This window comes from Toxorhynchites rutilus, chromosome 2, assembly GCF_029784135.1.
Source record: "Toxorhynchites rutilus septentrionalis strain SRP chromosome 2, ASM2978413v1, whole genome shotgun sequence".
Classification (NCBI taxonomy): domain Eukaryota; kingdom Metazoa; phylum Arthropoda; class Insecta; order Diptera; family Culicidae; genus Toxorhynchites; species Toxorhynchites rutilus.
In genome coordinates this window covers 38,634,752-38,923,109 of record NC_073745.1, presented here as the reverse complement: position 1 = coordinate 38,923,109, position 288,358 = coordinate 38,634,752, and the positions used below count along the sequence as shown (strand labels likewise).

Genomic DNA, 288,358 nt, shown 5'->3' with positions numbered 1-288,358 from the left:
GTGGAGGAGACCCGCGTTCGCCAAACCTGCAAGTTAACCGCGGAACTCAAGTATCTGTGGAGGAGGTTCTAAGAGTTGTCCCAGTCGTTTTCTCCTGAACTGATTTCGTCGCGAGGACAGTGTTGCTGTTGAAAATGAAAATCGAATTGACAAAGGTCGGTCATTTTTTCAGGGGCAAGACCAGAAACTACGAACATACAGATACGTGCATTCGTCATAGACATAGCATCTTTCTTCATTAAGTGGCCCAATGCAAGTGAAAGCTTTTGGCTGGGAACGAATTTAAAAAAAAAACAAAGTTGATCAAAAGAGCATTATACGCTATTCCTTCCATCGAAAATGCAAAACAATAATGAAACGCGTTAAAACAGAGATGGTGGTTTTTTCTAGTAAGCATAGACCAGCAAAACCAAAGCTTCAACTTTTGGGTAAACCGATCACTCATGCTATGTCATTCAAGTATCTTGGGGTCCGGTTCGACTCCAAATATACTTGGGGGGTCCATATTAGGTATCTGAGTAAAAAATGCCAACGAAGAATAAATTTTCTCCGTACAATTACCGGCACCTGGTGGGGAGCCCATCCAGAAGATCTTATAATGTTGTATCGAACAACTATTCTCTCAGTGATGGAGTATGGCAGTTTCTGTTTTCAATAATCTGCCAAAACACACCTCATTAAACTCGAGCGAATTCAGTATCTTTGTCTCCGTATCGCGTTGGGATGTATGCCCTCAACGCATACCATGAGTCGCGAGGTTTTGGCAGGCGTACTCCCACTAAAATATCGCTTCAATTTATTATCTCTTCGGTTCTTCATCCGGTGTAAGGTCATGAACCCATTGGTGATCGGAAATTTTGAGCAGCTGTTCGAGCTAAATTTTCACTCCGGATTCATGAGTTCATATCATGAATTCATCTCCATGCAGGTTGATCCTTCTTCGTATATTCCCAACCGTGTTTGTTTCCCTGACTACATCAATTCCTCTGTGCATTTTGATCTGTCCATGAAGCAGGATATCCATGGAATTCCAGATTATCATCGATCGGAGTTCATTCCAACGATCTTCGAAGCAAAGTATGGGCGTGTCAATTGTGATAATATGTATTTTACTGATGGGTCCTCTATGAATGAGTCCACAGGATTTGGAGTGTTCAACGAATTTTCTAGCACCTCCCACAGTCTTCAGAATCCTTGCTCAGTGTATATTGCTGAATTGGCAGCAATACACTGGGCGCTGGACAGCGTCGGCTCACGACCTGTTGAATACTATTACATTATAACGGATAGTCTTAGGTCTGTCGAAGCTATCCGTTCAGTGAGGCCGGAAAAGCACTCGCCGTACTTCCTTGAGAGAATACGAGAAATTTTGAGTGCTTTATCCAGACGCTGTTATGTCATTACCTTTGTCTGGGTCCCTTCTCATTGCTCTATTCCGGGTAATGAGAAGGTTGATTCATTAGCAAAGGTAGCTGCAATTGAAGGCGACATTTATCAGCGTCAAATCGCCTTCAATGAATTTTATTCTTTAGTCCGTAAAAATACAATCGCTAACTGGCAACGCAAGTGGAACGAAGATGAATTGGGCCGGTGATTTCACTCGATTATCCCTAAGGTTAGCCTTAAACCATGGTTCAAAAGTCTGGACTTGAGTCGGGACTTTATTCGCACCTTCTCTCGGCTCATGTCCAATCACTGTTCGTTAGATGCGCTACTTTTTCGTATTAATCTTGTCGACAGCAATATCTGTGTTAGTGGCCAAGGTTACCACGACATCGAACACGTTGTTTGGTCGTGCGAGGGGTATGTTGTTGCCAGATCGAATTTAGAAAACTCTCTTCGGGCTAGAGGAAGGCAGCCCAGCCCAATGAGAGATGTGTTGGCTCGGCTAGATCTTGATTACATGTCCCAAATATATATCTTCCTAAAAGCTATCGATCTTCGTGTGTGATTTTCCTTATATCCTTACGTATCATGGATATTCCAATTTTTTTTAAAACATGCTGCAAAACAGCAAGAGACAAAAAATCTCCAGCTTTCTTATTTTTCCGTCATTTTCAGGTGTTTTACTCCTTATATCCTTTCCCCTCCTTTTCGTCCTTGGTGAGTTATCGGTTCACTTCCATTAGAATAAGGTGAATTGTAATACATATTAGATGTAAGGATAGTTTTTAAGAATTGAGTGTGAAGTGTGAGTATGAATGAGAATGTGAGTATGAGTGTGAATATTGTTACAATCTCCTTACATCCCATCCTTTTCATAATGAAAATGTGTCACCCTTCTAAACTCGAGTTGACCGCGAGTAATCGGTTTCCTATTTTATTAACCATAGAATTAAGGAAACGTGTTAATATATTCTAGTCAAAATATAGTTCAGAGGTTGGCTCCTTTAAACTTATGTAACTGAGCCTGTAAAAATAAACGATTTAATAAAAAAAAATGAAACGCGTTGTTCCCTACTATCAGAACAAATTCCCAGAGCTGCCAACTATCATGCATAATAATAGTTGACTCAGTGGCGGATTTTTAATATCCATAAAAATGGATTGCGATCGGTCAATTATTTCGAGCTCTTCTAGTTTTAAGCTAAACCTGAGGAATGTCAGAGTTCGAGCGCTGATAAAGATAGAGAAATATTCTAAAACCTGAATGAGTTTTTCGTATGCTGGTTGCTTCCATCAAGCAGCAGGACCCAACGAAAACTGTTTTTACTTCCAAATATTCCACCAGAGGCAAAAAAACCACAGATAAGTCGTGATTATTGTCATTATCGGTTCTGCTGTTAACGCTGATTATTTTCAAGACTCAGCGGTCGATAATCTCCTGCTGGCGTCATGTTAAAAATAATAAAACGGTTAAACAGAAGGGAAAAAATAATGGTATGTTCGCAAGCTCACAGTGTCCAAATATGATTCGAGGCATCATACCTGAATAAGCTTCCGCAAGACATCCAGACAGACACTTGGCCATGTAGGTACGACGTTATTTTCAACGGTTGTCAAATTTTCGCCGTCAAATTGCAACCTGATCGTCCAGACAGCGGGGAGTGATTGAAAAAAGAAAGCGAAAGTTTCGCATGAAAAGATCATTTATCGTTCATCGGCTGCTCGTTGTAATGAGGATGACTTCATTTTCAATACCGACTGACATAAATGTCAATATTTTTGTATAATATTGCGTTCTTTCAAAACTCGTCTGTCTTTCACGGAGATAATACCATCAAAAACAATCATGAAAAGTACCCTTATTCTCAAAGCATTTATTCTGAGCTGTCACAATTAAGATATCTCCCACCAGTTGCCAGCCCTAATGATAGCTTACCGAAAAGCAATTTATCTTTCTCTCTAGAACTGAATTCTATTACAATATACGAGAGTAAATGCTCTTCAATTATACTCCAATAATCACAGATTGCACGCGCATAATTGTCCAAAGACAAACATTAATCTTTCACCCCACACGGAAAAAGATATATCCACGATTGGCAAATTAAACACGCACATCTTCTGTTGAGACTGCGCCGCACTACGATCGGCCATTCGCTGTCTAAGCCGATTTTTTCTCCGTGTCCGAGAACGTGGTCAGAAGTGGTTCTGCTAAATTTCTCCTCCCCCCGTTTCGTCGTTCTGATTCCAATCGCGACTAAATAGAGTGTTTTTCGATCACTAATCGAGCCATAAATCAAAAGCCCATTGGAACAAATTAGACCACAAAGCAGTGGCCGCTCGTGGACGTTGGAACCGTCTTCGTCGTCGTCGTCGTCCTCGGGAATACCATCGTTTACGATAAACGTCTGGAATGGAGACCAACAAAAATCCGTCTCAATGAACACTGTCGAGAATGCGACGAGTTCAGAATCTGAACTCCGTTTCTTTCCGTTGTCGATTTATTATATTTGTGGGATTTTAGGGTGCAATGATTTACGATGTTCCTGCAGTTAATTGTCAATCAGAGAGTAGATTGAACATCGTGAAAATTGATTTTATTCAAGCTCAAAAGATGTTTCTGCTATGTACTATGAAGCTAATTAGACTGTTCTGTAGCTGGACTGCACCGTAGTTGAAAAGCAGTTGTGTATCTGAAATAGACGTCATATTCGTGTGCTATCAATGTGAGGAACTTCCGAATACAATTTAATGTTATAGAAATTGACACTATTTTCGCATGACAAAAACACATGATGAAATCGCATGAAATCTCAGTGCAAATCTTCTGTATATCAATTTTCACGATGTATCACGCTGAGAAAATTCAATTAGAAACGTGAAACGTTTAAGGTCAAATCGGAACTTTCATAATCGTACGAGTTATTATTCAGTGCCAATCAAACAATTCACGCTGTTTTGATCGACCTTCTTCATTGACATTCTCTTTAGATGATAACTGCCTTGTATTCAGTTATCGTTTCACGGTATTCATGTCATATGAGGAGTTCAGAAGGAGAGGGATGTAAGTTACATATTCGATTTTCTCTTCATCGACTCTCTCTTTTGGTCATAACTTAACTGAAACACACATTCTTAGAGAAAGTTCATTTGAGAATTTAGACGACAGGTCAGAACCTCAGTTGTCGGTTTCTATAGCAAAATCAAATTGGACCGTTTTAGCAGCAGAATTATTTACGAAAGAAAAAGTTGATAAAGAGAAAATCGATCAAGATACCCCTTTCCTTCTGAGCCCTTCATATAGTTTGATAAACGATTCTCTATACAATCCAGATCATCGAACACATCAGGAAATGCTTTTACCACTGAGTTATTAACGGTAGAGAACGTCGATGGAGTGAATCGATCAAAACAGATGGGTCCTGTTGAAAAGTTAAGCGTGAATTCTTTAAAGTTCCCCTCATGTTAAACGATGTTAGTACAGGCAGAGAGTGAAATTCGATAACTGGGTTTCCCTACCTTGAAATACAGTGACTAAAACTTGAATGCGTACACCACCATGCAGATCTCTTTTCACTACCTTTGAAAGTCGAAAACAAGCTGTATCTATATTTATCTATTTAGATGAAATCATAGTGTCACATGAGAGCAGAGTTGCCAACCTTCCAATTTTTCATGGATATTCCAATTTTTTTAAAAACATGCTGCAAAACAGCAAGAGACAAAAAATCACCAGGTTTCTTATTTTTCCGTCATTTTCAGGTGTTTTACTCCCCCAAATTATACTCTTTAAAAATGCTACAATCGTCAGCTTTTAGTTCATTTAGAAATCGCGGTTAATCGGTGGAATCGCAATTAATTTAGTTTATTTATAAATCATGACTTAAGACTTTTCTTGCCATATCGGTAGCATGTGCGTATAACACCATTTACATTAACATTATATTTATACAGCACAATATTTGACTTACAATTATACCCTCTGTTGTAAAAATTAAGTGTAGTGTAGCCATTGCTTTCGAGCAATCACGTTTTAACTGAAGTGGTAGTGAGTGAGAATTTGAATATTATCGATAAGAACGAAAATTCCCCCAACTTGCACGTGTCTGCAAAGCGGATCCCTCCTGGCTCATTAACTTTGATGGTTGTGTTAGGGAACATACGGTAACGGTATTGAATTAAAGAGACTTTAAACTCAGAGAGTTCATTCGTCTCTTGCCCTTGAGGGCGGGAAATTTAACTGGAATGAAAACTAAGGAAACTATTGCACAATTCATTATTCTCGCTTGACCCAGTCCTAGTAACCGCTATGGATGTATGTCGTAACGCCGCACCCTACACGGCTCTGGGGTCAAAAACACAACCAAACAATTGGAGCAGGGAAAAAGCCCCTTTTAGTGTGCTTGAGGCGCTCGCTTCTAAAAGGGGCGTAAAAAAGACGGGTGGGTAATGTCGGGGACATAACCGGAGTGACGTAGGACTATACAAAGAGGACAGCTTTTTTTAAATATATATTTTAAATATACTGTTTTATTTTCTTCTCCTACGTGAATACCTACCTATCTACCTGAAAAATGGATTAGTTTACTGTTTACGCTTTATGAATATGTTGATGGTTCTGAAAAGAACCTTTGGTGTTGTGTTTTTGTTATCACTCGATATTCCCATCTTGTTCGGTTAAACCTTCCTGTTTAGCTATTGCGTTTGCCACTCGCCACAGCTTTCACAGTTGGAAAATTTCTTCCCATCCAGCTTGTGACATGTTGTTCAGTAAATTACATTTCATGCGACGTGCCGGAGAAACACTTTGCCACTCACTGAAACTAATTGTTGCCTTGATGAGCGCCGAACCGAAGTTACTCTGTTCTTGATGCGGGTTTTCTGATTGTCGTGAGCAGCTTTGCAAGCCAACTCGAGCACTCCGACGGCCGAAACTCTATAATCGCTGTTAGGTATACTGGTGCTCCGGCACCAATCCGTTCGGCCTAGTTACCCTTGCGGAGCAATCAGTGAATGCGACCAACAGGAAACTGGAGACCTGCACGGTTCGAGTGAGACTTTGCCTTTCCCTTAACTTGTCCTCCTTTGTTACGTCCACGATGCCGATGCCGTACAACCACACGGGTTTACGGTTTGAAAGAAAATAAGATATTTTTTTGGGGTCCGCGTGTTTTATACTCTAGCGGTACACACTCACAGGATAGAGACAAATCGGCAGACTCAGCCAGAGGGGCAAGTCCAACGAGACGAACGAATGGGCGTTAAAAGGGAGCGATGGCAAAAAAATACATTCATTACGATTTATTCGCTCGTTGGATTCACATGCAGGCTAAAAAGGGCCCTTTTCAGGATCACAAAATTATCTTCAATCTAAAGAGTTTATTGTTTTGTTATCACTCGATATCCCCATCTTGTTCGGCTAAGCCTTTCTGTTTAGCGATTGCATTTGCCACTCGCCACAGCTTTCACAGTTGGAAAATTTCTTCCCATCCAGCTTGTGACATATTTTACAGTAAATTACATTCAATGGCACGTCGCATTACCACCACTCAGTATCGGATTGGAGGTAATTTTAACCTGTAATTGAACATTTGCGATGACAGTGGTACGTGTCGACTTTCAATGTGGGGTCATAATTTGGACCCCGAACTCTATGTTTACAAAAATCTAAATATGTCGCATTACAGGTCCGTCCAATTAGATAAATGTCGAGATAAGTGTAAATTACTGTACTTTCAATCTAGAAGCAATTTAAGAATTGGTGAAAATCAATAAGCTCAGAACAACTGCCAAATTCACATACTCATCATATCCTGGCAAACAAATTATGAAAAAATCAATTTGTGTTTTATTATTATTTTGGATATTGTTTTAGAAAGCATTGAACTGTATTTCCTAAACTCTTTTTTGGAAGGTTTAATGGCCCTGAAAAGCGCATTGTTTTATGGAATGGTTCCAATTTAGAAAACTTAGTAATCGTGGTTTTGAAAAAAAACATTTTCGAACGCCCTCGATGCCGCCTTGTTCTGGATTTGCCACCAAAGCAGTTTGTATAAAGAACAAACTTTTTTTCTTCTGCTACCTGATGCCGTTTTGCGATTGCGTTTGCCACTCGCCACACGTTGAAACTACCTGTTGTCTTGATGTCCACCGAACCGAATGTGTTCTGTTCTGAATGCGGGTTTTCTTATCGTCGCGAGCAGCTTTGCCTGCTAACTCGATCACTTCGGGGGCCGAAACTATATAACGCCGGCTAGGTGGACTGGTGCACTGGTACTAACGCGCTCGGCCTAGCTACCCTTGCGGGGAACTCCAGATAAACACGGTTCGAGCGGGATTTGGCCTTTCCCTTCACTTTTCCTCCTTTACCATGTCCAGACATGGCTGATTGGGTTGGTTTGTTGATGTGTTGTGATGCGAACCGATGTGGTGTACGGTTTGAATGAGAATGGTCGTTACGGCAGCGGAGCGAGGATTTTTAAGCTGACTGGCTGGCTCGAGAATTACGCATGTGTGAGACTGCGACCAATGTTTCGCTCATTTTTTTTCTTTTTCCTTTCCAATCGTGCTTCATTCTATTTCGCTGCTGCTCTGGTTGCCCGTTTTGTTCGGTACGATTTGAGGAGCACAAAATGGACCAATCAAAAATGGGCACATAGTGCATTTTGACAATGCTTGATATTTCACAATTATTCAATTATTTATCTCAAGAAAAATGAAATGTTATTCGTTATGATAGATGCGTGGATATATTTCCTATCAATTGATGCAAAAACCTTTGCGATCTATTGAGAAATGCTCGAGTTATAAGCGTTCCAAATCTTGCATTTTTTCCTACTTGTTCAGTGCCTAGATTTCCATTTCACCCCCTATATCTTCCGGTTAGACGTAGTCCTACGTCAAAACCTGCTCATCTTTTGCTGAAAGTAGAAGAGAAGACAAACAAAATGTTATCAGCATAGGTAAATGTAGTAATTAGACATTAGATCTGGTCAAATAAACCTGTATCCTTTAGGAAATCGATGGTCCTTTTTTCCTCGACGGCGTCGTCCGATAGTGCTGTCCTTATGGTGTCTGCAACCTGAAACTTTATTCTAGAAGCATTAAATTTAGAGCATGTGATTAATATGTGTTCCACCGTGAGTCTTACATTGCACGACTCGCAAAGTGTTGGTTCCGATCCACACATGATGAATTTGTGTGTTAAATATGTATGCCCGATACGTAAACGTGTCAGACATACTTGATTAGATCGGAGAATACTATCCTTCCAGGGAAGGGTAGTATTCTTGATCCTTCTTAAGAAGAGGTCACGGGAAAAATACCAACTGTTCTCCCAGCTCAATCTGAGGGATTGACTGACCCATCTGATGGTGTCTGTTGCTGGGGAGGAGGTGGTCCATAGTTCGGAGAGCCTACCTTCCTTGGCGAGACGATCAGCCTGTTCATTACCCTGGATTCCGCAGTGCCCTGGGACCCAGCAGAAAGTGATGTCCTTCCCTGTAATTTTTTCCTCAATGCTTTGTATCCAAGGGTGTTTATTATTGCCGCTTTGTAGTGCCCGTAATGCACTATAGAAACCAGAGAAGATCACCACTTTACTGTCGTTATCACAGAGTGATGTCGCGACAAGGAGAGCGGCAATTTCGGCGGAGTATACCGAACATATGGAAGGCAGTTGGAATTTTAGCTCCGTGTTATTGGCAAAAACTCCAAACCCTGTTAGGTTTCCATCAAAAGACCCATCTGTGAAGATTTTGTGGTGGGTGTGATACTTGTTATGTAGGTGGTTATTAAAACAGGCCGTGACAATGCTGCTGGCTTCCCCAGCCCTAACAGCATTTTTGATTGACCAGTCTATCTTTGGCGGATGTGCGTGCCATGGGCGTTGACCGACTCTGCTTAATGGGGCAATAGTCGGGAGGGTGACTTGGCTAATATTTTGCAGCCAAATGTTGGCTCTGGAGTAAATGGATAGAAGATCCGGGTATTTCTCGGACGTCCGGATGGCTTTAGTGGCTAGCATATTTGTGAGGAAGTGTTCGAAAGGAACTACGCCGGCCTCCACAAGCAGAGCGTTTATTGGGCTGGTCTGAAAGGCTCCTGATGCCTGTCTAATCACACTATGGTAGAAAGGCTTTAGGTGATTCAAGTGAGCCCAAGAGGCACTGCTGAAAAGTTCGATACCGTAACGAATTCTAGAGAAGACAATGCTTTTGCCTATGTTGCAGATGGTTTTACGAGAACTCAAGCGGCATCGGCCACCTAAAGCTTTCACCAACCGCAGGCGGCACTTCATATTAGCTTTAGCATTTCTGAGATGTTGTCCGAAAGATAGTTTACTGTCAACTGGCACTCCGAGAATTCGGACAGAGCTGACTCTCTTAATAGGCCTGCCATTGATTAGACATGTTCTAAACCTTTTCCTATGACCTTTACATTTGCAGCAGTGCATTATATTGGACTTCTCTGCCGAAAACTTAAGCCCAATGGAATTTGCCCAGTTACTAACAGCCGAGATTCCTTCCTGCAGTCTTCTGCGGGCCATTTCTGGGAAAGGATTTCTTGCCATCAGCAGTAGATCGTCTGCATAGGCCAGTACCTCGGTGTTTTTAGGGATAACCTCTAGAACCGACTGCATAGCAACGAGGAAGAGGGAAACTGATAGAACCGAACCTTGTGCTACTCCGTTTTCTAGGCAACGGTTATCCGAAAGTACTCCTCCGAAGTAAACTTGAAAGCTTCGATTGGTGAGGAAACAGCGAAGAATGTTGAAGAGAGAGCCTTCAAAACCCCATCGGTGGAGTTGATCGATAATGTTATGGCGCCATGTGGTATCGTAGGCTTTGGCTAGATCAAGTGAAGCAATTTCGCTGTGGTGGCCCTTTTCGATAGTTTCTTGAAGGAAATGATCGAGTTGACTGAAGTAGGTGCCCGTACCTTTACCTCGGCGGAAGCCATGCTGTCTGGGGTCCAGTAGTTGGTATTCTTCAAGGGCCGTCCTAAGTCTTCGATTGATCATTCTTTCGAAGACTTTCCCTAAGCAGTTGAGGAGGGTTATGGGACGGAAGTTGTTCGCGGTCCGTTTACTCTCCTTCACCTTTGGGATAGGTATTACCAAGCCCGTTTTCCATGTATCTGGGAAATAGCTGTTAGCCCAACATTCGTTGTATATCTGAAGGAGTAGAATTTTTGCATGAAGAGGTAGATGCTTGATCATCGGATATTCGATTCCGTCTGGGCCAGCTGATTTGCTTTTGGATATTTTTATAGCCCATAACAACTCGTCCAAAGAGAACTTATCGTTGTATTTGTGGACCTGTTCCGAAGCAGGAGGAAAAACTTCAATAGCCTTGATAGCCTTAATAGCCTTGAATTCGTTAGTGTAGTTGGAGGTGGCTGAAATAGTGGCAAAGTGGTCGGCTAGATGGTCGGCTATGGTGCCTGGATCTTCGGTGAAGGTGCCATTAATTTCGAGGGAATAGCAATTTGAAGCTTTCTTGACACTAAGAGAGTTGACCTTGTTCCAAAGTTCAGATGTCGAAGTATTAGGGTTGATGCCATCAAGAAATTCCATCCAACTGTTTTTCTTGGCTTCGGTTATTACCTTCCTAGCTAGAGCTCTAGCCGTTTGGAAGTTTGTTAGGGCAATCATTTTGCAAGCGCTTCCATCAGGAAGGCGTCGTAGGATACGGAGGGATTTCCTTCTCCTTTTGATGGCCTGTGCAACTGCATCGTTCCACCATGGGACAGCCTTTCGGCCGGGTTTCCCACTGGTACGGAGGATATTTTGTTCAGCCGCTAAAATAATGGCGTTTGTAAATTCTTCCACAGAGCAGCTTTCATGTTCAGAATGTAAGCTGTTGATTGTGGATTCGAAGCCTTCCCAGTCAGCCGACTGGTATATCCATTTCCTGCGCAAACGAATGTTTGGGTTTCTTGACAGGGTTCGGATGTGGATGGGGAAATTATCACTACCTCTGAGGTCACTATCAACGATCCAGCTCAACCTGGGGGCGAGGTCCCAGGAAGCAATCGTGATGTCGATGGCCGATGATGATCCGCGATGGATATTAATTCTGGTATGACGGTGATCGTTAAGTATGATGAGGTTTAGCTTTTGGACGATTCCCAAAATTGTTTTACCTCTTTTGTCACATTTGTTTCCTCCCCATGAAGAGTGGGAGGCGTTAAAGTCACCCATCAGGACGAATGGGTGCGGTAACTGTTTGATGGCATCCGTAAGTTGCGTTTCAATGTCATTACTGTGCAATGGGGGAATATAAATGGAAGCAAGGGTTACCTGTAGAGGTCCCTTCAGTTGTATCGCACATATTTGTAATGATGATGCTATGGCGATGACGGTATGAGGAAGGTCACTCAGGACAGCGAGGCAGGCTCCACAAAGCCCCGAGGTTAGCCCTTCCTCGAAATACCATGAAAATTTGCCGCTAAACGCCCGCTCTAAGAGCGATACATTGATTTTTTTAGCTTCTTGAAAAGCCAGTGCTAGTGGGAGATGTTGTTCCTCAGCTAACATTAGCTTAATTTCGTTCATGGAAGTGGATAGACCACGCAAGTTCCATTGAATAGCAAGTTTTCGGTTGGGTGTTTGGTTACAGGACGAAGGGTTGCTGTTACTAGCTAGAGGAGTGAATTTTAAAAATGAGAAGAAGGTAAGTGGGCTGAGGTAAGTAAATAAGGGTTCGAAGATGAGAGAAGGGTATGAGATTAGGAATGGGTAGATTTGCCGGATTTGTTCTTTAGTCTAGGGTCATTTTTGGAAACGTTGGCAATTGGTTTGTTGGCAAGTGGGGTGGGTTTGTTTGAATGGTTTGATTGGTTGAAGGTTTTAGTTTGGGATGCGGTGGTTGGTTGAAATGAAGTGGATGGTTGGAGGGAAGTGGATGGTTTGGATTGGTTGGTTGGTTGGGTTGAGTTGGATTTTTGGTTCTTGGATTTCTTCCTATTGGATTCTTTTCCTCGAAAAATTTCCTCTTCTGATGATTTGAATTCATCTGAGGTTGACCTTTTGTTGATATTTTTTCTCTTGTTGGAGGGGGTTGTTTCGATTTCCATTGAAATGTCTGGGTCGGATTCTGAATCTGACGAGGAGGTGCTGAGTTCCGATTCCTGTGGATTACTGGACGGGGTTGGAACTGCTTTTACAGAAGAAATTGGCTTAGCCTGAGTGCAGTTGCATTTGCATTGAGAACAACCTGTATTTTGAATTTTGACTAGTCTTTCTTGTAGCTTACTAGCAAAGGAAGGACCATTTTTGTTCTCAAAAATGGATTTAGCTTCCTTATATGACACACCTTGGTCAATTCGGACTCTGGTGATGTTATCCTCTGCGATCCACGCTGGGCACTTCCTACTGGTAGAGGCGTGATTTCCCTTGCAGTTCACACAAGAGGCAGGTGCATTGCAAATAAAATTTTTAATTTTGTCTTTATCATTAGTATTTGTGTTAAGTTGAGGGTGGGCTACACCGCAGTTGCGACAAAGTTGAATTTTTTTAGCGCACTTTTTGGAAGTGTGGCCGAAAGCGAAGCATCCGAAGCATTGCATCGGGTTTGGGTAAAAATTTCTGGTTGGAGCACGGAGGAATCCGAAGTTAATTGCTTCAGGGATAACTGTTCCGTTTATGGTTAGGATCATGGTAGAAGTAGGAACTCTTTCCGTCATGACTGGGTCAAATCTTAAAATTTTCTTAACACCGATCACATTTTGATCGGCTAGTTCAGATAGGAGGACATCTTCATTTAAAAACATAACGTCACGACAGGACACAACACATTTGCGTTGGTTCAAGGTGGGATGGTATATAATTTCAATGGGTGTTTCGTCGATCAGCGTCTTTGTACCCAGAAGCATTCGTAGTACTCGTAGATGTAGCGCATATTGAAGGCGATTTTTATCGTCGCGTTGAGGTTTAGCATCTTTAAATTCCTTACCGATCACTCCTTGGATCGATTTGGAAACTGTAAAAGGATTAGATGGAAGAAGATTGCCTTCAGTGGCTCTCAGAAGTAATATTTGTAAGTTGCCACCAAAAGGGTCAGCCCATCTGGGCGAGGTACGAGTGGTGGGAACACCGTTATAAATATTGGTTGGCCTTCCGGCGCCGGAGCTGCTGGAAGCCATGATCGAGGCCTGGCTATATCGAAGTACAGCCAGGCGCGAAAAAATATTCACAAACCAAGGTAGAATATACGACGTGCGACGGGGGACGAAAACGGCGGAGGACAGTAACGACGGGGGACAATGCCAACGCAGTTACAAAAACTAACACCGAAATCACTTGGCGGAAAAAACACTTGCGGATAAATTCACTGGCTGAAAAACACTTGCTGCAAACCTATCACTGAATCAATGTCACTTGAGAAATAGAAATCACTTATGGAAGTTTTGGGATAAGTTCTAGAAATTATCTAACCTATGCCCTCTGGGCGTCCTGTTTTTTCTAACTCCTGATAATGAAAGGATTTTTATCACTCACCGATCGTACCGAAGAACCACTCCGAATTCACCACCTAATGGTAGTGGGGTAGCGGGAAAGGAACCGGAAACCGCCGACGGCAGGGCAATCGCCGCAGCGGTTCGAAGCGACGAAGCGAAGAAGACTTCCTTTCACACCTCCTGAGTTGCTGATGGCTGAAGAGCAGAAATTGCGCCAAAATCGCGCGTCACTGGCAGGAAAACGATGTAGATGAGACGGGTGCAAACCGCGGGACACGCAAGGGGCAGTGAAAAATGCCGGTCAAAGTGGCCAATCCGACCGAACCAACTTCCTGAATGGCCGTTGGGGGCTTCTCGGCTGCTTCCTCCTTTCCTGGTCTCCGGACAACTTTTGCTGCAAAAAACGCTTTATTTAGGACCGAAATTAGCTTTGAAAAAAGCTTTGCATTCGGTAGTAGGAGAAAACTTCTATTCCTATAGTTCTCTTTTAGGATGGCGCTAAAAACATAACCGTTGCGGTCGAGTGTCAGTAGCACCTTGGGGAGCATACATCGATGGGAACAGTACTTATGTGTATTTTCAATGCCAATTTCCCCAGCACCTTGGTTTTGATGGCTGTGTTAGGGAACATACTTCGATGAGAACAAAAAATCCCCCAACTTGCATGTTTTTGCAATGCCGTTTTCACCAGGCATCTTGGTTTCGATGGCTGTGTTAGGGAACATACTTCGATGAAAACAATAAATCCCCCCACTTGCATGTATTTGCAAAGCGGATTCCCGTAGGTAGTGATCCCCGATAATCGTTCGATTAATCGATTGATCGAATACTTCCTACAGACATCGATTATTAATCGAACGAATACTGTGCAACCAATAATCGAAGCGAACGAATAATTTACGTCGATTAATCGATCCAAACCCAGGAAAAAAAACCGTACGGCCGCTGCAGTTTTATCCTGAAATTCAATCATTATCTTTTACGCTCCCCTAAACTCGTAAACGAAGCTCAATTATCGTTGACGGCATTGAACTTCTTCTACGAGTTTAGGGGGGTGTAAAAGATAATAATTGATTTTCAGGCGGAATGAACAATTTTTGATTCTAGATGGCTTTCTAGCAAATGAGAAATATTAGTCTAACTAATTATTTCTCTAAGTGTGGCGATTAATCGTATCGGATAACAAACAGCTGAAAAGTATTCGATTAGCTGATGATTTCAAAAACCAGATGGTCAAAGGTCTAACGCGGGACACAAAAAAAAACAAAACGTTATGTATATATAGGGTTGGGGAAAAAGAAATGTCGTATTTCTGATCGAAATTTGACGCTTTTTTTAACATACTTAAAATTATCCAATTTAAGTCAAATATGAGCAGTTTTGTTCGCAAACTTGTTGCCATTTAGAAGGCAACTTCATTATCCCCCCCTTATAACCTTATACTATCAGCTTCACCCCACAGCAAAGGAGTTGGACATCCTGAGACTCTTTGTATCCGCCAGACATAGCCGATCAGGTATTCACAACATCCTCTCCCTGGCGCTCCTTAAGCCGGGAGATCCAAACAACCGGCCAAACGGTGAAGGAGAATCTGGCCAAAATGGACATTTTATGCGGAAGCGGCAGACGAGACCGGCAGTATCTGAGCAGCAGGCAATCACCCAGAAGGAGTAGCCTCAGGTGCTGGTGAAAAACTTCTTTTCATGCTCATAATGGAAGACGAGACGTGCTTGATGCTAGAATTCAACGAATGTTCGGGGACCGGGTACTTTACGTTCTCCATGTAAGCGATGACGTCGAATATATCATCCACATCAAGTTCTCGAAGAAGGTCCTTTTCTGAAAGACGAGAAGGGAATGTCCAAGCCGCTCTTCTTTCGAGTCATATGGTGAACGGGGAAAGAGTACGAAGTGCTTGCTTAACCCTTTCACGACCACGGGGACGCCGATGTCCCAAGCAAAAATCATGGATTAATTAAATATTCACGTAACCATTGTAAATTATTTTTTTTATTTTAATATTTCGGAATGTACCTTTTTATTATTTTTACTGGCAATACATAATAGCAACCATAGGGACATATTTGTGCCATAAATTTAAAAAAAAAAGGTAAAAGTTTTTTGAATTTTTAGTATAAATTATGTTTTTAGGGTGCCTATTGATTCATAACATATAGCTAAATTGATTTAATAAGGTACCGTAACCTTATGGTCCTGAAAGGGTTAAACTTGCGAAGGTGATGTGGTCTTTATACCGAAACGGGGATCAGCCCATTATGCCAAAAGATCACTGGAGAATGGATAATAGATCGGCTGGAGATAAACATTGTCGCGTAGACTGCCAACCTTCCAACATATTCCAGCTGCGGCCTATAGAAAACTTTTAAGCGAATTGTCAAAATGGAGAGATATCTAACTAACAAAGCCACGGAAAGGTAAAAGAACATGTCGACATACATCTTTTCATCAGCCATGATTGAGGTTCCGGCGAACATTTACTTCATTTGCGATACTTCATCAAACAACCCTGCCTCTTCCTGTCCAGCATACACTAGTTCTTCCGTATCATTTAACACGGTATGCCTTGACCGAGTTTAGGGTTGGGGTAACTGTAAATCGGACCAATCAAAACAAGGCAGGTAGGGCGTTTGGATAACGCCTCACAATTCACAGTTATTTAATTGTTTATCTCATTAAAAATAACATTTTATCCATTGTGATAGATAAGTAGAAAATCTCCTATCAATTGATGCAAACATCTTCCCGATCTATTGAGAAATTTTCGAGTTATAAGCATTCGAAATCTTTATTTTTTTCCTGCATGTCTGTTTTTTTACCCCCCATATATTCCGATTAGACGTAATCCCACGTCAAAAACAACTGGTAGGTTACCGTTATAGCAAAATGCGCTCCAAACCATAACCGATACTCCTCTGAAATTACGACTCATTCTGATCTGAGTACGATTACGCAAATCATGCCAATAATTTCGAAACCCATCTGAACTATCCAAATCATATTACACGAATCAGCTGCAAAAAAAACAAACGAAAACAAACATTAACTCACGTGAAATAGCAACTGATATGCATCAATTGTGATATATCATTACCTTTCTTCCGATTTCTTGCAGTAACGACTTTTCTCGTTGAAATATCTTTTCTGCTTCTATAATTATTTTCAGCCGAAAATGACGCTTTACAATTATAACACTAACGCAATAACAATAACGATTCGATTATTGCCTAATCTTCAGCACTCAGATAACCCTGTAAGCACTATACAGACGTCAGATTATATATCTATTTCCACCACTGTATTAACGCCACCGGAGCGTAATTTTCATTATGAATTTATTATATCGTAATAAAATATATTCTGAGGTTGATGTCATGGGGAGCGAAGTCCCCATTTAACAAGAATAAGGTAACGAGGCGGCCCCAAGCTGCCGAAATGACGCAATCCGAGTCGGCCGCCGACCCGCTGTTAGAAGTGGCGGTCGCCCGTAGGCAAACCTGTTTCCACCGATAACTGATTAGGTCACAAAAGTTGTGCTAAAGGAAAAAACTCATAAAAAGTGTTATTTTTAATTTTTCTCAATATCAACTTATTTTCATACAGAGTGGATCAGGGATGCAAAATTTCGAAAGTACATATTGAATTGGAAAGTAAATTTCGCCAGTGCAGAATATCTCCATATCTCTCCCATTCTTTCTATCACGATTTGTCTGCTGGTTCACCATCACGTTTGTTTTCATATAGGGCCTGATCACGAGTGACGTTCACGGTGAAAACTCAATGATTTATATGCAAGTATTCGAATGTGCCGTTTCTCATAGAGGTGTGTACACTGAGCGACACAAAAATGGAACCGGCCTGGTACCAAACCAGGAAAACACAATAATTTTGATCGTTTTTGTCAACCAAATTAAAGTTTTCTAACCGCTCTACGATTTGTTCGTTGACACCCAAGTTCTACTTTTCTTAATTCCGTTGCAATATCATTTTAAACAATTTCTGGCGAGTCTTCAATTGAAATGTACAAAAATCACGATTTTTACTCCGCCTTAACGTTGAAGTGCTATATTTTTTCTTCAAATAATTCATATTTGAAATATAAAAAAAAATTTCAAACTGTATATAATCGAAATCATATATAGTAAATATACAGGGCGGACTCGATTATGTACAGTCTCGGAATTATTTTCATTGTATATAATCGAGACAATAAACAAAATTTTGTTTATTCGTTTTTCATTTTTTTATTCATCCCCTTAATGTCAGAAAACACCTTTCCCATATAAATAAAATAAATTTATCCAGATTCTCTAAGGAGGTGATAGACAGTCATATTTAATGAAAAAAGACTTTCTACGCATATGTCCGAATTTCAACAATGACAGATTTATAGAACTTTATTTTTGTTTAGGACTCTGTTGTCTCAAACTGGCTCTACATTAAAAAGTACGCTACGGGAGATGATTCTTTTGCATCCATTTGAAAGATGAGAAAATTCAGTACAGGATATAATAGTGGAAAATCTAAATTGGTTGATTTAAAGAACATTTTGAAAGTGAAAACTTGAAAGTTAGGAATTTTTAATGTGTTCTTATTAATTTTATTCTAAAATTTAATATTAAACATGATTGTTTCTATCAATCAAATTAAAGCTCTCTAACCGCTCTACAATTTGTTCTTTGACTCCCAACTTTTATCTTTCTTAATTACGCCCCAAAATACAAGGAAAATCTTTAAAAATCACGATTTTTACTCCACTGTACATGCAATAGCCACTTAAATTTCACCTTAACGTTGAAAGATTACATTTTTTCTTGAAATAAGTCATATTTGAAATGTTAAAAAAATTCAAACTGTATATAATCGAGTCCGACTTGTGATTGCAACTTGCCAGAAGCAATTTAGTCACACAGTCTTTTATTTCCTTTGAAAGTATCAGATTTCGTCCTGGTATTTGAGTTCTCTTGGGAGAATTCGGGTGATTGGGAGTATCGGCCATGGATTTTCTGTCTAATTCTTATTGTTGGCTTGGTTTCATTTGAATTCGATCCGTTCGTATTATTTTCCTTATCTTTCATTCGGCTTTGCTTGTTTCACTAGTTTTCCAAAGATGTTCCTTTATTACATATTGTTTTAATGTTATTTTTAAGTACCGCAACCGATTCTATGGGTTTATTTGGTTTTGGTTCTTTTCTCGATCTTCAAATGCTTCAAGGGAACTATCGGAATCGTCTTCCGATTCTTCCATCAAGATTTCAATTTCATTCTGATCCTGCTGAATAGAACATAAAGGAAATTGGAATCTGCTGCTAAATGGCATAAAAACTTGATGATTTTTGACTTGACATCCTTATTGAAATACGAAAGGGAGACTAATTTGCCTTTTGATTTTTGACATAGGAAAAAAGCCGCATTAATCTCCCACAATACAACAGTCGACCCTACAACCGGCCCGCGAATCATAAATTACACCGAGCAATCGTCGTCCTGGTTGTTATCGGCTCGCCGAGACCAATCGAAAGCGAACAACAACACGCACACACCTCTCTCTAAGCCAAAAGTCTAAACCTGGCGCAGAGCCATGAATCAAGTTCCAATAAATTATAATTAATAACCGATCCACTAGAGAACACTCCCCGATCTCGTGGTTCCATCCGCCAGGTATCCAGATAGACCAATCTCGATTATGCCGCGATCAGAACAAACGGAGGATAGTCAGCCGGCCTCCTCACGCTAAAGAATGATGACATGTACCGCACCAAATGACATGATTAAGTATTAAAAGAAGCCCTAATCGATCGGAACAATAAGCCGCAGGAATATAAATATGTAGTTCCGATCGTAATTTATCTTCGCGTAGGAATTAAGGCATTCATAATTTGCGACGGTTGTTTGCTCACGATGGCTCTTATCCTTTCATTTCGTCTTTGGTCGCATCTTTGCCGACGATTCTCCCCCGCCTGGATTCGTTCCAGGAATATGGCGGAACCTTTACTACAATGAACCGCGACGGCTTGGTTCGCCAGGTTTGGCTGGTTTTGATGCATATAATTGCAGTGCTGATTATTTTTTGTGTAAGTGTCTATTGATCGTCATATCCTGTGTGGACGTGAGCGGCATAGAGATTGCATGTTCAAAGGTGTATCCGAGGCGCCGATTTGTCGAATCGATGGTGCAACGGGAAGCTACTGAATCAATTAATACATTTTTAGCATAAGACACCATATAGAGGCGAATGAACTGCAAAGTTTAAAGCCTCTTAAAAACAAAGAAGAAGAAGATAAGACACCATGCAAAAACTTAAAGCGCACCAAATTGAGAAAAGAAACACATTGAACATCAAAGAAGTTAAGAGAATCGTTGATTAACAGCCTTTGTTGGAATGAACAAGCGCCTTACGAGTATGCAACCGCCTGTTCATCAGAGTAACGCAGTCTCTCACTTTCGTAATGTTCCGGAAGTAACACAACTCGAATCGTAAAAGTCATATAGTAAATGTTTTGTTGTAAACGAGGGCTTTATCGATCATAGACATGAACTCAAATAAGAAAATGAAGAAATATCGTTCACTAATATTTCTTATATAAAACCATGAAGTAACACATATGAAAATTCTTGAAGCGCCTTCTCTCATCGCCGATGCAACCGTTTGAAACAAACGACAGAACGCAGCCTAAGTTTGTAAATTGAGCGTTTCGCAGCCAACAAACTCCGACACGAGTCCGATGTCGTTGAACGATGAAACGACAAAATTAAGGCGGTATGATACTATTCAGCACGTAACGTACCAGACAAGACACGTTTTACACACATCATTGCAAATGTTTGGGGCTATCCACATACCACGTGGGCAGAAAAGCATGATTTTAGACACCCCCTCCCCCTCCGTGGACAAGCGTGGACATTCCTTATACCCCTCCCCCCTTCTAAATTTTTCGCTTGAATTTAATTCCAAATTTGTTTCAATTTTCTATTACATGTTTTTATTAATAGGAATAATAATCTTATTAATAGTAACGATCTGTTTTAAATTCACCGATGTTGATATCTGTGAGCTTCTCGCTATTGATGCAAATCCCCCAACGCTGTGACACGTCTTACCTGAACGAAGGTCCGAAGAGAAAAGAGGATGAGTAGTGGTTGTTCTTACAGTTGATGCTTATCCCTTGTAGAGTTTACACACACACTCTTCGAACTCCCCAGCCCTATTTCGCCTCACGTCAGTCCATGCTACACTGTTCCATATCCAGCCCACACAATATCATCGCGCTGTTCAAATCGTCTAAATCTTGTAATGTATTGCTAGTTTCGGATCGTTCAGCACACCCGTCACATTGTCACTCAAACGAATCTGTTGCTGTTCATTTAACTGATCCGAAGATTTAGAATAACATTAGTTTACTATTCGCGTTTGTATTTGTAGTGACTGCATTAATCTTTGTGCTTCGATTATGGGAAGGAATAATGGCAATGGATTGGTGGATTGAACACACTTTGAAAATAAAAATTATTTATTAAAATTTACTTCTCCGTATCAAATATCTTCTTCTTCTTGAATGGCGTTAACGTTCCCTGTGGAACTTTTGCCGTCTCAACGTATTCATTAACTAGCGTCGTTCATTAATACTTGGTTGAGATTTCTATGCCGAATAACACGCCTTGAATGTACTCTGGAGTGGCAAGCTCTAGAATACGCGTGGCCACAGTGCAAGCCGGAAGAATTTTCTTTGACGAAAAATCCCCCAACCAGAACGGGAATCGAACCCGAACACCCGGCATGATAGTGTGGGACGCTAACCACTCGGCCACGGTGCACGTATCAAATATGTTTTCTATGTAATTTAAAATTATATGATTTTCGAGTGGTGAAAAATTTTAAAGGAAGGTTAATAATGTTTTTATATTATGAAAATCAATTTGAGCGGTAATATCATAGTAGTGCGGTCGGGCTCAGGACAACGTGGTTCAAGTTATCAAATAACATCAAGTCAAAATTTCCATTCTAAATTGAAAGTAATATTTCTCAGAATCCGGATGTCGCAACTAGATGTTGACACTGTACATTCATGATCGCGGATTGCGAAATATTTTCTCGTATTATAGAAATCTTAACAGTTGATAATCTGAAGACACAACATCTGGTGAGTAAAGCGGGTGGAGTCTTGGAAGCGCCCTTGAAGCGTTCTAGATCGTTGATTTTAATACGTTCAACTGCGAGCAGTACTTGTTGGAATTCATCGAGACTAGTTACTTGGTAGAAGCTTATAATGCAGTTTTTCTTCCAGTCCTACCAGACCCAGAGAACCTACTTCGAGGTTATATTCAATTGCCCAATATTGTTTTAACTCAACATTATTGTGAATGATTTGCTCTTCATTATTTGCTACAAATATGTATTAAAGGGTGTGTCACATCAAATTGCATCACGGAAAAAACGCTATAGAAATTTAATTTTTAGGAATTATATCTTCAGCTTTCGCTTATAATCAGATAAGAGTGTATAGATCACGTTGGCCATGCTTCACTGTCAATTTTTCGTAAATTTGGAAAAATGTCGTCGAACGAAAAAGAGCGTCGTGAATTAATCCTGTGCACTTATTTCGAGAATCCGGAGTTGTCACATCGGGACATCGGTAAGATGCTGGGAATCGTCCAATCCACGGTCAGCAGAGTACTAAAAAGATACTTCGAGAACCTAACCATCGACCGGAAGGTGAAGAACGGCAAAAATGGATGCTCCGTCAGTGAAAAAGATCACAAGCGCGTAGTTAAGCAGTTTAGACGTAATCCGAGAAGTTCGGTCCGGGATGTCGCCAATAAGCTGAATTTGTCAAGTTCATTCGTCCAGCGGACCAAGCAGCGGGAGGGCCTGCGTACATACAAGGTTCAGAAGGCTCCTAACCGCGACGAAAGGCAAAACATGGTGGGGAAGACGCGAGCCCGGAAGCTGTACACCGAAATGCTGACGAAGCCGCATTGCCTGGTAATGGACGACGAAACCTACGTCAAAGCGGACTTTCGTCAGCTGCCGGGCCTGTTGCTCTTCTCCGCAGAGGACAAATTCAGCGTTCCGGAGGAGATTCGCAAGCAGAAACTATCCAAGTTTGCCAAAAAGTACATGGTGTGGCAAGCGATCTGCTCTTGCGGAAAGCGGAGCGCCCCCTTCGTGATGACCGGCACGGTAAACGGGCAGGTTTACCTTAAGGAGTGCCTACAGAAGCGCTTACTACCACTATTGAAGCAGCACGAGGGCCCCACCATCTTCTGGCCGGATCTCGCTTCGTGCCACTATTCAAAGGACGTGTTGGAGTGGTACGAAGCCAACGGGGTCACCTTCGTGCCAAAGGAAATGAACCCGCCCAACGCGCCGGAGCTTCGCCCAATAGAGAAATATTGGGCGATTATGAAGCAGGCCCTCCGGAAGAACCCAAAAGTTGTCAAATCGGAGGCGGACTTCAAGAGAAAATGGATTTCTGTTCAAAAAAAACTACAACCTGACGTTGTACAGAACCTTATGGACGGGGTAAAGAGGAAGGTGCGAGCATACGGGCTTGGGCTCGAAGTATGAATAAAAAGAAAATGCCAAAAGTTTTTATTTTACTGTCTAAAATTTTCAAAAGGATCGGTCTACTGGGCGAATTTCTACAGCGTTTTTTCCGTGATGCAATTTGATGTGACACACCCTTTATAGTGCTCCCGTAGCCGAGTGGTTATCGTCACCCATTATCATGCTAGGGGTTCGAGTTCGATTCGCGTTCTGGCTGGGGGCTTTTTCGTCAATGAAATTTCTTTCGACATGCACTGAGGTCACGCGTATTATAGAGCTTTACACTCCTGAATACATTCAAGGCGTGTTATTCGGCAAAGATATCTCAACTAAGTACTACTAATATAAATGACGCAAATAATACCTACGTTGAGAAGCCCAAAGTTCCACTGGGAACGTTAAAGCCATCCAAGTCAAGTCGTGCATTTTCGTTGCGTTTATGAAACGAATCGTAGATTGAAATGCGTTCTTTCAAATGTTTTTCGATAAAATAAAACCGTTGAAATTACCACAATATTGCGTTGTTTCATATGATCGAGTCAAATCCAATCGGGTTGTGCAAATGTTGCAACCTTGGATTGCAGTATGCAAAAGTTGATCTCGTTCGGATTGCGATCTGTCAAATCCGATGTGGCACCGGAATATGGGTTAATATGTAGTCCATACATTGTAGCATTTTTCGTACCCATGCTACACCAGGTGCTCATGAGCGGCTTCAGACATCTGTAGCGAATTTATTAATTCATTTGTCGTGTACCGAGGATTAATCTTGAGAAGTGTCTCAATTTGATTGACATCAATATTTGTTTTACAGACAACCCACTAGAAGCGTATTACAAAAATTACCAGATAGCAATAAAAAAAATCATCATTGCAAGAAACAGCAGAAATCCAACCATATGAAAAAATATGGATGTTTGACCGGGCATCACTCTCAGGCAACTCGGTCTTTTCATTCGCGTTGACGGCGGAATAGTGTCGACATCTGGACACGACATTAGTTTGAATGAGGCCAACTATTCAGATTAGTCGGCCCTAAGGCAGTTTTAAATTGCTAAAATTTGTATGAAAATTTTTTCTTGGCGTTATTTAACGACGAGAAGTACGTTGTTCTGATCCGAATTTAAACAATTTTGTTTGAATTTTCAGATATTCTCCCCAAAACTTACCATTATAATACAAAATTATCTTTAGACACAATTTTTGTATGATATTTTTTCACTACTCACAAATTTAAAAAAATTTTTTTTTTGATTCAAATTCCGAACACTTCATTTTCAAATGTAAATTTACCGAACTTTAATGTTATAAATAATTGAAAAATAAAAATCCTGACATTCTTTGGATTATAGCCTTCATTTTAACATCATTTACAGGTATCGATACAGCCTATAATTTATAATATTAAACATTTGCAAAATAGTGACAGTCAAAACCATTGATAAAATGTTCGAGTTAGCAAATTCTGTAAAAAAACAAGCATAGTAAATTTTTCAGTTTTTGTGTTTTTTTCAACTATTTTGTTTGTTGTTTTCATGTTAAGTGCTAGTGCTATTTTATGCAGAAATCTTCATTGAAATTAGTGTTCGGAATATGAATCAAATTTCTACGCATGATTCGAATCGCGAACACTTCATTTATAAATGTGCATTTACTGAACTTTAATGTTAAAAATAATTTAATAATCAAAATCCTGACATTCTTTGGATTATAGACTTCATTGTACCACCATTTACAAGTATCGATACCGATATAGCGCCCTTGGTAAATCAATTTAATTGTAGTGAAATGAAAAAATGGTTCTATTGTATCCAAGAATCAAATTAATTTTGCGAAAGAGTACCATTTTGAGTAACGAGACACTGTTTAAAGCTTAAGTGTTCGGAATTTGGGCAAAACCGTACTCAGGGCGTAAAGTTAAAAACGTCTTGTGAATATACTGGAGATCTCATTAAATTTTGACTGTTGGCGATCTAACGTACAAATCTACACCTAGGCGGCGCTGCGGTGAAAGTGATGATGGTTTAAAATTTTGCAATGTGAGTTTATGGAAAGTTTGTAGTTCTTTCCATAAATCACAATTTTATAGTCATAAAAGATTATTTGATTGCGATGAGTTTGGAAGAAATTTAATTCTGCGCAATTTTATATATAATTTTCTTACCTCTTCCAGTAGTGAAAACAGTATGAATGTTAACAATGGTTGAATAAAAAAAGGAAATTCGAGAGCACAATCAAAAACAAGTTGTAAAATGCATGGTTCCTGCATTTGAGAACTACCTTGGAAAGTCCGGAAGTAAAATAAATGTGATTTGTTTTTGAGTTTTAGGTTACCTTATCATCATTTTCTTAGTTCAAAAACAAAATCCAGAAGTCTCACCGATCGTTTACGTTTTGCGTTAGATCGCCAATAAATATGAATGTTTTACTTAAAAATATACTTTACGTGTCCACGTGGACATTATCTAAACCCCCTCCCCCCTCACCGTGGACAAACGTGGACATTTTCGTAACCCCTAGACCCCCTCACCCCCTAGAGTTGTCCACGTGGTATGTGGGCAGCCCCTTTAAATGTTTATGCGTATATATAGCGGATCCGATCCGGTCATACACAGTGCGTTTCAGACAAATGCGTGAAGGAAAGAATCCACTTTATTCCGCACAGTGAATAACGTGAGATGAATCAAGTCACTGCATTCCTGTAGGTGAATGGCGTGACCAGAGACGCCAGTTTTGAAGACATGTCTTCATTTTGAAGACATTTAAGTTACTGTGAAGACATTTTGAATACATTATGAAGTATGTGATAGTGTATGTTGATTTTTGGGAGATACTATTTTGATAAAGTACTCCCGTAGTCGAGTAGTTAGCGTCACATATTATCATGCCACAGGTTCGGGTTCGATTACTGTTCTAGCCGGGGGATTTTTCATTTTAAAAAAGTTGATGGGTCTGAGCCTAGGGGCACGGACGGGATCTTGACATAGGGCTGTGATTGCGTGTAGTAATTGCATTTAAATTGAGTTTTTCATTGTTCAAAATCTGTATTTTTTCTCTTCTGATACATCAAATGGATGCCCTGGAAAAACCGTTTCCTGTATGTACTTGTATACTTTGAACGGGTTAGATGACATATCGTGGTAGAATTCGAAACCGCATTCTGTTCGAAAATGTACACAAAAATACCATTAAAGCCATTACTACTCTTTTCTTCTGTTTATTCAATCATGCAGAAGAAGACAAAGAGTCATCATGTATCATTTTTAAACACAAGTCTAAATAGTTAAGACCTACATAAATATAAGACTGAGTCAAATCAATATATGACCACAAAAATATATTATTGATAAAAATTGCATTATCTCCTTCGTTACCACGTTGTTCGGAACATTGTTTGTAATAACTTTATAGCCCTGTAAGACTACTCAAGCTATCATAATCTTATTCACGTGGGTATATTCTTTCGATCTTCTAAATCAGCAGCCATTTAAATTCATTTATTTCATTTTTACATAACCAAACAACATACTCGATATTATGACATCCTGGACCACAATTACACAAATTGTTAGTAGTGAGACCTACACCTACAAATTGATTGGACAACATACAATATAATATAAAATTAATGCCTATTATCGGCAAATGGAGAATAATTCATTTTACGCATCAACTCACATTATGAGGTAACGCCCGAATTTAGGCAAAAAGATTGCTAGTTGCGTCGGGTAGGAAGCGAGTGGATAGTGCAATCGAAAGAAAACATATCCAATTAAATCATCAAATTGTTAACTTTTTTTACTATATTCACTGTTCATGTTTCAAGCAAAAAAAATGTGGATAAATTTCCTGTCTAATGATATATAACACAACATATGTCACAATAACTATTTTGAGTAATATAAGTTTAATAACTCTTAATAAATCGTTACATTTTTCGTAGAGTGACCCTCCTAAATAGAAATCAAAGACATAGTCCTATGTCAAAAGTTCTTCCGGCCTGCTAATTCTAGAGTTTTCCACTCAGAATATATTCAAGGTGTGTTATTCGGCATAGAAATCTCAACTAAGAACTAATGGAATGACCCAAGTAGTACTGCGCTGAGACAGCGAAGTCTCTCTACACACAATCTAGCGTTGGCAGAAAATATTTTAATTTCGGCAGAAAAAATGCTTTTTCGTGTGCTGAAGGGTCAAATGAACAAATAAAAGCACCTTTTTGAAAAACTTTGAAATGTTTGTATGCATGAGAGCAGACATCTATTTCTCTTAGACTGAACGTCAGCTTGAGATCGTACCCAAAAAAAATCCAAACGATGCCAACCCTTTAACGGGTAGTGGTAACTATATTGCCACCAACAAACAATATTCTTTTCGCTGCACTTGGAATATTTTTTCAATATTTTACTTAGCCAGAACCTTTTAAAGGTATCTGACAATACTCCTTTTTTTTGGACTGCTGAAAATGTAAGAAATTAATTTGGGAGTCATTTTTAAGTAACAAAACCACGATTTTAGAGCGCCGGCAGAAAATTCTGTACAAATTCGTTGAAAATGCAACAAGTTGAAAAGTTTTTCACTGTAAACGTACTATTTAGGATCCACTGTGTAAGATAATGTAGTTTTTCAATAAAATAAATGGTGTATCAGGTGAAAACTTGAAATTTTTATTTTTTCTCTGAAACTATATAACAAACAGTTTTTTTCACTGCAGGCTAAGGCATAAGACACATAAGAGCACAAAGTTTCATTAAGGCTTCACACGTTCTTGTAAATTGTACATCTTGACTCTAAAAACCACCCGAGCAGTGTTACCATCGACGGAGTGAAAAAAAATTATTAGGAGCTATTCGATTTCTTCTGCATGAGCGTTCAATCTGAAAGACTCTGTATGTAATTTTTGCATTGAAATATGAATGATATATTTTGAAGCCAAATATTACCGGGCAAACGTATGCCGTCCGACCCTCGCTAACGTTCGGTCGGACCTAACTAAAGAATCGTCTCTTATGTTTCAAACTAACCGGGTAATCGGTAGAACACTGGTTTGCTTGCAAGAGGCCACCCCTTCCGACAGCAGGTCGGCGCCCAACTCGGATAACGCGACCTCGACGGCTTGGGGCCGCCTCGGTTCCTTATTCTCGTTAGATAGGGACTTCGCCCCCATTACATTGACCTTAGTATGAATTTCATTACATTGTCATTGTTGTTTCCCAAAATCGTGATACGAAGCACAATGTCGTCAATGCGATTGTACCTTTCTGTTCTAAAAAAATCAGTGAGTTGTGTCCGAGACACGACCGCATAGTTGACGTAGGATTCCGTTAGGCTATCTGTTGATTTTGGATATGTTTGAAGAATTACATTGTTAATCTCTTTGATCATGATTTGGTGGCTCTGAAAAGAACAATTCTGTTCGGTTGTAGGGTATTGTTTGTTCACTGCACCAGTGTTTACCGAGTGATGATGACAGAAGTATGGTAAACAGTCGTTGGGTGGTACGTATCAGATAGAAGATGCCGAAGTGGAATGTGATATGATGAAAACCGCCCTCTGTGACCCTAGGCGAGGTGCCTCCTGTGTTATGTATGGATGAAATAAAGAGAAAAAAAACTCACCAACGTAATATAAGATAATTACCATTATCGAACATAGTTATCAATTTTTTTCATCAGTAAAAACATGTTACTTTAATATAGAGAAAACATGTTTGAAATGGAAAGGATAATTTTGTATTACAATTTTTACTTTCTGAGGGTTTATTCAACCCAATGTGAGTTTTTATTGGACTAACAACAATACTATATGTAGAGCATATGGGAAATCACTTTTTCGAATATTTCTTCACTTTTCCAATTTTTCCTTGCCGCATGTACTTCCTTGGGTGAAAATGAACACAACTGATCAGACAGCCTCAACCTAACGACCCGTTCTCGAGCAGGAACACACCTTGGTTTTTATTTATCAAAATTGAAATAAAACGTTTCATATATCAAGTCATTTTTGACACAACTCCTACCCTATACAATTTTACAATTACACTTGTGTTAATTTTTTAACAATACACGATCAGGTATGAAATTTCACGAAGCAACCAACATTAATGATCCAAATTTAAATTTTAGTTGCTAGAATTAGTTGTATCACTCACCTTACTTGCAATAAAAAGATGGGAACGCATATCGGTGGGAGCAAAAGTTCCCCATACTTTAATGTATTTGCCATTCCGATTTCCCCCAGACAGCTTGGTTTTGATGTCTCTGTTGGGAAACCGCCGCATGTGTCGCCAATTTCGGCCAATTAGAAGTGGATATTTCCGTTAGGATAGGGGTTGAGATTTTTCAATTGTTCGATAGTTAGTTTCATGACATATATTATTTTCCTCAATATAAAAAAATGTTATGGAGTGCCGGAATCGATTGACGTAAAAATTTCACCAATCCATCATGAAATGACTGAGCAATAAGCTTTTGAAATTGGACAATTTTCACGATGTAATCCTACGTCAAAACAAATATCTCCGCTCCGTCTCCGGCTACCAGTCCATACCGAGAACTTGCTATGTGTGACAATATAAATATACCAGGTATTTGTCGGCTCGTGCCGGTACGGGTCTGATACTTTACGTCCTGGATAGTATGAAACAGCCTTTATTCTTTTGAATTCCACAGTTTAGGTTAATTTATTTTATTGATTCAAATGATTTAAATTGATTAGCTCAACCCAAAAGGTGTGCTTTCAAATATGTACTTTGAGTGTAATAGAATGATCATGTTTGACATGTTTTTTTCAACCATTTTCATTTACTATTTTACCTAATCGAGGTGCAAAGAAAACCCCTCACAATGTATTCCTTGATGATCAACCGCGTGCTCCGGCCAGCCCAAACAGTTATTCCGCCCCATCCAATCAAGACGACTATCTGCCGCAAGAGAGAAATATTATGCAATAAAACTGCACCCGCTCAAGTTCACAATCTCAGGTCCGATCCACTCGAACCCGGATCTTTTCGATTTTAGTTCCAGCGCGAGTCGCGCTCGCTCAACATAATACATAGTGGAATACTGCAACAAAACTACCCAGTTACGACATTCAGCGTTTGGTTCAACTAAAAGGCAAAATCATCTCTGTGAGTAGTGAACCTGTGAGCGGCGGACGCACACAAATAAAACCATTATGCAATTCCACACTACCAATCACCGCGACGAGTTTTGTTGCCGCTTTTGACTTCGCGGACATCGGCCACAGATTTGGTGTTTATTTTTGTTGTCTTGTTTCATGTTTTACGGATAGGAGTGCTGTTTGTTGTTTGCCTTCGGGCCAGTGAAGAACGAATTATCCGTATCCTGATCGAGTTTAGCTGGAGGGGCTGACTTATATCTTGAATACGCAAAATTAAAAATTTAATTGCCACCACGCAAATGTCTCGTTCAACGGAAATATGGAATATCGATCCTCTGCGATCCTCTAAAAATATCATTATTATGTTGAGACGAATAAATGCCATCCCTTCCATTCTATTTCATTTTATTTCAAAATCCTGTTATGTAAGACGAAAATAATTCGATGCGACTATTGTACCAATCGCGTAATGATCGGCTGCAATTGCGACGATGTCAATCTCATGTGGTCTTCAAGGAAGGATTATTTTGTGGCAAATCCACTTTCGCAGAGATACGTACAAACAAACGGAACATGGATCTTCAATGCTTGCAAGACTTTAGGGAATTACTCACACATAGCACCCCAAAACTGGTTCAAATCCTTCTCACCTAAGAAATTACGAGAGGAGGATTTTTTGTGTATCCAAAAATCCATATTGAATCGAATCGTGAGGATCAGTTGCATCCAATTAGCACGTTGACCCCCTTATCGGTTCCTAACTGACTGACGTACTATTCGTTAGAAAACCGTTAATCACTGTGATTGACAATTACAAAATAAGAAATTATTTAAAAAAAGCTTTTTTTTTCGGATGGAGTCGAACGTGCTGATTGAAACATTGTGCTTTTATCCGTGTGACATTTATACCCATCATGTTTTTTTTCCGCGTCAGAATATTTTCAGTTAATGACTTTGATGAGAGGTTCAGTCACTATCCGTTCATCTAAGTAAATAAGTTCTTTCGAACGGTTCTTTCGCTCTTTCGTTCAGCGGTATTAAGAACAATATAGAATGTTAACTGGAACCCAACATCAATAGGCAACTATTCATTGGTATCGTTGGATTGGATAGAAGATTTTTTGATTCATGTGGGATTTATATTTTTGAAATTTAGTGGGGACAGATAAGGTGCTTCTTCTTTAAAAGTCGCAAATTGTATGTGAAAATATGTTTTTCGACCGACAATAGTATATTTAATGATTTGATGCGCACAAAATATGTGCAATTGTTCATATTTTCTGTTAGGACAAAACACAGGTTCCTTGTAAGATCATGTGTCATAATGATTCGTTTAGAGAACAAATCCAGCAGCGATTTTTTCAATTTTCACTAACAAACAATCACGATAACACGTAAACGCAATAGACCAAACAATAGATTGAAGGCAACGAAAAAACTTTTTTCTCAACTTGCCCTCACTAGATGATTTTATGTGTACCTAATTCATGAATCGCCCCAGCTTACCCCAGATTTTTTTTCTGATAATCAGAAAGTATATGAATGTTACGCGGAATTTAAAAAAAACATGAAATTGGAAACGCATATATAGTTTTGTCTTTAAAACTACGAAAATCTCATTAAATTTTAAACCCAAAACTGAGTATACATCACCAAAATAAATCCTGCGTTACATGCATTTTGCTCATAAATGACAATATCTTTTTATTTTTCTTACAAGCGTTCTCGTTATTATCCATTATTTATCCATTCCGTCCAGCGCAAATCAATTCAGCCGCACTCGTTCGTTCGCAAACAGTGTAAGAACACATTTTTCCTGTCTGTGAAACACAAACCAGGTGTCGGTGTTACCCCTATTGGACTCCAAATTTCAAAATAATGTTTCCGAGCATTGAATAGCAACAACAACACCACCTACCGTCTCACAAACTACACTGAACAATGAACTATGATGAATTGAACTCATAAAAGTATCGAATTTTCCAAAATTTTCCGATTTAAACACTTTAATTCAACGAGCGAAATTTTACATGGACTGTCTCCTGTTTGCTAACCGGTTCTGTTTTGTTGTTTGTTTTGACAGCAAAGCGACTTCCGCAGCTGTGGGGTGACAAGAAACGTAAAAAATGACAAGTATGTAATCAAAATAAAATGCCTCTGAGTTTTGAATAGAAATGTGAAGTGTTTATTCATTGTTTAATGAAAAGATATATATGGAATAAGCAAATAAATTGAAAAAATGTAATCAATTTTTCAAAGATCGATTCAGCACGGATCGATTCTCCGGTACCGATTCAATCAGTAAATCGATCCCTACTCCATTTAGAAAATCGATCCGTCAAGATCGATCTTTTTTCTAAGGATCGCCCAATTCTAATTCACACCCCCGGGGTGAAGTACAAATATTTACAAGCATAAGTTTGGGAAAAAAGTTATGCTGTATATTGCAATCTCCGACAAATGGATAGCCATCAACCAGAAGGTGTACCTGTACCTGGAGTACCTGGAGAAGATTCTGGTTCCGTTCTTAGAGGAGCATCATTCTGATGAGAGGTACGTCTTCTGGTCGGACAAGGCGTCTTCCAATTACGCCAAGAAGACGTTGTTGTACCTCGAGGAAAATTAGATACCGTAAGTACCCAAGGAACGAAACCCGACCAACTTGCCCCAGTGCCGTCCGATCCAGGATTTTTTCAGCTCACTCAGTGCCCTGGTGTACAAGAATAATTGGAGGCCCACGGACTCCAAGCAGCTGACCACGGGGATCCGGAATTGCATCCGGAAAACGGATGACAGCGCTGTCCAGCGCTCTTGTGAGAGCATCTCCACCAAATTGCGCCGTACGGTTGAGCACGATCCCTTTTTTTTTCCAAAATATATATTTTTATCAAGGCTCATATGGCGTTAGCCTGACGGGGCCGGAGTTCAATATTTTGACAGTTTTTCTTATTATTTATGTTAGTAATATGTAACCGATTACTCGCGGTCGGCTCGAGGTTAGTATTACAAGTGTTCTCGTAATTGGGATGTTGCTGTCTCCAATGCTCTGTACGTGTGCCCGACTCGGGATACTTCCTATTTGGATGCAGCTGACCATTAATCAGCAACGCCCCCCTAGTCTGTACCCCATATCTAGCGTGGTGCATCTTTCTCGACTCGAGGAATCCAGGATAGAATGGTCACTAGCCGGCGCAATCATCAGCTCGTGTAGAGTTGCCATGAGCGGTACAATCCTCAGCTCTTGGTGAATGATCAGTGGACTGCACAACCTTTGGCCCGTGTATCTGTAAAGCACGATCCCTTCACCGATTTCATTTTTTTTTTTGAAGAATGTTTTTAATGAAAAATACTGAATTGCTTGAAAAAAAAATGTTTGTTTACTATATCACTGAAGAAATTCTCATTTTTTATTGAAAACCCATTAGACATCGATTTATGTTTGTTGATCAAATTCACAACATATTTGTACAATTTGAGGTCACTGGCACCTGATTTTCGTCCGGATCATGGGAAGTCTTCAAGCATATCATGTATTTCAAATTTCTCAATAATTGCTTACACACTTGCCGGTGCAACTCCTACTCGTTTGAAACACAAATGAACCACAAATTTCTGCATTACTCGAGAAATAATCAAGCAAATGAAACCAAATTTGGTATGTGAAGGTTTTGTGGTGCAATCATTGTTTCTATGGTGGTGAGACTCTCCACCCACTCTCTCTAAGGGGAAGCTGCCATACAAATTGCAACGGGGTCGATTAGAAGATCAATCAATGAACAGTTCTGCGATTGGACCCATGAATTTGTCCATAGTAAGTAAAAGTGAACGTTTGAAGGTATTGATAACAAAAAAAAAATTTTTTGGGCAGGACGAAGTTTGCCGGGTCACCTAGCCTATGTATATAAAAATGGATTTCTGTCAGTCTGTCTGTCTGATTCTTATGGACTCGGAAACTACTGAACCGATCAACATGAAAGTTGGTATGTAGGGGCCGGGGAAGGTTTTCGTGGTAGTTTGAGACCCCTCTCCCCTCTCTAAAGGGGGGCTGCCATACAAATAAAACACAAATTTCTTCATTACTCGGAAATTAATCATGCAAATGAAACCAAATTAGGCACATTAAGGTTTTAGGATGCAATAAATGTTTCTATGGTGGTTAGATACTCCACCCCCCTCTTTAAAGGGGCTGTCATACAAATGAAACACAAATTTCTACATTACTCGAGAACTAATCAAGCAAATGAAACCAAATTAGGCATATTGAGGTTTTAGGGTGCAATAAATGTTTCTATGGTGGTTAGACACTCCACCCCCCTCTTTAAGGGGGGGCTGTCATACAAATGAAACACAAATTTTTGCATTACTCGAGAATTGTTCAAGTAAATGAACCCAAATTAGGCATATTTAGGTTTTATGGTGCAATAAATGTTTCTATGGTTAGACACTTCACCCCCCCTCTCTTTGGGGGGGGCTGCCATACAAATGAAACACAAATTTCCGCATTACTTGAGAATTATTCAAGCAAATGAAACCAAATTAGGCATACAGGGAAACTTCGTTATAACGTCACTCGAAATAACGTACACATTTCCAAAGTGTAAAGGAAATTTTTTTTCAATATTTTTTTTTTTTTTGATAAAAGGTGTGTCACATCAAATTGCATCACGGAAAAAACGCTGTAGAAATTCGCCCAGTAGACCGATCCTTTTGAAAATTTTAGACAGTAAAATAAAAACTATTAAACAACTTTTGGCATTTTCTTTTTATTCAAACTTCGAGCCCAAGCCCGTATGCTCACACCTTCCTCTTTACCCCGTCCATAAGGTTCTGTACAACGTCAGGTTGTAGTTTTTTTTGAACAGAAATCCATTTTCTCTTGAAGTCCGCCTCCGATTTGACAACTTTTGGGTTCTTCCGGAGGGCCTGCTTCATAATCGCCCAATATTTCTCTATTGGGCGAAGCTCCGGCGCGTTGGGCGGGTTCATTTCCTTTGGCACGAAGGTGACCCCGATGGCTTCGTACCACTCCAACACGTCCTTTGAATAGTGGCACGAAGCGAGATCCGGCCAGAAGATGGTGGGGCCCTCGTGCTGCTTCAATAGTGGTAGTAAGCGCTTCTGTAGGCACTCCTTAAGGTAAACCTGCCCGTTTACCGTGCCGGTCATCACGAAGGGGGCGCTCCGCTTTCCGCAAGAGCAGATCGCTTGCCACACCATGTACTTTTTGGCAAACTTGGATAGTTTCTGCTTGCGAATCTCCTCCGGAACGCTGAATTTGTCCTCTGCGGAGAAGAACAACAGGCCCGGCAGCTGACGAAAGTCCGCTTTGACGTAGGTTTCGTCGTCCATTACCAGGCAATGCGGCTTCGTCAGCATTTCGGTGTACAGCTTCCGGGCTCGCGTCTTCCCCACCATGTTTTGCCTTTCGTCGTGGTTAGGAGCCTTCTGAACCTTGTATGTACGAAGGCCCTCCCGCTGCTTGGTCCGCTGGATGAATGAACTTGACAAATTCAGCTTATTGGCGACATCCCGGACCGAACTTCTCGGATCACGTCTAAACTGCTTAACTACGCGCTTGTGATCTTTTTCACTGACGGAGCATCCATTTTTGCCGTTCTTCACCTTCCGGTCGATGGTTAGGTTCTCGAAGTATCGTTTTAGTACTCTGCTGACCGTGGATTGGACGATTCCCAGCATCTTACCGATGTCCCGATGTGACAACTCCGGATTCTCGAAATGAGTGCACTGGATTAATTCACGACGCTCTTTTTCGTTCGACGACATTTTTCCAAATTTACGAAAAATTGACAGTGAAGCATGACCAACGTGATCTATACACTCTTATCTGATTATAAGCGAAAGCTGAAGATATAATTCCTAAAAATTAAATTTCTACAGCGTTTTTTCCGTGATGCAATTTGATGTGACACATCCTTTAGAACAATGAATAACCTGTATTGTGATACTAAAACAAGTTTTGTACTTTCAATCAATCTCGAAATACAGCTGGTTTTGTGATTCCGGATTCTAAATGAATCAAGCTTTAATCATCAGTACGGAGGGAAACATCATGAGAAAGGCTGGCTTCGTCTTCTGATTGAAGTTATTCATTCACTTTACTAAAACAGCTACACAATAATGTATTATAGACTACGTTTGTGAATACTTTATTATGCTTCGATATAACGTACAATTCGATACAACGTACAATTTTGAAAGTGAAATGTACGTTATATCGGAGATTACCTGTATTGAGGTTACAGGGTGCAATAAATATTTTTATGATGGTTAGATTCTCCACCCCGCTCTCTGAGGGGGGGGGGGTCTACCATACAAATGAAACACAAATTTCTGAATTACTCGAGAATTAATCAAGCAAACGAAACCAAATTTGGCATGTGGAGGTTTTAGGATGCAATAAGTATTTCTATGGTGGTTAGACATTCCTTCCGCTCTCTAAGGGTGGGCTGTCATACAAATGAAACACGAATTTCTGCATAACTCGAAAACTAATCAAGCAAATGGAGCCAAATTTGGCATTTGAAGGTTTTACGGGGCACGAAACGTTTCTATGGTAAATACACTTCTCCCCCCTTCTCTAAGAGGGGCTACCAGCCAAACGAAACACAAACTTCTGCATAACTCGAGGTTTTTGGGTATGAGAAATATTTATATGACACCCCTCCCTCCTCTGGAATGAAGAAAATATTACAAATATTTCAATTAAAAATATTCCAACCAAACATGACAATTGAAAAATTTCGGAAAACTTTGAAGGAAAAAGGGAAAATTCGGAAAATTAAATTCCCATATGTTCTACAATTACATAGTGACAAGTGCTGTTAGTCCATTTGATGTTTGCGCTAGCGAAATTGTTCGAAACTGGAAATGGAATTTAATGTGGTGAAACGCACTCCTATATCTTCTTCTATCTATACCAAAAACAAGAATCGCCTGATGTGTTGATAATAGCAGAACTCCAGGAGGGAATTGTCCGATTTAGGGCTATCTTTATTCTATCATATTTTCTGTTTAAAACATTTATTCCATTCAACGGAGAAACATGTTATTTGCAAGTGGTTGAAAAATCTTGAACGAGAATTATGGCTGAAAATAATCTGATATTATAATGATGAGTTTTGTTAGAAATACTAGGAATTTTATAGTAAAAGGAAAATTCAACGGGGTTGAATAGAAGATCAATCAATGAACAGTTCTGCGATTGGACCCATGAACTTGCTCATAGTAAGAAAACGTGAATGTTTGAAGGTATTGATATAAAAAAAACAAATTTTGGGCGGGACGAAGTTTGCCGGGTCAGCTAGTGGACGATGAAACTTATGTTCTCGAAGACTTCAAAAAGCTTCCGGGTCTCGCTTTTTATACTGCAACGCGAAGGAATGCCGTAGCTGAGTGTTTCCGGACCAAGAAGCAGTCTAAATTCCCCAAAAAAGTACTTGGTTTGACAGGCCATATGCAGTTGTGGCCGAAAACCCAAATCTTTCCTCTCTACCGGCACTATCAACAAAGATGTCTACGAGAAGGAATGTCTCCAGAAGCGGTTGCTACCATTCATAAGAAGCCACGACTTTCCAGCGTTGTTTTGGCCAGATTTGGTCTCTTGTCACTATGCAAAATCCATCCAGGAATGGTATAATGCACATGAGATCAAATATGTGCCAAAAACAACAAATCCACCGAACTGTCCAGAACTTCGCCCAGTGGAAAAGTACTAGGCTCTCATTAAGCGAAAACTATTCGAAACTAAGAAGAAAGCGAATGGCATTAATGATTTCAAGAGGAGATGGAAAAACGCCGCCGCCAGAATATCTGAGGATACTGTACGGTACCTAATGGCAGATGTTCCCAAGAAAGTGAATTTTACAGACAACGTAATTAACATCGAAATAAGCTTTCCTTGTTTTAGATATAATTCTATTTTACTGGAATAAACAATCGGTTTTGTTGTATTACGTGTATTTTTGTTTTGCTGACATCATCTTGGTGTCCGAAATTTAACGTGGACGGGCTTTACAAGTACAAGAACGTTATAAATGTTTGAAGTTACTTTTCGATTCACTCCTTACAATATCCAAGTGCGTCTTCTAGGCACAATGCTCTACTTCACCGTCCGGTTCGGATGTTTGCTAGCGCGATATATTACCTTCTCAACGTAATATTACTCTAATTAGTACTAAATTGAGAGCTCGAACGATGAATTTGTCAACCGCTTGCATTAACTCATTTCATCCGACTTGCAATGAGTTCAGAATATATCCAAGGCTTATTATTTGGCATAAGAAATCTCAACTTCGGTATTAATACAAATGAAAAATTTCATGGCAAAAAAGACAACTCCCCATGTACGTCTTCTGGTTGACAGCATCTCAATCCAGCCGAATCAGGATCCGGTGATTTTGAGAAACATCAGTCCAGCCATTACCGTGTCATCATGAAACAGCTTGCCAAAATCAACAGCAAATAAGGCAGAAAATATTTCAAGAGAAGATGAAGATATTTGCCAACGAAATTACTCAGTGGTAATTCAATCCAGAGAAACGGTTCGTCTCTTGCCACAAAGACTTTGGCAACAATTTATCGAACTCTCTTGTACCATAATGAACTCCAAATACAGTTATGTTAATCAAAACAATTACCTACTTCAAAGTATATTCACACATCAAACAAGCAGGATGTTATCTAACACCAGGATAGTGCCAACCATTAATTTATGCACAAACAGTGAATGAACCAATCTTTTTTTAACCATTTATATTCTGCTCAGTGCAACAGCAGCACGGGACGGAAAATGACCGTGTGAAATTTGCATAATCGTTTCTTACGCACCTCGAATCGGCAACTCGTCGAAGACGAACAACGCGACAAGTGGAACATTGTCCATATTCTGCCGATTGAATTCACGCAACTCCCCATAGTGAAATCCGTTTCGATAACATGCTCGAAAACAATAAGCTTACCGGTAAAATTTTCGCAATCATGATATTGATCGCTTTGGAAGATATGGGAGAGCTACAAGTCCACTTCTCGTTCTTTCTTACCAACAGTGCAGCGAAAATTCAACAATAACAGTTGAATCTCATTGCTAGTTAATTGTCGGTAAATGTCCCCAGCACGGCTCGCTGTACACAATGGCCACGGCCAGCCAACATTCCAGCACGTCTTTGCGGGACACATTCATCACCTAAATGGCCACCAGCAAGACCAAAACGAAAGGCGAAGAAAGCCTCAATTGCCAAGTTGCCATCTTGCTTTCTTTTTCTCCAGTGTTGGTCTTCTTGGTGGTGCACCACTACAAACCGCTCTGGCGATATCATTCTCCATAAAATTAAAAACACGATTGCAGCAAGCAAAATACGAAACAAAACCGTGCAGTTTCAATGCTTTGCCAACTGCCATTTCTTTCTTTCTTTATCCATTGGTTCATTTGCATATTTTGTTTCGAATGTTTGGTGGTTGGTACGTATTACCCTTTCATTTTTTTTGCTCGACGGCAACAGTTTACTTTCGCTTTCACCCCATGCAAGTGAGTGAGCGTTTCTTCTTGGGCCCGACAGTTTCTGGAGGCTGAACCAGTTCCGAAGCGATATGGTTTCACTTTTAGCATCGATTGTTGCTACTTCCCGAAGGGGGCAGGCGGAAAGAACATGGTATGGTTCACTGTCAGTGTTGTTACGTATTGTGAAATTTGGTGAGGCAATTGGCCGGGGCAAACCCGTTAAGGAATTACTTCCGATCAGCTTTTGATCGTTATGGGATAGGACGCAACTTTGAATCGACAGTTGTTCAATCCATGTTTCGAGATTCATTCAAACCTATTCAAACCTGTATTACAAAATTTTCGTTGCAATTGATCCTACCAGATTAATGTCCATAATAAATCTACTTTAAACGAAAATTTGAAAACGCTTTAGGTACAGAAAACTAAATGTTTTTAACACTCCTATACTAGCGCGAAAAATCGTAATTTGTGTACTCTGGACTGTGTGCGTCTCTGTGTTATTGCTATGGTGTATTTTTTGGGCGTTATTGGTATTTATTCGAAGAAAAATATATAGTTGAGTGAAAAAACTAGAAGTGGGTTATATCTTTGATATAACCACATGGTGGACGTAGGCCTAACGTTGACTTAGCAATCAATAAGTAACAAGCACATAAATCTTAGACGTTCCATCTTTCGAATAAAGTGATTATTATACCACTTCGTTTAGCCGGAAAAAAATATTAACGTTCAAAGGGGGAATCGATTCCTCCTCGGAAATACCCAGCGCAAATAGTAATCACTCCCCAAGCCCCGGCAATTGGAATAATCGTTGATCCGGAGCAGGATTATTCACGCTTGAGAAGGAATGGATTCCTCCTCGGAATTGCACAGCGAAAAAAAGACCCCCTTCCCAACAATTCCAACTTCCCAATAACGACGATCGATTGGAGCATTCGTAAACAAATAATTTTATAACGCTGCTTTTATAAATGTGGTTTCTTCGATATGTAATATAATATCCACTGTGATCATATCCACTACACCGTTCATACCATATCAAATCCATAGTCAATCCGAGTACAAAAGTACTCGCTGCTTGCATCTAATTTTCTATGCCAATTTCCCTTGGCTCCATGGTTTTGAAATCTGTGTTAGGGAAACATTCCAATTTGCAGAAACGCAAACGAGTACAAAAGTACCCGCTGCTTGCATCTAATTTGCTATGCCAATTTCCCCTGGCTCCATGGTTTTGAAGTCTGTGTTAGAGAAATATTCCGATTTCCAGAAACGCAAGCGAGTGCAAAACTACCCGCAGCTTGAATCTGTTTTGCAATGTTGATTTCCCCCAGGCTCCATGGTTTCGAAGTCTGTGTTAGGGAAACATTCCAATTTCCAGAAACGCAAGCGAGTACAAAGATACTCACTGCTTACATCTATTTTGCAATGCCGTTTTCCCCAGGCTCCATGGTTTTGAAGTCTGTGTAAGGGAAACATCCATCCATTCCAGCGATCGTACCTCATTCGTTGCGCAATTATAACTGAGTGGATTTACAAGCGGCACTCGCTTATTGATTTCAATAGCCTGTTTTGAATGTAATTTTAGGGCTATTGAAACAAATTTTTAGATTAAAATGTAACAAGCATATAACGCGTAGACATCTTATCTTTCGAATGAATTGTTTATCATACTATTTCGTTCAGTTGTTTAGGAGCTATTAACGCTCAAAATCTCGTTCTCCGGCGTAACGCTTTCGTTTTCGAAAGTTTGAACTTACACCCCAGTATAGAAATGAAAGACGTAGTCCTACGTCAAAACTCCAGAAAATATATTTTCTCTAACTTCATTCAGTTTTAAAAGTCATTCAAATCAGCCACCTCATCGATGTTCGGTCTGTCAGACCTATACGCGAGTATAGGAAGGCTAAAAAAGGATGTATGTGTTCGGGGACAACATTTATTCAGTATCGAAAGTATTTTCAGCTCGAAAGTATTTTTATACTTTATTTCTAAACGGCTCAGCAACGTTGAGCATAAATGAACCATGTTGAGTAATAAGCAAAACATTGCTACACTGCGTTTCACAACTATAGAACCACTCATTTTTTCTGAGTTTCCAGCGATATGTAAGATGTCGGTTGAATTGAAGTATATAGTGTAGAATACAATAACTATCTTCATTTATAAGACTGGCCATTTCAATTTCATTGTTGTGTTCAGACACGAAACATTCAAAAAACTAAAATTCCAGTGTTTCATAACTACAGAACCAGATGGAAGCTCTCACTCCTTCACAAAACTAACGTCAATTTTACATGAATTACGATAAATTTCTAATCCGTAGGTCATATTTAGTTCTCAATCAGTGCAAATAACCCATTCGAGGTGGTTACGATCATGTTGCGCCATGTTGTAGTGTGTATCTCGTTCTACGCAGAGGATACTGCTCGTTTAAGCTCTTCAAACCACTCATACTGCTTGTAAGCTGCATCTGCTATTCGTCCGATCACTCCTCATGAGTTCCTGACAGGGTTGTGATTTGATAAACAAGCTGACCAGTCCAGAATCTGAAGCCCCTATTCATTCAACTATGCCATATCCTTCCGGATTTCTGAAGTACTTCGTTGCACTTCTGCCTGTTCATTCGTGTTGATGGAAAGCTATCTGAACTAGTCAATCCTGCAAACGACGTTCCTGCAATTCTTCATCATCCTTCAGCCACACTTTTTTGCACCGCTTTCAAATGTGATTCGTCAGTTCGTCAGTACTTTTTTCCAAAAGTCTTTGGGTTTCCGAGCAAATTCCCATCTTTTCAGTTTATTTATCTTGCTTTTAAACAGACGTTTTTTTGTGTATCTGCTCTTGAGTCCATGCTCAGCTACACCCAAACTAGCGTTGTCAGAAAACATTTCATTTTCGACAGAAAACATGTCATTTCGTGCCTTGCAGCGTCAAATAGGCAAATAATATCATATGTCCCCCAACGCTTTAAAATGTTTGTATGTACGGAAGCAGACATCTCTTTCTTTTTTCTTCTTCCATCTTTTTTGGGATTGCACCCAAAAAAAAGTCCAAACGACGTCAACGGGAATCGAACCAAGGCCGACTTCGAATTACAAATAGAAGTTGGAAAGTGTTTTCTAATTTCACTCCTATAAAACACTTTCCAGCATACAGGAGAACTATATCCATCTCGGTCTGGGCCGTGGCCAAGTCATTTTTACGCTCATTTAAGGTGAAGGTGGAAGTTAGCCACAAATGGCTGTCACAATGGTGCAGATTTCTTCCATCTCCCTCTCTCACCCCTCGCCCGAAAATCAATAATTTTGCGAAACAGTGTGAAGAAAATGATCATTTTCGCACACTTCCCATCAAGTAATATCAACCAAACTCTAACCGATTACTCACAAGATATTAAATTTTCATCTGCTGTCGCACTGTATAGTGAAAAATGTCGGAAAACTCGAGCTAGTGCTCTGAAAGTTAAATTTTCAATTTTCAGCAATGGTTTTGTTTGTATTGGTGAAAGCATCGTTATTTTTTCGACACTGATGCCAGACAACATCATCGAAACAGCTATAAAAACCACTCAATAAAATGTTATTCCTGTATAAGAGACGAATGAACTCTCAGAGTTTAAAGTCTCTCTAATTCAATACCTTCCTTCCTTCCTGTTATTCCTGAGTCATAGCGCTTCATGTCATGAAAATCAATAGAATAAAATTGTGTTGATATCAATACAATTATTATTTCTACGTTTAATAGGTATATAATGCAACTTCAACATTGGTTAAGCAAATTGTATTGCAGAGCTCGGAACACTGCCAAGGCTGCCTATGCTTTCAAAAACAGTAAACGGAAAAGTATTAAAGGATGTGTCACATAAAATTGCATCACGGAAAAAACGCTGTAGAAATTTAATTTTTAGGAATTATATCTTCAGCTTTCGCTTATAATCAGATAAGAATGTATAGATCACGTTGGCCATGCTTCACTGTAAATTTTTCGTAAATTTGGAAAAATGTCGTCGAACGAAAAAGAGCGTCGTGAATTAATCCTGCGCACTCATTTCGAGAATCCGGAGTTGTCACATCCGGACATCGGTAAGATGCTGGGAATCGTCCAATCCACGGTCAGCAGAGTACTAAAACGATACTTCGAGAACCTAACCATCGACCGGAAGGTGAAGAACGGCAAAAATTGATGCTCCGTCAGTGAAAAAGATCATAAGCGCGTAGTTAAGCAGTTTAGACGTGATCCGAGAAGTTCGGTCCGGGATGTCGCCAATAAGCTGAATTTGTCAAGTTCATTCGTCCAGCGGACCAAGCAGCGGGAGGGCCTGCGTACATACAAGGTTCAGAAGGCTCCTAACCGCGACGAAAGGCAAAACATGGTGGGGAAGACGCGAGCCCGGAAGCTGTACACCGAAATGCTGACGAAGCTGCATTGCCTGGTAATGGACGACGAAACCTACGTCAAAGCGGACTTTCGTCAGCTGCCGGGCCTGTTGTTCTTCTCCGCAAAGGACAAATTCAGCGTTCCGGAGGAGATTCGCAAGCAGAAACTATCCAAGTTTACCAAAAAGTACATGGTGTGGCAAGCGATCTGCTCTTGCGGAAAGCGGAGCGCCCCCTTCGTGATGACCGGCACGGTAAACGGGCAGGTTTACCTTAAGGAGTGCCTACAGAAGCGCTCACTACCACTATTGAAGCAGCACGAGGGCCCGACCATCTTCTGGCCGGATCTCGCTTCGTGCCACTATTCAAAGGACGTATTGGAGTAGTACGAAGCCAACGGGGTCACCTTCGTGCCAAAGGAAATGAACCCGCCCAACGCGCCGGAGCTTCGCCAAATAGAGAAATATTGGGCGATTATGAAGCAGGCCCTCCGGAAGAACCCAAAAGTTGTCAAATCGGAGGCGGACTTCAAGAGAAAATGGATTTCTGTTAAAAAAAACTACAACCTGACGTTGTACAGAACCTTATGAACGGGGTAAAGAGGAAGGTGCGAGCATACGGGCTTGGGCTCGAAGTATGAATAAAAAGAAAATGCCAAAAGTTGTTTAATAGTTTTTATTTTACTGTCTAAAATTTTCAAAAGGATCGGTCTACTGGACGAATTTCTACAGCGTTTTTTCCGTGATGCAATTTGATGTGACACACCCTTTACATTCAATCAAAATGACTCGGCCAACGAAGAGAAGGGTAAAGGCTCTCCAACGTGAATATGTGAAAACAATACGATCAACGAACGAAAGTATTAAGGAATTATTAACATGCGGAAGAACTTGTTAATACCAAAAGAGCCCCAATTCGCATGTGTTATAAATTTACTCATGTTACACTCGCGTATAATCAGAATTTTACTTCATATGCAAATTCAATTTCCTATATGTATTTATATTTGCAAATGTTCATCGGAACATATCGTTCATACATTTTACTTTAGTATTGAATTGCTATTTTTTTTCAAATGTATTCAAAGATTCGTGTCAATGAAGCGTCACACAGTCTGATAAGTGAATTGATCTATTTACGTGTGCTTTGCTCTTCTCTCACAAACACTATTACCCCATTTTTTTATTTTTTTTACCCCACCTATACTACTACAATGGCTTCCTTCCACCTTCACCTTGATGTAATAAATCGGGATGACAAAACATGAGCTAAAAATTAATTTTGGGTGTAGTCTGCGGCGTACGGTTCTGGCCGATACTGACAACGAGAGGTTTTTCTGAATGATTTTGACTGATATTTTTGGATATTTCCTCACTTCTCGAATGATTCGTTGATCTGTCCGGCTATTGGTCTTCCGACGACGACAAGCGAACCATAAGCTTTGTGCTTATGCACAATTTCACGGACTGCTCCCGACTTATTCCGAACTTCTCTGCAATTTTCCGCTCCGAAATCTGCTGCAAATGATCCTGAACAACAAGATTTCAGACTAGTATGCTGATTTTCTTTCCACCCATTTTGATTTTGCTGAAAACTCTTTGTGTAGACAACAACAATCGACTTTTATGTGCCAAGGTAAACAACACTTTGTTTATATCGTGTCAACTGAATCACTGAAAGGTTGTAAATAATATCGCACAGCCCTGGCTCTCATAACATGCGGAAACGAGAGGTTACTCAAAGGTTTTAGATGATTTTAATATTATTTTTTTAAGGGTGGGCTTTTATTTTTGTCAACGCCTATTTGCACACTTTAAAGAAGGCCACCATACAAATGAAACACAAATTTCTGCATAACTTGAGAATTAAATAGAACCAAATTTGGCATGTGGAGGTTTTAGGGGGCACGAAATGTTTTAATGGTGGTTCGACGCTCGTCCCCCCTCACAAAGGGGGAAGAGGTTGCATAACTCCAGAAATAATAAAGCTAATGGAACCTAATTTGGCATATGGAGGTTTTAGAGGGCAATGAATGTTTCTACTCTTCCCCGCTCTCTAAAGAGGGGGCTGCCATACAAATGAAACCCAAATTTATGCATAACTCAAAAACTAATTAGCAAATGGAACCGAAATTGGAACATGAGAATTTCACAGTACGATAAATATTTCTATGATGATATGACACTCCTCCCTTCTCTGGAAGGGGATGGGGGTCCCATAAAAATATCATACGTATTTCAACCAACCGTATTCGAACCAAACATGACTGTTTAAACTTTATACTCTATTCAAACAAAACAAATTTTATTCCTATTTCGCACTGCACAAAAAGCCATAAATCAACTAGATTCAATATACAAAGTCCAGTTATTATCAAAAGATTATATCCACGATACAAAAGGGGTCATAAATCATGTGGACAAATGTCCGAAAAGCCAAAAGCTAATTTGAATAACCGCTTGTGAACATCTCCTAGTTTCTTTTATCCAAGCATCCAATAGTGCGAAGCAATCTGTCGAAATCAATTGTCCAGCCAAAAGGAACCTTTATTATTATATCCAAATTCAGTTACGCCGATAGCCACCGGTTAATCTATATAACGTTGTAACATGTACCAAAAGGAACACTCGAAATACATCATCATAGTTCGACAAACGCATCTCGTTATCTCTTGTTTTTATCTCGAAAATTACTTATCCTTTTGTCGCGCATTTAAACCGCTTCTCTCCGAACAGTGTCGATATTAATTTCATTCTACGTGTCGAAACAATGACGAATGAAAATTTTCGGAAAACACTGAAGGAAAATGGGAAAACGCGGAAAATTTAATTCCCATATGTTCTACAAATGCATCGTGATTAGCGTTCTTAGTCCATTTGATGTTTGATGTACATACCAATACAGTAGGGTGCCAATGAAAATGGTCATCTCTAATTTCAAAAAGTTACCCAATAAAAATGTTCACCTCCTCGACAAAACACCCTATGCCAAATATCAGCTCAATCGGACTTAAGGGAGAGTGGCGCAAAGCGATCAAAGTTTGAGTTTTTTGAAAATCGAATAATCGCCCAAGGGGTGAGTAAAGGGAATCGGGGTTTTCGAAAAAAAAATGATGGCAAATGTCTCAAAATTGCATGAAGCGTCGAGTGTCATCTCGAAAAAAAAATTGTCAAAAATCGACACTCTTTGTCTTAGTTTTTTCTCGGAATACGAGACGAAACGTATGGTTTTGGGTACCAATAAAAATAGTTATCCCGATTTCTCATTCGGAGCTTGCTGCGAAATGTTGATTTGCACGATAATATAGGCTGTGCAAAATATTAGCTCATTCTAGCTTCATTTATTAGTGTAACAGACGTTAAAATTTGAGTTTTTTTTTTGGAAAACGAAAGATCACCGAAAACCGGGTTTTTAAAAAAAATTGTTCATGCGAAATGTCTTAAAATTGCACTACTCGTCGAGATTTACTGCTCGAAAAAAAATTTTACAAAAAAAAATTTTTTTTTTCCTATAATCGAAATGGTCATCCCAACGATAAAGAAAAATACATGTCTAATGTTTTGCGAAAAGGAACAAAACTACCAATTTTCAAGAAAATCTGAGAATCAAGTCGTCCGATTTGAGCTGTCTTTATTTTATTATATTTTTATAACAAACATATATTCCATGAAACGGAGAAACATGTTATTTGCAAGTGATTGAAGAATCTTGAACGAGAATTGTGATTATTATACGAGAATATTATGATGACACGTTTTGGTAGAAGTACTAGGAAACTGTTGGTGAGCGAAATTACCAATCGAGACAACAACAAGTTGAGGAACTTAATGTATCATCATCATCGCGTGGTAGCAATGATACATCGATTGCTACAAACCAAAACCTATATATACTGGTCACATTCTATTGTCAAGCAGGATAAAATTTTGTAGAATCGTTCAAAAAAAATTACTGTGAAATTTAATGTATTGAATGAAATTATTAAGTGGAAATTAATGTAAGTAATAAAGTTATTAGTGGATTATTAAAAATCGTTTGAAAGTAATCATAACAAAAAATCCATTCTGTTCTGGACGAAAATTGTCTGCTAGTGCATTATAAAAAGTGAATATTTATCCGAACTAATTCAGATTAGATAAAATTGAATCTGTAAAATCTCGGAAACAGATTCTTTTGAAGGATCCTTCATTGTTAGCACAGCTTTGATTCTACCAATTTTGCCTTTTCACATTTTTTTTCTTCTGCAAAGCTAATCTTTGTCACTTTTTTTTTCATCCAGTTGGTCCAAATGGTTTTTATAATATTCTTCAATAACAAGTTTGAAGGTCACATTCTTCGGCATAAGCTTCGAGTAACCGGTCGTGTGCTGTGAGCGTCTCCGTTGAAGCATTGTTTTCGGTTACCGTTGGCTGTTATTATTTTTTTTTGTCGCCCGGGTGTGCTTTTTTCGCGCGTTTTCGAATTGTTCGAGATATCGTGGAACGCAGTGTGAACTCGGAATTGGTGAGAAAGGCTGAATCGTCAAAGCCTGGCAAGGCCAGCCGGCTTTCAGTTATCGCCGATTTGTCGCCATCGCAGTCGAAGTCGGACATCGGTGGTCAGTTGCACGCACACAATACCAGCGCGATTCGCTGCTAACTTACAGCAGTGTGAAGGAGAGCATCACTTCTTAGTGGTGTGTGATAGTGCCGAGCGCTCAAGCGCTCCGATTGAGAAGCAAGCAGCGGTTGCCAGTTCATCAGCACTGGGGTGCATTGTGGTGAATAGAAATAAATAAGATATAAGATTTATTTTTTTTTAAATTTTTTTTTTTAATTATTATTATTATTATTAAAAACAAATTATTAGAATATAAGTACCAATTACAGAATGGCAGAAGGAGGGGGAGGATCTCCAGATATGGAGATCTCTGATGATGACTCCCCTCTGGTTGAAAAAAGTTCTAATAAAGGAACAGCGAAGACACTTAAACGCGTTCCTACATCAGAGGATGTTTCGTCCGGGGACGAGTCTGCTAACTCTAGCAAGCCCCCCTCTAAAAAACCTGCAAATACCTCCTCTCCAGCCCCCCTCGCTCCTACAACAGCTCAGATTTCGCCTCCCCATCCTGTTGTCCCCGATCCCCTTCAATCCTCGTCATCTCCTTCTCGTCCTGTAGTCTTCTCTCCACGTGTCAAGGTCTATCCTGAAGATGCACCTGGAACTGGTCCGTGGGTTGTTTTCTTCAGGCCTAAGCCAAACGGAAAAGCACTTAATGTTATTCAGATCATGAAAGATCTGGCAAGATACTCCTCCGTGACACAAATTTCGAAGGTTAGACCGACCAAACTGCGTGTTGTCGTAGCTGATCGGAAAGACGCAAACGGTATTGTCGTCGACCAGAGGTTTACCCTGGAATATCGTGTCTACGTGCCTTCCCATGACGTAGAAATCTCGGGGGTGATAACCGAAACGGGTCTGACGTGCAAATCAATTATGGAAGGAGATGGCAGATTTAAAAAGCTGCCTTTGATTAAGGTTAAAATCTTAGAATGCCGACAACTCGGCAAAGTCTCCCAGGAAGGGAAAGAATCGAAATTTACGACGTCCGACTCGTTTAGAGTCACTTTTGCTGGTTCCGCCCTCCCTGACTACGTTATGGTGGACAAATTGAGGCTACCGCTGCGACTCTTCGTGCCAAAGCCCATGACTTGCCTGAAATGCAAGTCAGTTGGTCACACAGCAGCTTACTGCGCCAACAAGGAGCGCTGTGCCACTTGCGGAGAGCAACATGTGGACAAATCCTGCAGTGCGATTGAGCAAAAGTGTCCATATTGCGGAGGAACTCCGCACGTGCTCTCGGCTTGTGAAACTTACAAGAGTCGCTGGGAGAAGCAGAAGCGTTCTTTAAAGGAACGCTCGAAGCGCACTTTTGCGGAAATTTTTAAGGGCGCTTCTCCATTGGCCCAACAGCAACAACCTTTAACCGCAAACAATGTCTTCGCTTCGCTGCCAGTTGACGAAATGGAAGCGGATACAGCTAACGAGGGCACACCGTACATCTTCCAAGGGAATCCCCGGCGCAAAAATGTGACCACTCCCAAAGTTCAAGTACAAGCCCCTCCGGTTATACCCTCTGTTAGCATGCCTAAAAAATCGAGTGCAGCGGACAAGCAAAATCAGGTTCCTCCTGGCTTCCGTGGGAATAATTCACCTTCGAACGACCCAGCACTCGAAGGAACATCAAAAACCCCAACTGTCCCTATTTTACCGTCAAGTTCAACTTCCCAATCGGGATTTATAAAGTTGACTGACCTTGTGGCTCAAATCTTCACATGCTTTAATGTTTCCGACTCCATCAGAACCATTGTCATATCAATGCTTCCAGTATTAAAGACAATTTTGCAACAATTAATGCAAACATGGCCCCTCCTTGTAATGATTATCTCTCTTGATGTCTAATTCAAATAGAGAGGTCGGAGATATCACTGTTTTACAGTGGAATTGTCGTAGTCTTATCCCTAAAATGGATACATTCAAATTTTTAATTCATAAGTTCAATTGTGATGTTTTTGCTCTGTCCGAAACTTGGCTTTCTTCGCGAGATGATCTCTCTTTCCACGATTTTAATATTATACGCTTGGACCGTGATGACAGATACGGAGGGGTGCTATTGGGGATCAATAAGTGCCACTCATTTTTTCGAATTGACCTTCCACCTATTGGAGGGATTGAAGCTGTTGCTTGTCATGCAAACATCCGAGGAAAAGACCTCTGTATTGTCAGCTTGTATTGGCCTCCGAGAGCTGCGGTTAGCCGCAAGCAACTTGTTGACATGTGCTCACTCCTTCCTGAGCCACGATTGATCTTGGGAGACTTCAACTCTCACGGAACTGCCTGGGGGGAAAAGTACGACGACAATCGTTCACTGTTGATATATGATCTTTGTAACAGCTTCAATATGACACTTTTGAACACTGGGGAAACAACACGTGTACCTAAACCTCCTGCTAACCCAAGTGCTCTTGACCTCTCGCTTTGCTCGAATTCACTATCGTTAGATTGCAAGTGGAATGTAATCCAGGACCCCAACGGTAGTGATCACTTGCCAATCAAAATTTCCATCACCATTGGGTCTAATTCTTCTGAATCTATAAACATGGCATATGACCTCACAAGACACATTGACTGGAAAAAATATGCGGACGCGATTGCTCTAGCCATCAATTCCAGAGATGGTTTACCTCCATTGGAGGAGTATAACTTCCTTTCTCGTTTGATCTATGACAGCGCGTTTCGCGCTCAAACGAAACCCATCCCAGGTTCCACCATTTCCCGAAGGCCTCCCAATCTATGGTGGGATAGCCAATGTTCCAAGCTTTATGTAGAAAAATCGAATGCATTTAAAGCTTTTCGGAAACGTGGAACCCCTGAAAATTTTCAAACGTATTTAGCCCTTGAAGATCAATTTAAAAACTTAATCAAAGGGAAAAAACGTGCTTATTGGCGAAATTTCGTGGGAGGTTTGTCACGAGAAACGTCAATGAAAAAATTATGGAAAGTGGCTCGAAACATGAGAAATCGCTCTTCAACGAATGAAAGCGAAGAATATTCACATCGATGGATTTTTAATTTTGCACGGAAGGTTTGTCCTGATTCCGCTCCTGTGCAAAAAATTGTTCGAGATATACCACAAGATAGGTGCGATCTTGATTCCGAGTTTTCGATGGTAGAATTCTCTCTTGCTCTCCTTTCATGTAACAATTCTGCTCCGGGATCGGATAGAATTAAGTTCAACTTGCTGAAAAACCTCCCTGATGTGGCGAAACATCGCTTGTTGAATTTATTCAATCGGTTTCTGGAGAATAACATTGGGTTGAAACGAATGGCCTACTCTCAGATACACAATATGGGTTCCGCAGGGGCAAGGGGACGAATGATTGTCTTGCGTTGCTTTCTTCAGAAATTCAAATGGCTTACGCCGGAAAAAAACAAATGGCTTCAGTATTCTTGGACATAAAGGGGGCCTTTGATTCTGTTTCAATAGAGGTTTTGTCAGACAAATTACACTCTCGGGGTCTGCCGCCTCTATTGAATAATATGTTATATAACTTGCTTTGTGAGAAACATTTGAACTTTTCTCACGGAGATTCGGCAGTAAGTCGGTTCTCTTACATGGGCCTACCCCAGGGTTCATGTTTAAGCCCCCTTTTGTACAACTTCTATGTAAGCGACATCGACAATTGTCTTACACAAAATTGCAGCCTAAGACAACTTGCAGATGATGGAGTGGTGTCTGTCGTAGGATCAAACGAATCCGACCTGCAAGGACCCTTACAAGATACTTTGAACAATTTTTCAACCTGGGCCATTGGGCTAGGGATCGAATTCTCCACGGAGAAAACAGAGATGGTGGTTTTTCTAGGAAGCATAGACCAGCAAAACCAAAGCTTCAACTTTTGGGTAAACCGATCACTCATGCTATGTCATTCAAGTATCTTGGGGTCTGGTTCGACTCCAAATGTACTTGGGGGGCCCATATTAGGTATCTGAGTAAAAAATGTCAACAAAGAATAAACTTTCTCCGTACAATTACCGGCACCTGGTGGGGAGCCCATCCCGAAGATCTTATAATGTTGTATCGAACAACTATTCTCTCAGTGATGGAGTATGGCAGTTTCTGCTTTCAATCAGCTGCCAAAACACACCTCATTAAACTCGAGCGAATTCAGTATCTTTGTCTCCGTATTGCGTTGGGATGTATGCCCTCAACGCATACCATGAGTCTCGAGGTTTTGGCAGGCCTACTCCCACTAAAAGATCGCTTCAATTTATTATCTCTTCGGTTCTTCATCCGGTGTAAGGTCATGAACCCATTGGTGATCGGAAATTTTGAGCAGCTGATCGAGCTAAATTTTCACTCCGGATTCATGAGTTCATATCATGAATTCATCTCCATGCAGGTTGACCCTTCTTCGTATATTCCCAACCGTGTTTGTTTCCCTGACTACATCAATTCCTCTGTGCATTTTGATCTGTCCATGAAGCAAGATATCCATGGATATTCAGATTACCAACGATCGAGGATCGCTCCAACGATCTTCGATGAAAAGTATGGGGGTATCAATTGTGATAATATGTACTTTACTGATGGGTCCACTATAAACGAGTCCACAGGATTTGGAGTGTTCAACGAATTTTTTAGCACCTCACACAGTCTTCAGAATCCTTGCTCAGTGTATATTGCTGAATTGGCAGCAATTCATTGGGCGCTGGACAGCGTCGCCTCACGACCTGTTGAACACTATTACATTGTAACGGATAGTCTTAGCTCTGTCGAAGCTATCCGTTCAGTGAGGCCGGAAAAGCACTCGCCGTACTTCCTTGAGAGAATACGAGAAAATTTGAGTGCTTTATCCAGACGCTGTTATGTCATTACCTTTGTGTGGGTCCCTTCTCATTGCTCAATTCCGGGTAATGAGAGGGCTGACTCATTAGCAAAGGTAGGTGCGATTGAAGGCGATATTTATCAGCGTCAAATCGCCTTCAATGAATTTTACTCTTTAGTCCGTAAAAATACCATCGCTAACTGGCAACGCAAATGGAACGAAGGTGAATTGGGCCGGTGGGAAGCGTGAAAGTGAAGTGTGGAAGAGTGAAGACTCGATTATCCCTAAGGTTAGCCTCAAACCATGGTTCAAAAGTCTGGACTTGAGTCGGGACTTTATTCGCACCTTCTCCCGACTCATGTCCAATCACTGTTCGTTAGACGCGCTACTCTTTCGTTTCAATCTGGCCGGCAGCAATATCTGCGTTTGTGGCCGAGGCTACCACGACATCGAACACGTTGTTTGGTCGTGTGAGGTGTATCTTGTTGCCAGATCGAATTTAGAGAACTCCCTTCGGGCTAGAGGAAGGCAGCCCAATGTGCCGGTGAGAGATGTGTTGGCTCGGTTAGACCTTGATTACATGTCCCAAATATATGTTTTCCTTAAATCTATCGATGTTCGTGTGTGATTTTCCTTATATCCTTATACCCTCCATTTCTTCCTTTATGAGTAATTGGTCCGCTTGCTATGAACAGGAGAATGAAATGTAAATTCACAATAGATGTACGAATAGATTTAAGAATTGAGTGTGTGTGATTATCAACATTGTAATAATTTCCTTATACCCCATCCTTTTCCTGAGAAAAATATGTCACCCTTCTAATCTCGAGTTCACCGCGAGTAATCGGTTTCCCACATTACTAACCATAGATTTAAGAAAATTGTTCATATATATAGTGTTAAAAATATATTTAAGATTTCGGCTCCTTTAAACTTATGCAACTGAGCCTGTAAAAATAAACGAATTTATAAAAAAAAAAAAGTTTGAAGGTGTTGAATTTCCGACATTCTTTTCGCCTCCCTGAAACTGGATTATTTCCACCCCTTTGGTTGCTCAAATCAGTATAATCGGAATACGTTTGTTCTTGCAAAAAATGAAGATGTACTAAAAGTTTGAGCCAAATTTTGAACGCCTTTTTTTGCATTCCAAGTTTCTCTATCCTGAAAATAACATGTAAGGCATGAGCAATTTAAAAACGATTCCTTCATGCTTCTCTTATAGAAACCCTCGTCTCTATTGACAATTTCGAAAGATTGGTACCGTCAATTTATGAAGCTTCTCTTGAGTCGAATCGAAAGTCGAAATTTTCACCAGCAAACCATTCAGTATAGATAAACCCATGTGCTTATCACTTGGTATCTATAATCATGAAGTTGATTTTTTTTGGGGCGATCTGGCGTAGTGGTTAACATCCATATCTCTCACGCTAAAGGTTACGAGTTCAATTTTCACACCCGACATTCTTCCAACGCCGTTGATCCAAGTGACGAATCAGCCAAAAGACTGAAAGTCACTACCGTTCTGAATCATATTTCGGACGCTTAAGGCATATGATGCAGAAATTAGGTCTAAACTTTATGCACACGTATTATTTGGTTGATATTTTTAATAAATTAGTTCAATATGCTAAAAAAAAAGCTTTCTACTTTGGTACCTATTTGATTGAAAACATAAAAAAATCATCGAATAAAATGCTTTTCAAATGAAGCGAATAAAAATCAAACTTCGGACACTAAATCAAATTTCGGACAGTTTGAATTCAAATTTCGGACACTTTATTTTGTATTTTTTTGAACGAAAATTACATTACACTTGATTATATTTTATAGTCAACTGTGAAACACTTACCAAGCATTCACAGTAAACTGTTAACGATGATGAGAACTGATGAAACACGGGAGAAATTTGAATATTTATGAACGGGTAAATTCTACGTGCTCACGCTAAGCAAACGTCAAACACAAACGATAATTATGTTTTAATTCAAATGTAGTTCTCATGTGAAATGAAAGTGAAACCAAGGGATTACTCTATAGAAGCAATTGTGATATTAATTTGATAGTTATATCACCAGTACATTAAGCATTTCAAGACGTTAGAACAACGCGTCCGAAATATGATGTTGTCCGAAATATGATTCAGAACGGTATAATACAGCAAAAAAAAATTGATTCACAAGAACTTCTCAACCAACCATCCGGAACTATTGGTGTGTGTCTAATGTTGACGGTTTATGTCCCACTGCTCTTGTGTTCTACGATTCAACCTACCTGACATCTGAAACTGTTATACTGTAGCTCAACATTAAAACATTAACTTACGCTGACAGTTATCGAGCCGCCAAAATGCCAACGGTCACTGATCTCTACTCCCAGGAGGACTTCCAAAACCCAAAATATACCCATAACTCAACGCATTAGCTATAAGCTTACAGCATCAAACGATCGCGCAATGTTCACATCTTCGATTCGTCCGCTCGCAATTTGTGGAGATTCCAGTTTTATTAGTCCCCCTCAGCAGCAGCCTGAACAACCAACACACGGAAATAAATCCCAAACGACGATATTGGTGGGCCGCGAGGACAGAGAACCGAGGAGGCGCGTGAAGGCGTTAATGTCGTATTTTCGTGACAAAACGACCTTGAAGAGTTCGGAGCGATTGTTGAAAATATCGCCTTCTCCACGGCGGCGCATATGCTGATGATTATGACGATTATGCGATCGTCAACGGTATCAATTGGAAGCGGAGGCTGAATTGGGGAAGAAAGTGGCGAAAAAAAACAAACAACAAGAGAACATTAGCGGGGGATTTCAACGGGGCGAGGCGACGAACTGTGTATGTGTTATACGCGATTCGAAGTCTGCGCTGCTCTCGATGTTTCCTCCGAATGTTACTTAATATGTGACGACAGTGTATCGGAAAATCAATAAGTTTAGGTAATTTTGTGGGTACCCATGCCAAGAAGAAAACTCTCATCTTATCATGGTGGTAATTGATGGCGACCTCGATTCCAGTAATTATTACAGCGATAAAATTTCACTCAAGCATGAAAACGATTGGGAGAAAACCATCGAACATAAACTTCCAGGAAAATGTTCGGAAAAGTTATGAATTCTCCCTATCCACCGAGCAGGGAAAGTCACATTCGCGTGGACATGCTGCACAAGACATCGAGGCGAACAAAAACGCAAACAACCGGCATCATCAACAGCGATGGAAGAGGCGATGAAAAAAAGAGAAATTTATTTGGTAGACCGCAAAACCGCTGTTGCTGTTGAACATAAAAACTGTCTTGCAGTCATCGCTCGACCGATTCACCCAACGGTAACTAACACGGTCCGACATGGAGGCGATGGGGTTTCCACTGACGCCCCGTGCCGCACATCCAACCGTGAGCTACACGATGGCCATTTTTTTGCGGCGATTCTCCACGGGCTCTCCTCTGTTTTGGTAGACAACTTTCATTCGCCACCGGACAGCGACGGTGTTTGGTATGTTCAAGGCTGTTCGAAATCGGAAAGTCGCTGCTCGGTTGGGAGATAGAGGCATCAAAATACATGGGAGTGCTGCTGCTGGAGAAATGGAATAGTTGATCTGCACAACAACGAGTGGGGAAGCAAGGGGCGAATTTGAGGCGAATACAAAGTGTTTAGCTGTTTTACAGTGCCATGAGCAGTAGTTGTTACTTGATAAACATGGGTATTGGTGAAGTCGTTTGTTTTTTTTTTGTGTCTGTGAATTTATTTATCTTTTGATCATGTTTATAGTGGAACATCGAGTAAGATTTCGATGCTCGACATTGGTATGGTGCGTGAATTCGCAAGCTGTTTATGTTTTTGTTGAAATCATGAGTCATAATTTTAATAAGCGATATTCTAATTGCTTTTTCGATTCAAATTTAGCATCATTGTCATTATTGAAAATCAGCTTTAAATGGGAAGGATCTACCCAACCCAACAAAACATTATCATTATTTAAAAATCGAGAAAACCAAAGTTTGGTGCTATAAGGGGTTTTCATTGAGCGTTCAAAACAATTTCGTTAAGTTAGTCCTGCTGTAGCTCGAAATTTTTAATTTTGCGACTTGTTCCGCTCTGACTTGACACCGACCATATATTTGGTGGAGACGTATCCCTTTTTTCCAATAGCCGACAGCCACAGAAGACTGTCGATTCAAAAAAGTATGAAGAATGTCAGAGGAATACCAGAATCTAGAAATAGATGACACTCTCAGTTACAAACCCGTTAAGGGGGTATTCTAGGGAATTCCGGACGTTTTTTTCGAGCTCCGTAAAAATAAAACTAAGAATCTTTTTACTATTCATTACATCATTATTTGTTAATCTATCTTTTAACAATAAAACAAAAATAGAACGGAGAGAAAATATATTCATAACTAGAATAGTTAAGAACTGATGAAGTGAGGGAGTAAAAAAAAAAGTTGTACCATGGCGTACACGATTCCAGCCCCTCTGGTTATCTGAAACAAAACAATTCGAGGGGTTGTATTCGAGATACGACCGCTTAGGACATAGGACTACGCGATCTTTTTTTTCTAAATGTGTTGGTTTATCATTTCGGATATTATTTAGGAATACTTCGAAATTTCACAAATAACTCTGTAGTAAAAAGTTTTGGGGACCCTGAAAAGGTTTAATGGCTTGCGTGGTTTTGTAGAATCGTTTCGAGAAGCAACGATTCTTTCTTGCCTTTGCGAGAGCAATACACTAATTGGCCATATGTCGCAATTTGTTTCTTTATATCGTTGCACGCATTGCACCGAGTATTCAACGAGAGGCATCTTCCGTACATCGCCATTAAACAAGCATCAAACACGCGTCTGACAGATGCACACAGTTGCATCGATAAAAATGAAACATCGGGAGAATGACCGTTTATAAAAAATCGTTTCTCGACTCTCGGTCAAAATTGTCAACAAAACTAGGAGCTTGTCATTGTACTCTTCTCTTTTTTCGCCTGGTTGTGTTAATTGCAACGCCAGATGCACTTCAAGTGAAATATTCACTAGCGTCCACAGCTCGAGGGTAAACATAAAACACAACACGAGCAGAATAAGCGACCTTTGTTGTTTCGGGCACAGAAGGTTCTGAGAATTTCCCTCAGAGGAGATGCAATACTTGAATCGCGACAGCTTACTTACTATGCAAGGTGGAGTTTACTTCGCAAATATTCTCTCTTTGCTATCCCTCTTCGTTGTTTCTAATCTAGCGGCTGCATAAGTTGCACGTTATTGACAGCTCTGTTCGGGAATACACACAAATGGACAGAACAAAGATATGGGGAAATGGAAATACTTCCAATTTCATCAATTTAAACCATACACAGACTATGGGATTGTAATGTATAGCATATCAAACAAATCTTTAAAAAATTCCGATTCGATCGGTATGCAAATCGTTAAAATCCGTTCGCAGCAAAAATAGTTACTAACATTAACTTTATTTAAAAAAAAAACCTGATTTGGCACCCTTAATGTAAGACGTCGTCCTACGTCAAAAATCGAACAGTAAAGATGAATCAGTAAAGATGCCGCTATCGCATGAACTTCGGACAAGTCAAAAACATTTTTTTCGATAAAATGGCACCCGTTTGAAAAATAAAATGCGGTTTCAAAGGGTTTCTCTTATGTTTCCCGATTTTTAAAAAAAGCAAAATTTGAAAAATATCATTTTTTTAGAGGTTAGGCGATAGAGTGTTGTATGCAGATTGTATTCTTATAAATTCTACATGAATCGGTTCAGTAGAACTTGAGATATCGTCTGCACCAGTTGAATAAACATGGTTTCGAGAAAAGCGCGTTTAAAAATTCATACAGCAATACTATATCTGTTGAAGAGACTTCATACTTTTGGTTGTCATCATACTTTTGGTTGTCACTTTCCATTAGCATTAGCATTAGCATTAGCATTAGCATTGAGCAAGTTGCACAATATCGTAGGTGGTACGAATTCAGAATTGTTGAGTTAAAAACTAGCCTCCATCCGTTGCTGATGATTGGTAATATCTCTTAGATGAAGGCATATTTTCTCCAACAGTTAAGAACTGTCCTGACCACGTCCTTGCAACTGCTAAGGAAAGGGAAGGAATGTTAGTTCAACATTTACTTAAGAGAGATGCAGAGAACTCTACGACCTCTCATAAATGTCTCGGGAATTCAGGAATTTGTTAGTAGTGAAGGTAAACCATAGGATACACTCAGCCGGTGTTACTGGCGTAGCTTTTTAAACTATAACTATAACTATAACTATAACTATAACTATAACTATAACTATAACTATAACTATAACTATAACTATAACTATAACTATAACTACAACTACAACTACAACTACAACTACAACTACAACTACAACTACAACTACAACTACAACTACAACTACAACTACAACTACAACTACAACTACAACTACAACTACAACTACAACTACAACTACAACTACAACTACAACTACAACTACAACTACAACTACAACTACAACTACAACTACAACTACAACTACAACTACAACTACAACTACAACTACAACTACAACTACAACTACAACTACAACTACAACTACAACTACAACTACAACTACAACTACAACTACAACTACAACTACAACTACAACTACAACTACAACTACAACTACAACTACAACTACAACTACAACTACAACTACAACTACAACTACAACTACAACTACAACTACAACTACAACTACAACTACAACTACAACTACAACTACAACTACAACTACAACTACAACTACAACTACAACTACAACTACAACTACAACTACAACTACAACTACAACTACAACTACAACTACAACTACAACTACAACTACAACTACAACTACAACTACAACTACAACTACAACTACAACTACAACTACAACTACAACTACAACTACAACTACAACTACAACTACAACTACAACTACAACTACAACTACAACTACAACTACAACTACAACTACAACTACAACTACAACTACAACTACAACTACAACTACAACTACAACTACAACTACAACTACAACTACAACTACAACTACAACTACAACTACAACTACAACTACAACTACAACTACAACTACAACTACAACTACAACTACAACTACAACTACAACTACAACTACAACTACAACTACAACTACAACTACAACTACAACTACAACTACAACTACAACTACAACTACAACTACAACTACAACTACAACTACAACTACAACTACAACTACAACTACAACTATAACTATAACTATAACTAAAATGTACTCCAGACTTCCGAATTTCGTCTTGTGAATTGCTGTGTAAGAAGAATTGGTTTGTTAAATTTTGATATAATTTTTGTTGATAAAGGGGTAAACCTGTGGGAGTGACATTGCTCTAGTATTCTCTTCTCCCATAGACACAAACCTCAGACCCTAATCATTTCAACGAACATTTAGTTTTATAATATAGAACGATCTCACCAAATAATTTCACGAGTGCAGAATTACATCCCCTCGATGCTACCTAAGCAGGCGTTGAATATGCCACGCACACAAGGCTACACACAGTTGTCGCTTGAAGCAGGAAAAAAATGCTTTTTCCAAAATGCCCCACACTTGTACTGCACTCGAATCGAACCATACACAGAAGCTGCCACACACTCAACTCTCAGTGATATTATCACGCTCAGAGAATATCATACACAGACGTTCGACGAAACATGAAGGCAGAGAGGCACGCTCGCTTTGTGCACAATCAATTATCACTCACACAGTACACAAGAGGAAGAGAGAATTAGAACACATACACTCGAATCAAAAATGCAACGCGTACCATTTTCTCTATCGAGGAAACATATTCCGGAAACAGACTTTTTCCATCACTTTTTTATCACAGAACTGCTTCCCTTCCATAGAAGTTAAACTTCCGGTGATACTATCACGCTCAGAGACCAACATCCACGGTCGTCCGTTCAAACACAAAAGCAGCGGCAGAAAGCACGGAATATTAATTGAACGGATAATTTTCGCCAATATACCGGCATTACCGGCTTGCACACACGTTGACTGCAACACAATAAAGCTCCAATGTAGAAACAATTCCATTCGGACATAGCTTCGTGTACTTCATTCGGTTGCTGTTTTTCATGGCACTACAATTCAATGATTCTATTCACCACCATTTACAACACAAAACACCATTCACACTATGACGCCATTATGCAGGAGAAATGAAACACAGCGGAGCGATCAAAAACACGTCTGTACGCGACGAATACCCGAGCCTCTCCACTTTTGGTTGTCACTTTCCAACGGAATCAAATATCGAAAAATCTTTTCAGGACAACAACTCTGAGGGCATAAGCTTCCCAAAAATGCAATAAACAAAAATTCGTCTTTTTGTCGTCTAATTATTCAAAATTTATTTTTAAATTTATTACTATTTTTATAATTTTTTTTTTTTTTTGCATTTTTGGATATAATAAAGCATAGTAATTTATTTATTACTATTTTTTTATTTTTTTATTGCATTTTTGGATATAATAAAGCATTTTTTCACTTGACTACAATAACATTGATTTACAAATACATCTTTATGGTAGAAAACTAAAAATATAACAATTTTATCAATGGTTGCGACAGTCACATTTTTGCCAAATGTCTGAATGTTTTAAAATTGCATGATGCTTAGTATTGCATCGATACCTGTAAATGATGTTAAAATGAAGCATATACCCCAAAGAATGTCAGGGTTTTCGTTACTTCATTATTTATAACATCAAAGTAGAGTAAATGTCCATTTTAAAATGAAGTGTTCGGAATTTGAGAGAAAGCGGTACTTACACAACAGGCGTTTTTTAATTCACTTTCCCCCCGTATTATATTGGGTCATTTAACACGTTGAGCCCTATTCCAACTCGATGTGATCTATCGAGTTGTTAGGAAAAAACAATCGAAAACAATTAGAAAATGGTTTGTCTTCCACCATGGCAACGTTAAACCACACATATCTTTGATGTGTCAAAAATTGAGGGAGCTTGGATGGCATTTTTTGATACATCAACTGCATAACCCGGAATTTACACCATCTGGCTTCCATTTGTTTCGTTCGCTGCAAAACTCTCTTGATAGAAAAACGTTGGCCAAACTATGAGCTGCTGAAAACCCCTAGAAAAAGTTTTCCGCCGAGATTCCAGAGAAGTTCTACACTAATACGTTATGAAATTTGCCGCAAATGGAGAAGGGTTATACACTGCGTTTCACAACTATAGAACCACTCATTTTTTCTGAGTTTCCAGATATGTGTAAGAAGTCGGTTTAATTGAAGTATATAGTGTAGAATACAATATCTTATAAGACTGGCCATTTGAACTTTATTGTTGTGTTCAGGCGCGATAGATTAAAAAAACTAAAATTCCAGTGTTTCATAACTATAGAACCAGATGGAAAAACGCTCACTCCTTTACAAAATTAACGTCAATTTAACACGAATAACAATAAGTTTTGTAATTCGTAGGTCATCTTTAGTTCCTAATCAGTTCAAATAACCCATTCGGGTTGGTTTCGACCAAGCTGAGCCATGTTGTAGTGTGTATCTCGTTTTACGCAGAAGATACTGCTCGTTTAAGCTCTTCAAAACACTCATTCTGCTTGTAAGCTGCATCTAATATTCGACCGATCACTCCTCATAAGTTCCTGACAGGGTTTTGATTTGATAAACACTCTGACCAGCCCAGAATCTGAAGCCCCTATTCATTACACCATGTCATAACCTTTTGGATTTTATGAATTGATGCCAAATTACCCGATTATCAAATTTTTTTTTGATGCAAAAACAACAGTAAATGATTCTGATATACTTTGATGCACTTCTGACTGATCATTCGTGTTGATGGTAAGCTATCTGAACCAGGCCTTTTGAGACAATTCTCCCCAAACCATAAAAATCCCATTTTCAAAGCTGCGAGTCCAAAATCTAATGTGTAAGTTAATCCCATGGGTTTCACTATTTCAGGAGAACTTCTCTGATGAAAAGAAATACTACTTGAGTAGAATTTCTTCATACTGGAAGGATTTACGGAACGTATCATTTAATTTTTTAACTCGTAACTTTGCAGGCGGCAGTTTATTAGTTTTTTCGATGTTTTACGCCTGGACACAACAATGAAGTTCAAATGGCCCGTCTTATAAATGAAGATAGTTATTATATCCTACACTATATACTTCAATTCAACCGACTTCTTATATATCTCTGGAAATCTTGTTTTGGATTGACTATGAATATCCTCATTCAGAGAAATCGAGAAAATTTCCTTTACAAAAAATTCCTAGACCGGCACTTAAAAATCTTTCAATTTAATATCCTTCATATCTGTGCCACGCGCTCGACGCTCAAACTTTTGTAGACTACTTTTATTTTTTTTCAACTAATACAAATATAAATCCACCATCACCAGATCATGACAGACATAATAGAGATCAATACAAATTTAAAAAAAAAGATAACTTAAAAAAATTAAATAGTCTACATAATATAATCCGTTGAAAAACTTCGTCAGGTTAATTGTAAATATTAAAACAAACTACAAAAAATTGTCCACATTAATTATCCGTTCGTATAAAACTTCGTCAATGAAAATCTTCGTCATAAAATTTAAAAAAATCGTTTGACTGTTAATTAAAGACAGCTTTCACGTGTGAAATACAGTGCCTCTTAAATTCTGTAAGTGTTGTTGCGCATTTAATATGTCTTGGCATCGAGTTGAAAACATTTATTCCTTTGAAGTACAACGAATTTTGTGAAGCACAAGACAAGAAATTAGGTGTTCTTAATTCATTCGCGTGTTATATCTATGGAAATCACTTCCTCTTTCAACTCGATCACACAGATATCGAGGCAGCAAACCGTTAACTACTTTAAAAATGAACACCATAGTTAAATAGACAATTCTTTGCTTCACGGATAACCATTTTAGAGCGTCCAGCATCAAAGATGAGGAAGTGAATCTATTACATTTTAGAATCAACCGCATTATTTTATTCTGCAAACGCTGTAATCTCGATATTTGTGTATCATTGGCTAAAAATAATATGGAAGGACAAAAGTCTAAATGAGGAGAGATAATTGATTTGTATAGCTGTATTTTGCTGCAAATAGTTAAATCGTTTTTTATTCGGCATAAGATTCCATACTTCTTGGCAATTTTCTTGATGACATTGTCAATGTGAGTATTGAACTTGAGTTTATCATCAATAATCACGCCAAGATATTTAATCTCCCGAACGCGATCAATGGTATCATCATCAATTACAATTGAGACGTTTTCATTAGAACGATTTCGCGAGATTACCATAAATTTAGTTTCATTTATATTCAACTTCAATTGCTTATACTTCAACCATCTACTTAAAGAACGCAAATCTCCATTCAAATGTAAAACGACCTGATTCAAATCATTAGCTGCAATGAATAACACAGTATCATCTGCAAAAAGGTTAATATCACAAAATCGTAAAACTCGTCGCATGTCGTTGATGTACATAATTAATAAAAGCTTATCTGATAGAATTATATGCTTCACATCACCATAGATGATTCGCCAATAGATGAATTTTTTTATTGATTCATTTTTTCTGTTATCGATGCTTCATTCGATAACGTTATTGTATTATTCGCTCCTAGCCATGGACAATTTAGAAGTCACGAAGAGAACCAACAAGTTGTACTATTGCTTTGTAGTCTGCGGGCTACTATTCGCGCAAAAGGTCTCAATTGACTAACGGGTGTTAAATAAAAAATAAGAATTTTTTCAATCACATATAAAAAAAAAATTTTTTTTCATCGATTTCAGTATTTTTTTATTAATGACATAATGTATTTTCTTCAAAAAAATGTCAGTGAATGTTTGGGTAAGGGCCGTGGTCTGCTGTTCGACGCAACTTTGTCGCGATGCTCTCACAAGAACGTTGTACGGTTCTACGACACGCATTTCCAGCAAGGAAAAAAGTTCAAGGTGGCACATTTTAAGGTAGAAAATGTACCTGTCAGTACGGTATATCGTATCCTGGGTTCCCTGAACGTAGAGCGGAAGGTCGGAAGTGGTCGTCCGGTGACGATAATGACGAAGCAGAGGAAGACAACGTTCAAGAAGCTGTTTGACAACAAGGACGCAACCAGCCTGCGTGACGCCGGTCGGCAATATGGCTGCCCCCACGTATTAATCCATCGGACCCTCAAGATGGAAGGAATCGTCTGCAGGAAGAAGAGAGGTCGCCGGAGTACCCGGAGGAGCAGATTGAGACGGTTAAATCACGTGTCGGTGGATGACCAAAAAATACTGACGAAAGCTATTTTCCGTTGTCCAAAACGCATATTTCAGGAAATGATAATTACTACTCCAGTGACAAGTCATCCACACTGCCTGAAGTGAAATACAAGTTCAAGCACAAGTTTGAAAAAAAGGTTATATTGTACATCGCCATTTCCGACCGGGGCATTTCAAAGCCTTGGTTTAAGCCGAGCGGTTTGGCAATCAACTAATAAATCTATCGAGAAGAGTGCCTCGATAAAATCCTGCTGCCGTTCCTGAACGAGCATCACGCGGATGAGAAGTACGTCTTCTGGCCGGACAAGGCGTCTTCCCATTACGCCAAGAAGACGCTGGCGTATCTTGAGGAGAAAAAGATACCGTTCGTGCCGAAAGATCGTAACCCAACAAACTTGCCCCAGTGCCGCCCAATAGAGGATTTCTTTGGCTCACTCAGTGCCCTAGTGTATAAAAACAATTGGAGGGCCAAGAACACGAAGCAACTGAATACAAGAATCCGGAATTGTATCCGGAAAATGGACGTAAGTGCCGTACAACGTTCTTGTGAGAGCATCGCGACAAAGTTGCGTCGAACAGCAGACCACGGCCCTTACCGAAACATTCACTGACATTTTTTTGAAGAAAATACATTATGTTATTAATAAAAAAAATACTGGAATCGATGAAAAAAAATAAAAAAAATATTTTATATGTGATTGAAAAAATTCTCATTTTTTATTTAACACCCGTTATAAAGAACGGAGCATGGAAATTTCTTTTATTTTTTTTCGTTATGAACAATATAACTAGTAGCCATCCAAATCTGTCACCGTGTAGATTGTATTTGGAACGAAAATTCCTCAACATTGAATGCAACGTCATAGTATCAAATTAAGTTTTCTTTTTAAGCATATAGCATGGAATATTCATCGGGATTTTTCATTAATCAGCATAATGTTCCAGTCCGCCTGCACTGTACCAGAATCCTACTCCACCAATATGCTTCAGCCGCTGCTTCTACACTCAACCATCGCTGCCACCTGTGGAGCTTGCTGAATTAAATTGCATGATCATGCAAACCGTGAAGCAGCATCAACACGCTGCCCGCTGCTCGGAAATCGCTGGTATTGGTGCCAACCCAGCGCTCCCCACACACAGTCCAATCCAGCCAGACAGCGAATGGATCCGCGTAGTCCCCATGCTGTGCAGCGGCTCAGTTGACTTTTGGAGGTGAACGAGTTTGGTTGTGAACGGCGGATCTTGAAGTTATTAACGCACGACAACGGTGACGACGACAACGCATCTGCCTCATCGAAAATCCGGGTGCTATAGTGTTGCTCTCTGCTGCTGGCGTTTCTGCTGCGTATTTGCGTGAGACCGTGCAGTGTGTGAAATTGTTACAATCTAGAGGAGAAACGTTGTTCAGGATTGGGCCCATTCGAAGATGTGCTCATCTTGATTGGGATCGCCAAGAGTGCGGGAGGGGAAGTGAAATAACAATGGCGTAATTGTAGTGTTGATTGCGCGGCCTGCAATGGTCACGTTTGATGAGCCGAGGGTCAAGATTAGCGATAGTGACAAATGTAAGTGAATTATACGCCCGAGAGGGAAGGGAAGTGTTTTACGCAGTGCCCTGCGGATTGATTCCGACCGAGATCAAACGATTATCATCGGTGGTCAAGAAGCTGGGAGATTTCTGAAAAAAAAATGAGTTGCCGATGAATGCAAGACATGATGGAGTGAATATCGTGAAGAAATACAGTGAAAACACTTGGGACTCTGAGGCAGAACGCCTCGCAAGAGTAAAGCGTGCAAACCCCGCAATTCGTTCAAAAGTGGAAAATGAAAGCATTCAACTGAAACCGACTCGTAAAACTGAAGATAAATCAACAGTCGATTAGTGTGGTAACAGGAGTGTTGTTTTTCTTAGTCAGCCTGGAAAAGAAAAGAGAAATCGTCGAGAAATGTCGTGTTCGATGTGTATGACGGTATGTAGCACTTCTTTTTGATTTGGTTGGGTTGCTGTTGCAGTTTGCTGATTACTACGGAACTGTGAATATATGGGAGAATTAACACAAGCTGACTTGCGATTTTATGTGACCAGAAAAGAAGCTAGATTTCTGCGTAGCTGAAATGGGTTCTATTGCGCAAAGCTTTTATTTCTTGAACTATACCTCAGTGTTTTCGAGCAAACTATTTCTAATTTCATAGTGAACTTTTTATGTTGCCTAAAAATCGGATCAAAACTGAAGCCAAACCTGACCTGAGTCACAATCTCAAACAAGACTCTGAAGCGCTGCCTGACTCAAAGTTTGAGCTATCAACATTAATGCGCTAATCACTGAAAATGACGAGCCAAAACAGACAACAAAAATCCCATCTCCAGCCTTCATGAATGATTTTGAGCTCGAATTGCTCGCATAATGAAAACCGTAATCGTTGGCCACCGATTGGAAAGTCTAATTACAACTACAGATCAAGCTGACGATGGGTTCCCTCAATTTGGAGGAAAGAGCTTTTCTCCCCAAAAGGTTCAATGCTTCACGAATCTGATAGCGGCTACTGCATCGCGCATGTCGAAATGTTTGTTGGCAATTGCAAACGTTGGGTGCCTAATTTTATTTCACCATCGTTCAGGCATGACTTCCGCAGTAAGTCAACAAAGGTTGTGATTTTGGCTAATTAGTGCTCTCCCCTTCCGTCAACCGGAGACCTTAATGCCCGCGAGCAACAAACGGTGAAATTTACGAGGACTTATGCTCTAATCTGCAGAAGCCTTTTCGTTGTCCAATTTACAATTTATAACTTCATTTCGATCTTTTAAGCCGCTTCGAAATAAATATCCCTTCCGGTTGACACTGCAGGGGGTCATCACACGTCAACTGTGTTCATCGGGGATTCTGTCACTGTGTTTTATTTCCATTCGGGAACGGAAGTCTCGAACCGGTATTCAAACTTATGTTTAAGCTCCACGCGAGATTAATGATACTGCTCTGGATATTAGCAGGAGTCAGTTGTGATAGACCCTCTCCAGCGTCAATTAGCGCGATGTAGGTTCACGTTTCATCAACCACTCGCTAATTTTTTTTACTAGCTCCCATGAAGGAAAGAAATATCACCTGACTGTGGAGACCACGGCAGTGTGAGCGTATGTGTGTATGTATTTGACAATGTATTCTGTAGCCCGCATTTGGGGCAGAGAAAATTCGACCGGAAAACTAGAGCATATCGGAAACGGACGGGAAGTTGTGGCGAACATAATGGTCGAATTATCTCAGCCATTATCATTATTCATTTGTGAAAATCGCACAGTCACAACAAATCTTGTGGTGGATATTTTCGTTGAAAAAAATGTGGGCTTCAATTCGGGTTTCTATTTTTACTTGCGTGGAGCAGAAAATAGAAATGTTGAAGATTTTATAATTTGTGTTTTTGTTTTTTGATGCAATTTGATATGAAATATAAAACAATCGATTTTAATCATCTTCAGTTTATTGGTAAGTATGAAATTTCCCATCTGTGGATATCATAGCTTCAATATCACATCGGATATGTCTGGGTTGAGAAACATCAGCATTTTTCCATAATTTGCAAAATACAAGTTTTTCAAAATCTAGTTTAGATTGAGAAAAAAATTTGAGGGTTGTATCCGAGACACGACCGCTTAGGACGTAGCAATCTTATTTTTTTTTAATGTGTTAGTTTATCATTTCGGATATTATTTGCGAATACATCGGAATTTGAAAAATAACTCATTAGTAAAAAGTTCCGGGGACCCTCAAAAGGTTTAATGACTTACGTGTTGCCTGTTTGTAGAATCATTTCGAGAAGCAACGATTCTTTGCGAGTACAATATACAGGGTTTTCCAACTTTAAATTCCGAAAGTAAATTGAAATAAAACACACTTAGAATTCGAATTTCGATGAAACTTTTATTTCAAATTAAAGTTTGGTTTATGCCATTATGTGTGAGATACAACATCATTCAAATGTCCACCTAGAGCTTCCTCGCACACCTTGATCCGGAACAGGTAATTTTCGATGACTTTTCGGCACATATGGGGCGGTATCTCGGTCATAACTTCACGAATGTTGTCTTTCAAATGTTCAAGAGTTTACGGAGAGTTGGCATAGACACGGTCTTTCGCATAACCCCACAAAAAAAAGTCTAGCGGGTTCAAATCGCATGATCTGGACGACCAATTGGCATCACCAAAACGCGAAATTAAGCGTCCCTTAAATTTTGTTCGCAATATGGCCATGTTCGGTCGTGTTGTGTGGCACGTGGCGCCGTCCTGCTGAAACCACATGTCATCTGATCCATATCTTCAATTTGTGGCAAAAAAAATCGGTTAACATGCGGCTATAGCGCCCACCATTCACAGTTACCGTCTCGCCGTCCTCATTTTCAAAGAAATACGGCCCGATGACTCCACCAGACCATAATGCGCACCAAACAGTGACTTTCGGGGAATGCAATGGCCTCTCAACAATCACGTGTGGATTTTCTGTGGCCCATATACGGAAATTTTGGGTGTTCACATAGCCACCGAGCTCGAAATGTGCCTCATCGCTGAAGAAAATTTGATGCGAAAATTCAGCATTTTTCTGCTGTTCGTTCGTTCACCCAATCGACGTATGCCCGACGCATTCCATGGTCACCACGCTCTAATTTTTGTACCAGTTGGACTTTATATGGATGTAGGTGCAAGTCCAAATGCAAAATTCGCCACAATGATGTGTTTGACAAGCCCAATTGCTGAGCACGCCGTGGAATCAAAACATTCGGGTCATCCTCCACACTGGCAGCAACAGCAGCAATATTTTCGGCTGAACGCACATTAGGATGATGCACAGGTTTCACAATATCCGCTACGGATCCAGTTTGTTCGAATTTACGCACTACATTAGCGATTGTGTGCTCTGTAGGCCGTCCATGACGACCAAAATCCGTCCGTAATGCTCGAAAAACATTTGCCGGTTTTTCATCATTTTTATAGTATAATTTAACAAAATTAACACGTTGTGCGATGCTAAAACGATCCATATTGTAAAATGGCAGACATTCAACTAACGATATGACGCTTTGGTTGACAGCTATGTCAAACGGTTGTCAGCGCAGGGCTGTATACTTTCGGAAGCCCGAAATGGAAAACCCTGTACTAATTGGTCATATGTTGGTCATTTGTTTCATGATATCAATGGGCGCATTGCACTGAGTATTCAACTTGAGGCGTCTTCCGTGCATCGCCATTCAACAACGTCTCTAACAGATACACACAGTTGCAGCGATAAAAATGAAACAACGCGAGAATGACCGTTTATGAAAAATCGTTTCTTGACTCTCGGTCAAAACCGTCAACAAAGCTAGGAACTTGTTGCATCAGAACAGAGCCGATGCGCATGAGAGTCTGGGGATAGTATGGGGAAAACATAAATTTGTTTTCCTCAGATCACAGTTTTATGACGCTAAGCGCTCCAGCAATGGGTTTGCTTACGTGGTGCATCTAGTCCAGAATTCAGGAAGTATTCACTGAAACCACTCGTCGATTTCTTCTATATCTGCAATCATGTTGACGTCCTTGGTTGGATGGAATGGGTCCAAATTTAACATTATTTTCAGAAGCCGCTTCACTTGTAGCTTTTTCCTGTGTGAAGCAGCACAGTCATGCTGAGCAGGAAATCCATACGTCATTGATAGCATGAATGCCGTTTTGTACAGCAACAACTTTGAGCTTTTGTCAAAACGCGAGCACCTTTTAATGAGCGGATAGAGGGTTCTTGGGAGCTTGTCGGATTTACTCTGTGCGTTCTTTATATGGGTGGCAAAATTCGATTTACGATCCAAGGTTAGACATAGATACTTCATGTTATCCGAACAACTTGTTGCCCACATGCGGTGATCTGACTGCGAGGCAGGTTCCGTGAGCTCGGTTTCCGCGTGAAGAATGTTGCTTGAGGTTTTATTAACATTAATTTTGATTTTCAATCGCTTTTGGTAGACTTTAATAGCATTTTGAGCCGCTCGCAGTTTGGTGACAACTATCACTGGGTCTGAATCCGAAGCGATGAAGCCGGTGTCGTCGGCGAACAGGAAATACTGAATATCATCTGACATCACAAGGTCAGTTGTGAAGATGTTGTACAGAGTGGAGCTAAGAACAGCCGCTTGTGGAACTCCGAAGGACTCGGTTTTTGAGTCTGATGATTGGCCGTTATCTACAAAATGGAATGAGCGGTTCATCAAAAAGTAACGCATGATTTTTAGGATGAACAGAGGAAGGTCTCCTTGGAGCATCTTATGTAAAATGACTTCCTGCCAAACGGAGTCGTACGCCTTCTCGACATCTAAGACAACTATTCCCGAACTTCGTGCAGAACGTTGCTGGAAGCTTACGGCGAACGTACACTCGCAAATCGCAATGTTATGAGTATTTCAAAAAGTTTAAAAGCGATAGAGACTACCGAAAGTAGTCACGCGTTGAGAAACGGTTAAGCTACTCAATTGAGATTAACTACCGCATGCGGCTTACTAGCTTCCTAAGCCAGTAGAGCAGCATGATGCCGAGCGTTGTCAGCTCGTTTTGTGGTCTACACTCGCATTGTTGTCTATAGTACACCTCCGTGCAGTGATGGCATTTTCACTGAAATGATACACCCGCGTGCGAGTTGCATGCCTAAGCTGAGGATACAGTCATGACCAGGGACGGTAAAAAATCACATTCAACGATCAATGAATAAGTATATCCCTCTAGTCGGATGTTTTTACATCACCCCCCGCAGGCGATGCTCTTTTATTCTTCATATGTACACAGAGAGAATACTTGGAACGGTTAGCTACCAAGATCTCAAAAAAGCAATAGGAAAGCGGAATCCCCACTGCTTGCACTCTCGGAGCATTACTTCTACTACTAAAGTTTTATCGTGAGTGCAAGCCACAAACGATTAATCCCATTCCATAGAGCGGATGATGAGTTCTTGATCGGAAAGTGTAACAAGAGACGATCAACTGAAATCTTACGACACTCGTCGAGGGATTTTTAATTCTCTATTGCACTGACCGCAGTGAGTGGCTGACTCAGCCTCGTGTCGATTTTATTTTGCTGTCGTCTCCCGTAGAGGTGTGCAAATCAGCTCATCATGATGAACAGCTCTGATCATATCAGCTCATCTAAATGAGCTGTTCTTTATGAACAGCTTTTCAGCTCAGTTGTCAGTGCCGACTTTCAATTTGGGTCCCAAACTCGATAGCCACGAAGCCAGTTTGAAAATGTTAAAATTCAAATGAAATTTTTCACACCATATTATTAATTACTTGAAACACGTATTCCAGACTATTATTTACAACAGACTCGGCGAGTACAACATTTCCGACATTTTTACTGAGGCTTTACATTACAATAGAAAGTTTTCTTAAAAAAAAAAATCTTATGAGATTTTTGCACCGCCTGCAAACAAAGTGTTTTTCATTGAAATAGAATACTCATTTGATACACAGAAGTTAATTTTCATTAATAATTTGAATTTTAAAAACGTGTTCATTCTGCCTGAGAGCCAATTATTATTTTTGGCGCCCCCTAAACTGGTAAACAAAGCACAATGCCGTCAACGCGAATGTAACAGTTGAAAAGACGAGATGAAACTAAACTGATGTCTTAACACTAAGAGCGAGAGACGGTCAGTTCATTTGAATCTTACAGCTCACACACTCTCTTCAATTCTACAGCTCTTTTCTCTCCTTCATCATCATCAAAGTGAGCTGAAGAGCTGTTTGATTTTTTTTGCGAGCTGTTCCGCGTCAACTCACTTCAAAGAGTCGATTCTTCGGAACAGCTCATGAGCGGATGGCACATCTCTAGTCTCCCGCCCGATAAACAGCAGACGGGTAATGGATGCAATTGATTAATTTTATTACCAGCAGATTTGGGCGAATCTCATCCCGCCCAAAATCGTTTTTTAGATTCCAATAATTCTGAACATTCACATTTCTCTACAAATAATTTTGTTGAGTTGAGTTAGTAGTTAGTGTATTTAATAAGCAACGGGTGAGTGACGATTGAATTTCGCCCGAAATCAATTGCTGTTCAACCCTGTGATTGCATTTCGAAATAGGCTATACGTCGATCTCGCTTAGTTACATCAACAAGAAATTCACCAATACAACAGCATAACACAGCTGATGAGCTTTCGTTCGCCACCACAGATTTTAAATTAGTTAGTCGTAAAATAGTTGTCCCCAATAAATGTAGTGTCCGTTGAAATAAAGTGTCCTTTCGTAAAATTGTGTTTCTTGTGAATTATCGGAAACAATTCCGAATACCGTCCATCATAGTTTTTGGTGCCGTGACCAGGATAATGGCATTGTAGCCATTGGTATTCAAATTCAACAAAGGACCACAGACCTCCATTCAGGACACAAAGGAGCTTTTCGACCGGGACAATACCAGCGATTGATCCTATTGAGGACCCCCTGGTATTCAACATTGTATCCTGTTGGACAAGCAAAGGACAGCATTCACCAATAGTCAGCATCGGCAAATACCGGATTTCCTGTAATTTTCCAAAAAATACAAGGCCTGTTGAATACAGGTTTAAGAACGGCGAAAATTGAACGGAAGCGGACGATTGTGGCAGAATATTTAAAACAATTATACAAGGCATTACCTTTGCCTTGGTCAGGTGAGGACCTTTCCAAGAAGTTTACGTTTTTTGTCAGTGCTACCAGGTCTTATTATTGACAGATCGTGCTTCTGGTTTCGATTTTATCATCGCCATGGAGGATCGTCGCACGAAGCAGCAACTGAGATCGCGGAGAGAAACCATGGTAGCGTCGCTCGGCCGAGCGGACCAGTTCATGACGCAGTACGACGAGGAACGGGACAAGCTCGAGGTCGCTGTAAGGCTGCAGCATTTGGATGGTATTTGCAATGGGATGGAGGAAATACAAGTGGCATTAGAAGACATGGCAGACAACGAACAAGAACGGGTGAGAAATATGGAAATTCGCTCTGAGTTTGAAACACTATTCTTCCGAATAAAAGCCTTTCTGCAATCCAAACTTCCTCCTCCTATTGATGTACTAGACAACCTCCCTCGTAACGCTGCACCTTCCACTCTAAAGGGTTTGAAGCTTCCGACGATTTCTTTACCTGAGTTCTCTGGAGATTACAAAGACTGGCTTGCGTTTCATGACACCTTTGAGGCCCTGATTCACAACAATTCTGAGGTCGTTGAAGTCCAGAAATTTCACTACCTAAAAGCTGCTTTGAAGGGAGAGGCCGCCCAACTGATCGAATCAATTGGGATCAGTTCGGCAAATTATCGCTTGGCTTGGGAAGCACTCGTCAACAGATATGCGAATGAATATCTTCTGAAAAAACGTCATTTGCAAGCTTTGTTTGAGTCGCCAAAGATGCAAATTGAATCAGCTTCTTCTTTGCATGGGATTGTGGACGAATTTGAGCGTCACGTAAAGATACTGGAGCAACTTGGGGAGCCTATTAGTGCTTGGAGTTCGATGTTGGAGCACCTCTTATGTACACGTTTGCATGATGACACCCTTAAGGTTTGGGAAGATCATGCTTCAACATTGACGAAACCAACCTACACATGTTTAATAGATTTCCTCCAGCGTCGTATGAGAGTCTTGGAGTCCATCTCAGTTAACCATCAGCTCATAACGGAGTCATCTTCCACTTCCCACAATTGCCACATAAACAAGAAATCAGCTCATTCCAATTATTATTCTCATGCTGCAGTTGAAAACCAGTCCGCCAAATGTTACGCTTGTGATCAGCATCATCCGCTTATAAAATGCTGGAAGTTCAGCAAAATGCCCATCGCTGAAAAAATGAAGGTGGTTAACGCGAAACGTCTGTGTCTGAATTGTTTTCGTTCGGATCATTTTTCACGAAATTGTTCATCAAAATATTCCTGCAAAATATGTAAGAAACGTCATCATTCACTGCTACATTCAGCATTCAGCACCAATGTAAACAGATCAGCAACCGATCAGAATCCATCTCCATCCACCCGTGTTCCCAGTATGCCTGTTCAAGTGAATGTTACACCCTGCGAAAATCCTGCTCGTTCAACTCCATCAGCCGTTGATCCGTGTGAGGCAGAATATAGTTTCCCGTTGCATGAGCGCAGTAAAAATACTTTTATGTTAACCGCTTTACTGATTGTCGTAGACTGCTACGGAAATGAGCACTTAGCCAGAGCACTTCTCGATTGCGGTTCCCAACCCAACATAATATCGGAGCGAATGGCTCAATTACTTCGATTGAGAAGAAAACGAGTAAATGTGTCGATCCATGGTGTCGGAAATAAACCCCAGTATGCTACAGAATCTGTGTTCACGGAAAGCCGTTCAAGAAAAGAGAACTTCGCACTCAATGTAGATTTCCTAGTGCTGAATAACATTATGCCCCAGTTGCCGACTCAAGATATTCCTATTGAGCATTGGAAACTTCCCAAAAATTTATTCCTCGCTGACCCCAATTTCAACAAGTCGTCTGGAATTGATATGATCATTGGAAACGCGCACTTCTTCTCCTGTCTCAAGACTTCAGCAAATATTCAACTTCCTAAACCGCTCCCATTGCTAGTAGATAGTGTGTTCGGCTGGCTGGTCTCAGGCACAGCGGATATAACCCGACCCGATAATGGAACCTCATCATGCACTGTAACCACCGTTTCGTTAGTAGCACTTGAGGACAGTTTAGAACGTTTCTGGAAAATTGAAGACCTGCCAGACCAGCCAAATTACTCAATGGAAGAGAAGCAATGCGAGGAGTTATACTCCGCTACCGTTATGAGAAACGAGACAGGAAGATACGTAGTACGTCTCCCTCGTCGCCCGAATTTTGAGAAAATAGTAGGAGAGTCCAAAAATTGTGCCTTTCGTAGATATTTGCTACTGGAGAAACGATTGGAGCGTGATCCAGCGTTGAAAGATGAATATCGAAAATTAATTGAAGAATACATAGAGCTTGGCCAAATGAAGGCGGTGTTGCCTACCGAACCCCAACATTACAAGGGTTGTTTCCTCCCTCACCATCCCGTAATGAAAGAATCGAGCGCTACCACGAAGGTCCGCGTAGTGTTCGATGCATCCGCTAGAACTTCCACCGGCCATTCCCTGAACGATGGCTTATTGGTAGGACCAGTAATCCAGGATGATCTGCTATCCATCATCCACGCTTCCGCACATTTCCTGTGGCATTGGTGGCGGACATTGAGAAAATGTACCGCCAGATACTCCTACATCCAAATGACACCCCATTTCAACGCATTTTATGGAGATTCAATGCGTGTGATCCCATTTGTACATACGAGCTGCAAACCGTTACCTACGGTCTTGGTCCATCGTCCTTTCTCGCTACCCGAACACTACTTCAGCTTGCCAACGATGAAGCAATATCGTATCCAGCCGGTAGTGCGGCTCTCCGAAAATCATTTTACATGGACGATTTTATTGGGGGAGCTCAGACTGTGGAAGATGCCATGAAGCTGCGACAGGAACTCAATGAATTGTTGGGAAAAGGAGGTTTCAATTTACGAAAATGGACTTCGAATAAACTAGAAATCGTACGAGGCTTACGAGAAGACCAAATTGGTATGCAATCCACTATGAAATTCGACAAAGGTGAAACGGTAAAAGCACTGGGAATAAGCTGGGAACCACAAAATGATCTGTTTCGATTCGATGCCAACATCAAACGGGAAGATGAGATGATCACAAAAAGAAAAATTTTATCCGCTATCGCTCAGTTGTTTGATCCTTTGGGTTTGATAGCTCCTGTCATCATTCAAGGAAAAATTCTTATGCAACTCATTTGGATGGAATCATGTGGATGGGATGATGAATTACCTTCAGGCATTGTGGTGAAGTGGAAAAACTTCTACGAACATCTACCATCATTGACAGAATTCCGTATAAACCGTTACGCTATGCTTCCGCGATCAACAGTCCACCTACACACCTTTTCCGATGCTTCAGAGTCAGCTTATGGCGCTTGCACGTACGCAAGATGTGTTGATACCCAGGGCAACATTTCCGTCCAACTACTAGCAGCGAAATCCCGTGTTGCTCCTCTCAAGCGAATAAGCCTCCCACGACTAGAATTATGCCCAGCAACTCTCGGCGCAAAACTCCATGCCAGAGTTCAGCAAGCACTGCAGATCGAAATCTCTTCCTCTTACCTTTGGTCAGACTCTACTGTGACCTTGCAATGGATAAAGGCTCCACCAAATACCTGGAAAACATTTATTGCGAATAGAGTGTCGGAAATCCAGAATATGACGCGCGTGTCGCAATGGAATCACGTCGCAGGAAAGGAAAATCCCGCAGACCTTGTATCACGCGGCATGAGAGCGGATGAATTCATAGACAGTGCCGCATGGAAGCATGGTCCACCTTGGCTAGCGTTACCTGAAAATCAATGGCCAAGATCGAATATCACAAACTACCCTGAAAACGGAAAGGAACGAAGAAAAAATGTTGTCGCATTATCCGCAACACAATCAACATGCAACGAATATTTCTCCAGATTTTCTAGTTATAATCGTCTCCTTCGAGTTACTGCATATTGTCTCCGATTTATCAGATGCCTCCAATCCAGAATAGTTCCTCAGTCAACAGCAATCAGCATTCCTACTGACTTGTGTCTTTCGGTAGAAGAACTAAACGCAGCTCAATCGACCCTCATCATACTTACCCAAGCAGATGCTTTCAAAGAAGAAATCCGTGACCTAAAAGCAAACCAAGCGGTATCCAATCATTCAAAAACACGACTGTTATGCCCTTTCCTTGACCCTGAGGGAATCATAAGAGTGGGAGGGAGGTTGAGGTTGTCCGATCAGTCCTACATCACAAAACACCCAATATTGTTGCCCAGTTTCCATCCCTTCTCTCGCCTACTTGCAACGCACTACCACCTGAAACTCATCCACGGTGGCGGCCGCCTCACACTCTCTACAATGAGAGAAAAATACTGGCCCATAAATGGAAGACGACTAGTCCGTAGCGTGATTCGCGGATGCTATCGGTGCGCCCGAGCTAATCCCGTTCCTGAAAACCAAAAAATGGGACAGCTGCCCATTCATCGCATAACTCAAAGCCGTCCGTTCTCGAGCACTGGAGTGGACTATGCTGGTCCAATATATTTGAAGCCCACCCACAGACGTGCAGCCGCCATGAAAGCATACATAAGCATATTTGTCTGCTTTTGCACGAAAGCAGTCCATATAGAACTCGTCAGTGATCTTACTACTCCAGCTTTCATAGCCGCATTACGCCGATTCGTCGCTCGCCGAGGACGCCCTGCCGAGATTTTCTCGGACAATGGAAAGAACTTCGAGGGGGCGAAAAACCACCTAGCAGAAGTTCACCAACAATCATGCGAACACATTTCCACCGTCTGCACGAACGAAGGCATCACTTGGCACATGAATCCACCTAGAGCACCGCACTTCGGCGGGCTCTGGGAAGCTGCCGTGAAAATCGCCAAAAAACATCTGTATCGCCAGCTGGGAAACACTCGTCTGTCATTCGAGGATATGTCTACGGTGCTCACTCAAATCGAAGCTGCAATGAACTCCCGTCCTTTGGTTCCGATGTCTGAAGATCCCAACGACTTCGCCTGCCTAACACCGGCTCACTTCCTGATTGGAACCACCATGCAGACAGTAGCTGAAATCGACGTCAGAAATCTCCCGTTGAACAGACTCGATCACTATCAAAAAATGCAACAAACCTACCAACAATTTTGGCACCATTGGAGAAAGGAATATCTCCAAGAAATGCAACGATGCACCACCAGAAGGAAACCAAACAACGAATTCAACGTAGGCCGTCTTGTAGTCGTTGTGGATGAATTTCAACACCCAGTCAAATGGTCACTCGGCAGAATCCTTTCAGCGCATCCAGGTCCAGATCAGCTCATCCGAGTGGTAACACTGCAAACAGCTCGAGGAATACTTAAACGACCGATAACGAAGATTTGTTTGTTACCTTATGATGCACCAGAGATGGAAGCAGCGAACAATGTTTAAAATGTTTGTAGAAATGTGATGAAATCAAAATTGTATTGATCGTTTTTGTGTTATGTAAACAGAACCAATGTAGTAAGATTAGATGTAGGTAGATGTTGAAATTATTATTTCAAGGTGGCGGCGATGTTGAGTTGAGTTAGTAGTTAGTGTATTTAATAAGCAACGGGTGAGTGACGATTGAATTTCGCCCGAAATCAATTGCTGTTCAACCCTGTGATTGCATTTCGAAATAGGCTATACGTCGATCTCGCTTAGTTACATCAACAAGAAATTCACCAATACAACAGCATAACACAGCTGATGAGCTTTCGTTCGCCACCACAGATTTTAAATTAGTTAGTCGTAAAATAGTTGTCCCCAATAAATGTAGTGTCCGTTGAAATAAAGTGTCCTTTCGTAAAATTGTGTTTCTTGTGAATTATCGGAAACAATTCCGAATACCGTCCATCAAATTTTTCCAATAGTAATTCAATTAGTGACTTCACGAAACACCTTTTGAATTCGACTGAATTTCAGACCCTTTTTTATTTTGTAGATAAAACGGATCACATATTTGATTAATTCAATTCTGTGTGGTTACGTTCTCCGTTGCGAATAAATGTAATGAATTAGTATGGACGTATGTTATTCATATATCGTGGACTTCCGACATATGTGGCAGTAGATTTATAGAACGACTAATGTTTTTTTTATATCCCTTCAAACTTGTTGCATCTCTCAAGTGTACATACTGCTTTGACCGCAGATTTGCATGGTTGAATCTGGTTAATTTCAGGTATTCAGTCTTCGTTTTGTCGAATGAATACTGTTGGAACAATAGGTATCGCAGCAAATGATTATCAACATCCTACCTTATCATCAAACGGTATGCGAAGAATTTCAGTGAACTGACGGCATTGGAATATATGCTTTGTGAGGACCACATAATTATTATCAAAGCGAATAAACGTCCGACTGGAAGTCATGAACGTCAATTCAATGTGCCCAAGATAAATTTATTCTTTGGAGGTCTGGATCTCCCCTTGCGACGTCAATGGAGAAAATGGAAGGGACAAGAATAAAGAGAGAGTGTGCGAATTGTCAATTGGAGGAGGAACGTGAAAAGACGGGTATGGATTGGTAAACCGACGACGAGAATAGAATAGATGACTGAAGTTCAACCGGGAGGTTGAAGGAAGTTCAACTGAGAGCTTGAAGTAAGTTCAACTGGGAAGTTGAAGGAAGTTCAACTGGGAGGTTGAAGGAAGTTCAACCGGGAGGTTGAAGGGAGTTTAGCCGGGTGGTTGAAGGAAGTTCAACTGGTAGGTTGAAGGAAGTTCAACTCGGAGGTCGAATGAAGTCTAATCGGGAGGTTGAAGGGAGTTCAACTTGGAGGTTGAAGGAAGTTCAACTGGGAGGTTGAAGAAAGTTCAACCGGGAGGCCGAAGGAAGTTCAACTGCGAGATTGGAGTAAGTCCAACCGGGAGGTTTAAGGAAATTCAACCGGTAGGTTGAAAGAGGTCCAACCGGGAAGTTGAAGGAAGTTCAACCGGGAGGTTGAAAGTAGTTCAACCGGGAGGTTAAAGGTAGTTCAACCTGGAGGTTGAACGGAGTTTAGCCGGGTGGTTGTTGGAAATTCAACTGGTAGGTTGAAGGAAGTGGCATTGATAAAGATTACATATGCAGACCAGATTTTCCAAGTTTCCATGGTCATGATTCAAATTAAGATTATCTTTGGGTTATAGTTTATTTTGAATCTGCGAAGTTTCGTTGAGACGATTATTAATTAATTGCATAGCGTCGCGTGAAACTCCTTTCTTCAGCTATGCTTGAGATTACGTTTCTGTGGAAGAAATCGTTTAATCATACGAATAATACGTACGGTCTAGTTAGAACAGCATTCTCTAAATTAGAGTTGTTTATAATCTCACCTCTATTAATGCTTTGAAGCTACCTTATCATCAATCGAGTATATAAAATACCATCATAACCATTAGACAAGATGATGCCGGAATTGTTCAACGTTTTATGCTGTTTTATGCACATAACTCAATAGTTAGACAAATAACGCTTTCACCATGCCAAACATGCCAAAATCAGTACAAATCAATGCATGCGATTGTACACTGGGACTGCATGATTCGCCTGTCGGCTAATCATGGCAATCAAATAGTAAAATCATTTACCGACAATAACCCGATGGATTATCAATCCCGCGAAATTTTCCCTCTTTCACTTTCCAATATTGTGTGTGGATCGGACGAGTTCCGATGATTGATTATATCGAAAGTGGTTCACTGCAATGGTCGGCTAATCACCAAAAACAAAAATCGATTCGATTTTCTCATACAACCCGAAAGTCAACTTTCCATTCGCATTTGTTTCGAACTGTTTTGCCCACCGAGCAGCTTTTCTTTTCCGATTTTCATGTTACAATTTGTTAGTGATGATTGCCAGGTAATATATTCACGTTGCACTGGGGAAGGTATACAACCATTTGGGTGCAATCGGCATCACTGCTAAACACATGAATCCATGCGGGTTAATCACTGAAACAAATAAGAAAATTAACTTCCTCTGAGAATTTTCTCCCCACCGATTCATAGGATCGGAGCCATGAAACGTGACGTGGGAAAATTCCCTCTCATTGCACATTAGTACCGGCTGTACCTCCTTCACCCAGCAGCGTCAATGTTTGTGTTTTGTTCGATGTGAATAAATACAAACTGTAGACTCTACGGCCGCGAGTCACGATGCGGACGCGTAGATTTAAATATTTTGAAATCAAATGTTTATTTTTCGAACCGTGCTCGTACTTGACCCAATGGGACTGTGACTGATAATGGGTTATTCATTAGTAGCGTGTAAAGGCATAAATCGGTTTTAATGCAGCAGTTTCCAACAATTCCAACATGAAACGGTAAAACCTATTTACTTCGAAGTTTCACATGAAATTAGTTTGCGCATGTATGTCGATTGTTCAATTTTAGACTAGGAAACAATTATACTTATTTTCGTTTCTGCGGCCATTATCCACATATTTGTCAAAAGTGGTAAAAACATCAGAAGCGAAGACTGTACGTAAGGAAGTAAAAACCGAAACCCATTTGAATTGAAATTAGTAAATTCAGTGCGAATAAATGGAATGTCATCAAACGAATGCCAATGGAATAATGCATTTCGAATAAAATGGAATTCATTGTCTGAGTAAAATTAAAATATTGTTTTTTCGAGTCTCTGGTACACTGGTCAATGTTCATGAATCATTGCATTTCATCCCGCGCTGCGAATGACGAGAGATAGCAAAGTTTCTCACTTAATTGTGCCACCTTACTTTTCAGCTCCTATTCCATACCCGAGTCGATAATATATGAGGACATATCTTCAAATTTCATCCAGTGGCAAATTATAGTCACGTCATTCGCCTTCGGAAACACCGTGACTTGGGCCATCTCACGACATTCGACGCGCGGAATAAAGAGGATTGTTCTGTTATATATCAAACACAAAAATGAGGTTCGATTTTCGTTGAATGCATTCGATTCAAGCTGGAAAAAAATTGAAAAATGTAGAAGAACTGTGCGATATGATTGGCTTCAATTTATTACTAGATGTGCATTGATGTCAATAAAGATGGATTCATGGTTACGACGTGGAAACCGTGGAAACTGCTGAATTGGAATAGGGAAAATCGAAGACGAGCCAAAACACGACCAAACAAAGCAGATCTAAAAAATAAAATGAACATTCAAAATAGCTGTACGCGTCAGCGTTAAGCGAGAGACATGATTACCAACAGAAGGCTACTAAAAAATCGAGAATACGTAACCCGCGGAAACTCAGATATCAGGATAGTTTTTGAACAGACCTCGTAATGCTTGCATTAAAAAACTAGAAGTGGGTTATATCATTGATATAACCGCAAGGTGGACGTAGGACTAACATTGACTTAGCAATCAATAAGTAACAAGCATATAAATCTTAGACGTTTCATCCTTCGAATAAAATTATTATCTTACCACTTCGTTTAGCCGGACAAGAATTATTAACGCTCAAACAAATAATTTTCTTCGTTATTTCCTCGATATGTAATATAATATCCACTTCGATCATATCCACTACACCGTATCATACTATATCAAATCTATAGTCAATCCGAGTACAATTGTACCCGCTGCTTACATCTAGTTTGCTATGCCAATTTCCCCTGGCTCCATGGTTTTGAATTCGGGGGTCTCCGTAGCCACATTGGTTGCGCGTTCGCTTAGTAAGCGATCGATCGTGGGTTCAAAACTCAGGGCCCTCATTGACCATCTTTGTGTTGTTACAGAATAACTACGTCCACGCAACAATCATCAGCGATGGACATCGATCCACGGTCGAAATAAGATCGATTCATCCATACAACTGCCTTGCTCTGCAAGACACATCGGGCTGCTGTTCTATAAATAACTCAAAAATGATCAATCGCTGTCCGACTGGATAATGGAAGAACAGAACGAAAACTCCTACGCCTATATGGCAACTGTGTAAATGTGTACCATATGCAATGGTATAGAAGGGATACTCTAACGCCGAAAACATGGCAACTGTGTAATGTGCTAATTATAGATATGATAAACATGTGACATGTACACGATTGAAATTCGGCTCTGTTACAGCTAAAATGCTAATGAGCCTAAAATAAACAAAAGGGATAAAAAAAGGTCTTGAAATCTGTGTTGAGGAACCGTTCCGATTTGTAGAAACGCATGCGAGTACAAGAGTACCCGCAGCTCACATCTATTTTGCTATGCCGATTTTCCCATGCTTCATGATTTTGAAGTCTGTGTTAGGGAAACATTCCAATTTGCAGAAACGCAAGCGAGTACAAAAGTATCCACTGCTTACATCTATTTTGCAATGCCGATTTCCCCTGGCTCCATTGTTTTGAAGTCTGTGTTAGGGGAACATCCATCCATTTCAGCGATCGTACCTCAATCGTTGCGCAGTTATAACTGAGTGAATTTCCGAGCGGCACTCGCTTATATACTGATTGGTGTGATTTCAATAGCCTGTTTTAAAAGCAATTTTAGGGCTATTGAAAAAAAATTTTTTGATCAAAAAGTAACAAGCATATAACGCGTGGACATTTTATTTTCCGAAAGAAGTGTTTATCATACTATTTCGTTCAGTTGTTTAGGAGCTATTAACGCTCAAAATCTCGTTCTCCGGTGTAACGCTATCGTTTCCGAAAGTTTGAACTTACACCCCAGTATAGAAATGAAAGACGTAGTTCTACGTCAAAAAATGGACAATTGTCGATTGACGATAAAAAAAATACAAAAGATAATTTGATGAGACACATTTCCTATAAAACATAATTTGATTGATCATGTTACAAAAAATATTTCGGCCTTCCGGCAATTGGCCCGAGCCATTGCTGTCAAAAACATACTTGTTTACACGTTTTTAGTTCTTTCTTAGCTTCATTTATTAGTTCCTCCTCCATTTTTACCACGAAATGATTGGAGTAGACCTTCCGCTTCAGGTTTGCTCATAAGTTCTCAATGGGACGCAGCTGAGGAACGTTCGGAGGGTTGGCGGACTTCAGCACAACATTTATCTTCAAGCGGTTCATTTCCTCCAGGTCTGGCCAAAACAACACATTTCTGGATGAAGGTGGCAATTGCCGGTAGACACTTTGTGATGCACATCTCCCCGTTCACCGCAAGACCGGAAGGAGAGCGACTTTATCATCTCTTTTTCGCTGATGGTTAACCACAGAAGTACCTTCTTTGGGAACTCGGCGTGGGAAATGTACTTCAATTCAGAACTTCGTCCATGACGACCGCGACGTTTCGGATAATTTCATTCTCCATCACTTCACAGCTTCCTGTTCCGACACGGCCGGTCTTGACTTACGTTTCTGCATGATGATGTCCATGACCGCTATGTCCGCTTGCACTCTCTGGCCCCTCTCTGGCTCCGACTTTCCGGCCCAAAGCCTGGGACGATATAACCACCTCTTCCCCCGTCTTCTGCTTTAGCATAAGCTGCAGTTCACGATCGCGTAGCACCATCGGACGACCGGAACCTGGCTTCCGTTTAATGCTCGCAATCTTCTCCAAAAGTGTAAGGATATTATAGATACTGGATCATACGTATCCGACGGACTCGAAGTACCTGACGATTTCCATTTTCTTCGCAACGAGATGAAGCTTCCAGTACTCACAAACCAAGGAGCGTAGTTGCTTTATTGTTTCCGTCATAACTTCTGCAGTAACTTCTGAATCATGGTTCTGCTTGTCATATATGTTTATGTATGTAGAAAATGACTATAGATTGGAAGCATTTACCAAAAAATTCGTTATATTTACTAATTCTTTCTCTCAGTGTATGTATGGAGAACACCTCTCATTCTCTCAGACTGAATGTCGCCTTGGAATTGTACCAAAAGGATGCCAGGCAAGGATTGAACCAAGGCGCCTAGAAGTATATCCTAAGGTGGGCCAACTTGCTAAAACCACTCTTCAGTCATCTTGGAAGTCTACTGTGTTTTGTTTGTAAACAAAACACAATACGCTTGTGCCCAAGCTCGCTCGTGATCAGTCTGTCTCTTTCACGCTTCAAGCAAATAATTCCCCTTCTGCTTTCTTCCGTACTGTTTTCATATACCGCTCCCCTAACCAACTTAGTGACGACACGGGCTCATCTTAGGATATACTTCTAGGCACCATGCATTGAACCTAGACCAGCTGAGTTGCAAGGTTGTTTTACACAACGACGCTATCCGCATAATCGCGAGAATATTGCCACAGATTATAAAAAGATCTCAAAAGTATAAAGGGAAAATGTTTTCTGAGAGTAAAATGGAGAGCGTAAACAACGCGTAATTTCAACCATTTCGTGACAAGTACCATGTAGTCACTTGGTGCATCACAGCTCTCTCATATTGCTGATATATTGCTTTGGCATATATATTATCTTATTATTATTTTCTTCTTCCAAACTCTTCTTCTACTACAAATTCTTCTATTAGAAAATTTAGAAATGAATAGCGAAGTCATCAGCTCATTCCCTATCATATAAAGGGTGTGTCACATCAAATTGCATCACGGAAAAAACGCTGTAGAAATTCGCCCAGTAGACCGACCTTTTTGAAAATTTTAGACAGTAAAATAAAAACTATTAAACAACTTTTGGCATTTTCTTTTTATTCATACTTCGAGCCCAAGCCCGTATGCTCGCACCTTCCTCTTTACCCCGTCCATAAGGTTCTGTACAACGTCAGGTTGTAGTTTTTTTTGAACAGAAATCCATTTTCTCTTGAAGTCCGCCTCCGATTTGACAACTTTTGGGTTCTTCCGGAGGGCCTGCTTCATAATCGCCCAATATTTCTCTATTGGGCGAAGCTCCGGCGCGTTGGGCGGGTTCATTTCCTTTGGCACGAAGGTGACCCCGTTGGCTTCGTACCACTCCAACACGTCCTTTGAATAGTGGCACGAAGCGAGATCCGGCCAGAAGATGGTCGGGCCCTCGTGCTGCTTCAATAATAGTAGTAAGCGCTTCTGTAGGCACTCCTTAAGGTAAACCTGCCCGTTTACCGTGCCGGTCATCACGAAGGGGGCGCTCCGCTTTCCGCAAGAGCAGATCGCTTGCCACACCATGTACTTTTTGGCAAACTTGGATAGTTTCTGCTTGCGAATCTCCTCCGGAACGCTGAATTTGTCCTCTGCGGAGAAGAACAACAGGCCCGGCAGCTGACGAAAGTCCGCTTTGACGTAGGTTTCGTCGTCCATTACCAGGCAATGCGGCTTCGTCAGCATTTCGGTGTACTGCTTCCGGGCTCACGTCTTCCCCACCATGTTTTGCCTTTCGTCGCGGTTAGGAGCCTTCTGAACCTTGTATGTATGCAGGCCCTCCCGCTGCTTGGTCCGCTGGACGAATGAACTTGACAAATTCAGCTTATTGGCGACATCCCGGACCGAACTTCTCGGATCACGTCTAAACTGCTAAACTACGCGCTTGTGATCTTTTTCACTGACGGAGCATCCATTTCATCCGTTCTTCATCTTCCGGTCGATGGTTAGGTTCTCGAAGTATCGTTTTAGTACTCTGCTGACCGTGGATTGGACGATTCCCAGCATCTTACCGATGTCCCGATGTGACAACTCCGGATTTTCGAAATGAGTGCACTGGATTAATTCACGACGCCCTTTTTCGTTCGACGACATTTTTCCAAATTTACGAAAAATTGACAGTGAAGCATGGCCAACGTGATCTATACACTCTTATCTGATTATAAGGCTGAAGATATAATTCCTAAAAATTAAATTTCTACAGCGTTTTTTCCGTGATGCAATTTGATGTGACACACCCTTTATTTCACTATCGAGCACATTATAGTATCTTGGAATGAGGCTTATGATGAATAAACAGCGGGAAAGGGTGCGCGTTAGTTTATTATATTGTATATTTAGTATAGTACATATAAAAAACAATTATAAGCGTTCCGAAAAACAAGCTGTAAATACATAAGGTAAATGATTTTGGTTTGTCCACTTTCTTGAATGCTCTAATTCAGCACACGTTTGTCAAATCAGGTATTCAAATATTTCAAAACATATAAATAATATTGTCTTTTTCATGATTTACAGTTGTTTTATAGTATATTTTTACGGAATCACATGTTTTAAGGGATTCTAAAATACACCATCTAATGGTGTCAATACGCCCCCCATTCGAGCTAACTTTTAATCGATCACCAGATGATTATTTGGCACGTATTCAGACCTTTTCTGGATTATAACACTTACAAATATTGTAAACATCATGCTTGCACACCATTTGTATCTGATTCACATAGATAAACCATTGAATTAACGCATTGTGATGAACTCAATTCTGATCATGAGTTGTCCAATTCAATAATGTTGTTTTGTCCACATGATTTCTATGGCGCGCTGCAGTTTTTTTAGTGTGTCCTTCGCGTATAGCAGAAATAAAGTTTCTCTGTGTTGAGTGTGTTCAGGTGAACACTTTTGAAATGCTCAAGAAAAGGCAATATTCTGAAGAAAGCCTAAATTATGAATTTGATGACAGTAAACTCAAACAATGATAAATGCAACACCTACTTGAAAATTCGAATGTTTTCATCCAAAAGTGATGATTTCTAAAGCCGGACAAACCATGATCATTTTTTGGACAAACCATGATTAGAGGTGGTCAAACCATCTTAATTCCTCTTTGAGTAAAATCGTTAAAAAACATAAAAATTTCAATAATTTCAACGCCTTGTGGTAGCATTAGCAACTAGAGACTTGGGGCTTTTCAACAAACCCAAACTCGTATCGATTATTTTTGATTTTCATAAAGAAAAATCGATTTGCATTTACTAGTTGCGTAAAAACACCCCAAATTGGACAAACCAAGATCATTTACCCTAGTTCAATATGTTGCTTCTTCTCTAAATAACTATACAATGCAAATGTAAGGTAAGCAAACTGAACGCTTACACTCAGCGACGCAAACCAAAGTTTTCTCAAATTAATCCTTCGAACAGAATATATTCGCTGGGGACCAGCTCTGGAGAATACGGAAGCAATGCGAAGCAATTCGAAGCCCAATTCATGCAATTTTGCCATCGTTTTCATTGATTTGTGATTTTTCCATTTTTTGACAATAACAAAAGTCCCTTCACTCTCAATGCTGTAACTCACGAACCAATCGACCGATTGCTGTCAAATTTTGACACGTATCCATTGAAAGATGGTGCTTTGTGATAGTCAAGTAGATTTTTGCAAGGGGCTCCATCTAGACGTCAACCTTGTGTACTTTTCAGCCGAACTGTTACATCTCTTGTTTAAGACACACACGTCAGCCACAGACAATTTCGTATTTGTACCACTACCTTCATTGACAATCCAAGAACTCAAAAATGCTTACGCGAGATTCAAACATACACATACACATATGAGTGATCGCTTCGTAGTTGGCAGCTATTTTCATGCATACTGGAGACCAGGTGCATCACACAGAGATGGGACTTAGGGCACAATGTTTCGCTTCTCTACAATGTGCGATATCTTTCATTTTATCGTTGTTTGTTAAATTAGTATTTATTAGGAAAGACTGTTGTCTAGTCGCTAACTGGTGCGAAACTGAGGATTACTAGAACGAAGCCTATATTTATCCATTTTTTTTTTTTTGGATAAAATTATATGCACAATGGATAGCTACGATTGTTTTCGCAGTGATATTAATATGGGCCCGGATGACTTGATAATTTTATTATTTTTCTATCGAGTTATTCATTCCCAAATGAGTCTGGTTCAGAAGCGACGCGATAAATGTGAATGAATAATGAACATTTCGTGTTTCATTCACCAATTCCTTTTTTTATCTTCGACTTTTTTGTCGAATATATCTTCGAAGTATTTTTCAAATTTAATCTGCGAATATTTTTTAAAATGTTTTTCTCTTTAAGAACACCCAATATTGACCAGAAGATGCCCTTCGCGGTATGATTCTCTATGATGTACACAAATAGATTGATTACATTTTTTTACAAACAGACTTTTATTTGTGGTTTCCTGCTCCGAACATAACAATATCCGGGCACTAACCTTACAATCAAAAAATCTATAACAAAAACGCGAGAACTTTGTCTGACAAAGCACATAGTTATTCATGTTTTGTCTCCATTCGCAAGCGGAGATGCTGACGATGGTTGAGTTATAAATTTGAAGGTGAACCTCTCGGCAAGTACCGGTTTGTTGTGAAATGCGTGGGGAATTCGAGCTGACTGTGTGTGATCATTCTCTGCACCCATTTGGCCGTACGCAGAATGTGGCCAAAGATTGAAGTCGCCGAATAGGAGAGGGGGTTTAGAATGTCTGTTCTGTTGTTGGTACCGGGAACTGAAATGTGATTATCGCATGAACTTCTTAGCGTGTTCTAACCGTTAGGTATCCAAAACCGGGAACTGGTGCTGTTTTATGTATGAATTTGAACCTTATTCTATAACATGATCCTCACTAACAGAAGCTTTATTTTTTCTTTTATTTTTAGATCACAGAGTTGAATTAATCGTTTGAAACAGCGAAATAGGAAATAAAAAAAATCCAAGTGAACATCAGTTTAATCATGTCGAAAATGTTGCACAGTTACATCATGTCTTGCAATCGAAAAAGTGAAAATAACCATCCAAACGCCTCCAAAATCAACTTTTACGCGATTACGTAAGTCGGTTCGGAGTGCAGCTAATTGAGCCCGACCAAGCTTTGGCCAAGCAGTTTGGCGCGAGTGAATGTTGAAATAATAAACAACGAATAAATTGTGATGAGAGAATCGAAGAAATGAAATGGTGTTGATGCATTTGGTGCGAGATTGAGTCACCCCTGGGTGACATGGTACCACAGCTAATTCGGAGAAGAAATAAATGTTTCATAACATACCAACAGTGTCGCTCGAGCCATAAACCATCACCGCGAAGTTTAACCCGATTGTGTTAGCCTCAAAAGAGGAAGAAAAAACAAGCAAAACATATTCCAAAAAGTTGTTGATGTGAAAAGTGAACGTGACAAGTGAGAGATCAAAACTCCCAGGTTCCTAACATATGATCTCAGCGGACCGGCCAACGTGTGTACGGGCGTTTGTTGCGAACGACAACTCACCACCGACACCAGGCGCTAGTTTCATACCTGAACTCACCACTCTCGACGGTGGTGGTGAATGAAGAACTAAACTGCCGAAGGTCGATCGAAGATGACGTCACCGTTTGGCAGACGCAGCATCTTCGCAGGGAACCGAAACTGTCTAGCGCTGCTTATATGGATCGGGGCCACATTGGCACCTGTAGCAGGTGAGATTAATTTGGTTATGCAAAACAGCATCTTAATCTATGTAATCAGGACACGTTGTGTGCCTTTCACTTCATTGCATTTTCGCCTTATTCGGGTAACGAACGATCACTCAAATTCCTATGCAAATTAGGAAATTCAAACAAATTTTACCTCCACGCAATCAAAACAACCTTAACATTTGCAATCGTCTCAACGCGCGGTGCGAGACCGGTTTCCGCTGCGATCCTGTCAATTTATTCTGATCAACTCACCACTATCGGTGGATAGGATAACCACTGTTGTTCCGTGGGTTCAAGCCCGTTCGAAGATCCCATCGTGCCCCAGAAGGCCATTAACCAGAATTGATTGACAATAATTTCCTCGGTTTAATTATCCTTTACTCTGCCGATCGGTAGCACTGAGATGTCACCTAGAGTTGGCAGTTTGAACACCGCGACACAACAACGCGCAAAGTGCTCAGTGCAATTTATTTGCGTCAGAAAAAAAAATCGCCTCTTCACCCATAACAAACGGGTAGGCTATCCAACAAGCCACATGAACCATGTTTTGTGGTATGTGAGTCTGTCGGAACTTGTTGAACCACTCGGCCACAAAAAGATTTACTGGAGTCGCGCCACAAAAAAAATGGTTCGCCAATGTATTCGAGGAGTGGAGTGCCCTGCCTTCAGCGGTGGCCACAAGTTTATGACGTGCACTGAGAGGAAGGAGTTTAACCACTTTCATTTTTTGCGCTTCTTCCACTCCGCACGTGCTCTTAGGGGGCCTTCGATCCCCGATCGACTCTTCGTGAAAGGTGGACACAATTCGTTCGATTTCGCTCAAGGAGTGCTTTAAAATGACGACTTATTCACGCTAGAAGCGTCGGAGTGGCACTTGGAAGGATTGAAAGGTATAATTTGAATATTGCACGTCTGCCCTTTTAAAGCTGTAGGTCTGGACATTTAAATCCATCTAAACCGACACGCCCTCACTGCTATAGTGATGGTTGGGTAAAAGCAAAAATTATAATTTAGTTATGGGGATAGATCACATAAACAACATTCAATTTCTCTTCGACCGGAAATTTCAAATGGTTTCTTGGGAATGGTGATTCTTCGAAACATATCAAACTATCATTTGGTATTTTGTGGTTTGAACAATTTCACACGCTTCAGACTAAATTCCTACAATTTACTTACATATATTTCAGTGTACATATGAATCAGTGTGCAGAAATGGTCGTTAAAAAATATTCTAACAAACAAGCGTAATTTGATAAATGTCAGACCCTAAAATTTAAAAAAGTTATCCCAGGGATAGTTGAAATTTCTGATGCCAAATATCTTCAGATTGCATGAAACGTCGAGATCTACTGTCATCTCGCAAAAAAAAAATTGTCAAAAATCGACACTTTGGGTCTTTTTTTCGGAATACGAAGCAAAACCTACGGTTTTGGGTGCTAATAAAAATAGTCATCTCGATTTTTGATGCGGAACTTGTTGCGAAATCATGATCATGCACGATAATATACACAATGCAAAATGTTAGCTCATTCGAACTTCATTTACTAATTGACGTTAAAATTTGAGTTTTTTTGAAAACTAAAGAATCACCGGAAATTAGGGTTTAAAAAAAAAGATTTTTGATGTCAAATGTCTCAAAATTACATGACACGTCGAGATTTACAATTATCTCAAAAATTTTTTTGTCGAAAATCTTTTCAGATGAAAATACGGCCGAGTGCCAAAAAAATATATTTTTTGACAAAAAAATTTTAGTCATCGACTCGAAGCTAAGCTAAACTAAGAGCTATAAAGTCGCCTCTTTCAGAATAAAGTGAGTGGCTTCGTTGTCTTACGTCACTCGCGGTGCAGAATAAGGGGTCTTGTATCATCCACTAAGCAGTTGTGTAAACATGGAAATATTGATTTTTAATTTAATAGTCCCCATCGAAGACGCCAATATTCATAGGACAATGCACAATGATCCAGGAGATGCATTTAAGTGGGAATTAGCATTTAAAGCTCGACAGTTATTTTCTAGACAAAAACTGTCTTAGACAAAGTTGTTACTTATTATCGAACGCTCGTTTTTATGTTGTCAAAAATAGGGTGATCAAAATTGTCGATGAAATAAAAAATTTAACTTTCTTATCCTTATAGATAGAGGTAAACATAGTTCGACAATGTTGTAGCTCCAATCATCAATTATTAATAGCTCCATCTCCCACAAAGTTGTTTTTAGCGCCTTCTATATGAGTTGCATTAGGCATTTAGCGATGCAGAACATGTCAATATCTTAATCCTGCTCAAAGTTATTGATGAGTTTTCATCCAAAAACTCATGATTTCAATTTTAATTTACTCAAACACAAAAAATAACATAGTTTGGAAAATTACATATTATATAGAGCGAAATCTGTTCTTTCAAATTCCATCAACAAATTTTTTTTATGTTTGCCCCAGAAAGAATGACAAACAAATGAAGCGATAGTTTTCCCACGGTCGGATTTCTATACATACATTTCACACAGGCTCCGCCTTTCATTCTTTCTCCGTTTTCCTTCAGGAACCAATTCGGGTGTTCTTTTTTCTATCTGTTTGTTCACATTTCAGTTTCAAGACAGCCAAACAATGAGAGAGAGAGAAAATGAAAATAATAATTAATTTTTTTAGATTTATTCCTCTCGAAAGCGTTAAACTTCTACGCTTCGCATATTATATTACCTTCCCATTTTACCCCTTAAAACTATCCGTTTTATCGCGACACAAAAATCCTCATCTTTCCGTCGTTTCTTATTCCATTATTGAATTTTTTTGGGAAATTTTTGACCAGTCCGTTCAAATATTCCATTTATATATGCTGTATATATTCAAATACAACAAACTGCATTTAAGTTTAGGTAAACATAGTTTTCCAGTGATACAATCAAAGTTCATCTTTACCAGTCTGTCTCACCGCTTAATTTTCCGAGACGATGTTCAATTAGATTGTTCCGATAATTATAAAATACTCTAAAGATTTACCGTCATTTCAAATTACGAGAAGCATTCAGTCTAATCTTGGCTGCACCCTGTTGTTTACAGACCTTCTCTCAACATTTCGTACATAAGTCTGAGAATTCCAGCCATTCTCACGAGCAACCGCATTACAGAAGTATGAAAAACAGTGCAGGAGGCGATCTGGCGTAGTGGTAACATCCATGCCTCTCACGCTAAAGGTCACAAGTTCAATTCTCACTCCCGACATTCTTCCAAAAATGGAAGTAAAAAGTGACGAACCAGCCAAATGAGTTGAAAGTCACTATAATACAGATAAAAAAAAACAGTGCACTTTCGCATATTTGCCAAGACGTGATAGAAATTCGGATGCTGCTGACCAGTGTTGACAAAAATCATCTCCACTAAGCTCAAATGCATAGATTTTCGGGCTAGGTTGCATCGAAAACTTATATATTCAAACGAAGATCAAAATGATAGATCCAAACAACCAGTGAATATGATCAAATGAACCTTTGTTCTTCAATATGTTTCGAAGTTTATTTTTCCACCCAGTGTCATTTTCGGCTTGATTATTGAAGACGTCAGAATTGAATTTCATTCTAGCAAAATGAATATCAGCTGTTGTTTGCTTTCGACCTAAGGCCGCTATGTGCGGTTGGTTTTTATTTAGTTCGGACTTTTATTGTACTGTTGCTTAAGCCCTTCTCAATCAACGCAGGCAAAAGGAAGATTATGATATGTAATCCATTTGACCATAGAGTCTAGAAGCAATTCTTTATCAATTGTGCGGATTTCGCGCCGACTCGTCTATGGGATTGGCATGACCCTCTCAGAACTTAATGAAACTTTCTGGGCGTGAAGACCTTACCTAATTAAGCAACTTGGCATATTTGGTTTTCCGAAAATTTATCTAGACTAACATATGGAATTGCTCCCGTGGCCGAGTGGTTAGCATCCCACATCATCATGCCGGAGATTCGGGTGCGATTCCCGTTCTGGTCGAGAGATTTTTCGTCAAGAAAATTTCTTCCGACACTGTGGTCACTTGTATTCTAGAGCTTGAATACATTTAAGGCGTATTATCCGGCATAGAAATCTCAACTAAATACTACTAATAAAAATGACGCAAGTAATACCTACGTTGAGAAGGCAAAAGTTCCACTGGAAACGTTAGTGTCATCCAAAAAAACATACGGAAAGGGCTAAATATCTTCAATATTTTCATTCACTAATTCGCATTGTATCATCCAACGGATGGGTATGTCACAGTAAACGTATCTATCTATTATATATATATATATATATATATATATATATATATAAAAAACGACCGGGACTTTCTTTTTAGAGTTTTTAAAAAAATGCGTCGATTCGATTCGGTCGTCTAATTGAAACTGATTTCTTTATTCAATTAAAAATGGAATGGTGCTCCTGATGTTCTGCTGCTTCCGCAAATTTGTTTGTTGTTGACCGGATGTGTTCTGCTTACTTCGGCGGTTGTGTGCACGCGTGGCTGAGTTGTTGACGCCGCGATAATATCCAGGTCGCCGCTGGAATTTGATGGTGCGTCGGACTGCGATGTTTCGCGGGCGATTTTGCTGACGGTGTTTATCGATTGGGTTGTCTCGATTTGTGTAGGGCCAGAATGGGCCGTAACTGCTCCCCCTTTAAGATCGAGCCGTCCCGGTTCGATGGATCTGGTTGAAGTGTTTGGTTTTGGTTTGCATGATGTGTAACGGGTTTTCATAAGTCCAACTGCTATTGCTAGGAATACTACGAAAGTCCATGTTCCAAAAGTGAGATGCAATTGTTGTTTATGCAAGACTTCGAGCTTCTTTCTTGTTAAAAAATGTGCTTCCTCCAGTTTTTCGAGGGTAATGGTTTCATTGGTTTCTAAATGGGATTCGACAATGTCTAATCCGTTTAGTGGAATCATTAGAAGTGGTTCCTTGCCGGATAATTCAATGTTATTGTATCTTGTGTTGTTGATAGTAATAGTACAGTTCTGGAAGAATATTAACGCAGTTCCAGTAATGTTCCTGCTTGTCATTCCACAATTTGTGCTCAATGGAATATTGATAGCTCTTTTGACGATGATATGATTATCATCAATTCTTTCGACTTGTGGTTCGTTAAGGGACTCGACGAAACTACATTGTCCTGAGAACCCTTTCAGTAGCTTTGAGAAGCAGTTGTCTGCAGAGACGTTTATCAGCTCGTTTGATCTGCAGATGGTTTCTTCTTCGACTTCGTAGCAATTTCCAGTTATGAAATAGGTATCTTGATCGGAGATGATGGCTCTCTTTGACGGCAGTTTCAGCATTTTACCATTCTTCGCAACAGGTTCCAGAAGCAGGCGGGTGTAACTTGAACTTTTAAAACTAGGAATCATAACAATGAATATAATTTTTGTATTTTGAATTATAGCTGCTAATTCCAAATATTCGTATGTTTTTTCAAAATTGTTGATTGTAATGTTATCTTTTCTCAAGATATGTGTTGCTTCCACAATTTCTTCTGTCGTCAGAATGTTTCTTGGTATAATTTTAACTCTAGCTAATTGAATGGCTTCCGCAATGTTCTCTATTTGGTCTTTGAGTAAGTCTAAACTGAGATTTAGGTTGAAAATTTCCTTCAGTACATTGATTTGGTATGTGTTATTTTTTGTGTTAATTATTTCTTCTCTAGGCTTAATCAGGTTTTTTACAATTGCTTTATGCTGCTCATTTATTTGCTTAATTATAACATTTATTCGTTCTTGCACTTGTTTGTTAATGCGGACTTGTTCGTTATTCTCTGTTATGAGCTTATTACTTCCTTTGTATAGTGCATCAAGTTGTTCATTTATTTTAATTAAATCGTTGTTGTCCAAATTACCTGTAACTATTTTAATAGTGCTTCCTAACGCATCGAATAGTCCTCTTTTTTGTCTAGCTTTTGGTAATAAATTATCGTATGTTATTTGTATTCTAGAAAATTTCTGATTAAGCAATTCTGATAGATCTTTGTATTTGAAAATTTGTAAATCCTGAATTATTTTATTAACTTTTGAAAATGTTGGTTCGAATTCAAGCAGCTCTATTGAATGGAAGATTCTATGCGATCCGGTTCTAATTCGGGCTATACCTGATTGGATGGGGATGAGTCCTGGGTTATTTGTGAGGTCTTGAATTTGGAGAGATGAGCTATGGATGGATGGGGTACTATAAAGGAGGGTTACCAGCACTATCAGTTGAGTCCTCATTCTGTGAAAAGAGAAATTGGAGAGATTATTTTCTTTTCCTTTTTAGTTTGTTTTTGTGCAGTTTTCGTCCTTTGTGATCTATTATGGTTTTGATTCTGTTTTGTCGCACTACTGTTTTCTGAAATTTCGGTCTTGTCTTTGATTTAATACCTTGAGTAGTTTTGAAGATAGGTTCGTCTTCCTCGAAATGGGGTTCGTCTTCCTTATTTTTATTATTTGATTCCAAATTTTTCTTTGCTGTTTTATTGAGTGCTAAGGTAACTTCGTCTGCGATTTCCTGTCTGTTTTCAAATATTCTTTCAATTTCTACTGGTAGCCTTTCAAACTCTCTGTGCCCAAAGAGTATTTCGAATGGTTTCATATTGTGGCTTGTATGGACTGTTCGATTGTATAGATTCGTGGCTATCTTGTAAATTTCTTTTGTAGATAAGTCTTTATACTTTTCCCGAATGCATCGGAAGATTTCACTCAATGTTGAATGGAATCTTTCGACGATTCCATTGGTTTCGCTATGATCTGTGGGTGTGAAGTAGATGGTGGTTTCTAATCGTTCAAGGAGGGATCGGATTTCAATAGATTTGAAAGCAGGTTCATTATCACACACTATGTGTTTTGGTGTGCTGTATAGAGTCATTAATTTGACGAATCCTGCTCGCACATCTGGTATTGATCTGGATTTAATTGGAATTAAGGTAGCAAAACGGGAAAATTTATCTACGGCGGATAGGAATAGGTCGGGTTGTGAAATGAAAATATCTATGTGGACTATTTCAAACGGTTTGGTTGGGATGTCAGTTTTGGATAGTTTGATTTTGTATGGCCTTCTCTCGTACTTGTTTTCAAGACATGTTTCGCACATATTCACATAGCGTTGAATTTGTCGCTTCATGCCTGGAAAATAATACTGGCGTAAGATCTGGACTTGGTTTTCTTTAGCGCCGCGGTGGGCTCTATCGTGAGTTTTCCTGATGATCTCGTTCTGCTCTTCGGCGGTACGAAGATCTGTAAGGAGTTTTTGACTAATTTTTATCTTGAATGTTTTCGAGCGACTGAAATAATTTCTGTAGACTATTTGCAGAATATTTATCAGAGACTCGTCGCACATAATACAGTTAATCTTCTTTGGATTCATATATTCCTTGAATATATCTAAAACCCTGACTACTGTGAAATCCGTGCGAGTAATTGTTCGTCGATGTACTCTAGGGAATACTTCTTCGTATTCTGTAGAGTCATTCGTGCCTTTCTTCAGTATAATCTGATTACTAAAGAAATTGATCGGCGATTCGGTTGACGTAATAAATTCGCTATCATCGGTGTCTGCGGAATGACATGTTCCGGACTCTGATGATGTGTCGTTTACGTTTATTTCGTTGGTCTTGATTCTTGATAATCCGTCGGCAACAACATTTTGTTTGCCCGGACGATACTTCACTTCGTAGTCGAATTCCTCGAGACGGAGCCGCCATCTGACCATTTTGTCGTTCGGATCCTTCAAGCTAAACATATATGTTAACGGTTTGTGATCCGTGAATAAGGTAAATTTCTTTCCATACAGGTATGGGCGGAAATATTTGCATGCCCATGATATTGCTAGGAGCTCTTTTTCTATAACCGAGTAGTTTTCCTCGGTTTTAGTCAAAGTCCTCGAAGCAAATGCAACGGGTCTGTCTTGTCCGATTGGTCCTTGCGAAAGCACGGCCCCAATTGCAAACTTACTCGCATCCGTTGTGAGTACGAACGGCTTACTAAAATCGGGATATTGTAAAACGTGGCTACTAGTGAGCAATGTTTTACATTTGTTGAAGGCCTGAATAAAATCATCGGTGTGAGAAACGGTGATTTTTTTTGTATCTCCTTTGCGGAGTTGTTTAGTTAAGGGTTTTACTATTCTTGCAAAGTCCCTTATGAAGCGCCGATAATAACCAAGTATTCCCAGGAATCCTCGTAATTCTGTTTCGGTTTTTGGTATGGGCCAGTTTTTTATTGCCAGAATTTTATCCGGATTGGGTTTAACACCTTCCGGCGTAACGATATGACCAAGAAAACCTACTTCTTTACGTAAGAATTCTGACTTGTCCAGCTGAATCTTCAGATTGAACTTTTGCAAGGCATCAAACACCTTTGTCAAATTAGTTGTATGTTCTTGTAGTGACGTGGAAAACACTATTATGTCATCCATATACACCAAGCAAATTTTGCCTACTAGGTCACGTAGCACGTTGTCCATGACTCTTTGGAAAGTAGAAGGGGCATTCTTCAGTCCAAAGGGCATTTTTACGTATTCATATTTGCCATATTCTACGCTGAACGCAGTTTTAGGAACATCCTTTGGCTCTACCTCAATTTGGTGGAAACCGGATGCAAGGTCAAGTGTAGTGAAATAATTACATCGTCCAAGTCTATCAAGAACTTCGGTGATGTTCGGAATGGGATATTTGTCGTCTATTGTTTTGCTGTTAAGCTTCCTGTAATCGACGACTAATCTCCATTTCTTCTTCCCAGAGGCATCCATCTTCTTGGGCACAACCCAAATAGGAGACGACCAAGGGGAGTTTGAAGGTCGTATAATCCCTTGCTCCAATAGCTCTCTAATTTGCCTTTGGACCTCCTCCTTAAGATGGTAGGGGTACCTATAGCTTTTAGAGTGGATAGGGATATCGTCTTTTGTCTCGATGTTATGTTTTACCACATTGGTAAAACTAAGTTTTTCAGGTTTAAGGTGAAATATTGAATGATAGCGCTGAATCAATTGGAACAGCTTTTTCTTCTCTTCTTCGTTCAGGTGATCCGTCCGAAGCTGGGAAAATAATTCACTGCTTCTGGAGTTCTCGGTTGAATTGTTTTCGGAAGAAATAAATTCAAAATTATTCAGTTCCGCGTCAATATTTCGGGGAATTTTCACTTCCACCGCCTCCCTACTGTAATTAGTTATAATGACATTTGTTGAAAAGTCATGTGAACAGTAAAGTCCAGAATGAATTTTGACAAATGGATGAATTTCTACGTCGTTTTCCAGTAGAAAATCGCCTTCCTCAAAACTTGTTCCTATTTTTACTATTTTTGTTTCATTGGAATTCAAACAGACAGAAGAAGGTTCGGGATATTTCCTAAACATTTGGACAGTGGTAGAGGGGAATTTTAACTCGTTCGTTGTGGTTAATATATCGATTTTAAGTTCTTGGAGTGATTGGTAGCCAATCAGGCCGTCAAAAAAAGGATGGAACTCAAAAACGTGGAAGGTGAGAGGTTTTGTTTGTGGGATAAATGGGAAAGGATTAAATTTTGTGTATCGATTTATAGTGTGGGTCCCGCTAACATTCCGAACCTTGTGTGGTTTACTATATCCGCAATATTCTATGTTGATGTGTCTGGGGCTAATATAATTTTGATTTGCTCCAGTGTCAATCAAAAATTTAAGGGGTCCCTTGGATGTATTTATTTTAATATATGGGATAAAATTACTCATCTGCCTATCTGAAAGCTTTGAGCTAGATGAAAATTTAGATCATCTGTAATTTCGTTTTCCTCTGTTTGTTCATGGTTGTCTTGTATTGCAGTTGTTTCATCCGTTTGCGTATGCGCGAAACGGTCGTAATACTGAGCATCTTCGTCGTAATTCTCGTTATACTGTTCTTGCTCGTATGTGCCCTCGTGATAATTAATCGGCCTCTGCTGTGGCCTGTTCATATAATTAACCCGCCTCGATTGGATGGAAGGATCCACTTCCATCGGTGTGGGTTTGGGCATGTGCATTGCTCTCGGCGCGAAAACGTTTTGGTAGGTCTGTTGATAAGTCCACGGGGGAATCTGCGGTCTGTTAAAATTATTAGCATTCGGTGGGGGACGAAGAGGTTGCTGCAAATTTTGGTGTGGATAGTTTCTATGTTGAGGTTTAGGGTATGAGTTTATTTGTTTTGGTATGAATGGTGGTTGTGGTTTGGGTGGTCTGTGAAAATCTGGTTTCGTCAATCCGTGTCTCATTTGGAAATTTCTTTCCTGCACGCAGGCATCAAACGCCTCTTTCAACTTTCTAGGCTGACGGGCTCTCACGTTACCACCGATCGGTTCCCTGAGCCCTGCTAAAAATACTTGTAAAGCGTTTTCAGTGTGAGTGCGGATGCGATCTTCTTTCAAATCAGCATCTGTGGTTGAAATATTCGTGTGGTTCACGAGCAAAGATAATATTTGCTGAACCGACCCGAAGAACTCTTCAATCGTTCCAGTTTGCTGCAACTGGAACAGTTCTCTCGTTAATGTGACCGCATCACGTTTATCGTTGTAGTGTGCGATCAGATTATTTTTCATGTCACTCCATGTCAAAGGAGTACCGTTTATCTCTAAAATTTGGTCTGCATCACCCGTGATTTTCGCACGTATTGATTGCAGCCACACTTTCTCGAATGGGGTATTTATCATGGTATTAAGGAACGGCATTAGATTTTCAACCGCTCTAATGAACGCGTGTAGTTTGACGGGGTTACCGTCAAAACAAGGCAGTTCCTTTATGGCTTGAGGCGTTTGCATCGCCTTTAGCACTTTTTCAGCCCTGTTGAACATGTCAACGGTGGACTGAATTAATTCCTCTTCAGGAATGTTGGTATTGTTAGTTTCTGTGGGGTTCATTTTTTTTTTTTTTTTTTTTTTTTTTTTTTTAATAGTATTTGTTATTTTATTTATTTTAAAAGGGGATAATGTTTCTTTTAGTTTTAATAGTAGAATTGCCACTCACCTCAGCTCCGCTCGTAAACCGCAAGGGAGGATCTTCTCGGATGATGTGGGGGGGGGATGCGCCTGGTTTCTTTTTTTTTTTTTTTCCGGTGAATTCGTTGTTAGCACTGTGTTTGTTCTATCACTTAGTTCGGTCCTAAATATGACAGTTCATGCACAGATTTTGATTATAATTCACTATGTTTGTTCTATCACTTAGTTTGGTCCTAAATATGATAGTTCATGCACAGATTCTGATTATACTTCACTATGTTTGTTCTATCACTTAGTTTAGTCCTAAATATGATAGTTCGCGCACAGGTTACTACGAGTATCTAAACTTGATCACTACGGAGAGAAAAAAAAAAAAACACTTAGCGCATCCTACCGACTGCGCCAAAAACGACCGGGACTTTCTTTTTAGAGTTTTTAAAAAAATGCGTCGATTCGATTCGGTCGTCTAATTGAAACTGATTTCTTTATTCAATTAAAAATGGAATGGTGCTCCTGATGTTCTGCTGCTTCCGCAAATTTGTTTGTTGTTGACCGGATGTGTTCTGCTTACTTCGGCGGTTGTGTGCACGCGTGGCTGAGTTGTTGACGCCGCGATAATATCCAGGTCGCCGCTGGAATTTGATGGTGCGTCGGACTGCGATGTTTCGCGGGCGATTTTGCTGACGGTGTTTATCGATTGGGTTGTCTCGATTTGTGTAGGGCCAGAATGGGCCGTAACTTATATATATATATATATATATATATATATATATATATATATATATATATATATATAAATGGATTTCTGTCTGTCTGTCTGTCTGTTTGATTCTTATGGACTCGGAAACTACTGAACCGATCAACATGAAAATTGGTATGGGTTTTAGGTTTTAGGGGCCGGGGAAGGTTTTTGTGATAGTTTGAGACCCCTCCCCCCTCTCTGAGGAGGGGCTGCATAACTCGAGAACTAATCAAGCACAATTTGGGATGTGAGGGTTTTTGGATATGAGAAATGTTTCTATGATCGTTTGACACCCCTCCAAACATGACAATTGAAAATTTTCGGAAAACTCAAAAGGAAAAAGGGAAAATTCGGAAAATTTAATTCCCATATGTTCTACAATTACATAGTGACAAGTGCTGTTAGTCCATTTGATGTTTGCGCTAGCGAAATTGATCTTTGTTCGAAACTGGAAATGGATTTTAATGTGATGAAACGCACTCCTATATCTTCTTCTATCTATACCAGAAAAAAGGATCGCCGGATGTCAAAAAACAAATTTTGAGCTTTCTATGTTTTTGTTAACCGACATAGTTTATTACGGTTACACTTGAGGTTGCTAACCTTTTCCCGTACAACATCGAGTCTCACTCGTAGTGTACTTGCATAATATAAGGCGCTAGAACGCTCAGCAGAGTAGCTAAATCACTTGATGTGTGACGTATTAAATAATACGGGAGGAGGGTTAATACCAGCACTGCATTTGCAATCCTTGCAAATCCTGGAGATCATGGATTGGCTCATGTTGCAAAAATAATGTCACACTTTTATTTGTTGAATTCTGATGATTATGCAGAAACGAAATAATGCTATTTCTTTTTCGCCTCTTTACATTTGCTGCCGGTCACGACTGGTAATTTTCAAACAACTGCAGAGCCGTTTTATTCATCCTTTAGGTATTCATACAATCCATTTATTATTATCATATCTACAGTGACTTACAGTGACTCTTAATAGATACCTAAATCTACAACAACAATTCGCTACCCGACCGACCGATCAAGAGATTTTGGCAGATGGATATTGTTCGAGAGCTGTCGTTGCTCTCTGAATCGAAACATATTTCTGCATTACTCACATTTCTGCATATTGTATTTGACTACAAAAACAAGTAGAAAACTGTACTTTAGCATCCAAGGGTCACCATCAATCCGTTTCTATCTGTTATTGATTTGTTTCTATTACTGTGCACCCAAAAAATAATAATTTTGAGAAAAAATCTTGAAAAAGTTTTTGTTAGAAAAACTTTTTTGTCTTAAATATGCACGAGTTGCGATGTATGGAAGTGTTGTAGGGCAAATTTTTGAAAAACTAAGTATGCCAAGTTGCTTAATTAGGTAAGATCTTCACGCCCAGAAAGTTTCATTAAGTTCTGAGAGGGTCATGCCAACATCTGGTCGAGTTGGCGCGAAATCCGTCTATAGAGACTTAAAACGTTTGTAGTTCATTCAGCTCTAGCCCCGAGAAAGGCCCTTGGGGACAACTCAATCCAAAATTTTTCTCCACCTCTCTTGACAAAAACACCTCATTGTCGTTCGACGCTTCTCAACAAACCATGTTCATTTCATTTAATTGGTCATTATATGGAATATCATTTAATTATTATTTACAGTTTAAACAACTCCTGCTTTCTTCGAACAATATGGTTTCTTTGATATGGTGGAATATTCTCTACCAGCCATTCCATGCCAAACCGATATAGTGGTTCTCAAACGCCTCTCTGATTTTACGATATATAATATTATGTGAAAAATCGCATACAAAATTTCAGAACGAAATTCACTTTCTTGGTGACTAAATAAATGAAATAAACTCTTTCTGTTAATCTTAACAACCTCGAAAAGAATAACATTATTTCATTATGGGCAAGATTAGCGCAAATGGATGTTGGAGGGAGTTTAGCGACTGGCACGCGAACCCGAATAACTTTTAACTGGAATGACATTCAAGATGTTCGGTATTCCCCAAATAATTTTTCGAGACAGAGCCAATGCAAACGGGAGCAGATACAAATGGGTTTTGAGCGTAGCGAAGATGCACTATTTTCACATACGGGTTATGAAGCACGCACGTACGCTCACTAATATTCATATATTACTAAGCGCAAGTTCATGAGTCCAATCGCAGAACTGTTCATTGATTGATCTTCTAATCGTCTGCATTGAACACGTTTCTCCGTTACATGGAATAAATGTTTGATACCGAAAATATGACAGAATAAAGTCAGACCCCTCCCCTCTTCGCTCCTTAGAGAGGGGGAGAAGTATCTATTCACCATAGAAACGTGTCGTGCCCCCTAAAATCTTCACATGCCAAATTTGGCTCCATTTGCTTGATTAGTTTTCGAGTTATGCAGAAATTTGTTCTTCATTTGTATGACAGCCCACCCTAAAAGAGGAGGAAGAGTGTTGAACCACCATAGAAACATTTATTGCACCCTAAAACCTCCAGATGCCAAATTTGGTTTCGTTTGCTTGATTAGTTCTCGAGTTATGCAGATATTTGTGTTTCATTCGTATGGGAGCCCCCCTTCCCCCTCAGAGAGACGGGAGGAGTGTCTATTCACCATAGAAACGTTTTGTATCCCCTCAAACCTTCGCATGCCAAATTTGGCATTTTCTTGATTAGTTTTCGAGTTATGCAGACATTTGTCTTTAATTTGTATGGCAGCTCCCCCTTAGAGAGGGGGGCGGAGTGTCTAACCACCATAAAAACATTTATTGCTCCCTAAAACCTCCACATGCCAAATTTGGTTTCGTTTGCTTGATTAATTTTCGAGTTATGCAGAAATTTGTGGTTCATTTGTAGGGCAGCCTTGGAGAGGGGGTAGAGTGTCTAACCACCATAGAAACATTTATTGCACCCTAAAACCTCCATATGCCAAATTTGGTTTCGTTTGCTTGATTAATTCTCGAGTAATGCAGAAATTTTTGTTTGATATCTATGGCAGCCCTTCGAAGGATTGAGTTCGTATATTGCTGTTATTAAATAAAATATATCATAATGTAATTTGCATTGTACTTTAGAATGGATTTCCATGAACAATCAATTTGTAGTTGACAGTGAGATAATTCTGTTTTCGACATCCACCCAAAGCCACCACCGTTGGATCCTTGACATCAGCTGATCTAATGGTGATCAATTTCAAATCCGATAGTCTTTTCGTCATTCATTCATTGCTGTGATCTTCCTCTACCACCCAAAAGCACGGAGTGTATTCGCGTGATAAATTCCACTGGATGCCATTTGCACTACGCCGAAGGACAAAACTGTCATTTGTCTTCTGTGAGGCAGACTAATCGAACGTGAAAATGCGTGCGTCCATTACGGATCGATCAATAAACATTATTCTTAGCAGCACAACAGGACTTCGAGGGAGGGGGGCCGAGGAAGGAAATATTTAATGCACGCTCGCTTGATGAGAAGATATGCTTATTAGATTATAATTGAACTATTCGCAATCATGCCCGAATAGAACATTAGCATCGTTGGCTCGATATTGAAGCTATTTGATTAAAATGTGAGCCTCTGGCTATCCTTGGGATTAGCTGGAAAGCTTTAGAAGCGCATCCATTATCCGACCGAGACTCGCCTTCGAAAGTGACATTTTTTCAGACTATACGTGAAACGTTGAGTCAGCGTGTCGTCACGATGATGCTTTCATAGACAGGTAATTGCACCAGCCAGCTTTCCACTAAGTTAAAAGCGAAGGTTTAAGTGGAAAATAATAACAGTATAGAGAGTAGACAGTGCAAAAAAAAAGCAGCCACCACATCTAATCACTCTAACTGATTGATATGGGGAACCCTGAACGTCTCTTCATCACCGTTGCAATCTGGTTGTGGAGTTATGAGCGGTGCAGAGAATCGATAAATATCGAACGTGGTGGAATCATTAATCACCACCCCGCGATCTGCGCAACTTTCGCACAGACGTGCAGACATGACGTGAGAAAAAAAAAGCATCTTCCATTGGGACGATCGTTTTTCACTACGCAATTATTCACTACATGCATGCAGTGTGGTTTGTTGACAAGGTAAACTGGCTTTCCGATGCTTTCTATTCCTGTTCGACAGCTGGATAAGTGGTTGACCCCTGAGTTCAAATTGGCAGATAGAATTTCAATCATGTTATTCACGCCTTTATTCAATTCTTATTCCAGAAGCCCAGGATTTGAACACGCCTCCGGTGATCATCGTGGATCGAAACTGGCGGTTACGAGAGAACACCACAGTCGGATCCATAATCACCCAGGTCCGTGCCGATGATAACGACAACGACGAGCTGGAGTTTGGCCTCGATCCTTTAGGCTACGGACAGTTGCAGCCGTTCGTGATCGATCCCCACACCGGTTATGTGTACTTGAACGAAAGTATCGAAGGAAAGGTGAGTGCTGCGCACGAACGCAAATAACTCATTGATCTAACAAATTTACTCTTCTCAGGGTGGCCAGAACTTCTTTGTCTACATAACGGTCACAGACGGCCGGGTGATATCCAAAAACGAGGTATACGTCAATATTCTAAGTCAAAATGCCACAGGTATATACAAACAGCGCGGGCCACAATTCACACCGGACATCAACAGCATTCGGAAGATCCTACCACCGGGATTCAACCTGCCAGGAATCAGTTCCATACCGCAAGCACCGCCACCGCCACCACCAATTGCGCCAAGACCGACGGCTCCGTTCGTGTTCAACCAACCAAGCCAATCGCTGATCCCCACGACTACAAAGCAGACAAAAACTTATCCGGATGGGGCGATTTTCACCACCGAAGCTCCGGTCGTCACCACCAATGCCAGTATCACCAAACTTACTCCGGTGTCCACTGGTGGCTCCGGTGCCAGCCCCACCCAGTCGACGTCATCCATCCCTACGACGACTCTGTTCACCAGCAGTAGCGAAATCGCTCCCGTTCGAACCAAACCAAACTCCGGTGAGTCCCATCCGCTCACATCGTTCGCGCCGGTCATCATCTCGGTGGCGGTCATCTTTCTGACCGCCGCTCTGGTGGCCGTTTGCATCTTCCGCAAGTATCTGTGCGCCATCAGCAAAACACTCAAGAAGAAGAACAAAATCGACAAAGCCAAAAAGTCAAACCAAAGCAATCTCAGCAGCAATATCACCTCGAGCACAACGGCCGAGGACAGTCGAAACTCGATCGGGATGAACCAATGGAGCGGACCGATGGCGTTCAGCAACAGATACACTTCGCCCTGGGAGCGGGAACAGAACGGACACATGCAGGTCGGTCTCCGCACTCACTAGAATCTCGCGACAAAATAATTAATTTGTAACCCTTCTAGGTCACCTCCCAACTCTCAACGGGCAGCTCGAACAACTCGGGTATGAACGGGGGTCCGAAGGACCGCTGGGAATTCCCCCGCCATCGACTGAAAGTGTTCAACATCCTCGGCGAGGGAGCCTTCGGGCAGGTATGGCGTTGCGAAGCGATCGACATCGAAGGCAGAGAAGGGGTCAGCATAACGGCCGTTAAAACCCTGAAGGAGAACGCAAGCGAAGCCGAACGGAACGATCTGCTGTCGGAGCTTCAGGTGCTGAAATCCCTCGAGCCACACGTCAATGTAGTTCGGCTGCTCGGGTGCTGCACCGAAAAGGATCCGGTCTTTGTAATACTCGAGTATGTCAACATGGGCAAGCTGCAGACCTTCCTGCGGAACTCGAGGGTGGAGAAGTAGGATGGATTTCGTTCGAAACCATAGTCGTTGAAGGTAATATTTTGCCTTTCGTCTTTTTATCGTTCCAGACACTACGGAAACACCCACGGGAAGTCGAAGATCCTAACGTCGGGGGACTTGACATCCTTCATGTACCAAGTCGCGAGGGGAATGGATTTCCTAACTTCACGAGGGGTAAGTGATCCATACATAAAGACTATACTCGAAAAAAAATGCAACACTTTCTTTTGTGTATAACCTTTTATTGCATGGGTGAAATTGGGTGAAATTTTGAGTAAAACTCAATGAGGTACATATCGAGGTGGAGTAGCAGGCGAAGTATGTTAGTATTGGCAAGCAAAACATGGTGTCGTAATTGTTGTATTCAACAATTTTCTAAATACTCACAGTTTCATGATGGTTTAGGCCAAAATTCTCGTAATATCTAGAAACTGTTTTTTTAACAGATGACAATTGTATCGTGACTTAAAGCCTGTCCACGTTATATTATATTTCGGACACCAAGATGATGCCAGTTAAACAAAAATTCACCTAATACAACAAAATCGATTGTTTATTTCAGTAAAATAGACTTATATCTAAAACAAGGAAAGCTTACTTCTATGATAATTACGTTGTCTGTAAAATTCACGAACTTTCTTGGGAACATCTGCCATTAGGTTCCGTACAGTATTCCGAAGTTCTGGACAGTTCGGTGGATTTGCTGTTTTTGGCACATATTTGACCTCATGTGCATTATACCATTCCAGGATGGATTTTGAATAGTGACAAGAGGCCAAATCTGGCCAAAATAACGCTGGAGAGTCGTGGCTTCTTATGAACCGCTTCTGGAGACCTTCCTTCTCGTAGACATCTTTGTTGATAGTGCCGGTAGAGTCGAAAGATTTGGATTTTCGGCCACAACTGCATATGGCCTGTCAAACCAAGTACTTTTTGGAGAATTTAGACTGCTTCTTGGTCCGGAAACACTCGGCTACGGCATTCCTTCGCATTGCAGTATAAAAAGCGAGACCCGGAAGCTGTTTGAAGTCTTCGAGAGCATAAGTTTCATCGTCCATTATGGTGCTAAACATTTTTACAAAAACTGGATGTAGAGTCCCTTAGTACGGCTTTTTGCAGTGAAATTTTGCTTATCATCACGATTACGCACCTTTTTCACTTTGTACGCCTTCAGTCCATGTCTCTGCTTCACTTTTTGTACATATGATTTTGATTTTCCCGCCTTTCGAGCCACATTTCTAACTGAAATGTTGGGATATTTCTGAATAATGGCAACCACCTTTCGGTTCATCTGTCGGGAGCATACTTTTCGATTTGTTCCGCTACCAACCTTCCGATCCACAGTTAACCCCTTCCCGTTTTATTTAACACGTCACACATCAAGTGATTCCACTAGCCTGCTGAGCAGTCTTCAGAAAACAAACGAAGCGCTGCGTTTGAGTTTAATTTTCAAATCAAAGAAAACTCCTGTACCCGGCGCAGAACTCAGATACTAAACATTTTTCTCACTTGTGTGATACGCGTCTCATTCTATACACACACACACACACACACACACACATACACATCAAATTCTAGCACCCGCTTTGTCTTCGTTCGTTCTAAGCAAAGCATAAACACAACAGCGCGCCCTCATTTGAACCGTATACGCTTGTGTGAAGAAAAATACCTCAACAGAAAAAGCAATCCAGAGTGAGACTCGATGATGTACGGGAAAGAGTTAAGCGCTGGTCAAACGATTTGCACACACACTAAACACGGTACTCTTCGGCAGTTTTAGCTTTTTGGCGAGATTGCGCACCGACATTGTTGGATTTTACTGCCGGTTGCGCAAAATGCATTTGCGTACTTCCACTTGATTTGACGCCATTTTACCAAACTGAAGAAGAATGTAAATATGTTGGACATCGAAATAAAGAGGAGGGTTTCAGCTGTCATGTAAGTGAAATATTTCATAAACTACACTGAAGGAAAGGGTCCGAAATTTAACGTGGACAGGCTTTAATTCTAATATTTTTGTAGTAAAAAGGTTCCGCGAAAGGTCGTATTCTTGATCCTTGGAAGCAGTAGCCTTTCCAGTGAAACACTAATTTATTGAAGGTTATTTTCTCACATCACACATACCGACACTAAAGCCTTAGAAATAACAACTTGTAATCTTTGAAATAATGAACGTTCGTTTGTTTCTATTAAAGTGGAGGAGTGAAATTGACGCACAAATATATCACTTCTATTCATCTTTTCCGACGAGATTCCACAAATGTTCACTACACGATGTCATACTATACTTATAATCAGCGGGAACTTCAGTAAAATGTATGTCTTTAATTGATAAATCACTTACTGAAAATACCATTTTCACATGGATGCGGTAGGCAATCAACTATAAACACAAACATTGATGTCACGATGTGAACAATAATTATGGCACCGCATGCTATGTCGCACGAAACTCCACCATCTTCATTACCTTCATTTCCAGGACATTGGGTAAAACTAGTTTAGAGTGTGATGTTTACATGTGATGATGATGATGATGGTATCACTAGGATTGAGCGATCTAGCATCGATATTTAGAATAGCTAAGAGGAAAAGTCCTCTCAGATTTTCGATTTTTTGATCGATTCTTTGTACTCCCAAAAATTGCGAAAATCGATCTTTTCTTTTCGATTTTTACGATCTTTTGGATCACATTTTTTTATAAATTTATTTTTCAGTGAACATTGATTTTAATCTCACTAAAAACCACCTGACAAACTTTCTTACAATTAGATCCCTTTCAAGGTTGTCAAATTAGTGGCTGAAAATTTAGGAGAAGCAGTTTGGAAGCTTATTCTGATGTGATTTAGAAAAAAAGCTCTCTATCAATCTTCTAAATGCAGCCATTCTCGAAATATCGAATTTTTATGAGTTTTTGAAACTTTAAAATTTTGTATGTTAACAATCATTTTTAGACATAAATTATGAATTCTGATATGATTTCAAATAAAAAAGCTCTTTATCAATCTTCTCCTAAATGCAGCCATTATCGAGATATTTGAAAAAAAAATTTCTATTTTATTGTCTTTATGAATATTTTTTTTTTATTTATATATGCATTTTTGATTTTTTTTAATGTTTTCATATCAAATAGAAGTCATGTAGAAATTTAAAAAAATAAGTCCAAGATGGTGAAACTTTTTTTGATGAACTTTGTGGAACATCGGATTTTTATGAATTTTCTAAACTTCATATTCTTGTATGTTAACGATCATTTTTAGCCACAAATTATGAATCCTGATGTGATTTAAAACAAAAAAGCTCTTTATCAATCTCCTCCTAAATGCAACCACTTTCGAGTTTAAAAAAAAATATTTCTAATTTATTGTCTTTTATATAGAAAATAGACCCTTAATACGTTTGTCGTGTATACCGTCATTTTCATGAAATTTTTTGAATTTGATTATAATTTCCAACTTTTTTTCCAAATACATTATTCTGGTAAAAATATATGTTTGGGAGTTACGTTGAAAACATTTGAAGAAGTTTCTTTTAAATATCTCGAGAATGGCTGCATTTAGAAGGAGATTGATCGAGAGCTTTTTGATTTTAAATCATATCAGAATTCATAATTTATGGCTAAAAATAATTGTTAACATACAAAAATCAAAGTTTCCAAAATTCATAAAAATTCGATGTTACACAATGCTTGTCAAAAATATTTCCACCATGTTGGTCTCATTTTTTAAATTTTCTACAAGACTTCTATTTTATATGAAAACATTAGAAAAAAATCAGAAATGCATATATAAATAAAAAAATTAAAATTAAAAAAGACAATAAATTAGAAATGTTTTTTCAAATATCTCGAGAATGGCTGCATTAAGAAGGAGATTGATAAAAAACTTCTTTATTTTAAATCACATCGGGATTCATAATTTGTGGCTAAAAATGATTATTAACATACAAAAATTCGAAGCATCGAAAATTCATAAAAAATCGATGTTTCAAAAAGTTCGTCAAAAAAAGTTCCACCATCTTGAACTCATTTTTTAAATTTTCTTCATGTCTTCTATTTTAAAAGAAAACAAATCTAAAAAAAATCTAAAAAATACATATTTTAGATATTGCAAAAAAAATATCCAGTAAATAAAAATAAGTAAATAAAAATAAGAGTGTTATTTTGACGTAGGACTACGTCTAACCGGAAGATATAGGGGGTGAAATGGAAATCTAGGCACTGAACAAGTAGGAAAAAATGCAAGATTTGGAACGCTTATAACTCGAGCATTTCTCAATAGATCGCAAAGGTTTTTGCATCAATTGATAGGAAATATATCTACGCATCTATCATTACGAATAACATTTCATTTTTCTTGAGATAAATAATTGAATAATTGTGAAATATCAAGCATTGTCAAAATGCACTATGTGCCCATTTTTGATTGGTCCATTTTGTGCTCCTCAAATCGTACCGACCAAAACGGGCAACCAGAGCAGCAGCGAAATAGAATGAAGCACGATTGGAAAGGAAAAAGAAAAAAAATAACGAAACATTGGTCGCAGTCTCACACATGCGTAATTCTCGAGCCAGCCAGTCAGCTTAAAAATCCCCGCTCCGCTGCCGTAACGATCATTCTCATTCAAACCGTACACCACATCGGTTCGCATCACAACACATCAACAAACCAACCCAAGCAGCCATGTCTGGACATGGTAAAGGAGGAAAAGTGAAGGGAAAGGCAAAATCCCGCTCGAACCGTGTTGGTCTCCAGTTCCCCGTATGTGTATCCGCCAATTGCTCCACAAGGGTAGCTAGGCCGAGCGTGTTAGTACCAGTGCACCAGTCCACCTAGCCGGCGTTACATAGTTTCGGCCGCCGAAGTGATCGAGTTAGCTGGCAAAGCTGCTCGCGACGATAAGAAAACCCGGAACAGAACACATTCGGTTCGGTGGACATCAAGACAACAGGCAGTTGCAGCGAGTGGCGAGTGGCAAACGCAATCGCAAAACGGCATCAGGTAGCAAAAGAAAAATGTTTGTTCTTTATACAAACTGCTTTGGTGGTAAATCCAAAGCAAGGCGGCATCGAGGGCGTTCGAAATGGTTTTTTTTTCAAAACCACGAGTACTAAGTTTTCTAAATTGGAACCATTCCATAAAACAAGGCGCTTTTCAGGGCCATTAAACCTTCCAAAAAAGAGTTTAGGAAATACAGTTCAATGCTTTCTAAAACATTATCCAAAATAATAATAAAACACAAATTGATTTTTTCATCATTTGTTTGCCAGGATCTGATGAGTATGTGAATTTGGCAGTTGTTCTGAGCTTATTGATAGTTGGGGACTTTCCTGATTATTCAATTTTCACCAATTCTTAAATTGTTTCCAGATTGAAAGTACAGTAATTTACAATTAGTTCGACATTTAGCTAATTGGACGGACATGTAATGCGACTTATTTAGTTGGACATTTTTGTAAAAATAGAGATCCAAATTATGACCCCACATTGAAAGTCGACACTGTACCACAGTCATCGCAAATGTTCAATTACAGGTTAAAATCGCCTCCAATGCGACACTGAGTGGCGCTTCGGCACGTCGCATTGAATGTAATTTACTGTAGAATATGTCACAAGCTGGATGGAAAGAAATTTTCCAACTGTGAAAGCTGTGGCGAGTGGCAAATGCAATTGCTAAACAGAAAGGTTTAGCCGAACAAGATGGGGATATCGAGTGATAACAAAACAATAAACTCTTTAGATTGAAGATAATTTTGTGATCCTGAAAAGGACCCTTTGTAGCCTGCATGTGAATCCAACGAGCGAACAAATCGTAATGAATGTATTTTTTGCCATCGCTCCCTTTTAACGCTCATTCGTTCGTCTCGTTGGACTCGCCCCTCTGGCTGAATCTGCCGATTTGTCTCTATCCTGTGAGTGTGTACCGCTAGAGTATAAAACACGCGGACCCCAAAAAAATATCTTATTTTCTTTCAAACCGTAAACCCGTGTGGTTGTACGGCATCGGCATCGTGGACGTAACAAAGGAGAACAAGTTAACGGAAAGGCAAAGTCTCACTCGAACTGTGCAGGTCTCCAGTTCCCTGTTGGTCGCATTCACTGATTGCTCCGCAAGGGTAACTAGGCCGAACGGATTGGTGCCGGAGCACCAGTATACCTAACAGCGATTATAGTGTTTCGGCCGTCGGAGTGCTCGAGTTGGCTTGCAAAGCTGCTCACGACAATCAGAAAACCCGCATCAAGAACAGAGCAGCTTCGGTTCGGCGCTCATCAAGGCAACAATTAGTTTCAGTGAGTGCCAAAGTGTTTCTCCGACACGTCGTATTAAATGTAATTTACTGAACAACATGTCACAAAGCTGGATGGGAAGAAATTTTCCAACTGTGAAAGCTGTGGCGAGTGGCAAACGCAATAGCTAAACATGAAGGTTTAACCGAACAAGATGGGAATATCGAGTGATAACAAAAACACAACACCAAAGGTTCTTTTCAGAACCATCAACATATTCATAAAGAGTAAACAGTAAACTAATCCATATTTCAGGTAGATAGGTAGGTATTCACGTAGGGGAAGAAAATAAAACAATATATTTAAAATATATATTTAACAGAAGCTGTCCCCTTTGTATAGTCGTACGTCACTCCGGTTATGTCCCCGACATTACCCACCCGTCTTTTTTTCTCAGTGTGTATTTTTTTCACGTTTTAACATCAATACTCTATAACTGTTTCTAAGACACTATTTCGGTACGACTCATAGTTTTTGATAAAGATTTCTCTTACTAAAATCGATACGTCCTTTTCAAAAGTTACAATTGAGTCAAAAAGTCCCAATTGCTGTGGAAAACTCATATTTCCTCCATCCCAAATGGAATACAAACTTTCATTCGAATCAAAAACACTCATGTTTTGTCACTTGCCGATTTCATTTGTAATTGCTTATGTGCAACAAAATTAAAACTCGTTGCCCACTGTCACCGTTACCCCCGCTACGCTCCTGCCGCTGCTCCTGACACTTTTGCCGCTAAATGCTAGAACGGTGGCCATAGCACATCAGCTGTGCTTAGCGGTTAGAAAATGAATTATGTTTTTAAAATGCAACATTCATTTCATTCGACTGGCGGTAGAATCACAAAGGAAGTGGCTTACAATATAATTCTTTGCTTATATCCAAATTATATTCCGCTGTTACTTTGGTTGCTCCTTTTGGTCGGAACCATTTGAGGAAAACAATTTGTACCAATCAAAACGAGGCACAGAGTGCGTTTGGACAAGGCTAACATTTTACAATTATCCATTTTTTTATCTCAAGAAAGGCGAAATTGTGATAGATGCGTAGGAATATTTCCTATCAATTGATGTAAACATCTTGGCGATCTACTTAGAAATGCTCGAGTTATGAGCGTTCGAAATTCGCCTAGATTTTCATTTTACCCTCTATATCTTCCGGTTAGACGTAGTCCTACGTCAAAAAAAGGATTGAGATGTGTTGAAGAACTGTACGTGTTCAGAAGTCGTTTGGAAAGTGCGTATCCATCAGGATAACAAGTGTTTCCTGGGAATCAATTGTAAATTGTCCGTTTCCTTTTTTCAGACTACCAAGTCCACTGGTATGATCCTTTTAGATGGCTTAATCAAGTACAACATGTAATGGTACAACAGCTGAACTTTCTACCAGTTCACAGATGAACTTCCAATCCATTCTGTTAGATTTACGTATTTTTTTGTTATACTCTGTTAGACAGTTTTTGTAATCTGTCCAATCAGAAGTAATTTTTGCTTTGTTGAAGAGTTTTCTAGACAGTTTTTTCTAAATTTTTCAGGTTTTTTGTTCCTCCAATTTGCATCCTTTCTTGAGTTTTCCGCTACAGTGAATAGTTTTCTTCATAGATTATATTGGTTTCAAATTCTGAAGAAACTGGAACTTTCAAGCTGTTCGTTCAGTGGAAGAAATACTTCCCACTGATATCGAAATTTACTACTGAAGTATCGAATGATAACTACTTCCATTAGTTTTTCTTGGATCTCTGAATTGTCCAATCAAAAAATCACCAGAATTATAATTAATCATTATATGTTTATTATCAGATAGAGATTCTTCAATGGAAATATGTCAATAAAAGGATCATCCATTAGTGATTTGACAGTTATGTATCTACGTGTAAACGTACCCTTGAAACATTCTAATGATCTGCCATTGCCAAAACGTTAGTCAAAATTAACGTTTTCATCATGGTGAAGTACACGAACGAGTAACGCCTAATAATTATCAGAAATTATCACCAAAATTCGGAGTCGGTAGTTACAACTCGAAAATTATGATTTTCATTACACTATCATCTTCAGCGAGGTGGATCATTTCTGGATAAATTGCTTTGCCAGCGATGTTGACAACGGGTTTCCCTCGGGTCATTAGAACCTCCAATTGTATTGCCTCGATGTCTTTTTTGATGAATTCTGTAATGGATACACACCTAATGTTATCCCGGGTAAGAATTGCTGCTCTTGGTGCAGTTTATGTGCTATCATAGAGAAGATTGCATTTTTCGTGTATGAATTCCCCGAATCCTAAAATTATTGAACTAAGGCTCATTAATGAGAACCACATCCAGAGTTTCGTGAGTGAACCTTCTGCCTAGGACACTGCTTCCTCCCTTGGCGTGAAGAAGGTTCACTTGAAGAAACTTTATTTTATCCAGATTCTATCCAAACAAAATTGTCTTCATTCTCTAGGGAGAGGCTGCGAAAATCTTGTTAAGATTGTTAATACGAATCCCACGAGGTGCGCTGTATAGAAGGTCAACTACATCAGTGACCCACTTGATACAGTAGGGGCACATAGTACTGTGGAGGACATCCTTGTACTCCACAGACTCCGTTAGTGGCAAAATATTTAATATAAAAAAATTACGAAATGTAATGGTAAAATGGTAAGTGGAGACCCAGGCGGCTCAGCGGCGGGTTGCCTCAAGCATAATCCGAACTTTTCGAGTTGGGACGTGGCCAAGAAAATCAATTCTTCCGTATGGTTCGTCCAGCAGACAATGAAGCGGGCAGAACTTCATGTCTTCAAGGTAAGAAAGCGCCTCACCGAACCGATAAACAGAATACGGTGGCCAAATCGCGCGCCAGAAAGCTGTACCGCAAGTGGTTGGTGCAGCCGAAATACATCGTAATGGACGACGAGACGTACATCAATGCGGACGCCAAGCAAATCCCCGACATGGAGTTTTTCGTCGACAAGTCCCGCCTGCAGGTTTCGAAGAAGTTTCGGAAGAAAAATGTCGACACACTTGCCAAGAAGTGCTTGGTATGGCTCGGTTGCTCGACGACGGACCAGATTCTTACACTGCGACAGATCCTCCTAAAGTGTCGTGAGTTTCAGGTCCCTACGCACCACATCTTCGTTGACTTCAAGGCCGCGTATGATACCATGGACGAACACGGCTTTCCTCGAATGCTAACAATACTAATTCAGGCAACGATGAACGGTGTGCGGGGCAGTGTGCGGATCTCAGGTGATCTGTCGGAATCATTTGAGACTCACAGGGGACTTCGACAAGGCGATGGACTCTTCTGTCTGTTCTTCAACGTGGCGAACCTAGGAAGATGTTATGCGGAGAGCGGACTTCAACATGCGGGGCATGATTTTCAACATTTATAGTCAATTAATCTGCTTCGCCGACGACGTGAACACAATCGGAAGATCACATGCGACGTTAACCGACTTGTATATCCGACTGAAACACGAAGCAGGGCTGATTGGGCTTGGAATAAATGCGCCAAGGCTGGATGAGTGCAATGGGCAGGGCATGTTGCAAGATTTCCGGACAGCACTCCGCAAATATGATGTTCGCATCGAATCCGGTAGTGACAAGAAGGAGAGGAACCCAACGAGCGAGGTGGTTGGACCAGGTGAAGCAGGACTTGGCAAGAATCGGTGCATCCTGGAGTTGGAGAACTGCAGCTGTGGATCGGGTTTATTGGCGAAAAGTTGTGAATCAGGTCTCATCTCTCAATGAGATGTTCAATCATTGTAAACAAATAAATAAATAAACTTGGTGTGGCAGGCGATCTGTGCGTGCGGCAAATTCAGCAAATCGTACGTAACGATTGGTACCATCAACGGCCAAACATATAAAGAAGAATGGCACTCTGTTTTGGCCAGATCTGCCATCCTTCCATTATGCGGAACCGGAGTGGAATGAAGCCATCGATGTTGTTTTTGTGCCGAAGGAGGCAAATCCGCCAAACTCGGCGAATTCTGGGTAATTATGATGGGCAGGATTTGATGGGTGGCAGTATGTTCAAGATGCCGTCATTTAGTCTAGGAGAGGAGGTTGAATATTCTCTCTTGCTCTTCTTTCTTGCAACAATTCGGCTCCAGGAACGGATAGAATTGAGTTCAACTTGTTGAAAAACCTCCCTGATGTGGCGAAACATCGCTTGTTGAATTTATTCAATCGGTTTCTGGAGCATAATATTGTTCCAGATGATTGGAGACAAGTACAAGTTATAGCTATTAAAAAACCCGGAAAACCCGCGTCCGACTTCAATTCGTACCGCCCAATAGCAATGATGTCTTGTATCCGGAAATTGTTTCGCCTTGTTTCGCCTTGATCGATGGGTTGAAACGAATGGCCTCCTCTCAGATACACAATATGGGTTCCGCAGGGGCAAGGGGACGAATGATTGTCTTGCGTTGCTTTCTTCAGAAATTCAAATGGCTTACGCCGAAGAAAAACAAATGGCTTCAGTATTCTTGGACATAAAGGGGGCCTTTGATTCAGTTTCAATAGAGGTTTTGTCAGACAAATTACAATCTCGGGGTCTGCCGCCTCTATTGAATAATATGTTATATAACTTGCTTTGTGAGAAACATTTGAACTTTTCTCACGGAGATTCGGCTGTAAGTCGGTTCTCTTACATGGGCCTCCCCCAGGGCTCATGTTTAAGCCCCCTTTTGTACAACTCTTATGTAAGCGATATTGACAATTGCCTTACACAAAATTGCAACCTAACTTGCAGATGATGGAGTGGTGTCTGTCGTAGGATCAAACGAAACCGACCTGCTAGAACCCTTACAAGATACTTTGAACAATTTTTCAACCTGGGCCATTGTACTAGGGATTGAGGAGGAAACAGAGATGGTGGTTTTTTCTAGGAAGCATAGACCAGCAAAACCAAAGCTTCAACTTTTGGGTAAACCGATATCTTAGGGTATGGTTCGACTCCAAATGTACTTGGGGGCCCATATTAGGTATCTGAGTAAAAAATGCCAACAAAGAATAAACTTTCTCCGTACAATTACCGGCACCTGGTGGGGAGCCCACCCCGAAGATCTTATAATATTGTGACGAGCAACTATTCTCACAGTGATGGAGTATAGCAGTTTCTGTTTTCAATCAGCCGCCAAAACACACCTTATTAAACTCGAACGAATTCAGTATCTTTGTCTCCGTATTGCGTTGGGATGTGTGCCCTCAACGCATACCATGAGTCTCGAGGTTTTGGCAGGCGTACTCCCACTAAAAGATCGCTTCAATTTATTATTCGGTTCCTCATCCGGTGTGAGGTTATGGACCCATTGGTGATCGGAAATTTTGAGCAGCTGATCGGGCTAAATTTTCATTCAGGATTCATGACTTCATATCATGAATTCATCTCCATGCAGGTTGATCCTTCTTCGTATATTTCCAACCGTGTTTGTTTTCTTGGCTACATCAATTCCTCTGTACATTTTGATCTGCTCATGAAGGAAAAAATCCATGGAATTCCAGATTATCATCGATCGGGGATCGTTCCTACGATCTTCAATGCAAAGTATGGGCGTATCAATTGTGATAATATGTACTTTACTGATGGGTCTTCTATGAATGAGTCCACAGGATTTGGTCGTTGAACACGTTGAACAATTTTCAGCACCTCCCACAGTCTTCAGGGCTTCCTTGCTCAGTGTATATTGCTGAATTGGCAGCAATCCATTGGGCGCTGGACAGCGTCGCCTCACGACCTGTTGAATACTATTACATTATAACGGATAGTCTTAGGTCTGTCGAAGCTATCCGTTCAGTGTGGCCGGAAAAGCAATCGCCGTACTTCCTTGAGAGAATACGAGAAATTTTGAATGCTTTAACCAGACGCTGTTATGTCATTACCTTTATCTGGGTCCCTTCACATTGCTCCATTCCGGGTAATGAGAGGGCTGACTCATTAGCAAAAGTGGGTGCGATTGAAGGCGACATTTATCAGCGTCAAATCGCCTTCAATGAACAACGAAGACGAATTGGGCCGGTGGCTTCACTCGATTATCCCTAAGGTTAGCCTCAAACCATGGTTCAACAATCTGGACTTGAATCGGGACTTTATTCGCACCTTCTCCCGACTCATGTCCAATCACTGTTCGTTAGACGCGCTACTCTTTCGTTTAAATCTTGTCGATAGCAACATCTGTGCTTGCGGCCAAGGTTACCACGACATCGAACACATTGTTTGGTCGTGCGAGGAGTATCTTGTTGCCAGATCGAATTTAGAAAACTCTCTTCGGGCTAGAGGAAGGCCGGTGAGAGATGTGTTGGCTAAGTTATACCTTGATTACATGTCCCAAATATATGTCTTCCTAAAAGTTATCGATCTTCGTGTCTAATTGTTCTTATATCCTTATATTCTCCTTTTCCTTTTCCTTCGCGAGAAATCAAATCACTTCTTACTAACAATAGAATAAGGTGAAATGTAAATACATATTAAATATAAGATAGGATAGAATCAATTGTGAAGAATGTGAGTGTGAACATTGTCAACATATCCTTATATCCCTTCCTTTTCCTGAAGAAAATATGTCATCCTTCTAAACTCGAGCAGACCGCGAGTAATCGGTTCTCTACATCACTAACATTAGAATTAAGGAAAAATGTTTACATACAGGGTTCTCCATTTCGGGCTTCCGAAAGTATACAGCCCTGCGCTGACAACCGTTTGACATAGCTGTCAACCAAAGCGTCATATCGTTGGTAGAATGTCTGCCATTTTACAATATGGATCGTTTTAGCATTGCACAACATGTTAATTTTGTTAAATTATACTATAAAAATAATGAAAAACCGGCAAATGTTTTTCGAGCATTACGGACGGATTTTGGTCGTCATGGACGGCCTACAGAGCACACAATCGCTAATGTAGTGCGTGAATTTGAACAAACTGGATCCGTAGCGGATATTGTGAAACCTGTGCATCATCGTAATGTGCGTTCGGCCGAAAATATTGCTGCTGTTGCTGCCAGTGTGGAGGATGACCCGAATGTTTCGATTCCACGGCGCGCTTAGCGACTGGGCTTGTCAAACACATCATTGTGGCGAATTTTGCATTTGGACTTGCACCTACATCCATATAAAATCCAACTGGTACAAAAATTAGAGCGTGGTGACCATGGAATGCGTCGGGCATATGTCGATTGGGTGATCGAATAACAGCAGCAAAATGCTGAATTTTCGCATCAAATATTCTTCAGCGATGAGGCACATTTCGAGCTCGGTGGCTATGTGAACACCCAAAATTTCCGTATATGGGGCTCAGAAACTCCACACGTGATTGTTGAGAGGCCATTGCATCCGTCAAAAGTCACTGTTTGGTGCGCATTATGGTCTGGTGGAGTCATCGGGCCGTATTTCTTTGAAAATGAGGACGGCGAGACGGTAACTGTGAATGGTGAGCGCTATGGCCGCATGTTAACCGATTTTTTTTTGCCACAAATTGAAGATATGGATACGGATGACATGTGGTTTCAGCATGACGGCGCCACGTGTCACACAACACGACCGAACATGGCCATATTGCGAACGAAATTTGAGGGACGCATAATTTCGCGTTTTGGTGATGCCAATTGGCCGTCCAGATCATGCGATTTGAACCCGCAAGACTTTTTTTGTGGGGTTATGCGAAAGACCGTGTCTATTCCAACTCTCCGCAAACTCTTGAACATTTGAAAGACAACATTCGTGAAGTTATGACCGAGATACCGCCCCATATGTGCCGAAAAGTCATCGAAAATTACCTGTTCCGGATCAAGGTGTGCGAGGAAGCTCTAGGTGGACATTTGAATGATGTTGTATCTCACACATAATGGCATAAACCAAACTTTAATTTGAAATAAAAGTTTCATCGAAATTCGAATTCTAAGTGTGTTTTATTTCAATTTACTTTCGGAATTTAAAGTTGGAAAACCCTGTACATTGTAACAATACAGTGAGGAGTTTGGCTCCTTTAAACTTATGTAACTGAGCCTGTAAAAATAAACGATTATAAATATATATATATATATATATATATATATATATATATATATATATATATATATATATATATATATATATATATATATATATATATATATATATATATATATATATATATATATATATATGTTTTCTTATCCCCTGACAGTTTCAAAAACATCCGACTTAAAATGAATTTTTGGTGATCATTTTTGTCTGTTGCATTTTTATCGAGTACGGTCTTTATGCGCAATCCATTTCAGATAAAAGTAATTCGTTTCATTATAGATAATCCATCGAGACCTCGCGGCACGTAACATTCTCATAACGGACGACCACACCTGCAAAGTGGCCGATTTCGGATTCGCCCGAGACATCGTCACCTCCAAGGTGTACGAGCGCAAGAGTGAGGGTCGCCTGCCGATTCGGTGGATGGCCACCGAGTCTCTGTACGATAATATCTTCACCGTCAAGTCGGACATCTGGAGCTTCGGCATTTTGATGTGGGAGATCGTGACGCTCGGTTCGACGCCCTATCCCGGCATTGCTGCAGCGGACGTTATGCGCAAGGTTCGCGATGGCTACCGGTTGGAGAAACCGGAGCACTGTCGCCGAGAGCTGTACAATATTATGTTCTACTGCTGGGCCAAAGATCCAAACGAACGACCCGACTTCCCCGAAGTCGTCGAGATGCTCGATCGGCTGCTGCAGACCGAGACCGACTACATAGAGTTGGAACGGTTCCCCGATCACAACTACTACAACATGCTCAACATGAGCGGTGAAAAACTTTGAAACGGCGGAAGTAACATCGAGATTATATGGGTGTAAAAGTGTAAATAGTCTTAAAATTGTGATAAGTTTTCATGATGACCTGAAAGCGTGTATAATAGTGCGTGTGGCTAAGCCGAAAAGCTCGTTTCGATGTGTACATAGTTATTAAATAAACATGATTTTCGAATAAAACATTTCACCGATTTTATTTTGCTAGTCACGAAATATATTTATCCATAAAACAACAATAGATACTGTTAGATTCCTGTCAAAACTTACAACAAATAGTAGTCTTCTATAATCACTTTTTAGGAACTACACCGTTCTAGTTCCGATGGCACGTCGTAATCTGTTGTAGTAACTATCAATCAAAAGGTTTCAATGTCATCCGGTGTGTAGCTCTTCACATTGGATATACCACTATGTACGTATTTTGGAAATTTGATGTTGACCAGTGGTTTCCGACGACCACTCCCGCTTCCGGTCGTAGTGCGATCATTCAAACTGTTCATCCCTAAGATCTCATCGCTGCTGTTCTTTGACTCTACAATGAGATGCGCATCATTCGTACTCGATCGAACAATATTTCTTACATACGAAAAACTTACTTTTCCTATTGCTTCCGGTCGTATACTCGAGGCAACTTTGGTACAGAAACGCGTACTGCTCGAACGTTTGAACCATCTTGACCCGTTGCCTCCGCAACTGTTTCACGATGTCGTAGATGTTGATTTTCTTCTCCTGCTGGATTCTCTGCAGAATGACATCCAGCGCGATGAAGGTACCGGTTCGACCCACTCCCGCGCTAGGGAAAGATAATTTTAGATTGAAACTTCTTGTCTGTCTACAAAAATGACGCTAGCATACCTGCAATGGACAACTACGGGCAGGGCGAGGTTCTTTCGCTCCGATCGTACAATTTTGATGAATTTAATCAAATCCGTTGGACTAGATGGGCAGCCGTGATCCGGCCAGACTAGGAAGTGATAGTGGAACACTGCTTTCGTGAGGTTACCCTGAAATTTAAAAATGTTCGATTAATTATTTGTGTAGTAACACAGTATGTCAATTATTATAAGTTTCAAATAAGGAGTACGTTAAACCTTACCAAACAGTCCTGGAGAATAAAGATATGTTCGAAGTCGCAGAATTGAAGGCATTTTTTAATAAGGATCCGTGTCAAATGCAAAAAGCGAGGAACTTGGTTTCCTTATGATTGGTTCCTCGTTAAATGTACGGAGATATAAAAACTTCCTTTTATATTTACTTTGATTACTTACCTTTTTTCTGGACGAACAATATCAACCATTTTACCCCAGAAAAAATAATCCATGCTTGGTGAACAAAACTATTGAAAAGCAAGCCGAGTCAACCGCCGACGCGCTGTCGGAAACGACGGTGTCTCGCACGCAAACCTGTGTTCCACTGATTGCTCGTTTGTTTGAAACACAGGATACGATCCCTTAGCAATGTCCGACCGAGCTTTAGCGAGCAACAGACGGCATATGTTTGCCTGGTGCATTACTTTATTTTGTTTTATTTTATTTTTTTAAATTTTATTTACACCGTCTTCGACTAGTCGTACAGACTGTAATTTGCTTATACATAGGTATAGACATTTTATCCTATTTCTAAAAGCGTTCATAGTCAAGTTTAAATCATACACATAACAAATAATATTGAATTGGCGGAGGCAAGAATCGACCGGGTTGTCGTAGCCGTAGTTTGTTCTGTGGTGTGGTACTGCAAAAAAAGACGAGTTCTGAAAACGTCTGGGAGGTACGTTGAGCGGGATCTGTGCAAGCAATTCAGGGCAGTCAATAGAACCTCCAAGCATATCGAAAATAAGTAACCGCATCGTAATTCGTCTGGCTGATAATGCCTCCAATCTTATGAGCTTGCATCTGTCAGGATATGGCGGTAGGTTGGTCACATCATTCCATGGAAGTAGTCTAAGAGCGAAACGCAAAAACTTTCTTTGCACCCGCTCGATCGACAAGATGTGGACAGCGTGGTAAGGGGACCAGATTGGCGCAGCGTACTCCAGCGTACTGCAAACTAGTGAACAGTATAGTACTTTCAGTGCATCGATATCTGTGAATTCAGCTGCGTGACGTCGAATAAAGCCCATAACGGAAAATGCTTTCGCGGTCGTAACGGCCACATGCTCACCGAACCTAGGCTTGGAATCAATAGTAACTCCAAGGTCGTTGATGCACTATACACGTTCCAACTCTGTCGATTCCATCCAGTAAAGATGCATAACAAGACTATTTCAACGGCCGAAAGAAATAATTTTGCACTTTTTGCCGTTGACACGCATTCCGTTGTCTCTACACCACACCAACTGAAGTAGCCAGAGCCCGATAAAAAGACTGGAAAACCCGGAAAAATGCGATCGGTAAGACGAATGAAACAACACGCTTGCGACTTAGTTCACAGTTAAATTCTATATAATTTAATGCATTGATATGAGACAATAGGTCGTATGAATAAAAAAAAGTATTTACTTATTCTGCCCGTTTCCAAGTAAAGTAAACTTTCCTAGTATTTACTTGAATCCGTATGAATAAAAGTTTACTTTACTAATTTCATTTTAACGCATGTTCAAATTCGAACATAGTTTTTACTTTGTCAAACATCTGTCAATTGATTGTTTAGGTTTCGTTTCAAAACGTTTTTTTGGACAAAGCGTGTATTCGCGATGAAAAAAAAAATAGTGTCGACGTCTGGTGGCGATCTTCAATTAGAGATCATAGTTTGGGTCCCTATCTCGTTAGCGTAATACCTATCAGATTAGAAGACAGGAAGCCAGTTTTCAAATGTTAAAATTTGAATGAAAATGTTCACATCATGTTATTTAACCACTTAAAAACACTTTTTTCCGACATTTATTTAACCCTTTGTTTTTACATTTCCAACATTATTACTGAAACTTTTCATTAGAATATAAAGTTGTCTTCTAAAACAATTTTCGTACAAGATTTTTTCACCACCTGCAAACAAAAGTGTTTTTCATTTAAACAGAATGCTAAATTGATACGGAAAGGTTATTTTCATTCATAATTACATTTTTAAAAACGTGTTCATTCCGCCTGAAAATCAATCAATTTTTTAATGCTCCCCTAAACTAGTAAACGAAGCTCAATGCCATCAATGCGGATCGTTAACTTATTTAATTTCAAGCGCAAGATAGCAGCATTAAACATGAATCGGATATGCCATCAAAACGAATGAAAGTGTTTTCAGATCCAAAGTATGCTCATGAGCATACTTGATAATTACGAAGTAAATACTTGATGAATGCTGTTTTATTCATACGAAATCAGCAAAACATCCATTTTCGAAAAGTAAATACTTTGTTGTTTCTTTTATTCATGCCAAACGCAGTAAAAACTTAATCTCACTGCTCGACTGCTCGAATGAAGTAAAGTAAAGGTGAATTTTGTGTTTATTCATACGGCCTAATAGCTGGTATATGGGATGCTGCGTGGTACAATTGTCCGACAGTTAGTCGAAAAGGGGACGTCCAGAGATGTCGCTCGAACATAAGCCGCCCACCAAAGTCCCGTCGGGAGTTTCAGATCGTAGCCTTCTTGGAACATATTCATCGTGATCCAACGTGTAACACGGCTCTGTTACGCCCTAGCTGCCCGCATGGACTCCTCTAGTCCTCTCAGGGTCGGCTCAATCACAGCCAGTAAGATTAACTCGGAAAGGGGGAACACACGTGGTTTATATTGTTCGACGGCTTTTATTCAATTAATCATATCGTCCCTATTTCCCTAGTTCGTTTACACTTTACTCACAGGTGTTTGGTGTAGTGTGTCTGAGCCCGCCGATGACTCCTCTGGTCGCTGCTGCGGTTCCTGTCCTGGACGTCGTTCTGGATTTGGGTCTGCCGCTTACCGGAATATCCGGTTCGGTTGACTTCAGGTTATGTGGATTCTGCTTTACGGGTTTATGGATTCTGCTTCACGAGTTTGTTGCGATTTCTATACCAGGATGTGTGTTCACTGGAGTATCCTACTATGTTCTGTCCGGGTAGTATCCGGGTTCAATCCGGGAGCTCACCATTTGTAGCGCTATTCGATGTTCGCGCAACTTCCAATAGATGGACGTTCTGTCCTTATAAATCCGTATAACAAAAACTTCTACTTTACAAGTTGAGGTTGAATAGAAACTCTTTTTGTGAGCGCGTCTGGTCTTGTTCCGGTGGATCAACCAAGTGCCCGAGTCAATCATGGCTCCGAGGAGCCCGCTGAGTCACATTCGGGTCGAGTCACCATGCATCTCGTACAGTCGTACCAACCGTTGCGAATATGTACGATTTGAGGAGCACAAAATGTGTATTGTGTTGTATGGGCTGTGTATAACACCTAAGTTTGTGTTGTATGTGATAGAAAAACAGCGCACATCGGTGCACCCCTTGTATGCTGTCAATTTTGTTCAAACAAAAGTGCACATAGTGCTAGCGTAGCATCCATTTTTTTTATTTTCAATTATTATAGCAAAAAGAACCTCGAACTGTGAAGTCGTTAAATAAATTATTTTTGTTACACTCCTGAAAGTCGTGTTTAGTTTTTACGATTTTAACAGGTTATGGGCCCAGCCCGTTTTGATGTTGCCTGTGTGTAAAATTGAACGTTGAACTAGTTCTGGAAAGAAACTCTAAATTCCGACGCGAAGTGCGGTCATTTTTTTTTATCTGTTCAAGAATTGTGCCGGAGTGAGAAGTGCAAAATGGCGGATGCAAAATTCGTGGTCGAAAAGTTCGGTGATACGAACTATGCCACGTGGAGATTCCGTATGGAACTAATTCTCATCAAGGAGGAGTTACATGAAATGATCATTTCGGAAAAGCCGGAACAAGTTAATGCTGATTGGCTGACTAAAGATGGAAAAGCTCGCGCAATTATTGGTCTCGCTTTGGAGAATAATCAACTCATCCATGTGATGAAAGCCACTACTGCTCGAGAGATGTGGATATCGCTGGAAAGTTTTCATCATCGGCGTTCGTTGGTCAATAAAATTCACGTATTGCGTAAACTGCTGCGGATGCAACTAGAAGAAGGTGGAAATATGTCTGAACATATCGCAGGTGTGATGGAATTATCGCAACGAATGGAGGCGATGGGTGAATCTCTTAATTGCTTCTGGTTGGTAGCCATTTTGCTATCCAGTTTGCCACCATCGTACGATAATTTGATTGTCGCGCTCGAGAGTCGAAAAGACGACGAACTTGACCTTGAGTACGTCATAGGTAAATTACTTGACGAGTGGTGGAGGCGCGGTGAACATTCGGATGGACATGATGAAGCTTTAAAAGTGAGTTACGAGAAGAAAGTTTCCGGTAAGCATGAAGTGAAGATCAAGACGTGCTACTATTGCAAGCTAGAGGGCCATTTTCGGCGGGAATGCCCTAAACTTTTACAAGATCGAAAAAAGAGAGATGAAGAAGTAAAAGTTGTGAAACAAAAGGAAAATCAAATCAGTTTTAGTGCGAGCGAAGAGCAGATATGTAGGTCAGCGTGGTGTTTGGATTCTGGAGCAACATCTCATATGTCCAGTGATCCATTCTTGGCAACACCGGGTGCTAGTGTATCAATAACGCTGGCCGACGGTAGCAAAGTGTGTTCAAGTGGTTCTGGTAATCGACAGCTGGTAGCGGTTGATGGTGATGGAAAACCGCAGAAGATTCAAGTGAAGAATGTTTTGTTTGTTCCGGCATTGAAAGGAAATTTGCTATCAATCAGTAGAATGACCGATGAGGGGTGCATTGTTACTTTTGATAAGGCTGGTTGTAGAATTGCGAAAAATGGATCTGTTGTTGCTGTTGGCGAACGACGAGGAGGTTTGTATCAACTAAAGGAACATAATTCGGCTATGATTGCAGCTGCTCAACACGGTGATAATTGCCAACATACATGGCATCGGAAGCTTGGGCATCGGGATCCTGCTGCAATCGACAAAATTATTCGCGAAAATCTTGGCACAGGTTTAAAGTTAGTTGATTGTGGAATCAGATCTGTTTGCGAGGTATGTTCTGAGGGAAAAATGAGCCGAGCTCCATTTCCTGCGTCTGAAGCGAAGACAGGAGCTATATTAGATCTTGTGCACAGTGATTTGTGCGGGCCTATGGAGGTGGCTACCCCGCGTGGGAATCACTATATCATGACGATGATAGATGATTTTTCGCGGTTTACCATTGTTTACCTCCTGAAGAAGAAAAGCGAAGCAGAAGACAGAATAAAGGACTATGTGATGCTCGTCCAGAATCAATTTGGACGAATGCCGAAGATCATTCGTGCGGATGGAGGAGGAGAATATTCAGGACATTCTCTACAGCGGTTTCTGCGAGCCAAAGGAATTGTACTGCAGCAAACTATACCGTACAGTCCGCAGCAGAACGGAGTTGCTGAGCGTAAAAACCGTAGCCTAACGGAAATGATGCGATGTTTATTAGCGGAATCCGGATTGAAGAAAAGGTTCTGGGGCGAGGCGGTGATGACTGCCAATTATTTACAGAATATTTTGCCATCAACAGCTGTTTCAAGAACACCGTTTGAAATATGGACGGGTAAGACACCTTATTACAAAAATATGCACGTTTTTGGGTGTGAGGCATTGGTATACGTTCCCAAGGAGAAACGCCAGAAATGCGATATGAAAGCTGTAAAATTGATCTTTGTTGGTTACGAAGAAAATCGGAAAGGATACCGTTTTCTGAACACAAATAATGATACAATCACTTTAAGTCGTGATGCTAAATTTTGCGATTTGAAGAAACCAAAAGAAACTGTTCAGGATGTAATTTCCCGTTCTCCGGAAATTGAGGTAATCATTGGGAACAAGAAGTCGGAACCGGAGGTTAATGAAGAAGAAATACCGTTCGAGGATGCTTTTAGTGACGAGTTACCGGAAGCGGAAGTAGAATCGACTTCGTATAATGGGACATCTGATGAAGATGAGCCTTATTGTGGATTTCCGAGGCGCTCCATCAGAACTAACAAAGGAATTCCGGCGAAGCGTTACAGTGAGGGAGTAAACCTGATGACGTGTGAAAGGTTCGAACCATCAAGTTTTCAAGATTCGCAGAAGCGTGCTGATAAAGAGTTTTGGATGACAGCCATGATTGATGAAATGGAATCTCATCGTATGAATCGAACGTGGGAGTTGGTTCAGGCACCTTCGAACAAGCGTATCATCGGTTGTAGATGGGTTTATAAAATAAAACGCAATGCGTCAGGCGAGGTTGTAAAATACAAAGCAAGATTGGTGGCTCAAGGATATAGTCAGCGGTATGGCCTTGACTATGATGAAGTTTTTGCACCGGTAGTAAGACAATCAACGCTTCGCACGCTCTTAGCTATTGCTAGTCTTCATGGTATGTTGCTGAAGCATTTGGATGTTAAAACCGCATATCTGTATGGTGAATTAGAAGATGATTTATATATGCGTCAACCGCCTGGATTCGTAACTGCAGGGAAAGAAGGTTTAGTGTGTCGTTTACTAAAAAGCATTTATGGGCTAAAGCAATCTGCAAGGTGTTGGAACAAATGTTTACATCAGGTACTTATCCAAGCAGGGTTCCAGCAAGGAAAAGCTGATCTGTGTTTATACATCAAAAATCATGGTGAGAAGAATGTCTATATCCTAATTTACGTAGACGATATTTTGGTTGCTGGTGACAATGCGGCGTTGATTTCGGAAGTTCACAAGGAGCTGAAGAAGCACTTCGAGATAACAGAACTTGGCGATCTTCGAAACTTTTTGGGAATGGAAATCAGTGTAAATCATGGAAAATATTCCATTAGTCTCCGTGGTTACATCGAAAATTTAGCTGAGAAATACGATCTACAGAACGCAAAGCCAGTAAGAAGCCCATTAGATCCTGGATACGTGAAGAATGCTGGACAGAGCAAGCCGCTTGAGGAGGAAAACAAGTACAGAAGTCTGATCGGAGCATTGTTGTACGTTGCAGTGAACTGTCGTCCGGATATTGCAGCTAGTATGTCCATTCTTGGTCAAAGGGTGAGTTGTCCGAGTATTGCGGACTGGGCTGCTGCTAAACGTGTCTTGAAGTATTTATATTGTACGCGTGAATTGAAGCTAACATTCGGTGGCGAAAGCAACGACGTGATTGGCTTTGCTGATGCAGATTGGGCCGGTGATCCCAACACGAGAAAGTCAACAAGTGGATATGTGTTTTTGTGTGGTAGTGGTGCTATTTCCTGGTGTAGCCGTAAACAGAGCTGTGTATCCTTATCGTCTATGGAAGCGGAATACATCGCTCTGAGTGAAGCGTGTCAAGAGGTCATTTGGCTTCGTCAATTGCTGGAAGACTTCGGTGAAAAACAAGCTGGGGCTACCGTGGTCAACGAGGACAATCAGGGGTGCATAAGTTTTGCTAGCTCGGAACGACATTCGAGGCGATCAAAACATATCGAAACTCGTCAGTGTTTTGTGAAGGATCTCTGTGAACGGGGTGAGATAAAAATTAGCTATTGTCCAACGGAAGATAACATCGCGGATCTATTTACTAAACCGCTGGGAGCCGCTAGAATAAAACTGTTATGTGGTTCCCTTGGTTTGTCGTTGGAGCAACCGATGGTCGCTGAGGAGGAGTGATAGAAAAACAGCGCACATCGGTGCACCCCTTGTATGCTGTCAATTTTGTTCAAACAAAAGTGCACATAGTGCTAGCGTAGCATCCATTTTTTTTATTTTCAATTATTATAGCAAAAAGAACCTCGAACTGTGAAGTCGTTAAATAAATTATTTTTGTTACACTCCTGAAAGTCGTGTTTAGTTTTTACGATTTTAACAGTATGTATCTCTACCTTATGCCGTCTTCCTAAGATTTAGATAACTTTTTTGACGTAGGACTACGTCTAACCGGAAGATATAGGGGGTGAAATGGAAATCTAGGCACTGAACAAGTAGGAAAAAATGCAAGATTTGGAACGCTTATAACTCGAGCATTTCTCAATAGATCGCAAAGGTTTTTGCATCAATTGATAAGAAATATATCTACGCATCTATCATTACGAATAACATTTCATTTTTCTTGAGATAAATAATTGAATAATTGTGAAATATCAAGCATTGTCAAAATGCACTATGTGCCCATTTTTGATTGGTCCATTTTGTGCTCCTCAAATCGTACCGACCAAAACGGGCAACCAGAGCAGCAACGAAATAGAATGAAGCACGATTGGAAAGGAAAAAGAAAAAATGAACGAAACATTGGTCGCAGTCTCACACATGTGTAATTCTCGAGCCAGCCAGTCAGCTTAAAAATCCCCGCTCCGCTGCCGTAACGATCATTCTCATTCAAACCGTACACCATATCGGTTCGCATCACAACACATCAACAAACCAACCCAAGCAGCCATGTCTGGACATGGTAAAGGAGGAAATGTGAAGGGAAAGGCAAAATCCCGCTCGAACCGTGTTGATCTGGAGTTCCCCGCAAGGGTAGCTAGGCCGAGCGCGTTAGTACCAGTGCACCAGTCCACCTAGCCGGCGTTATATAGTTTCGGCCGCTGAAGTGATCGAGTTGACTGACAAAGCTGCTCGCGACGATAAGAAAACCTGCATTCAGAACAGACCACATTCGGTTCGGTGGACATCAAGACAACAACAGGGCAGTTGCAGCGAGTGGCAAACGCAATCGCAAAACGGCAGCATGTAGCAGAAGAAAAACGTTTGTTCTTTATACAAACTGCTTTGGTGGCAAATCCAGAATAAGGCGGCATCGATGGCGTTCGAAAATGGTTTTTTTCAAAACCACGATTACTAAGTTTTCTAAATTGGAACCATTCCATAAAACAATGCGCTTTTCAGGGCCATTAAACCTTCCAAAAAAGAGTTTAGGAAATACAGTTCAATGCTTTCTAAAACAATATCCAAAATAATAATAAAACACAAATTGATTTTTTCATAATTTATTTGCCAGGATATGTGAATTTGGCAGTTGTTCTGAGCTTATTGATTTTCACCAATTCTTAAATTGCTTCTAGATTGAAAGTACAGTAATTTACACTTATCTCGACATTTAGCTAATTGGACGGACCTACAGGTGCGACATATTTAGTTGGACAGTTTTGTAAACATAGAGTTCGGGGTCCAAATTATGACCCCACATTGAAAGTCAACACTGTACCACTGTCATCGCAAATGTTCAATTACAGGTTAAAATTACCTCCAATCCGATACTGAGTGGTGGTAATGCGACGTGCCATTGAATGTAATTTACTGTAAAATATGTCACAAGCTGGATGGGAAGAAATTTTCCAACTGTGGAAGCTGTGGCGAGTGGCAAATGCAATTGCTAAACAGAAAGGTTTAGCCGAACAAGATGGGGATATCGAGTGATAACAAAACAATAAACTCTTTAGATTGAAGATAATTTTGTGATCCTGAAAAGGACCCTTTTTAGCCTGCATGTGAATCCAACGAGCGAACAAATCGTAATGAATGTATTTTTTTGCCATCGCTCCCTTTTAACGCTCATTCGTTCGTCTCGTTGGACTCGCCCCTCTGGCTGAGTCTGCAGATTTGTCTCTATCCTGTGAGTGTGTATCGCTAGAGTATAAAACACGCGGACCCCAAAAAAATATCTTATTTTCTTTCAAACCGTAAACCCGTAAACCGTAAACCCGTAAATCGGCATCGTGGACGTAACAAAGGAGGACAAGTTAAGGGAAAGGCAAAGTCTCACTCGAACCGTGCAGGTCTCCAGTTCCCTGTTGGTCGCATTCACTGATTGCTCCGCAAGGGTAACTAGGCCGAACGGATTGGTGCCGGAGCACCAGTATACCTAACAACGATTATAGAGTTTCGGCCGTCGGAGTGCTCGAGTTGGCTTGCAAAGCTGCTCACGACAATCAGAAAACCCGCATCAAGAACAGAGCAGCTTCGGTTCGGCGCTCATCAAGGCAACAATTAGTTTCAGTGAGTGCCAAAGTGTTTCTCCGACACGTCGTATTAAATGTAATTTACTGAACAACATGTCACAAGCTGGATGGGAAGAAATCTTCCAAATTTGAAAGCTGTGGCGAGTGGCAATCGCAATAGCTAAACAGGAAGGTTTAACCGAACAAGATGGGAATATCAAGTGATAACAAAAACACAACACCAAAGGTTCTTTTCAGAACCATCAACATATTCATAAAGAGTGAACAGTAAACTAATCCATTTTTCAGGTAGATAGGTAGGTATTCACGTAGGAGAAGAAAATAAAACAATATATTTAAAATATATATTTAACAAAAGCTGTCCCCTTTGTATAGTCCTACGTCACTCCGGTTATGTCCCCGACATTACCCACCCGTCTTTTTTTTAAATTTATTTATTATTTTTATTCATTATATTCATGTTTTCTTTATCAATCGTATATATTTGTATATGTGTTCTGTCTAGCTATGAGTGTGTTCCACCGTTTTTTGATGAAAAATTCAATTTATTTATAACCGTGGGAGGATACAAATCCTCAAACAACCCGAGCAAACAGGTGACCTGTCACAAACGGTATAGCCTTTATCTTCCTGATGTCACGCCGAGCAGTACCAGATGCTGTTCGGACTGATACCGCTCTGATTCGTCCATCCGGACCTGGGAAAGTTTCTGTGATTCTACCCGTAGGCCATTGCTTTGGCTTAGAATTGTCATCCACCAGAAGAACGAAGTCTCCGACCGAAACATTTTGCGATGGTCGTTGCCATTTCGACATCCGCTGCAAGGAACGCACGTACTCTGTCTGCCATCTGCTACGGAATTCTTGTGAGAGGCGCTGAATGAACTGCCAACGTGATAGCGATGAAATTTGCCGCTCCAGTAGGTTAACTTCAGGAACGGTGGTGAGCGCCCGACCAATGAGAAGATGAGCAGGGGTGAGAGGCTGTACATCCATTGGACTGTTGGAGATCGGTGTGAGAGGTCTTGAGTTCATGGTGGCTGAGATTTGAGCGATGAGCGTGGACAGTTCCTCGAAAGTGAAGATGTAATTTTTGGATATCTTCGACAAATGCTGCTTAGCAACCTTGATTACTGATTTCCATAATCCGCCATGGTGCGGAGACCGAGGTGGGATGAAATTCCACTCCACTCCCTTGTCGGTCAGAAAGTCAGTGACTTGATCGTTGTGTAAAGAAGAGTTGAGCTGCACGTACATTTCTCGAAGGTGTTAAACTGTCGAGCGAAAATTGGTTGCATTGTCCGAAAACATTTTCGACGGCAATCCGTAGCGGCTGGAGAAGCGAGTGAATGCTGCCAGGAAAGCAGCAGTTGTAAGTTCACACACGGCTTCCATGTGCACGGCCTTTGTTGTAAAGCAAATGAAAAGTGCGATATATCCCTTATATTGTTTTGCACCCCTTGTCCTACGTCCAACAATGCTGACCGGACCGGCATAGTCCACGCCAGTAATAGAAAATGGTGGATTTGGTTGCACTCGTTCAGATGGCAGCTGACCCATTTGTTGATTCTTCGACGTTGGCTTAATGCGAGCACACCTCACACATTGACGATAAATTTTCCTTGCTGCACTTGCACCACTGATGATCCAGATTCGCCTACGTGACACGACCAGGAGTGTTTGGGGACCACAATGGTGATGCACAATGTGCTCATGGTTCAAAATATATGATGTGAGGATAGAATGTCGAGGTATTAATATAGGGTGCCGTACGTCGTAGCTAAGGCCTGATTGTTGAAGCCGGCCGCCCACCCTGAGCACTCCATTTTCGTCCAAGAATGGTTTGAGTTGGTGCAAACTGCTGAGAGAGCTGACCTCACGTTGATGTCGCAAACAATCAAGTTCTTCTTGGAAATGTATTTGCTGAGTGTCACGAATGTAAACTGTTTGAGCTCGATCCAGCTCACGTGGTAAGAGACGAGACGTCGATCGAGAGCTCCTGGAAATCAACCGAAAAATTCGAGCAGTAACCCGAAGCAGCATTTGGAAATCGGGATAATATCGCGCCATTACTCCATCGAGAAAGTCGTTTTCGTAGGTAGTGATGAGAGAGACAACAATTGCTCTTTGTTCCCTATCAATATTCTGATGGTCAGCGTTGGTTAGCATTGGGAGGTCGATTGTATCACCTTGCTCTCCCATTGTGCTCCAGGATGGACCATTCCACCACAGGGAGTTATGATGAATTTGCTCTGGCGATGCTCCACGCGAAATAAGATCTGCGGGATTATTTTCCGAGGCGATGTGACTCTAATTGGCAGCCGGTAGATGAGTAGTGATTTCTGCCACCCGGATTCGTCGCTACACGGCTGCCAGTGGATTCCGAGAGCCTTGATAGTGTTGGGTTCCTTGGTCTCGATAGGGATTTTCATTACGAGGTCCTCTCCAGCGCCTCGGGGCTATTAGAAGCCCACTTCCGCAGATGGAATCCTCCAGCAGAAAAAATACTGGAAAGTTCTTGCCGAAGTTTTCTGGCTTCATCTACGGAATCAGCACCAGTCAATACGTCATCAACGTAAATTCCTTTTAAAGCCTTCGTAACGGTGTCCGGGAATTGGTTTTAATGAGAGAGTAGAAGCTGTTGTACGCATTTTGTAGCCGAATACGATGCGCTTTTGGTACCATAAGTGACCGTATTCAAACAATATTCTTGAATCGGCTCGTCCTTGGACCAGCGCCACAAAATTCGAATGCAGTTTCGATCGTCATCATGGAGGAGTACCATTCTGTACATTTGTTTAACATCACCCGCGAGTACTACCGTTGGGAACCGGAACCGGAGAAGGATGTTTATCAAAGAATCTTGCAGCACAGGACCCGCCAAGAGAATATCGTTAAGAGACTTGCCACTGCTCGTTTTGGCTGAGGCGTCGTAGACGACTCGGCACTTCGTCGTCGTATTATCCTTCTTCACAACGCAATTATGTGGAAGAAAAACACAGTTTTCCGAACCAGAGATAGTGGCGGGACTCATATGCCCGAGATCGATGTGTTCTCGCATGAACGAAAAGTATTGTTGTTTTAAATCAGCATTTCTATTAGAGATGAACCAGCCTATGGCTGAAGATCTCTTCAATAAAGAAAGAAAAAAAAATCATTTCTTTCCAATTTGCGCTCGAGATGGAGTAATCTTTTTTCAGCAATGTCTCTCGATTTACCGAGAGAATTGGGGCTTTCCGAGTATGGAAGTCGAACAACGAATTTTCCGTTACCTTCACGGAATGTATGTTTAGCGAAATGCTCTTCGCAAAGGATCTCCTCGTCGTTTAGGTGCGGAGAAAGATTCGTGTACTCCTCCAACTCCCAGAATTTGCGGAGTTGATCGGAGTGTGTATTATTGGATGCTGTTAATAAACACGACGGAGCATAAGCGTCTGATTGAATGCCGCCATCTTTGTAGCCACCAGAAACTACCCATCCTAGCTTGGTATTTTGGAGAACCGGAAGTCCGTCGTCTGATCCAAGTTTGATTGTTCCCGGTTCGAGCAACTGGAAAAAAAGCTTATTGCCGAGAAGCATACATATTTTTCCTGGATGGTGAAACTGGGGATCAGCCAACGGAATCGATCCAGGAATTGGCCAATCCTTAGTGTTGATCGGTCTAATCGGGAGATCGGAAGTAAGTCGTTCCAGAATTATGCACGATACTACGTTCCGGTAATTGGAACATTGTGAAGCAAATGTAACCAGTGCTCCTTCGCTCGCGTGCCCGGATGTATCAGCAATACCACCGAACTCGAAGTCTACTTCAGTTGTAGGAAGACCCAATTTCTGGCATAGATCCTGAGTAATGTAGCTGGTGTGGGAAGCACAATCAAGCACAGCTCTACAAGCATGTGGACGCCCAAACTTGTCGAAGACATGTATAGTAGCAGTCAGAAGAAGAACGTTAGTGTCCATGAAGTCAGTTGCTGGACCAACAGATGCGATTGGTGTTTACGAATTCATCGAATACGAACCAGAAGGACTGGTTGTTGCCGCTGTGACGTGAACGGGAGTTGAATCGACCTTTGATTGGAGGGCCTCGTGAAGGCGAGTGTGATGAGGAAGATTGCATCTTCGGCAATTTCCGGACTGGCAAGGCTCGCCGAAATGTTGCTTCAGGCAGTTCTCGCAGAGGTTCTGCCTACGGATAAAATGGAGTCGATCATCGGCGCTTGCATGCAGAAACTTACCACATTGATACAATGTATGCGGTGATTTTGCACAAAAAACGCACATTGAATGAGAGAAGTGATGCCCGGTGGCAACGAGAGCTGTTGGTCCAGGTTTGTTAATCCAGGTAGTAGAAGGTTTGCTTGGTAGAACCGTATTGGTCGTCAGTTTCTTCACACGACTCGGTTGAACGGACTTCAGTGCGCAACTTTGCGCATCCACAAACTTCAGAAACTTATCCAAAGTTATATGTTCATCTTTGAGCTCTGATCTTTTCTGACACCACAACTGCTTACTTTCGGCATCCAGTTTCTCGACTAAGATGTACAGCAGCCATATCTCCCGTCCTTCTTGGTTCATTGCTGCTAACGCTCGAATGATCTCATCCGACACATCATGTAGGGAGCGCAAACCCGCAGCTGACGGTTGACTCAAGAATCGATGAATGTGGTGAGCGGCAATTTTTAAGCGGTTTGTCATATATATTCTTCAATTTAGCAAGAGCGGGAGCGTAGTTCACGTCCTCTATACGAAGGTGGGATATCAGAGTTGCGGCTTCTCCGGCAAGATTTGTCTTGAGGAAATAAAGTTTCTGGCTATCCCGCAGAGCTGCGTTCTGGTGTACTGCACTGTCAAAAAGGTCGAAAAACGAAGTTTTTAGAGAGTATTTTTCAGTGGAGTGAAAATACCCTCGAATCCAGCCTGATGCTCCAGGATTTCTTCCATCTCTTCATCCTTGCAACTGTCTACCGTTCGCTTGTGAACAGAGAGATAAGCCGTCCAAATCTCCACAATATTATCCAGCTCGGTCTGGATGTCAACGTCATCGATATCTTTCCTACTCTGGAGCTTTTGAACATTTTGCGACGCTCGGTTCAAACTTGCTTCCAACGATTTGCTTTCACTTAGAAACTTGTCCATGTTGAATATACAAAACGATTTTTAATTTCAAAATCACACTTTCACCGAGAAAGTCCTTTCCGGAGGTGATATTCCAACCTCACAATGGCACTCACTATTGCGAATCGCGGCGCGGTGTTAAAATGCGTATAAATGCACTTCACCTTCAACCTGATCCGGTTCGAAGGACCATTTATACGCAGCATGCCATAGCTGGTATATGGGATGCTGCGTGGTACAATTGTCCGACAGTTAGTCGAATAGGGGACGTCCAGAGATGTCGCTCGAACACCAACATACTGCCCATGATTGCATAGGAGACGTAATCGACAACACCATTAGTGTTGGGAAAACGCATTTTTGTTGTTTTTTGATCTACAAGCATAACCATGGAAATTTCCAATGAAATGATCTGTCCAGTTCAAGGATATTATCGGCAAGAAGAGGGCCTAGGTAATTTTGCGGATTATAACATACGTTTTCCATTTGGAAAACGCTTGCGTCTATTTATGCGGACAATCTGTTTGTATCGTTAGTATTTACAATTCCGATAATAGCCAAAACGTATCCGTTGATAGTTTCAGTTGTTATCGGATAAAATCAAAAAGGTTTGGAAAAAATTTAGTTGAATGTCTGGAAAATGTGCTCTTGATTTGTTTTTTTTTTTTTTTTTTTTTTTCTGTTTTATAGTGACTTTCAACGCTTCTGGCTGGTTCGTCACTTTTACCTTCCATTTTGGAAGAATGTCGGGAGTGAGAATTCTCTTGATTTGTTGCAAGTCTATGAGAGTACTTTTTTCCTGAAGAATACTCGAGGATATGAAAGAACAGCAGACTCGTGTCTTTTCAGTTAATTGAATTTGTAAAGGCAATCTGCAATGTTGGTTATTTTAGCAACATGATTTACCGATATCACGATCAATCGCATAAAGATGGTGGAGTGATTTACACCAACGGTATGAGTAAATGCTGAGTATGTAGAATAATTCAATGTTGAATCCGAGGAGGTATAATGCTAAGAACCAATATTATTCTAATTATACTACTGATCTGATTGTTTTATTATCTACTTGAAGATTCAAATGCAGAAATTTAAGCAATTATAACATTAAAAAACACAATTGCTTCTCTTTATTCATCGCAATGCAGTGTACAGAAAATTGTAATTATATGAGCAGCGTTTCAATGGTTTCTTATATTCATCTATTAGGAAACACTGAGTAATAAGATACTATCGTGACAGACATGTATTGACTCTACAAAGAACGTGATTTAAATGTAGATTTAGCTTATAGCACATAATACTTATAATCGTTGATTTTCGAAGGATGTATGAAAGCTTTATGGAACTACGTCTGCTATGCGGACAAACAGTGATTTTTCGAAAACGTTTTTTCAAAATTGCTCAAATATTTTTGTTTGCATGTTGAGCAAACGTATCACATTGTGTAGAATGCGAAAAAGCGAAGAAGTTGATTTTGTTCATTTTGTCGTTTACGTCTCCTATACAAACATGGGCAGCATAATGATAATCTCTGCCTGGAGTGCATCACAATCTGAGGGAGTCTCGATAGTACGGTAGAATTCGTCAGCGAAAGAGAGTTTAGACGAGGAAAGTAACATGTACAAGTCATAGATAAATATGAGGAAAAGCATCGGTCCTAGTACGCTACCCTGCGGTACTCCGGATGTAATATTAAGGACTCGGGATCGAGTTGAGTTGAACGCCACATATGCGGTTCTGTAACGCAAGTACGAGGAAATCCAATTTGTGATTGAATTTGGAAATCCCATGTGCTTCATTTTATCGATGAGTAGAGTATGCGGAACCCTATCGATCGCTTTCGCGAAGTCAACGTATACTGCGTCAACTTGTCGTCTATCTTCTACTTCGCGAGACAGAGCAGTGACGTAGCACATAAGATTCGTAGTAGTAGAGCGATGCTCCATGAATCCGTGTTGTCCTTCAAAAATAATGGGGGACATCACGTTGTGCAAAACTTTGTGCACCAACCTTTCAAATACTTTATTAATACAGCACAGTATAGTAACGCCACGATAATTCTCCACTTTTTTGTAGTTGCCAGACTTTCCAGGCTTCCGGAAAGGTCATTTCACGAAGTGACTGGTTAAACAAGAGGGTAATCGGAGCCGCTAATTCCCTCAAGCAGTTTTTCAGCAGTAGGGGAGGTATGCCATCCGTCCCGCATCCCTTTCTGATGTCCAGGGCATCGATAGTTTCAACAATTTCATTTTCGGTAAACTGGATCACTGGCAGGTCGATGTTGTATGCAGGAATGTCTTGGTACCGGTAACTCTTTGCTAAACAGGCTCTCGTAGAACATAGCGAAGAGGTTCGCGGCTTCTGCCATTGAAGTTGACGCTACGAGGGATACGAGTGGATGCTTGCCTTTTTTTCACAAAGTCCTAGAAGTACTAGGCGGTTTGTTTTACGCTAGTCTGAATCCTGGCAATGTAGTTGCTATAACTGTCGAACAACACTGTCTTGTATTGCAGTTCGACATTTCGAAGATAGTTCCGACCGCTTACAGACTTCGAATTGAAGAAGCGGTGACGAGCTTTCCTAAGAATGTTGCGCAGGTTCCGGAGTTCGGGGGACCACCACAGATTGCTAGACATTGATCTGAATGAACTTCTTCTGCGAGGCACATTGTCATTAATCACTGCATAGAGCTTGTCATAGAATGCTGATAACAGTTGTTCCATTGGTCCGGTTTGCTGTAAGAAGTCCCAATTGATAGCGCTCAGAACCGTTTTTAACTGCGCGAAATTGCATAGGTTGAAATCATAGGAAGGATTATCGTTTAACTCGGTGTGCATAATTAGATCGTCGCTGTCCTCGTCGAGTAGTATAACAAAGGGTGCATGGTGATTGTCCACTGGCAACAAAGGCGAGCCGGGTTCGATTACGTCTAACTGCCCTGGAAGGCTCACCAATGCTAGATCAAGAAGCCTGCCGTTCGCGTTTAGGTATTGGTTGACGTGTTGCAGTCCACTAGCAAACATTGTTTCGATGAGTGCCTGTTCATGTTCATGAGCTAAAAATTTTAGATGCAGGAGCACATCAACACCGACCTGTTTAGTACTTCCAAAATTTCATTCAACTCATTCCAACTATAAAGTAAGTTGGACCCGATATTGAAAATTTCGAGATATATAAAGTTAACATTGAGCTCAAACTGGTGAATAGTCCCACATCGTTCAATACTAAAAGTCACAACTTACCCGTGTAACCATCAGCAGTCTCTTCTGGTAGAATGTCAAATTCAGCTCCTGCGTACACTTGACTTGTATGTCTCGGAAGCTTACTTGCTGGTTGAACCGAGGAAAATACTGATAGCACTTAATCTTCTCGTTCTCCACAATCTGCGTCAGCATAACAATCGACTCAACCTCGTACTGAAGAATCATACGCCAGAAGTCGAAACTGGTTTCCTTCTTGGGTCCCTGCGTGGCAATATACTCCCGCTGATACTTGTACCCATCGACGAACGACGCGTTTATGTAATCGTTAACGTCTTCATCTGCATCGTCGATCATATCATCCACCTCGAGAAGCACCCGATTTCCGTCGTACGGCAGAATACCCAGATATCGGTTCTTCCTCTCGTTCTCCTTCGCCACGAAGAAGGTCACCGTTTCGTTGACAAGTTGCTCAGAGAAATAATTTATGGCCTGATATTCTTTGTTGATTCTTTCCTTATTGGATTGCACCAATTCGTCGTATATCCCGGAAAAAGATTTCAGCGGGATATCGGAGGGTTCATCGTTCGGCGAGCGGACCATTGTTTGAGCAGGGGCGTGCAGTTTTTGGGCACGCCATAGAACTAGGAGACCCAGTATAAAGGCCACGAATAAACAACCAATGATTGTTGTGATTATGAGCGTTAACTTGATGAGTGAGTCTACGAGGGAAAAAAAACAAATTAATCAGCAATTGATTCAGTGTTGTAACGTCGTACCTGTGTGGAAGATCTGAATAGCCGAATCACTGTAACCGCTTTGTGTGAAAATTCTCACAATCAGTGCATACTCAGTACCAGGTTTCAACGGACCATTGCAGTACTCCTGTTTCCCCACACAATCATCACTGCCGATGACATACAAAATCGGCTCTTCGTTCCTGCCATTGCGTTTCCTATGACCGATCGGATTCCACAACTTAGGAGTGGTCTGGTACTGAACGATGCAGGACATTTCGGCTACATCGATCCACGAGGGTACGAGAGGCCAACCCTCAGAGAGATTCCTTTCCGGAACAGGATCCTGCTGACAGCGGCGTTCGGAGAGCAGCAAAGCCACGTAGGTGATACTCCCGACGTCCGATTCGAAAATAATCTCCGACAGGCTTATCTTGGCCGTTTTGGTTGGATTGGGAGCGTCCATAACATCCACGCTACCCCAGGTGACGTTTTCCTTGAACTCTGGAACTAGATCCAAACATTAAACATTAAACAAATTAAAGAATAGATGTTCAACTGATACTTACTACCGGCAGGTGATTGAAAGATGAGATACTCTGGAACGCTAGAGTTCGCTACGTCCTCCACAAACACAATTATGGAAACGTTATAGCGAAACTCCGGCTCCAGCCGATGTTCTGCGAAAGTGAACTTTTCAACCGTATCATCCGTGATCGGGAGACTCCAATCAAGCGTGTGCTCAAGCCCTGCTCTGTAGCCAAAAAATTGTCCGGCGAAGCTTCGCAGACGACCGTTCAAATGGCACGGCAGTTTCCACGTAATGTACACGGATGAGTTGTAGGGTTTGTCCACCTCCGGCAAGCTCACGTTGTATTCCTCGAACTCTAGCACAGATTCGGGCTCTGAATGAAAATAACATAAAAATTTACAAAACATGAAAATAAGTAGGAATTGTACCTTCTGGCAAAGTTGTTACGAGAACCATCTCCGAAAACAACCCAAAACCGGCTTTCGTTGCAGCCGCTATTTGTATCACGTAGTCTGTATAGGCTCGCAAATCTTTCAGTGTGTGATAGAGTTCATCATCGTTCCAATCGGTCGTTCTGGAGTTCTGATTATTCCCGCCGGGTAGTTCTATCGTTTCGTTAACCCCAGGATCCAACGGGCAGTAGCTCGGAATCGGATAACGTGCTCCCACCGACCGAACGTGTACGCGGTAGCGATTGATCACTCCGTTTCGCACCAGAGGCGCATTCCAACTCATATCGATCATTCGATTCCTGCCGACCAGCTGGAGATTTCGAGGTTGTTCTGGAACTGATCAAACACGATTGAAACCTTAACCGTGAGCAATGATGACAACAGACCAATGCTACCTACAATCTTCATCGGTCCTGAACTCCACAGCCGATCCTTCTTCCGACCATCCAGCGATGTTCATGATGCGTGCGGTGCAATTGTATTTGGTGTATGGATCCAACGGGGACACAATACTGGTGAAGACGGTGTCCGTTTCGTTGATGGAAGACTCACCAATGATCTGTAACGGGCGCCGATGTTCAAACATATGGCTAGAGTGTGAATAATCTACAGTGATTGGCAAAATATAACGCCCACTATATATTTTTCATTTCTTTCATTTTTTTTTTTTTTTGTTACAATGTAAACACATTGTAATAATTCTAAAAATCTCAATTATTATGTTCTTTTTTATTTTCATTCATGTTTCACTGAGAAAAAAAAAAGATTTTTCTTCCGAAAAAAAAACAATGAACAAAAATGAGCACCACGAGTTATTGGACTGTAGCGTAGTCCGCCTCCTCGTGGTGCAGCCTGGGTAACGCTAAATGGACTATTCGGGCCCCTAATTCCACGGTGTGCAGTTCAAACAAAAATCAAATCCAAAACGAATAAGAAGAAGACTATCTATCCCCAGAGGGTAGGTAGCAGTAACGCGGCGTGTAGTGTGGTGTGCGGTACCACCTTTCTGGTCCTAGAGGCCAAGAATGGGGAAGGGCTTCCTCGGAATCCCTTCATAATCAGTAAATCACTGGACCACTTCAGCGAGTATATCGTTGGAGCTAGGACCAGTGATAGAGGTCGAAAGTATATCGTTGAAGTTTCCAACAGGAGCCAAGCTGAAAAGCTGGTGAAAATTGGAAAACTCATCGATAATACAGAGGTGAAATGTTCGTTCTTCCCCACCCTTAATATGTCCAGGGGGGGTGGTTTTCTGTCGCGATGCGACAGATATCATCATATCATTATATCATTAAGACCAGAAAATACATTCCCAAACCAACACAATGTTATAAGTGTTACCAATTTGGCCATATTTCCGTCAAGTGCGGGAAAAAAGAGACGGTGTGCTGGAGATGCTCGCAAGAGCACCCAGATATTGAAAAGTGCATTAATGAATTGTTCTGCAGGAATTGCAGGAGCAACGGCCACTGCTTAAACAGCAGAAGTTGCCCTGTTTTTCTCAAAGAGCAAAATATCATCAGGACAAAGATGAACGCTAACGTTTCCTTCTCGAGACGGCCAAAACGGCGGCAACGTCGTATGCGGCTGTCTTAAAGTTCTCGAGGATAGTTGACCCCGCGCCAAGTGCCACTCCTAAGAGTGCCAGCACCAATAGCGCACCAACGCGTTTGTCCCCCGATAAGGCTCTTATCGGAGAACTGAAAAAGAGGATCTCAGAGCTGGAGAAGGTCGTAAACGAGCTAACCAGCAAATTATCTGAGGGTAGTAGCACTCCCAAAGGGGGAGCTACTAGTTTGAGTAAGAGGCCCGGTGCAGGTCTCACCTCAAATCCTCGCAAGCCCACTCCTCCCAAGGTACCTTCTGCAAAGAAGGGGGCTACCACGAGATCGGCAGCTGGGAAACCCACATCGACTGCGGCACCCGCCGCTAAGGTTGGGGGTCCCAGTGCCGTCTCTAAGTCTGGGTCTGGCTCCTTGCCCAGCACCGGTAAGTCCAACCCAGCACCTCATCCTCCTCTGGGGAGGGTAGGCCCAGCATGGCACCTAAGCCTAGCTCTGGTGCTGCTGCTGTACCGTTACCCGCTAGGGTTACCCCCCCTAGAGGGGATGCTCAGTGCGCGGCTTCGGGTGCCAGTACGGCTCCCGACTCCGCGCCTGATACTGGGTTAGCGATATCAGCACTCTCTCCTGAGGAAATGCCGAGAGTGGCCGGTGTGAAGTGTAAGCAGAGGCAGAGGACACTGTGTCTGGTAAGCCCTGCAGCCCAGAGGGGTTATCTCCGCCACTCAAAAAGAGTGGAAAAACGGAGCATCCCCCTTCGAGCGCTAACTCGTCGCTTAGTATTGATCCCAATATTATTGACATTAGCTAACTCGACCTTGTGTTTTTATGTTTCATTTTCAATATTCCGGAGAATTTAATTATTCAATGGAACATAAGAGGGTTACGACAAAATGTGGGAGACTTACAGTTTCTTAGCCGGAAACTCTCCCCGGCAATAATCCTACTTCAAGAGACACTTGTTCCGAATGCTATCTTCCCTTGGAAGAGCATCGTAGAATATAGTTGGATCTATAAAGAGGGACATCCTACCCCTGGTAGAGATGGTATTGCCATTGGTATCCGCAAGAATATCACGTTTAAAGAATGCTCAATAACATTGAGCCTGCCGATCTTAGGTGTTGAAATCATGTACCCCGTACATGTCATCGCCTTTAACTTGTACATACCCCCTAGATTTCACAATCACAGGGCGGTGGTGCAAGAGATCGAGCAAATTCTTTTAAACTTTAACGCTCCCCTCCTATTAGGAGGGGATTTGAACGCATACGATCCTCTCTGGGGATCAAGCAAATCAAACCGTAGAGGTTTGGCGGTGATCGAGCTGGCCAATAATCTTGGCCTTACCTTCTTAAATGATGGGGCTCACACCAGAATAGACCATATGTCAGGGCAAACCACTGCGATTGGCTTGACTATGGTCTCCCCCACATTAACCAGTAAGCTTCAATGGTCTACTTCTGATGACACTTTCAGCAGTGACCATTTTCCTATTATTATCACCCTTGATAGAAACAAACCATCGATCAGATACCGTAAAAGGTGGAAGTTTGATGGAGCTGACTGGATGGGGTATCAGGACGATATAGATCGCTCAGTGCATGATTTCGCGCATCTTGATCTTGACCAGCTGACTGAGCTTATGTTGAATGCAAAGCACATTCCTCGCACTAGCGGGCTGCCCGGTAGAAAGAGGGTCCCTTGGTGGAACGGGGATGTTAAAGAGGCAATACGTCTTAGACGGAAAACTCTTAGAGCACTTAGGAGGTTGAGTGACGACGATCCCAAAAAGAGGAAGCTTTAACTTCCTTCCTTACAGCTCAGCGAGTTGCTAGAAAGTGTGTATGGAAATCTAAGAAGGATAGCTGGGTAAAGTTCATTCATCCGAACTTGATTGGGCACTCAGGGTGCTCATACACTGTTTGACCGAAGCCAAATATTTGACTCTTTTTGACAGATAAAATTTGGTCAACGTGTACTGATCAAATATATTGTACACAAAACACGACAAACAAATATTCAATTATTGGATGCCTAAAATATTTTTTCAGTCTGTTCTTCGAACCTGTCGGTACATTGTTAGGTTACCTTGAATATTTCAGTTGATTTTTTTCCATGTTCGGTGTTTGATATTGTTTACTACTGTTGAAAATTGAAGAGTGGCAAACAAAATAGTGTTTGTACAAAAATCAAATCAAACTTTATCTGTCAAAAAATATCAAATATTTGACCTCCGGGCAAACAGTGTACGGCCACCTTCAGTAGAGTGAAAAGGCAAAATTGCATCACGGAAAAAACGCTGTAGAAATTCGCCCAGTAGACCGATCCTTTTGAAAATTTAAGACAGTAAAATAAAAACTATTAAACAACTTTTGGCATTTTCTTTTTATTTATACTTCGAGCCCAAGCCCGTATGCTCGCACCTTCCTCTTTACCCCGTCCATAAGGTTCTGTACAACGTCAGGTTGTAGTTTTTTTTGAACAGAAATTCATTTTCTCTTGAAGTCCGCCACCGATTTGACAACTTTTGGGTTCTTTCGGAGGGCCTGCTTCATAATCGCCCAATATTTTTCTATTGGGCGAAGCTCCGGCGCGTTGGGCGGGTTCATTTTCTTTGGCACGAAGGTGACCCCGTTGGCTTCGTACCACTCCAACACGTCCTTTGAATAGTGGCACGAAGCGAGATCCGGCCAGAAGATGGTCGAGCCCTCGTGCCGTTTCAATAGTGGTAGTAAGCGCTTCTGTAGGCACTCCTTAAGGTAAACCTGCCCGTTTACCGTGCCGGTCATCAAGAAGGGGGCGCTCCGCTTTCCGCAAGAGCAGATCGCTTGCCACACCATGTACTTTTTGGCAAACTTGGATAGTTTCTGCTTGCGAATCTCCTCCGGAAAGCTGAATTTGTCCTCTGCGGAGAAGAACAACAGGCCCGGCAGCTGACGAAAGTCCGCTTTGACGTAGGTTTCGTCGTCCATTACCAGGCAATGCGGCTTCGTCAGCATTTCGGTGTACAGCTTCCGGGCTCGCGTCTTCCCCACCATGTTTTACCTGTCGTTGCGGTTAGGAGCCTTCTGAACCTTGTATGTACGCAGGCCCTCCCGCTGCTTGGTCCGCTGGACGAATGAACTTGACAAATTCAGCTTATTGGCGACATCCCGGACCGAACTTCTCGGATCACGTCTAAACTGCTTAACTACGCGCTTGTGATCTTTTTCACTGACGGAGCATCCATTTTTGCCGTTCTTCACCTTCCGGTCGATGGTTAGGTTCTCGAAGTATCGTTTTAGTACTCTGCTGACCGTGGATTGGACGATTCCCAGCATCTTACCGATGTCCCGATGTGACAACTCCGGATTCTCGAAATGAGTGCACAGGATTAATTCACGACGCTCTTTTTCGTTCGACGACATTTTTCCAAATTTACGAAAAATTGACAGTGAAGCATGGCCAACGTGATCTATACACTCTTATCTGATTATAAGCGAAAGCTGAAGATATAATTCCTAAAAATTAAATTTCTACAGCGTTTTTTCCGTGATGCAATTTGATGTGACACACCCTTTAGGCTACCCCATGTGAAAGCACCTCTCAATCGCGGCGAAATGCTTGCTGCTGCAAGTGTATAACGACATATGGATGGGTGGCACCATCCCTAGTGTGTGGAAGACTGGGATCGTAATACCTTTACCCAAGTCCAAAGGGAAAACATCTAGTGACAGTGGCTATAGACCCATAACGCTACTCAGCTGCGTGGGGAAAGTAATGGAAAAGATGGTTAACAGAAGACTGACTGAGGCGCTGGAAAGAGAGAAGCTCTTGGACGAACGGCAGTTTGGATTCCGCTCTGGTGGGGGAGTCGAAAGCTACCTAGTAGAACTTGAAGTATGCCTCCATAAGCATTTCAAGCCCTCACACGTTAGCACCTGTGCCCTCTTAGACATTACTAAGGCTTACGACCAGGTGTGGCGGCGCCATATTCTGGCAACGCTTGCGAACTGGGGTTTTGCGGGAAGAATGATGGCATACCTTGGTAGCATTCTAACCGACAGAACCTTCAAAGTAGCAACTTCTCCAGTGAGAAAATTGCCTAAAACGGAGTTCCCCAAGGTCACTATCGGTCACTCTTTTCCTGGTAGCAATGAATTCGATTTTCGATTTCATCCCTGATGGAGTGAAGGTTATCCTCTATGCGGATGACATACTTCTAATATCATCAGGCTTAGTGCAAAGATCCAGGAATCGATTGCAGAGCGCAGTCAAGAGTGTATCGATGTGGGCAGACGAAGTTGGGTTCACGATTTCTAGTGAGAAGTCAAGTATTTTGTCAATAAGACGATGGGCCAGGGGTGCACAAAGAGCTCCTATCTTTGTGAATGGGAAAGCTATCCCAGAGGGATTCAACTCTACACTCCTCGGAGTCACGATTGATAGAAACTTGAATTTCAAGCTAAATGCAAAACTCGTCAAGAAAAAGATCGCGGATCACCTGAACGTTCTAAAAGCGATTAAAGGAAGGCTGAAAGGCAGCCCACAGGACTCCCTTTTGAATATTTTCAAAAGCTGGATAATCCCACGACTAGTGTACGGTATCATCCTCGCTAGTAAAGCGGATAAATATTTTAAAATGTTGGAATCAGCCTATAACAGCGGAATTCGCATAATCACGGGTGCGTTTTATAGTAGTCCTATTAAGAGTCTACTTGCTGAGATAGGAGAACCACCTTTCGAGATGGTATGTGTGCAGAGGATGATCCATGCGCTAGTCAGGTGGGAGGAGTGCCCAGCCAACCTATCGCTTGATAACCCATACGGGGTTAGGGCCAGGCAAAAATATCAAACCCTAACGGGGGAGATACTGCCTCGCCCCCTGCGGTTAAGTCGATGCTCTCCTAGAGCCTGGGATGCCGTTCCTCCCACCATCAGTTGGAGGGTAAAACGGTTCGTTAGGGCTGGGGATAACCCCCAGAAGGTGCAAGCGGTGGTGAACGAGGCCCTACGTACTGACTTTGCTAACAAACGCATTGTCTATACTGACGGGTCCGTCACTGATTACGCATCAGCCATTGGGATACTCGACTGTAATGCTAAGACTAGCATGAGAGTCCCCAATGAGTTTAGCATCTTCTCGTGTGAAGCTCTCGCCATTAAGTTGGCATTAGAGAGCGTCACCAATGCTGATAGCGTCGTTGTTTGTTCGGATTCGGCGAGTGTCCTCAAAGCTGTAGAGGGTGGTACTATCAATCAGAAAAATCATTCAAGAAATTGAAGAGCAGCTGAGAGGAAGCAGTGCGATCCTATGCTGGATTCCGGGTCACACCTGGATCCCGGGGAACGAGGAAGCCGATCGGCTTGCTAACGAAGGGCGGAGAGGCTCCATTACCAGTATGGGTATACCTGGTAAGGACCTCATTAGAAGGGCGAACAATTCCATTCTCCTCACTCGGGAGGCTGAATGGAATCGTGAAAGGGACCTGCAGTTTCGTAGAATTAAAGCATCAACCGGCAAATGGAGGGACCGAGCCAACACGTATGAACAGCGAATTCTCTCGCGTCTTCGCATCGGGCATACGTGGTTGACTCATAACTTCCTAGCAAAGAAAGAAGAGCCCCCTACCTGTTGCGGCACCCGCCTGACTGTGGGGCATATTCTAACGGAATGCATGCGAACTGCGGACCTTCGTAGGAGGTACGGCTTAACCGGTGGCCTAGATATCGTTTTGCAGAACGACACACGGAAAGAAAGAGACACTCTGGATTTCCTTAAAGAGGCTAACCTGATTCAGTACATTTGATACTGCAATCAAAATTTGAACGCTTACACCCTGGTATCATGTACCGGGGTAATCTAAAAGAGGCGCCTGCGCCCACCTAAAATGATTACCTACAAGTATTGTGTAACTTTGAGTGGTTGCTCCGGTGTGTAAAGGGGAATAAAGAGACGAATAACTGTCATACAGCTCAAAGTCTCTATAATTCAAAACAACAACAACAACCACGAGTTATTGAAATTCTTCAAATCACATATGCTCTAATGCAAGGTGACAATCAATCCCGATAAAACACCAGCTGGAGAGTACATAAGTAGATCCTTATCCGCGGAATAGAGTTCACCATGGTCACCGCGGATTACGAATGACTAAAATGAGATCGAAAGGTCGAAAACACAAAAAAAATGATATTTCAACATGTAAACTATTTATCAATACAGTAATAATTTTTTAAACTATCCATCTGCAAGGTCGTGTACACCAGTGGTCAGATAATGTGAAGCCCGTGACAAAAATGAACGTGCTAGAGCCCACCACTAACTGACAAGTTTCGGGAAGGCGTATGGAATTATTACGGAACTCGCTTCCGCGATTAACCGAGGATAATCGAGACTCTACTGTACTTAGTACAAATTTTCTAGCCAAGAGACACGCCTTTTTATTCCGAGTAACTATCTCTACAATATGTGTAACCACGATGCAGGTCAGATGAAATTTGTTTGACAATAAATCCTTCGAGAGTAGGTAGAAGAAGTCTAGTTCATTGACCAACAATGCGACGAAAGTTGCTTGTTGAATTTTCCATCGACGTTCAAATGTATCCATACTTAGCAAACGACATCTCTCAGCATACCGAGGCAAATAAAAAGGATCTCTCCAAGTAAGTTGTCTCAGGGCTCGATGAATGAAATTCTTCAAACGCGTTCAATTCTGATGCTTCAGGATAGTTGATACGGAAACCAAACGACAGACGTTGTCTCGATAATTGGTCGCAAAAGTGAGCAGTGTAGTGCCTTTAAGCAGTACGGGTCGGCAAAATTTCTCGAAATCCTGAATATAAATCCTAGTTGCCGATTCGCCTTAGTGACAGGTGCAAGTCAAACGAACACGTTGGGTCTAACATTATCCCCAAATCACTTACTTGTTGAACTCTCTCCAATAAAACTTCATCAATCGAGAAGTCGAATGTGATGAAAAGTCATCACTGGGCGTTTAGATATACTGACTGAAAGTTTGTTCAAGGAGCACCAGTTAACCCCTTCCCGTATTATTTATTACGTCACACATCGAGTGATTTCACTAGCCTGCTGAGTGTTCTAGCGTCCTATGTTATACAAGTACACCACGAGTGAGACTCGATGTTGTACGGGAAAGGGTTAACGAAAAGATCCAATATTTCTTGTAGCCGAATACAACCTTCGATGTTCTTGACGACGATGTAGATTTTCGGGTCATCGGCATATATGAGCACACAACCACTCAGAAGGATGAGCGTCACGTCACTGAAGAAGGTTATGAACATCAATGGTCCTAAATTGCCATGAGGATCGCCCGACGTCGCGATAAATAGCGCAGAGGTGCAAGATCTCAGCTGAACGCGGGGAGTTTCGTTGAACAGGTATGATTCACTAGATCATCAGAAACATCTAATCGAGACATTTTCCGTAGAAGAATACCATGATCGATGCGATCGAAGGTCTGTATAAACGGTATCCGCTTTGGTTTTGGTTTTTCCAAATGTGCACTACAAGTTAACGTAAATACCAACAAATTCGATGACACAGTGCGCCCCGTGCGCCGTGTTGCGACGGAGAGATGTAGCTTTCGGTATGACAAAAAAAGCATCTTTCACATTAATTTCAAATATTTTTGAAACAGCAGAAAAACTTGTTATCCCACAACAGTTTATAACATCACGTTTGTCACTCTTCTTATGAACAGGAAATAAAAAAAAATCCTTTATCCAACGATGCAGGTAAAACATACAGGCTATGAGCTCGGCTAAAGCACACAGCTGCAAAAAAAAAGTAGAAGGGTCTGAGCCTAGGTGCACGGACGTAAGTTTGACGTAGGACTGTGATGGTTCGGAACAATTGTGTTTTATTTCACTCTTTTCATTGTTCAGAAATCTGTTATTCTGACTATTGAAACTCCAAACGGTGGCCCTGAAAAGGGCCGTTTTTTATATGTACTCATAACCGTCAAATGGGTTGCAACGAACAAAAAACAAAATTTGCTTTCCTGCTAGAAGTACAACTGTTCAGCTGTCTAACTGAAAATGATTAATGAATATCAGTGTGACACATAATAGGGTGGAATGGTAGACGAAGTAGATGTGGATCGGTAAATTAAAAAAATATATCGCCATTATTATATTGAATAAAGGGTGTGTCACATCAAAATGCATCACGGAAAAACGCTGTAGAAATTTAATTTTTAGGAATTATATCTTTCGCTTTCGCTTTCGCTTATAATCAGATAAGAGTGTATAGATCACGTTGGCCATGCTTCACTGTCAATTTTTCGTAAATTTGGAAAAATGTCGTCGAACGAAAAAGAGCGTCGTGAATTAATCCTGTGCACTCATTTCGTGAATCCGGAGTTGTCACATCGGGACATCGGTAAGATGCTGGGAATCGTTCAATTCACGGTCAGCAGAGTACTAAAACGATACTTCGAGAACTTAACCATCGACCGGAAGATGAAGAACGGCAAAAATGGATGCTCCGTCAGTGAAAAAGAGCACAAGCGCGTAGTTAAGCAGTTTAGACGTGATCCGAGAAGTTCGGTCCGGGATGTCGCCAATTAGCTGAATTTGTCAAGTTCATTCGTCCAGCGGAGGGCGGGAGCGGGAGGGCCGGCGTACATACAAGGTTCAGAAGGCTCCTAACCGCGACGAAAGTCAAAACATGGTGGGGAAGACGCGAGCCCGGAAGCTGTACACCGAAATGCTGACGAAGCCGCATTGCCTGGTAATGGACGACGAAACCTACGTCAAAGCGGACTTTCGTCAGCTGCCGGGCCTGTTGTTCTTCTCCGCAGAGGACAAATTCAGCGTTCCGGAGGAGATCGCAAGCAGAAACTATCCAAGTTTGCCAAAAAGTACATGGTGTGGCAAGCGATCTGCTCTTGCGGAAAGCGGAGCGCCCCCTTCGTGATAACCGGCACGGTAAACGGGCAGGTTTACCTTAAGGAGTGCCTACAGAAGCGCTTACTACCACTATTGAAGCAGCACGAGGGCCCGACCATCTTCTGGCCGGATCTCGCTTCGTGCCACTTTTCAAAGGACGTGTTGGAGTGGCACGAAGCCAACGGGGTCACCTTCGTGCCAAAGGAAATGAACCCGCCCAACGCGCCGGAGCTTCGCCCAATAGAGAAATATTGGGCGATTATGAAGCAGGCCCTCCGGAAGAGCCCAAAAGTTGTCAAATCGGAGGCGGACTTCAAGAGAAAATGGATTTCTGTTCAAAAAAAAAACTACAACCTGACGTTGTACAGAACCTTATGGACGGGGTAAAGAGGAAGGTGCGAGCATACGGGCTTGGGCTCGAAGTATGAATAAAAAGAAAATGCCAAAAGTTGTTTAATAGTTTTTATTTTACTGTCTAAAATTTTCAAAAGGATCGGTCTACTGGGCGAATTTCTACAGCGTTTTTTCCGTGATGCAATTTGATGTGACACACCCTTTATGAAGAAGAAACAAGAATGTTGAAAATATAATACTTACGATTTCGTGATATTTTGAGGCAAAATACACATGAAATCATAAAACTGCTTTATTTTTTATGGATAGCTATGGTATTATAAGTCATCGGGAGTAGTAGCTTTTTCGGTGAAATAATGTTCTTTTACAGACTATGGGCTTCATTCCCGTACACACTTCACGGTGAAAACGAAATCAACGGCACGTCATTGAACTACATGAAGCGTAGAAGATAATAATTTTCATTGGCAAATAGAAATTATTAATGAAAATTAGCATCTCCGCATCAAATAAGTAATCATTGTGAATGGAAAACTTTGTTTTGAAAATTGTATCTGAAGATAATTTTATATTATAATGGTAAGTTTTAATGAAAAACTAATTTCGTGTACAGATGTCATCGCAGATACACTTTATTTTCGTTTTCTCCGTGAGGTGTAAACGGGAATTTCACGTCACAAACACTGACACTGTGGGCTGTGACAATACCACCTTGGTATCGCTTAAATAATGATTTCCTAAAATAAACGGCCTCATTACCTCATTACATCATTACCATAAACTTCACGGTGGAAACGAAATGAACGGCACGTCATTGAACTACGTTCTACTAGTTACGAGGTGAAGCGTCAAAGAGAATAATGGGTTTTCAGGAAGAATGAACACTTTTCAAAACAAATATGAATGAAACTTCTCCGTATCAAGTGTTCAATGTGAAAGGAAAACTTGTTTTTTTTCACGTGGTAAAATAAAAAAAATTATAATGATTAATTCTAGTGGTGAACTATAATTTATATATTTATATATTTATATGTAATTTATAATATCGACACCGTACCGTTTCTGTCGCGGATACATTTTCGTTTCCGCCGTAAAGTGTATTCGAGAATAAGCCCCAATAAATTTCTATTTGCGGCCATCTTACTAACCCACTCCAACTAGAGGTGGGCAAAACGGTTCATTTCAGTGAACGGCTCAGAGTCGCTCGTTCATTGAAGCGAGCCGGTTCATTTGAGCGGCTCTTTTTTGAACCACGGGTCTTTTTTGAGCCGAGACTCAAGACTCAGACTTTAAAAAAGCGGCCCTTTTTGAGCCGAAACTCTTTCAAAAGCGGCCCTTTTTGAGCAGAGACTCTTTCAAAAAGCGGCTCTTTTTGAGCCGATACTCTTCTAAAAACGGCTCGTTTTTGAACCGCAGCTTTTTTTCGAGACTCTTTTATGAGCCGAGACACTTCCAAAAAGCGGCTCTGTTTTGAACCGCGGTTTTTTTTTGAGCCGAGACTCTTTTGAAAAGCGATTCTGTTTTGAACCGCGGTTTATTTGTAAAGAACCGTGGATCGTACGCTCGTTCTGACAAACCGGCTCAAATGTGCGGCTCGTGAGTGCTCGCTCATCTCTAACTCCAACATCTGGATGTCCACTTTGTTTGATAGAAAAAAATATTACACAAAGTCTTGTGTTGCATACAACATTCACGGGAACCAAGTTCAAAGAAAGTATACATAATACATGATTTAGCTTTGCATTCGCTTGCAAAACATTCCTCTTTTATTCGTTAAATTGCTCACTTGTTGTACTATGTCTCTGGTAGCGATTGCATTACCGTCCCAAATTTCAATAACTGGTTATTCGGTAATGAAAATTTCATTACTGGTAAAACCGGTAAATAACCGGAAAAAAAATACTTTAAAATAAACCATTTTCTTAAAGAAAGGCTTTTATTGATAATGATTAGTTTACAAGAAAAAAAAATCAAGTTTTCGCTACTTAGTTTCTTGATTACAGTAACACTTAAGAACAGAAATAATACTAATTTTGTCATCTTCTAATCTAGATCGGAACTCATTAACAATATTTCCAGAAGAGGAAAACGCACGTCCACAAAATGATTATTAATATACGCGAGCAAATCTGCACATACCAAACGTTTTTCTGCAATCGAAGCTTCAAGCAGCTGTTCTAGCATAAATTGCTATTCGACATCAGCTTCATAAAGGGTGCAGTTCTTCCGGCATAGCAGTTCAACCTCGACTAGAACTGATTCGAAGGCATTAACCAATTTCTTCACCGCTGTCAGTTCTTCATCGCTGAAGCTTATGCTGTGTTTCGTTTACAGATCGAGCAGCGATTCTTGAGCTGAAGTTAGGACGTTGTAAACGACGACGACGCAAATGCAAACGACGCAACACTGCTAGCTCTGGTTTTCGACTTTGCTTTGATTCTCGGGTAATATTTTAAGGCGGCATAAAGGCCAATGTTATCTATGGTGTAAAAATAAAAATTACCGAAATTACCGGTTTTTGATTGTAAAATTACCGGTAAATCGGTAATGAAAAATGACCCGGTATTACCGGTAAATCCGGTTAACAATCCCTAGTCTCTGGTGAAAACATTGCTTGATAAATTTGCCGTATAGTGGTATATATTATAACATACATCGTAAGAATGATTCTGCGTAATATGCAATTGAAAACAACTCTTAATTTTTCGTTACATTTCAAATACATAGTCCTACGTCAAAATTACACCAGGTACACCATCGGTACCTGGTGAGACCGATTTCTTTAGTTTCTTAACGGCTTTAATGACGTCCGTAGAGATAACCACAAATGAGTTCAGATCATTGTATTTGGTTTCAGACGCATTGATTCCCAGTCCAACTATCTCTGCTTCGTGCTCAAGTCTGGTGTAATGTTCAGCTACCGTTCGAAATGTTCTGCCGACAATGTTGTCGTAACGTTTTTCATATCGCTCTCCGATATGCGACTGTATGCTTCAAATGTAGCCAAGAGAATTTCGTTCATTCGTTTTTCTCTTAAGCGGCGGTGACACTGGATGCGGAAAAGTGGTCATACGAATTGTATGCAATAGTGATGCAGTTATCGTACAGTCAAATTTTCGTGCAATGTAACCTTAGGCTACGGTGATACTGCCTGCAGCATCTTACGAAAATAACGCTGCACGAAACGCATACAATCGTGAGAAGTAAACAACTACATAGAATTGAATTGATGTGATTGCATTGCTCCCCACTTGCTTCGTTGGAATTCGCCAGCTTCTAAATATCAACAAATACGCCAAATCTCCTCCACACAAATGTCTTCATCAGCAACGAAGCGGATGCATCGACTGGATCTACTGAAAATCGTACCACGTAAGTTAAACGCCGTTCGTCTCATAACTCGCACTAGCGCAGTGTTGAATAGCAGACAAGAGACCATTAGCTAGATAAGATAATCTAATCTAAGATAATCTACCCGATATTCGCACACAACACTGTATTCTATCCATCGTAGCCTTAATCAATTTTGTCACCTTCCGTGGAAGCCGTTTTCGTCCGTGATTTTCCATAGATCTTCTCGATTTATTGAATCATATACGGCTTTAAAGTACTGATAGATGGTACGTTCGAACTCTGTCCTCACGGCATTTCTGAAGGATCTGCCGCAAGGTGAAGATTTGGTCAGTAGTAAACCGACCTTCGATGTTCGGAAGTGGCGATATACGGCGGAGGATGATTTGGGAAAGCACTTTGTAGGCGGCATTCAGGACGATGATTGCACGAAAGTTTCCACAGTCTAGTTTGTCACCGTTCTTGAAGCTAAGGCAAATAACCCCATCTTTCCACTCCTGCGGTAGCTGTTCTGTTTCTCAAATTCTGACAACCATCCGATGCAGATAACTAACCCACTTTTCCGGGCCCATCTTGATAAGTTCCACTCCAATGCCATCTTTGCCAGTTGATTTGTTGTTCTTAAGCTGTTTGATAGCATTCCTAACTTCACCTATCGTTGGGAGTGGTACATCTTCATTATATACTGCACCCACGTAATCGCTTCCATCGTCATCGTGGTCCACTGCCTGTACACCATTCAGGTGTTCATCGAAGTGCTGCCTCCACTTTTCGGTCACATCACATCACGCACGTAGTTTTCGGCGACATCTACTTGTTGCGATTGTACCGTCCCGGCAGTCGGTACCGACTGTTGTTCACAACGGAGAGTTTTAGACGCATCTTAACCAACCCTAGGTAGTGGTCCGAATCGATGTTAGCGCCTCGATAGGTTCTAACATCAATTATGTCCGAGAAATGGCGACCGTCCATCAGAATATGATCGATCTGAGATTCTGTTTGATATGGTGATCTCCAGGTGTATTGGTGGAGTAAGGCCATATTCTTAGAGGTGGTGAAATTGATGAGTCTTGAGCCGTTTTCATTTGTTAACTGGTGTGCGATATACACTATGTCCAACTTCTATAAGACCACCCCGATTCTATTTCGTTGCAAAACAAACAGTTAGAATTTCAAGATACATTCATACATTGTTAAATGCTTAGAATAAAGTATATTTAACGTCAATTTCGTTCAAAAGACTTGTTTGTTTATTTATTGTGCTTCAATATGATAATTCCAGCTGTCCAGTTTCTACAGAACCATTTCAAAATTCATAAGGATTATCAATGAAAAATTCACAACGATCGGCTGATTTACATGTCAATAATTGGCAGCCTTGCCATTTAGACTAATAACCTGGAAAATTCGTGTTGGAATACTATTTACCAAATGCTACTGAACAAATTTCTCGATATTTTTCCATGTTTCCGAAATTGCGACCTTGAGCTCTTCAATCGTGGTGTACCGTTTTCTCTCAGTGTTGATTCTGCGCACAAAAACTCCCTAAGATTTTCAACAGGATTCAAATCTGGAGAGTGAGCCCAGAAAATTAAGTTTTTGGACCTTAATCCATTGTTTAGTTTCCATGCTGATATGAATAGTAGCATTGTTTTGCTGGAATGTGAAATTTTTGTGACGATATCCACGCAAAAACGGTAGAAGAGAGGATTTCAGAACATGTATGTAATCCTTGAATGATATGAAAGCTGTCTTGAGCTTTCCGGTTGCACATAATCCCGCCCAAACCATGCACGAGCCTCCACAAAAATTCCTGGTTGAAAAATACTCTTCCTTCTTCCGTAAATCACGCCAGTACCCGTTGAAACCATCAAGACCATCCTAATTGAACTTTTTTTCGTCGGTGAAGATAACCTATACATTGAAGAACTGTTCGTTATGGTATATAGCAAAATGTATTCTTTTGGAAACATTCTTCGTCACAACATACCATGTCCCACTGTCGGTTCATGTGAGCTTTGGCAAAACTCAGACGTCCTCCGATGTGAGATTGTGTAAGATGAGGAGTTTTAACCTTTTAAGCCCTCGTTATGTGAGGATTTTTCACCAAAACTTGACGAATTGTCACCCGAGTAACATTTAAATTGAAATATTGCTTTATTTGCATAAGCGATTTTGAGGCATACGAATCTGTTCTAGCTATTTCCCGATTATCCCGGTCAGAGAGCTTCGATTTACGTGGAGCTCTCTCCTTCTTCCGTATTCGTCAAATAGTTGAGCACTGCTTGATGGGATCGTCCAATCCGATGAGAAATTTCTCTGATACCAACATTTTCTTGGTGAAATGCATCGATTTGTCTTTCTTTTCTCTTCGTGAACACTTTTCCCTTCGGCATTTTCCAGGTTTATTGACCAAAACAACTAAAACAACGGAAAAATATAGCTGGTCTTATAGAAACTTGACACTTGGAAAATACAAAACCTTCGGTTTATGCTCAGCGCTTGCACACACACATATGAAAATCATGCAATGTATGGTAGTCACCAATACAAACACACTAGAATACAAGTTGAAGCATTGTTTATTTATAATGGCAAAAGCAGCAGATTCATCACCTGGTCTTATAGAAGTTGGACAGAGTGTAGATACCAATTACAGATTTCAGCTCCTTCTCTTTATCTGTGCACTGAAATCTGCAATGATGATCTTGATGTCATGTTTTGGGCAGCGTTCATATTCGCGTTCCAGCTGCGCGTAGAATTCGTCTTTGTCATCATTGGAACTTGCGAGGTAAGAACTGTGCACGTTAATTATGTTGATATTGAAGAATCGGCCCTTAATCCAAAATCTGCACATTCTTGGGTTGATTGGCCACCATCCAATCACACACACCATAAGTTGAGAGATCAATAAACCACGCCCAGAGTTTGCAATCGCTAGCCTTTTTTCGTCGCCTGGGTCTATGTCGATAAGATCGGTTCAAATCCTCCTGAATATAGAATTTCTGATCCGAACGTGAATCGAACTCGGAGCACCCATTTTGGCAAGCGCCACACCAACCACTAGGTCATGGGGACCACTAGCCGCTTCAGATCGTTATCCTGCCGAAATACGAAGCACTCTTCAAGCGTCCTGACGAGAGACACTTCGAAATTTTCACGTAGGATGTTGCAGTACGACTCTGTCGTCATAATTCCGTCAATCTTCACCAATCTGCCCACCTCACCCCATGAAAAGCACCCTTAGGATGTCTCCTCCATGCTTGACCGTCGCTTGGTTGTAACGCTCCTGCAGCTCTTCGCCCTACTTGCGCCACACATGAACCCGCCTCTTTCGATTGAAAAGCTCGAACTTGGATTCGTCTGTCCACAGCACAATTTTCCAGTACTCCAACGGCTTATCAGCGTGCTCCTTGGCGAATTTAAGTCGGTTGGCCTTATTAAGGAAAAGCCGCTTCAAAGTCATCCTGCTGCTGAACCCATGCGCTTCGATGCGACGACGGCCAGTCCGAAACCGGCGAACCGGAATCTGAAGCTCTTTCTGGATCTGCAATGCTTGTCTGATGACAACTTTCGATTTTTTCTTCAACTGATAACTTAATGATCTTCTTGTCTTTTGTGGCATCTGTTTTGGATTACCTTCCTATGTCAGGACGACCCACCAACGATCCGAACGTCTTCAGCTTCTTAAGAATTTTTCCGACCGCTGCTTTGCTGATATCGTACCTCTTGGCAACCGTCCGGTGCGATTCGCTGTTCTCAATAACTGCATTCTCCTTTTTTCTCGTCTTCACCTAGTGCGAACACGTGCACAAAACCTCCTTCCGAAAAACACTTACACATGTCCACGCGATGTGAAAATTCCATGTTTTTGTTTGAATTCGAAAATCCAGGATAGAATGATCACTAGCCGGCGCAATCATCAGCTCGTGTAGAGTTGTCATGAGCGGTACAACCTTTGGCTCTTGTTGAATCATCAGTGGACTGCACAACCTTCGGCCCGTGTATCTGTAAAGAGTGTGTGTATGTATTGCCGCGACTAAGTAATTGTTTATAGATCGTTCATGCACATTCTGCAAGTCTGATTAAATAATCCTTGGTTTCGTTCAAAGAAAACATTCTCTGAATAGAAAGAAGCTTTCTATTTTTTTTTGCGTGCATGTTGGCAATTAAAGTCTGGGGAACCGACTGCATAGCGGGCGACGTCGTACAAAAAATAAATACATAAAAATTAGTTTTAGATGCAACCTTCAGCGGCACACAGCAGAACCAGCAGAGAAATTTCAGCGGCTAAAACACACCATTAATTTCTCGATGTTATCACAAACTGAATGAAGGAAAAAACTAAAAGCTACACTTACACTGCACTACATATGCTATGTGTGCATGCGATTGCATCATCCTTTCTTCTCCTCTTCTCCGCTCGTTTTATAGCTCGGGTCGCGATCGTCGCGAACAAGCAGTATTGGCCATTTGTATTCAAAGATCCAGCCAAAATTGTTGCTCCCGTGGTCGAGTGGTTAGCGTCACGCCTAACATGTCACTGCTGAATAATTCAATTTTAGTACTTGTTCAAATAGCTAATAATAGCGAATGTTACATGAATTCAATATATAAATTGATGCGTGCACTAAATAATGATATCAAATGTGAAAAACTCTCATATCAATCGATGTTTATTTTGTTCAGAACAGAAAAAGAGGTTTATTTTATTTGCCCAATATTTTTGATGAAGCACCCATTGTCATGAGAGGAAAGCATTTTTTCCATGTCAACATACCAACACACCACGCGTTGAGTGGTGAAAATGCAAGAGAAACTGTACACCATGCTCGATCATCATGTGAAACATTGGGATTAAACATCGTATGTCCAAACATACCACGAATACAAACATGTCACAGTTTCTAACATAGGTACGAAAAAATCATGTTTGTACTCAAACACAAAACTGTGAACAGCAGCGTGGACATGTTTATTCCGGACGCAGTGTTTTTTGTGAAACATGGAAGACTGCCTAGAAGTATACCCTAAGGTGGGCCAACTTGCTAAAACCAAGGCGCCTAGAAGTATATCCTAAGGTGGGCCAACTTGCTAAAACCACTCTTCAGCCATCTTGGAAGTCTACTGTGCTTTGTTTGTAAACAAAACACAATACACTAGTGCCGAAGCTCGCTCGTGATCAGTCTGTTTCTTTCACGCCTCAAGAAAATAATTCCCCTTCTGCTTTCTTCCGTACTGTTTTCATATACCGCACACCTAACCAACTCAGTGACGAAACGGCCTACCCTTAGGATATAGTTCTAGGCGACTTGGCTCCAGAGCCAAATCAGTAGTTTCTAAACGTCAAAATACTCAAAACATAAACAATCGAGGGGTCTCACGAAGGAAAATTATCGAAAATATATCGAATTTTCGCTGTGGGCTTTTGTCTCTTTATTTTGTCTCTGTTTTTTGGAGTTCAAACTGTATTTTTTTAAAGAAAAACTTCATTTTCCTTAGCGCAACATGAATGAATCTTTAAAAAACATAATAAATAAGTTTTTAATAATGATTACGATGTGTTTACTTACTATTTTAACCAGAAAAATGGAGAAAATGAAAAATAAAGAGTGGACACTTTATTGTGCCAATCACTGTATGGACTTTACCTCTTTTGATCCATCGCTCAGTAGTACATCGATCACGGCACGACAGATGAAACGGATCATCAGCAATTGACACAGGTTGTTATTCTCGCTGGTTAAGCTCGCTTGAAGTTCTAGACTTCGGGCCATTTGACCGCTCATACGAACCGGTTCGATGTGGTAGCGTCGTACAACTGAAATTTGATGGAAAATCAGGCTTTTATCATCTATACCGAGTTGATATACCTCTTGATTTGGTTTCTATTTCCTCTATCACGTTCATCCCGTCGTTGTTACTGCTGGACACAGGAATAACCTGTACGCTGTACTCGGCGCAGGCCATCACCTCCCCAAAGGTAACATAGGTGTCACTAGTGATGTTCGAAAACTGCTCCTCCGGCACTCCACCGACGGAAACCCAGGCTACCAAACGGTAAGAAACTACGCAAAATGTGCCATTCACCGGTGGAGTCCACTTGACCGATAGCGATCTTGGATCTACCTCACTCAACTTGAGCTCCTGTACCCCACTTATTTTCTCCTCCCTCACAACGTCACTTACATTCACCCCTTTTCCATTGGTCCCATTGGAACCGACGGCCACTATCGTAAAATTATATCGCAGGCACGAGTGTAGATCTATTATCGTAACATAGGTTTCCTTTGTCGTGACCTCATTTCCCTCGTAAGATACACGATAGAAGTGAACACATTGAGGATTAATGACAGGTATTTTCCAACGGATTGTGACCTGTCTGTATTGAGTGGTATCGATGGTTACATCCACCACTGGACCGGGTATCAGAGGTGGGCTCAACACATCGAAGGCATCACCTACGGCGTCACTAAACGAAACGGGAATAATTTCGGTGATGACCCAATAGGTGCATACGTATTCCGGACTTTTGAGATAACGATAGGTGTCGGAGTCCCCGGGTCTCTTGGTAGCCGTGTTCTTCACGTCAATCACAACACTGTCCAGCACAGTATCACTACCATTCACTGTCTGGGTTAACCGAAACTGTCGTACACATCCGGCTCCGTTCGCTGGAAATTGCCACTCAATCCAGCTGGACGTCTCGATGATATTTTGAACCGCGGAGATGTGTTCTTCCACTATGAACGTCACTTCGGCTGGGGAGTGCCGGAGCCCAAGATGGTTCACTGCAACGACTTGAATTGTGTAGGTTTTGCAGGATTTCAGATCACCAATTGTGGTGGTCGTGGATGTAGTGTTTATGATCGGGTCCTGTAGACCTTGTCTCAAGATTGTGTAGTAGCTAACGCAGTTTGGTACCCGCGGTGGCGGATACCATTCTAAGCGCACTGAATTTACAGATAATACGTGAAATTGCAACTGTTGGACAGGTTCACGAAGTGTGAGCGTTGCTGAGTCTCCCCGTAGACCTGTTTTCGATATTGGAGTTACACTGACTGATGACAGTGAACAGACATCGCTGGTGTTCAACAGTGCGGATATATCTATCATAACGAAAGAATGTTATCATGATAATCAATTGCCATAAAAAATGTCGATTTACCATTTTCTGAAGAAACTGCTGTTTGCGTGTTCAGTTTCCGACCGTCAGCGTCTGAAACCCACTCCTCAATCTGGTACGAACCAATACAGTACGGTGAATCTTTCGGCAGTCCCCACTCGAGCCATACGGATTGAGTACTGTTTGTAAAAACCCTCAAATCGGCAACACGTCCGATCGATTCCTCCATAATAGTGACCATTTCAACAGCCTGCGAATTCAATGCTCCTTCCATATCAATCACCATAATTGAAAACATATATGTTCGACATGCGTCTAGGCCGTTGAACGCAATACTTGTTTCCGCCGCAGGCACTGTAATATTCTCATTCAAATAGGTAACCCAGAACTCGCGCACGCATTCGCCGTAGACTGCAGGTTTTTTCCAACTGAGCGTCACTCTGCCTACCGAATGTTCATCAACAACGATATCTCGAACTGGTCCTATATCCGGATGTTTGACGTTCAAAACCGTTGAGTTTCCTTCTATGTTCAAAGTGTGGATTGGAATAACCGTGATCACTCGCGATGCACATGTTTCGTTTGGTGTGAACAGTTTATGCGAAAAATTCCCAGTATATTCTCGGTCGGGAACATTAACGACGACTTCGTCCGACAATCCTTTCATTGGAATTTCTTGCCTAATTTTAAAGCTGTCAACACAAGCCAACCCTTCCGTTGGATACGCAAAATTAACATTGTACGAGTCGATGAAAACAGCAACCTTGAACTGACCATTGTTCTTCACATCGATCATACGCCGTGATATCCGTTCATTCAGGAAGGCGATCGCCACTTCAAAGCGATATGTTCGGCATACCTCTAAGGCAGGTATCACCACCAATTGATTGGGAGGTACTGTTCGTTCGAAATCTTCACCGGTTACTGTTACACTACCCACACATTCTTCCAATTCTGGGGTGAAACTCCAGCTGATTTGTGCTTCGTTCGAAGAAGGAAAACTCGCTAAGATATCCACAACGTGGGTTTCCACATATTTCCAAGGTCCAATAGCACCCTGATAGTTCACTATACGAGCCTCGAAGTGATACTGGTAGCACTTGGGCAGATCTTTGAACGTGTACGATGTAGAGTCTTTGCTAACGGAAACGGTCGTATTTCCGTTCGAAACTTCGACAAACTCAACGCACACTTGAAGTGTATCATCTATGACCCAGCTAATCTTCACTGTACCCCGAGAGATTATTTCTGCCTTTAAGTGACCGATTGAAACTACGATGAGTGAATGAAAAAAAATAAAACGCATTCAAACCATAATATGAACCAGCTTACCAGCTGAACACGCATCCTCGCCTTCTGCTTCGGCGCCAACCGTGGTTGTTTCCTGATCAGTCTCGGTTTCGGTAAATGCGGAAGTGACCTGCGCAGTCGAACTGTCGAGGGTTTCTTCGGTAACAACCTCCGAGGGCGACGATTCGATCCGAGTCGTCCACACGTCACCATCACTATCCGTACTTTGGCAGACCACAAGCTCCGCGATGATAGTCCCAAGTATCCAGAACACGAATATTGCTTTTCTACCACTCACCATCACTCTCATTGCACTGTTGTTCAAACGGTATGCGCAGTCTAGAATGTGATAAGTTCATTTTTTTTCCAGTCTATCGTAACTATAGTGTCAGAGTAAATAGCCTGTTTTATGACTAGTTCGCGAAGAAAGCAGAGCTCTTCAAATGATTATAAATCGATAGCGAATGAGATGGTATAATTGGAAACAACAAAAGAAGTGCTTATCGTGGTGACCTCCAATCAAATTGTCATTAAAGTGTGAAGGTAATTGATTTCACTTTAATCACTGTCCAAGAAGTGTCAACTTCATTCTGTTTGAATTTTCGCTGATGTATTGATTGACAATGAAAAAGATACGCGATAAAGTTCAGATTGCATCGAATCGCGAGAATCATGAGATGCAGATAAGCAGGGTGTGATATGGCAGCGTCACGAAGGAGGCTCGAATCGGGGAACCCACACCGTTGACATAGTTTCACATCCTCAATTTCAAACGACGAAATCATCGGAAAACCACGTGTTTTGTAGAGCTTAGTGGTTCTCAACCGGTGGTCCGCACCCGACAATTTCGCCGTGAGGCCTGATCAGGTGGGCCGCAAGAGTCTTGTCTAAATAACATTTTTTTCGTTCGTCTTATTTACAAACGAATGAAAAGTTGCTGCCTATTCTAAGGATCCCAAGCAGTCCACACTTAGAGCACAAAGAAAAACTACAACAAAAAAAAGGTTTTCTCCAAACACGAATATCACCTCAATAGCATCTAACACTTTTCTCCAACATGACTTACTCTAATTACCTAACCAAAACGTTGACGAAACGGTTCCGTTCATTCGCATTGATTCAGCTTCGTTTACAAAATGTGATCATTCACAAAGGAAGTACCCTTCCAAATATACATTAGGGGGAATGTCGGGAAGGACGTTCAGAGCGGCGAAGACGGATACTTAAGTATAATTGATAAAATACATTATCATTTTAAATTTGAATGATGTACAAATTTCCAATACAGTGTATCAATTGATTTGTAGGGGAAGACGGGGTAAGACGGGCCACTTCTAGTTTTATAAGACTCAGTTTTTTTGGCAAATATGTTACGCAAGAAGCATGATTAGCCTATTTTTGTCATTTCGAAATACTTGGTGTGTGGCACCATAAGCTATAATAATAACCTTGGCTGATATCGCCTGTTCTGCCGCACAGTAATATCCCACCTTTTATGCATATACTTGATGCACACACATACACGTTACCCACATCCAGTTGTACAGCAACAATCATCGTCCCCATTTGACATACCAACGGTAACGAAAGAGCGATTCGGCTTCGCAGAGCGTGTTGGGTGATTCCTCGGTAATAGAAGTCACAAACTTGGCAACACTTGAGTACACGAAATATCAAAGTTGTAAACAAAACAAAGTTTTCGTCCATTGCGGTTGCAAGCGATCTAATTTTCCAGGCAACCAAAATACGGATTTTTCCAGCAAAAATTGTGTATTCAGTTAATTGTCAGCGTCCCAATCATCCAGTAGATTGTTCCGGTTCTTTCTGTGTTAAAAGGTATATAAAATGTTATATAAAATGCGTGAAAAGTGCAAAATAATGCAAAAGATGCTCTGGGGGGAAGACGGTTCACTTTCGACGAGGTAAAAGCGCCATACGTCGTGATATTGAATGATTTTCATATAAAATACCATCTTTTTGCTCGTCTCTTCACACACAAATGCCCCGAAAGTACATGAGAAAGTCGTAGAATAATCGTCCTTATAGATTCCGATAAATTGGTAAATTTTTCACAAATATTTGCAAAACTCTGCACGTGGAATATTGATGACCTTTCCAGAAGTGTGCGAGCGTAGTTTATGAACAACCATGAACATTTAGTACATTAGACAACACTGTTCCTGTTATTTTTACTAGACTAAACTGTTTGAAGATAGCATCGCTCCGTCTTACCCAGTCATGGTCCGTTTTACCCCGCAGGTGGTCCTTCTTACCCCGCCAGCGAAATAAAAAGCAATTTCTCATCATTTCAAAAATTAATGAAAAAACGCAAAAAAAGTTATACAATCAAAAGTTACACATTTTTTAGTAGTAGATTATTAGATACTCAATGATATGTACTACAACAAATAGGGGAAATCCTGAAGGACGTTTAAATGAAAATTCTAATGGGGACGGTGTTACCCCGTCTACCCCTACACCTGTGTCAAAACTGTGAATAAAAACATAAATATGTAAATTTTCATCTGCAGAAATAGAGTTCTCATTGCTAACAAGTAATTTTTGACGTAGGACTACGCCTTACATTAAGGGTGCCAAATCAGAAAACAGGTCACGTTTTCATGAAATAAAGTTATCGTTAATAACTATTTTGGCTGCGAACGAATTTCATCGATTTGTATAGCAATCGAGTCGGAATTTTTCTAAGATTTGTTTAATATACTGTACATTACAATCCTATAATCTGTATATGGATTAAATCGATGAAAATTACCATACCATACATTTGTTATTTCTATTTGTGTGCTTTCTCGAACAGAGCTGTCAATAAGGCAAATTTAGCATTCTCAGAATCTTTCTACGCCCGAAACAACAAAGGTCGCTTATTCTGCTCGTTTTGTGTTGTATGTTTCCCCTCAAGCTATGAACGCTAGCTGTACATGTGATTAGCACACCTTCGATACATTTAGTTGCCATTCGTATTTGCTCTCGTGTGCATCGGCTCTGTTCTGATGCAACAAGCTCCTAGCTTTGTTAACGGTTTTGACCGTGAGTCGAGTAACGTTTTTTCATAAACGGTCATCTCACGATGTTTCATTTTTATCGCTGCAACCGTGTGCATCTGTTATACGCGTGTTTGATGCTCGTTGAATGACGATGCACGGAAGATGCCTCTCGTTAAATAAAGAGAAATTTAATTTTTAGGAATTATATCTTCTGCTTTCGCTTATAATCAGATAAGAGTGTATAGATCACGTTGGCCATGCTTCACTGTCAATTTTTCGTAAATTTGGAAAAATGTCGTCGAACGAAAAAGAGCGTCGTGAATTAATCCTGTGCACTCATTTCGAAAATCCGGAGTTGTCACATCGGGACATCGGTAAGATGCTGGGAATCGTCCAATCCACGGTCAGCAGAGTACTAAAACGATACTTCGAGAACCTAACCATCGACCGGAAGGTGAAGAACGGCAAAAATGGATGCTCCGTGAGTGTAAAAGATCTCAAGCGCGTAGTTAAGCAGTTTAGACGTGATCCGAGAAGTTCAGGCCGGGATGTCGCCAATAAGCTGAATTTGTCAAGTTCATTCGTCCAGCGGACCAAGCAGCGGGAGGGCCTGCGTACATACAAGGTTCAGAAGGCTCCTAACCGCGACGAAAGGCAAAACATGGTGGGGAAGACGCGAGCCCGGAAGCTGTACACCGAAATGCTGACGAAGCCGCATTGCCTGGTAATGGACGACGAAACCTACGTCAAAGTGGACTTTCGTCAGCTGCCGGGCCTGTTGTTCTTCTCCGCAGAGGACAAATTCAGCGTTCCGGAGGAGATTCGCAAGCAGAAACTATCCAAGTTTGCCAAAAAGTACATGGTGTGGCAAGCGATCTCCTCTTGCGGAGAGCGGAGCGTCCCCTTCGTGATGACCGGCACGGTAAACGGGCAGGTTTACCTTAAGGAGTGCCTACAGAAGCGCTTACTACCACTATTGAAGCAGCACGAGGGCCCGACCATCTTCTGGCCGGATCTCGCTTCGTGCCACTATTCAAAGGACGTGTTGGAGTGGTACGAAGCCAACGGGGTCACCTTCGTGCCAAAGGAAATGAACCCGCCCAACGCGCCGGAGCTTCGCCCAATAGAGAAATATTGGGCGATTATGAAGCAGGCCCTCCGGAAGAACCCAAAAGTTGTCAAATCGGAGGCGGACTTCAAGAGAAAATGGATTTCTGTTCAAAAAAACCTGACGTTGTACAGAACCTTATGGACGGGGTAAAGAGGAAGGTGCGAGCATACGGGCTTGGGCTCGAAGTATGAATGCATTGATATAAAGAAACAAATTGCAACACATGACCAATTAGTGTATTGTTCTCACAAAGGCAAGAAAGAATCGGTGCTTCTCGAAATGATTCTGCAAAATCACGCAAGCCATCAAACCTTTCAGGGTCCCCGTAACTTTTTACTAAAGAGTTGTTTATGAAATTTTGACGTACTCGCAATTAGTATCCGAAATGATAAACCAATAAATTTAAAAAAAAGAAAGCGTAGTCCAACGTCCTAAGCAGTCGTGTCTCGGATACAACCCCTTGAATTTTTGGATGTTTTCCACGTAACAATGAGTGTTTTAGCATCACTTTCCTTCTATTTCATCGAATCAGCGGTAAATTTTATCAATTTCACTCCAGAAATGTTATTCGTTAAAAGAATACTAACCAAATCCGGTAAGACGGACACTCCACCGAAGGGAAAGAACATTTTGTTTTGAAAACAATTTGATTATCTCCTTTTTTAACAGATGCCCACTAACTACGTTTGCAAGAGCAATCAGATAACAGTTCAGCTGAAAAGTTTATATGGTTGACGTCTAGATGGCGCCTCTTGCGAAAATCTACTTGACTATCACAAAGCACCATCTTCCAATGGATATATGCCAAAATTTGGTTCGGTCGGTCGATTGGTTTGTGAGTCATAGCATTGAGAGTGAAGCAACTTTTGTTATTGTGAAAAAATGGAAAAATCCGAATTTCGTGTATTGATGGCAAAATTGCATGAATTGGGCTTCGAATTGCTTCCGCATCCACCGTATTCTCCAGATCTGGTCCCCATCGACTATTTTCTGTTCGCAGACCTATTCTCTTCGCTCGCTGGCAAGAAATTTAAGACCGATGATGAAGTGATTACCGCAACTGAGGCCCATTTTGAAGAAAAACCGAAAGAGTACTATAAAAATGGTGTGGAAAAGCTGCAAGATCGCTATAATCGCTGTATCGCCCTCGAAGGCAATTATGTTGAATAATAAAATTGAATTAGCAAAAAAAAATTGTTTCACTGTGTACCTTATAAACTTTTCAGCCGAACTGTTATCATGAACAAATCAGCAAAGCGATTTTTAGAATATTGAAGTGATCAAGCTATTTTAGACATGAAAAAATGAGAAAAAATTCAAGTCTTTTAATCCGATCATTTCTAACCCTTTGCGGTCGTATTAAATTTTTATATGGGTCGGAATTAATTTCCCTTAAAAGAGCATATATCATTGCATGTATCATGTAAGATTATGAAAGCTAGATAAGATCTGTTTATTTCCCGTGAATTTTAAATATATATTTAAATACACATTCCCAGATGTATTTGACAATGTGGAAGACAAGTCAGAACCTCATCTATCGTATTCTATAGCAAACTCAAATTGGAACGTTTTTGCAGTTGAGTTATTAACTAAAGAAAAAGTTGATGAAGAGAAATCGATCAAATCACTTACACCCCTTTTCTTCTGAGCCCCTCAAACATAATTATTCTCCTTCGTGTATATCATACGAGAATAAACTCAAGTCTTACGAACCAGCCTACGGCTGAAAGTCTCTCGAATAAAGGCAATGAACCTACGAGACATTCCACTAACTTTCCGTACACATTTTGGTACTCCTCCCCTATTCATATCGTAGTTTAAGGGGGTATTCTAGTGTAGAGACACGAGTTTCGGACGTTTTTTCGTGCTCCGTAAAAATAAAACAAAGAGTATTTTTAAAATCTATTATATCATTACTTGTTCATCAATCTTTTAACAATAAAATTGAACGGAGAAAAAATATGCATAACTATAATAGTTACAAGCTGATAAAGTGAAGGGTTTCAACAAAAATTGTACTATGGCGTACACGATTCCAGCCCTTCTGGTTATCTGAAACCAAAAAATCGAGCAGATTCTAAATCAGTAAAGATGCCGCTAACGCATGAACCTCGGACAAGTCGAAAGCATCTTTCTTGACAAAATAGCGACCGTTTGAAAACCAAAATGCGGTTTTAAACGGTTTTTCTTACGTTTTCCGATTTTTTTCAAAATACTAAAATTTAGAAAACAACATTTTTTTTTTAGAGGTTCATGCGGTAGAGAGATGCATACAGATTCTGTTCATATAAGTTCGACATGAATCGGTTCAGTAGAACTTGAGATATCGTGCACGCCAGTTTCAAAAAACTACTTTCGAGAAAAACGCGTTTGAAGTTCATTGTTATGGCCGTACCAGGTTAGATACCGCATCACTAAAATGGCTCTAACTTGGCAGATAACGCGATTTTCGATAAGTCATTTCTAGGGTTTATTCTTGAATTCCTAAACTACAGAAATATGAAGAAATTTTTTTTTTTTTTTTAATTTCTAGACTAGAATACTGCCTTAAAATAAAATTTTGATTACTAACGTAGACGGTGCCGCCTCATTTCATTTTTTTCAATATAACTGTTTTATTCGATGAATCGTAGCTATTCAGCATCGTGTCTATCCTCCGTTATCAATTATTCATAGAAGCACCATATCAACTCGTGAACAGGTTCACCAGACATTAAGATTCGTTAACTAAAAGTCTAAATTGATACATGACTATATAAAGTATAAGATAAGAGTGACTCCTTGCCGCGGTGACTGACAGCGGACAAGCGACTGCAAATAGTTAAGGCCTATTTGAAAATCTTCAAAACTAATCGAGTACCAACACTTGAATTTTCAGTTAATGGACCTATTCACGAACGTCACTTCACGGTGAAAGCAAAGTGAATTGTATACAACGTTATTACGGCTGCCACCGTGTCTGTAGAATCCGGATGAGTTCATCTGTCGTGACAACTTTGATGAACTCGGTGTTATTATGAATATCACGATACTGTCACGTCACGGGGAAAAACAAGTATATTTGTCACTTGTGTTTTAGATGGTGAAAGCTATTCACGCGGAATGGAGTAAGTTTATTTTTGGATTTATTTAGCTTTTTTGCTAACATTTTGAATCTTGTCTTGCTTTTTAAGGAAAAAAATAAACAAACAGCAATTTACCCGACATTTTTAGAACGAAATTCTGACGTATCCAGAGGACGTAAATTTGTTTATTTGAATTCGATAAATGCGCTCTTGGATGTAATTGAGGACTAAAAATGTAGCTCCCGTAGACCGATTGAAACATGGCGAAAGGTCTAATTCGATTGTCCTAAATGAATAGAAATTTTTCGTTTCTATTTTAAGGATTAACCTAACAGAGAATTGCAATCCCATACAATGGCAATGGAGGCCACTGGCCCAAAACGATCATTATGATTGATTATGTATAATATTGATTTGTTGATATTTTGAATGTAAAATAATAACTGTAATGTTTTTCCAACATTGCAGAGCTGGTTTTTGTAATTCAACCATTCGCAATTGGTGGACAAGACCCGAATCAGGACGATAGTTACATCGAATAAAACCATTGATCTTTTGTTTTTACGAAATAGATATTTTCAACGATATTGTTTTGAAGACATACTTTGAATGAAAGAATATTTAAGTTTCAAATAAGGAAAAAATGAGTCTATCATTGCAAAGCTTTTAAATTAATCATTTTTAAATTATTCTCTAGTTCTTTTTCCATAATTTTGATATCCGTCTAAAGAAAATCTGAATCATTTTCTGCTTTTGGCAAATTCCTTGAAACTCATCAGATGTGTCATATGAATATTGCTTCTGTCCGACGCTACTGACCAGTTTCTGTTAAAATAATTATGTCAAACTTCATGTCCCGTATACCAAAATACACGAGAATGGGAAGGGTAAGAGGATTAAACTTCAGAATTCCATATGGGAGTAGCTTAGATCATACTGATCATGAGATGGATAAATTCGGGTTTATTCTGATATATAGAAGATATTATTATTCATCAAAATTGTAGAAACGATTCCTCAAAAATAATTTTAACGTTGACTTACACTAAATACTTCTCACTATTCAAACGAGTAAGACAGAGCTGAGTACAAGAGTATGCGAGATATCGATTATTAAACTCATGATAGTCATGCTTTATCTCTAGAGTAATTTATAGAAAAAGGAAATAAAATTACATTCCCATATGTTCAACAACTACATTATTCAAGAGCAACCAAGTGCTCCTCCTCATCTTCGAACCAGCGTTTGATTCAGCAAACTAACGCACCAAGCAAATGATTCATGGTATGAGTCCGAATAGTTGGCATTGAAATACCGAATCATCGAGGTATAATCGCAAACTTGTCATCTCCTAAAACATACGTCCAATTAAATGGAATACTATCTCATACACTTCTTAATTTTACATACATAACGTTCAAACGTCCGAAATTATGCAACCGACATAACGTTGAAACGCCCGAAATTATGCAACTGACATGTCTCTTATCAACGGGAATAAACTGTTCCACTTCACGGAGTTTTTTTTTTACACGCAACTGTCCGTGACAATGATGATAGACACAAAAAGATTAAGTGAAGTGTAAGTGACGTGAAAGCGTTTGTGACAGTGATGTTCGTCATCAGGCCCAATGTCCATCTTTCCCTTCAAGTGTCCGTCTTTCCCGACTTTTTTTATTTTTTACCAAGATGCCGGTCACATTCATTTTGCAAAATTTCTGCCTCAAAAACATTGTTTTATTATAAAAAGAAACCTAGACTATTGATTCGTGCACCTGTAATATTAGCTAAAGCACATAATGTTCTTTTCAAATCCGTGAACTTCCCCCAATCCAGGGTTTGAAACCTGCCGTCGGAATTCTCGCTAAGCCGCGCATCAGAGGAACAATTGCGAGGTACTTAATCCATTCGACCTTGAAAGGTGGTACAACTCACGCATATCGTTGTGTGCAAGATGTGCTAGAGCGTAGGATTGGGCGATGAAAAGATCGATCTTGTCGAATCGATATTCTAAACGGCGTAGGGATCGATCCACTGAATAAATCTATACAAAGGAATCGATCTTCGAAAAATCAATAGCCTTTTTCCAATTTATCTGCTTATTCTATAAGAGTGTCGTCCTTTTTTTTAAACAGGGAATACAAATTTCATATTTCTATTCAAACATCAAAAGCATTTTGTTTTGTTCCTCAGCATTAAGGCCGCCACAAATTTCTAGACGTCAGGAAACTCCAGGGCATTCATTTTGCGCCGTCAGGGAGTCGTGTTATTAATGAATTAATTGAAGAAGCATTATTAGTAGGGAAAGACTGGGTAAGACCGCCCCCTAAGGAAACTATTTTTTAGTTAAACGACCCCTCATTGATTTTATAATAATATACTACTGAAAAATGTGTAGTTGTTGATTGTATAATTTTTTTGGTTTTTTTTTCATTAATTTTTGAAATGATAAAAAATACTTTTTATTTTGCTGGCGGGGTAAGAAGGACCACCCGCGAGGTAAAACGGACCATGAGGGGTGAGACGAACCAAGACTATTTTCAAACAATTTAGTCCAGTGGAAATAACAGGAACAGTGTTGTCTAAGGTACTACATATTTAAGGGTTGTTCAAAATCTACACAAAAACTTTTGTAAAGGTCATTCATATTCCACGTGCAAAGTTTAGAAAATATTCGTGAAAAAATTACCAAATTTTCGGAATCTATAAAAACGATTGTCTACGTGGGTTTAAAATCTCTCAAAATCTGTTCACGTGAAGTCTGAATGACCCCGATGTAGGTGATTTCTTTGATCCTTTAGGTTTCCTGAAAGTCGTCACTCGTTCGTTTTGTTTACCTTTTAGGTCCTTTGACGCTTTGGCCCTTTTCAAGCCATCCATGTAGTCGTTCGAAGTAAACTCGGCCGTGTTCTTTGCAACACGTTTTCTCTTCGTAACACGAGGACCTTTCCTTTCAGGGGCAACAAGAGTACCAATAGTAAAGGCTACCAAAAAAAGGGGGAACCTATGGTGACGGTAGCTATCTATCTCCCGATCTTCCCGTGGGTATTTCCGTACAAACGCAAGTTTCGTTTACATCAAATATGCTTGCCGGTCGAAAATCCGTGTGCTCCGTTATGGATGTTAGAAGGTTCAAGAATTTAGTGACGGATGGCCTGTTGATGGCCCGAGCTCTGGCAGCTTGCGGCTTCCGGAAAGATAATGTCGGATTGCGCTTTAAAAACTTATTTAACCTTTAAAAATTTATTGCCCCGACATTCGCTTCTTTTTGTTGAATGGATTTCGTTCAGCCAACTCGAATGACAGTTCATTGACATCTCGCATTGTGATGCTGTAGAATCGATTCTCCTGCTGCAGGAAATGCTCCACCAGTTCTTGTTCCTGAGCAGTGGCAAAAAATGGATCAATGAATCCTAGCTTAATCGTCGGTAATTTATTGTCTTTGACTTGTTGGCAAAGGATGGTTCTACACCCAAACTCGCGTTGGCAGAAAACATTTCATCTTTGGCAGAAATGATACCATTCCGTGTGCTGGAGAGTCAAATGCGCAAATAATTAGCTGCTTTAAAAGCTTAAAACTGGTTTGTATGTATGCGAGAAAACATCTCTTTCTGTTTTCTTTTCTCATTTTTTGAGATTGTGCCAATAAAAAAGTCCATACGACGTCAATGAGTATCGAACCAAGGCCGGCTGGAATGCAAAGCTATTTTACACGACAACACTATCCACATGGCTAATGATGCTTCAGCAGTTGTTCAGCAAATACGTGATAATATTGCACCTGATTATATAATGAAGTTGGAAAGTGTTTTCTAAGAGTAAAAAAGGAGCGCATGAAGGAGAACAATATCTATCTCGGTCTGGGCCGTGTATGTAGCAAAGTATGCGGAAAGCTTATTTGTCTTCTGTTTCGCTCGTTCGTATTAATCTTATATTGCTGTACCATGTATATTATACAAATGCTTACCAGTATTTGAAAGTCATTACATTTTCTGTTATGGTATGACTCATTTAATGTCAGAAATCGGGATGACAAAACATGAGCTAAAAATCAATTTTGGGTGTAGGCATCCCAAAACAAACTGATGCTGTCCTAGTGAACATGCCGTTATCCGCTTTAGCTTCAGCTTATCCAACATCCATTGCATCTGTGACGACTTCTTTACATACTTTCAATGCATCTGTGTGTAAAGATGTGAAATGATGTTTCATTTGATATGAAAATCATTTAACATCACGTCGTATGGCGCTTTTACCCCGTCGAAAATGTTCCATCTTCCCCCCAGGCCACCTTTTGCATTTTTTTGCACTTTACACGCATTTTATATTATATTTTACATACCTTTTCACCCAGGAAGAATCGGAACAACCTACTGAAGGACTGGGATACTGGCAACTAACGGAATGTACAGATTTTGTTGGAAAAATCCTTATTTTGGTTGCCTTGTTAATTAGATCACTTGCAATCGTAATGGACGAAAGTTTTGTTTTTTACAATTTTGACACTTAGTGTGCTCAGATGTTGCAAGTTGTTTTGAAATGACAAAAATATGATGTCAATGCTTCTTGCGTAGCATATTTGCCAAAATACTGAGCATTTCTTATAAAACTAGCAGTGGTCCGTCTTACTCCGCCGGGCGGTCTTACCCCTTCTTTCCCTAATTCATCAACTGGTATCTGCCCAGAACTCAGCTGAGAACGACATCCTCTCAGTAGCTGCCGCTAGTTTTATGTATGTCAGCATTTGTACGGAAGTAAACCGTAGCGATCCAAATGTTAACATTATGTTGAAAACAATTGTTAGGTGCTCTTTGATGAGATTAAAATCGATGTACACTGAAAAACAAATCTTCCAAAATGTTTTTCTAAGATCGAAGAAATCGAGAGGACATCTAAACATGTTGTATTGACTACAAAAACATGCTGAAAACTGTACCTTGGCACCCAAGAGCCGCCATAAAACCATTTCTACCAATTATTATTTTTTTTCTTTAACTTTAAACTCAGAAAAATAGAAAATTTTCGAGAGATTTTCGATTGCGATGTATGGAAGAGTTGTAGGACACATATTATCTATCATTTATCTACCATTTCATCAAAATCTGAGATGACAATTTTGAGTAAATTGACTTTTAGTTTTTGAATCCTTTTTTTCCAGTGTAGGATTTCAAAAAATATTTTTTCAGTATTTTTTTCTGAAAATTCTATTATTTTCCTAAAACTCTTTCATAGATCTCTTTTTTGTAGGACATTTGAAAGTTATGTTTTTTTTTCAAACGTTACCCGAAGATGTCACCGAGAGGCGCGATAGAAGTTTTACAATCATGTGTCGAGTGTGTAATAAAGAAGGTTAGGTTGAGAAGTTTTAAGAAATGGATTGTACCGGACGATATCACAAAGCAAAACTTGTAGACAAAACACGCTCAAAGAAGCTAAACGAAAATCTGCAGACGAAATACGATTGCGTCATTGAAGGATAAAACCTTCCGCAAAGTAGATTTGATCCTTCATAATTTCGGACCAATTTCTGGACAAGAATTTCATACCTCGTATTATCTAGAGAGTGCCAGAACGATTGCTAAATAAAAGAAGAGATCGAAGTTTTACGAAAGATTCTCGTTTTACGAGTCATCTCAGCTGAGAACTGGAAAGTGAAACATTTGTAATTTCTGAAAACAAGAATTTGGAAATTTAACCAATGGGTGTCTTCAAAAGAGATTTGTCTTGACGAACTGTAACTATTCAAATTCGACCAAACAGTGCTACAATGACAATGGAATCATCAGATGAGTTGAATCAGGTCAATACTCTGGTGCTAAGGCCGATCGAACAATTGTTTAACGTAGGACTGGATCTAACCTTTCAATATAAGGGCCCATTTCAGTGTTTTGGGTGGAAAAAGCGATAGAACGATGAACGTTCTATCGCTTTTTTGATTCCAAATACCCAAATTAAGAGAAAATATCCCCACCTAGGGTTTTGTCTGAGACATATATGATGTACATAATAAAACAAGTGAACACTGTAATGAATAAAAGATTTCACTTTAACTCGCACATGCTTTACAATGCAACAAGCAGCATACTTCCATTTAATTCAATTCGAGAGTTAGCTTGCATGGTATGGTTTCTTTCTCGATGCCACGTTGTATCGGAAGAAAGAGGACTATAAAAGGGAAGGGCAGAAGATACAAAATTTAGAGACTAATGTACGGCAAAGTTGAAAGCCTCTTAAAAACAAAACAAAATTATAGGAGGTTGTGTTCAAGACACGACCGCATTGTTGACCTAGAACTACGCTGTAGTTTAATTCAAGTCGCTTGTTTATAACTACGGATATTATTTTATAATGCTACGAAAACTTTGAAATAAGTTTGGTCGCCCTGAATTTCTTTTTTATTGTAGAATTATTTGACGATAATTGTTTGATGATTCATTCTTGTGCTCGCAGATCAATACATGCTCGAGATAAGCACAGCTGTCATCCTTAGTGGAGAAAGTTTTGCTACTGGCAAGCGAAACCAAATCACATACAAAATTCCAGAGCGACATTTACATTCTTGGTGACTAAATAAACGAAATAAACTTTATCTGTTTATCTCAACAACCTCGAAAAGAGTAGCACTGCTTCATTATGATCAAGTGCAAATGCAATCCTCGTTGAAAGCAGTTTTGCGACTGGCACGCGAGCCCAAATAAATTAATAATTTAATATAACTTATTGAATAACTTGGTATTCCCCAAATCATTTTTTGGAGCACAACCTTTACACCAGCTTCACCATAGCGTCAGTTCAATGCATTGATGCAATGTCAAAGGCACCAACGAAGCTTATATTTATCATTACGACTGCATAATTTGCAACACCAAACAATCGTCAACCATAGCATAAAAAAATTAGGCGCATCGTTGCATCTTTACAGGTCCAATGCGAGCGAAGATGCACACAAATATTCATATATCGATGGCTTGAAGAAACTAAATATATACACACTTATCTCCGTTTTGCGCTCAGAAGCCCCTTCTGTTAATATTGCCAGTATAGATTAGTTTAGCTGTCATCCTTTGTGGAGAGAGTTTTCTTACCGTCATGCGAAACCAAATCACTGACAGAATTCCAGAACATTTATTTTCTTGGTGAGCTGACAATAGCCTAGCTTGATGATTTCCCACACAATTGTGTAGCTCAGAACCTTAATGCAATGGCGTCAGTTTGATGCAATGATTGCAATGCCAGAGACATCAGCGAGTGAGTAATTTGGTCGCGTCCACAGCTCAATTCGAGACGAAGATATGTGATGACGCAAAACAAGGAAGAACAAGCAATGTTCATTGTTTCGTATCCAGAACGATACTGAAAGTTTGCCTTCCTACCTTGCTTGAGACTTTAAACTTCTTCAGTTCATTCGGCTTTAACCTTCAGGCCCTTGGAAAACTTTACTTTATCCATAATATTACTCCTCCACCTCATTGCCTTGAGAAATGTATTTGCAAATTTTCGAAGAATGAAAATTTGCCTCAGCGAGATCCACCGATTATACTCTAGGCAAATATTCCCCTTCGTTCTTCTTATTTTCTTTTGTTCACGAAGATATAACATCTTACGATTTTCCCTTCGTTGTTCGTCGATAAGTTGCTCGTTATTGACAGCTCTGTTCGGGAATGCACACAAATGGACAGAACAAATGTATGAGGAAATGGGAATGCTTCCAATTTTCATCAATTTAAACCATATACCGACTATGGGATTGTAATGTATAGCATATCAAACAAATCTTAGGGAATTTCCGATTCGTTTGGTATGTAAATCGCCAAAATTCGTTCGCGGCAAAAAATAGTTATTAACGTTAACTTTATTTCTTAAAAACGTGACCTGTTTTCTGATTTGGCACCCTTAATTAAAGACGTAGTTCTACGTCAAAAAAAAACAATCATCCAGCTTAAAAAATCAGTCGCACTCTAGCCAGCCATGAGCTTCATGATGTGTTGACGTTCAGAGTTTATTTGGGAATGTTGTTGTTGTGCCCATTGCTCGCGCCGCTCAGTGAAATCATTTTGTACAATCGAATATGCGTTTATTCAATAAAATAAGTCAATTAGTTGGTTATTTTAGAGAAGCATTAAACTTTGCAGTTTATTCGCCTGTAAAATAGAATAAGAGACTGTGTACGTTCGCTGCTTCTCTCGTGAGTTGAGAGTCGATTTCGCACATATCACGTGGCCTCGAGAGTAATAGATGTAGGGGAAATGAGGTTAAAATGAACAAGGTTGGTAAAATGAACCAGTGCTCAAATTTCGATAATTTAACAAAAAACCAATTGATACTTCTTGATTTACCTATTCTTAAAACATTTGAAGCTATTTACGACACCCTGTTATGCATGAAACAGTCAAATGTAAAAAAATAATAAATAAAACAGAAATTTCTCTCACGGCAGCCATTTTGATGTAATTTCTCGCGCATCGCATTTAAGGAATTTCCCGTGAAATTTAAATTATTCGACCTGATATCTTCGACTAACTATTACTATACTCAAACAAAATCGCTGAAATCAAACAAAAAAATAGGTAAACTATTTTTTTGTTTGATTTCAGCGATTAATTCGTATTTGAAATTACTTTGTTGTTTGGGGCAAAATGAGCCACCACCTGATAACGACTTACAATATAATGTTTTCTAAAACTGATATCCCTTACCACATGTTGCTCTTCAAGGGGTTCCTTTTGTTGCTTCGATTCTGGAAAAATATGCCACCCCAGCCAAAACCAAACCTCAATATGTGAAGCGTTATGTGTTTCTTACTACGTTTTTGTACGTATGAGAATATTCTAATTACTACTCTAGGTGAATAGGCCCAGATTATTTCATTCATATATCCACTTTCTCAATAATAATTCAAACAAATTTGGACATGAAACAACGTAGAAATCTAACCCATTTTGCATAATATGTACAGGTGTTCATTTCACCACCACCAGGTGATCATTTTAATTAGCAATTAGCAATAATCACCCTCGGATGTTCCTCATTGGGTACAGTAGCGCCGCTGCTCAGAGCTATATTTTGTATGTATTGATTGAATTATTGGTGAAACTAGTGAATGAATGAAACAATTTACGAATTCAATTGCAAACAAAAATCCAAATTTTCATGCATTATGATAGTGCTTATCGCAGCAAATAGTCATCAACATTTTGCCTAATCATCAAACGGTATACGTAGAAGTTCAGTCAGCTGCCAATAACCGAGCCAAAGCGTTGCATTTGTACCCGCTTTTGTAGACCGTGTTAGCACAACGAAATCCGGGGTGTAAAAATGCATGGGGGTATAAAAGTCATGCCGAGATCTGCAACGCCGATTCTCCCAACTTATTGGTTTCGGAATCTATGTTGGGAAAACACATTCCGCTTTGCGAAAATGCAAACGAGTACAAAAGTGCCCGCTGCTTGTATCTATTTTGCCATGCCGATTTCCCCAGGCATCATGGTTTTGAAGTCTGTGTTAGGGAAACATCCATTCATTCCAGCGATGGTACCTCAATCGTTGCGCAATCGTAACTGAGTGGATTTCCGAGCGACACTCGTTTTTATATCGATTGGTGTGATTTCAACAGCCTGTTTTTAAAGCAATTTTAAGGCTATTGAAACAAGTTTTTAGATCAGAAAATAACAAGCATAGAACGCGTAGACATTTTATCTTTCGAATGAAGTGTTTATAAGTCAAAAATAACAATTCAATACTGAAGTTAAACGTATTCCGATGCACAATTGCAAATTTAAATATATATAGAAGGTGTATTTGCATATGAAGTAAAATTCTGATTATACGCGAGCGAAACATGAGCAATTTTTTAACACATGCGAATTGGGACTCTTTTGGTATTAACAAGTTCTTCCGCACAGTAACTCGATGTTGATAATTCCTTAATATTTTCCTTCGTTGATCGTATTGTTTTCACATATACAAGTTGAAGAGCCTTAACCCTTCTCTTCGTTAGCCGAGGCATTTTGATTGAATGTAATACTTTTCCGTTTACTATTTTTGAAAGCATAGTCAGCCGTGGCAGTGTTCCGAGCTCTGCAATACAATTTTTTTAACCAATGTTAAAGTTGCTAAAACTTACATTATAGACCCATTACACGTAAAAATAATAATTGTATTGATATCAACACAATTTTATTTTATTGATTGTCGTGACATGGAACGCCATGACTCAAGAATAACATTTTATTGCGTGGTTTTTATAGCTATTTCGATGATGTTGTCTGGCATCAGGGTAACGGAAAATTCAAAAATAAAAAAAAATACTTTCAGAGCACTAGCTCGAGTTTTCCGACGTTTTTCACTATACAGTGCGACGGCAGATGAAAATTCAATATCTTGTGAGTAATCGATTAAAGTTTGGCTGATATTACTTGATGGGAAGTGTGCGAAAACGATCATTTTTTTTTAGACTGTTTCGCAAAATTATTGATTTTCCAGCGAGGGTTGAGGGAGGGAGATGAAAGAAATAAGCGCCATTGTGGCAGCCATTTGTGGCTTAAAGCCTCAATGGAACAAACCAAGAAGAAGAATAATCAAAAGGAAGCGATAAGGTGTACATCTACGTCTCTCCGGTTATGTCCACCCGTCTTTTTTAAGGAAACAACATAACATCCATAAATGTATTCCCAGACTTTCACTCCAAACAAATTTGGTGTGTCTTATTATATCGTGTTCAATCTTTAACACAGACAATATTCAAAATAGCTGCACTGTTGCGACAGTAATCGACCTTGAAAACAGATCACAAATGGGTTCCTCTGAAAGTATCCAGACTTTGTTGACAATTTCCATTGAATAATATGAATGATATTTGATGATTGACGCTCCATACAATGTATGGAAGAATTCAAATACTCCATTGTCACGTTACAGATGAATATCATGAACGTGAAGCAATAAGCGAAGTACGTGATCAAACTGTCAGTCGTTATAATACTGACAAGAAATATAAATCATAATACACCTGCATAGAACTAAAGTACTTCCATTCATACAATCCTTCACTGAACAGTTTCCAACGTTCGATATGATAAGAAAAAAAATGACAATACTGCACAAACAAAGATAAATTCACAACGAACATTGGTCACGCCGAACTTCCCGAATTAATCCAGCAGTGTTCTGAGCTATTTCTCATTTCACACTCTTCGTCAACTGCGTCCGTTCTGACTCAGCATCATCCTTGATTTTGTAGTTTCTCTACAAATGCGTCATTTGTTACTCCAAGACGATTAGGAGACATCCGGATTTGAACACCATATGTGTACACATGTTCATCAGCTTAAGTACCCGATAGTAAACTATCCAATGTGCAAACAGGATACAAATCGATGTGTATTGTTGCAAACAAATCACATACACAAGCTTCCCGGGTCACCACACAAGGATTTATAACAAAACAACAAACAACCACGCACTTTGTCGCTCTAAAAATGGTTTCACAGCCAAACAAGAAAGTTGTTCTGTTCATCGCCGAATACTTTAATGCTCAAACACTGCGATCCCCCACTTGGAGAAGGCGAAACATGTCTCCCACACACCAATTAAACTAATCCATCATTTGCGGCCGCTATCGAATTGTATTCATTTGCGCTCTGTCGGTTAGCAATAGCAGCAAGAACGGCTGCATGGTACTCACAAAAAAAAATTACAGTGATAACACTGTTTAACACCACGATAAAAGTAACACTGTTTGCCCCATTATCGAACACATTTCACAACACTTGAAGTATACATCTTTTCCATTACACCACGAGTGGAAGCTGTTTTCCTCCGGTAGCTTATTTGCTTACTTGCAAACTAAAATGCAAACTTCATCTACACATTGCTTTCCGTCTTGCGCGATCGCGCAAGGAACTGCTTCTCTCGTGTGATCAGAAATAAAAGGAATTCCCGAATCCGATCACAATAACCAATGCTTTCTTCCTCAAACTACGCGGGGAGAATTGTTATCACATATCACAATAAATATATCACGTCCGGAACTCGAGCAGCGCGAATCGTGGTCGATCGTCAACTGAGGGAACGCCACTCCGAACGTTTATCTTTTAGTATAAACTGTAGCTGTGATGACAAACGACTGCGAATGATGATAGTGAACTCAGCCGGCGGTCGACATAGTGGACACAAACACAACCAAAAGCAGCACATGGGGTGCCCAAGCCAGGGAACCTCATCTGCAGTTGAGCATCACCGAAAGCTTCACAGGATGAAAAGATCCCAGATGTGCGTGGTGAGCGTGTTCGTGTGTGTTGTCTAAGCGAACGATAAGCTCTCTAGGAAATTGAACCAAACATGGCAAGGATTACGCGAATGAGAAGACAAAGCGTTGGAAACGAAACGAAAAAAAAGATAAGGGAAGTGGGGACAAAGTGATCATCCTAAGGAATATGTCTCTTTCCTGCGTCTACACACCGCTACAAACTCGGTTTCGAATAATATTGTCGCTCGCATCAAACAAAAATATTAGTTCACTTCTCCAAGAGTATGTCAACATAAGTCCAAACTGATGATTTGTTCAAGATATCAGGTCGGTATAAACTTTATTTCACCATAATTTTTTTAAATACTAAGCGCCCAAAATTACGGCCGAATGGCTATGGAGAGAGCGATTTCTGTTTGTATTTATAATTTGATATGCTACAGATCAACTGAAGTGCAGCAATATGGCATAAATAATAACAATATTTATACTACCGAATAAGCAGGTGACAACTTTGCCCCCACAACTCCTACGAACGCGCTGGGTGAATCAGCTGTTGGCGCCGCACTCCACCATTTGTATCAACCTGATAACAGTCCCGTGTCTCTTGGACTGAGATATGAAGGAACAATGCATTCGAACCCATAAACCGTAGGTAAATTCAAATGGAACCAGAAGTTCTCTATTCTGTTTTGTGACGAGCTTAAGCACGTGTATACGACTGCAAACGTGCTATCATCATTTCGCTCCACACATCTGTGCTAAGCGCATCTCCAACTTTTTTTCTAGATATTTTTCCAAGGCGACAGAACGTAATAGCGAGTCATAGAAACGCAAGAATTTCATTCGAAGTAATGACGAATCGCATCAAGGATGAAGCCCATCGAAGTCCAGTCATTTTTAGAGTGACTCTTCAATCTAACTTGTAGAATTCGATATAGAACGTGAAGGTCTTTTAGAACACAGTTTATTACTCCGGTCATCGTGAAAGTGAATAAACAACTCAGGAAACCGTGGTGAACATAATGTGTTCCCGAATGCTTCCAAAATATGCATTCATTCATTGACAATTCAATTAATTCAGATGCAACCTCAAACAAATGATTGCCAAGCCAGTGGTAGTCCTACGTCCACCTTGCTGTTATATCACAGATATAACTTACTTCTAGTTTTTTTTTTTGCTTTAGGGGAACCAGGGGCAAGAGTGCCCATCTGATAATATTGCCTATTTCCATCCTTTACAATTATTTAACTACAGAACTTTGTTTTATACAGATACTGCATATATCTCACATATTATCAGCCGGAACCTTAATTTTTTTTTATTGGAAAACAAATAAATACTAATTGATGGAAACTATGGTTGTTGCCGTACATTCTGTAAATCATGGAGACGAGCTGCGGAGGAATATAGTTTGCCCAGAAGAACATTGGCCAAATATGTGCAGAAGTTAGGCCGTTTTAAAACTGTGTTTTCTAAACAACAGGAGGAGTAACTCGTGAGTCACATCCTTAATATGCAGAAGTTATTTTATGGGCTGACAACACACGACATCCCGAACCTAGGGTATAAAATCGCAGAGTGAAATAATTTAGATCACTCTTTCGACAAAACATCCAAATTGGCCGGAGAAGATTGGCTTGCCGGTTTTCGTGAACGCCACCAGAATTTGAGTTTGCGTTCTTTGGAACCACCGTTAATTTCACAGTGAAAGCACTGTGAAATTCACGGTGGTTCCAAACAACAAATCATCGGTGGTTTCATCAAAAAATATATTTTTTTATAATTGGCACTCTTGCCCCGTACTGGAAAAATACAAGCCAAAAACATCATTTTTGTAAATGAAACATTTTCATAGTAAACATAACTTTTGAACAATTTGATGCATAGCTACACCTAAATAGGAGTATAAATGAACAAACCAGCAAAAAAAATGGAAAAAATATAACAAAAGAACATTTAAAAACGCGTATTAGCTTAAAATGGCACTCTTGCTCTTGGGTTCCCCTATTTATTTAATTAGGAGGCTAAACTGACCAGACGTTACGCGGGACAGTCCCGCATTTCAATAAAATGTCCCGCGTAAGATTCCATCCCGTGAAACGTCCCGCATTTTGGCAAAATAAACGGAAATGTCCCGCGATATCAATATATTTCAATATCACAATTTGATCATGTTCAAAACTTTAATTTGGCAGACTGTTCAAGAGCGCTTCTAATGCATCCAAAGATTAATACGTTGAGCTGGTTTCATTGCACCGACATTGGGCTTTTTGTTTAGAGAGTGTCAACTGGAAGCGATAGCAACAAAAATGGAAAATGATTTTTATAAAAGTCCCCTACTGCACTAGAGGATTTCAGGCGGACAAAAATCGGAAAAGTGACTGTCACCAATCTGTTTTGACGTAGGACTACGTCTTTCATTTCTATATCGGGGTGTAAAATCAAAGTTTCGAAAACGAAAGCGTTACGCCGGAGACCGAGATTTTGAGCGTTAATAGCTCCTAAACAACTGAACGAAATGGTATGATAAACACTTCATTCGAAAGATAAAATGTCTACGCGTTCTATACTTGTTACTTTTTTATCCAGAAACTTGTTTCAATAGTCTTAAAATTGCTTTCAAAACAGGCTATTGAAATCACTAATCGGTATATAAGCGAGCGCCGCTCGGAAATCCACTCAGTTATAATTGAACAGCGATTGGAGCATGTTGTCGCTATTGTGGTGAAGCTCTTCGTTTATCATGAAAGCGCGGATGAACGGTGTCACCAGGAGCCTGTTTGTGCACCTTAGGCCAGACATGAATCCATCAGGAGGAGAGTGATGCCACAAACGGTTCCCCGGGAAGATCCCGAAGCAGCCGCTACACACACACACACATACACGTGCGGATTTCTTTCCGTTTGGATGCCATTCAGCATCGAGAAAGATCCGGAAAATAATCCTCTGGGAATTTAAAAATACATTCATGTGAAAGAGTTTATTTTAATGTTTTCTATCCATGTAACGCTGTGACCAAATATGTTTCAATCCAGTGCTATTAACAGGTGGTTATCGAATTAGTATTAACCACTGGTGGGCTTCCAGTATCGAGGAAAATGTGGAAATATCTAATCGTTACTGAAAATAATCTGTCAGTTTATCTGGGAATTTAAAAATACATTCATGTGAAGGAGTTTATTTGAATGTTTTCTATCCATGTAACACTGTGACCAAATATGTTTCAATCAAGTGCTATTAACAGGTGGTTATCGAGTTAGCATAAACCACAGTATCGAGGAAAATGTGGAAATATCTAATCGTTACTGAAAATAATCTGGAATACCAAATGTTTTTCAATCAAGTGCTATTAACAGATGGTTATCGAATTAGCATTAACCACTGGTGGGCTTCCAGTATCGAGGAAAATGTGAAATAATCTTTATTTCTTTATTTTATTTTATTTAATCCATCTGACATCAAATTGTCTTAATGGACCTAACCAAGTCAGTATCAAATACACGCATTGGGAGTGTCAACTTATTCTGAAATAATCATTTAATCTAATCCGAAGCGCATTGCTAGCGAGATTAAAGTCGAAGATGTGAAAAATCCTATTGAATGTAGCAGACATAAACTCCATCGGATCATGCTGGCCCTTCAAACTATTCCGGAAACCGAGCCTAAGGAAATCACGATGACGTAGGGAAACAACAAATTAAAATAATGGTTTTATGGCGATAAAACGTAAACAAAATTGACGATAAAAACATGGACTATATCAACAGATAGGGTGACCATTGATCTGCCAGTTCCTCTTTTCTATTCATGTAACACTGTGACCAAATATGTTTCAATCAAGTGCTTTTAACAGATGGTTATCGAGTTAGCATTAACCACTGGTGGGCTTCCAGTATCGAGGAAAATGTGGAAATATCTAATCGTTACTGAAAATAATCTGCCAGTTCCTCTGGAAATTTAAAAATACATTCATGTGAAAGAGTTTATTTGAATGTTTTCTATCCATGTGACACTGTGACCAAATACATTTGGTTTGGTGATTTTTCAATCAATCGCAATTAACAGGATAGCTTCTGAAGATTATTCTTCCCCCTCAGTAAAATATTTTCGTATCCAATATTGGATGCATAAAACCTTGTACCTCCAACGTAACGCTCTCGTTTTCGAAGTCCCCCAAATATTCATTTATTCATTCATTCTGAATGGATTCAGATTCAACTTCAAACAAAGGATCACTGAATCAACGATAGTCCTACGTCACCATTGCGGTTATACCATAGATATAACCTACTTTCTGTTTTTATATATTTGCTATAGAAAGAAGACACTTTAACTAAGAAAAGTTCAAAATTTCAGCACTCTAGCAGGTACCATACTTGAGATATTAGGAAATAAACATGAAAATTTAAAAAAAAATCCAATTTCTTTTCCAATAAAAGCGAATTACAAAAAACTTTTTTTTTGTCACAAATAACAGAATAAATTTAAAGTTCATTATATTATTGAAAACGTTATTGATTGGGCTTTCCGAAAAACAAGTAGTTAACTAGTTTTATTGGGGAAAACTAGAAAATGAAGAAGAAAAAGAAGAAGAAAATAAGAAAAAAAAAATCATAATTTTAACTTTGTTGATCGGCATCTTTTTACTCCCAGGAGCCCCGGGTCAGGTCCTTGATTATTTTCTAGTTTAAGGTGTATACTAACAAGTGCTGAAGAGTTTACATGCAACAACCTGCAACGACGAGATTTGGAGCGTTTTGAAAATTCTATACACACATAAATTAGATTCCACCTACCTATCTGCTTGATATTCAACGTCATCGTAACCGCTTTGAATTTCTATGTAACGTTTTAGTACCTATATTCCGGTAGATTCCGGTAGAAGCTACCAACCAACAGCAACTCACTTGTACCTACACTCATACTTATATTGATGAGTCTTAATACAGTAGGCATTACCAATTGTTAAGAGCAAGTGGATGGATGGACAATCGAAATTGAAGAAGATTTTGTAGAAGATGTAATTGATGAAGATTCTGAAGAGGATGAAAGTGAAGAAGATGAAAACGAAACGGAATAAGAAAGTATTTATAATGACTATTGTACGATATGTTAATATGTTATATTGAAATAAATAAAAGTATTTTTACAATAAAAATAAAAACCTTGGTGTTCTATTTTATTCCTTCAAACTATTTATTCTTCGAAAAATCAAATTGTATATTTATTACATGGTTGAAAATCCTTCATATTTTTAATTGCAGCTATAAATGTTTGAAAATTCAAAAAATCATAAAAAGTTTTTTTTTCTGGTTACACTATTTCAAAACTAGGCACCCTAATGGACAATTAAAAAAAATACGAATCTAATTTATTAGGCTGGTGACCAATCTTCACAATTTTGAGCAAAATTGTAGCATTTAAAAGAAAACTTTTTTTTTCTTAAAATCGTTTTTGTATATATATATATATATATATATATATATATATATATATATATATATATATATATATATATATATATATATATATATATATATATATATATATACATATATATACATATACATATATATATATATATATATATATATATATATATATATATATATATATATATATATATATATATATATATATATATATATATATATATATATATATATATATATATATATATATATATATATATATATATATATATATATATATATATATTTATAAATATAATACACCATATCTCTACCCTTAGAAAAATCCTCGGTCGAAAACTACTAAATACATTTGGTAATGCAAAATGAGTAGAATGTACAAATTTTTTGTACATATTGTCAACAAACCCGCATCCCTACCAGAGATTAGTATATTTTACTCGATAACATTAGTAAGCTTGGGTATTGTCATATCTGACAATTGGTGAGAAAAGCGCGTATTAAACATTTTCATTGTTCCCATAAGGCAATACGGAGGTATAATAAGGATATAATTCTGATACGTGCATTTTCGGCGAGAAAATGTAGCCGATATTGGGCTTCCGAATCATGGTTCTGCTTGACATATGTGTTTTTTAGTACGGTCGAAAATGACTATAGATTGGTAGTATTTACCAAAAAATTCGTTATATTTACTAATTATTTCTCTCAGTGTAAGAGAGCTTGATCAATATTTACCAAAGTTGGCATACATGTTCCTTGCACATTACAGGTGGCCAGAAGCATATTAAAAATTAGACGGCAGCCAAAGAAAGGGGAGGGGCTGAATTCCGAACAAATCCTAGAATTATTTCCTCTGGTTTTATTAAAAAAAGACATACCTCGATCGAAATTTGACCGTAATATGTTAACAAATGATTTTAATCAACTTGGCTCGACCATACCAAGTAGAAAAAATGCCAATAGTGTCGATAAAATGATGAAAATATTTTTGTCCGCCTGCTTGTATGGAAATCCCCCATAGTGTATTGATCCGCAAGGACCAACGTAAGTCAGACGAAAAGTTCATCTTTAGTCCCATAGCTCGGTCAGGGCTTAACGTTTTAAATAAGCCGGAAGAACTAGTGTATACTCGACAGGAAGAGGCAGAGTTGTTTGATGAAGTAAATGAAGTAAATGAAGTAAATGAAGCGCTGGGCGGTCTTACGGAAGTTGTTCGGAACCTGAACCATGGTCGATGAAAAGATGTGTATCGGCGTGTTATTTTACCTTTTCGTGGCTTTGGTGGTCGTCTGTCTCTCTTTTTTGGCCATTCGCCCAAAAGTTTTCTATCGGGCGAAGCTGGGGAATGTTGGGAAGGTTGGTGGTCTTCGCGACATTGTTTATCTCCAGCCGATCCATCCTCCAGTGCACTATGGTCCAGGAGGTGCATTTAAGTGGAAATTAGCATCTAGAGCTCGACAGTGATTCTCTAGACAAAAACTGTCTTCGACAAAGTTGTTACATATAATAGAGCGGTCATTTTTATGTTATCAAAAATAGGGTGACCAAAATTGTCGATGAAATGAAAAATCTAACTTTTTTATCTTTATAGATAGAGGTAAACATAGTTGGACAATATTGTAGCCCTGGTTATTTTGAGTAACTTTGTGGAACAATATTTCTTTCTATCTCTTCAAATAACCGATAAAGCGCTTTTTCTCTAGGTTGAGTTAGGGTTACCATGAAAAAAAAGGTTTATTTGCTCTAACTTTTATATGTAAAATTCTACATCAAAACTGTCTTCGAATGACTTTTAGAGCTTTCCAATCCACGCATTTTACGGTGCATAACTTGTATGTATCTTAATTCTACTCAAAGTTATTGATGTTTTTTCCCCGAAAGCATGACTTTTTCATTTGCTAGTCGTTCTTTTTGGGGCAAACATAATAAAAAATTATATATGGCATTTTAAAGAGCACATTTGATTCTACATAAGGTGTAACTTTCAAAAGAGTGTTATTTTTTGTATTTGAGTAAATTAAATTTGAAATTATGAGTTTTTGCATATAAATGAACAAGTTGCAATTTTTAAATGCATATAGTAATCGTAGACTTTAAAGCAGCATCACTTCAGTTCAGTCTTATAGCCACTCAACATGGAGGTTCAAAGAAGACAGACGTAAAATGCGTGGATTGTAAAGCTCTAAAGATCATTCAAAGACAGTTTTGATGTAGAATTTTACATATAAAAGTTAGAGCAAAAAAACCTTTTTTTTCATGGTAACCCTAACTCAACCTAGAGAAAAAGCGTTATATCGGTTATTTGAAGAGATAGAAAGAAATATTGTTTCACAAAGTTACTTAAAATAACCAGAGCTACAATATTGTCGAACTATGTTTACCTCTATCTATAAAGATAAGAAAGTTAGATTTTTTATTTCATCGTAAATTTTGGTCACCCTATTTTTGATAACATAAAAATGACCGCTCTATTATATGTAACAACTTTGTCGAAGACAGTTTTTGTCTGGAGAATCACTGTCGAGCTCTAGATGCTAATTTCCACTTAAATGCACCTCCTGGACCATAGTGCAGTGATCTTTTGGCATAATGGGCTGATCCCAGGTTCGGCATAAAGATCACATCACCTTCCCAACTCCGGCAAGCACTTCGTACTATATATCTCCCCGTTCACCATATTACTCGAAAGAAAAGCGGCTTGGACATTCCCTTCACGTCTGTCAGAGAAGGACCTTCTTCGAGAACTTGATGTGAATGATATATTCGACGTCAAAGCTTACCAGGGGAACGTAAACTACCCGGTCCCCTGTCATTCGTTGAATTCTAGCATCAAGTACGTCTCATATTTCATTATGAGTACGAAAAGAAGTTTTTAACTTCTTCCGCCGGAAAGAAGTTTTTCACCGGCACCTCAAGCTGCTCCTTCTAGATGATCGCCTGCTGCTCAGATGTGGGGTGGAGCTTGCAGTATGAAAAAATCATCAAGTTGCTTGACAGTGCTGCTGCTGCTGCGAATCAACATCCTTGAATAGTTTTTGTTATAGACTTAATAAACGTAAGATTTAAAGAAAATTTGTTCTTATAAATTATCATTCATCGCCATCCGAAATTAGTCCATTTTTTTTAATGCATACGTTAACACTAAAATTGATGAAAAATGAATTGGAATTCGAGCATTTCATTCGGTAATTTGAAAAAAATTGTAGAATTTGAATCGTGCTTGCCAGGCGTAAATGCTCTGATTGAGTGAGTGATTTTCGGGCGTAAACAAAATCTAAGCACCGAAAAATCACAACTGAGTGCCGATACTCAGAAAGAAATAATACTGATCAGTTTAGACTCGCTAAACTCTGACCATCTGGTCACTTTAAATTAGGCTCAAGTGGATAAAGAGTCATTGTCTAGCGATACATTTTTAAACTTAAGTTTATAGGACTGTGATTATGTGTAGAAATTGCGTTTGAATTGAGTTTCTTCATTGTTCGTAATCTGTATTTTTTTCTCTTTTGATACATCAAGTGGAAGCCCTGAAAAAAATCGTTTCCTGTATGAACTAGTATCCTTTACGTGTTAGATGAGATAACGTGGTAGAATCCAAAACCGCTTTCTGACCAAAAAAGTGCACAAAAATACCATTACGCGTTTTCTCCTTCGTTGCCACGTTGTCCGGAACATTTTCTTGTAGGGGATTGCAATAACTTTATAGCCAGGTGATGTATATTGAGTATTCGATGGCCATGAGTGCTCTCTTGGGAAGTTCGTATAGCTGCTGTAGTGAGCTGATCTCATTGGGTGGTTCTATTTATGTATAGGAAAGGTAAAGGAAAATTGGCATGTGAATTCGAAGTAGTAAAGCGGTTTTTTTAGGAAGACATATATGGAGAGTATAATATTAGGATCGCGACTACTCAAGCTATCATAATCTGTTATGCGTGAGTATTCCTTTTAGAACTTCTAAATCAGCAGCCAGTTAAATCCATTAATTGCATGTTTACATATTATAACTAAACAGCATACTCGCATCCTGGACCACAATTACATAAATTGTTAGTAGCAAGACCTACACGATAAAAACGTGAATTAATCATGAATTGATTGGGCAGCATACAATACAATAACTGATAAATGCCTATTATCGGTTAATGGAGAATAATTCATTATACGCATCAACTCACATTGTGAGCTAACGCCCGAATTTAGGCAAAAAGAAAGCTCGTTGCGTCGAGGAGGAAAGCGAGTAGTTAGTGCAATCGAAAGAAAGCATACCAATTTTAATCGTCAAATTATTTACTTTTTTTACTATTTTCACTGTTCATGTCTTAAGCAAAAAAAAATGCTGGATAAATTTCCTGTCTAATGGTATATAACACAACATATGCCGCAATAACGATTTTGAATAATATGCGTAATAAATAATATTGAATCGTTATATTTTTCGTAGAGTGATCCCCCTATATAGAAATCAAAGACATAGTCCTATGTCAATATATAACTTATTCCATCGTTGCCTTGTCGATATTATCTTTGTCTGGAACAGCGCCTGTAGTGGGTCGAAAGAGCTACATCGCCAGGTGATGTAGCATCGGTATCCTTTGGTAGTGAGTATCTCCTTGATATGTTTATAGTTCATGTAGTGATCTGTTCTCAACGGGTACTAAGTACTGTTTATGTAATAGGAAAGGAAGGGAAAATGGACAAGTGGGGGTAGGTGAAGCGACTTCAATAATAATATAAGCGCTTCTAAGGAAGAAATATATGGGGTACATAAAATTAAGTTCGCGACTAGTTGAGATATCATGAACTGCCATGCGTGAGTGTACTCCTTGAGCCTCTAAATCGGCAACCAGTTTAATTCTTTCATTGCAAAATTCACTATATGACCAAACAACGTGCTCGTTGTAATGATATCCTTGACCACAATTGCATAAATTGTTAGTAGCAAGACCTATGCGAAATTGATGCGCATTTAGCGCGGAATGATTGGACATTAATATGGACATAATTGAAACTTTGGGGATAATAGAGTATAGCCGTCTTCCGAGATAATCTCTGTTCCATTGCACAATGGTCCAGGAGATGCATTTTAGTGGAAATTAGCATCTTCTCTAGACAAAAAACTGTCTTCGACAATGTTGTTACATATGATAGAACGCTCATTTTAATGTTGCCAAAAATAGGGTGAACAAAATTTTAGATGAAATAAAAAATCTAACTTTCTTATCTCTATAGATAGAGGTAAACATAGTTCGACAATATTGTTGTCCCAGTTGAGACATCTTTGTAGAACAAAGTTTTTTTTATATCTCTTGAAATAACGGATATAACGCCTTTTTCTAAGTTGCGTTAGGGTTACCATAAAAAAAACTCTTTCAAGAACGTGTGTGTATCCGCTTTCTTATTACCAGGAATCAGTGTTTGGATTTCGAGCAATATCGAATGATACACAATGTGTCATGCAAGTAACCTCTCACGAATATATAACCAAATATGAGTGGATCATTCAGATACTTGTATGAATGACAGTAATCACTTGTGTTACACCAAATGATTAAACCAAGAGAGGAACGAAGACTGTTGTTTGCATATCCGAGCTGTATCAAACATCGCACACCATTTTCGAAGCCTGCATACAAGTTTAAACCGCATATAGTGCGATTCACATACAACATCCACGTCACGTTGCGTCAATTATTCTTCCAAACAGTTCTTATGCAAACATTCACATACACCGGCAACGGGAACTTCGACTCGCCGTTGCTGGTGTATGTGAATGCTTCAATAGGAATTCCATGGAAGAATAATTGACGCAACTTGACGTGAAGGAACGTGAACGTGACGTGGATGTTGTATGTGAATCGCACTTATATCGTCCCGTTCTACTATAGCGAAACTCACTGCACAGACAAGTGCAAAGCAATAAATGATACAAGAAAAATTACGTCATCATTCGCTCACCATTTGCGGAGAGCTACGAATTGGAAAAGAGATAAATCGAGAGAGTTTTTGTTTCTCACTGGAGCGGTGTTGCTAGTAAAACTATGCGGTCTATATGAATATATCAGCTATACGACACCCGCCATGTTTTTGGTGCCAACATCTCAAACGTCAAAAATATTTGTTTTCTTCAAACAGCGATACGCGTTGACGGCATTGAGCTTCGTTTACTAGTTTAGGGTAGCATCAAAGAATAGCTGATATTCAGTCGGAATGAACGTTTTCAAAATTAAAATTATGAATGAAAATTAGCTTTTCCAAATCAAATAAGTATACTATTTAAACTTAAAACATTTTTGTTTCCAGGTGGTAAAAACGTCTCATAGAAAAATTGTTTGTGAAGACAAATTTATATTATAATGAAAAAAATCAGTGACAATGTTGGAATTGTATAGCCATATGGTTGAATGAATGTCAGAAATAAGTGTTAGAAGTAATTAAATAACATGATGTGAAAATTTTCATTCAAATTTAAAAATTTAAAAACCGGCTTCGTGTCTTCTAATCTGATAGAGATTACACTAACGAGTTTGGGACCCAAATTATGCCCCAATTTTAAGTCGCCACCAGACGTCGACACTATTTTGCTGTCATCGTCAATTACCAATTTACCGCCATCTGACATATCGTGATGTCGATGATGAACTTTTACAGCAGAGGGATAGTGAGATAGGTGGTGACGGTAGGTAGAGTGAGATAGCGATAATCGTGCCATACACCTGGAATATATATATATATATATATATATATATATATATATATATATATATATATATATATATATATATATATATATATACATATATATATATATATATATATATATATATATATATATATATATATATATATATATATATATATATATATATATATATATATATATATATTTATATATATATATATATTTCATTTCAAGGGACAGCAGCGTTAGAAATGGAAAATATAATCTGACTACCCTTCCCTAAGCCTCTATCGAGCTAAATAATCATATAGTTTGCACTCTCTGAGACTTAAAAATCAGGATCTGCTACATTAGCTGAATATGAATCATTTGCTTTGCGTAGTCCGTATGATCCTGCTGTTTCATGATACATGGAGAGGTTCGATATGTATATGTTAGAGGCAAAGAAGAAAATAAACTTTCTGCACCGAAAGCGTATATGGGGGTTTTGCTTGCGTGCTGGTGTATCAAGAAGTGCGAACCGATGCAGAGTTGTCTCCTTCTATTTTGTGTCGTGATTTCCAGCACGGATGCTTCTATCGACCATAATATTCAATGCATCCCTTATTTTGATAAGAAAATATGACGCTTTCGTCTGTTGTTTCAAGGATTGAATTGCTTGTATACTGCTAAGACTATCCGAGAAAATGAAATAGTGATCAGGGGGTGAGGACTGGATGCGTGATATATTGTAGCAAATTCCGCCACATACACTGAACAAGGGTGTTCAGTTTTAGGAAAGCTAATGTGATGAACATTAAAAAAAACCAAAACCAGTTGATCCGTTGATTCTTGAACCATCAGTGAAAAACATATCCAAGGGACCATCGAGTTAGGGTGGTATCAAGTTATGAAGAGAAGAATGCTCGTAAAATAATTCAAAGGTGTCAGGAAACCCATCGAGTTAGGGAAAATATCGAGTCACAGAACATCGAGTTCATGCCCGAACCGTTTGCTTGTGTGTTGGTCAACCACCACAGCTACTTTCTTTATAAGCGACATGATAACGGTTAGCATGACTGCTAAAATCATCGAGAAGAGCATTGTGGATATGTATATTTTTGTCACAACCAGCCTTCATGGCTTTAAACGGGGGAATGGCAAGTAACTTGGAATTTATCTTCAAAGCCAAAGCATCAGTTGCATGGTGATTGAAGAAGCAAACACTAAAAAGATGATGGGTCTGAGCCTGGGGGCACGGACGGGATCTTGACATAGGACTGTGATTGTGTGTAGTAATTGCATTTGAACTGAGTTTTTTCTTTTTCGATACAGCAAATGGAAGTATGGAAAAAACCATTTCCTGTATGAACTTGTATACTTTGAACGGGTTAGATGAGATAACGTGGTAGAATCCGGAATCACATTCTGTTCAAAAATGCACACAAAAATACCATTAAAACCATTACAACCCTTTTCTTCCGTTTATTCAATTACGCATAAGAAGACAAAGAGACATCATTTATCATTTTTAAACACAATTCTAAATAGTTAAGATCTACATAAGTATGAGCCTAAGTCCAGTAAATCTATGACTATAGGAATACATTGTAGATAAAAAGTAGCATTTTCTCCTTCGTTGCCACGTTGTCCGGAACATTGATTGTAATAACTTTATAGTCCGGTGATGTATATTGAGTATTCTGTGGTCAAGAGTGCTCTCTTGGGAAGTTTGTGTAGCTGCTGCAGTGAATTGATCTCATTGGGTGCTAAATTCTGCTGATGTATAGGAAAGGGAAAGGAGAATGGGTAAGTGCATTCGGGGAGTGAAGCGGGCTTCTAAGGAAGACATATATGGGGAACATAGTATTAGGATCGCGACTACTCAGGCTATCATTATCTGATATACGTATGTATACCTTTTCGATCTTCTGAACCTGCAACCAGTTAAATTCATTAATTGCACTTTTACATAACATTACAGAATTACAAAAAATGTTAGTAGCAAGATCGTCACGATAAAAACGTGAATTGTGCACAAATTGATTGGGCAACAAACAATACAATTACTGATAAATGCCTATTATAGGTAAATGGAGAGTAGTTCATTATACGCATCAACTGACATTGTGAGCTAACGTCCGAATTCAGGCAAAAATATTGCTCGTTGCGTCGGGGAGGAAAGCGAGTGGTTAGTGCGATCGACAGAAAACATACCCATTTGAATCGTCAATTTGTTAACTTCTTTTACTATATTCACTGTTCATGTTTTAAGCAAGAAAATACTGGATAAGTTTCCTGTCTAATGGTATATAACACAACATATGTAGCAATAACGATTTTGAGTAATATGCGTTCGAAAACTCTTAATGAATCGTTACATTTTTCGTAGAGTGACCCCCCTATATAGAAATCAAAGACATAGTCCTATGTCAAAAGTGGTCTTGTGCAAATTCGTTAAGAGCCGATTTGAATTCGTTGAAATTAATTTGATACCAGAATAGATAAAGTTGTCGATATTTTCAAGATATTTCACATGCGTTGCGCCGTTCGCACACTCCAGTGGACGATTTGTGACGGACTGAATGATCGTTCTGATAATACCTGGTTGATAAATACAAAACAAAAAAGCAAAACGCCGCGGCTGAACATCTCTTGAAGTGAAATCCTAGCTTGTTTGCCAGAGATTGAAATATATGACCGATCGTGCAAGATTACAGTACATGAAGTAATTCCAGCGTTTCCTGGGCTCATCGCGGATGTTGTACGAACGATTACTGCCATGCCACCAACGCAAGATAGCGTTGAAAGGCTGTTTTTACGAGCCCTCTAAATTTTATTTGAATTCGTTTATTTTTAAAGATTCAGTACATAAGTTTGAAAGAACCAAACTCTCAACTATATTTTTATTAGTACAGTCTATCGCAAAATTGAGTGTACAAATGCTACTAGACGATACTTTCCATTTATTTTGTACTACCTGACCCGGCAAACTTCGTCCCGCCCAAAATTTATTTTTTCCTTATCACATCCACGTTTTCTTACTAAGCGCTAGTTCATGGGTCCAATCGCAGAATTGTTCATTGATTGATCTTCTAAACTACCCTTTAAAATTACCTTTTACTATGAAATTCCTAGTACTTCTACCAAAATTATAATATCAGATTATTGTTAGACACAATTCTCGTTCATAATTGTTCAACCACTTGCAAATAACATTTTTCTCCGTTACATGGAATAAATGTTTGATACAGAAAATATGATCGAATAAAGACAGTCCTAAATCAGACAATTTCTTTCTCGAGTTTTGCTTTCATCAACCAATTCGGCGATCCATTTTTTTTTATATAGATAGAAGACAATATAGGAGTGCGTTTTATCACATTAAAATCCATTTCCACTTTCGAACGAAGACCAAAGTCGTTAGCGCAAACGTCAAATGGACTAACAGCGCTTGTAATTGTACAACATATACGAATTGAATTTTTCGAATATTCCCATTTTCCTTCAGAGTTTTCCGAAAATTTTCAATTGTCATGTTTGGTTGGAATATGTAAATTTTTTTTATGGAACCCCTTCTCCATTCCAGAGGAGGGAGGGGTGTTATACCATCATAGAAACATTTCTCGAACCCAAAAACCCTCACACCCCAATTTTGGCTCCATTTGCTTGATTAGTTCTCGAGTAATGCAGAAGTTTGTGTTTCATTTGTATGGCAGCCCCATTCCCCTCAGAGAGAGGGTAGGTGAGTCGAACCACCATAGAATTAGTATTGCTCCCTTAAACCTCCATATGCAAATTTCGGTTCAATTCGTTTGATTAGTTCTCGAGTTATGCAATAAACCCACCCTATCCCCTCCCTGTGAGACCACCTCAGAAACGTTCTTTGCCTCCTAAAACCTCCACATGCCAAATTTGGTTCTGTTTGTTTGATTAGTTCTTGAGTTTTGCAGAAATTTTTGCTTCATTTATATGGCCGCCTCTCCTTAGAGAGGAGGGAGGAGTGTCGAACCACCATAGAACCGTTTATCGATCCCTAAAACCTTTATATTCAAAGTTTGATTCCATTTGCTTGATTAGTTCATGAGTATTGCAGACATTTATACTTCATTTGTATGGTAGCTCCCCCTTAGGAAGGAGGGAGGAGGTATATTTACCATAGAAACGTTTATCGCCTCCTAAAACCTTCACATGCCATATTTGGCCTTATTTGTTTGATTAGTTTTCGAGTTATAAAGAAATTTTTGTTTCATTTGTATATCAGCTCCCCTTAGAGAGGGAGAGGAGTGCCTAATAACCATAGAATCATTCATTGCACCCTAAAAACTCCACATGCCAAATTTGGATTCGTTTGTTTGATTAATTTTCGAGTAATGCAGAAATTTGTGTTTCAATTGTTCCTCGACCCCAAGCACCTCTATATACCAATGTTCATGTCAATCGGTTTAGTAGTTTCCGAGTCCATAGGAATCAGACACACAGAAATCCATTTTTATAGATATAGATAGATAAGAAATATCCGAATGGAGGTTCAAAAAGCATTCAACAGAGGTTTCAATGGTTTTATTTAACTGAGATAAATGAAATGAAAGAAAGGTTACATTGTCTAACGATCTATGCTGTCGGATTTTGAGGAAGGACCAAACTCTCCACAAATTGAGGTTCTAGTAACTATGATAGAAAGTGTCGAAGAAGAAGTTAAGAGTATGTCAGGCTCCCAAATTAAATGAAAAGCATTCAACAGAGGTTTCAATGGTTTTATTTAACTGAGATAGATGAAATGAAAGAAAGGTTACATTGTCTAACGATCTATGCTGTCGGATTTTGAGGAAGGACCAAACTCTCCACAAATTGAGGTTCTAGTAACTATGATAGAAAGTGTCGAAGAAGAAGTTAAGAGTATGTCAGGCTCCCAAATTAAATGAAAAGCATTCAACAGAGGTTTCAATGGTTTTATTTAACTGAGATAGATGAAATGAAAGAAAGGTTACATTGTCTAACGATCTATGCTGTCGGATTTTGAGGAAGGACCAAACTCTCCACAAATTGAGGTTCTAGTAACTATGATAGAAAGTGTCGAAGAAGAAGTTAAGAGTATGTCAGGCTCCCAAATTAAATGAAAAGCATTCAACAGAGGTTTCAATGGTTTTATTTAACTGAGATAGATGAAATGAAAGAAAGGTTACATTGTCTAACGATCTATGCTGTCGGATTTTGAGGAAGGACCAAACTCTCCACAAATTGAGGTTCTAGTAACTATGATAGAAAGTGTCGAAGAAGAAGTTAAGAGTATGTCAGGCTCCCAAATTAAATGATGAGAGAGTTCATCACGTTAATGTTCAGAAAATGTATTCGAAGTTAAATGCAGGTATTTTTTCCAGTACATCTGTTACTTGATCGAGAAGTTAGAGCCCTGGATCGGTTGCAAAAGAAAAAAAGGAAGAACACGTAGACAACCACAATGTTTCAAGAATTATGCATTAATCTATTTTCAATTAAAACAAGGAGAGATTGTAGAGACATATATGTGATAGCAAGTAATATATAGCTTAGAAACCGATAAAAAAAAATATGAATAGATTATTCTTTCTCGGACTGTTACGGTGAACGGTTATTCCTATTTCACTGTGTGATTCATTGATTATCCGGAACTATAATATAACTGGTACTGGTTCCTACACTAGGTAGTCGATGGATGCGCCGGACACCGGAATTTTAATGTGGTTGTCCAAAGTTTGCCGTTCTGCACAATTTTTTTTTTAAACAAGACGAAACAACGTAAAGCTTCCGTCGTCAAAAGATGCGGGGTTTCCAAACAATTTGCTACCAAAAAGATTCAGATACTTTTAATACGACCGCTGCTATGAAATGAACAGTGATTTCGAATTTTAACTGAATCAAATCTTATAGTGACTTAAATCTACATGTCTTGGTGGTCAAAAATGTTCCATTTTTTATATAATTTGAAAAAACCGCCAATCGAAGAAAGGCTTCAATATGCACAAGCTGTTGAAGTCTCTGATCAACCTCTTGATATCCTATGATAAAATCGCAAATATCACAACAAGCTCCGATTTCATTATTACCGATATCGTTCAATTGTATTTGCCTTTTTCGCTACCAGGAATGCGCCAAAATTGTTCGCCCCAACGATAGATAACAATCCAAAACATCGCGAATGCTCTGATAGCGTTTGCGAAAAATTAAATTTCCTACACACGCATACAGCTGGTGATGCAAGGAATTCATTGCATAAAACCGCTTCCGATGCTACCAGTGTTAAACATCATGTTCGCGATAAGGCCCGACTACATCTAGCATACCGCCTTCGCCGATAACATCAACATTTGATCACCCAAAAGGAACGTCATCGATAAACAAAGAGTGAAAAAAATATTTAATCATTTGGCAGTTTTTTTTTTATGGTTTACTTCATACAAATTTATGCTTTGCTTCGTACTGCGCATACCACTCGATTTGTGAGCTTGTTAGTGATGGTCGATTCTTCTGCAATGCGTGATTGAAATGGGCCATTGACACCTGTTGCACGTTTTCGTCCAACGCAGCAGCGTAAAGGGCGGCCTGTAATGAAATTCACGTATAAATCGATGGGATAAACGCAAATTGTAGTGAACGAAACCTGAGCGCATAGATTCTGCAGATCAGCTCCGGAGTATCGTTCGGTTAGTCGAGCCAGTTCTTGTAGACAAACGTCATCCGCGAGAGGAATCTTCTCGGATACTTTTCTCAAAATCTCCAACCTCGTGGTTGAATCAGGGGCCGAAACGTGAATCAATTTAGTCAAACGTCCAGGTCGCAAAAGCGCATCATCGATCATATCCGGCCGATTCGTAGCAGCTATAACCAAAATATTTTTGGAATCCTCACTGCTTCCGAGCGACGATTGGACGCTAATGCCAATCCCATCCATTTCCGTCAACAACGTGGAAAGTACTCGTATGTGAACATCGTTCGATTGAACTCCCTGCATACTTCTATTCCCAACCAGAGAATCAATTTCATCCAGAAATATAACCGCCGGAGCACTCATGCGAGCCTGATTGAACAACTTAGTGATCAGCTTCTCGGAATCTCCGACGTAAGGCGAATAAACCTCCGCTGCGGACACCGAAACGAAGGTCATTCTCGCCTCGGCCGCCAAGCATTTGGCAATCGTAGTCTTTGCGCATCCCGGTGGACCATACAGCAGAATTCCCTTCAGCGGACTCATCCCGAAGCGTAGAAAGGATTCCGGGCGTTTCAAAGGTCCAAGCACTGATACTCTGAGCGTCTTTTTCAACTGTTCCATTCCTCCTACGGAATCTAAAGTTTGACTCAAGTCACTGATTAAACCGATCGAATTTCGTAGCGAAGAAGGGCGCGTTTTCTTTATCGATTCGTCTACAACGGTCACGATATCTTGGTTTACATGTTGGCTTATCATCCGCTGGATGCTATGCACGAGTAACTCCAAATCCGCTCCGACATATCCCGCAGTTCGCCTAACGATTTCATCCATGATTCCTTCTTCCAAAACCCATCCGCCTTGTTGCGCACCGACAGCCTCTACAATCTCCCTGCGTTGTAGTTCCGATGGCATTCGAATGGAAATCTCAATCCCAAACCGTCCCGGACGCCGAACTTTCGTATCCAGGCTCTCAATATTGGAAGTTGTTCCAACAACAAGAATTCCACACGCGGACTTGTAGTAACAATCCATCAAGGCAGTAAATTGAGAGGAAATTCGTGTTATGTTGGCAACATCTTCGCCTTTCCTACTTCGGTCTAACTTGGGGCAAAGCATGTCAACATCCTTCACCAGAAGGATTGATTTTTCGGTCCTTTCGAATACCCTATTGAAGTGAGTTAAACGTTCAAATGTTTTTCGCAATTCCAACTCTGTTTCTCCCGGATAGGATTTAATGAAATCCAGTCCTCGAATCTCGAATATAGGAAAATTTCCACATGCCACCAGTTGCGTCGCTAATGAGTACTTTCCTGATCCCGGTGGTCCCGCCAGCAGAATATTTTCATTGTTGTTTACATTTAAATACCTTCGAAAAGCTTGACGTTGATCAGCTAATCCTCCTAGTTTCTTGCGATTGACTGTTTTCGAGCCATGAAAATTGATCTTATCGATTTCAACTATTGCGTCCGTTTCAATTTGACCATATTGGCGTCGTTCGGAAGTTTTTGTTATTTCCGCGCTAACAATTCCGTAATTTGAATTTTCCTGATCATCTAGCTTAATCACACACCGTTCACAGAAAATGAATGGCCGAATCAGGTCCCTCACAAGTTCGAGGAGTGCTGCCTTATCCTTTATCAGCTCCAACTCAAATTTCGAACAGTCAACAGTCAAATTGATTACTACTTTCGTAAAGTAGCATAGTTCCTCGTTCACCAACGACAACTCTTTCACTTTTGGAATCTGATTTAAATCTTCTATCCTCACAGTAGCATCGTCAAACAGTTCTACACTTTCAGCGACGAAGCAAATTGTATTTGTCCCTTCATATCTTCCCGGGGGAGCAAACAGTTTGCATAGAAATCGCCTATCATTATCGAACCGGCAAATTACCAGCTTACCAGGGGCCAACGCATTCGAACTATTGATCCCGCCCTTGAATAAATGGCGTGAAATTTCGCAAATTTGTCCCGCAGCACACAACTCTCCACTATCTGGTGTAATTTCATGGTTGACTGATATGATGCTACACATTTTTCATTCTGAATTTTAAAAAAAAATCCGACATAACGAGCACACACGACCTATGGGTGTTTATCAGTTCACTATCGTAAACAACAACAAATACACACCTTGTTTTGACAGTTCGCGTGCTACAGGGTGTGTGTTGACTCAAAAGGCTTTTTGTTGATGATGTTGATGATGTTGATGATTGATGATAAGTCTGTGATAGGCACTGAAAAAAATGATTGTGATCGGAATCAAGATGTATGAACTAAAGGTGTGACCGTGTCGTCAATAAGTACGCGAGGAGAAACGGTATAAATATACAGAGGACTGTGGAAAAGGATTTGACTGCAAATAGAGATGTCTAAATTTTTCGTTTATTCGACTGTCGATTAATCGTGGGGTCATTTTTAAATTTAAATTTATAATTGTCTTTCAGTATTCGATTAATCGAGCAAATATTTATTTCGTGTAATAAAAACAAACAGTCATTTATAATTAATAAGAATGATGTCATAATTTTAAAAGTTACATTAAATATAATTTTGAAATAAACGTGGTGCAGAATGATGGTTTTTGAATGAAATGGTATTTCAGTATTTTGATAAATTTGCCATTTTATGATTTTTTGAGGACGATTGAAAAAAGAGCACACCATGAAAATCATACACAATATTTATATTGTACCAACATAAAATGCTTTCTGTTCAAAATTACCTGTTCTTCGAATGTTGTTGAAATAGCTGATTTGTTTGTATATTTCTGCTTGGTCCCTATAACTACTAGTTCAAAAGAAGTATATTTATAGAATCATTGACCACTAGTATGGTATGTTTTCCTTAGCACCCGAGGTTTGAATACTACTATTTTAGAACGGGAGCTAAGACCACTTTCTTCAAGTCCGCATTTTACTCCCGCAGACCCTGAATTCTTCTTCCCAGTATCCTCCACCACCAGGGAATCATTCTTCAACTGTAAATGGTTTAGCATATTCCATGAATTTCGACGAAACACCATGACGGTTAAACAAATTTTGCACTGTATTTTTTGAAAAAATTGTTCCCTTTTCATTAATCGCGATTACTTTGATAATTATTCGATGTATTCATATTTTGATTTTTCATTATTCGATACAGAATTACTCGATTAAAATTTCAGATATTCGATTATTTGAATTAATCGAACGATTAACCGACGTCTCTAACTGCAAAATGCGGGAAAAATATTTCCATCACCAACCGACACCGAGAGTCGATGTGTTCTCTTGAGCTGAAACATAAAATAAGATACAGTATATTACAAACCTAACTTTAACCGTAAAAGACTTACCTTTCAACTTTTCAATGCTCTCATTGCCACCAAAACAATTCCACACACAAAGCACAAAAAGACGGGTGGGTAATGTCGGGGACATAACCGGAGTGACGTAGGACTATACAAAGGGGACAGCTTTTGCTAAATATATATTTCATATTATTGATTTATTTACTTCTCCTACGTGAATACCTATCCTATCTACCTGAAAAATGGATTAGTTTACTATTTACTCTTTATGAACATGTTGGGGGTTCTGAAAAGAACCTTTGGTGTTGTGTTTTTGCGTTTTTTTACAAACTTGATTCTTGATTTTTTTATGAAGGCTTTGTACTTATTAAATGTTCAACGCCGGGCATCTTTCGGCGTATGCACAAATAATGGCTGTGATAGGAAATGCATAGGTGGTCATCAGCTCTTTCACTATCAAATATTTCACTATTGAGCACATTGCCGTACCTTAAACTGTGGTTTCGAAGACGAATGAATTGTAAGATTTGTCCGCAAACAAAGTGAATAAAAATGAAAAAGAACTGAGGTTTTGGAGACGAACTCTACGATATGTCGAGAAATAAACGAGCTATAAGCGTTCGGAAAAACCAACAGTAAACACAGGAACGGATGACCTTCGATTTAAAGTCCTTTAAAATAAGAACAGAGTAGCAGGACATACATAGCTCTTCATGTTGCCCCTTAGTTATTTTTGCAGATGTAACGTCAGTCAATTTTCAACATTAGTTATCAACCAAAGAAAGCAGTTCTTGCTACCGAGAAAATTCGTTAATGCCATCCTGCATACAATGTGTTGTAATTTGAAGCCATTTTTAATTCGGAAACCATGCATGGGTTTGTGAAAACTGAATGATCAATTTAAAAGAACCCAACCACCAATAAGTTCAAGAACAAGCATAAACAAAATAAATCAGTTTATATTATATGTCATATGATGTCACTTTAGAATGCATTGGTATTGTGAAAAACTTTCAATAACTCTTCTTTGAAAGGTTTAATGACCCTGAAGAGCGCCGTGTTTTACGGTGGTTGGTTTTGCCACCAAAGCAGTCTGTATAAACAAACTTTTTCCTTCTTCTACCTGCTGCCGTTTTGCGATTGCGTTTGCCACTCGCTGAAACTAGTTGTTGCCACCGAACCGAATGTGCTCTGTTCTGTAGGCGGGTTTTCTTATTGTCGTGAGCAGCTTTGCAAGCCAACTCGAGCACTCCGGCGGCCAAAATTCTATAACCGCTATTCGGTATACTGGTGCTCCGGCACCAATCCGTTGATGCGATGCCATGTTAAACGATGCCGTACAACCATACTGGTTTAAGGTTGAAAGAAAATGAGATATTTTTTTGGGGTCCGTGCGTTTTGTACTCTAGCGGTACACACTCACAGGATAGAGACACATCGGCAGACTCAGCCAAAGGGGCGAGTCCAACGAGACGAACGAATGAGCGTTAAAAGGCAGCGATGACAAAAAAATACATTCATTACGATTCGTTCGCTCGTTGTATTCACATGCAGGCTAAAAAGGGTCCTTTTCAGGATCACAAAATTATCTTCAATCTAAAGAGTTTATTGTTTTGTTATCACTCGATATCCCAATCTTGTTCGGCTTAACCTTTCTGTTTAACGATTGCATTTGCCACTCGCCACAGCTTTCACAGTTGGAAAATTTCTTCCCATCCAGCTTGTGACATGTTGTACAGTAAATTACATTCAATGCGACGTGCCGAAGCACCACCACTCAGTATCGCATTGGAGACGATTCTAACCTGTAATTGAACATTTGCGATGACAGTGGTACAGTGTCGATTTTCAATGTGGGGTCATAATTTGGATCACTATGTTTACAAAAATGTCCAACTAAATATGTCGCATTACATGTCCGTCCAATTAGCTAAATGTCGAACAAATTGTAAATTACTGTACTTTCAATCTGGAAACAATTTAAGAATTGATGAAAATTGAATAATCAGGAAAGTCCCTTAACTATCAATAAGCTCAGAACAACTGCCAAATTCACATACTCATCAGATTATGAAACAAATTATGAAAAAATCAATTTGTGTTTCATTATTATTTTGGATATTATTTTAGAATGCATTGAACTGCATTTCGTAAACTCTTTTTTGAAAGGTTTAATGGCCCTGATAAGCGCCGTGTTTTATGGAATGGTTCCAATTTAGAAAACTTAGTACTCGTGGTTTTGAAAAAAACCATTTCGAACGCCCTCGATGCCGCCTTGTTCTGGATTTGCCACCAAAGCAGATTGTATAAAGAACAAACTTTTTTCTTCTGCTACCAGCTGCCGTTTTGCGATTGCGTTTGCCACTCGCTGCAACTGCCTGTTGTCTTGATGTCCACCGAACCGAATGTGTTCTGTTCCGAATACGGGTTTTCTTATCGTCGCGAGCAGCTTTGCCAGCTAACTCGATCACTTCGGCGGCCGAAACTATATAACGCCGGCTAGGTGGACTGGTGCACTGGTACTAACGCGCTCGGCCTAACTACCCTTGCGGGAAACTCCAGATCAACACGGTTCGAGCGGGATTTTGCCTTTCCCTTCACTTTTCCTCCTTTACCATGTCCAGACATGGCTGATTGGGTTGGTTTGTTGATGTGTTGTGATGCGAACCGATGTGGTGTACGGTTTGAATGAGAATGATCGTTACGGCAGCGGAGCGTGGATTTTTAAGCTGACTGGCTGGCTCGAGAATTACGCATGTGTGAGACTGCGACCAATGTTTCGTTCTTTTTTTTCTTTTTCCTTTCCAATCGTGCTTCATTCTATTTCGCTGCTGCTCTGGTTGCCCGTTTTGGTCAGTACGATTTGAGGAGCACAAAATGGACCAATCAAAAATGGGCACATAGTGCATTTTGACAATGCTTGATATTTCACAATTATTCAATTATTTATCTCAAGAAAAATGGAATGTTATTCGTTATGATAGATGCGTAGATATATTTCCTATCAATTGATGCAAAAACCTTTGCGATCTATTGAGAAATGCTCGAGTTATAAACGTTCCAAATCTTGCATTTTTTCCTACTTGTTCAGTGCCTAGATTCCCATTTCACCCCCTATATCTTCCGGTTAGACGTAGTCCTACGTCAAAAAATATTGCAAAATATTGCAGATTGTTTACATACAAATTCCAAGATGGCTGAAAGGCCTTTTCAATAAGTTGCGGTACCGTATTGTATCTATCGTGATCGGAATCAAGATGTGTAGAATAAAGGTGTGACCGTGTCGTCAATAAGTGCGCGAGGGGAAACGGTACAAATATACAGAGGACTGTGGAAAGGGATTTGACTGCAAATAGGGATGTCTAAATTTTTCGTTTATTCAATTGTCGATTAATCGTGGGGTCAATTTTAAATATTCGATTCATTCGAATAATTGTTTTTCAGTATTCGATTAACCGAGCGAATATTTATTTCTTGTAATCAAAAAGAACAGACATATTTGTAATAAAAAAGTATGATGTCATAATTTTAAAAGTTACATTAAATATAATTTTGAAATAAACATGGTGCAGAATAATTGTTTTTGAATGAAATGGTATTTTAGTATATTGATAAATTTACCATTTCATGATTTTTTGAGGACGATTTAAAAAAAAAGTACACAATGAGAATGATGCACAATATTATTATTGTACCAACATAAAATTTTTTCTGTTCAAAATTACCTGTTGAGTGAAATAGCTGATTTGTTTGAATATTTCTGCTTGGTCCTTATAGCTACTAGTTCAAAAGAGGTACATTTATAGAATCATTGACCACTAGTATGGTATATATTCTCGGCACTGTGAATTTTAATACTACTATTTTAGAACGGGAGCTGAGACCACCTTCTTTAAGTCCGCATTTTACTCCTTCAGACCCTAAATTCTTCTTCCCAGTCTCCTCCAGCACCAGGGAATCATTTTTATGGTTCACCCGTAAATGATTTAGCATATCCGAAGAATTTCGACGAAACACCATGACGGTTAACACTCCTATACTCGCGCATACTGTGCCTCTGAGAGACCAAGAAATCAATAATTCGTTCATTTCTCAGAAAACATCAACACTACGACATTGCGATTCTCACTAGCTTCGTCATTCGTTGTTCATCATCGTTTAGCGTATCGTATTAGTTGGTACGAAGGGGACGTATGTCACTTTTTCACCACCTTCGGTCTGAGACACCGACGCGCGTACAGGAGTAACTTTTTTGGACAAGTGACTTTTTTCCTATTTTAGAATATTGTTCAATGAAATGTATAAATTAATGTGAGTGGCGTGGAATATTTATTAAATATAATGCATTATATCATTTTCGGACTATTCTTATTTGATTTTAGTCCTTTTGTCACCGGATTGAATGGATTCATATATTATTCGTCGATATACTCGTCGTTAGATTCATACGTGCAAAAGTAAAGTACAAATGTTTGACATTCGTATAGTTGTTCACTAAATATAATGGTCACGCATATACACCCTTGTGAAATAAATGCACTTGCGAAAGAATTGTGAACTGTAAATTATAAATTAATTGGTGGCTTATGGTTATTTTTACAGTTACAGCTTCGGTTTTTTTTCTATAATATATGAGCTGAACAATATCGACGATAAAACAAGTCGCAGGAAGTTCCTAGAAATCCTTATATATCATCTTTTTATGCCCCATCAAAAACAGGCAAAGAATATTAAATATAGGAAAACTTGAGATTCCAGAAACCTTACAATCGAATAATTAACCGACGTCTCTAACTGCAAAACGCGGGAAAAATACCTCCATCACCGACCGACACAAAAAATAAGATAGAGTATATCACAAACCTAAATTTAATCGTAAAAGACTTACCTTTCAACTTCTCAATGCTCTTATTGCCACCAAAACAATTCCACACACAAAGAGCAAAAAAAAGATATTGCAAAATATTGCAGATTGTTTATATACAAAATCCAAGATGGCTGAAAGGCTTTTTTCATAAGTTGCGCTACCGTATTGTATCTATCGTGATCGGAATAAAACTTAAGCAGAATCAGGATTTATCTACTAGCTGACCCGGCAAACTTCGTCCCGCCCAAAATTTATTTTTCGTTATCACGTTCACGTTTTTTTACTAAGCCCACATTCATGGGTCCAATCGCAGAACTGTTCATTGATTGATCTTCTAATCTACCCTTTATTTGTTTTACTATAAAATTTCCGTACTTCTACCAAACCTCGACATTATAATATCAGATTACATTCAGCCAATTCTCGTGCAAGATTTTTCATCCACTTGCAAATAACATGTTTCTCCGTTACATGGAATGAATGTTCGATACAGAAAATATGATAGAATGAAGACAGCCTTAAATCGGACAATTTCTTTCTCAAGTTTTGCTCTTATCAACACGTTCGGCGATCCATTTTTATTTATATAGATATAAGATGATATAGGACGATATTTTCACATAAAACACCATTTCCATGTTAGAACGAAGATCAATTTCGTTACCGCAAACATCAAATGGACTAACAACGCTTGTCAATATGTAGTTGTAGAACACATGTGAATTGAATTCTCGAATTTTCCCATTTTCCTTCAGAGTTTTCCGAAAATTCTCAATTGTCATGTTTGGTTGAAATATGTGCATTATTTTTATGGGACCCCCTCTCCTTTCCAGAGGAAGAAAGGGTGCCGTACCATCATAGAAACATTTCTCGTACCCAAAAACCCTCACATCCCAAAATTGGCTCCATTTGCTTGATTAGTTCTCGAGTTATGCAGAAGTTTGTGTTTCGTTTGTATGGCAGCACCCATGCCCTTAGAGAGGGGGTATGTGTCGAACCACCATAGGAACGTTTCGTGCCCCCTAAAACCTCCACATGCCATATATGGCTCAATTTAATTGATTAGTTCTCGAGTTAGGCAGAAATTTGTGTTTCATTTGTATAGGAGCCCCCTTATAGAGAGGGGGAGGAGTGTCGAACTACCATAAAAACGTTTATCGATCCCTAAAACCTCTGTATGCTAAGTTTGATTCCATTTGTTTGATTAGTTCTCAAGTTGTTCAGCAACCTCCCCCTCCCCTATTTAGAGAGGGGAAAAGAGTGTCAAACCATCATGAAAACATTCATTGCTCCCTAAAACCTATGTATGTCAAATTTGGTTCCATTTGCTTGATTATTTCTCGAGTAATGCATTTTGAAATTTGTGTTTCATTTCTATGTCAGCAACACTCCCCCCCACCCCCAAGGTGCAAGGAGTGTTGAACCACCTTAGAAATGTTTCTCACCCCCAAAAACCTTCGCATGCCAAATTCGGCTCCATTTGCTTGATTAGTTTTCGAGTTATACAGAAGTTTGTCTTTCATTTGTATGGCAGCTCCCCCTTAGAGAGAGGGTAGAGTGTCTAATCACCGTAAAAACATTTATTGCACCCAAAAACCTCCACATGCAAAATTTGGGTCCATTTGCTTGATTAATTCTCGAGTTGTGCAGAAATTTGTGTTTCATTTGTGTGGCAGCTCCTCCTTAGAAAGGGGGTGTCAAATATAGTAGATATAATACGAACAAAACAAAAGTTTGGAATCATCTCACTAAAGAAACTGTGAACTCAGTTATCAAATCGAAATTATTTGTTAAAATCCGTGGGGGAAGTGCCTCAGTTCAGTTGTCAAACGACATCAAGGCTAAATTCGGCAAGACCATGTATAAACATCACGAAGAAAGTGAGAATCCAAGCCAACCGCGAGTAATCGGTTACATATTACCAACATAGTTATAAGGCAAACATTGTCGAAATGTTAAACTCCCGACCCCGTCAGGTTGACGCCATATGAGCCTTAATGAAAACATATGTTTTGGATAAAAAAAAATATATATATATATATATATATATATATATATATATATATATATATCACTCTAACTCTAACTAATCAGGCAAATGGAGCTTGGGATGTGAGGGTTTTTGGGTATGAGAAATGTTTCTATAATGCTATAACACCCCGCCCTCCTCTGGAATGGAGAGGGGGTCCCATAAAAATATTACACATATTTCAACCAAAAATATTTCAACCAAACATGACAATTGAAAATTTTCGGAAAACTCTGAAGGAAAAAGGGAAAATCTGAAAATTAAATTCCCATATTTTCTACAGTTACATAGTGACAAGTGCTGTTAGTCCATTTGATGTTTGCGCTAGCGAAATTGATCTATATTCGAAACTGGAAATGGATTTTAATGTGATGAAACGCACTCTTATATAGAAGACGATCTATACCAAAAAAAAAATTGGTGGGTTATATCTATTATATTACCGCAAGGTTGACGTGGGACTACCTTAGCTTAGTAATCATTTGTTTGTATTGATTAAATTTTTGATTGAATGAAACAATTTCCGAATTCAATTGAATTCAATATATTTGCGTTGTAAGAAAAAATTTGAACAAATGCAATGTCTCTAGTGTCTGCACGATCTTACCAGGTACCTAAGTTTAGAAGACCGTGTTAGTGAAACGCATTCTAGTCTGCACAAAGGTAAGCGAGTACAAAAGTACTCGCAGTTTGCATGTATTTTCAATGCCGATTTCCCCAGACACCTTGGTTTAGAAGTCTTTATAGGATTTCAGTCGGAACAAAAATACTCCCGACCTGCATGAATTTGCAATCCCAATTTTCATATACACCTTGGTTTTGAAGCCTGTGTTGAGGAAACATATTTTAGTCGGAACAAAAATGCCCTCGACTTGCCTGTATTTGCAATGCCAACTTCCCCTCGCTCCATGGATTTGAAGTCTGTGTTAGGGAAACACATTTCGGTGGGAACAAAAGCTCCCCCTACTTTCATGTATTTGCAATGTCGGTTTCGCCAATGATGCTTGGTTTTAAAGTCTGTGTTAGGGAACACATTTCGGAGAGAACAAAAGTCCCCCTACTTTCATGTATTTGCAATTCCGATTTCCCCAAGGCTGCTTGGTTTTGAAGTCTGTGTTGGGGAAACCGTAAAGCGGGCAATCAAAACGAGGCAGTAAGGGCGTTTAGATAACGCTTAACATTTTACAGTTATTGAATTATTTTCGTAATGAAAAATAACACTTTATTAATTGCGATAGATGCGTAGAAATATTCCCTATCAATTGATGCAAACATCTTTCCGATTCAGTAGAAAATGTTCGAGTTATAAGCATTCGAAATCTTGCATTTTTTCCTGCATGTTCAGTGTTTATGTTTTCATTTTACCCCCCATATATTCCGGTTAGACGTAGTCCCACGTCAAAAAGGATCGCCCGATGTGTTGATAAGAGCAGAACTCGAGGAAGGAATTGTTCGATTTAAAGCTGTCTTTATTCTATCATATTTTCTGTATAAAACATTCATTCCATACAACGGAGAAACATGTTATTTGCAAATGGTTGAAAAATCTTGAACAAGAATTGTGTCTGAAAATAGTCTGATATTATAATGTTGAGTTTTGTTAGAAATACTAGGAATTTTATAGTAAAAGGTAAATTCAACGGGGTCGAATAGAAGATCAATCAATGAACAGTTCTGCGATTGGACCCATGAACTTACTTGCTCATAGTAAGAAAACGTGAATGTTTGAAGGTATTGATAACAAAAAAACTATTTTGGCTATTTTTTTTATATATATATATATATATATATATATATATATATATATATATATATATATATATATATATATATATATATATATAAATGGAGTGATGTCTGTCTGTCTGTCTGATTCTTATGAACTCGGAAACTACTGAACCGATCGACATGAAAATTGGTTTGTAGGGGTTTTTGGGGTCGGGGAAGGTTCTTATGATTGTTCGAAACCTCTCCCCCCTCTCTACGGGGGGCTGCCATACCTTTAAAACACAAATTTCTGCATTACTCGGAAATTAATCAAACAAACAAAACCAAAGTTGGCATGTAAAGATTCTAGGGTGCAATAAATGTTTCTATGGTCGTAAGACACTCCTACCCCCTCTCTAAGGGGGGGCTGCCATACAAATGAAACACGAATTTCTGCATTACTCGGGAATTAATCAAGCAAAGAAACCAAAATTGGCATGTGAAGGTTTTAGGGTGCAATAAATGTTTCTATGATGTTTAGATACTCCTCCCCACTCTCAAAGGGGGGGCTTCCAAACTAATGAAGCATAAATATCTACATAACTCTAGAACTAATCAAGCAAACAGAAGTTAGCATGTGAAGGTTTTAGGGTGCAAAAAATGTTTCTATGGTGGATAAACACTTCTCCCCCTCTCTAAGGGGGGGGGGCCTGTCATACGAATGAAACACAAATTTCTGTATAACTCCAAATAGAATTGTGTCTGAAAATAATTTTATAGTAAAAGGTAATTTTAAAGGGTAGATTAAAAGATCAATCAATGAACATTTTTGCGATTGGACCCATTAACGTGCGCTTAATAAGAAATTGTGGATGTGATAACGAAAAATAAATTTTGGGCGAGACGAAGTTTGCCGGGTCAGCTAGTCTAGTATAAGAATCATGTCATCAAGTGGCTGTGACCCTGGCTCTCGTCGCTCACACACGATCTACTGCTTGCATCAAGAAACATCGGACAAATTGAGCTTTCTGTTTTTTTTTTCCACTGAACAGTGGAAACTAATAAGTACTCCATCGTCGAAATGGTGATATGTAATTTACCATATGTTCCATTTACCAAGGAAAGCTTTATCTGTACTAGGAAGAGTATAGTTGAGACCCAAATAACACAAATCAGCTGACCAACGGCGAAGCAAGTTGGGTTTTAGGGTGCAAGCAAGTTTGGGCCCGAACGAGTTCCTCCAAAAAGTGAACCATTACAACTATCTAAGAAAACTGAACAGCCCGATCCAGACAATGCGCACTGTAATATGTAAAACTCTAGTGTCTGTATTTTCGAGAGTTACAAAAAATCTCTTCAAGACGATTCACCTGTCTACTATTCAACAGGGGGTGCTTGAAGTTTCTATGTGTTTTGAAAATCTTAGATAACAATGCCGTAAAGCTATTCAATTTAGTCAATAGCTCCGAGACAACATATAATTTATTTCCTCCATGACTACGTCCAAAGACTGCATATTATGATCACCCTTAATCTTACGTCTGTTTCGATCTTTCCCCTCCATGTAGCTCGTTCATCGTGTTCCTGCATTAAGGGGGTATCCTAGTGTAGAGACACGAATTTTGGACGTTTGTTCGAGTTCCATAAAAATATAACAAAGAATATTTTTGCTATTCATTATTTGTTCATCTATCTTTCAATAATAAAACAAAAATTGAACGGGGAAAAATATTCATAACTAGAATAGTTAAGAGCTGATGAAGTGAGAAGGTTCAAAAAAAAGTTGTGTCATGGCGTACATGATTTCAGCTCTTCTGGTTATCTGAAACAAAAAAATCGAACAGATTATGAATCAGTATAGATGCCGTTATCGCATGAACCTCGGACAGGTCAAAAACATCTTTTCTGACAAAATGGCAGCTGTTTGAATAAAAAAATGCGGTTTAAAACGTTTTTTCTTAAGTTTTCCGATTTTTCAAAAATAGTAAAATTTCAAAAATATCATTTTTTGGATTCATGCGATGCCTGCAGATTGTATCCATATAAATTCGACATGAATCGGTTCAGTAGAACTTGAGATATCGTGTACGCCAGTTTGAAAAAACTAGTTTCGAGAAAAACGCATTTGAGTTTCATTGTTATGGCCGTAGTAGATGGGTACCGCATCACTAAAATGGCTCTAACTCGGTAAATAATAGGATTTTCGGTAATTTCTTTCTAGGGTATATTCTTAAATGTCTAAACTACAAAAATATGATGGAAAAAATTTTCGATTTTTTTATTTCTAGACTAAAATACTGCCTTAATATTGCCCACTTCTTCAAAAAGAACCGGTTGACATCACTATTCTGTAGTTTGGAAGATTTTTTGTCCTGTAAATTTTGCTATATCTTTATAAGGTTCTCTAAAATTCTTGGTATGCGATCGCAACAGCTATATGCGTATTCAAAATCTCCAGATAATCACAACACATAAAATAATTCTCGATAGTGATTTGAACAAATATGGGGCGGAATTGAAACATTTCTTTCAATGAAGTTAACAAAGTTTTTCTTGATTAGCGAAGTTGTGGTTGTAGTTCCGGGTTATACAAAAGGACTTAATCGTGGGGTCGAGAAAAATATCTGGTCATATTTTCCTCCGAATTTCTTCCTAAGAAGCAGACCTAGAAGAATAAAATGATGCGCGTAATTAGTTTCCAGAAACAATTACAGTTCTTTCATAACAAACATGCATAACATGAGCAAATTGATGCATAACATGAGCAAATTGATGCATAACACGAGGCAATTAAATAACAAACAATGAACGTGTCAAACAAATGTCAAACGCTGGCAAAGAATTCAGAACACGTGTTTGCACTTATCGATGCCGGCAACAAGCGCCAATCAAACCAGTATCCGATTTATTTAGGTTCGTAGAACGTTTCCAGCAAGAGATACAGTTTCCGCGGCTGCGGGCGCTTTCAATGTAGCGTCACTTTTACTGCCACATAATAATGCATACATGCTTTCATTTTTATTGACTGGAATAATTGCGTTTAATAATCCATGAATTCAATTCACATGGTTATCTTAATTATGTATTCTAAAAGGTGCATTCGATAAAAATTACACACACAGGTTTGATCGTGTCTTTTTAACCGTGTCAGTAAAAAAATAAATTGTGGATAAAACTAGTAGAAAGTACAGGCAAACCTTTTTTGTGCGATCTTTTTTTGTGCAAACTTATTTTTTGGGCGATTTTCTATTCTTTTGCGATTTTTTTTGTGAGGTATATGAAAAGAAGCATATTTGACGAAATTATCGTCCATTTAGTTTTTTCAGTTTTGAACGGCTTGTATCTGAGTTATTTTCTTGGGGAAACTTTTCTTATGCGGTCCCTATCCACCGCACGAAAAAAATTCAGATTGTGCAGCGAGCACGATTTCTCGGAGCTACTGGTGAAGTTTTGCGCGATTTTTTTTGTGCGGTCCCTATTCTTCGCGCAAAAAAAGGTTTGCTTGTATATTGTTTTCATCTTGCCAAGTTTCATAAAGTACTCAACATTTTGACAGATAAAATCTGGAATGCTTTCGACTGCATGTTTATTAAATATAAAAAAAACTAATACCAAAAAACCAAAAATTTCTGATTCGACAGGTGATTTGCGGAATGTGATTCAAACCAATCCCAACCTTAGTATCAACATGTACTTTTGTTTGCTCGCTGTCTAGAGCGGCAAAACTTATACTATTCAGCATCTCACATAGAACAGTAAAAGAAAATCCGAAAATCCAGAACAAATTTTCACCTTCAGTTTAAAAAAAATAACTTCCACATCTGTAAAATACCTCATCCACATCCAGATTAGAATTCGCTGTACTTTGACGCCACTTTTAACACGAGAACAAATCAATTCACAAAAATTGAATGATCGATCGCAAAAAGCCACCAATTAACCCAAAACAATCCTGAATTCACACAAGAACTCCCCGAAAAAAATATGAAAAATTCTTGCTCTAAGCGGTTATATTTTGTTCTACCAGCAATATTATTGTGATACGGTATCTCAACCGAATAATATCGCATCACTGTGTGTATTAGGACAACAGTATTCAGCGTTACGTAATTTGTGAACGACGCCTTACCGTTATAACTGTAAGGCGTCGTTCACAAATTACGTAACACTGAAAATCTGGATATTGAACCAACTCGTTTAGATAATGCTTGACATTTAACAGAGATACGTAGAGAAATTTTAAATCAATTGATGCATTTTTAAGCGAAATCTCTCATTAATTCTAACATGTTCAGTGTTTCGATTTTCGTTTTAACACCGCCTCCCCCCCCCCTTAATTCCTGTTGGGTGTAGTCCTACGTCAAAAATTGTGCTAGAGAAATACAATACATCGTAAGCAAATGTAGAAGAAAGATTGCATAGATGCTGTTAAAAAAGTGACTTGATGTGCAAAATTCGATGGGTGGAATTGAAGAAAAGTACATGCATTCGGAGTGAGAGCAAATTGAATAAAATAATTAAAACAAATCATCACTAAGAAATAATCTATTATTTCCTGGAACTTTCAACAGAATCCGATGAAAACCGATGAAAAAACGATGAAATTTTGGGTTTGCAATTTTTATCGAACACTTTAGAATCTAATATATAAATATGATAAAAATGAAAAAAAACCTATAGAAGATATCCATAAAAATCAAAACCTTCAATAACTTTAGAATCACGGTTAATTAAAGGAAAATTTTTACAGAAAAGATCGCTTTACTATGTTTATATTGTGAAAATTACTTACTTAGTAAAAAATACTGTATATAAATGATTGTGAAGCGCGACGAGACAGAAAAATAGCTATTCTCATAGCGCGAAGATCTATAAACTTTTAATGAGCTTTATCTATTGCCCGTATATCTACTAATCTATAAGACGCGCTATCGCTATCATGTTCTCTTGGAAATTTAACTGAACACATGCGTCAGTAGCTTTCAACTGAGCAGTGAAATATGGCCATTCTTCCATTTGGTGAGTGCTTCGCGGATTTTTGAAAAAATAATATTAATAAATTTATTGGATTCATCAAAACTTTAGACAAAAGAAAGGTGGGACTAGTGCTCATAGCAGCTGCTGTAGTTTTTGTCAGCGCCCTAGTGATAACCATGCTAGTGATATCCTTCGGCAGTGAAATTTTGAACGATGCTGAAATGTTCGCTGGCCGAGATGTACTCGATGAGGTGCCACTGATCGATGGGTTAGTAAATAATTTCATTAGGTTTGTTTTTGTGACTCAATAAAAACTCTGACTGCTTGCCAGACACAACGATCTGCCCTTCAACATCTACAAACTGGAGCGAAATCTGCTGACAAACTTCGACCTGGACTCGAACCTTAAACTGCACCCTGTTTGGGGTCACACAAACACCAGCCACACGGACCTACCACGAATGCGTCAGGGAAAACTTGGGGCTCAGTTCTGGGTGGCCTACATTCGGTGTGCCGAGACCCAATACCGAGACGCCGTTGCGCGAACCATGGAACAAATCGATGTGGCTAAAAGAATTATTGCTAGGTACCCCAATGACCTCAAGTATGTAACTACATCGGACGGAATCATGGATGCGTTCCATGAGAAAAAGATAGCTTCTTTGCTTGTAGTGGAAGGTGGTCATTCGATTGACTCGCGCCTTGCGGTGTTGCGAATGTTCTACGAGCTAGGCGTTCGCTACATGACTTTAACTCACTCGTGTAATCTTCCCTGGGCGGACGCCTCACCGATAGATGAAATGAAGGATGCCACGATGAATAATTTGTCGACCTGGGGTCGTAATGTGTTATGGGAGATGAATCGTTTGGGGATGATGGTGGACATTTCCCACGTTAGCTACGGGGTTATGAAGGATGCCATCGAATACAGTAAGGCTCCGGTTATTTTCAGTCACTCATCATCATATGCGGTTTATCAACACCACCGGAACGTTCATGATGACGTGCTAGCGAAGATGGTCGAAAATGGTGGGATTGTTATGGTTAATTTCTATCCTGCGTTTGTCGGTGGCAAAAGCATTGACGATGTTGTTAGTGAGTATTTGTTTGTGGAATGATTCAAATCCATAGAGAATCTGATATATTTATCGCAGAGCACTTAAATCACATCAAATCTATTACCGGTCCGAATCACATTGGAATCGGTGGAGACTACGATGGAGTTGCTGACACTCCTGAAGGAATGGAAGATGTTTCCAAGTACCCGGAACTATTCGATGCATTGGCAGCGGGAAAGCTGAGGTCAGGTGAACCATTCACTCCTTGGACGAGGAGCGAGCTGCGCCAGCTGGCTGGACTGAACTTGCTGAGAGTCTTCAAAGTTATTGAACAAGTTCGAGATCAAATGATCGATGTGCCCCCGTACGAGGACATTATACCATATGCGGAATTCGAGAGGGCAGGTGTAGCGGATCAACCCTGTATGAGTGATATGAATGTGCATAAAGAATAAAAATCTTAATTCTAATCAGCCATTATGAATTCAAAACGAATAAATTGTTAGTCGATCTACAATCATTCGATACTTCTTCGGAACCCAAATTGTCAACCGAAATTCCAGAAGCTGCGTCGCAAAATCATTCCGCATTTACTGTACCCAATCAAGATAAGCATGCTAGTTTCCACAAAGTACATATGTAGTGAAAACATAAAGTTTTAAAAGATTTCTTGAAGCATGCTCCGATTGAGGAGCACAAAAGTGACTGCTCTCGAAGATGGTCATTACGATTTGCGAAGCAATTCGTTCAGTTTGATTGCCCAATCAAGATTATAGCAATAGATAGGAAGCATCAGCCCAAATTCGATTGTCAACTCATATAGTGGAAGCCACTGATCAAGATAATCGTTGCTCTTATCACAACGCTGCACCAATGAGTGGCCTCAGTATTGTTTTGAACTTCTCCTGCGTCAGACGGAGAGATATTAAACAGCTTATTGTCATCTGTGATAAATCGTTATTAGTGTATTGTCGTAAAACGTTCACGACAGTTGAGTAGTTTGATAGTGGAAAGGTTCATCCGCAGAGTAAAAAGGAGAAATCATGGCAAATTTGAGAGCATGTTAGTACTATCAGTTATACGCATATTTCCCACACAGATGGTTAACTATATCGAAACAATACCGTGAAATAATAGCCTCTAGAACAAAATGGTATGAATACATTTCTGTAGATCATTGTTGAAGTAAGTCTGAAGGCTTAATTGAAACTACAAACCACAGACGGAGTTCTATTACCCAGCAGCCGTCCATCACATGTTTCATAATTTGTTTCTCTTATTTGCAAGTCAGCGTGAAATTGCAAAAAGTTCTGATTCGAATCGCCCAACCGCCCGCGAATGCCTAAACGCTTATAATGTTCGAATATGGGCTCGAGCGCACATTTCCTCCAACAGATTTTAAGATTGAACACAACAAAACCGGAGCTAGAAAGTGCATTTGATTTATGAGTAAACGTCGTGGATATGATGGTGATTATAGAAAGTAAAATCCTTCAATCAAACACAAATTGTGATTTTTCATATATTCCCAGTGTATACATTCGAAGTTCGTCTGAGGCGTCCATCATTTTTTTCATTTCATCCCGATTCTCCTATTGGGCAGGGTGAGTACTAATTAAAAAAATTAAAATTCTGAAATTTTGTGAGGATGATACAGATCGTATACTGAATGTCAGTTGCTGGTTAGCGTGAAAAAAAATAGTGACCTGATTCTTCGTAATCTAAAAAAATGGACACATATCCTATATCAAATCCAAAATCAAATCTCTTTAAAAGTCATTGCTGACGTTATGAAAGTGAAATGGACGTTTTTGATTCAATGACCTTATAGACCCCCTGGGGTTTTCGGTTTCCCAGGGATCGACAGAAACGAAAATCGATTTTGAGGGTCGACGGGGTCTGAATATCGACCCCTATAAAATAACACAAGTTCTTGTTTGATATATTTAAGATGCTCCATAAGTTGTATTGCGTGAACCACTCTGTTATAAGAATGACCAGGATTGCCACATTTTATCCTGTAAAATTTTCTGAAAAAAATCTGTATATCTTTATTATTTACAAAAAAGCCTGTATCTAAAAAATAACGAAAAATTAAAAGGAAGGTTTATATTTATTTTAAATTTATTGTTCTTATTCATGGTTTGCTTATGTTGAACTTTGCTTTTCTTAAATTGTCCGTCAATTCCATCCTTGACGCCCCTCCTTGAGCCGATACATAGTTCTTTGCTTTCAAAATAGAGTCCATCATTGTGGAAGCCAACCGATTTCAGAACTTGGTTTTGTTGGCATTGTGAAGCGAGAATATTCACTCAACACACGCTGATGAATGTGGAACTAACAAAAAGTGCCCCAAAAACATTTTCAGCTGGAATGGAGAAGTGAGGTGACCTTTAATATGGTTCAACATTTTTATAAATCAGGGTACATAGCTTCATGACTCAACGATAAAACGATAGAAAATGAACTGTAATTAATTTAACATTTAAATTTGAATTTGAAAAAAATATCTTTAAATTCTGTATCTTTGCAGAAAATTAGTAATTCTGTATATACAGATTCTGTATCTGAAATTTGGCGAAAAATGTGTAGAATACATAATATTCTGTATATGTGGCAACCCTGAGAATGACTAATATCTTAGTAGAAAATATTATTGCTGTACATTTTAAAAACTCAACAAGACAAGACAAGACAAATAGAAGATGAAAAATTCGACAAGTAAAAAAACGTGAACAGGTTCATGCTAGATAATGTGTTTGAGCGTACGATTCCTTCAGGCATGTTTAACATTTCTCTGTATTTTAAACATATACGCGACTTAACACGAAGAAAGCCATCATCAAATTCATGTCCAAACATGCTCCTAATATTTTATTGAAGCATGTTACCCTTAGGTTTCAATTTCATATGCGTTCTGAAATACGTTGGAGCATGAATGATAATATACTCAACTTCTAATTTAATTCAAGAGATTACAAGGTATTTACATAGCTAAATGAAGTGAACTAGAATAAAGTGATTGAAAAAGAATTTACAGAATGCTTGGTCTTCTACGCGATGGCGTAACAAATTTTTTTTTAATTATTTCAAGAAAACTTGAGATGGGTCGCGAAGAGGGAAAAATGTTATTCAATTTATCATAGACCAACAGATTTTCTCTCCAGCTGGACGAGTCTGCATTACCCAGCAATGAAGGTCTGTTGTTAGGGTATGTTCGAAATAATTAAGATGAAAATATGTGCCAATAAATGATTTTTGCTACATATATGAAGACCAGTGCTTGGAAATATCTCTTTCACATCAACCATTTCAGTTGAATTTCAGACCATATTCGATCATTATATCTTTGCATTCGGGATACTTGAAAATGAATCAACTCCAAACCTCACAACCAGCAAGTCACTCACAGTTGATTCATTCAGTTTCATTCATTCTCTTTTTCGTTCTGCTCTGCGTTCACGGAATGTGAACAAAAGGAAATATCCCTAGTTTTGTCATTCATTGATATTAATATACCGGTTCATTCAATCAACAACGTTCTCGGACACTGATAAAACGGTAAAATTCATCGAGAAAGCTAAGGAAATTCGCTACGAAAATTCTTAATTGTGACAACAAATGAGGAAAGCGCAGAGGAGTGTGAAGGAATCGACAGTGTAAGCCGAGGAAGAGGCGTTTTTAAATTGTTCTAGCAAGCAAGTTTTCCTTCTCAATTGAAATGGTTTCATTTTACATAGTGAATACGAATATGAATATGAATTCCAATTATCGGAAATGCTTCGAAAGACTTCAATTCCGAAGTAAAAAAGTACTGTTTTGACTCAAATTCCGAACACTTAATTTTAAAAACTAAATTTACCGAACATCAATGTTGTTTTGATACTAATGTTGTTATACGGAAGGGTATATCCTAAGAATATCGGGGTTTTCATTATTCAATTATTTATGACATTGATGATGAAAGTCACACTTTTATCGTGATATTGAAAATGAACAGTCACAACATTCCTGACAATTCAATGGCAATGAATAAATGTGAATGAAGTCTCATGATTCGAACTTTTAAGAAAGCTCAGATAGAACAGAATGAATATGAATGAACACATATGTAAATTTGTTTGACGTCAAATGAATGACAGCAGTGATATTTTTTAACAAGTTCAATATTTCCAAGCCCTGATGAAGACTGATACCAGAGGAGAATCGATCGATTTTTTTACCGAAAAAGCTATTCCATGTAAGAACATTCATACTGATGGTGCTCCATCAATGGTTGGTCGTCATCGGGGTTTTACAGCTCGCTCAAAGTTACAACTGCGTAAGGTACCGGCCATTCACTGTGTGATTCACAAACAGCATTTAGTAGCAAAAAAATCTGAGCCCTAGATCGCATCAGTCTTCACTATAAAAACGACGAAATCTTTACTCGGTTACTTCTACACGCTGGAGTTCGCTGACTACCAAGAGTCTCTTGTATAGCAAGATCAGCTTTTTTGAATTTGTGTTTCAGCTGAAATAATATCAATAATGTCGGTCCTTCTGACAAAACCTTCGAAACAAAATTTGAGCAGAGGAGAATATTCACAGTTTCCGCATTTGTCAAAATTATCACAAAAGCTTTAAGACCATGTTATATTATCATATGTCACTCACTTGGAAGCATTACACAAGGATTTTACTAAAATGTTTTTAGATCTTCAAAATTTTCGAATTCCTCAATTGATAATAAATCGGTACTATATCACATCCATGGAATGAGCCAAGGTGATAATGCAAGAAAAGTTGATTAGCACAGCACAGATGAGGCAGCAATACAACCAAGGTTGTCATAGTTATAACGAAACATGGAAAAACAGTATCCTGCGATGTGTGACATTGCTGAAAAATATCTTCTCGTTTTTCCATCATCATACTTTGTCGAAAAAGGCTTCATTATGGTTACAAACAACGCGAAACCGAAGGAACCATTTGAAAATCAACGAACGCGGAGGCTTGAGGCTTTAAATAACCAATATTGAACCGTATTTTGATATTTTGGTAGTTGTGGATAGATTGGTTTGCGATTTGAATGTTTTTATAGTTTGTGAGCAATTTGTCTTAATAATTATTTATTACACTTGATGTTTACTTGTATGTTATCTCTATTTATTTTATTAAATATGATGAGAAAATATTTGTTTTCTGTATTATAGTGACTTTCAGCACTTTTGGCTGATTTGTCACATTACTTCCATTTTTTGGAAGAATGTCGGGAGAGTGAATTGAACTCGTGACCTTTTGCGTGAAGAAATAATGTCGACTTTATTCATTTAACCAATGCAATGCAATGTTTTCAAATTGATAATTATTTAGTGAGAAAAAAAACCTAAAGATAGGATTTCCAAAGAAATTTGGCTATGGGGGTCTAAGGTATGACCTAACTCTGGAAAAGGGGTCTCTTGCCCAAAAGAGTTTGAGAACTCCTGTTATAGATTATAGCAATCAATAACAGCAGTGAAAAAATGAAGGGTCCAGAGGCAAGTTATTGGTGAATAATCGGAATAAATTATTGTTATTGATGTTATTGATTTGATAAGAAAATGACATCAGATTCTGGAGGGAGAAGCTTAGGAGAAATATTGTAAGAATTTTGTCAGAATATATTTCCCATGTATTTCACATTTAAATATTTTGCTTTTTAAAAAAAAATCAAGCTTCTCATTCTCATTCTCATACAATAATTCTCCATGAGGTTACAGCATACTTTTCAGTATGTAATGATCAACTGGTACCATACAATCTGAACAAAATGTATATCAATTTATTACTTCGTCAAACAATTTAATTGAGTACAAATCGGGATTCTGGAAGAAATTTTCTAAAACCAAATCTTCGGAAAACCGATCTAAATAGATAATGCTTTGAATATAGAAAAACTTTCTGTGTCTCTAAAGTTCTGAACCACGCGAAATGAAGTCATTTGAAATGACTGGTAGAAAATACAACCTTACAATCAGAGGTCGAATAATAAATTATTTTTTATTTTATTTCTATTTTACTTGCCTTCGAGATTGGTAGTACAGATTAACTAATTCTATTTTTGAATATGTCCTTGGATACAGCAGAGTCAAAACTTACAGACACTTCGTTAAAACGACGACAACAAACATCATACGGGTTATTCAATTCAAAGAGTACGATGCACCGGTAGACGAAGGAAATCTGCATGCCGCGTTGTTCTGGTCAGAACGTTGGAATTAATGTTTTCCAGCAGTGTCGAACAGTCCACATAACATTCTAACGCAAAACTTCGTACTACAAAGTTATAACAAAATTTATTCAAAAATGACCAACTAGCCCCGCCCAACCCTACACTCGTGATAACAGTTTTTCCACTTCTCGAATTCCCGGGAAAGAACTTTTTGGTACACCGGGGCAAGCTAAAACGGGAGGCGATCTGGCGTAGTGGTAACATCCATACCTCTCACGCAGAGATCACGAGTTCAATTCTCACTCCCGACATTCTTCCAAAAATAGAAGTAAAATTGACGAACCAGCCGAAATGTGTTGAAGGTCACTATAATAGAGAAAAAAAGTTGAAACGGAAGCCACAGTATTTACTAGGAATGATGAATTGAAGTAATATATACGTAGGGCTATGTCTTATATTAAGGGTGCCAAATCAGAAAACAGGTCACGTTTTTATGAAATAAAGTTGACGTAAATAACTATTTTTGCTGCGAATGGATTTTAACGATTTTCATACCAATCGAATGGGAAATTTTCTATGATTTGTTTGATATGCCACACATTACAATTCCATAGTCTGTACATGGTTCCAATTGATTAAAATTGGAACCATTCCCATTTCCCCATACATTTGTTCTGTCCATTTGTGTGCTTTCTCGAACAGAGTTGTCAATAAAGGGCAGCTTTTGCAGCCGCTAGAATAGAAACAACGAAGGGGGATAGCAAAAAGAGAATATTTGCAAAGTAAACTCCACCCAGGGTTCCAGGGTTCCAGGGTGGAGTTTACTTTGCAAATATTCTCTTTTTGCTATCCCCCTTCGTTGTTTCTATTCTAGCGGCTGCAAAAGCTGCCCGTTATTGACAGCTCTGTTCGAGAAAGCACACAAATGGACAGAACAAATGTATGGGGAAATGGGAATGGTTCCAATTTTAATCATAGTAAGAGTGCTCATACACTGTTAGACCGAAGCCAAATATTTGACTCTTTTTGACAGATAAAATTTGGTCAACGTGTACTGATCAAATATATTCTACACAAAACACGACAAGCAAATATTCAATTATTGGATGCCTAAAATATTTTTTCAGTCTGTTCTTCGAACCTGTCGGTACATGGTTAGGTTACCTTGGATATTTCAGTTGATTTTTTTCCATGTTCGGTGTTTGATATTGTTTACTACTGTTTATAATTGAAGAGTGGCAAACAAAATAGTGTTTGTACAAATATCAAATCAAACCTTATCTGTCAAAAAATATCAAATATTTGACCTCCGGGCAAACAGTGTACGGCCACCTTAAGTATAGCGACAGCGTATAAGTATTGCATCTCCTCTGAGAAAAATTCTCAGAATCTTTCTGTGCCCAAAACAAAAAATGTTCTGTTCGTTTTGTGTTCTATGTTTCGCCTCGAGCTGTGAACGCTAGCGAATGTTTCACATGATCTCTGGCATTGCAATTAACACAATCATCCGAGCCATGGCAAAGCAGGCGAAAAATGAGAAGAGTGCAAATGATTATAGGTCTCTTCTAGCCATCAGTGTTTGGCTTTGTGTGTGTTGCTTGTTTTCTTTGCGCGAAACTTAGAACTTATTAAATTCCTGTACATTTGAATAGCACACCTTCGATACTTTTAGTTGCCATTCATATTTGCTCTCATGTACATCACCTCTGTTTTGATGCAACAAGATCCTAGCTTTGTTGACGTTTTTGACCGAGAGTCGAAAAACAATTTTTCATAAACTGCTATTTTCGCGATGTTTCATTTTATCGCTGCAACTGTGTGCATCTTTTAGACACGTATTTGATGCTTGTTGAATGACAATACACGGACGATGTCTCTCGTTAAATACTCAGTGCAATACGTGCATTGATATAAAAACAAATTGCGTCGGGATCTGATATGTAAGACAGCCTAAGGGCTGCCATGACGTGTAGAAGCGCTGATCTGCATTTTTCAAAATTGTGTTCAACCACAACGACCCGAGTGTAATGCATTCCTTAATCAATTTGTTTTCATTTATTAAGATATTATTTTGTAAGTAACAGTGAAAGTGAGTCAATAGATATACCATTCATGAAATTAGTCAAGAGCTGGTTCACTGGTTCACTAGGCATTAAAATTCGTTTAGAAAAGTGTAAACTATTAGGGAAGGTGGGGGTAAAAAGGACATGTTAAGAAGAACTTCAATTATACTTGGAAGCTCATGTTTCCCAAAACTTTAATGCAGTTTCTCGCATTTCAGTATACTGTTTTTCTACCTAATTGACCAAATATTTTACAAAAAAGTGTTTTTCAATGTTTTTTGCTGAAATTAAAACAGACCGAAAAGTACAACATTCTTTTCATTGCGGGTATAATGGACATGTAGTGGGGATAATATGGACAGGTTTGTAATATATGAAGCGTAGAGGTTTATCGATCGCGAGAGGAATAATTCTATTCACCCAAGGTCTGAACTGAACACGAATGTCCGTTAAATGATGAAAAAATCGAATCAATCCACCTAGAAATGATATCGTGCTTTTCAGCAGTATAAACGAACAGACCCTCAACTATTTTGCTTTTGGTTCCAGTCAGCTTCTAAACAGTCAACATTTGGCGATTTGATTTTCATTGATATACGCAGGGCATTCCTATATTAAACAAACTTTTCACAGTTCATCTCACTCCCACTGGTAACTGTCCGTTTTACCCCACCAGTACAATTATTTCAATAATTTAAATTTTTCCACTCAAAAATGAATTTACTTTCCCGTACATACTTAATATTGCTTCTCTGTTAACTCACAAACCGAAATATAACCATCAGCGAATTGAATTTTGATATTAAACCACTCAAAATGCTTAATATCGAAGCAGCTAAAATTACATCCCCACGCGGAATCATGTATGATTTTCGGCTATTGTTTCTCTTTTTCACTTTTAATCAGTATTCATGGCCATAGGGTGGCTTAAATATTATGGAATATCATGTAGAAGGTGTTCTCATTAACAGAAATCGTAAATTCAAAAGGTAACTATACAAATCAACCACCTGTCTATATTACCCCCACTGTCCGTATTACCCGCGGTTCCCCTACATGATTGAATAAAGCATTTATCATTTTAGATCCCTTACTGTGGTGGCTGACCGCAGAGAGTTAAATAATGTTATGAATTTCACCCAAAAATAATGTATTACTTTTTCTACAACCTAGTACAGCCATTCCATGCCAAACCGATATAATAGTTCTCAGATTTTCGTGAAAAGTGGTAGATTTATTCTTTATCGCAAACAATTAGAGCCTTATTTTTTTATTTTTTTGTTATTGTGACCATTTCCGTTTTAGGGTGTCACTTTTTTTCACTTTTTTCTTAAAATGACTTTTTTCAAAAGTTCATAACTTTTGTACTACTGAGCCGATTCTGATAATCGACATATCAAATTGAAGCCAATGTGCTAGCTTTTTTATGGCTTTTATTAAAAATATTGAACCAGCAAAAAATGGATCTTCTGATGTGGAGAAATTCAACGTTTCATCTGAAGTTCCTTCCATTGGCTGGTTGTCAGGAAAACTAGTCGCTATGGTCGTATGCACTTGGTCCACTCTGACTGCATATTATTATCAGTTATTGTTGATCAGTCAAAATGAATTTATGCCATAGACCTGGCTGTTTGTAATATAAGTGTGATCTGATAAAAGCAGAATGTAGGTTAAGAAATTCTTGATTGTTTGCTACTATTAGCAATTTCTTTCTTATTTTGTTACTTAGTCCGGTCTGTCTGGACACCGAGCAAGTGGGAATTAAATTTTCCTAAATTTCCTATTTTCTGCCATGTTTGGTTGGAGTATGGTTGGTTGAAATATGTGTAATATTTTGAGATGACCTCTATCCCCCTTCCATATTAGGGAGGGATTTCAAACCACCATAGAAACATTTTTCGTACCCAAAAACCCTCACATGGTTCCATTTTATTGATTAGTTCTCGAGTTATGTAGCCTTGCGAAAAAAAAACACATAGAAACACAAACACATAGAGGAAGAGATGATAACCGCCCTCGTACACACATCATGCTAAATTGGATAGATTCATGCGTTGTTTCTCATCCAAATTTGTATAAACATTTATTGAAATGACAGGTACACGTATGAAATAAGCTGGGCCTATTCACTTAGAGTCGTAATTGAAATTTTCTAATACGTACAAAAACGAAATTAGTTGAAGAACCAACTCTTGCTAAGAGATCGGTTTTTTCATTATCTTCTACACCGCAGTAACAAGGCCCCCAGTGTAGATAAACATCGTTTTGCAGAAGACACTGCTTGCTCCCTTGGCTTCATCGCTTTTGTTACAAATGTTATCCATTATTATCAATAAACTTTGGTATGCGTTCAAAACGACTTCTAAAGGAATAACGCCATTTCTCCAAAAAGATGCTATTTCAGGCGTTAAAGATGTTTATTACGCAATTTATTTTCGATTTACGGAATAAGAATTCATTGGGGACTGAACACGGGTGTTAGTAAAATCCTACTAAGATTTTATTCGGTCTTTCAACCGTTAGTCAACAAATTCTTCAACAAATAATAAATAGGCCAAAGGCATCAATAAAATTTAGCTACAACTTTCGTAACATACGAATCAGTATGAACTTCTCTATAACCTATTGTAATTAACCAAGCACGAAACATAAAACAGTATGCGGTATTCTAATTTTTGGCTCAAAGCAATGTAGACAAACAACGTGACTTGTTTGTCGTCATTCGGTTATCGTCTATTTCGGAAGTAAAACAAATCATAAGCAAACCTCTAACAATCCATCCATAACTTACCTTTCCTAGTGCTCTCGAACTGGAAATTCTTCGCAACAATTGGAGTGGGCGTGATTGCAATCACGGCGGTTGTGATTGCAGTCCCTCTGGCGATCAGTTCGTCCGATTCCGACAATCGGGACCCCAACGATGTGAACCACTTTTTCGGTCGGACCGTACTGGATGAAGTGCCTCTGATCGATGGGTAAGTTTTCTGAAAGCAATAAGCCACAATGAATTAACCTAAACACTGTCACTTTTGCAACAGGCACAACGATCTACCGTACAACTTGTATTCCGTCGAACGCAACCGCATAAACAAGTTCGATTTGGATAAAAATTTGCGAGATAATCCGAAATGGAACACAACCAAAACCAGCCACACTGATATTCCCCGACTATTGGAAGGTAAGATTGGATCCCAGTTTTGGGTGGCCTACGTTGGCTGCGACACCCAGTACAAGGATGCTGTCGAGCGAACGCTCGAGCAAATCGATGTCATCAAGCGTATGGTGAAGAAATATTCAAAGTACATGAAGTACGTAACGTCTGCGGATGGAATCATGGAGGCATTCCGGGAGAAGAAGATTGGATCACTGATCGCGGTGGAGGGAGGCCACTCTATGGACTCCCGATTGGCCATGCTTCGAATGTACTACGAACTGGGAGTGCGCTACATGACGCTTACTCACACCTGCAATACACCTTGGGCGGATGCTTCGCCCGTCGATGCCAACGCTACGGCTGTTTTGAAGAACGTCACCGAGTGGGGAAAAACTGTTATCTGGGAAATGAACCGGCTGGGAATGCTCGTGGACATCTCGCACGTAAGTCACGGCGTGATGGTGGATGTACTGAAGTACAGCAAAGCGCCGGTGATTTTCAGTCACTCGTCGTCTCATCACGTGTTCCCTCACCATCGGAACGTACGGGACGATGTGCTGAAGAAGCTGATCGCCAACGATGGGTTGATCATGGTGAACTTTTATACCGGTTTCATTGGTGGAAAAACGATCGATGATGTTGTTCGTGAGTATTGAAGAGTTATGTTTTTTTGTCCCATTTGGTTATTTAAGGCTCATTAGCATTTTATCAGTAACAGAGTCGAATTTTATTCGTGTACATGTCACATGTTCATCATATCTATAATTAGCACATTACACAGTTGCAATTTTTCGGCGTAAGAGTATTCCCTTCTATACCATTGTATATGATACATTTACACAGTAGCCATTTAGGAGTAAGAGTATTCCTTCTGTTCTTCCATTATCCAACTAAACCACCGGACAGCGGATACAGTTGATTGATCATTGTTGAGTTATTAATAGAACAGCAGCCCGATGTGTCTTGCAGAGCAGAGCAGTTGTTGTATGGATGAATCGATCTTATTTCGGCCGTGGATCGATCTCCATCGCTGATGATTTATTGCGGGTACGTAATTATTCTGTAACAACACAAAGATGGTCAATGAGGGCCCTGAGTTTTGAACTCACGATCGATCGCTTACTAAGCGAACGCGCAACCAATGTGGCTACGGAGACCCCCGAAGAGTTATGTTAACTTATTTATATTTATTTTTTTACTTACTCTCAAAAATCTGGACGGCAATCCCGATTCCATAAAAATGTTCAACTCATTTTCCACAAATCCTTTTTTTTATTAATTGTTTATTTTGACAGGCTCAGTTACATAAGTTTGAAGGAGCCATACTCTTAACTATATTTCTACTAGCATATATTGACATGTTTCCTTAATTCTATGGTTAATAAAATAGGAAACCGATTACTCGCGGTCGTCTCGAGTTTAGAAGGGTGACACATTTTCATTAGGAAAAGGATGGGATGTAAGGAGATGTGTGTTCACACTCACATTCACATTCACATGCTCATTCACACTGACACTCAATTCTTAAAACTATCCTTACATCTAATATGTATTTACAATTTAACTTATTCTAATGTTAGTAGGAAGGGAACCGGCACATTGGGCTGCTTTCCTCGAGCCCAAAGAGAGTTTTCTAAATTCGATCTGCCGACAAGATACAACTCGCACGACCAAACAACGTGTTCAATGTCGTGGTAACCATGGCCACAAACGCAGAGATTGCTGTCGGCAAGATTAAAACGAAAAAGAAGCGCATCTAACGAACAGTGATTGGACATGAGTCTGGAGAAGGTTCGTATAAAATTCCGACTCAAGTCCAGACTTTTGAACCATGGTTTGAGGCTATCCTTAGGGATAATCGAGTGGAACCACCGGCCCAATTCATCTTCGTTCCATTTGCGTTGCCAGTTAGCGATGGTATTTTTACGGACTAAAGAATAAAATTCATTGAAGGCGATTTGACGCTGATAAATGTCGCCTTCAATCGCACCCACCTTTGCTAATGAGTCAGCCCTCTCATTACCCGGAATTGAGCAATGTGAAGGGACCCAGACAAAGGTGATGACATAACAACGTCTGGATAAAGCACTCAAAATTTCTCGTATTCTCTCAAGGAAGTACGGCGAGTGCTTTTCCGGCCTCACTGAACGGATAGCTTCGACAGAGCTAAGACTATCCGTTACAATGTAATAGTGTTCAACAGGTCGTGAGGCGACGCTGTCCAGCGTCCAGTGTATTGCTGCCAATTCAGCAATATACACTGATCAAGGATTCTGAAGACTGTGGGAGGTGCTAAAAAAATCGTTGAACACTCCAAATCCTGTGGACTCATTCATAGAGGACCCATCAGTAAAGTACATATTATCACAATTGATACGCCCATACTTTGCATTGAAGATCGTAGGAACGATCCCCGATCGATGATAATCTGGAATTCCATGGACAAATCCTTTTGTTAAGGGAGTATTCTAGTGTAGAGAAAGCAAAACAATTGTTGTACAATAAGTGTTATTGGTTCAATAACAAGTCCAAACGATGGGTGGCCCATTTCGCCCGGCCTAGTCATATTGCCCCTATCTGCCCTGTTTGTTTTAAGACCTTCAGGATGAGCTCCTTACCATGTGCTTAAAAAACGTAATGTGGAATTACGACTACATTTTGGATCAAACCGGATTCCAAGCTTCTCGAAAATCAAATGTTGGGTGAAATGTCTGACAAAACTTCTATGGAATTCAAATCAAAAGCTTCCTTAAGTTTCCAGGAATACTGAGACTAGTTACTCAGCAAATCAAATTATGTACTTGATAGCCGGACATGTTTCGATCTATTGATCAAGAATCCGAAGGATCGTTTTCTTCAATAATTGTCTAATGCACGAAAGCATAGACAATATGAGTTATGGTCAAACACAGATTCGCCGGGCTTTTGAATGACTATTGCCATGACCTCCTCCATTCAGGTAGTAAAATGTTGTTTTCTAGTAGTTTTCTAGTAGAATTGATAATTGAGTAGATAAGTCTAGAAAAAATCTTTCTGCGATTTCGGGAAGTTTTTTAGAAGAAAAGTTATTCGATAAAGGAAGAAGAGCTATAAAGAATTCCAGTGTCACCACCGTGGCGAGGTCGAATTGAACTCGAGATGATTCAGTGGATAGTGGCCACACTTGGCTGAGATATTGATTTGCAAGTGATAACTACCATGAGGATCATTGATAACCTTCCACAGACAATCCAACAACAGCAGTTTCGAGTACAAGGATTAGCCCAGTCGGCTTTCCCGAGCCGGAGATTTTCCTATTTGTGGCGCTTCGTCAGTGTTCGAAACACTCTAACTGAAATCATCTTATGAATATGAGATCGACGCGTGTCCTTTACGGTAAATTTTTAGCATGTGATTTTTTTTATTGGAAAAATTTGAGAAACTAGTAGCTATGAAAATTTAAACCAAATGCCTTCTACTGTAAACATTCACTAACTGGGCGAAAAGGGAAGACAAGTTATCGACATTCGCGTTTTAACTGGTCCTGTTCGGAGTATCAGTTCAGTAAAAACGTAGTTTTTTGTAGCAGTTCGTTTCACTCAGCTCAAACTGAAATTCATTTTTTTTCAATTTATTATTATAATAAAAAATGCATTTCAACAACTTACAGAACTAGTTTCCGATTACATATATCGAATTGCAAACCGCGTGTGCAAATCCCCGATAATAGTTCTATTGTCCTATATTGACGAATTCAAAATATTTATCTCAAGAACAAATCAAGAACGGTATGTTCAGGATTCACGGCTTACCGGTCGTATAAATATTTGATATTTATACTAGTTGATAGCTAGAATATACCTTTTCCAATATCAAAACTTCACGAAATATTTTAAACAAATCGATCGAACAAAGAGTTGTTGTTTCCTTTAGCGTTCTAATTAAACTGGTTTCGTTATAGTCTAATCAGTTGGTATCTTGTGCGGCGTCTTTGACGTTTTCGGGAATCCTCGATTCGGAATTTGTGCCCAACGTTTTCAACAGGTCCGGCATGTTAAACATCAAATAAAATCGAGGGGAACTACAATGAATTGTTTGATTGGCGTTGATCATGAAATTGGATGAACAAAAGGATTCCAATGAAAGTTTTGCATTGAGTGCGACAGCAGGTATGAAATATGATTTGAGGAAATTTTTTTTGTATGTTTTTGTCATGCGAAAATAATGTCAATTCTCATAACATTTCAAATTACATTCGAATGCCCCTCACAGCAAATCTTCCATTTGAATATGGCTTCGATTGTTTACGGAATTCTGCTTTATAACTGGCCCAAGGACCAGTTAACGTTCGCCCAGTTAAAAAACAAACCATTTAAACCAGGACCAGTTAGCGAACGATTATGAATTGTTAGTTTTTTTTCACTTAATAGAATCGCAGTATCCAAGTTTCATAGGCATGTGATATTCAAGATTACGGACAGTTATCTTTTAATTCACTTATCAGAAGTTTGTGGCAAGCTACTGAAATCACTGAAAATATTTTCAGCAATATTTATAATAGAACTAAAAAAGCTGTTTAGCTTATCTCACTAAAAATGAAAAGACAACAAACCTTGAGTACTTACCTTTTTCCTTTCATTTTCTTCCATACGAAAAATCCATTTCGGCTGCAGACCACCTGAACTACATCAAATCCATAACCGGCCCGGACCACATCGGTATCGGCGGGGACTACGACGGCGTGGATAGCACCCCCGAGGGTCTTGAGGACGTCTCAAAGTATCCGGATCTGTTCGACATGCTAGCTGATGGGGCGTACAAGAATGGAACTGCGTTCGAGCCGTGGACCCGCGAGGAGCTTCAAAAACTTGCCGGTCTTAACTTGCTTCGTGTGTTCCGCGACGTGGAGAAGATTCGCGACAGTATGGGAAATGTGCCACCGTTCGAGGAGCTGATTCCGTACAAGGATTTCGAAGACGCGGGCGTCGCAGATCAACCGTGTATGAGCGATTTGGATATTCACAAGTAGTTTAAGAGATTTTTATAGTTTTGAGTACATACATTTTTTTTCGGAACATTGTACAATAGATATTAATACTAGTATTTTTAGAACGCATGCGTTACATTCTCGATTTCCATCAGATCCGAACAGATTTCATCCATTCGTGTGCCAATCTTTTTAGCAACTTCTAATTTTTCATTCGTCGGGAGACTCAGGAAGGACCAGATCAGATCTCCATCGACAACGCATCGGGTAGGATTGATCGGTAGCTTGCGAACGGTTTTCAACGTTCGGAAGGCTTTAGGATTCAACCCGCACAAGTGCGGACTATGAGTCATCAGTACATTCTGCAACATAAATAACCGCCGATAGGTTTTCTCGGGCAGCGGAAGCACATAGCCAACGCCACCGTCGAGCGTTGCGAAGTACGTGGTGTGTTTGAGCTCGTAGTTAAGATTCCGCTTCGACGAGTCGCTCTCGTGGAAATCACACTGCACCCGGAACATGGTGTTGACTCGTTGACCTAGGTGGTAGTCACATTTGCGCAGGAGACGCTGGCCACCGAACGATTCACGCGACTCGGGTTGGTACATGTAGGTAATGATGTTGCACTGTTCATCCGTGACCAGAAAGCCGAGGTTGGCATTGTCCACGGCGTACTCGATTTGGAATACGTTCAGGGGCTGGTAGTCTCGGGAAACGAGCGACAACGTGCGGAACTCTTCCTGGAAGCGCAGCAAACTGATTGATTTGTATACGTCGGCCACCAGAATCAGCGATTTGATTGACACTAGCTGGTGGACAAAGATGTTTGTGTCGATGAAGGCCACTCCTACCAGATCGCCATCCTTAAGCTGCCACAAATACACCTTCTGACCTACCGACCCCACCAGAAAGCCCGATACGTGTGTTATGGCAGAAACGGGTCCCTTCTGCTCTTTTATGATGATCTCCTTGAATTTGTACCTAAAAATCAGATCAGAATGGTTAATGTCAGGTGTGATCGGTTTTTCTTATCGAAGCAATCTTTATTATTCAGCCACAAGGTCTGTTCGAAATGTATCGAGATTTTTCAGTTTCCGCAGGTTATGTATATTCGATTTTTAGTGGCGTTATGTTAGTTATCATGTCCTTCACTTATGCTGATTCAAAATGATCAATGCAATCATTCAAAATGGAACGCTTTTCGTTGTTCACATCTTCTCGACCCTCTGAGAACATTTTATATCTCCGATAAACGTTGCTACGGTCAAAGGTAGCTTCACCATATACCATTCAACATTCGGAATCGTATCTTCGTATCTAATTCTGTTTTTCACGCAGCATTTGAAACAGATTCTTTCAGGAGGTTTTCAGGAGCCGAATACAGATACTTTGATTCATTATTTCGAATAGACATAAAAAATCGAACATACGTAACCCGCGAAAATCTAAAATTCTCGATACTTTTTGAGCAATCCTCGTATAAAACTTCCTATCACAGTTCAGCCATTGCTATCAGAAAAAAGTTGTTATTGTATCATTTGAGTTGAAGAACATTGGGAATATGAGGAATTATAAACAGATTGGAAATGGAGAAAAGAAAAGTGAATAAGAAAACTGAACGTAAGTGGATGAAAGACGGATGCTGGAGAGTGAAGTCCCATGGTACTTTTGTGAAAATTGGCCCTTTTCTTCATAAAACGATGTTTACATGCATAATCTTCTGAAAAACAAAAAAAAACTTATTATTTGTTTCCAGCTTTAAAAAACGACATCAAGCTCATTTGTACCATGTTGATATTCTAGGGTTAACTCTACAGAATATACATTGAAAAACGTTAGTGACAATGCATTTCTCTGGGGCTCTTCATTCTCTTGCAAATACTTCGATCACGCAATTCGAGGCTGGTATACCTTTTCGGCATACACACGCAAACACACAGAGTACAACCATTTTTTCTACCTTGGCCGCATTGAGTGAGTTTGGAAGGTCGACACAAAATGCTTGCATTAAAAAAGGATAAATTATACCAATTTGTCATGCGTTCACAGTTAATCAAAGTATCCCATGTGTTTTCAAACAAAATTTGACAGCGCTATCGATTGAACTGCGAAAGTTACAAGGAATAATTTGTGTGTACTGAGAGCTTCATCCCTTTGCGAAGAAAGTGGACAACGTAAACTACTTTGAGTCCGCCGGGTGATTTCGGCTTTCAAAAAACTCAAATTTTGACGTCTGCGAAACCAGTAAATGAAGTCCGATTGAGCTAATATTTTAATGTTTCATGCAATTTTAAAATATTTTAAACCCCGATTTCATGTACAGAACATTTTACGGGACTTAGGCACCTAAGCAGTTCATAGGATAATTTATCTTTTCTTTTCGAACACTCAATAAGCTAGATCTTTCGCTTAAAGTTGAGTATAATTATCCTGTTCTCTCCCATCAGAATGTCTTCGGTGATCATGAAGTGAGTAAATGGATCATTTATTTCTAGAGATGAATCTTTTTACCGTCGAAACGTGTACCGATTAGGAATTGCCCTCCAACTTGACACGCAACCTGTCACAGCTACTCTCGGGGGGTACCATCCGTTAGAGCAGTCCTCGCAGATATTCACCCTAAACAGTCAGGCGTTGTCAGCACGCTGATCGGCGTTCCACTTCCGCTGTAGCTGGGACATGATGTGTATGATTGCGCAGTTCACTACACTCCAGGTGCCCTCATCACGACACACTTTCACGATATTCCCAGCGTACTTGCCTGTCCTGGCCTGGTCCTGGTCTCTCGGTGAATCGAGGACATACAAATACGACGTGTCCCGGTGTATACTTCACATCTCCACATTCCGGACAGAGTGGCAACCTCGTGTGCCCGTAAATATTGCCTGAAGTACCCATGTCCAGACAGTGACTGCGTCAGGTGGAAATCCCCCTCCGTGCAGCCAGGTCGATAGTATGAACCTGCCACTTCGAAAGTGATTGTACTCTCGCTGTTTTTCCGCTTCCAACGAGATTGTCCTGTACGCGTTCACAACTCGCAACTCGCCATGAGTCGAAACGTACAATCCAGTTTTCTGCGATTGCGATGGGTTCCGAGAGCCGTGCTACTGCAGGGTCCAACGTTGCTCGGCATTATCCTCGCTACCGCACTGATGGAGTTCTCTGCTTTCTCGCAGGCGTAGTCGACGTAGTTGTTAAAATTCAGCCGGACGTCGATCGTAACTCCCAAGTACTTCAACGTACGCTTCGAAGTTATCACGTGTTCCAAACTGTGATTTCCGCCAGCTGCACTGCTTTGCAGTTACTCACCAACAGTACTTCCGTTTTGTTATCAGCAATCCGCAGTTTCGCTGCTTTCATCCAGTTCTTTACTGTGACGATGGACTCGGATGCTAACATCAACGTTCCAGTGCATTGGACCCAGGATAGAGCCATATTGAACTCCAGCCGTTATCTTCATCGGTATCTGCCCTCCGCTCGCCTCATAGACGTGTGGACCCAGGAACCTTCACGGTGCAGGAACTCGGGAATGGCAACGCAGTTAACGCTATTAATCACATTCCTCACGTCGATCATTACTACTGTACAGTGTCGGTCGCTCGTTCGCTTTTGTTTTGATGACTTATCAGCTTTTCCGATCACTGGAGTCCGGATGGCATCAACAGTGGACCTGCCTTTCCGGAAACCCAACCGCATGGTCACTCTTCGTATATTTCGTCAACCGGTTGTGGATAATCCCCTCCAAGAGTTTTCCGAGCGTATTCAGCAGACATATAGGCCTGTATGATGTTGGTACGTCAGGGGCTTTCCTGATTTTGGCAGCAGCACCACATTGGTAGTTTTGACGTAGGACTACGTCTAACCGGAAGATATAGGGGGTGAAATGGAAATCTAGGCACTGAACAAGTAGGAAAAAATGCAAGATTTGGAACGCTTATAACTCGAGCATTTCTCAATAGATCGCAAAGGTTTTTGCATCAATTGATAGGAAATATATCTACGCATCTATCATAACGAATAACATTTCATTTTTCATGAGATAAATAATTGAATAATTGTGAAATATCAAGCATTGTCAAAATGCCCTATGTGCCCATTTTTGATTGGTCCATTTTGTGCTCCTCAAATCGTACCGACCAAAACGGGCAACCAGAGCAGCAGCGAAATAGAATGAAGCACGATTGGAAAGGAAAAAGAAAAAAATGAACGAAACATTGGTCGCAGTCTCACACATGCGTAATTCTCGAGCCAGCCAGTCAGCTTAAAAATCCCCGCTCCGCTGCCTAACGATCATTCTCATTCAAACCGTACACCACATCGGTTCGCATCACAACACATCAACAAACCAACCCAAGCAGCCATGTCTGGACATGGTAAAGGAGGAAAAGTGAAAGAAAGGCAAAATCCCGCTCGAACCGTGTTGATCTGGAGTTCCCCGCAAGGGTAGCTAGGCCAAGCGCGTTAGTACCAGTGCACCAGTCCACCTAGCCGGCGTTATATAGTTTCGGCCGCCGAAGTGATCGAGTTAGCTGGCAAAGCTGCTCGCGACGATAAGAAAACCCGCATTCGGAACAGAACACATTCGGTTCGGTGGACATCAAGACAACAGGCAGTTGCAGCGAGTGGCGAGTGGCAAACGCAATCGCAAAACGGCATCAGGTAGCAGAAGAAAAAAGTTTGTTCTTTATACAAACTGCTTTGGTGGCAAATCCAGAACAAGGCGGCATCGAGGGCGTTCGAAATGGTTTTTTTCAAAACCACGAGTACTAAGATTTCTAAATTGGAACCATTCCATAAAACAAGGCGCTTTTCAGGGCCATTAAACCTTCCAAAAAAGAGTTTAGGAAATACAGTTCAATGCTTTCTAAAACATTATCCAAAATAATAATAAACCACAAATTGTTTTTTTCATAATTTGTTTGCCAGGTTCTGATGAGTATGTGAATTTGGCAGTTGTTCTGAGCTTATTGATAGTTGGGGACTTATTTTCTTTCAAACCGTAAACCCGTGTGGTTGTACGGCATCGGCATCGTGGACGTAACAAAGGAGGACAAGTTAAGGGAAAGGCAAAGTCTCACTCGAACCGTGCAGGTCTCCAGTTCCCTGTTCGTCGCATTCACTGATTGCTCCGCAAGGGTAACTAGGCCGAACGGATTGGTGCCGGAGCACCAGTATACCTAACAGCGATTATAGAGTTTCGGCCGTCGGAGTGCTCGAGTTGGCTTGCAAAGCTGCTCACGACAATCAAAAAACCCGCATCAAGAACAGAGCAGCTTCGGTTCGGCGCTCATCAAGGCAACAATTAGTTTCAGTGAGTGGCAAAGAGTTTCTCCGGCACGTCGCATTAAATGTAATTTACTGAACAACACGTCACAAGCTGGATGGGAAGAAATTTTCCAACTGTGAAAGCTGTGGCGAGTGGCAATCGCAATAGCTAAACAGGAAGGTTTAACCGAACAAGATGGGAATATCGAGTGATAACAAAAACACAACACCAAAGGTTCTTTTCAGAACCATCAACATATTCATAAAGAGTAAACAGTAAACTAATCCATTTTTCAGGTAGATAGGTAGGTATTCATGTAGGAGAAGAAAATAAAACAATATATTTAAAATATATATTTAACAAAAGCTGTCCCCTTTGTATAGTCCTACGTCACTCCGGTTATGTCCCCGACATTACCCACCCGTCTTTTTGGATCTCAATTCTATTTTTGACGTAGAACTACGTCTTTCAGAAAGGGTGCCAAATCAGAAAACAGGTCACGTTTTTATGAAATAAAGTTAACGTTAATAACTATTTTCACTGTGAACGAGTTCTCATGATTTACATACCAATCGAATCGGAAATTCTCTAAGATTTGTATAACATATCAAATACATTACAATTCGCTAATCTCTAAACGGTTAAAATTCATGAAAACTGCATGAACTTCCTTTTTCCCATACATTTGTTTTGCCGATTTGTGTGCTAACACTACCCGTATGTCGAATGCTTATAACTCAAACATTTCTTAACAGATCGGAAAGATGTTTGCATCAATTGATAGGAAATATCTCTACGCGACTATCACAATTAATAAAATATTATTTTTCATGAGATGAACAATTGAATAACTGTAAAATATCAAGCGTTATTTAAACGCCCTAACTGCCAAGTTTTGATTGACAATTCTTCCGTTTATATATTTTGGTAGTCCTAGGCATCATATCAAAGGTAAAAGGACGTTCATCAAATTTATTTGTAACGAAGAACTTAATCTATTACAAAAATTTCGATGCATTCTAAAATAATATTCGGAGTGGTAAACAAATGGATTGCATAATATAATTGCGTAGTTCTACGTCGAAAATATGCGGTCGTATCCTAGATACAACCCCTTACAATTTTGTTAAAAAGGAGCTTGTGGAACAGCAATGTACGGATTGTTTTGTACTACAGTCCACGACAATTTCCCTTATGAAATACGCATGCCTTCAACCTGATATTCTTGGGCGGTCTTTCCACTTGGTATTATCATGGCATTTTTTGAACTTTTAGCATGACTTTGAACATTTTTCAAGAACAAAATTTAGAGGAAAAAATTCCATTGGGAGATAAAGTAAGTCATATATAGAAACTATAAAATAAACATTGATACTAGAGATGAAACGGATATCCGGTTCATCCGGCTGTATACAGGATATTGGAAAAATCCACAATTTCTCATTAACACAAAATAAATAACGGACGGCGCCAGTGATTGTGTGGTTAGCGTAACAGCCTCATAATCCGATCGGCCTGGGTTCCCAGCTGGCGTTTTTGGGATTTTCTGAGGCGAAAAATCACTGGTTACGTCTTCCTTCAGAAGAAAAGTAAAAGAAGTTGTTCCGACTCATGAGTTGTTGAGTCTGATAGGTAGGAACAGCTGTAGTCGCCGCCCTGATGTCGGTGATTGGCACTGAAGTGGCGGAAATAGGCCGACAAAAAAAACGAAGATAAAAAAACAACATAAATCATAACAAAATAACTCATTAGCTAGCTAGCATAGCATAACAAAACCATTTATTTATAATTAAAAATAAGGTTTAATTAATGAAATGCCAGATTTTTCTTTAAACTAATTAATATTTACTCATAACATTAATTTATGAACAGTACTCAAAATTACCCAGTGGTTATTATTATGATGAATAAATAATAATTTTTCGGATGTTGATGTTGACAACCGATTACACTTTGCTTCGTCGACCAAGCTAACTTCAGAGAACAGTCTTCGTTGTAATACTACTGCAAGGTGCTGATAGATAAATTCTAGCAATCTTTCCCCTCAATTTTTTTGCTTCGATATAACGTAACTCGATACGACGTAACGAGAAAAAAATAAAATTGCCTTATATCGAGGTATAACTGTATAAATAATTATGAATATACGAAAAATAGTGAAGGGAGGATGTGGAAACTGTGGATGTGGTAAGTGACCAGAAGAGAAAGATGTTACAGAGTAAAATAATATCATTAATATTGTCTGCAGCAAATGTTAAATTTTGTGAGGAAATCTATTACCAATTATACGGAACTCGCCTTATTCTTTCATCTGTTCAGTAACATTTAGTTTCAGTATATATCGATGAAGTTCAAAAATAAAATACTTACTTTGTTAACGGTTTCCCCGGCTCCGGGACGACTTCAATTATATCGTAGAGCAGCAGTCTTCCTCGGGAGGTAATATCCTCGCTGTAGTTGAAGTTCGTCCCAACCGCAATGTATTCCTTCAAACCGGAGCGCGCTCCCTCATACGATAGACTAACATTCTTCAACGCGATCACATGTTCCCACTCTTCCAGGTTGATTGATGTTTCTGGGACGATTTCCCACGCTGTAGGCGTTACCAGAACCACCGTAAACTTATGACCCATCGGGTACAGGAACCGCTCGCCTTTGTTTTCTTCCGTTAGTTCTTTGTCCTCCCCATTGAAGCGATAGTATTTGTTACAGTACTCCTCCGTGTCCATCACGACGCAATAAACTTTGTTTTCCTTGTGGAAAACAATTTGTTTGGGTGAGCTTCGCAGAGGGATTTTTCGCGAGGGCCAAATACAATCGTACGAGAGATAACCCGGTAGAACGGCAATATTGAGCTCATACTGTTCGTCGAAATAGAGGAACCCATTCGGACAGTTTATGTTGTTGAAGGGGGCAAATGCCTTCAAAATGGTCTTCCCGTAGAACCGATGAGTTCGCAGTTCTCCTCGCGAGGTAAGCAAAAGAATGTATGGTTTTTCGCCACAAACAGCCACCCCATTAAAGCCGGAAATGTTATTGAAGTAGCGGATCATAGAGACGTTCTCGTACAGAATTTTTGTCGCCTGTTCGTCTGGCTTTTCGCCTTCCTGATCCGTTTGAACATTCTGACGGGGTAACCTAAACACTGGACCGTTGATACCGGTGACTAGTCTTTTGAAGCGTAGCTTCAAGTGACCCTTTGAGTAGCGGTAAACGCGATAAACGAGAAGATCGTTCTCCAATCGAACGAGCAGTAACGGCCTGGATCCATAGTGACCCAACGCTACCACAAGAATTTCCTTCGGAAGCAAATTAGCGTTGAACCCAAAAGGAGTGGCAAAACTGCCCGAAGTTACCTCCACATCGCCTCCCGACTGACCAGCGTGGAGTGGAACAAACTCCATAGAATCCGAGAGAACCTTACTTCCGTTTCCGATGTTTGTTATGAGATAGACCAGCTTCAAATCGGGCATCGAATAAATTTCCAAATTGCCATTGTCCCTTGCAGCGAACAGCCAGTAGGTTGGTTTTACAGGCTGCATAAACTTCCGCCAAAAATCGGGATTCTTTTTCTTTGTTTCGATGGCCATATCGACCATCGAATTTACCTTAAACGAACGACCACTTTCTCCATACAGCAGATCCTCTTCGTCCTCAATTTTCATATTCGGCTCCGGTTTCATGTACCCGAATCCGCTGGAATACGATGAAGGTCCTCCCTTTGATATATCGTAGAAGTCTTCATATTTCGTCGTAAATATTCCTGACACATCTTTATACACGCTGATTGCCACAACCGGAGGTGTCGTACTGATCGTATTTTTGTTAACCGCCAAGCGGGGGGTTCCTTTGCCTTCACGCAAGGCCAAAGTTATCACCCGCCCCTCGGAGGATCTCACACAAATGTACGGATCAGCGATGGAAACCGCCGCCAGTGGACATCCCAGATCGATTGGAATATTTTGCAGTAGCCGCGCACCCTGCAGCAGTCGAATTGACTTTGTCGTAACCTGCACAATAAAACGGTTCCCTCCTATATTGCCAACGTAAATGGTTGGAACATTCGTCGCAAATCCAGTGTTATCAATCTCGTTGATTTCGTCCCCCGTTTGAAGAATCATCGTTCCTGCTTCCTGAGAGAGGATCATAAAGGCGTGAGCGTCATTACTGTCGGCTCCAAGCACCGTCCACACATCCAAACAACCCGACAGACCAAAACTCGTTATAACCTGAGGTTTGACGGAATTCTGCAGAACACACAGCGCCCCATTCTTCCCATGTCCGCTACTCGTCACTATCTCCAACTCCAACTTATTGGAAACAAATTGGACATCATTGTTCTCGTCCTGTTCTTCCTCCGCAGCACGCTCCCCCAGAGCCATGTGAGCGATCGGACCAATGTTCACAATGGTGTCACACACTTCAAATATGTAACTAGTCAACTGCACGGATGTCTTCTGTCCAGTTCCATACACTTCCAGTTCCTCTTCCTCCAACCGCATACGCTTGGGTTCCAACCTTTCCTTCGGTTCGTTGTCCTCGATGGTGATCACCATGCTTTCATCCTTCTCCTTGAATCTGAGCAGCAGCGAGTTACCCAAGCGAGAACCAAGGAAAAGATATTCTTCCTCAACGACACAGATCTGGAAACGCAGAGCAAAGTCAATCCTCTTTTCGTTAACAATTAAGCTGTTCCACCGCAAATGACGATTTTTTTCATAAATTCCTTTTTTTTGTATTTTTTTATTTGGCTCAAATTTTGTAGACGCATTCTTTATGACCAAAAAGTACAATTAGCATGATAAGTTTGCCATTTTGACTTTAGCCTTACTTTTGATTGCCTGAATTTTTTCCAAAAAATATACCATATACCAATAAATGTGCTAAAGTCTTTCTTATTAACACGTTGAGCCCAGCGTCGGTCCCTAGGGGCCGACGTTGAGCTTTTTGGTAGGAAAGCGCTGACTGACTGGGACCGACAGTTACAAAATAAGAAAATAAAAATATATACGGCTTGTTTTCGATTTTGTTTACAAAATGTGACTTCTTTCTAGTCGAATTGCTGATTATTTTCTAGTTATACAATAAGTATCCTTGGGAACTGGGACCGACACTGATATTGTGGAAACACTCTTGATGCGGTCTGAATGGAAGGCGCAGCAAGAAAAAATCGGGGCTTAACGTAATAAGACTCAGCAATTGTTGAGTAATTTTAATACTCGGCGTGATAAATGGTTACATTGTACAGCCATCCAATTGGTCATCACTTCCCGGTCTTCACATTTTTTTAGCTCCCTTTTCAACACACAGTAATTAAATTCCACAGAATGATTTTGGACCAGTGAAGGGTGAGCTTGAGCCACTTCTGGCAATTTCATCTGTTTGCTCATTTCCCTCTATACCTCAATGGCCGGGAATCCAATACAGTTGTACCGAACTTATCTGACTTAATTGCCGTGAAAGGCAAGTGCTTTCCAAGACAATTTCTGAAGACCATTTAAAAGCATTAAGAGCTTCAAATTCCGCTTGATTGTCTGAAAATTTGCAGATGTTAGCATGTCTATTTTTTTTTTTGAGGCCGACATTTAAAACGTTCTTTTATTGCAGCTATTTCAGAGTTTCAGCTTGAGCTTGGGTAGACTGTACAATTCGTAGTTGCTCTCCATGATTGACCTGAACTAGCGAAATTGCACAAAGTACACACTGAATGGCGGTTGGGAGCAGCAAATCATTCTCATTGTGTAAGTTTTGGCGATTCGAGCTTCAAATAGTCAATAACGACGCCGGCCACGTCCCAACCAGTGTTTATAATACTATATAATAATACGCAATGTGCCATGCAAGTAACCTCTCACGAATATATAACCATACATGAGTGGGTCATTCAGATAATTGTATGAATGACGGTAGTCACTTGTGTTACGCTAAATGATTAAACAAAGAGAGGAACGAAGACTGTTGATTGCATATCCGAGCTGTACCAAACATCGCACATCATTTTCGAAGCCTGCATACAAGTTTGAACCGCATATATCGTCCCGGTCACCATTTGCGGAGAGCAGCGAATGGGAAAAGAGCTAAAACGAGACAGTTTTTATTTCTCACTGGAGCGGTGTTGCTAGTAAAACTTTGTGGTCTATATGAATATATATATTTCAAGGGATAGCAGCGTTAAAAATGAAAAATATAATCTGACTACCCTTCCCTGAGCATCTAGAAGGCTAAATATCCACAAAGTTTGCACTCTCTGAGACTTAAGGATCAGGATCTGCTATATTAGTTGAATATGAATCATGATGCATGGATAGGTTCGACATTTAATGAGTTAGAGGCAAAGAAAACAATAAACTTTCTGCACCGAAACCGTACATGACGGTTTTGGTTTGTCGGCTCGTGTGTCATGAAGTGTGAACCCAAACAGACTTGTATCGTTCTCTTTTGTGTCGTGATTTGTAGCACGTAAAAGCAAAATAATGCCACTGGGGGAAATGGTTTCTGTAAGATCATATTTGAACGAACGAAAGCGAATTATTCAGTGAAAATATCAATCGGCAAACATTGGTCCTTACAATCACCAGGGGAAGGGAAGGAATGTTAGTATGATACTCGTCGCCCGAAGGACAGAAGGGTCGCCTTTATAGCGTTGTTCCCTAGCGAATACCATGGAAGGGATAATTGTTAGTGGGGAAGTGAGAATCAGGATTCACCTAGGTAAGTGATGTGATTATGTGAACGCGAACTACCGACCACTCGGCGAATCGAAAATCAAATGCATTTTGTAGCGGCTGAAGATATTGGAGGGAGACCCATCAGTGTAGAACATTATTATACAATTACGAACACTGGGACCACCTTCATTCCACCGAACGAAAACGTTCAATTATGCTGTATAGAATGTCGTAATTTGTCCTAGGTTCCAGTCAATCACTATTCACCTCGGAGGATGGTCCTACGGGTAAAAGATTTAGGATCCTCATGTGATCAGTTCTATCCCCGTCTAGGATTTTTTTTTCCATCTTTTAACCTTTAGAGCGATTTTCTTAGCCTCTAGCTGAACATGTTGACTCAATAGTAACAGGTAAGGTAAGGCTAAGAAAAGCGCTCTAAAGGTTAAAAGATGGGAAAAAATAGACGGGGACAAAACTATACCGCATACCAGAGGGCGGTATACTATTTATGGGTACAGAAACATTGGAGGCTATCCTTCGCCTGTTACCAAGAGGGCCGCACGTTAATATAGCTGATATAGCCCCAATACTAACCTAAAACATTGCGGAAGACACTAAATTATTCGGTCCAATTTCCTTTACCTCCTGTTGATCCAAGATCCTGGAAAGAATGGCGAACAGACGCCTGGCTACCTTTCTAACCGAAAATAGAAAATTGGACTATCCACAGTTCGCCTTCCGACCGTGTATGGGCACCAAGTATGGAAAAGTTCATTCGCTCATTTCTCCACACGCAATTATAAATCACTCTTGTACCTGCTTGGAATAATCATGGCGAAAAGAATGCAGCAAGCAATCGTGAGATTGTACGATGAATCATTTTTCACTCCCCGACCATCTTCATTCGGGACTAAGAGTGAACATAACAAAACAAAGAGTGGAAAACAACATTCAATGAACGAATACTCCTTTGGAAGGATCGCACGAAACAAAATAACGAGTGAGTTAAAATAGACTCAATCTGCGTGTATGTATGATTTTATTTTCCCTTGTACTGTTTTCCTTGTCAGAATTCAAGTGCACATGAATCCACCTTCCCGCTCACTTATAATTTGCGTTAATATGATCTTTTGCGTTGGCTTAGATCGTTTCATACTAGAAACAAAAAAGTCATTGCAATAGTGCACAGGAAACAACTCGATTTCAACTATCTTCCTATATTCTACTGCCGCGATCGAGACTCAATTATTGCTATTTGAGTGAAAAACGAATGATTTTACAGAGACAATCGCTGGTTCAAGCAAAAGTTTTCAATTTGATTCTATCATCATCTAACGTCATTCCCAGAGGCAAATGAGGGAATGCAAAATTCTCTGAGAATAGATGAGCGGAATCGACAGTTTTTTCCGTTCAAATCGAGAATGAGCTTTGCGAAGATGATAGGTGAATGTTTTCTGTCTCAAATAAATTGAGGCATAAACGGAGAATAGAAGGGTGAGTTTTATCTGTGAATGAGTGTTGTTGAACGAATTTCGATGCGAGTTTGCCCATATCTGATGAGCACCAACAACTACTTCGTGACCCTCGGAGACATGATAGCCTAAGCCAACAGGAACCGTCAGCACATGGAGATGGTAGCACTGGCCCCGGAAAAGGCATACAACAGAACATGGATCCCGTTAGTGCTGAAAATTCAGGTAGATTGGGGCATTGACGGTAAATTACTGCACTTCATCAGAACTTCGCCACACGCCGAACCTTTGAGGTCAAAATACAGGGTCAGGATACAGGCAGCTACCAATGGTATCGGCCGGTGGGCGATCGAGAGAAGATTTGCAACAACAGAAATATCCGGCTACGGGTGGCCAAAGCTATCATCAGCAGCGGCCTCACCTATGGCCTTGTACTGACGTGTTTGGCTGGAGACAAGCTCCCGAAAACTTTGGCACCGATCTACAACAAAGCACTCGGACTGTCTCCGGTCTCCTGTCATCAACACCAGCTGCCTCTGTCTGCGCAGAAATTGAAGAACCTCCTTTCGATCTAATGATAGACTCTGCGATCGTAGGCGCATTCCAACCTCCCCCCGGTGACAAAACAATCCTGGTTTGATGCGAACGATTGGAGGTTCCCAACTGTTCTCGTCGAGAACGGTATTAGGAACAACTTTTGAGCCGGGGCGAGCTATACCGGTCTGCTAGAATACTTCAAGGTTATCATAGCAGAAAAATACCGTCCCCACGAGATCAGATACTCAAACGGCTCAAAACAACCATAAGGAGTTGGATTTGGGGTAAGCGATAGTAATAATAGTTTGATTTCCAGCAAGAAACTCGCGGACATCTGCCAGGTCTTCTCGGCCGAAGTGGCCGGCATCTTCGAGGCAACTGCAATTTCATCTTCCAAGCCGTTGTTGATCGTCTCCAATTCGGCAAACACCACTGATGCCATCGATGCGACCAGGTCCAAACATCCATGGGTGCAGGCCATCAGGAAGTAAGGAAGTACATATTGCCCGACACTGTGCTCATGTGGGTCCCCGGACACAACGGCATCGCAGGGAATGAAGCGGCCGACCGGTTTACCGGAATCGGTCTCACCGGACCTTTTTTCACTCGGAAGGTGCCGCTAGACGACGTGAAGTTGTGGATCATTAAATCTTTTCGCACCTTTTGGAACGAAAGGTGGTCAACAGAGAGTGCGGTTTCTCAGAAAAGTCAAGGGCTCGATTGTCGAGTTTGACGACGTAAAAGGAATGAGAGAACAACGAATCCTGTCCAGACTGAGAACCGGTCACTGCTCGGTCTCACACGGATTCAATAGAGGACCTTTCCATCTACTCTGCGACCACTGCCAAATCCACAACTCCGTCGAGCACTTCTTGTTTGGTTGCCCAAAATTTTATGATCTTCGAAACATTCATGGAATCAGCGGGAGTGTAAGGGACATCTTGAGGGACGATTCTGCAAGAGTAGCAGCGCTTTTCTGCTACCTAAAAGATGCCGAACAATTTTTCAAGATCTAGGGTCTGAACAATAGATCAGTCAAGAAGATCCATGTTCCTTCCCCTCCACGATGAAAGTGAAATAAGAACACTTCGGCATCTTCAACGGCACGGCTTCCTCTCCACTGGCTTGGAGCCATGGTCCGAGGACATCCGGTCCAACAAACAAACAGCAAGTTTTTTGTTATGTTATGTTTCGTAAAAGGATTTATATGTGTTTAATTTTTATGTCCAATCTTTATGTGATAATTCTATGTGCAATCTTCCCAATGAAACCTTGCGGCAATACCGTCGATAAATAGGCGAACCAGCCCAGGGGAATGAAAACCTCTCAAATAAAGAATTTAAAAAATAATAATTGGACCAACGGTTTCTGAGTTAGATTGTTTTTGGAAATTTTCAAGCTATCTTTGCTTAGACCCTTCTTAAAAATAAGGCTAGAGAGTCAAAATGGAAAATAGATTATACAAATTGCACTATTTGGTCATAAAGAATGCGCCTGCAAAATTTGAGCCAAATACAAAAACAAATCGTCCTTCGAATTCAAATGGAATCGCTCAATTCAAGATCACCCATCAAACTTACACAGCTTGTGAGAACACTGGCGGCAGCCTTACTGAAGTGGAAACTGCGCACGCTACGCATGGAATCGGCACACAACGTCAACACGTACAACTCACCACCTTTGAGGGAAAGCACCAATTTCTCCGGTTCGATGAAACACACCTGAGCCGCTTCCAAGCTGATTCGAACCCCATCTTGTGGTTCTGGAATAAAAACGGAAATTAATGACCCCTTCCCTCGAAGTACAATTCAATAATTTACTTAGTGGGAAATTGGTACAGTGATCCGCGATGCTGTTCAAACTCACGCCATATGGCGGAACACTCTGGTTAAGATAAATCAACGCGTTTACGCTGAGTATCAAACAACCTCCAATTGGTTTACTAATGGCAATCGCTTGCAAGCAATCAAAGGGCAAACTATTCACGGTCCATATAACCGGGTGCACCCTTTGCTGAATGTTGAGTGACAAAGCCACCATCATACAGGTGTCGGATCGAACCGCAATTCGACTGAAATCAAAATAACACCACGATTAACATCCCTTAGTGCCACGCCATCCATCATCTCACTCACCCTGGAAACGTCTTCACGGGTTCGTACAAAATCAGCAGCGTAGGCTCATAATACCCATGCAAGAATTGAATATCAATCACATTGTCAATCCTTTCCTCCGATTCCTTCAACTCAATCACATACGACGCCAATATCGGTGTCCTCGCAATCAGCCGCACCGGAGCCTTCTTCATCGGCTTAACATCCTGCACCTCTATCTCATCCAGCGAACTATCCTTCCGGAACGGAAGCACAACCAGCTTCCGGCCGTACACCAACATCACGGCGCAGCGATTGTCCGGGTCCACCCGTACGAGGGGTGTGTGATAATGACCCGTCCAGCCACCTTTGATGTCCTCTTCCTCAAAGTAATGCAGAGACAGCGTCTTCAGTTCGAAGTTGTCCGGATCAAACTGAACCACCGACAGTTTGGCATCCTGGAAACTGATCAGCAAAGCATCCCGCTGCGATCCGGCAAGAGACACCGACTGCATGGACATTATATTCCCGAACAGAGTGTACGAGGCCATACATTCTAGCTTCATGTTTGGAGGACGCGTTGCTGAAGTTAAATTCAAATTTCAAAACAAAGTCCCAGAAACATTACACAAATTCACACTTACCGCTGTACTTCTCTCTATTCGCCGGATCATCATCCGGGATCAACCGGTAAACCTTAAGAACATTTGCCCCGCCGGTAACAAGCGATTTCTCGTTGTTGTTGAAAAAATGGCACGTCAGGGAAAACTCCACGGCCGTTGCTTCGTGCTTTTGCTTGCAGATGGAAAACATTTTCGAAAACAAGCCTCACCATACGAATGAAATCATTAATTGAGCCAGACACACAAAAAATGCCGAATTTAGCGTTGAAGTTGTAGTTTTTTGTTGTTCTCTTCCTTGTACGCCTCCTAAATTGACAGAACTGAATTTTGTTTACGTCCGATGCTGTGAAACCCTTGTGGTGAAATTGAATTGAGTTAAAAAGTCTTTTTTCAGTTTGCGACTAGGGATGGCAGTTTTTTTATATGTTTTCACACGGAATGGAAAAATGTTCTCACATCTCATTGTAATTATGTCGTACAAAATCAAAATAATTCTCACCTCCAATTTAATAAGCCATATTTTGACATACAGTGACTCAAACTCGTAATCGTACGCTACAATGGACGTAAAAATTAGATTGTGTACGCGGGTAGAGATTCGTGACAGGGGGAAGTAAAAATGTGGATTAGTCACGTCAATTAGAATAAGTATTGACTAAAATAGTTCATCAATCATACTCGCTCTCAATGATTGTCAATTCATTTTCTAGTCAATTCACTTTCTGTTGACGGCTAATGCCAAAGTAGTCCTAGTCGAAGCGAAGCTACAGAGAGGAGAGTAGAACTTCATTTTTAACCTTCAAAGATTTCGGGCCCTGAATATGCCTAGGAAGAACAACTTGAATGCCCGAGTACAGCGTTTCTACGCAAGGAAAATAGTAACTTCTATTTGATTTTTCCAAACAGCATGAAACACATCAATGTCTTACTAGGAAAATGCCATTTCCGTAGTTGAGTCCAAATTTAATATCTTTAGCGACAAATAGTTTCGTATGGAGGAAGCCAAACGATGAATTAAACGTAAAAAAGGGGCTGTCCACATACCACGTGGACAGAAAAAGCGTGATTTTAGACACACCAAATCAAGAAATTCTATTTTTTTCGCTAAAATATCATTTCAAGTTTGTTTCTATTTTATATTCCATATTTTTATTGATAAAAATTACCAATGTTAACGTTTTTTTTTTGTTTTTATTAATTAGTTTATTTTTACAGGCTCAGTTACATAAGTTTAAAGGAGCCGAATTCTTAAATATAATTTAAAACTATATATATAAACAATTTTTCTTACATCTATGGTTAGTAAGGTGGAAAACCGATTACTCGCGGTGAACTCGAGTATAGGAGGGTGACATATTTTTAGGAGAAGGATGGGATATAAGGAAATTGTAACAATGTTGATGAACACTCATTTCTTAAATCTATTCGTATATCTATAGTGTATTTACATTTCAACTTATTTTACTATTTATAGCAAGGGGACGAATTACCCGCAAAGGAAGGAAAGGAGGGTATAAGGACAATCACACACGAAGATCTATAGCTTTAAGGAAAACATATATATGGGACATGTAATCAAGGTCTAACCGAGCCAACACCTCTCTCACCGGCACATTGGGCTGTCTTCCTCGGGCCCGCAGGGAGTTTTCTAAATTCGATCTGGCGACCAGATACACCTCGCACGACCAAACAACGTGCTCGATGTCGCGATAACCTTGGCCACAAACGCAGAGATTGCTGCTGGCAAGATTGAAACGTAAGAGTAGTGCATCTAACGAACAGTGATTGGACATGAGTCGGGAGAAGGTGCGAATAAAGTCCCGACTCAAGTCCAGACTTTTGAACCACGGTTTGAGGCTAACCTTAGGGATAATCGAGTGAAACCACCGGCCCAATTCATCTTCATTCCACTTGCGTTGCCTGTTAGCGATGGTATTTTTGCGGACTAAAGAATAAAATTCATTGAAGGCGATTTGACGCTGATAAATATCGCCTTCAATTGCACCTACCCTTGCCAATGAGTCAGCCCTCTCATTACCCGGAATTGAGCAATGTGAAGGGACCCAGACAAAGGTAATGACATAACCGCGTCTGGATAAAGCACTCAAAATTTCTCGTATTCTCTCAAGGAAGTACGGCGAGTGCTTTTCCGGCCTCACTGAACGGAGCTTCGACAGAGCTAAGACTATCCGTTACAATGTAATAGTGTTCAACAGGTCGTGAGGCGACGCTGTCCAGCGCCCAGTATATCGCTGCCAATTCAGCAATATATACCGAGCAAGGATTCTGAAGACTGTGTGAGGTGCTAAAAAATACGTTGAACACTCCAAATCCTGTGGACTCATTCATAGAGGACCCATCAGTAAAGTACATATTAACACAATTGATACGCCCATACTTTGCATTGAAGATCGTAGGAACGAACCCCAATCTAAGATAATCTGGATTTTCATGGATTTTCTCCTTCATGAACAGATCGAAATGTACAGAGGAATTGATGTAGTCAGGAAAACAAACACGGTTGGGAATATACGAAGAAGGAACAACCTGCATAGAGGTGAATTCATGATATGAACTCATGAATCCAGAATGAAAATTTAGCTCGATCAATTGCTCAAAATTTCCGATCACCAATGGATTCATAACCTTACACCGAATGAGGAACGAAGATCTTCGGGATGGGCTCCCCACCAGGTGCCGGTAATTGTACGGAGAAAGTTTATTCTTTGTTCACATTTTCTACTCAGATACCTAATATGGGCCCCCCAAGTACATTTGGAGTCGAACCAGACCCCAAGATACTTGAATGACATAGCATGAGTGATCGGTTTACCCAAAAGTTGAAGCTTTGGTTTTGCTGGTTTATGCTTCCTAGAAAAAACCACCATCTCTGTTTTCTCCGTGGAGAATTCGATCCCTAGCCCAATGGCCCAGGTTGAAAAATTGTTCAAAGTATCTTGTAAGGGTCCTTGCAGGTCGGATTCGTTTGATCCTACGACAGACACCACTCCGTCATCTGCAAGTTGTCTTAGGCTGCAATTTTGTGTAAGGCAATTGTCGATGTCGCTTACATAGAAGTTATTCAAAAGGGGACTTAAACATGAGCCCTGGGGGAGGCCCATGTAAGAGACCCGACTTACTGCCGAATCTCCGTGAGAAAAGTTCAAATGTTTCTCACAAAGCAAGTTATATAACATATTATTCAATAGAGGCGGCAGACCCCGAGAGTGTAATTTGTCCGACAAAACCTCTATTGAAACAGAATCGAAGGCCCCCTTTATGTCCAAGAATACTGAAGCCATTTGTTTTTTTTTCGGCGTAAGCCATTTGAATTTCTGAAGAAAGCAACGCAAGACAATCATTCGTCCCCTTGCCCCTGCGGAACCCATATTGTGTATCTGAGAGTAGGCCATTCGTTTCAACCCATCGATCAAGGCGAAACAAGATCATTTTCTCCAACAATTTCCGTATACAAGACAGCATTGCTATTGGGCGGTACGAATTGAAGTCGGACGCGGGTTTTCCGGGTTTTTGAATAGCTATAACTCGTACTTGTCTCCAATCATCTGGAACAATATTATTCTCCAGAAACCGATTGAATAAATTCAACAAGCGATGTTTCGCCACATCAGGGAGGTTTTTCAGCAAGTTGAACTTAATTCTATCCGATCCCGGAGCAGAATTGTTACATAAAAGCAGAGCAAGAGAGAATTCTACCATCGAAAACTCGGAATCAAGATCGTACCTACCTTGTGGTATATCTCGAACAATTTTTTGCACAGGAGCGGAATCAGGACAAACCTTCCGTGCAAAATTAAAAATCCATTAAATATTCTTCGCTTTCATTCGTTGAAGAGCGATTTCTCATGTTTCGAGCCACTTTCCATGATTTTTTCATTGACGTTTCTCGTGACAAACCTCCCACGAAATTTCGCCAATAAGCACGTTTTTTCCCTTTGATTAAGTTTTTAAATTGATCTTCAAGGGCTAAATACGTTTGAAAATTTTCAGGGGTTCCACGTTTCCGAAAAGCTTTAAATACATTCGATTTTTCTACATAAAGCTTGGAACACTGGCTATCCCACCATAGATTGGGAGGCCTTCGACGAATAGTGGAACCTAGGATGGGTTTCGTTTGAGCGCGAACCGCGCTGTCATAGATCAAACGAGAAAGGAAGTTATACTCCTCCAATGGAGGTAAATTTGTTAACGTCTTGAAATATTCGATTTTTTTCAACATTGTCCAGGAGCTCATTATTTTCTTCCGAATTTCATTTACGTTATCTCCATATCCATTTTAAAATATCGATTGTGAACTTATTCTCGGGATTTTTATTGAAGCAATGAAATCAAGCACTTTGTTTGAAAACAGAATTTTCTCGTCTAAACATCAATGACTTTCATTTTTACAGGTTCGGTAGTGCCTGATGGCTGTAATGAACCTAGTAAAAAAAACACATCTGCAGTATCATCGTGAACGATGATTCCGTTGACCTACAACCCTTAATTGTTAAATCATGCTAAATATTGTCCTGAAAAATTCGTGCCGATTCTAAGAAAAAAATACAAAAGCATATTTTTGTAGGCATACATCATTTCGATCATAGATGCACCGTTTTTTCCTGAATATTCCAGCATCCTTCATGTAACTTGAGAATTCCATCCTCTCAGAACTTATGCTATGCAGTAAGTTGAAGTTCTTACAAGAATCATAAGGCGTCGTGCACAAATTAAGTAACGTGATAAGGTGGGAGGGAGGTCGAGGTTGCGATACTTTCTGTGTATTAGAGATAGGAAATTGCGCAACGAAGGGGGGGAGGGGGTCCAAATACGGATTTTTAGCGTTACGCAATTTGTGCACGACGCCTAACAGCTATCCCAGTAATCTGAAGATGCAATATCTGGTGAGTAAAGGCGGGTGGGGTTTTAGAAGTGCCCTAGAAGCGTTCTGGATCGATGATTTTAATACGTTCAGCTGCTAGCAGTACTTGTTAGAATTCATCGAAACTAGTTGCTTGGTAGAAGCTCTTGATACTGATTTTCTTCCAGTCCTACCAGACCCAGCCATTACTTTCTTCAAGCGAAAATCTACTTCGGGGTTCCATTCACTTGCTAAGATTTTTTTAACTCAACATTGCGTGAATGATTTGCCCTTTACAATTCGCTACAAATATGTATTCTCGTCGCGTTTATGAAACGAATCGCAGTATAAGGCTCTTCAAGTGTTTTTCGGTAAAATAAACCCTCATTCCGGAATCTGGTCGGATTTGAAATTAGCACAATGTTGCGTTTTTTAAGAGGGAATTCTGGTCTAGAAATTTGAAAAAAATCACACAAATCACTTGAAAAAAATCAATCGGGTTCCGTAATATGGGTTAATATGTAGTGCATGCATTGTTGCATGTTTTTTCGTGATGTTTCGTTTCTCATGAACGGTGATTTTCGACATCTGTAGTGAATTTACTAATTCATGTGCATCAATGATTAATCTTTTCTTTTAATTAATCAGCAGTAGCAGCATGAACTTTCCAGACAACTCAAAAGAAGCGTATTACAAAAATTACCAGACATCTATGAAGAACAACATCATTGCAAGAAATAGATCTCCAGAGATACGGCCCGTACACTCATGGAAGAATTTGTTGTTCGTTTCAATATTCAGAAATCCTTGAGAGTTTTCGAAAAAAAAACCAAACAGTTTTGTCATCAAGAGCAAGAACTGAATTCAACCCGCACTTATGTCATGATTTTAATACTACAAAAATCCAACATTATTTGTGTTATTGGGGATCTTTATCCTGACGGATTTAATGGCCCTCTATTACCGATTGGAATAAATTGATGGATCCTAGGTCATGTGTGTTACCTTCAGAATATACATTTCAGGAAAGAGGTTCAGTCATATGAAAAAATATGGATGTTTGACTGAGCAGCACTCTCAGGCAGTTCAGTATTTTTATTGATGAATACTGAGTACTCAGGGCAGGCGTGAAGTTCAAATCGTGTAAATACAAAACAGATCTCATTCAATTTTGACTATCAACTTGAATGTTTTACTTTAAAAAATACTTAACGTGTTCACGTGGACATTATCAAAACACCTCCCCCCTCACCGTGGACAAGCGTTGACATTTTCGTAACCCCTACCCACCCACACAACCAGCACCCCCCCCCCCCCTAAAGTTGCCCACGTGGTATGTGGACAGCCCCAAATATGAAACAACGTTTAACCATGGTAGCAAAGTGTCAACAAAATGGGAAGGAATCGAGAAATGAAGTTTTACCAAAAACAATGACCCAGAACACAAGGCATATAAATTTCGCACATGGTCACATTACAATGGCTTGAAAATGAAATGAATTATTGTAATTCCTCCACAATCTCCCGACATCAATCCCAAGAAAAAAAACTAAGGAAGTATCTGTGTGAGAAGTTTAGAAACCATCAAATTTCAATAAATTACGATTTCAGAAACTACTTGATGAAAAAATAGGTGAATTATCCTTCCGAATACACCAAAAAACTCGTAGATAACGGCTAAAGCCAGCAAAAGATAGTTACAAGGGATATCATTCTAATGATGAGATTTCAACCACCGTACGAATATGAGTTTGAGTCAATTTTCACACATTAGCACATACATTCGTTATTCTTAGAGAAATAAATACCATTATTCTGAAAACAGATAGCAAACATTTAAAATCTTATATGACACTATGACTTTATCTAAATAGAATGTTGCGAAAGCTTGTTTTCGACTTTCAAAAGAAGAGAACAGAGATCTGCATGGTGACGTACGATTACGAATTTGAGTCATTCTATATTTTTTTCTTTATTTTTTACAAAAATTTATTACTCAAAAACTATAATATCTAAAAAAATTAAGTCGAAGGATGAAATGCGGGAAATTATTTGAATTTTCATAAAAAAATACCAGAAAAAAAATAAAGGAAAATGATTATTATAAAAATTAAAATTTCTTCTTCTCAAAAACGTATTTTTTTTTAATTTTCAAAAAATATATGTAAATATCCCTTTCAATTTCCAACTAATCACCCATACATCGGAAGATGGGCACTTTTACAGGGAAAAAGTTTTTCTAAGAACAACTTTTTCATGTTTCCTTTGAAAAAATTACAACTGATCCTAATTTTAAAATCAAGATAGCGATATAGCGTATTCGACAAAGTTTTAGATCTTATTAAAATATGAACGTTTGTCGAAAACATCAACTCACATCTTCCGATTGTGGATGACTCATTGTAAATTGTAAGTTGTAATTCACATGATTTTTTGAGAATGAAAAAATACGTTTTTAAGAAAAATGAATTTCAATTTTTAAATTTTTTTTATTGTAATTTTTGTTTAAAGCGGTTTTTGGTATTTTTTATGAAAATTTCAACAATTTCCTATATTTCATCCTTTGAACAGAATTTCGTAAATACAGTGCGGACTCGATTATACACAGTATCCGATTTCTTTTCACTGTATATAATTGAGTAAAAAAAAGAGATTACGCATATGTTCGAATTTGTGTGCTCCCATGGCCGAGTGGTTAGCATCTCACATTATTCCTAAGTTCCTAACGGGGTTTTGATTTGATAAACAAGCTGGCCAGTCCAGAATCAGAAGCCCCTATTCATTCAACCATTTCATAACCTTCCGGATTTTATGAATTGATGCCAAATTACCGAACACATTGTTTTTGATGCAAAAACAGCAGTAAATGATTTAGAAGTACTTCGCTGCTCTTCTAACTGTTCAATCGTTTTGATAGTAAGCTATCTAAACCAGGCCTTTTTGAGAAAATTCTCCCCAAACCATAAACCAGTAAGCTATCTACATCAACACGAATGAACAGTCAGATTCTAGAGTGGTATGCTTGTTTCCCAGATCAAAACCCTATCAAGAACTTATGAGGAGTGATCGTACGAATAGTAGATGCAGCTTACAGTATGCTCTGCCTGGAACAAGATACACACTACAACATGGCGCAGATTGGTCAAAGCCACCCCGGATGGGTTATTTGAACTGATTAAGAACTAACGATGAACTACGAATTAGAAACTTATTGTAATTCAAGTGGAATTGACGTTAATTTTGTAAAGGAGTGAGAATTTTTCCATCTGGTTCTATAGTAATGAAACACTGGAACTTTAGTTTTGACGTAGGATTACGTCTTTCGGAAACATATTGAGGTACAAATTGAAAATCGAAAACCGAGCACTTCGTGAAAATTGTCCAATTTCAAACGCTTATTGCTCAGCCATTTCATGAAGGATTGATGAAATTTTTGCGTCAATCGATTTCGGTACTGCATAACAATTTTTTATATTGAAGAAAATGATATATATCATGAAACTAACTATCGAACAATTGAAAAATCTTAACCCCTATCCTAACTGAGATACCCACTTCTGATTGGTCGAAATTGATGCGGCGGTTCCCTAACAGAGATATCAAAACCAAGCTACCTGGTGGAAATCGGCATCACAAATACATGAAAGTAAGGGGAACTTTTGCTCCTACCGAAATGTATTCCCTAACAGAGACATGAAAACCAAACTGCCTGGGAGAAATCGGCATTTGAAATACATGAAAGTAGAGGGAGCTTTTGTGCCTACCGAAATGTGTTCCATGACAGAAACATCAAAACCAAGATGCCCGGGGGAAATCGGCATTGTAAATATGTGGAAGTCAGGGGCATTTTCATATAGCAAGTAAGGTGATTCATACGATTAATTCTAGGAAATACAATTTAAATTTGGAACTTTAATGTTGGTTGCTTCGTGAAATTTCAAATCATTGACCAATCGTGTATTGTGAAAAATTCAGCACAAGTGTAAGCATAAAATTTTATATAGTAGCAATTGTGTTAAAAATGACGTGATACATGAAACGATTAATTTCATTTTTCATGAATAAAAACCAAGGTGTGTTCCCGCTCGAGAACGAGTCGTTCGGTTTAAGCTGTCTGTTTTGTTGTGTTCATTTTCCTCCAAGGAAAGTTTATGCGGCGAGAAAAATTGGAAAAGTGAAGAAATATTAAAAAAAAGTGATTGCTCTACATATAGTATTAGGTGTTGTTAGTCCAATTAAAATTCCCATTGGGTTGAATAAACACTCAGAAAGTAAAAATTATAAAAGAAAATTACCTTTTCCATTTCAAATATGTTTTCTCTATATCAAAGTAACACGTTTCTACTGATGAGAAAAATTGATAATTGTGTTCGGTATTGGTAATTATCTTATATTACATTGGTGGGTTTTTTTTTTTATTTCATCCCTACATAACACAGGAGGCATCGCGTCTAGGATCACAGAGGACGGTTATGTCATCATCACTCGGTAAACATTGGTGAAGTGAACAAACAATACCCAACAACCAAACAAAATCGAATCATTATCAAATGTTAAGCTATATGTAATTCTTCAAACATATCCAAAATCAACAGATAACCTAACGGAATCCTACGTCAAATATACGGTCATGTCTCGGACACAACCCTCCAGTGACTTTTTTGGAAGAGCTTATTATCACTCTGTTTACAGCCGCTTCGCGCAAAACGTGCATTCCCAGGCGTATGTCTTACAGATTTCTTTGTGGCCCTTAATATGTTAGCACTATTGAGTAATGTAATTCTCTAGATTCATCAATTGTCGAAATATTTATGAAACTACGTTTCAGATGGAGGCAAGGAGTTGTGATATTCAAACATTGCACACGACCACACTCTTTTGGCTGAAAATCCGTATATATTAAAACTCATTTCGTTATACTTGTGTACATTTTTGATAATTGAATAAGTTAACATAGTACTGTAGTTGGAAATGATACTTTTCATAGCGGCTCCTAAAACAGAGCCGAGATTCGTTAACGCTTACGCCTACACTTAAGGGCTAGTTGCTAAAGTACTCCTCTCTTTCTACTCTCCATATGTAAAACAATATATTCACGAGGACAAAGTTAAAAAAAAATCATCTTTTTTCGGTTTTTCACAGTTGTATTCTTTTTGTTGTATTTTACAATTATTCGTTTCTAAAATTCTGTCCGTTAACACAGTTTGTGTTAACACAGTGAGATGAAAATTAAAATATGCTTAGTTTGTGGTTTGTTGTACATCGCATTCTCCAATCGGCATGTCCCCCGGGGGACCTACGTAACTCATCCAATAACTGCTTCGTCCACCTATGCGTTTACGTTGGTGAGAAATACACACCAGGAAGCATTACGTGAGATTCATTGCACACCGGAGAGATTTAAAGCGCGTGCGATCGGACTCATGATGGGTGGGCGTCATTTTTTTCTGTTTCGCGTATTTGTACCATTCAATCAGAGTCCGAAAGAACGGCGGGCCCTATGTAAACGCTTTCGCTTTCGAAAGCACTCATGTATGGATTATGTAGCGGCTGTCCTTCTTAGCAATGATAATGAGACGGTTTATGCATCGCTAGATACGTAACGCAACAAAAAAAGGTTAGGCGGGTTCACTGTACTCCACAAACGCAAATACGCAAATATGACGCGCGATATGATTCATCAATAGAGACAAAACAAAATTCGAATGTAAACTCTCACAAACAAAACATTACTAATGGTTTTCTTCGGGTGTCTATGTGCGGGAGTAACGCGCGCCATCAATGGTGGCGAAACAGTTACGATAGGCATTTTCTCATGCGTTTTCATCTGAACTTCTTTCCATGCTGCCTCAACATTCACCTTTGGTCTCCAATCGCCACGACGTTGCCACACTGGAAGGCGTTTGAACAAAAATAAAATGTGTGTGCTTCAAATTGTGCCAAATAATGTTTCCTCCTCTCCCCACCATTGTAACAGTTATCTTTTTCGCTGCTTCGTTAAGCCGTGATTTCAATCGGGTGATGGTCACGATTTTACTGACATGCCTAATTTGTGCCTAGCAGCCCAAGAAGCTGGCCTACATTACAAAACGTTAGTTTGATGATTGTTTGCTGCTGACGTATTGGAAAAATTATCTTGAGAAGTGTGTATTGAGAATTGTCGACAAAAATGACTCACCAACAACAGTGCAGTTGGTTCGCCCTACTTTAATTGCTACCACTGCTGCAGAGGAAAGAGAGTCCTAATCAAAAGCTTTTGCTTATTCATATTTATGCATTAGCTGCATTTAGGTTCCGTGCGCCTCACACAAATAAATTCGTACAGTACTTTGTACATAGCTTGTGCCTTTTATTATTGCCCATTAAAAATTTTCACATCATGCTACTGTTTCCCATCCTGCGCGCTCACACACAAGCGAGATCGAGAGACCCCGTGTGTCTGATCTATGGAAGAGGGGACACACCGAACACTAAATGCAGCGAATAGCCAGAGCCGCAATTATTCATCTCTCTGTCACTACACACGCCAAGCGAGAAATCTTGTTTCTACATGAGCTTCGTATTGTCTTCTGCTGCACCGGGGTTTAGTTATATAAATTTACCTCTCTGGTTGTGTCTCTGCCTGATTTTTTTTGACGTAGGACTACGTCTTTCAATAAGGGTGCCAAATCAGGTATTCTTCTCACTAAGGCAAGAAAGGATCGTTGCTTCTCGAAATGATTCTACAAAACCATTAAACGTTTTCAGGGTACCCGGAACTTTTTACTAAAGAATTATTTATGAAATTTCGACAAACTTCAACAAACTTCAAAAGAAAAAAGATTGCGTAGTCCTACGTCCTAAGCGATCGTGTCTCGGATAAAACCCCTCGATTTTTTTTTCTTCTCGTTTCTTTCTTCCCTATACGCAGCTCGCAAGACATAAATGATGGACTTAATTATGTAGGATTAAGTGATGTATCACAAGCCTTATGATTCGAATGGTATTTTTTCAATAATTCAAAGATTCTCCCGCTATCGGGAGCAACCGAATACGTTTTCGACGTGTGGTTATCGATGAAAATGTCCCACTTCCACTACGAAACGCGACTGCAAACGATGTTTTCAGTTTCGCATGAAATGAGTAGGATCAGAGTGATGATACTCTTCCTGCTAGCACCCGCTGTCCCGAAGCGCCTTCCACGAGATCCCGCTGTGTGCCAGACTGCACCTATCACGTAAGACCACCAGTTCACCGTCAGATTCAGCATCAATTCTTGTTACGCACAGTCCTGGTCCGCGCACTCTCTGGGTTGAATCGGTGGCATCAGTTCAATGCCGCCACTACGCAACAGGCATCACAGGAGTGTGCGAAGTTCTAATTGCTAATACTTGGCGTCGTAATGCAGTGCTCGTTGCAACAGTAGCAGTTATACAGTCATAGTTAGGTAACCACGCTGCGAATGTTGCAACTGAGTCAGCGAGCTCTCGGAATCTTTTGCTTGCGCCGCGCAAAAATCTGGCGTCGAAACAGAACGTGTCAGGTTGCCAAAGCTGAAGATCGAAACCAGTGAAGTTATCCGATCAATGCTCTCCACCGAGGGTGTGTGATTTAAAGGGAATTCCGTCTGATGACGGGACAAATCCTCCGCTTCCAACTGATTGTCAGAAGCCGATGAAAGGGCAGCAGTTTCACCATGCACATCCGAGTCGTTCACTTTTTCCGCCGAAGAATCCGAAGATTCCTCAGCATCACTATCCGATTCCGATTTCAGCCGTTTAGGAAGAATAGACTGAACCGCTTCTTCCGTTTCCCATTCCGCTGCTTCGCGCCTTCGCTTGCTGCCATGTCCCACGTTCGTCTTCTCCACTTTCTTCACATCCAAATCGAAGTACAGCATCGATGACGATCCCTCTTGATCCCCTCGTTCGGGGCTCACTGAGGGCGGACTGTTTTCCTTGTCTTCGTTATCGGTTTCCTCATTATTTTCACTTGACGCATACGAAGACGACGACGACGATTCGGACCCATCGCCATTTTCACTACTTTCACTACAACTTTCGTCGTCACCGTTGCGCACAGATGCCGCAGCAGCAACTGCTGCAGCCGCGGCCGCTGCGTTCCTTTGCTTCTCCATCTCCAGCTCCATGCACTTATTCTGCTGCAAGTAATGACCATGCACAATATGGTAGGCTTCCTCCATGAAGATGTAGCGTGCCTTCTGCAACACGGTTGCCACTAACAGATTCTTGTGCAGGGAAACCCCTCCCCGACAGACCCGCGACTGTGCTATTTTGGCCAGGGAAATGCCAATCAGTCGCTGCGCTTCGGCCATGGTATCTATTTTGATGGCTCTTAAAGTATCCACGTCTGGCGCAGAAACAGCAGCGGAAACCTTGAACGTCGTTGAGTCGTCGCTTCCTCGTTCAAAAACACCTGATGACTCACAACGGCCACCGCTACTAGCGCTGCTATCGCGTGTCTCGCTCGCTGTCCGCATATATTTAATACTTTATCAATGATATTCCTCCACTGAACACACAAAGAGTAACAACAGTCCAATGCCAACCCGAAGTGTATATTGGCGCTTCTAAATCACCCGTTCCTCTGTTTGCATGTATTCACTCTCAAATCGCTCCGATACCACAATAATGTCCATCCAAAGTAAGCTTCTGTTTCCTTTCGGCTTATTGCTTCCACAACACACTTTGCGCTCAACTTGAATGACTCTGTCCTCTCTTGCCACCTCGCCGCACACCCTTTCCGTACTGGCTTGTTTGTATGTATTTGCTCGATGGTAATTATTCACTTTCCTCTCACTTCCCAATCGCACCACCGCAGGAGAATACCGATAGCATTTGTGGAATTATAAATCTTCTCTCTGTTTTCACCCCACACACAGAACAACAAAAAAAAGTGCCAATTGACAACAACAACAAGAGCGAGGGTCACGCTGATCTGCACCGGTCGAAAGACGAAACTAAATTGAAAGTTTTGTGCGCGCTTGCATATATTTATAAACTCCACGAAGGTGACGTCACGGCCTACATTTTTTACGTGTGTATTCGCTTCCAGCGGAGGCAAATAGCAAGTGAGTGAGTAAAGATAACACGCCAAGAAGAAGAAGAGGAAGAAGAGCGACAGCCTTCAGCGTACGTAAGTCCGTATATCTCTCTTTACGTACACATGACGCTGTGGCGACGCCGTGCGAGAATACGATCGTTCATCTTCGCGCGGGACGCCCGACGAAGAAATAGGCACTCGTCGTGTTTCTTTGAGCGCTGTGTGTTTTTTTTTCTGTTGCTCTCCTTCCTCTCCTACTAAATATGCACACACAAACAATTGTATGTGTGTAAACAAAGCGATAAAATGCGATGATTAACCCTATACACTTTGGTCTGGTCTGGCTCGGTTTGTCGACGGGGGTGGCGGCGGCAGCGGCGGCTGCTGTCACAGAAAAATTCCGCTTTACACGCTGCTTTCGGCTCTTTTACCACCGCAATCGGTAGTCTCGGGAGTCAAGTCAAGTTTACAAATTTTGGTACGAGAGCTGGTGCTGGAAGGAAAATTGCGCCAGATGGTGAAGTTTTGCATGTTTGTTTTTTTGTGACGATTCCATTGTTTTATTCATATTCATTATAATTTATCATACTGTTACATACTGATATAATTTATTCAATCTCAATAATTCACAAAGTACGAGAATCGCCAAATAGTTATGATTACTGTATACTAAGTGTTATGCTCTGATTGAAAAAGAACACTACTTAGAACGATTCAGTTTCTCCGTTTGGAAGATGGGGAAATTTGGTGCACAGTTTTAAAACATTTAAATTAGTCGAATTAAGTAATTTGTTAGTGTTAGTGTTTTCTTAGGCGTTTATAATAATTTTCCAACAAGTATGCAGAACAATTTTAATCAAACAAATTGGAACCTCTAACCGCTCTACAATTCGTTATTTGTCACACAACTTCTGTCTCTTTTTTACTAAATTTTGCTGCAGTACAATTTCGCGATCCCCATTTTTGATCATCGATTGTCAACGTGGACACATCGGCGAATAATTTGCTGTTTTTGAAGATTCTTATAAAATTTTCAATGAAAGTAAAAGAGATAAGAATCTATTATCCAAGAATTCTCGCGTAACTTTTGAAAAGGTCCAATGTAACATTTTCGTCAACTCGAGAAAAACGAAGTTGAAGACCCGAACATTAATCCGCGAATTGTCTTGAAAGGTATCGATCTCTGTCACTACTTTCTCCACTAGCAGTCAAGAATAACTCTGAAAAACGAAACGTAACTGTTGTTCCGTGATTTGAGCTTAAATTTGAAGCCTAGAAACGAAAAATGTTACATTGGACGTTTTGACTGCCGCATTTGCACATTGGACATACTACATTGCACGATGAGAATCTGAAACTAACTACTAAACAGCAATCCAAATATCAGCATTTCGTTCTAAAGACAGATTATTGTTATTATCACTCGTTGAATTACACTGAAATCGCTAACTACGCCCGTAAGAAACAAAAACTCAAAACGACCGAAGTACGACATCGTGTTGTTTTGACTGCTTTGCTACTTCGGACGTTCCGAGTGTCGGAGGAAAGTGGCGTCCGAAGTAACAGCCGAGTGCTTAACATACGAATCTGCACATTGGATATTTTTTGTATCGGCGATAAAAAGATGAAGAAGGTAGATACATGAACGATTGTTTTTGTAATGCATTCAATGATTGAACTAATAGCGTGCATCCATTAACTCGATTTGTTTACTTTTGTTACATAGGACCTTTTCAAAAGTTAAGCGAGAATTCATTGCAGAGCGGTTAGGAGACTTTGGTTGATTTTTATGGTAAAGACGCCTAAACCCACTAATTCACTAATTCACGCCACTTCTGGAATGTTACATAATTCCACTATTGTTTGCAACTGTATTCTGTAGAGTTTTTTCGACCTAAAAATGTAAGCAACAGTGGAAGGATGCTGTTAGTGGTAGCAGCATTTTGAAATAATGCCAGTATAAGGCAAATAAAGTCCAAACAAGAAATGATTAATAACCTTGTCATATTTGGGAAAATTTGTCATCTATCACCTCCACAAAAATGTTGGGTCGACTACTTAACACACTTTATAGCATTGTTGATAGGAGACTCTGAGGCTTTCAAGTTATACAATATTTCTACCATTAGAAATTAAACAACATTCGATCGTGCCAGAGAAGATTTGTTTTTTGTCATGATAACAAAACAAAAGTTTTGATAAGCCATGATCAAAGTAGAAGCATTTGGCCGCGAATTGAGCTACATATTCTTTCAGTTCTTACTCCTGACAATTGGTCGGTGTTAAGTCAGAGCAAGGAATAACGTATCGAAATTGTTTCGAATGCTCCATGAAAACCCCTTATAGTACCAAATTCAAGCTCGTTTTTCTCGAAATCATGAAAATGTCACATGATCCGGTCCGATCCGGACGGACCAATTGATATTGAGCTCGAGTTTGGGTAGATCATACACTTCGTAGTTGCTCTCCGTGATTCTCCTAAATCAATCAAATTCCACAAGGAGTGCTCAAGAGTATCCATGAATTCTATACTTAACTATATTGGCTCAGTTTCATCTCAAGATGGAAGGAAAGGTTATTATGTTATTCCCGGCCAAAGAGACAATGGGAGAAATCATTGTTAGCGCGAAAAATAACCCTGAACGTAAATCTTAGTTCTATCCGACCGCTAGACGAAACGAAATTCCGAAAATTGAATGTATTTGAATATTAGGATTTCTTTAGGCAACATAGAAAGGCCACTGCTCTATTTTCTATATTTTGAAAGCACATTTATGAAATAAATCGACGACATAATGAATGTTTCATATAGGTGTAGAACCTTAAGTGGATTAGGTCTTCCATTTCTGTACCGGGGTGTAAGTTCAATGTTTCGAAAATAAGAACGTTACTCTAGAAGTGAAGGTTTGAACATTAAGTTCTCTTCGCTGGCTGAACGGATTGGTATGAAAATCACTTTATTCGAAAGACAAAATGTCCAAGAGTTAAATGTTTGTTAATTATTGACCCGAAAACTAATAATAGTTGGAAAATTGCTTTGAAAACAGTCTATTGAAATCACACAAATCTGTATATAAACGCGCCCCCTCGTAAATCCATTTTGTTGTGATTGCGAAGTGACCGGAAAATGGTCTCGCATATGCCGAAAATAGTATGCGACTAAATAGCAAAGAATAATCGTTCGAAAAAAGTCAAACGCATAACAATTAACAAGCCGCACAGATCAGTTGGCTGTCTGATAGACTGACAGTGCGAAAAAGATAGTTTTTTGAGCTAATGCGTCGAAACGTTACGGAATTACAGATCCATCAAGTGAAATTTGAGCTGATCAGTTAATCCTAATCGGTATGTTGTTTTCTTCAATTTGTGGCTGTTATGACAGTTTATTGTGCTCTCATAGCCGGGTAGTTAGCGTCAAACCAAGCATTCCTGGGGTTCGGGTTCGGTTCCCGTTCTGGTTGGCAGAATTTTTCGTCAAAGAAATTTCCTCCGACTTGCACTGTGGTCACGCATATTCTAGTGCTTGCCACTCCGAATGTATTCAAGGCATGTTATTTGGCATAGAAATCTCAACTAAGTACTAATAAAAATGACGCAAGTAATACTACGCTGAGACGGCGGAGTTCCGAAGACAAGTCCGGCGAAGACAAAAAATACCATATAAATTTCCGGAATATTTTCTGAATTTTTGTTTAGGTTTTATGCGTTTCAACAATAATAAATTCGAATTTAAATGGAGAAAGATCGTTACATAGAATTAGCAACATGGCTCTGTAAATTATCATTTAATTCATTCAATTAGTTCAAGAAGTTCTCGAGAATAACAAAAATGATCGGTGACTCAATTCCTGCATTCAAAGCGAAATACCGAGCGAAGTCAATTTATGAGTCCTGTACTGTCCATGTTTGTATAGGAGACTAGCTAACCCGGCAAACTTCGTCCCGCCCATTTACTTGATTAATTCTCGAGTAATGCAGAAATTTGTGTTTTATTTGTATGGCAGCCACCCCTAAGAGAGGGGGGAGGGGTATCTAACCACCATAGAAACATTCATTGCACCATAAAGTTTCCATATGCCTAATTTGGTTTAATTTGCTTGATTAATTCTCAGGTAATGCAAAAATTTGTGTTTCATTTGTACGGCAGCCCCCTCTAAGAGAGGGGGAAGGAGTATCTTATCACCATAGAAACATTTATTGCATCCTAAAACCTCCACATGCCAAATTTGGTTTCATTTGCTTGATTAATTCTCGAGTAATGCAGAAATTTTTGTTTCATTTGTATGGCAGCCCCCCCTTTGAGTGGGGGAAGGACTGTCTAACCATCATAGAAACATTTATTGCACCCTAAAACTTTCACATGCCAACTTTGGTTTCGTTTGCTTGGTTAATTTCCGAGTAATGCAGAAATTTGTGTTTCATTTGTATGGCAGCCCCCCCTTAGAGAGGGGGGAGGGGTCTCAAAATATCACGAAAACCTTCCCCGGCCCCAAAAACCCCTACATACCAATTTTCATGTCGATCGGTTCAGTAGTTTCCGAGTCTATAAGAATCAGACAGACAGACAGACATCACTCCATTTTTATATATATAGATAGATAGATAGATGTAATGAGATGAAGATGTAATCACTGTTTGTTCGCATAACAGACGTAGTTCCATACAGCTTTCATACATCGTTCGGATATCAATAATTGTCAGTATTATGTGCTATAAGCCAAATCTACGTTATAATCACATTCTTTGTAGAGTCCAAACATGCCTTTCATGATAGTGTCTTATAGCTTAGTGTTTCGTAATAGATGAATATAAGAAACAATTGAAACGCTGCTCATATAATTACTATTTTCTGTACACTGTACACTATGATGAACAAAGAGAAGCTATTGTGTTTTTTAATGTTATAATTACCTAAATTTCTGCATTTGAATCGTCCAGTAGATAACGAAACAATAAGATCAGTAGTAAAATTTAAAAAGTATTGGTTCTTAGCATCACAACTCCTCGGATTCGGCATCGAATTATTCCACATACTCAGCATGTACTCATACCATTGGTGTAAGTCACTCCAGCATCTTTATACGATTGATCGTGATATCGGTAAATCATGTTGCTAAAATTACCAACATTGCAGATTGCATTTACAAATTCAATTAATTGAAAAACACGAACCTGTTGTTCTTATCATATCCCAGAGCATTCAGGAAAAAAAAAGTACTACGATAGACTCGCAACAAATTCAGAGCCTTTTCCAGCCACCATTTTGATTTCATTCGATAACAACTGAAACTACCGACGGAGACGTTTTGACTATTATCGGAAATGTAAATACTAACGCTACATACAGAGCAACCTGGTGATTACGTCTAGCTGTGCGAACAAATGTTCATTGAAACGATTGATTGTCCGCATAAATAGACGCAAGCGTTCTCCAAATGGAAAAAATATGTTTTAATCCGCAAAATCTCCTAGGCCCTCTGTTTGCCGATAATATTCTTCAACTAGACAAATTATTTCATTGGAAATTTGCATGTTACGCTTGTAGGCAAAAAAAGAACAAAATTGCGTTTTTCCAACACTAATGGTGTTGGTGATTACGTCTCCCATGCAAACATGGGCAATGTAACTCAATAATTTATTCTTTCTCATTTTCGAATTATAAATTAATTCATGATTCTCGTATAGAGTGCAGCTAGTTTAAAATATATAGAGAATACAAAACACAAATTGCAAAAAAGTACAATAAAGTTTCTAACGGAAATGGAACAGGTAGTTTCGAGTTTGTCATCAGCTCTCGCACTATTAGCATACCACTGATCGGATGTCGTGCACTTATTATGAGGCGAGTACCAACAAAGTGAGAGGTATTTTTTTATTGTTTTCGTTCATCTCTCGGTCGTCGGCCAGGCTTGTGATGCTCTTTTACTATAATGACTTGCTGGTGTTGGTGTATCGCACGATTCTTCGCCCAACATTACTACTCTATGAATGAATAGAGTGTGGAGTGTTTGGCCAAAATAAGCGGGCTCTAATCTTTCGTATATTTGGAACATCTTTGGTGTGGCGTAGTACAATTTGCGACGGATTTTTTTTTCTCTGCTTCATTCGTGTGAATCGATGAAAATTGCGATTGAAATTGACTGACGCAAATGAGTCATGATTTATGGCCCTGACGCAAAACAGGTCAACACATTTGAGAAGGGTTTTCATCTTCAATTGTCGACGTCGTTCAACTGTCGTACAATTGCGGCAATACTCTCCTTTGGCGCTGTTGCTGTGTTTGCTACCACCAGTCACTTATCTGGTGCAATCTGCATACATTCTCACACACATATTATTGTCGTCGTTGCACTCTTCCCACAGTCAAGCGCGCGCGTGGCATTGTATGTTGCATTCGGATTTCCCGAACACACCATTAAAAGTTTTCTTTCGTGTTTCTTTTATTGCGGTGCACCCTATAAGTGGATTTTTCGCCAAGTACCACGTATGATGATGAACGCTCGCTCGCTCGCTCGTGGGGATGGGTATCGAAAAACAACCGATCGATATACCCGTGGTGAGCATGTGAAAATCTGTCGCAAATTGTCTTAACCTCATTTACCTATGGGAGAATTTTCATTTAGCGTTTGATAAACTAATTCCCAATATAGCGCACCATGAACGGAAGACGGTAAAATTATCGCAACAGATACGGAAAATATGATTTTTATATAATGTCCGGTTCATCCGAAATGGCGACAAATAATTAATGTTGTCAACATATGTTATCACACGATAACGTCTTATTCCGCGAGACAAATTCATAATCATTATTTATCAGTAAAATCAAACTAAATGGCTGCTAGAAAGATGTTTTCATGTTTCATTCTAATTGAAAATTTGAAACCGTAACACAAACGGAAACAAAAGGCCAAACGATTAGGGGAAAAAAAACTCAGCAATGCAAAGTCTCATTCAATGAGTTCTCTTTTTCCGATTGCATGTTTTTTTCTCCCGCAACTCTTCCTCTTTATCGTTGCCCTTTTATGAATCCCATCACAAACACCATCTTATTAGGAGACTATCACTCACCGCAAAATAGCAACATCATCAGCAGCAGCAGCAACGGCACAGGCGGATACCATTCGATTCCGAACGCCTTTTGTTATCACTGTATTGATGTGAACCATCGCCACGCTCGCCTCGTTCACTCAGTCTCCGCAAAAGCGAAACGACGGCACAATCAAGCAAAAATAATTTACAAATAAAGAAACAAAAATTAAATCCATACACCGAGAAGCATATTCAAAAGGAAAGGAGCTACACGGACGGTAGTAGAGTAAACAGAGACGTAAGGAGGAAAATACCCACGGTGGGCAGAGGGCCGCGCGTGACTCGCTCAATGTGTCACATTCGTTACGTGTCACAAAATAATTCAGCCATACAGTGGTAGACATTCGTTTAGCCGCACCCTATTTTTCCTCAATATTTTTAAAATTAAGTCTATTTTTTGTACAGTTTTGCTCATAAAAGACGATTATACAAATACATTAACATAAACATATTTTCATCGAATTCATTCTAAAAAAAGTATAAATTCACTTTTTGTTTTCATTCGTTTAGCCGCATTCTAAAATTTTAATAAAAGAAAATTTGTGCGACAAATTTCGAGTCCAATCGGTAGCTAATATAGTATGTCCCCCTTCATTTCGGGTCACTTTGAAAACTCGATTTGGCATCGCCATGCCTTTGATTGCTTGGAAACGTGGATATATGCATAATCCTGCTAAAAAACGACATCCTCGGTAGCGTTATTCTCAATATGGCCAATCAAAACGTCCTCCAGTAATTGAAGATACTTTTCGGAGTTCATTCGGCTGAAAATGAAACAAATGAGAAGCTTACTGTGATAGGAAACGGCTCCCCACACTGTCAAACTTCCGCCCCCAATGTTTCGCTTCGATCTCACGACATGCCGTTGACTTAAATTGTACCAATAGCAACTGTAACAGTCCACATGATGTTTGGTGACTCATTCAAGATGCGCGCAATATGCCTCTTCGTTACTGGAACAACCGATTCTGCCTTAATGTATGAGCAGGGCATCGTTTCCTGGTTGCCTCGTGTCTTATTCGACCTTTAAGACGCAAAGTAATTTTGGTGTTCCCATTTGTTGGTCGTTATATCCCATATTTCTGGCACTATTTAAAGAAAATCCGTACCACTTTCTCAGAAAGATAAATTTTTGTTACGATCGAGCGATTAGAAAATCTTTGTTCACTAAATATCTCTATTATTTTCCGCCCCTCTTCCGTCAATAGAATTCGCCATTCCTTTAAATTCTACGTAAATCACTAATCTGACCAACTTCTTACGTTGCACATGTAATATTTATCTTGTAAATTGAACATTCCCAAGTATTTTTTCAAAAAACACAGATAAAGGCTTGGTGATTATACGAAAACTAGATTTTTATGCCCTGCGGCTAAACGTATGTCTCGGGAAAAAACCACGTTTGAATGTTTATATCCACCGGTGCCGCCTTGTGTGTGTGATTGTGACGCACGTTCTTTCAATAAAATTGACTTAAATATACTATCACTACAGCAAATAAGTATCCCGATAAAGAAAACATTTCTAGTTGTTTTGTAAGTGTTTCAAGTTTTTTTTTCAAGTGCCGCTAAACGAATGTCTATCACTGTATATGGAGTCACTTTGTCGGTTCGTTTGGCTCTTGAATATGCTTGTGCACGTTAGCGGCTGTCCACATACCACGTGATCAATTTTGAGGGGGGTTGGCGGTTAGGCATTACGAAAATGTCTACGCTTGTCCAGGGTGAGGAGGGAGGGGAAATCGGTAATGTCCATGTGGACACGTTAAATGAATATTTTGAATAAAAATATCTTCTGTTTTCAACAATATATGAAATGTATTCTTCATTTCCAAGAAATTTATGCTGATTTATCAATAAAAGAGTTTAGTTGCCTAATAGTGCTGCCAGGCAGTGTTCAGAAAACACGCTGCGCTGCACTCGAGATTAATTTCCATCAGCGCGAGTTCATAACACATACACTGCGTTTCACAACTAGAAAACTACTTTTTTTCTGAGTTTCCAGAGATATGTAAGAAGTCGGATGAATTGAAGTATATAGTGTAGGACATAACAACTATCTTCATTTGAAAGACTGGCCATTTGAACTTTATCGTTGTGTTCAGGCGCGAAACATTCCAAAAACAAAAATTCCAGTGTTTCATAACTATAGAACCAGATGGAAAAACTCTCACTCCTTCACAAAATTAATATCAGTTTCATATGAATTACATTAAGTTTCTAATTCATAGATCATCTTCAGTTCCCAATCAGTTCAAATAACCCATTCGAGGTGATTTTGACCAAGCTGCGCGATGTTGTAGTGTGCATTTCGTTCTACGCAGGTGATACTGCTCGTTTAAGCTCTTCAAATTACTCATACTGTTTGTAATCTGCATCTACTATTCGTACGATCACTCCTCATAAGTAAAAATGAGTGGTTCTATAGTTGTGAAACGCAGTGTATTCTCTCTTGTGTGCTAAATTTGTAAACACGAGAGCGCCGAATGAACACAGCGCAGAATTCAGATACTTAACATCGCTTCTTACTTATGTCATGCGCGTCTCATTTCATACATACACACATCAAATTCTGGCTCCCGTTTTGTATTCGCTCGTTCTAAGCAAAGCAACGCGCCTCCAAACCAACCGTATGCGCTTTTGTGAAGTAAAATAACTTTACCAGATTCAAGCGTGGTATAAAACAGGTATAGGAGTGCGGCGCAAAGTACGGCGTAAAACATTTTTATATTTTCCCTATATCGTTGAACTTATTTGCTGAGATTTGTATTCTGAGAGTAACGTACACTTAATGAGATCGGGTATTCTGGCAGAATGAAGACACCAGCGAAGCATGTTTGAATTTTGTAACATCCTGTTTTTTAGGAACTTTTTTGTAAAAATGAACCACGGACAACAAATCGTTCATAGGGGCACAGACCTTATCTCTGGAAAAATTTTCCTATCAGCGATGTTCGTTCTATTGAAATGTAATATTTTCTTGAATACTCTTCTATTAGGTTGTCCAGAAAGTTCATACCGCCACTAATGATTGTCAAATTGAGACGCTGATCAAAAATAATTCTTGCCACATCAATTAGCAGCTTCATTACGACTATCTAGTTTCACGAGCACCTAGTGAAACATGGTTACGTGAAAATGCTACAAGTTATACATTGAATGAATCAATCAACGACTTGCTTTATGAACGCAAAGAAAATTCATAGTTTTGAAGCAAATCGTGGTTGGCGATAGAAAATGTTGACACAATGTTGAGCGGGAAGAAAAATCTCTAGGGAAGGCGCAATATGGCTCCACCAAATTAGCAGTCGATAAATTTCTACAAGTACAGCTAGCAACTTAGGATATCAGTGATGAATGTTCCGAATTAACCAAATTGACGTCCTCTTCCACCAGAATAATGTCAAACTTCATGTCTTTTTGACAGCCCGGTAAAATTTCTTGGTGCTATTCCACCCGCTCATATATTGTTATTTATTCAGCCGCTGGAGAAAAATATTCAAGTTTTTGACTCATTAAATAGCATAAAAATACGTTATCCATCGCTCTCTGACGTTAGAACAAAAAAAATTTCGTTGCTGGAATTTTTTGTGAAGAATGATGAAATATTGTGGAGTAAAACGGTGCACATATAATCAAATAAATTTATGCTCTTGAATTTTTCTAAAAATCGACACGATTATTCCAAATAACCCACAATTTTCCAAGATTTCAGAAGATGTACGGAAAGATAATTGTTAAATGAAATGCGGGAATGTATTATTGATACTCAGACGACGAAAGATTTTGCAATAGTAAACTAGTCTCAATAGGATGATGAATTTGCGGATCAGCTAAGTGAACGGCATCAGATATTCGGCACTGACTAACGTCTGTTAGTATGAGCGGCAGTTTGGGAGTTGAACGAGCCAAACCACATAACACAACACAACATGTTTTCATCTTAAACTGCATGATAACATTTATATTAATTTTTTTTACTCCTACTGTCTTGTTTCAACTTCCGGTTTTCTTCGAAGATTTTCAATAGCTGAATTCCAATAGCAAAATCCTTGATTTAATTGTCTCATTTTTTTAAAAACTCAAACAGTTTAGCCAGCTTACATCGGTTCATGATAGAAAATGTTCGAGGTGGTCCGAGATGTTTTGATATAACATGGTAATGAAAATGGAAAAAACCAAACAGCGATACAAATAATTTCACTGATTGGAGAACAAATCGAAGAATCATTAACAAACCTCTACTATTAATAAAGCTAAAATTTCTATCAATGTAAAAACATAGAATAGTAAACAAACTCAAAATGTGATTCAAACGCAATTCAACCACTTTATCGATTTTTTTTTCACCAAAAAAAGGAGAATTAAGCACGTGGAGAACAGGAGGAGGCCTATAGGAAACGTCCACACTTGTCCACGGAGGAGGAGAGGGGTGTCTAAAATCGCGCTCTTTATGCCCACGTGGTATGCGGACAGCCCCTCATCAGTAAAATGAGAAGACTCAGTGGAGATTCATTCGGTTTACCCCACACAATTTGCTGTGCAACATTTTTTCCAACCAATGAGATCAATTAGATCAACGAAGAAATGTAGTCTAAACTTTATTCATGTAGGATCTGACTTGCATAGGATTGATTATCCTGAGGTTCTCTGTGAGATTTGCTCTATAGTTCCTCATCGAAATTCTTCAACTGATTTTCTGGAAGGTTGCTCGCAACAAGCATAAGTCGTATATTTAACAACACAGTATCTGTTTTGATTGGAATCTTCTCTGATCTTCTCACAATGAAATTTTTCTCCTGCACGGTATAGTTTATCAGAACAAATGCATTATTTTTTCGAGCAATTCAATGTTTTATTTAATATGCTTCGGATTGTCCGATTTGGGTCAAATATGCACCGTTTTGTGGTAAAATTCCGTTGCTCTTCTGAAGGTAGCCTAAAAATGCCTTTCTTATAGAAGTGTTGGTCCTTATTGGCAAAAAAACTCTAGTGATCGATTTTTACAATCTTTTCCTGATCCCAATATCTTATCACTCAGGAAGTGCAATGCCAGAAAAAGGTGGTAATCGTTTGGTGTCTGGTCCGGACACATAAAGGACATACGACATACTTTCATTACTGCAAATTTTTCCTCTTAACTTGATCGGATATTACATAACCTGGGGACTATGCGCTAAACTACGAAATATAAACACGCATGTTATCGTCGCTTTATTCTTATCATTTTACTAACGTAGAGAAGTTCAGTTACGATGGCTATTTCGGAAACGTCAAAAACGAAACTATCATAGCTGGATGGGCTGGTACCTGTGTTATGGTGGCCAAAATAATCAGCTCTTCTCGATAGAAACTAAAACATGTCTAAGAGAGGTTTCATAACGCACGTATCAGCAACTGCTATAGGCATTCGATAGCTACTATAAGCAGACGGCAGAATTTTTATCGGCCTATAGTTTGGTCGAGTTGGCCTGTTAGTGCAAAAATAAAAAAATAAGAAACCAACTAAACTTTCAGCCGATAAGCAGTCTGCAGAGTACGAGGGTCTTAAAATCATCCCGAGAACGCTAGCAACCATCAACTGCTTCGTAAAAAGGGTAAAAAGGGTCACTCTGCAATGTCACTTCGCACAGACTGTTTTACGTATCCACGAGCTAATCAAATCCTCTTTTGAGGTTCCAGCTCGTACAAAAGAGATGAAAGCGGACAACGATAACATGGTTTGTTGGTAATCGGGTGAGTTAATTAAAAATTCATGGTCACGTGCCTCAAAATTTCTGTATTCGGAGGAAGTTGAAGACCGAATTTCAGTACGCCCAGATCGATGAAAATGATGCATGTATAGATGCGATCAAATGGCTGAAAAATGTTCAGCAATTAAATTGAACGTCTCCTAGAAATCTCCAGGACCGAGAGGCATTCGGACGGAATTCCATCTTCGAACTTTTGACGTCAACCACCGCGTTGTTATACTGGAGAAAATCCGCGAGCTGGTGACACCATAAGCATGTACAGATAAATACCTCTTTTGATTTTTGACTTTCTTTTCTGTAATTTTAAGACACGTCCAGAGATTGTAATGAAAATACATTAAATTCTGAGTCACTTTCTAAAATGCTCAACCGCACACTTCATCTTCCAAGCCAATTTGGCTCTGAAGGACATAATTGCAGGACTAACCACGCGTAACCAGGTCGGCAAGTTAGTGTCGTTCGATTTGAATCATACCTGCTGTACTATAACAGTTTTCCCAAAAACTTTAAATTCTTCCAATATATTATCAATCCGTGATTAGATCACTTGATATCCAAATTAGCTTATTCATTGAACATTCCCTTACTCAAGCGTATACTGTGTGTTTATATTTCTACACACAACATGTCTTCACTAGGTCATACCATTTTACACGCTAATTGCTAAGCCTTTTTCATATCACACAAGTGTTGAAACCTTTACTAGAATACTTGTGTTCCCAAGCGGCGAAGTACTGACCCAATAATCGATTTCCAGTGCATTATGCAAGTACGTTTTTTTATTTATTTATGGTTTCAGCCAGAGGTTCGCGTGCCATTGACGCATTTATTTACATATTAATATTTTGTTTACCATCCATTTCTTCTGATTGGACGATTCGGTAAATAAGAGCCTCAAAGACAACTCAATTTTTCATTATTTCCTATCTAGGAAATAGAATTAAGAATCTAAGTACTAGAATTAAGATGTTACTTTGTATCGAAGAAATAAAATAAATTGATTCCTGCGACAACGCTCAAAAAGGCAAGACTGTGTTCTGATTTAAAAGAAAACTCCAAACGGTTAAATGTTTTAAAGTGTTTAAATGGTAACCCCGAAGTGTTGTTCATGTGCCGATCAGTTAAACAGTTAAGCAGTTCGAATGGCTGTTGTTCAGATGCCGAACAGATAAATTGATCAGATGGCAACAGGTGACAGTTCAAATGTGTACGAGTCCGGGAAAATTAAATAACAATTGAACTGTTCAAACTGCGATCGATCACAAGAATTCATTCTTTTATTATGTTGCCTTTATTACTAACTGTAATAACATAACGGATATAAGATAACTAGGATTTCATTTGCAAATCGAATTTCAATAATTTTTTCAAGTAAATAAACTTATCAAATCTTTGAATTACACTTATCCATACCAAAAAACAATATGAATCGTGGATATTCACAATAAACAAGAAGTAGTCAACGATGGATTAAACTTCAAACGGTGAATGTATAAACAATTTTCAACAATAAAGCCTCGATTTATCACAAAAGCCATTTGTATGAAGCATTGTATTATTAAAATATCAAATTTTGAAATCTGCGTAACTGCGTAACCGCGTAACTGCTCGTACGTTGCTACAATCATCCGATTTCTGTATTGTGTAATATTGCTTTTTCGTTTGTTTTGATGTTACGTTTTGAGATGTAAGGAGGAAAAAGTTAAGGCAGCAATGAGCCAGGCCGATCTTGTGACTTGAAAGTTTATTGTTAGCTTGTCAGCTATCCGTGGCTCCACGCAGAAAATCTGTCATTTGGTTGGACATACTCATCCTACATTTCATAAGAGCATGAACAAATGGAAATACGAAGGACAACTATAGAGGATTGCTCGGAATAAGTCGAATTGAAGCAAGAGGTATCAGATAATAAATAAGTCGACATCCTACGAGAGAACAATTTACAGTACTCGTTTGCTAAGTGGGCTGTAAATTCAATTATCGAATTCCACTCGCTAACTGGACTGAAAAACAGTCTGTTGAATGTTAAAAGCATAGGGGCGTAAAGTTACGATTGATCTTTGGTGTTCTGAGAGGCTACAACTAGTAATGCAGTAATAGTAATAGTAATGTTAGCAATTGAATAATTGTGCAGAATGTTCAAATTTTCTTGCAATTTTTTAAATTAAAAAAAATATATACCTAATAATCTCTGCATCGGCTTATAGAAAAATTCAAATGATGTCTATTAATGATATCCGGCAGCCGAATATTCGGATATTCATTTCCGAATACGAAATTGAGATTGCATGCGTGAAGCAAATAAAGCATTAATTTTTAGGGATAAATTAAAATCGAAAACGATTTAAATTTTTTATTATTATATTTTCTACAAGGAGTCTTGAATGATTTGTTTTTTTCAATAACGATTTCATATTATAAAAAAATAGATTTTTGTGGATATGTTGAAATAATTTAATTACTGATCAAGTAAGAGTAAGAACTAGGGATTTGAAGTGTGCAGAGAACAGCAGTCAATTGTTTCATTCGACATTTAAAAAACTCAAAACTATCTTGAGGGGATGGTAATATAAGAGGAAGTACACTACCTTCATTAATTTGACGACTCAACAGTGAGTGCAGTACGTTAGGCTTTCGGAACCATTTGAATAAATAGCTAAAAACACATGTTCTGGTCTCTCCTGTATATCCGAAGTAATTTCGCATGTTGCTACATTAAAAAAGTGTTTCGATAAGGGCGAGAATACACAAAGAACTTACCTCGTATGAGGTGAACTGGATTGGGAAGTCGATTCAACTACTTAGAAGAAGGTGCAAATTACTCGATCCTTTTTAGATCCGAATTTCAAATCAGCCTTTCAAAAGTTTTCAAAACAGAAACAGACCGACCGTTGATCCGTTAATTGGATCTTACAAAAATATCTTGCGACGAGTGTTCTGAGACTAACAGTTCATTGTCGTCTTCAACATCTGTTGAACGAAACATAAGAGATGAAACTGACTCAAACGTTACACGTGAAGCCCGCGACACCCTTTGGAACTGTTTGAACGAAGTGGAAAAGGAAATAATAATGAATGTTGCGATCAGGGAAAAATCCAAATGTTAAAGAAATTGATTGTTCATTGACATTTCAAACGATTTCACGATTCTTCTTTTGGCGGTCTCTCTAAGGTCAAGCAATACCCCCAACTGGAAAGGTTTGTTAGTTTATCTTTCAGCTCTTTGCGGTGATGTTCACAGCGAAAGATTGTGTACGATTATGTTAAATTTACGACTGGTTTATTTTTAAGTACTATTTAAAAATTAATACTGTTAAGAGTTGATAATAATTGAATTTTAACCCTTAAATGCATGATGATGTATATGTACATCAGTGTTTTCTTCCTTACATAATTTCTAAACGGTAATTCAAAGTTTTTTAGTGTTTTTTACTTTTAACCCTTTCTCTAGGAGCGTCGTCTAAAGACGACATCCACGCGATGATCTGTGTGTACGAGCGTCGTCTATAGTCGTAGCACTCCGACGGAGCACATTGCCGTATTGAAGGGTTCATATATATTCAAAAAGGAAAAATCATGCATTTAAGAGTTCATAACATTTCTAATATATTAGTAAAAAACAGGAAGTGGGTTTGTTCCGTGTATGTCGTAGAAATGGGTGCGATATACTATGCTCTAGGGATCATTGAAACACTGCCCATCGACCATTATTTTATTTTTTCAGACAGTCTCAGCTCAATAGAGGCAATCCGCTCAATGAAAGTTGATAAACGCTCATCTTATTTCCTAACAAGAATAAGACAACTATTGAGTGTTTTGGTCGAAAAATTATTCAAGATTACCTTAGCATGGGTTCCCTCTCATTGCTCGATTCCGGGGAATGAGAAAGCGGACTCGCTAGCTAAGGTGGGCGCTTCAGAAGGCACACTTTTTGAAAGGCAAATTGCTTATAATTTTTTTCAGATTCCTCGTCAGCACACACTCGTTAGTTGGCAGCGCATGTGGAGTGGTGATGAGTTCGGTCGTTGGTTACACACGATTATCCCTAAGGTCTCGACGAGTGCTTGGTTCAAGGGATTGAATGTAGGTCGTGATTTCATTCGCGTGATATCTCGGCTCATGTCCAATCACTACAACCTAAACGCGCATCTCTATCGCATTGGGCTCGCAGCAAACAATCTTTGTGATTGTGGCGATGGCTACCACGACATCGAGCATATTGTCTGGTCGTGTATCCGGTTCCATGCTGCTCGCTCTCAGCTCTCTAGAGCACTGAGAGCAAAAGGCAGACAATCGGATATCCCCGTCGGGGATATCTTAGGTAGCCGTGATCCTGATCTTCTGCTTCAGCTATACCTGTTCCTCAGAAACGCCGATGTCAACGTTTAATGATGTTTCCTTCGTTGTGTCCCTGTTTCATATTCATCCTATCCGATCTATAAACTTTT

At 39.8% G+C, this 288,358-nt stretch overlaps 8 protein-coding genes across 17 annotated transcripts; 4 read left to right on the top strand and 4 right to left on the bottom strand.

Annotated features, from left to right (window-relative positions):
* Positions 1-67,314: 67,314 nt before the first annotated feature.
* LOC129771940 (tyrosine kinase receptor Cad96Ca) lies at positions 67,315-124,622 on the top strand. The gene is made up of 7 exons (XM_055776090.1): positions 67,315-68,095; positions 91,197-91,989; positions 107,862-108,085; positions 108,144-108,950; positions 109,010-109,398; positions 109,471-109,576; positions 123,959-124,622. Exons 2-7 carry the CDS (start codon positions 91,893-91,895, stop codon positions 124,463-124,465), a joined length of 2,130 nt encoding a protein of 709 aa, XP_055632065.1. The 5' UTR covers positions 67,315-68,095; positions 91,197-91,892; the 3' UTR covers positions 124,466-124,622.
* On the top strand, positions 74,881-80,165 carry LOC129765677 (uncharacterized). Its single transcript, XM_055766088.1, has 3 exons — positions 74,881-77,436; positions 77,511-78,319; positions 79,010-80,165. The coding sequence occupies exons 1-3, from the start codon at positions 74,881-74,883 to the stop codon at positions 80,163-80,165; spliced, it is 4,521 nt and encodes a 1,506-aa protein (XP_055622063.1).
* A 40-nt stretch (positions 124,623-124,662) lies between the features above and the next one.
* On the bottom strand, positions 124,663-187,291 carry LOC129771939 (phosphatidylinositol phosphatase PTPRQ). Of its 5 annotated transcripts, none has more exons than XM_055776086.1 (13): positions 186,851-187,291; positions 168,025-168,395; positions 166,735-167,964; positions 165,440-166,675; positions 165,218-165,387; positions 145,804-145,963; positions 145,381-145,740; positions 144,990-145,325; positions 144,463-144,930; positions 143,726-144,405; positions 125,312-125,460; positions 125,053-125,249; positions 124,663-124,988 (listed from the first exon to the last, which is right to left on the bottom strand). In XM_055776086.1, exons 2-13 carry the CDS (start codon positions 168,290-168,292, stop codon positions 124,813-124,815), a joined length of 5,430 nt encoding a protein of 1,809 aa, XP_055632061.1. In that variant the 5' UTR covers positions 168,293-168,395; positions 186,851-187,291; the 3' UTR covers positions 124,663-124,812. The 5 variants fall into 5 exon arrangements, with proteins under 5 accessions (XP_055632061.1, XP_055632060.1, XP_055632062.1 ...); XM_055776085.1 differs by having other exon boundaries at positions 168,025-168,362; XM_055776087.1 differs by having other exon boundaries at positions 168,025-168,321.
* An 18,632-nt stretch (positions 187,292-205,923) lies between these two features.
* Positions 205,924-208,300, bottom strand: LOC129767850 (ribosome biogenesis protein SPATA5L1). The gene is made up of 2 exons (XM_055769088.1): positions 206,152-208,300; positions 205,924-206,093 (listed from the first exon to the last, which is right to left on the bottom strand). The coding sequence occupies exons 1-2, from the start codon at positions 208,231-208,233 to the stop codon at positions 205,944-205,946; spliced, it is 2,232 nt and encodes a 743-aa protein (XP_055625063.1). The 5' UTR covers positions 208,234-208,300; the 3' UTR covers positions 205,924-205,943.
* A 14,759-nt stretch (positions 208,301-223,059) lies between these two features.
* Positions 223,060-224,627, top strand: LOC129770197 (dipeptidase 1-like). Its single transcript, XM_055772883.1, has 4 exons — positions 223,060-223,112; positions 223,179-223,338; positions 223,402-224,165; positions 224,225-224,627. Exons 1-4 carry the CDS (start codon positions 223,094-223,096, stop codon positions 224,581-224,583), a joined length of 1,302 nt encoding a protein of 433 aa, XP_055628858.1. The 5' UTR covers positions 223,060-223,093; the 3' UTR covers positions 224,584-224,627.
* A 388-nt stretch (positions 224,628-225,015) lies between these two features.
* LOC129764707 (dipeptidase 1-like) lies at positions 225,016-240,629 on the top strand. 4 transcript variants are annotated; one of them, XM_055764080.1, is made up of 6 exons: positions 225,024-225,190; positions 225,420-225,598; positions 225,661-225,732; positions 235,185-235,359; positions 235,423-236,183; positions 240,191-240,629. In XM_055764080.1, exons 2-6 carry the CDS (start codon positions 225,574-225,576, stop codon positions 240,544-240,546), a joined length of 1,389 nt encoding a protein of 462 aa, XP_055620055.1. In that variant the 5' UTR covers positions 225,024-225,190; positions 225,420-225,573; the 3' UTR covers positions 240,547-240,629. The 4 variants fall into 4 exon arrangements, with proteins under 4 accessions (XP_055620056.1, XP_055620055.1, XP_055620054.1 ...); XM_055764079.1 differs by having other exon boundaries at positions 225,024-225,281; XM_055764078.1 differs by having other exon boundaries at positions 225,163-225,281; positions 225,416-225,598.
* LOC129764706 (cleavage and polyadenylation specificity factor subunit 1) lies at positions 240,553-278,354 on the bottom strand. Of its 3 annotated transcripts, none has more exons than XM_055764075.1 (7): positions 278,138-278,354; positions 257,185-257,516; positions 256,583-257,123; positions 256,268-256,518; positions 256,028-256,209; positions 248,141-250,413; positions 240,553-241,485 (listed from the first exon to the last, which is right to left on the bottom strand). In XM_055764075.1, exons 2-7 carry the CDS (start codon positions 257,351-257,353, stop codon positions 240,624-240,626), a joined length of 4,278 nt encoding a protein of 1,425 aa, XP_055620050.1. In that variant the 5' UTR covers positions 257,354-257,516; positions 278,138-278,354; the 3' UTR covers positions 240,553-240,623. The 3 variants fall into 3 exon arrangements, with proteins under 3 accessions (XP_055620050.1, XP_055620052.1, XP_055620051.1); XM_055764077.1 differs by having other exon boundaries at positions 257,185-257,506; XM_055764076.1 differs by lacking the exon at positions 278,138-278,354 and having other exon boundaries at positions 257,185-258,082.
* LOC129764708 (uncharacterized) lies at positions 266,901-270,998 on the bottom strand. Its single transcript, XM_055764082.1, has one exon. It carries the CDS (start codon positions 270,501-270,503, stop codon positions 269,433-269,435), a length of 1,071 nt encoding a protein of 356 aa, XP_055620057.1. The 5' UTR covers positions 270,504-270,998; the 3' UTR covers positions 266,901-269,432.
* Positions 278,355-288,358: the final 10,004 nt, after the last annotated feature.

Excerpts from the sequence above, each read along its gene's own strand:
- LOC129765677 (XM_055766088.1), top strand. The coding sequence starts at position 74,881 with ATGGAGGATCGTCGCACGAAGCAGCAACTGAGATCGCGGAGAGAAACC. Across the intron at positions 77,437-77,510 it reads CAATGCGTGTGATCCCATTT|CTTGCCAACGATGAAGCAAT; the intron begins GTACATACGAGC and ends ACACTACTTCAG. Across the intron at positions 78,320-79,009 it reads ATCTCTTCCTCTTACCTTTG|TTTCCATCCCTTCTCTCGCC; the intron begins GTCAGACTCTAC and ends ATTGTTGCCCAG.
- LOC129771940 (XM_055776090.1), top strand. The coding sequence starts at position 91,893 with ATGACGTCACCGTTTGGCAGACGCAGCATCTTCGCAGGGAACCGAAAC. Across the intron at positions 109,399-109,470 it reads CGGAACTCGAGGGTGGAGAA|ACACTACGGAAACACCCACG; the intron begins GTAGGATGGATT and ends TTATCGTTCCAG. Across the intron at positions 109,577-123,958 it reads ATTTCCTAACTTCACGAGGG|ATAATCCATCGAGACCTCGC; the intron begins GTAAGTGATCCA and ends GTTTCATTATAG.
- LOC129771939 (XM_055776086.1), bottom strand. The coding sequence starts at position 168,292 with ATGAGAGTGATGGTGAGTGGTAGAAAAGCAATATTCGTGTTCTGGATA. Across the intron at positions 165,388-165,439 it reads AATAGAAACCAAATCAAGAG|TTGTACGACGCTACCACATC; the intron begins GTATATCAACTC and ends ATCAAATTTCAG. Across the intron at positions 144,406-144,462 it reads TATTCAGATCTTCCACACAG|ACTCACTCATCAAGTTAACG; the intron begins GTACGACGTTAC and ends TTTCCCTCGTAG.
- LOC129767850 (XM_055769088.1), bottom strand. The coding sequence starts at position 208,233 with ATGTGTAGCATCATATCAGTCAACCATGAAATTACACCAGATAGTGGA. Across the intron at positions 206,094-206,151 it reads TGCAGAATCTATGCGCTCAG|GCCGCCCTTTACGCTGCTGC; the intron begins GTTTCGTTCACT and ends ATTTCATTACAG.
- LOC129770197 (XM_055772883.1), top strand. Across the intron at positions 223,339-223,401 it reads GAGGTGCCACTGATCGATGG|ACACAACGATCTGCCCTTCA; the intron begins GTTAGTAAATAA and ends ACTGCTTGCCAG. Across the intron at positions 224,166-224,224 it reads AAGCATTGACGATGTTGTTA|AGCACTTAAATCACATCAAA; the intron begins GTGAGTATTTGT and ends TATTTATCGCAG.
- LOC129764707 (XM_055764080.1), top strand. The coding sequence starts at position 225,574 with ATGAGTAAACGTCGTGGATATGATG. Across the intron at positions 225,733-235,184 it reads CGATTCTCCTATTGGGCAGG|TGCTCTCGAACTGGAAATTC; the intron begins GTGAGTACTAAT and ends TACCTTTCCTAG. Across the intron at positions 235,360-235,422 it reads GAAGTGCCTCTGATCGATGG|GCACAACGATCTACCGTACA; the intron begins GTAAGTTTTCTG and ends CTTTTGCAACAG.
- LOC129764706 (XM_055764075.1), bottom strand. The coding sequence starts at position 257,353 with ATGTTTTCCATCTGCAAGCAAAAGCACGAAGCAACGGCCGTGGAGTTT. Across the intron at positions 256,519-256,582 it reads CCCGTGAAGACGTTTCCAGG|TCGAATTGCGGTTCGATCCG; the intron begins GTGAGTGAGATG and ends TTTTGATTTCAG. Across the intron at positions 256,210-256,267 it reads CTGTACCAATTTCCCACTAA|AACCACAAGATGGGGTTCGA; the intron begins GTAAATTATTGA and ends TTTTTATTCCAG.
- LOC129764708 (XM_055764082.1), bottom strand. The coding sequence starts at position 270,503 with ATGCGGACAGCGAGCGAGACACGCGATAGCAGCGCTAGTAGCGGTGGC.